This window comes from Equus caballus, chromosome 21, assembly GCF_041296265.1.
Source record: "Equus caballus isolate H_3958 breed thoroughbred chromosome 21, TB-T2T, whole genome shotgun sequence".
NCBI classification, from domain to species: domain Eukaryota; kingdom Metazoa; phylum Chordata; class Mammalia; order Perissodactyla; family Equidae; genus Equus; species Equus caballus.
The window spans coordinates 43164086-43452443 of record NC_091704.1 but is presented as its reverse complement, the minus strand read 5'-3'; the positions used below and the strand labels follow the sequence as shown (position 1 = coordinate 43452443).

Sequence of the window (288358 nt, the reverse complement as noted above, 5' to 3'; positions counted from 1 at the left end):
CACATACCACTCTCAGATTAATCTTTCTAACCCTGCTTTCACCATGAATCTACCTCTGCTCTAAAACTTTCCATGGCTCCCTGCTACCAGGAAAATATTAACTATATAACCCAGCATTCCAGGCCTTCCACAGTCTGGCCTCTTCAAGTCTGATAGCCCACTCCTCCCCTAAACATTCTGGAAAAAGCTGGAAATGAATGAATGCATGAACACAAACCCTCCATTCCATAAGATAAGTAAATCCTCTTATTTACTGTCACCTTGTAATGTGCCATGTATATGTTCATGTGCCCAGCATTTCCTCCTCCACCCATCTAAATCCAACCTTTCTTCCAGTTCCAACATCAGTCCTGCCTCCTCCATTCCTACTTTTCCTGGTTACCGAAAATATCTTATCTTACTTCACTCAACAGCACTTACTGTCTGTAGTACCCCCATTTAGCACCTAAGTATGATATTTTTCACTATTTCTGTCTGTTGTCTTACTCCACAACCACATAAGCAGACACCTTGCATTATACTTCTTTGCAATCCCCATGACACATAATAATAACCAAAAACATTCATTGAGTGTTTACCACGTGCCAGGCACTGTGCTAAGTGTTTTCTACATTATCTCATTTAATTCAAATAACAATCCACCAAGGTAGGCACTATTATTACCTCCACTTTACAGATGAAGAGACTGAGGATTAGAAAGGTTAGGTAACTGGTCCAAAGTAACATAACTAGCAGAGCTAGGACTCAAACACAGGTCTGTGTGACTCAAATGTTCCTGCTAATAGTACCTTTCACAGAGTAAGTGTTGAACATACGCTTGTGAATTAATTAAGGCTATGCCTGCCACCAAAGCAATTGAGGTGTGTGGCAGGCAGAATAATGGGGCCCAAAGATGTCCACACCTTGATGCTCAGGCCCATGAACATGTTACATTACATGGCAAAGGAAAATTAAGGTTGCAAATGGAAGTAAGTTGCTAATCAGAGGACCTTTAAATAGGGAGATTGTCCTGGATTATGTAGGCGGGCCCAATGTAATCACAAAAGTCCTTAAAAGTAGAAGAGGGAAGCAGAAGAGAGAGTCAGGAGTGATGCAAATGTAAGAGGAATCTGCCCTGCCACTGCTGGCTGTGAAGGTGGATGAACAGGCGTTAAGCCAAGGAATACTGGCAGCCTCTGAAAGCTAGAAGGGCAAGGAGACAGATTGTGCCCTAGACCTTGCAGCCAGGAGCGCAAATCCTGCTGACACTTTTTCACCCAGTGAACCTTGTGTCAGATTTCTAACCTAAGGAATTTGGTTGTTTTAAGCCACCAAACTTGTGGTAATTTGTTACAGCAACATAAGAAACTAATTCGGCGTGTGTAGATTCCCAGCCAGCCCTAACTCATCCTGATGAATGGGCAATGCCCAGGTGAAACGTACATAGGCTGCTTTCTGTGGAACCCGATTATCTGTCTTCCATGTCCTCGGCAATTCTTCATAGGCAGAAACTGTACTACTCCCAGCATCAACTGTTTCCCGTCCTGACCCTCTCCCACCCTGTCCGTGCCCTATTCTGAAAATGGCCTTACCAAGAAGGACACGAAACTGAGTGAAAGCCACATGTTCGTGACAGAACTCTCTCAGGAAGATTATTATTAGAATCAAAACATGTACTGTACCTTTTAAAATATCATTACCTAGTGCTTTTATTCGGAAGCAGTTCCCATATAGCATCTCTGGTGTCTGTGCCAGCCCTTTAGTGTGCATAAATGGCAGTTTCCAGTGCACATCGTGGCTTTTGGATTGCAGTTTTTGAGCCAATTCCAAGAATTTTACTCCTAAGAGGCCCAAATAGCACTGCAGAAAAATGTGTTTTTTGAAATGGCAGGAAAACTAACAGTTTAGTATTTTTTGCACCGTTTTAAGTAAGCGATATGCAGCTGGCAGGTGACAGGAGACTTTAGTATAGATTCCCAGACTCATGGCCCTTTTTGCTGAGCCATCCTGACTTTGTGGTTTTACCTAGTTGCATTGCTAGGGTCTTTAACCATGTGTAGGCTGTGGACACACTTGCAAAGGTGGTGGTGTGGACACCTGGATGGTTTGGCGCTGGGATTAACATGGCTATTCCCCATCCCCGTTGATGGATTTCCAGTCATCACCTGGACTCTCACCCGCTCTGCCACTTCCCTTGTAAATCAGTCCATTACATCTCAGCTAGGGTCAGTTTGATGTGTACGTCAGTAATGGAAACAATAACAGCTACCACCCTGCTATTTTCCAGGCACTTTACATACACATTATCATTTAACATGCAGATTAGCACCGTGGTTAGCGCGTGGACTTCGCAGTTAGATCCTCTTGTTTCCAATCCTAGCCCCTACCACTCACCAGCTGTGTGACCTTGGGCACATTCCTTAACGTCTCTAGGACTCAGTTTTCCCATCTGTGCAATGGCAATTTAAAAAGTACTTCTTTACAAGGTTGTTGTGAGGATCGAGTGTTCAGAAGAGTCTCGTAACAGAGTCAATACCGCCTAAGAGGGTTAGCACTTCACGACCTGGTGACGTAAGTATGAGAACACCGCAGCGCAGAAAAAGTATCAACTTGCCCAAGGTCACATAACTTGAGCGAGAGGCAGAGACAGGATTCGGTGCCAGGTCATTGTGTTTGGAAGGCTGTGTACTTTCCACCCTGTTGCACCATCTCACTTTTGTGCCCGATTCCTTCTGAACCACCCCCGGCCCACCCTCATCCCGCCCATCCAAAGACGAAAACAGGCGGTTTCCCGCGCCCCATCTCCACCCCGGGAGCTCCCAGGAACGCTAGAGAAAACCAGGAAAATTGAAAAGTGCGCCTTCCCTCCCGCCCCAGGCGTGGTCTCAGGAGAAGCCAACAGGTCCGCCCTCCGCCCGCGTCTGCCGCCCCGGCACCTGGGCACCGGCCGTAGGCGCAGTGCCTCCCTCCCCGAGCCGCGCCCTTACGCCCGAGCTGAGCCTCGCCGGGGTGCGCGGCGCTCAGGGCGCAGGGCGCGCACCGTGGGGCAGCCTCGCCGACTCCCGCCCGAGAGCTGCCTGGTGGGAATCCCTCCCCAGCTGGGGAGGAAGGCAGTTGTTTTCCTCCTGGTGGAACGTTCCACTTGAAATCGTTCCACAAGGGCTGTTCTCGCCTCCGACTCCGGGAAGAACTGTAATTAACACAGCAACAAACGCCCACGACGCTAACTGGCAAAGGGAGTGTAACACGAGCCGCTTCTCCAACCGAACTGGGCCAATTGCTTTCCCTTCTTGCCTCCCCATTTGGTCTGTTTCGGTTTCGCAGTCATCCAACTGTGGCGTTTCTTAAAACATGTCAGTGGCTGGTGTTTGTGTTTTGGGTTGAGCAGTTTCACACACGTCGCTGGAGACGGTGCTCGACCAGCTGCTGCGCCGGGTCCTTGCTTTCTGCGGCTTCGGGAGCGTCAGGTAGAAAAATGAAGCGACTAGAAGAGTGGGAGGGAGGATGAGGAAGGACGCCTGCGTCCTCGATTGTCTGGAGTTGGTCGGCAGCCTCCTCCGGACGAGGACAGGTAAAACCGGTCTGCCAGGTCTCCGGGGGCAGCGTTGCAGACGTCCCGCGTGAGTCGCGTGGTCGGCTCGCGGCGGCGCTCACCTGGCGGCTGCGCTCCAACTCTGGCCCAGACGCCCGGGCAGGGGCAATGAGAGAAGGGAGAGGGGCCGGGGCCTGCAAACAGCACTGAGAGCCCAGCCAGGCGCGACCCCAGGTGCGGTAGCTTGGGGTGGGGGTGTGAGAGCGCTCTGACTTCTTTGTCTACAGTTATAAGGGTCTGATCTCTGATGTGGCCATTACAAATAACCTTGGTCCGGCCAAGTGTGGTCCAGCAAGTGTGGACTAGCAGCATTGGCATCACGTGGGAGCTTGTTCCATGCAGAATCTCAGGCCCTGCCCTAGGCCTGTTGATTCACAACGTACGCTTTAACAAGATCCCTAGGTGATTTCTAGGCACACGAAAGTTTGTATAATGTATATACCTCTCTCTAACGTCTTTCCATCAGTGTTCTGTAGTGTCAACACATTACCTTCAAAATTTGTGGGAAAGGCATGGCCTTTGGAGAAATATAACCCTGCCCTCAGCGAAAGGTCTCAACCAGTTTGATGCTTAGCCGCCGCTCTCTGCTAGTTACTGCTGTACGGTAATGAGTGGAGGGAAGGCAGAGCCTGCTACACTGTCCAACCCAGAAACATTCAGAGACGAGATGGGGAGCCAAAACCCAAACAAGAAGAGCTAAATAACTGTAAGAGATAATGATTCGAGAGGTTACACAAGGCAGAATAACTCTCATATGAGCAGCTTAAACAGTATGTGCTACATATTTAGTACATTCACTGGACTAAATGACTACCACCAATTTTGTAGATGTGTGCTCTATATATATACAGATTCATAGATATATAAACATATATATGTATATGTGTGTATGATTTAAAGAGAGGCAGAGACACGGGGAGACAGAATACATATTCTAACATAGTGCCTTACACGTAGTTGATGACCAGTATTTATTGAATCAATAGCTGGATCCTGTTACAACATATTCTCCTGGAAAGAGAAGAATTTTGTGTTTTAAACCAAACCAGCATGGATCTGTTCCAAAATAAAATGTATTACCAAACCAACCGTTCATTTACTCTGTCTTTTAAAACAATTATACACATATCCACCATAGATACATGGCCCCCATTTGAGCGTAATGGATTGTAGGAGCCCAGAGGGGCCCAACAAAGCTTCTTCAAGAATCCTGCTAAGTCCTCCCAGTCAGAATGGCCCAACATGCTACACGTCCATTAAGGCCTCCCAGGTCACAGTACCCTCATAGATCATAGACCGTAATCAGAGCCGTTTAAGTCTTATGAGCTATTGATCTGCAAGCCAAACATTTTCAAACTGGCTTCACTGAGTGGCCTGTACTAGCGCCAATTTATTCTGTCGAGTACTCAAAGTTCCCTAACTAGGCACTGAACCTTGTGAGTTGTGCATCTTGGGTACCAGTGAGAAGCAGGAGGGGAGCATCCCCCCGTCTCTTGGTGGTTAGAAGGATCTTTACAATTTCTAAAAATCATTTATTTATTTTTTTTCTCTGCAATGGTTTGTTGGCATTGGCCCACCAAATTGGAGCTATTACAGGCCATGCAGAGGGATCTCCTTGAGATATAGGTAGAGAAGGGAAAGGATGATTCTGTCTTGCACAGTTAAGGCAGCAATTGGGGAAAAAAAAACAATCTTTAATATTTACACCCTAACCAAATTAGGCTTTTCAGTTTTACAAGTTACACTTGTTTTATGATGAGAGCTCACTAGAGTTCACCAGAGCCTATGTGGATATACTATCTAACAAAAACTATTGGACAAAGATGAGTTGTCAAATGCCAATGAATAATGAAAAATCATTAGGAAGCAGTTGGCATGTACAGTGTTTACATTCTGAAAGCTTTCTTTGTCTCCACCCTTACATTAAAACAAAACTAAAATTTCTTCCCAAAACTTCCAGGAGAGCTGAGCAGCAAATATGCAAACTGGAAGAGAGTAATGCATTTCTGATGGCAGTCCACATGACTACTTTGCCTGGTATCATTTATTGTAAAACATTGGAAATCTTGACGTTGAAAGAATTCAAATCTGTTTCAAATGAGAACTCTGGGAACTGAGATTTGAAGAAATTGCCTCAGGGAATATTGTTGGTAAAGTTTACAATCAGCATTATTGATTTTCAAAAGTCACCAACGTATTGTCATGGTTTTGGTAGAGCCAGCGCTGTATCCAGAAAAAAAGACAAGACAAAAAAAAAGCCTTCATCATCAGCAATGTTGAGAACCATAAAATCAATAATTAGATTTAGAGAAAAAGCCAGTGGGAGTTAAAAGCATGGTGATGCAATCAGCTAATCTGGAGCTGGTTAAAATTCTGGCATAGCATGGGCACCAGTTGCTATCTTTTGCTGATACAAACTGAAGGAATAAGAAGCAAACACAAAGCCAATTGATAATAGTAAAGATGTCCATTGTTTCTCTCTCCTGGCTTTTCTGATAATTATTTTCCAAATGTGCCATGAAGAGGATTTTTAGTGCTATTAAGAGGAAATATTCTATGGAAAATGTGTAGGAAGAAAATCCGCGAGGACATTCATGAAACAACATTGAGATTAATAATGGAATTTTTTATCCCAAGCAGAATTTAATTTTTTGTAAGCAGAAAAAGTAAAGAAGATACATCTTTAAAATTAAAAACATCTAAATATTTATTCCAGGAGGAAGTATTAGGAATCAAATGCACATATTTATAGACTGTAGTTCTGCTATTGTCGTGGATGGACGTTTGCCCTTCCTTTTGGCCACCCAGCATCTGAACCTCTTTCCGTTGTCTGAAGAACATCCTTTCCCCAGTCCCATCTCCACTCCTGAGGCAGAACCCATTTCTCACTATAGAAGCTGAAATTGCCAGGCCCTGTAATTTCTCAGCCTTCCTCTGGTTCCATTCATTAGATGCATCGCCCTCAAACTTTAATTAAAGGAGGAAAGACGGTCCAAATTTATTCTGGAGATGGGTGTTGGTGGTGGCAGCAGCAATATCTGATTTTCAAAGGCAGCAATGACAACAGCTATGATGGCAGCAGCTGGTGGCACAAATGTCAGGGATCTGAGCAGTGCAAGCTGTAGGATCTGGTGCCCAGAGGAGGCACTTCTGCAGCATGATTTGGATATTGTTCTTGGCTTGTAGCTTTCTCACAGATTCTGTGAACTGCCCAATATCCTTTAAATGAAATTCTTCAGCTTCTGAAATCATCTAGGTTTCTTTGACTGGCACAATTATCAGTCACAAGACATGAGAAAACTGCAGAATGATTTGGAGCAATTATATCCATTAGAAAGAAATGAAAATGAACTTTCATCAAATCCCCTTTGAGATAAGAATATTCTAAAGGCAGTCTTTTGCCACCAAGAAAATTAAGAGAATAAACCAGGAGCATAAACCTGTATATCCTCAAATTTAAGTATGGAAAATAGAAATGACAATTTTTATTTTTAAGCAAGTCTTTAATTCTCAGTAAGTTTTTTTTTTTTTTTAAGAAAAGATTGGTACCTGAGCTAAAAACTGTTGCCAATCTTGGGGGTTTTTTTTCTGCTTTTTCTCCCAAAATCCCCCAAGTACATAGTTGTATATTTTAGATGTGGATCCTTCTAGTTGTGGCATGTGGGATGCCGCCTCAGCATGGCCTGATGAGCGGTGCCATGTCTGAGCCCAAGATCCGAACCGGCGAAACCCTGGGCCTCCAAAGTGGAGCGCGCGAACTTAACCACTCGGCCCCGGGGCCGGCCCCCTCAGTAAGTTTTTTAATGACGATTAAATTTTTTTTCAAAATCTTCAAGATCAAGAATTTTTGGAGGGCCAGCCCCGTGGCCCAGCCCAGGTGCCAATCTTTAAAAATAAATTAAAAAAAAGAATTTTTTTTGTAATTGTTTTAAAAAAATGGTCAGAGAAATAGAGGAGGAGTTAGAGAATTCTAAATCCATCACTAAGTACAGTATTTCAAGCAGACCATGAAAGAGAGGCTCGAGTGAGAACATCAAGGATGCTGTGAATGACAGCACAAAATAAGCAAAGGTCAGTTTAGTTGAATGACGTTGGACAAGATGCTTTACAGCATGAAATCCATTTGATCTCTCAAAGAAAAATTATCAAAATTGTGTCTAGAAACAGTTAAAAACCAGCCAAATGTGACACTTACTACCCAATAAATTATAGCGCGAAATAATAGTTAACACAAAAATAGCAACAGGAGAAACACTTTTCATTAGAGGATCAAGGTTTAAGCAAACATTCCCTAATTAATCCTTTCAACAGCATCAGGAAGCTATTATTTAGTATTTTCATAGATGGCACAATGTTTTCAAAGTGTTTTACCAACAATAATTAGTCGTTCTTCTCATCAATCTTTTGAAGTAGGTCAATATCATTATCCTCATTTTAAAGAAAAGCAAGATACTAAATAAACATGTCCAGAGTGTGGAGACCACCAACATAATCCTCATCTTAATCAATTCCCATTTTTCTACCACTCCCATCCTAAGCATAGGTAAAAGCACCTTTTTGAAATTGCCACATCTTAACCCCCATTAAAAACCCAGTGAAGGAGGGTCATAGATATGGCGGCCGTTAGGATGGGAGAGCTGACAACCATGCCTACAGGTCTGATGTGTGCTTCTATAAGTGTGTATGCGGCCAAAGAAGAAGAATCCAAAAAACGGCTAGTGAAACTACAGCAGCTCCCCAGATATCCTACACCACCTCTCCAGTCTAAATCTGTTAAAGAGAAGCCTGCATTTACAAATGAGCTTTGCATCCATCCGTGCTACAACTGGTCATTATATTGGCTGATGCAAGGGTGTGTACGACTTTGTAAAAAATGGGATGATGGATACAGAACAATTTGGAAAAGATGCGTATGTCTACCTGAAAAATCCACCTCGAGATTTTCTTCTGAAAATTGGAGTCATTACAGTCTCAGGGTTGGCAGGCTTGGTTTCAGCAAGAAAAGGTTCTAGGTTTAAGAAAATTGCTTATCCAATGGGGCTGGCCACTTTAGGAGCATCTGCTTGCTACTCAGTTCAGTCGGTAATAATTGCGAAGGTAACTAGAAGAAAGGCATATGCTACAAGCAGCCAATTTACGAGGCAGTTAAATCATTGCAGACAAAGAACAACAAAAAAGAGCCACTTCCTGAACCTAAAGAAACAACTAAGCTAGGAAGGTCTGTTGGGATAGAAATACCTGCAAAAATGACTCACAACCTGAAACACTCAGTGCCTTTGCCAACAGAACTCAGCCCGGAAACAAAGACCGAATCAGAATCCACCTCAGGTGCTACACACTTTATGCCTGACCCCAAGCTCATGGATCACAGGCAGTCCCACCCAGAAGATGCAGATGTGTACAGCACTAGAAGCTGAAATAGTCTGCGTGGAGAACTACATGATGTATAAAGCTGCAAATAATGATGAAAACATCATGTGATGGGTAACTGTGATGCATAGAGTATAACTTCAACCAAGTTTTTCCCTCACATCTTCTAATGTACGGTTTGACCAGTCACATAGGTCATTAAAACACAAACTATGAACACAATCCAAACAATATTAAATGATTGATGAAAAGGCAGAGGTAGAAGTATTAGGATGCATTTGATGACTTTTTTTTTTATGAGGAAGATTAGTCCTGAGCTAACGTCTGCCACCAATCCTCCTCTTTTTGCTGAGGAAGACTGGCCCTGAGCTAACATCCATGCCCATCTTCCTCTGCTTTGTATGTGGGACACCTGCCACAGCATGGCTTGACAAGCATTGCATAGGTCCCCACCCGGGATCCCAACCAGCAAACTCCAGGCCGCCAAAGTGGAACGTGTGAACTTAACCACTGTGCCACAGGGTCAGCCCAGCATTTGATGACTTTTAAGGATTTTTATGAAAAAACAAAAATAAAGTAAATATATGAACACTGATGAGACTAAAATCTGAAAAAATATGTATGTGTCTATATACATATTTATACACATACGCATATATGTTTGCTTTAGCTTTTCTGAATTAATGTTAGCTAAGTTAGAATGGTGTGTGGGAGGATGTGTTCCCTTCTCCCCCTTTTTTTTTTCATTTTCCAGAGCTGGAATAAAATATCCATACTTGGGGGGAAAAAAACAGTGAAGGAGGCAGAATTGCCTCCACTTTGCAGATGAAAAAACTAAGGTTTCATACATACATACCTACACACACTCCTCACATCAGAGAGGTGGCTGCCTACTTTGTCTGTGTGTAAGTCCTAACTCAATCATGGTCCCAGGGTCCAAGAGGACTGCGACAGGCAACCTCTAATTTCTAAGACAATTCTCTTTCAAAGGGAAAGAAGTTTCCAAGCATCTGTGCCGCACAGTATAATGGATTTGGCAAGATCTGTTCTTCCCGTGAACAATTCGGAGCTTATTTTGTGAATAGCAGACCTGTGGACCCCCGATCCCCTCAGACTACTTTGAGGACCATTTTAAACAGAAAGATGGCACTTGTCACATATGAAAAAACAAGACAAAACTACCAGATTCACTGATGGCTTTAGGAAAAGCAATCTTGTTGGAAATAATATGAGCTGATTGGTCTTTGAGAAGAGTAATTCAAAACTGGGCAATCAGATTCAAGAAAATAGTTTTGACCAAAACAGAATCAATTTAAACTTGTTTACAAAGTTTTTTGCCATATATGGTATTTCTTCACAGAAAACACAAAAATTAACCATACAAATGTATCTTTTTTTATTCTCTGTAATTACACTGGACTTCACATTTTCCTTTTATGAGAAGAAATGTCAACTGTATGTTTTATTTGTAATTTAGTTGGACTGTTTGCTAAATGTTAGCAATTATAGCAAAATATGAATAATAAAAAAGAAAAAGTTATCAGATCGTAGTCTGACCTCCTTTTTTTTCCCCCACTGCATGAATTTTGACTGTATCAAAGAAAAATAAATTGGAATTAGTAACATGCTATTTTCCTTCATCTAACTGACAATTAAGCTAAGTGAAGCAAATTTAGCCTTGAAGTATATAAAATTATTCCACATTAAACAAAAAAGAGCTAGAGCCAGTCAGAGTATCTTCAGCCACTACTCTGTAAATGGTGTTTTGTTATCTCGGAAAAACTACTTTAGGAAATATAAGTTTTAATATAGACTATTTTTAAAACCTGTCCATTCATTAGAAGCACATTATAGTAATTCTGGTCAAATGTTTATTTTCTTTAGTTATATCTTACTGAGTGCTTCATTTAAGGAAAGTACCAGTTGGAGAAGCCAAACATGAGCTATGACAGAATTCTACAAATAGAAAATGACTTAAAAGTTTACATTGGGGAAATTCCAAAAGCAAAGATATGCCAAAACCCAACAAATCAACAATACAGGAATTTCCCCTTGATACCTTCCATGAATTCTTGTTATTTAGCTTCACTTAAGAATTGAAGCCCAAGGCCTTCCATGATCCCTTTGTTAATGATTTCTTTTTCTAATTCAAGCACTCCAAATTTAAGCAGACCCATATAACTGGAAATTGCTCCCTTTGAGGGAGTTCTGAGAGCAATGCCACTCCATCCTCATCAGATTACCTTCTCTGGGCAGCTCAGTATGTTGGGCACCATTTGGGACACCATGAAAGAGCTTGGGAAGGGTTACATACCCCAGGAATGGTGAATAGTAGAAATCAACAAGAGTGAGGGGTCATGACCGAGGCGAAGGTAGCTGGATCTGTCCCCTTTCCACTGCGTCACCCTGGGGAGCAGCTGCATGTGCAGCCAGTTAATCATATCCTCAACCTTGCCTTGCTTCTCATTAAACTGTCTACACTCTGCAGACCAAGGCTTCTTGAAACAGGTGCTAAGTCAAGGTTCAAGGTTCGTCTAACTCACAGAGTTGGTAAAGACAACACGATAACATGAGGCCCTCAAAAAAGGATAAAGTGCTGCTTATTTTAAGGCAGTACCATCACTATCTTAACATTCAGGGCCATTTACCCTGCTCCAGCTTGGCATGGGTACAAAGTAATAATAATAGCTAACAGTTGAGTGTGTAATGTGTCTGGTGCTACATAAATCTCACTTAACACTTATAACACCCTAACGTAGGCATTATTCCACTTTTTACAGATCATAAAACTGAGGTATATGGGGTTAAGCAACTACCTTGCTAGGACTGAACCTCATTTCTCTGGCCTCAGAACCCATCCCTTTAACCATATCCTAACTAAATATGCATATTGTCCTGGCCTGGGTTCCTCAGAAAGCAGAGCCTAAGGCAGAAGGCTATGTGATACCACTTTGTTAGCAGGCACAATTCAATGGAGCAGGAGTAGAGGAAAAGGGGAGGATGGCAGGGAAGTAAGAAGAACCAAAACAAGGCTGCATGATGGAGCTGGCCACCGCTAACTGCTCTTGATTGCTCAGTCTACAGAACTTTGCGCCCAACGCGTCATATCCACTGCATCTCATGATGAGAAAAAGGGAAAAATGTATCCACTGGCTCCTACCCTCTGTTGGTCCAAAGTTCACCACGTAGGGCACTAACTTCCCCACACCTCCGGGTTGCTCTTAGGTGGGCACAAACCCAGAGTTGGATCCTTTGATGGACTCAACAAGAGATGCCAGGGCTGGAGGTGAGAGGACTGTGCATGAGGTGAAGGTGAGGTGTTATCAGCTTGCACCTCAAATGAGAGTCTGTGCAGAGAGAGAGGATCTGAAGTAGTCGTAAGAGGGGTCTCATACACGTATATTCTATCATGAGATTGGATTTCCAAATGGAGCGAAAGTCAGAAATGACTCACACAAAAACCATTGAGCCATCTACAACTTGGAAGTCATTGATTGCTTCTGGAAGAACCACCTCGACTCTACCACAGAATTTAGAGTGGGTTAGGGCTGTATATACTCACACCAAAGTGAAATCGTCTCATATAGTGATTAAATACATAATTTTACCCAATACTATTCAACTATGAAAGCAACTCAGAAATCACCCCCTCTGGGAAGTCTTCCCTAATTCCCCACTTATTACATATGGGAACAAACAAACAAACAAAACCCCCCAAACTACCAGGTTCTCTGACAGCTTTATAAAAACCAAGGGGCCAGACCAGTGACATAGTGGTTAAGTTTGCTCCACTTCAGCAGCCCAGAGTTCACAGGTTCAAATCTAAGGGCACGGACCTACACCACTCATCAGCCATGCTCCATGCTGTGGTGGTGACCCACATACAAAGTAGAGGAAGACTGGCATAGATGTTAGCTCAGGACCAATCTTCCTCACCAAAGAAAAAAAGGAAAAACCAGTTTCACTGAGAATAATATGAACCGATTGGCCTTTGAGAACAATAATCCAAAACTGGGCAATCAGAGTCAAGAAAATAGTTTTAACTGAAAAGGAATCAGCTTAAACCTGTTTACAAAAGTTTTCTAAGTTCTGATAATGTCTTCTGCAAAGAGCTCTGCCAGTGCCCTTTTCGTCTTGTATGATAATTATCTGTTCATGTATCAGTCTTCCCCACTAGACTGTGAGATCCTTAAGGGAAGGGGCTGGTCTCATAGATCTTTGAATCCCCAGCACTGCGTTGTATGCTCTAGCACACATTAGGTACTTAAGGAAGGGGAAGGTGGAGGTGTGAGGACAGTGAAGGCCTGACATAGCCACTGTGGGGAGTGGGAAAGTGAGCAGCCAGAGAATGAGGGGACAGTGTTCAGGGGGTGCCAAGGGCCCACCTGGGGTTGGTGGTTGTGAAGCTGTGGTGGACACCATCTATTCACCTGTGTGACTTCTTCACCAGTGCCAAAGTGGAGAGGAGAGGGAGACTGGGAGCCAAGTGTCATAGATTTTGATGAGAGCCATGACCAGGAGGTCAGTAGGGAATAATCTAACAGGATGTTAAATGGTGTTTTCAGTTGTCTCAGGACTTTGGCTGAGACCCCAATCTAAGGATAATGGGTTATAAATGTTTACAGATTCCAAAGAAAGATGGTATCAGATGCCTACATCCAGGACTTGCAAAGAGGTAGGCCAAAGCTAGTCCTTCATCTCTTACCCATCTCTAGGCTACAAAAGGAAAAAGGAAGCATTTTTCAGAGAAAAATTCTTTAAAGAAAGTTGTCCTCTGGAGAAAAGCTTCATGGAACTTCACCTCACTTTTCAGGGGAAAAAGGAGGTTGACAGTTACTGCCCAAATGATGGGTCTCTCTTGGCCCAGGAGCCCCACTGGGCTTGCGATTGTCAGAATTCTAAGATGACCCGTAGCCTTGTATAATGTCCCCTTGAGTGTGGGTAAGACATGTAGATATGATGGAATATCACTCCCATGATTATATTACATTATATGACAAGAGGGATTTTTGCAGATGTAATTACAGTCCCCTAGGGTCAGTCGAGTTCATCAAAGGGAAGATTATCCTGGGTGGGCCTGACCTAAGCAGTATACCCTTAAAAGGGGGTCTATGGTCCGAGATGTGCTCTTGTTGCTTTGGAAGAAAGTAAACAGCCATGTTGCGAACTGCCCATGGGAGCCACCTGGCAAAGAACTGTGTGTAGCCTCTAGAAGCTGAAAACGGTCCCTAGTTGACAGCCAGCAAGAAAATGAGGTCCTCAGTCATACAGCTGCAAGGAAATGAATTCTGCCAACAAGCAGTGAGCTTGAAAGAGGATCCCAAATCTCAGATGAGAATCACAGCCCTGGCCAACACCTTGATTTCAACCTATAAGAACCTAAGCAGAGGACTCAGCTAACAACTCCTACCTGGACTCCTGACCCATGATGACTATGAGATGATAAATTTGTGTTGTTTGAAGCTGCTGAGCTCAGGGTGATCTGTTACACAGCAATAGGAAATGGAAACTGAGCCTAAGGAAAGTGTGGTCTAAGAATTCTTGGGAAATATTCATGTCTGTCCCCTAGAGTTGGAAAATGACAAAGGCTGGTACCTGATTCTTACCTGGAGAAGTCTGAGAGTAAATGGTTGTCTGAAACAGTTGTCTGAGATGGAATGGTGAGGAGAAGCCAGCACGGTGCAGGTTTATTCTGAGCCAAGTTGTCCCTGCAGAAGTAGCTGGGAGTGAGACTTCTCAAAGGGACTCTTCCCAAGAGAGCTGCCTGCTGGGGAAAGGCAGCCCCAGCAGCACAGGATTGAAGATGTCCATCAGAGAAAGGGGGTGGGGTGGGGCGCGACGGTCAGGGGTCAGCCAGAGAGGGCATTCGTCTGCAAGGAATATGCAGTAGCAGGCCAGCCGAGATGTGAGATTCTGATCCTGCAGTGTCTTGGAGCAGTCCCATGAAGTCCCATCATGGCAGACAGGGGCAACTTTGAACTGAATGAGAGGTGTAAATATTGATGGGACTTTTTAATACCCAAATATGAGACTGTTCTGTTAACACGTGATCAAAAAAACTATAGGAGTCTGAGATTCCCTCAAGGGAGGGTCAGGGAAATGCAACTGAGTGTCTTTAAAGGCAGTTGGTAGAGAAACATTAAGGGATTTTCCGAGTGTATCCCACTGGGTTCAGGTAGTTTAATAAAGCTATTACAATGGTAGCAGGTTCAGAGAGAAAATGGTATAGCTGAATGGTGCAAGCCTCAAAGGAGCAGGGTGCTTTGCAAGAAGGTGGAAGTCTCTGTGAAGAATAAGGAAAATTCCCATTGCCTTGGGTCTGGTTCCCTAGAAGCAGAGCCTGAGGCAAGGATTCTTGTGCAAGAGGGTCAGGTAGGGAATATGCTAAGATGGAATCCCTTCTTAGTTTCCCAGAGCTCCGGTAACAAAGTACTGCAAACTGCATGGCTCAAAACCAGAGTTTTTCTCTCTATAGTTTTGGAGGCTAGAATCTAAACTCAAGACGTTGGCTGGGTTAGCTCCTTCTGAGAGCTCTTGGGGAGAATCTGTTCTATACCTCTTTCCCAGCATCTGGTGATGGCCCACAATCTTTGGCATTCCTTGGCTTATAGATGCGTCACTTCAATCTCTCCTCCATCTTCACATGGCACTCTCCCTATGTCCCTGTGTCTTCACTTTATAAGGACACCAGTCATGTTGGATTAAGAACCCAACCTACTCCAATATGACCTCATCTTAAATAATTACATTTGCAATGACCCTAGTTCCAAATAGGGTCACATTTTGAGCTACTGGGGGTTAGGACATCATCATTTCTCTTTTGGAAGGATACAATTCAATACATAACACTTCTTAGGAAACTGAGCATGCAGAATAGGGCAGAGAAGAGTTTTGGCCAAGGTATAGGTTCAGCTCAATTCCAGCCTCAGCCTGATCTCATGGGGAGCTCTGTAGCCTGAATGGCATCATGAAGTTGTTCCCTATCAATGGAAGGGGCTAGCAGACTTTTCTTCTCCATGAATCATCAGCCATTGGCTGCAGACAGCCCCTGAAAGGAAGATGTATCATCCTGGGCATTTCTGAATTGGGTCTCCATTCACCCTAAGTCATCAAACTTTACTGTGCACCAGAAACATAGATGACTGGACCCCAATCCCAAGTTCCTTACTCAGTAGGTCAGGGGTGGGGCCTGAGAATTAGCATTTTTAACAAATAATCAGGTGATGCTGATGGTGCTGGTCCAGGGACCACAGTTTGAGACCCACTGATGTAGGGCAATTCTCAGAAGGGAGCAGCTGTGAGTGGTCAACAGCCCACACTTAGAGCAGCCGGGGGTGGGATGAGTGCATGGACGGGGAGGGAAATCTGGACAGGGCAGCAACTGTGTAGGAACTGTACTATCCTTTTTCACAAACCCAAGGTGTGTGAGGAGTGGGAAAATAAACCCAAAAGGGCTGTAGGGAAATACAGTGTCCTTAAGAGAGAGCCAGATTTTTGCAACAGCAAAGAAGGGAAAGAAACATCTCAGAAAAGGAGTTGTAGAAAGAGGGATGATACCACTGTAGACTGCCAAGTTGCTGGATAAGAAAGCCAGAAAAAGAAGTCTCTATGTTTTAAACAATCAGCGAGACAAGTTGGGTGTACAGTAATGATGCAGGTGATTTTAAAGATACAGAATCATTCTTGGATCTCATCTGTGTGTCTTGTGATCAAATTTTTCAATCTCTCTGGATCATTGGGCAGCCGTCAACTATGCAGCAATACCACTCAGTCATTTAGAGGACCTGAAGAATCCCATCAAGTGTGCTGCAGTCTAGTTATTTAACTGGTAGAGACAAGGCTTTATGGCAGTTTTGAGCTGTGGCTGAAGCTTAACTATATGGCCCTTCTAGTCAGAGAGTCATCGAAAATTGTATAAAATTGCAGCAATTTTACTGAACCCAAGAAAATGTTCTGTGGTTAGAAAAGGAAAAGAAATTATTTCAAACGCATTATGTGAAAAACAAATTAAAACAGGCAATTTTAAAAATGGCCTAAAAATAAGTAAATGGAGTGCAGAATCACTTAGCCTTGATATCCACAGAGGTTGCTGGAAAAAGAATCTGGGAGTAAACTATGTATTAATTTAACAGCGTCAGACTGAATTATGAAAATAGATGTTTATAAAATAGCAGAATATCTTCAAGTTAGAAGCAAAGAAGATAGAGATTTTCTAAGCACTTCTTTTGATTTCAAGCTGAATAGAAAATAGATGGGAAAGTCCACATGAAACAAGAGGGGAGCTTCCTTTTGGGGAAGCATATTTGTCCAGAGATTCTGAATGTGGGACCCACATCTTTATTAGGAAGTCCCCCAACGAAGCCTTATGAGACAAAAAGTTGGAATTTTCAAATATCTTTAATGTTGTATTGGAAGGTTAGCTTTTCTATACATAAAAGGAAAATGCATCTTAGTGAAGTTACTAACATCCCTGAGCCTCAGCTCATGCCTCTAAATGAATTAATATAAGCAATTAGAAAAGCATCTGGCAGGTAGTGAGTCTATATACCAGTTAGCTATTACTTATCTTAAGCAAATTCAACCTTGGGAGAGAAGGAAAGGGCAGTTCGAATCACATGAGCAATTTTGCCCATTGTTCCATTCAAAGAGCACATGCCTTGATTGAGAACAAGATGGGGAATGCAAATCTGCAGTTCCCTCGGTGGAACTTGGTGCCCAGGCACTCTTGTGAAGAGTCTCATGTTTAAAGATAAATATTTTTCCTACAACATCACCTCTAAACACAAGCCAACTACTTCATCCGGCATCTCAACTGGAGAAACAATACTCTGTTCCCATGTTGGGGGAAAAATGTGCTATGTTGTTCTCTGATGTGGTACATTCTTAAGTGAGTTTCAGGGGTCAATGTATCTATATGTGATTTTTGCCTTAAATTCTGATATCTAAGATGTCACTCTACTATATATCTGTATTCATGTTCTTTTGCTGCTATAAGAAATTGCTATAAAGTTGGTGGCTTAAAACCACAGGAATTGATTCTGCTACAATGCTGTAGACCAGAAGTCCAAAATCAGTTTCACTGAGCCAAAGTCAGGGTGTCAGCAGGCCTGACTTAGACCTAAGGCTCTAAGGAAGAATTCAGTCCTTGCCTCTTCCAGTTTCTGGTAGCTGCCAGCATGCCTTGGCTTGTAGCTGCATCACTACAATCTCTGCTTCCGTGGTCACCTTGCCTTCTCCTATTCAGTCTGTGTCAAATCTCCCTCTGCCTCCCTCTTATAAGGACACTTGTGATTGCATTCAGGCCCCTCTTCCTCCAGATAATTCAGAATAATCTCCCCATCTCAAGACCTTTGAATTAATCACACCTGCAAAGTCTCTTTTGCCATGTAAGGTAACACTCAAGGGTTCCAGGAATTAGAATATGAACCTATTTGGGGCCATTATTTAATCTACCAAAATACTCATTCCCATTAAAACTTTCTGTGTGTGTGTGTGAGAGAGAGAGACAGAGATACAAGGAAAGAGAGAGAATGAGTGAGAGAGAGACATCATGGATGAGACCAAAATTGTGGTTTGATTTGGGAACCATGAGCCAACCCAGCTCAGTTCATAGGTGCAAAGTGATCTCCAGAGAAGAGAAATGTGTCGCTGCTTAACAGGCTTTTATAATCTGTTTTGAACACACCAGGTGAATTTTCAATTACAACATTTCCCAAGCTTTAGCTTAACAAAGCAAGTGCTAGCTCCCCATCCTCTCCATGTGTTGTTTTCAGTAAACACACATTTGCTCTTGTGTGAATAAAGAAGATTTCTCAAGCCCTGATTCAGGATCCGTGTATCCTATCCCATTTGTCTGATTCCACCTCCCCCACTCCACCCTCGCTGGTTTTCAGATGCTTTAAGGAACAATCAGTTTTGCTGACACATGAAATCCAATTTTCCAAATTTTCTAATGAGATTAAACCCAGCCAGGAGAAGCCAGTAACTGCCTTTCATCAGAAGACAAGGATCACATGTCTCTACGCATATTGTCAAGTATTCTTGAAAAAGAAAATGGAAAGGTGGAAAACTGGGTCTCAAACATATAATAATTGATCCATTTTTTTATTCCACACTCAATCAAAAGGAATAGATGCTCAATAATTGGTGCTAAATAAACAAAATAATAACAATAGTACATTTGGAGGATTATATCCAGAATATGTGCATGGAAAAGAACAGAAGTTTCTAAAATTTCCCTCTTAATATGAGTTATGCTAGTTGGAGAAAGTTCAAGAGAATTCAGGTTATATCCCCATTTTCTTTCACTGGCATGAGAAATAATATGAAAGAATGCAGATCTTGCAAAACTTCTGATTTATATTCATTTGAATTCAGAATTTGTTGTTTTAGAATCAGTTAGATCAAGATTGCATGTAGAAACTGAGTAGAGGAAAAGAAATGGTAGAATATGCGTAAATCAAGTTATTTCTAAGAAGTCTACCACAATAATCATAATAATCAGCATAAACAGAAAAGCTTAAAATAATACAGATAGATTAATTATAGATTGATCTAAACTACTTGTACCCTTGGTAATATGATTATACTCCCTCTGCTGACCAGCCCTAACCTACCTGTCTATCCATGTCTCCTATTTGTACCTACCTTGAAACATATTAATATTAAACACCCCTCCCCCAGGAACACCCACTCCTTTTTTTCTCTCCATTGGCCAATACCTACCCATAGTTCTAACTCTACTTCTTGTTTAAAGTCTTCCCAAATCATCCAGCTTATGTTAACTAATACACACACACACACACACAAATTGCACCTAATGGAATTCTATCAATTATTTTTATGAGTATCATACACTCCTTTGTATTATTTACTTACAAGGGTCACTAAATAGGTGATGAAGAAAAGGAAGTAAACCTTTAGCCACCATCTTAGGGTTGAGATCCCGTTCATAGGCCAATTGCTTGAGAGCAGCTTCTCTTTTCAGAAACTGTGAGAAGGAGATGGACAGAGCAAGTGCATGATCTCTGGTCAAAATTTGAACCTAAAACTTTGGAAACCTTGGCAAGGTTGAAGCTGAAAAATTGCCATTTCAGAGCATATAGCAGTTTGGTGTTGTGCAAAAAGTAGAGCTGCACCCATTTTTCTTTGTTCTGGAAAAACTACCTGGATAGTATATTTACAAGACCACAATCTGAAAAAATATATATATGTTTGAGACTGGACCCAAGGGATCAGGACCTAAGGCTACAGTGGATGATAACATCTGTGTAGTCGGCAGTTACAGCTCAGTAGAGTGATGTTCCCTGGAGAGAATGTATTCTTTCAAGTACACATTTGAAACTGCTCTATTGCTGGAAAGCTGCGGCTCATTGTCATGGAAGGATGTGAGTGTGGGTTAAGAAGATGCTGTCATGGGCTCAGAAACTGTGCTAGAGGCTAAAGCAGCTCTTTGCGTGAGAGAAATTGTGAGACTCTGGATCTGGGTGGAGCTGCTTTGAAGCCGAGGTCTCTTTATTATTATTAGCATTGCTCTGGTGCTCCAAGAAAGATGGCTTTGGGGAGGCAGTATCCCTGGAAAATACTGTGGGCTAACTACACAACAGAACTCCCCCCTTCTTCTCCACCAACAGAACTCCGATCTAATTTGGAGTATCAATGAGTGGAGCCCAAGGGGATGAATCCTGATGGACTAAGACAGTTATATTTATCCTGTTCCCCTTTACCAGATGACCACTTTCACAGACTTCTTTGAAGGTAGCGTGGTTCCTGAGACCTAGTCCTGATCAATGAGATATAACAGGAAATCTTCTGAGTGTGTGTGTAGCAGGGGAGGAGGGTGGGTGGGTGTGTGACATCTACTGCTTCTGGAAAGAGTTTCTTCTGTGAATCAAAGAAAAGAAAGCACCTGCTTTAGACCATGCTGTCTAGAGTTGTGAAGGTCCCTTTATAGCCACTAGGTGACTTGTACAAGGACAAAGAGCCAACACACGAGGATGTCACACTAGAAAGATGCAAAGAGCCTGAGCTACAGATAACTGGTGAGCCAGTTTTAAACCTAGAACTCCTTTCCTCCAGACTTTCTCTTATGTGAGAAAACTAAATGTCTTCATTACAAAGATATTACTAGGTGGATATTCTGTTACTTGTAGCCAAATGTATCCTAAATAATAGAGCACTTCACTTTCATCACAGCAAATAGCAGCAGAGGCCATGCCGGGATGGCTTGGCCAGCAGACAGACTGAAAGAACTTGAGCGAATTTTTCCTGAACAAATATGAGACAATTTTCCAGGGACTCTCAGAAGCATGGCCAAGTTCTTATGCAGATAGTTGGGGCTCAAAGTCATCACAGTCTGGACCTAATATAAATATGATTTTAATTGGACTCACAGCCTGGCGAGTTACAGAGGGCAGACACTGACAGTCATATCTCCTGTGATGATTAGCTGATTATACCTAATCGAGTTGTCTTTCTCGGTACTACTCAAAGATCCCATCCGTGATGAGATATGGAGATTGCACCAGAATGTAGATCAATATACTTCCTCCTTCATCTAGAAGTCTTGCCACCAGAAGAAATAGAAAAGGTATGAGCTGAAGTAAATGGTGTGCTTGGCAAAGTAGTTGATTTACATTCGGTGACAATCTCCTTATCTCTTTGCTAATTGGTAACAAACAGTTTGCAGGCGAATAGCTGGTCCACAGATCACATAGGCTAATGCATTAGAGGTCAGGCTCCTGGGTCACCCGCGTGTGATAATTTACAAGGAAAGAAATCCTATAATTCTACTCTGAAACCTACTCCAATGATGATAGTGGACGACTTGTTCAGGCTACCAAATTATGGTTCCTTTGAAATTTTCTTGAACAGTACTGAATAAGTGTATTTGGAGGCATCATCACCCACTTTAAAAAAAACAGTCTGTATCTCTCTAATTTAACTATTAAACCAATTTGAAATTTGTTCACAAATGAGAAGGTGGTAACTGTCTAGCCAAGCAGATGGTTGGAAGTAAAGAAATATCATGTACTGTGTGGCTTCCAATTAGATCTTTCAACTATACCCAGTATAGCACAGTTCTCTTTTTCATGAGATTTAAAAAAATTTACTAAATATCTAAGGTATCATTTAGAAATTACATTCAGCTATGAGAAATAAAAACTTGAAGGAAAAAAGAAAAAACCGCTACTTAACAAATTAAGAGTTTTGTTTTTCTCAGAAAAAAGAATCTCATAAAAGAATCTGGAGTTGGATGGCTCTGGGTTGGTAGAGTGGCTCTATACCAGGTCTTCTGTCTTTGCATGTGGCTATTCTTGCTCGTTGCTTCATGGTCTCAAGTTGACTACTCTACTATCAGATTCCTATTCCAGGTAGGAAGAAAGGAAAGGGCAAAAAGCAAAATGCACATGGTCACTAATTCTGACCTCTTTTAGAGAGTTTTAGCAAATGGTCCACCAAGGATTTTCCACTTTTATATCTCCTTGGCCAGAATGCAGAGGCATGGCCACCATGGTTGCAAGGAAACGGGGAAAAAAAAGTTCTTTGTTGACCCCTTATATTAGTTTGCTGGAGATGCCACAACAAAGCACCACAGACTGGGTGGTTTGAACAACAGATACTAATTTTCTCACAATTCTGGAGGCTGGAAGTTTGAGATCAAGGTGTTGGCAAGGTTGGGATCTTCTGAGGTCTCTCTCCTTTCACAGATGGCTGTGTTCTCTTTGTATCTCCGCATGCTCTTACTTCTGTGTCCTAATTTCCTCTTCTTACGAGGCCCCCAGTCATATTGGATTAGGGCCCACCCTAGGGCCCTCATTTAACCTTAATTACATCTTTCATCACCCTATTTCCAAATATAGTTACATTATGAGGTACTAGGGGTTAGGATTTCAACATGTGAATTTTAGAGGGACACAATTTAGTTCACAACACACTTCCAAACATAAACAAGGTTCTGTCAGTAAAAAAGAAGGGACAAATTGATATAGTGTAGACTGCAATGTCTGCCAAACCTACTATGTTGCTTGATTTTCTTTAAACAAACAAACAAAAACCTTGAAAATTGTCCCCAATTTAGTTTAGATATTTATAAACATGATGCATGATGACGTCTACCTAGCTATAACAAAAGGCCTGCTTGTTTATTTAAGATATTTAATTTTTCTTATAATGAAAGACTTTCCCCAGTTGCCGTGAGCTATGTTAGGAATGTGCTGAAAGACACCAGCAGGTGTCTGTTATGTTGAATAGCAGTAATCACAAATAAAGGAGAATTTGCTTCCTTGAGGATCACTATTCCTAATGTTTGCTAAGGCCTTTAAAATTCAATTTATAATTAAGCAGGGCCAATTGTTTCTCCCTAACCTTTTAGTGCCAGAAGATTTTTATTTCTCCTGATCATTAAGTGAGTTAAGTACAAATCCTTGATTTTCTTGGTGGTATTTTTCTTTTATTTTTGTTAGGTTATTTATCATATTAATTAAATGAATATCAAGCTGCCTGTAATGTTGCTTCATATGTGTGTCTTTCAAAGGCTTGGAGAAATGCTACATCTTGTAAAAATTTGAGAAATGATTTGTTAGGCAAAATTCTTTTGATATCTTGCTTTGACTCTTTTTATGTAACAGCTCTGTTGAAATATAATTCCACTTATCAAAAAATTCATTCTTTTAAAGTGTAAACTCAGTGATTTTTAGTGTATTCACAAAGTTGTGCAACCATCACTACTATCTAATTCCAGAACATTTTCATCACCTCAGAAAGAAGCTCTATTCCCATTAGTAATCACCCCCCATTCCCCTCATCCAGCCTTGGCAACCACTAATCTACTTTCTGTCTCTACATATCTGCCTATTCTGGACATTTCATACAACATGTGGTCTTTGTGCCTGAATTTTTTTCACTTAACATAATGTTTTCAAGATTCCTCCATATTGTCACATATACCAGACTTCATTCCTTTTTTGTGACTGGATGATATTCCATCGTACAAATCTTGCTTTGATTTTAAGATTTCATTACTATCAAGGATTTTGTACTAATTCTCTAATTCCCTGGAGAAGCAAAGAAAACCATCTTGAAATTCCAGTCCCAGTTCTGTTGAGTCCTTATGGACCTCAGTTGTGCCATCTACAAAATGAAATGTTTTCCCCTATATCCTTTAAGGACCCAGCTTCTAAGCGTCTCCATTGAGTCCTAGGATTATTTTTTTTTTCCTGTGTTAGAAGAAAATCTGCAGACATGTGCTTCAATTTTATCTAAATTAGATTTTTTTTCCTACAAGGTGTAGAAAAATTTTGAATCTTCTTTTATTTTTCAACTGTTTTCAAAGAACTAAGCTTTCAGCGTCATCTAAATTCATATCTGTAAATAACCAGGCTTGGAGACAAATGAATAAAACCAGAATAGCTACGAAAAGTTTTAGTTCTCTTGGAAATTATCCATTGAAGGATAAATACGTCACCTAGTTGTGCCTGTCAAATGAAGAAAGAGGACACTGCTTTGAGTATTTCAATTTTCAGCTTTTAGTGAGGGAGGAATTTATTCACACAAACAAGCACGCAGTAAATGTGTGCTACTTCTGTTTGTGAACACATCTGGCTCAGGAATAGAAGAATCTAGTAGTCAGACCCACCCGAAAATTCCCCAATCTACACAAAAAAGACAAACCACACCCATCACGCCTAATAACAAATTCTTTTTGCATCTGGTTTAACTAAGCTTGAAATAGGATGCCTGTCATCATAGTGTGTATTCTCATTCCAGAATATCTCTCTTTCATTCAATTCTCAGGGGATTCTGTGGGTGGGGTTTGAGAGTGTAGATGTCAGATTGATGAACCCACCACTGTATGTTTTATAGTGAGAAAAAGATGAAGATACAGCTGGGTGAGAAGTAAATAAATATGTGTAGAATATCTGTGTATATATAAATGAAAATAAAGGGGTTTGAAAAAATACATAACAAATGGTTAATAGGACTGGAATGGCTTAGCAAGACACACGTAGCAGATAAATTCAGGGACCAGCTACTTCGGTGAAGTTTCTGGGAGTCCCGTAGGCTGGAACATCTCAGAATATCTCCTCAAAAAAGTGAAAGAAAAAGGGTTACAAGAGGCACAGCGCTTAATGGGCCCCTTGGGATTTGGAGACAACATATACCACATTTAGGGACACGGTTCCTGTCCATTTGCTAAGTGACCCTCGGGGCAGCCTGCTTTGACTGGAGCAGAGAGAAAGAGAAACTCTCCTGCTGGGCTAGGCTAACATATGTCTCTCACAACAATACATCCAGTAGTTTGAAATGTCTATGGCAGATCTGAAAAGCTGCATTCAAAGAATCACCAGCCAGGCTCCTAGGGTTTCATTGGTAAAGTCATGCCCTCCTTAAAAATAGCTATTTTCTGGGGCTGGCCCCATGGCCGAGTGGTTAAGTTCGTGCGCTCCGCTGCAGGCGGCCCAGTGTTTCGTTGGTTCGAATCCTGGGCGCGGACATGGCACTGCTCATCAGACCACGCTAAGGCAGTGTCCCACATGCCACAACTAGAAGGACCCACAACGAAGAATATACAACTATGTACCGGGGGGCTTTGGGGAGAAAAAGGAAATAATAAAATCTTTAAAAAAAAAAATAGCTATTTTCCTTCTGAGAAACAGCTTTTGACTTGCTACTGTGTCCTCGTAGAGACTTAACACCAACCAGTGTTAGTTGCTGCTGTAACAAATTACCACAAACTTAGTGGTTGTAGTAGGCTGCATAATAGCCCCCAAAGATATCAAGTCCTAATTCTGGAACCTGTGAGTGTTACCTTATAAGGAAAAAGAGTCTTTGCAGATGTGATCAAGTTAAAGATGTTGAGATGGGTTACTTGTCCTGGATTATCTAGGTGGACCCTAAATGCAATCACAAATGTCCTCGTTAGAGAGAAGCAGCAGGAGATTTGACAGAGGAGGAGAAGACACACACAGAGGAGAAGATGATGTGAAGACTACAGCAGAGATTGGGGTGATGTGGCCACAAGCTTAAGGAATGCCAGCCGCCACCAGAAGCTGGAAGAGAGGAGGGACGGATTCACCCCTGGAGCCTCCAGAAGGAGCAGGGCCCTGCCAACACCGTGATTGTAGGCCAGTGATACTAATTTGAGACTTCTGGCCTCCAGAACTGTGACAGAATAAATTTCTGCTGTTTTCAGCCACGAAGTTTGTGGTAATTTGTTATAGTGGCCACAGGAAACTAATACAGTGGCTTAAAACAATGCAAATTCATTCTCTTCCAGTTCTGGAGGTCAGAAATCTGAAATGAATTTCACTGCTAAAGTCAAGGTGTTGGCAGGAGGACTGGTTCCTTCTGGAAGCTCTGAGGGGAGGATCCATGCCTTTGGCTTTTTTTGGGGGGGGGGGGGGTTCTAGTGTCTGCAGCCCTTGGCTTCTAGCCCCTTTCTCCTTCTTCAAAGAGCACCACTCCAATCTCTGCTTCCATCATCACATCACCCTTTCCTCTGACTCCTGTTGGTTCTTCTTATAAAGAATGTTGTGACTGCATTGGGTCCACCCAGATAATCTAGGGTAATCTCTCCATCTCATGATTCTTAACCACATACTCAAAGTGCCTTTTGCCAATTAAGATAACATTCACTGGTTCTGGAGATTCGGATGTGGACATGCTGAAGGGCCATTGTTTAGCCTACTACACTAGCTAACCATTGGATTTCAAGTGACTATGCAAGCTGATCTTCCCATCATGAGCTGAGGTGTTATCTGATACAGCAAACCCTAAATTTGTGTGCAGCTGCACTCCATCCTCATGGAAAAAGATTAGGCTCAAGCAGGTTCTGAAGACACCAGGATTTTTCACCAACATGTGGCTTACATTCTCAATGTTCCTACTCCTGATGCTCTGCCATAACCTCTTCATCTCACAACTAATCACTTATGACAGCTGCCTAAGGAATAAAAAACTTAAAGGTTTTCAGATCATTCTGCATAATATGTTGGAACCTTCTGTAAGGGGACTGCCTCAGCATTACAGGGCCACTCACAAGGGCTAGGAAGGATAATACATTTTCTTAGTGAGAAGAACTTTGAGTCGTACACGTATTTATCCTCTGCTGGGAAATAGAGATGCCCAAAAGTACAGGTCAACATTAATTCATGGGCAAGAGCTACCAATTTGGCTAGATGGTCCAGGTCTTGGAAGGAACAAGAATGAAAAATTAGTGATGAGGAAGTCAGGGGAAGAGGTATATGATGGTGGGGCAGATTTTTGTTTTCCAAAGGTGGCTACACCAATATATCCCATACTACATGTACTCCTTATAATGTGACATCAACACTCTTTGAGATTGAGAGATGAGGTCTGTGTTCCCTCTCCATGAGTCTGGGCAAGTCTGTGACTATGGCAGAAGCAATGTCATGTGACTTTTAAGGCTGTCATAAAAGGCAATACAGGTTTCTACTAGTTCTCTTGGGATGCTCACCTTTGGAACCCACTGACTATGCTGTGAGGAAGACAAGAAGCCACATGGAAAAGCCACATGCAGATGTTCCAGTCTCAGCCCCAGCTGAAGACTCAGCCGATACCAGCATCCACCTCCAGCTGACAGCAGCATCCACCTCCAGATATGTGAGTGAGCAAGATTTTAGAATAACACAGCCTCCAGCCTTCAAGTCACTCACAGTGATGCTAAATAGAGCAGAGATGTGCTGTCCCTTTGAGACTTGGCTAAATAGCAGATTCATGAGCAAAATAAATGTTTTCTTCAGCCATTAAGCCTGGGATGATTTATTACACAGCAATAGATAACAGATAGATAAACTTTTAGAATTAGCTCAAAGTGTAAAATTATTTCTGCCTTTGTGAATGCTAACCAAATTCAACCACTGCAAATGAGGCTTTCAAAAACCTGGCGGACAAGTAAAACGGTTCGTGGGTATCAGTCAGACTCTTTCTCCAGCCACCTGGTACTTGTTCAATGGGCTCGTGAATAGGTAGCCATGGTGAGAGAGATGGACTTTCCCTCACCACGGCTGACCTGACTACCCATTGCTGAGTACTTAATCTGCCAACACCAAAACCAGGAATAAGCCCATGATACAGTATCATAAACTAGTACCTAGTGGCAGGTTGCCTACACTGGAAACCTTCCATCATGGGGAAGCAGAGATTGTCCTAATGGAATAGAGATGTATTCTGGACAGAGAATATCTTTCCTATCTGTCATGTTTCTGCCAGTACTACCATCTATAGACTTACTAAATGCCCTGTTCACTCAACTACTGACCAAAGAGCTAAATGTACAGAAAAATAAGGTATGTGATGAATTGATGCCTATGGCAATCACTAATCTTACCAAATATCCCATCACCTAGAAGCAATCAGTCTTATAAAACAGTAGCGTGACTTATTGAAGACTCACCTATGGTGTCACCTGGGAAAGAATACGATGTTATGTTGGAATGCTTTCCTATAGGGTGTGTTACAGGTTCTGATCAAAAAATCAAGAAGGGGCCAGGATGGAATAATAGGGACCAGATTTATGCTCCCATCCGTAACAACAATAACAAAAGGGCATAGTATTTGAAAAAACAGTTTGAAGACACTAGACATCAGGGAATGAAGGACAGAGAGCCCTGAGAAACAGGAAACAAATGAGGTAAACTCTATGATTACCCTAGCTTTACTGGCTTCAGGGAGTTTCCAGCCTGTAGTTCAGGGAGGAGAAATCCAGGTGGAGCCAGATGGACTCCCTGAGTTAAGGAGACAGAACTAGGAGTCGAGGGAGACCAAGGTGATAGAATTCACACGGCAGAATACCAGATAGGAGAGAGATGCACTTATGAAAGAACCCCAGAGATCTATAGAGGCTACTCCTTTAGTATTCAGAGGAGTAATGATCAGGCCAAAAATATGTGGAAAGTACCTTAGGCAAAGGACAGGATTAGAAAGAACAGTGCCTATTGCCCGCGCGGGGTCTGAAGTGGTGCCCACCAACCAGACTGGAAAACTTCATAATTCACAAAGCATTGGGTAGAGTATTTGGAAGGCTCTTGCCTCATAGTGGGAAATAACTAGCCCTAGACTAACCAAAGCTTAACAAGTCCTAAAAATCAAGACTCAAAAGAATCAAAACGTGTTCAAGTAACTTACCAGTGTTGAAGCACAAATCTCAAGAATATTTGTAGAAACACAAGAATATCCGGCATCTGGCAAGTATGCCTTCCCGTACTGCAGAGACTAGAAATCTATGAACAACATTTCTCAGATTCCGTAATAGCTAGAGTTCTGCAGGCAGGTTTTTATTTGGCTTTTGTTTTGTGTTATATTTTTGCCAACCAGATATATTTTCCTATGACTTGGAAGGCAGAAGTAAAGCAGAGCATTTTTCCTAGTGCTTTGGTTGATTCTCCAGATGCACATACAGGTTTTATTCGGCAGCCACATTCCTCCATCCAGGTAGGAACTTTGTGGGTTGTTATAGCAGTGTCAATGGTGGCAGAGGCTTCCTGATTCATTTAGCAGAGCTCATTGAAGCCAGCAGTTCCAGTGAGAACTTCTCAATTTTTTGCTTTCCTAACAGTGGCAGACTAGCAGCTCCCCTTGCAGGTGAATATAGTGATATTATTCTGCAAATATGGCCTAAATACTATTCCTATAGTCCTTCCAGCTCCTTATATTAGACCTCTTTTAGATTAAAACAGCTGGAATTAGTTCTTATTTCTTGAAAATAAATCTCATTATAGAAATTTGTATTAGTTATCTATTGCTGTGTAACAAATTACTCCCAAAACTTAGTGGCTTAAAATAACAAACATTTATTATCTCACAGTTTCCATGGGCCAGGAATTTGGCAGCAGATTCACTTGGTGCTTCAAGCTCAGAGCGTCTCCTGTGGTTGCAATCAAGATACCAGCCAAGGCTGGAATCATCTGAAAACTTGACTGGGGTGGAAGGATCCACTTCCAAGATGGCTCACTGACAAGGCTGTTGACAGGATGCCTCAGTTCCTTGCTTGCTATTGGTGGAAGGCCTCACTTCCTCACTGAGTGGGTCTCTCCACAGGGCTGCATGGGTGTCCTAGAAACATAATAGCTGGCTTCCCCCCAGAGCAAGCAATCTGAGAAAGAGAACGAAGATGAAGCCGTAGTGCCTTTTACAACCTTGTCTCCTAAATTGCATGCTCTCACTTCCACTTTATTCTATTCATTAGAAGCGATTCACTAATTCCAGGCAACACTCAAGGAGAGAGAATTTAGGCTCCACTCTGAAGGGAGGACTATCAAAGAATTTGTGAACATATTTTAAACCACCACATAATTCTCTGCAAATGTGAAAGTATGTTATTTTTGCATATTTTCTATGTAGTTTGCATATAAATCTAACATTTATAAAATACTTCTCATCATTAGTAATAATTCCAACAACCCCAAATCAGGTTATCTATTCTCTTTTGGCAACTGGTCACTTTTGTTTAATCTTTCCTCTATCATCCTAGTTTTTCTTCTTCAAAGGCAAGTTTTCACGAAGGTCAGTTTGCCTCTCCTGACTAAAGGTAACGTAAAGATGAGATTTGTTCCCATAGTCACTATGAATATCATGGTTTTTCATACTAAGCAACTATCAATGACCACTGACCTATCTTTCTTATGAGTACAAAATAAAATTCTACTATTGTTTCATGGCAGGAGGCCCCAAGAGTGATTAAAATTAGGTAGGTCACTTTAAAAGTGTTAGGGTAAGGGAGTAAAAAGAGCTTGAATTATCTTACTGAATTAATTGAAGAAGTGAATCAGAACATTTAAGGATCATTTGAATTCATTACATATTTTTAAAGAAGCAGTGAAATTATTTTTAAAGGGATCCCACCAAAAAAAGAATACTCTCCCTTTTATGAATGGAGACCACCCTCAAGTAACAGTAACGTTTAGCAAGATATTTCAGAACCACTTTGACAGGGCAAAAGAAAAGTTCCTAACAAAACTACACTTATGTCACAGAAATGGAGATATTGCGTTAACCGTTCATATTTGTTTTAATTTCTCAAATCATAATTTAAAAATTTAAAAATTTTAAATGTTAGATGTGTTACATAAACCATTTCCACAAGTCCCCACGTCAGCAAAGGTGAAATAGCACTTAGTATGTTGTCCAGCAACAGGTATAATTATTGAGGTAGAGTAAGTACCCACTAAATTTCCATGCGTTAATTAATGGATTAATGGAGCTAATGAGAGCCAGATCTGGTCACCTGAAGAAGAATAGCATCAGCCTGACTGGCAGTCATCTCAAAGTTAATTAAAAATCTTCCAGGTCACTTTGCTTGATCTGACTGGTCTTCTTTTATGCCTTAGATGTGTGACCCCACAACACTTTTCAGGACTAATATGCAAGATACCACAAGATACAGCATATATCCCCACCTCCAACCTGCCTAATAAATGGAAAATACTAGAACATGAAAGATAATAGTCAATGAAGTCAGGATGCTAAATTCTAAAGATATATTCTCAGTGCAGGTATCATCAAATTCTTCTTAACCATTGGTCTTTCCAAAGTACTTCACGCCGATCTGCCTATATTTGATTGGCTTCCTATCAGGCTGTTCTTGACTCCTCTTTACTCTAAATACATATATGTAGTTTTCATTTTAAAAGCTGTCTAAGATAAATAATGCTATAATGAAAAGCACTGTATGAAATATGAATGCATTTGACATGAGCTTTAAAGAATAGAAATGACCTCAACAGATACATGGGGACAACAGATGGCCTTCACTATAGAAGGATGAGGATAAGCAAAGTCATGGAGACTGGAAAGTGCAAAGCATTTTCAGCATCTAGATACCCTTTGATCCTAAGTAAATAATGCTACCAATTGTGAAAGGAGGTTTATTAAAACACAATTGTGGGTACACACCTGTTAATTTTGGAGAATGAAATAGCCTTGACTTATGTAAGCCACTCATCAACCAAAAAAGGGAACACCCAAGAAAATATGAGTCATGACTTATTCTTGACTGTTTAGCTGTAACGTTATTGGTCAAGCGTATTGTTTAACACACACACCCCAATAATAAAAAGGAGCCATTTGCTTTTTTGACAAAAGGCCATTGTCAGGACTTGGACATGAAATCTGAGAAATCTGTAATAATCGTACTATGAATAATATCAATACCTGGGGAAGATACAGCAACTGGACCCACAATGTCCTCTCAAAACGGCTTCTAGAATCCAGTCTTCCCAGTAGGATGTGGGAAAACAATACACTTGACCCTAACTATAAGGAAGCTTGGAAATAGTCTACTATGTTTCAGTCACTGTGCTAGGCGATAGGGTCAGAAAGGAGAATAAAAAGGATGGATAAGACTGAATTCTTCTCTTCAAAGGAATTTACAGTCATACAAGGGAAAAACAATGGAGGAAGAAAGCACGGGGGGAAGAAAAGTTCACCTTGTCCTCTCTGTCACTCTTTAAATGTATATTTTTTTATCTTTCTCAAAGATTCTTTGGACAAGTAGTTCTGCAAGGCTTTCCGTATCTCCTTTCATTTTCCATTTAATCAAGGCAAATGTGTCATCCTTCCAGAAGGCTCACGGAAGAGGCAGCACAGATTTCTAACATGGGGTTGATATGGACAGAGATGGTCTGTTTCTAGACTGTCCTAAAAAGGAGAGTTTGCTTGGGAATCACCATCTGGTCTAGATTTCACTAATAGAAAAAAAACCATTAATTTGTACAATACCAAACAGCAGAGTCTTACTTTCTGATTAGCATCTGGAAGGTACTGATAATCAAACACGCAGAAAATCCCCACGTAGATAATTGAGAATTGGCTCTAAGTGTATTGACATGTTTCCTACAGATGACTGTAATTTCTCCTGACTCTTCCAACTCACATAGGAAGGTCATAATTTAGGAAATAAATTAGGAGTCAATCTTAAGTTAATGACATAAGCATGATACTTGTTTTGGATGTTTGAATTGATAATATGCCCTTCATCAGTAACAAAAGTATTGGTATTTTTAAGTATTAGAAATATGGACATATCTTGAGGAGAGATTTATAAACGATGTATATATTTCATATTTTGTAGTATATATAAAGGTGCTACCATAGGTATTCATTTTATTTATTTTTTAAAGCTTTATTGATATACTTGAGAAATAATTCATCTTATTTATATGAAATGCATTCCATCAACTACCACCTACCTTCTTCACACCAAACATTGTGCTAGGCACTTTGCAAACACCAATCCATTTTATTATCATGACAACTCTTTGAATTAGGGATACTTGGGTCCATTTTGTTACTCAAAAAACTAAGGCTCAGACTTCTGGGATAAGATGGGAGGTTGAAACCTCTTTAAAGAAATTCTATCCTACTTCAGCTAACAGAACAATCAAAAAAATTTACTAGCAACCACCAAAAAAGAAAAGATGTTTAAGTTAATGCTGCCAACCTCAAAAATAGGTGTCGAAAGAAAGAAACAGGAGATTCTGGAGCTAACCAGAGGAGCAACTGGCTCAGCTCCTAACACGACCTCCACCACCCAGACACCGTAATGAATCCTGAAAATTCTCACTGATCTCAAGTCTGGAGAAAAGCAAGTTGAGTAGCCACCCTTGTCTTTTTCCTCTTTCTTCTTCTTTTTTTAAATCCTTCTTTTCTCTAAAGAGTAATGGAAACTGGAAAAGATGAGGATTAAACAGGGGAAGTGAATGACAAGGTGGGTTTTCTTTAACAGCAGTGAAGTCCTCCATGCTTTGTGCCCCGCTGAAATGGTATCACACCCTGAAGAGGTGGAGTGAAACCTGGTATTCAACAAAATCTAGATAGGACAAGGACGCCACCTCCTCCCCAGCACATACACACATTCACGCTACATTTCCTCAGCGATAGAAGAGTCGAGGGAGAACAAAACCCCCAGCCCCACATCACAATTCGGAGGGAAAAAGTAGCCTCAGATACAGCAGAAAGAGTCAAGAAATCACTTACACTATATTGGAGCAAATAGAATGTATGCCTGGACAAAGCCAGGCATGAAAAAGAATAGCATGACAACCACGAAAACCTACTCTGGAAAATTTTAGAAAAGAACGAAGAAAGAATGAAAATCAGAAAAGAGCGGAGGGGGGCCGGCCCAGCCTGCAGCGGTTAAGTTCACAGGTTTCGCTTCGGCGGCTGGGGTTCACCGCTTCAGATCCCGGGTGCGGACCTATGCACCATTTGTCAAGCCATGCTGTGGCAGGCATCCCACATATAAAGTAGAGGAAGATGGGCACAGATGTCAGCTCAGGGCCAATCTTCCTCAGCAAAAAGAGGAGGATTGGCAGACGTTAGCTCAGGGCTAATCGTCCTCAAAAAAAAAAAAAAAATGAATAAGAATATAAACTAAAGAAAGCAAGAGATCAAATGAAAGATCAAAGTGAAATAAAAAGAGAGCTTGCAGATCTAAGGGAAAATTGAGGACTAAAATAATATGAAAAAATAAAAATATAAGAAACAGAATAGTCTCTACTAAAAAACTAAATTACTGACATAGAGGAAAGCCCTGAGATAATCACAACGTATATTGACGAAAATGGAAAGAAGTTAACACAAACAGAGAGAAACTGAGATGGAAAATAAAGACAGTCAAATACAGGAATAATTTTTCTCTCTTAATTAGAAAATCAATGGAGCATCCATGAAAATGCACCACTCAGATCTCCTACTGAAGGGAGTGTAACTTTTAATATTTTTCCTTCTACTATAAATGTAGGCAATAAAGCATAGTCGCATTTGCTTTACCTGTGGCTTTGTCACCGAAGGAAATTAGATATGTTCATATGATATTACAATTAGTGCACATGTGTGAAATATCCTTAATGTTAATTATTGCTTCAAAATTATGGTAGTATTAGTCCCATCACTGGATCTTATTATTTAATGCATTAATAAAGAAGCATATGTATTTCTGTGTCACACATTTTTTAAATTTTTGATAATTTTTCTTTAATATAATTTGTTTCCTTTGTAATCCTGTGTGTTTTACTTTAAGCTTTTGAAAACATTATTCTGAGAAGGGGTCCATAGGCTTCACTAAACTGCCAAAGGGATCCATGACACAAAAGGTACCCCTCCAGTCATATCCCAGAAAAGCGTGCAGCTCTACTGACGTTACATCACACATGGAAAGGACCCACGTAAGTGAAGGATCTGGAAGCTGAATCTTCAGTAGTTTTACAAAAAATTGATCACTGGTTGTAGCTGAAATAGCTGTTTCAACTGAGGGAATAGAAGCTCTGTGTTGATAAAGTCAGAGTAACAAGATAGGGCTCCTCACACCATGGAGTGGTCATACTGTCACTAGAATGCCTCTCCAGATCTCTGTGTGGGAGAGAAATTATCTTGCTTAAACTACTGTATCTGGGGTCTCTTTTTGACAGCAGCCTAATCCATTCCTTAACTAATACATCACCTTTTCAACATAACTCCCAAGAGACAGAGTAACAATTCCCCACCACTGGCAATAGAGAGATGGATAAGGAAGGAGAAAGGAGCAGAGTGTGGGGCCAAAAAGGACCTTACCAACTATCATAACTCAAAATTTAACCCAACGCACAGAGTCCTAATAAATGGTAGAACTGGAAAAGAGCTATATATTCATTAGTAGTATTTTCCTTTATAGTAGCTAATCTCTTACAAATACAAATATTCAAGTGAAAACTTTTTTCATATTAACAATAAGTGCAATGAAAAGTATCCACTAATTTTTTTAAATTTTCCATCAAAATAGAAAATGAAAAGGATCTTCAATCTATGTTTAGCCCCACAACAAATGTAACCCCATCACCCCCTGTGGAAAATTCTCCAAAATCTTCATTTCATAGTGATGCTTTAAGAGAGGAAAAGACTTTATATAAATCAGGGATTTTTCAGATGAAAAATCAGAGCCTGAATTCATACCTTGACCAAAGTTGTTTGATAATTGCTTTTGAAATTTGAACTCTAGGTATTCTGCTCCTTTAATCAAAATGCAATATACACATCAAGTTGATTTTGTACTTATGCTTTGACCCTCATTATTGTTTCCTGTGAGTGTTACTTTCAAATTATGTAGTTTATCCATTAAAGTCCTCAATTCACGAGAAATAAATGCCTACATTTTTAGAAGCTACACATCAGAGAAATTTTCTCAAAGAGGAGTTAACTTTAAAAAAAATGTTTTTTTCCAAAATGCTAACTTTCCAAATGGATTCTCTTTCCCCAACAGCTGTCAAGGAACTCACATGGAGTCTTTTCAAGTTCGCAACCAGCCCAGCAATGTTTACTTGCCTAAAAATGGAGATCCTAAGAATCACAGCTAGGCAGAGAAGACATTGTGGTCTTTCTGCCTGAAATACCCCTGCTAGATCTCCAGCTTGGAAATCTCCTCTTTATCTTTCAGGACCTTTTTGTTCATCCATCTTCAATGGCCCCAGGTAGAATTAGCTGCTTTGTCTTCTGCTTCCATGGCACTTCAGTTAGATTCCTATCTTAGCACTTGCCTGCTATTATTTGAATCTGTTGGTACGGCTGACTCCTCTACTAGATTATGAGCTCCTCAGGGTTAGGGCCAGAAATGTCTGTCCTCTCAGTGAGGCAGGGATAATACAGGTATGGAATCAAGACAGAAACCAAGATGAACAAAGTTTGATAGAGAGACTGGAGGTAGAGCCCAGAGTTACTCCTGGAGCCAACCTTCACCTGCAGTGACTTTTCCTTTTAATGTATTCAGGGTTTTTTTTGTTTGGTTTTTTGCTGAGGAAGATTCACCCTGAGCTAACATCTGTTGCCAGTCTTCCTCTATTTTGTATGTGGGCCACAGCCACAGCATGGCCGCTGATGAGTGGTGTAAGTCTGTGCCCAGGAACCGAACCAGGCTGCCAAAGTGGAGTGCATTGAACTTAACAACTAGGCCACTGGGGCTGGCCCTAATGTGTTCAATTCTAATACAGAAAGTGAAAGGAGAAGGGTTCAGGGCCAAAAAGAATCTTAACAACTATAATAAGATCATTTTCGTGCAAGAAAATCAAGGTCACTTAAGGTTTATCTCCGACTGTGCCTTTAACCCAGGCTGACTCATCACACATTGTGTAACCAGCACAAGCGCTTAATGAAAGTGAAAGCTAGGTCCCATGTTTCCTCTTCTAGCAATTGTCTTTCACCCTTTTGCTTTGCTTTTCCCACGTTTGCTCTTTGCTCCCACCACCTACCCCATACCCATCTCAGTTTGTCACACTAGGACTTCTTGACGTTTTCTGCTGGGAATCATGGGGAGGGAACCCAGGTCCATTTTGAGGCTTCACAATGCAGCTTTGAAATTGAAATCCCAGTCCCAGTGATTTGGAGGAAAGCTGAAGAGGTGGCATTGCTCTTCTCCTGCAGAATAGGTTAGGCAGAGATGGATGTCCTCACATGGAACATCAAGCCCCACTAGGAAAGCTCCATGAGTTTCCTGGTCTTATTATGTGATAAGTACAGTATCTTCATCCCGATGGACGTGGTCATCCCACTGAACAGTTGAGGAGGCAGGAACTATGACTCCAGTGCCAGGGACTCACAGGAGACTTAAAGAACAAAGCTCCCATTATGGCTTCATTGGTGTTCTCCCAGAAGTAGACTAAAGACAAGGATTTGGTTGGAACTAATTTATTTGGGAAATGAAGATAACACCAGTAAAGAAATGAAGAAGTGATATAAATAAGGGAAGGTAAAGCAGCCAAGAGAAGAAGTACTATTAGCACAGCTGCCACAGTGGGAGCTGGAGCTCAATCCCCCTGGGCTGGAAACCCTTGGAAATAGTGCAAAACATATGTCTCAGAACTACCCCAGCTTCAAGGTGGAGAAGCTGGAGTATTTTTATGTAAAATCCTGAGTCAATAATTGAGGACTACTCAAGTGAGGCAGCAGAATGTTAACTTCTCTTTGCACTTCCAGCCTGCTGTATTTGGGCAATGTGGTTTTCCACAGTTGTAGTTGAGGGGTGGAAGGAAGAGCCCTCAGGCAAAGACACAGATGCTAGCAACTGGAAGTCCAGGAAAGCTCACTAAAAAATCCAGGGACATGGATAGGATGCTGACAACATGTGCTACACATTATCTACTACAGGCTAAATTAACCCTTCTTTGCTTAGGGGGAAGATGCAGCGATGTTGTGCTGGTGCCTTATTCGGGCTATTACATAGACGGTGATGGAGGAAACAGGCTCAACCCTACACCCTGTTGTCCTGGCCTCAAAATGAGCCAGAGAGTGGAGAATATCCAGAGTAAACCTACAGATTCACATAAATAACAAATTCCAGGGCCTCAAAGAGCTTCCTGGACCAGGCTCTGGCCCAAGACAGCATCAATCTGGGTAGAGTCAACTGGGTAAAATGAACTGAGAACTCCAGCCACCTTACAACTGGGGAGAGATCCAGGCATCCGAAAGAATCTAACTGTAGTTTGTGCTACCCTTCTTGGAAGTCTCAGAACCATTCCTTGGGGTGGGCTTGGTAATGTAAACAGGCTCAGGAGGAGTCCTGTGAACAAGAGAAATGTGCTGTGCTTATGTGAACCGAAACTGTGTTGTATGCTTTCTAGGTGAGATCACTTTCCTTCTTAGGTAACTGATGAAGAAATCGTCCATTGTTTTCAGGGATAGGGAGCCTCATATGGAATCAGAGCATCATCTATTTCCTCTACTTAAATGAGCAGATGCCATTTCTTCCTCTTCACAGGTAAAGCCTGGGTAAAGCAGAGCAACTATCAACATCTAGTCAAACCTGAGGCCCTGCAGTCTGCATTAACAGTAAGTGCTGAACTCTCTGAACTGCTCCTTCCTCTGGGGAGGAATAGTGAACACCACCTCAGGGTCTTAAAAGAGGGGCTTGTGAGAAGAAGATCAAGGATTTGGGTAAGAAGAGAGAGTAAGGAGGAGAGAGGGCTTGGCAGAGCAAGAGCAGTCGTGTGTGATAGCCTTCTTCTGAAGGCCCAAGCCTGTGAGGGCTCCTGCCCCTTGTGGTACAAAGGAAAAGAAACATTTAAAAAGTCATAACCCCTGGTTCTCCCACACCGTTCTGTTCTGGGAGGTCTGCCTTCATCTCCATCATCATACAGCATGTGACCATCTGGGAAAGGCAGGAGCTACTCAGGAAAGGGCCATTTACTGTTTCCTGACCATCTTGCAGGGTGTATTAGTCAGAGTTCAAACAGTGAGGCAGAACTAGTATGATATATATATATATATATATCTCCGTGTGTGTGTGTGTGTGTACAATTATGGAGCTGGCTAAGCAAGTGCAAAGTCTGTAGGGCAAGTAGTCAGGAAGGGAAGATCACAAACAGTCTATAACTTGGCTGTTGCTTGTTGTTCACAGGTGGTCAGGAAGGGAAGATTATAAGCAAGTCAGAACCCCTTGGGCACAGGCCATCTCTCTCTCCCTCTCTCTCTCTCTGCCCTTCTCTTCTTCCCTCCCCAGGGAATCCCTATGCCCTCTTCTGAATTCTTCCAACTGGCTAGGTCAGATTCATCCGGAATAGTGCCCCTTTCAAGTGATTAAGTCAGGCCCACACAGGCTAATCTCCCTAACTTAAAGTCAACTGATTAGGGACTTTAACTGAATCTGCAAAAGCCCTTCACAGAAGCACTTAGATCTATGTTTGATTGAATAACTGAGAGGTTTGTGTATGCTACAAAACAGGTGGTGCTTCCCTTCATCCTCCAACTCTCACAAGAGAATATCTCTTGTAGCCCACCCTACCTCGTACTGCACTAGAAAGAGAATACTGGGAAATGTAGTTTAACCACCACAAAGCCATCATAGAGAGATCTGGCAGAGGTGGGAGGGGTACCAGTTATCCCTTTGAATTACTAGGTGGAGTAACCAGTAGGTATCACCCACCAAAGAAGTTCCCACTAGGGAGAACAACTGCAGATATGGAGACGGTAGGACTGAAGTCTCTGATTTCTACTCCTCACTCAGATTAGGAAGAAACACCCCTTCATGCTCAAACAGAGGGTCCCTACTGCAACCTTAATTAGGGGCCCTCTACTGGGTGGGCGGGTGGAATGTCATCCATGACATCAAATGCAGAGGCCTGGTTTGGGAATCATTCCAAATGATTGGTATGGTCCTTCCTACTCGTCTTTGCTTTCATCTGGTGAATCACTCAAGTTTTGGTGCACAAAACTAGATCTCTCTAGTTATTTTTTTATTTTAAAAATCTTTCTAATTGTGGTAAAATACGTATAACATAAAATTTACCATCTTAACCATTTTTAAGTGTACAGGTCAGTGGTATTACATACATTTACATTGTTGTATAACCACCAGCAACATCCATCTCCAGATCTCTTTCTATTTTGTAAAACTGAAACTCTGTACCTATTAAACAATAATTCCCCATGCTCCCTCTCTTCGGTCCTGGCAACCACCATTCTACTCTCTGTCTCTATGAATTTGGTTACTCTAGGTACCTTATATAAATTGAATCATGAAGTATTTGTCCTTCTGTGTCTGGCTTATTTCACTTAACATGATGCCCTCTAGGTTCATCCATGTTGTAGCATATGTCAGAATTTCCTTCCTTTTAAGACTGAATAATCTTCCAGAGTATGTGTATCCCACAGTTTGTTTGCCCATTCATCTGTGGTTAGGTTGCTTCCACCCCTTGGCTATTGTGAATAATGCTGCTACGAACATGGGTACAAATATCTCTTCAAGACCCTACTTTCAATTCTTTTGGGTCTATACCCAAAGTGGAATTGCTGGGTCATATGGTAATTCTATTTTTTAATTTTTTGAGGAACTGCCATACTATTTTCCACAGCAGCTACACCATTTTACATTCCCACCAACAGTGCAAAAGTGTTTCAATATCGCCACATCCTTAACACTTGCTATTTGTGTTTGTTTTTCTATAGCAGCCATCCTAATGCATGTGAGGTGGTATAGTTATTTTAAGCAGGAAGAGAATTAGATACTTAAAAACTCTGTGAAGCACTGGAGCAGCCAAGTCTAGACTGTGCTTCCAGAATGACTCCCAGAACACCATCAACTAATCCACTAGGGGAGCTATTGCATTTGTCACAATCACAAAAGGGAATCAAAAGGCTGTTATTGGAACTACTGAGTTCAATAATAAACTACGATTACTGTTGTATTAGTTACTATGGCTACAACAATGATGCCTAACAAACAACTACAAATCTTCATTAGCCTTACAACAATAGGTTTTTATTGAGCTCATGAGTTTGTGGTTGGCTGATCTAAGCTGGGCTTGTTAGGGGCAGCTCCACTGAGGCAGCTCTGCTCCATGTGTCTCTCCTCCACCTCCTGGGACCAACGGGCTTACGGAGCATGTTCATCTCATGGTGATGTCAGAAAAGTGAGTGGAACTTTAAAAAAAAAAGTGACAGAACTTAAAACACAGATCTGGACAAAAATACAATGCAAAGCAACAAATATTAACACAGCACCTGTTATGGCTAAAGGGTTCAGTAGGAACAATTTTTAAAAATTATTTTGTTTTATTTTCCAATATTTAACTATAAAATGGATAAAACACTTGAAATTTTTAGAAAGACTTTCTGGTCCTAATTTTACATTGTATTATTTAAGCATTCAATAGAAAGCTAAATTATTAATAAATTAATTTATCAAAATCAGGTTTCATAAAAGTTGCTTCTATAAATGACCTTTCTATGGAAGTATGATTCTGAAAAGAAACAAAGAAACAGGTCTAGAAATCTAGAATGAGTCTTGTTTCAGATAATGACCACTGATTGTTTCTGATAACATAAAAGATAACATTGTATATCTTAATTTGAATATTTGACCATTTTACAATAGCAGTCAAATATGCGTAACATATAAATGGTTATTAGTATCACTAATATCATCTAATATTTGGAGTGAGGAGAAACTCCTGTGCTTTCTCACATGGGCTATATTATCTCTAAGGTCAATGCCAGCTCAAATTGTATAGTTGGAGATACTAAAAAATACATGACTGTGATCAAAAAGTTCATTAAGATATATGTTGCCCTTTGACAAGAAATGGATTTGTGTATCAGCTAAAACCCACTCTAGTACACACAAATATTGTGTCCAGAAACTATTCTTTGTTTTAAAAGAAACAGCTTTCAGACAAATTCCAGATATTGGTGAAGTTGAACACTATCTTTCAACACTTTGAAACTGGGACTTTCCTCTGGCAGCACATTTTACATTTCCATCCAAGTCCCTTCTTGGTTATATTTCACATTGAAATCAAAAAACAGATTCGAGCCTGTTTCAGAATGTAACCAGTTGATCAACACAGAAATGGCGTTCATCTCAGTACCAAGATTCTTCTGGGCAGGGAATGGATGACTGCAAAACACCTAATAGCAAGACAAGCCAACTTACAAAAACTGTGCTGTGTCTGGTAATTAAGATCCATTAGGTGCTCTGAGTGAGTTTCAAAGATTTATCTTCAGGAAATTACAAATAGGATAGTTTCCAGAGAAAGCCCTTCTTCACTGTATTTTCTTCCTGACTCGATTTTGCAGAAACCTGGTGGCGTGACCATCAGGGCATGGAGGAAACATGCTGCCTATAAATCTAGTTTTTAATACGTTTTAATGTAATGATCACTGCTGCTCCATTTTGAACATTATAATTATGTTATTTTAAAGCTGGCTTCAGGGGACACCAACATTATTAGCTAACCCTATAGAGTAAAGGCTATAAAACTCCAACTATATTTAGCTTAAAAACGATTTTGCCTGAACCTCTAAGACATCTTGATAAACTCTAGGTTAGTTAAAATAAGCAGAGCAGTCAACGGGATATTCTAGTATCTGGTCTCTCTCATCCACAAACTTTTGCTCATGATCATCCTAAACAGAATTCCATACAACTGTCTCTTTGCCCGATCACAAGCTAAACTTTTTTAAAGGCAACTCAAAGTGTGAACTGCATGCGTGCGTGTGTGTGCGTGTGTGTACACAGATGCACACAGTGTTCTAGCCAGGACTGAAAAACACAGATATCCAAATAAGCTACCCCCAGTGAAGATACATTTATGGAAAGTGTATAAAAGAATCTCATGAAATGTGAGGGTAGGAATACCAAGCCTGTAAAAAACTGCTACTGGGGAATGGAAAGTTAATTGGAACCAAGGCTACACTCTCTACTTCTCAGGAGCCATGTGACCTACTCCTGGGTCCTCTCTCTCTTAAGCAGAGTCTTCAACTTATCGGAACGTGATCATCAGCCATGACTTCATAGCTTGGTTTCTCGGCTCCAGTGACCACCACCAGCTAGAATGTCCCTCTGTGTTTCTTAGTCCAGTTTCTGAGAGAGGGACTATGATTAGGTCAACAGTGTGATCTGTGATGGGCCCTCTGGAATAATCAATTAAATCAAAAAAGACGTATCACAAACACGTTCACATAGGCATCATGGGCAGGACGTGCAAACACAGATATGTGCAGTATGCCATCTGTGTATATGTATCATTATTACTTGTATGGCACATTATAGCTTCACAATATTACATTTTAAAATTTATTCTTTGTCTTAATCAAAACCAACCAGAAAACAGAAAATACATTTACAGTAGGTGTTTAACACAAGAAATTGATAACATGGAAGATGTTAGAAGAGCTGAAAGCAAAACAGGAGACAGTGAGGCAACCCAGAGATTAGTAACAGCAGAAAGCTACTAGCACCCCTCACTTGAAATACAAAAGGAGGAGGAGGTGATATTACTGGAACTCAGGGCCGTACTTCCCCAGAGAAGCTAGAAGCACAGTCAGCCTAAATACATGGAGCTGAGGTCATGAAAGAGGCATAACTGCTACTGGAAATGCTGTTGAGGCAGAGAGAAGGAGAGAAATACTCTGGCTTTTTCCTTCCTCCCACTTTTTAGTCTCCTGTACCTGCCATTGGCCTGACTCTCCTGACATGGGAAACTGGTGTCTTAGTCACCTCAGGTTGCCATAACAAAATACCATAGACTGAGTGACTTGAACAACTGAAATGTGTTACTCACAGTTCTGGAGGCTGGCAAATCCAAGATCAAGGGGCCAGCATGGTCAGTTTCTGGTAAGACCTCTCCTCCTGGTTTGTAGGCAGCTGCCTTCTTGCCATGTCCTCACATGGAAGGGAGGGAGAGAAAGATAAAGAGAGACAGAGAGGCCACTGTCCTACCAGATTAGCCCCCCACTTATAACTTTATTCAACCTTAATTACTTCCTAAAGACCCTACCTCCAGATACAGTCACGTTAGGGTTAGGGCTTCAACATATGAACTTGGAGGGACACAAGTCCATCCTTAGCACCCAGGAACCGCAGCCACTTGCCACCCTCACTCCACTCTCATACAGAAAGGGTAAGAAATAGATCTGAGGGTAACAGGACAAGGACTGAGGCACTCTTCACAACACTGCAAGGTAGATGTTATCATTCTTACTTTACAAATTAAGAAGCAGACACAAGTTAAACAAACTTGTTCAAGGTCACAAGCTGGTAAACAACAGCATCAGATTCGAATCCAGGTCTTCTAATTTCAAATCCAGCTGGCAATGACTTCCATTGAATCTTCAACATGTATTTCAACTACCCTGAGCTTGTTTTGCTCTGAATTTCTATACCACTTTTATTCTTTACCTTGCAATTCATCATTGATTACTATCTTGTTTTATTTCCATCATTCTTGTGAGAAATATTCCATTATTCCATGCCTCTCTGAATGAACCAAAAGAACCTTAAGATCAGGGATCATGTAGGTCTTCAAACAGCATCCATTCCATTGCCTAGGCACACTAAATAACTACTTTGATTGATTGCTTTTCTCCCACAACATTTGCTACAGTATTATTGAGGAAGATTCTACTATTTCATGTTAATAAAACCCTTCATCTATTTTCTAAAATGCCATAGTTCTATAAACACCAAGAAAAATTTTCTGTGACTAAAGGAAATTATCTATATAAATATTGTTTATTATTTTAGACGTAATCCCATAGAATGGCCTATTGGTATGAATCAGGATCTTTAAATACTTTCCAATTTCCCTCTTAACGGAGTTATCTGTCAAGGTTATCTTTTATCTTCTCCATTATTCATCCTTATTGTGAAACTGCCATCCTCTCTTGTCATAACTGCCCTGCAAATATCTAGCTTGGTCTCTATTGATCAGCAATATGTCATACCATCCTTTGCAGATAAAATTTATAGGAAAATCAGAAATTTCTTTAAAAATGCTCCTGAGGGTAAAATGATAAAGACTTCTTTCATCGTCACCCTCTATGTTATGAAATATGCCATGTATTTTGAAATCACTCAGAATATTAAAAGCATAATGAGATGTAAAACAAGACCAAACTTTATAGTACTTCTATTAAAATATCAAAATCCTCCTATCTTTTACTTTACCCTACCTCAGCTGCCAGTTCCTGGACCCTGTTGTAACTAGTAAATCTTTTCTTTAAGTCTCTAACTCCCTGATCACCAGCAATTATTCTTCCACGTTACTTCTTCTGCACCACCGCAAAAACTCTTCACCCCTTCCAGATCGCCAGTGCCATGACCCAGCCACTTTCTCCCCATCCAAGACCACACGCCCAACTCCCTCTTATCTTTACTGCCTTCCTTGCCCCAAACGTTCATTTTCTGCATCTTTATTCAAGCTGCTGAACATTCTTGGAGAAAATAACATAATCAGGCTAAATGATTTCTGTGCTTTTGCCTTTTTGCGGGGAGGGAAGTTGGTTTTATTTTGTTGTGGGTTTTTTTTGTTTTATTTTGTTTCAAGATTTTATTTTTTCCTTTTTCTCCCCCAAACCCCCCGGTATAGAGTTGTATACTTTTAGTTGTGGGTCCTTCTAGTTGTGGCATGTGGGATGCCACCTCAGCACGGCTTGATGAGCGGTGCCAGGTTCGTGCCCAGGATCCCAACCAGCGAAACCCTGGGCCGCTGAAGCAGAGCGCGCGAACTTGACCGCTCCGCCACGGGGCTGACCCCGAGAGAGGTTGTTTTGTCTTTTATTTTTGTTCTTGTTTTGAGAGTGATGAGAGCTGCAGCTTCTCCTAAGTTTTAGGAAAGGTTGATGATTCCTGTCAGACCCAAACTATACTTAATTTTTAAAAATTTTACACTCTCCTAGTTTACAAATTCAAGTAATACGAAAGTGTGTAAAGGGCAAAATAAGTCTCCCTCCAACAGCTGATCCTCAGTACCCTGTGTCTCCTCCTCAGGGGCAACCAGAGTTTTCATTTTTCTTCCTCGCCATTGCAGAATCATATTATACTAGTCAAGATAGGCTGGGTTATGCAGCAGCAGCAAATGTAACCCCACATCTCAGTGTGTAGACACAGCAAAGTTTTTTGTTTCTGCATCAAACTATGTGTTTAAGTTGCATCACCTTGTGACACTTCCATCTCAGCATGTGGCTTCCAGGAGGAGAGAACTGGAAGGTTGCACAGGGATTTTTCTCTCCTACTTGGACTCACACCGGACAGCTAATCACATGGTCCACTTAACAGCAAAGAGCAATCTTCTGTGTGCCCAGAAGCAGAAGAGAACCAGATATCACTAAACACTAATAATCTCTATTACATAGGGGCTTACATGTGCATTTGACACAAATGGGAGCATACTAGACACACTTTTCTTCACTTTGCTTTGCTTTTTCCACTTTACAACATATATTGAATATGGTGGTTCCCTATGTCTGGCCATGCCATAATTTATTTACCTAGTACTTAATTAATGAATATTTAGGTTGTTTCTCATCTTTTGTGGCTTTAATAAACATCCTTGTAACAGTAATAGTAATAATAACTGACATGCATCAAGACCTCACTATGTTCAAGGGACTGTTAAATGCCCATTGCATGTTTTAACTCATTTAATACTCTTAGCAACCCTATGTGAGACATGACATAATTTGACATGACAGGTGCCTCATTTACAGTGACAGAGCCTGGCCTTAAACCCAGACAGCTGGCTCCATGGTCTATCAAATCCTCATAGACATTTGCACCTATAAGCACAAATTTCTGTAGTATAAATTCCTGTAAGTGAAATTTGTGGATCCCAAAGAGTTTACGTTTTAAATCCTACCAGATATTTCCAGAAGTACTAGATACCTTTTGTGGGCCTTTTCCATTCCACTCTGCTCTGAGATGACCCATTCCACACCAAGTTCTACAAGCTTCATGCAGATGCAACCTGACAGCACCTTTTCTTGGCATTCTTAGCACTCATGCCTGGGAAATCCAGAAGCACAGGGAAGTTTAATGCCCATGGCACTACCTTGACCAATGGGAACCAACTGACAAATGCTTCTCTCTTTTTCCCCAGATTGAAACTTCTGCAATGCATTTCCGAAGGCTCCTTAGAAGATCTCACAGAACCAAGCAGCAGTTTTCCGAAGCAGCAACCAAGTGAAGAGTGCTTCTTTGCACTGACTATCCTTCCTCCTTTTTCACTCTCCAGTCCCACCATTGCTCCCTGGGATCACTTCCCAAATAGGCTATCTACAGCAAAGCATTTGTCTCCACTCTGCTTTCTCTTTAAAAGTAGTAAATGCAGTTGTGCGCCACCCAGATCTCCCCTTCCGGCCCACAGCACTCATTCCAGCTGCTGCCAGGACCCTTGCCTGCCAGTGGTTCACAATTGAGTACCTTTCATTATGTTGTCCTGGCCAAAGGGAGCTGCTTCATCCAAGCTGACAGCCCCTCCCACAGCCTAACCCAATGGCTGGTAGATTTGGGGGTAAAGTAGCCTTGCCTCAATTTTAGACATCTCTGAAGGGCAAGCTCAGCTCCAGAAACATCCAGGGGATCCACCAAACCCTTTGTTGCAGCTGCATCACAGTTCAACCTCTCCCTCTGCTTGCTCCTGCTCCTTACTCCCTTACAGCTGTTGTTCTCGAGAACACATCCCAATATACCTCCTGCATGTAAATATCCACCCCAGAGTACATTTCCTAGGAAATATGATCTAAGACACTTAACCAAGACAATTGGTACGAGTAGTAGCCTAAAAAACAGACCCTTAGGATGAGATTTTGGAAGAAAATCACTCACAGACAACAATAAGACCCCACTGCAATTCCTGAGACTCTCAGTTGTGAGAGGTTGAAATGAAGTGCAGGTGGAAGGTGAAGGGCTAGGAAGCAGTAGCCATGATAGGTAATGGTGGTAAAGTTAATTATAATGATTGTAGTAGTGGCCTGAAATGTTTTTGATTTGAAAGGTTTTGTAGGGACTAAACAGGTGGATTGTGCAGAGATATGATAGGGATCTCTACTCCTGAATTCTCTAAGTGTTGATGGAGGTGATAGTCACTGCATTTTCTCTGGACTGTGGGATTACTTCTGATTCATTTTCTTAGCTGAGGGGTAAGGGGGACAGTTTCAGAGGTTTATAGAATGACTGGTCTCTCAGCAACACAACCAACACAACATTACCATTTTACAGAGACAGGGGTGTGACAGTGGGCACATGAGCACAAGATACACTAGTTTTATACCAAAGCATCTAGCTTATTAGATGGTTACATGACCTTTTATAGGTTCAGGTAACTCTCCAATTCAAGGACAACATTCTGGGAACAGGAGGGAGAGCACAGCCTTGCTATATATATATAATGGAATATTATTTAGCCTTAAAAAGGAATGAAATTCTGATACATGCTACAAAATGGATGGACATAGAAGGGATTACACTAAGTGAAATAAGCCAGACATAAAAGGACAAATATTGTATGATTCCACTTATATGAGGTACCTAGAATAGGCAAGTTCATAGAGACAGAAAGTATAATAGAGGTTATCAGGGGCGAAGGGCAGGGAGAAATGGGAGTTATTATTTTAATGGATAGAAAATATAAAGTTTCTGTTTGGGATGATGAAAAAGTTCTAGAAATGGATAGTAGTGAAGCTTGCACAACATTGTGAATATACTTAATGCCAATGAATTGTGCACTTCAAAATAGTTAAAATGGTGTTTTATGTTATGTATATATATATTTGTGTGTGTGGGTGGGTGGGTGGGTGGGTGTGTGGAAGATTGGCCCTGAGCTAACATGCGCTGCCAATCTTCCTCTTTATGCTTGAGGAAGATTGTCATTAAGCTAACATCTGTGCCAATCTTCCTCTATTTTATGTAGGGTACTGCCACAGCCTGGCTTGACAAGTGGTGCTAGGTCCATGCCCAGGATCCAAGCCTGCAAACCCTGGGCCACCAAAGCAGAGCACACAAACTTAACCATTATGCCACCGGGCTGACAGAAATGTTACATATATTTTATCACAATAAAAAAATTAAGACAATTTACTGAAGTTTTCCATTTTTGTTCAATATTTGAGTGGCATAGTCTTCTGGAATGCAAGCTAGAATACGGTTAAAAGAATTCCACTTACCTTGCTTTATTTCTTCATATGAACACACTCCATAGTATTAGAGTAAGTAATCATGCAATTAAGGTGGAAAGTGATAACAACATTATTCACTGAACCAATGTGTATTTTATTTACTCACTAATCCAGCTATGGAAATTATACACGTCAGATAAATATGTGTTTTGCCAGTCTTGCAACTTTTAGGGCATAGGCAGTCTTGCAAGAAATTCCCATGAGTAGTTAGTTCTCTTCTGTATTCATATACAACATAATAAGTTCTTAGTCTAAGTGCATCATTATATTTCCTGGGAATCCCCTCAGAGATTGATAAAAATGATAAATTAGCCATTGATGCAAGATCTGTTACTTTTCTTTTGTGTAATTCCACAGGAAATTTCAAAATAAAACTCTGCCATATAACCTGTAATAGTAGAAAATATCCAAATGCACTCATAAATTGGAGCAGAGGATGTGTAACTAGATAAAGTGGAAGAATTGATAAACAATATAAAAAAGTAGGTTTTGTTTTTATTACTTAACTGAAATATTCACAGCGACACAATCATTGCTTTTGCAATACATGCAAGTTATTGTTTCTGTATTTAGAATTAGTATTTTCGGGCCTGAAATATTGATTATTATTTCCCCTGAGATCATATAAATCATTTTAATATGCTTATGTGGTTCATATTTCACTAAGGTAATACTTATTTCTTATGCAATTATAACTCAAATAAATCATTCTTTTTAGCATGTTGCCTTATTGTCTTATTCTGTGCACCTTATTGTCTTATTCTGTGCAATTTACTTTAAAATTACTGCCATCCTTTGTTTTTTCTGTGATTACACTACCTTTACTTTTGACTTTTTTTTTTTAGATAAAATACATGGAATATAAAATGAAAGTGTTTCAGATGAATTCTCTACACAATAGCTTTAAAGTAAAACATATTGACTGAGGCCCACAAGACTCTTCATGCTCAAGGGTAGGACACCTGGGAACTTCTGCTTCTACATTTGAGTTTTATGCTAACCAAGAGTCAGTTGTTTATCCTCAAGTCTGTTGAGGCCAGTTGTACGAGTTATCATAATTATATAAGCTAATTAAATGTTGCATAAAATGAGAAATGTGAGTGTAAAAAAAGTTAGGCTTTGATTCTACAAAGACCAAGTCAAATGCTTGAAAATGCTTTAAAAGTGAGTTACTAAAAATATTATTACATGCAAGTGAGGCAATTGCAAAAAATTTTTTTAATTATAAAAATTTGGAAGGATTCTGCACTCAGACTGCTCTGCAATGTCTTTATGTTCTATCTTCATCTTAATGAAATGGAAACCAGAACATTGAAGATAATGCAAATGAGAGGATGATTTATGAAAAAAAATTCAAAACTCCTATTAGGGGGCTAAAACTCAAAGGAAACGACTTGACTCCACTGAACATTTAGTGAATGAGTGCACAATATACAAGATTTAATTTTAAAACATGTTATGTATTTTTGTATTATATTTCCCTTTCAACCACTTTTTTTTTTCTTTTTGGTGAGGGAGATTGGCTCTGAGCTAACATCTGTGCCAATCTTCCTCTATTTTGTATGTTGGATGCCACCACAGCATGGCTTGATAAGCAGTGTGTAGGTCTGCAGCCAGGATCTGAAGCTGTGAACCCCAGGCCACCAAAGTGGAGCATGCAAACTTAACCACTACACCACCAGGCTGGCCCCTCAACCACTTTTTTGATTAACCAACTTAACCCCCAGCAACTAATGTGTCAGCAAAGAGTGTCTACTCTATGTCATTCTTATGACTAGTGTTCTTATAAAAAGGAGAAATTTGGAGATACACACAAACACAGAGAAGGCAATGTATGTGTTGGGGAGGGAGATGGGGCAATGGAAGAATATATAGGTAGATGTAAATTATTGTTAGTGTTTCGGTTCTTGGCTTGGGTAGGTATTCACCATACTTATTTTGGGAGGGGTGGTAAGTAAAAACGAATTTAAAAAATAAAATAAAAAGTAAAATAGGACAATAAAGAAGGATCATTCATGTACCAATGATGACTGTATTATGCCTAGTTAAATTCTGCTTACCTGTGATCCAAACAAAACATATTATGTACATAGAAATCAGTAAAAGAATAGGATCAATAACTTCCAATCTACCAGAATAAAAAGAAGTAAAATTTGAGAGAGAAAAGGGGAAAAGCACCCAGAAAAATCCATTACTTTTTTCTGTTTTGGTTTGGGTTTTTTTGTATATTTCTCTTTACACTGCAGACTAGAGAAAATTTCTTCATGCACCAGTTACTGGAAACCAGTGACCTACCCTGAGCCCCCCAAAGTCCCAAAAGAGTTAGAATCTCATCACTCAACTTCACATAGTGTCCTTGAAATTGGGGCAAAGGGTTTTTATTTGTCTTCTCTGAGTCTGTATTCTGGAAAATGAAAATTCCAGTGACCATAAGTACTAATCTTATCGTGCCTTAGAAACACATGGCTTAGGATGTATGTTAGCAGAAACCAGTCTGAAGACGTCACTCAACAAAAACATTTCCAGAAGCTTAGCACTTAATTGGCCTTATTAGCACCATCTGCTCATCAGTCGTGCTTGTGGAAGTGTTTTCATCAGATAGCAACAAGTTGAAAACAAGGCAGATCACCACACTTCGTTTTGAATTTGACACCACATCTTGCCTGCTTCTTATCACACTTTTATAGCATCACATTGAGTAAGTGAGTCGAATCATAGCACTTGCATTACATGTTGAACCCTGTTTTTCTCTGATCCCTCAGGCATGTGCTTATGTCCAGAAGTCCTTTTCTCCCCAGCCCTGCCTTCTTCAGATTGCTTAGCCAGACATTGGAGAAATCTTTTAATGGTGATATTTGAGTTAATTTGTTCACATACTCTGCTTTTTCATCCTACAAATCAGTTTGTTCTAACTCATCAGGTGCAGAGGATCTTGCAGAAATTAAAATCAGATGCTGGGTGAAGATTTGAACTAAAAATCACTCCTATTATAAAGGCATTTTGATAACTAAGCGCTAATAGTAAGAGAAGTTATCATATGGATTTCCTGCCTTCAATGTTTAATATTACTAATTTAACCATAAAAAATACTATGGTTAATCATTACAACGTTCATTTCAGAATTTGACTTGAAATTTAAAAGAAGTTAAAATTAAGTCTTCACTTCCTTAGACTTATACATCACTTTTTACATGGAAAAATGTAACAAAAAGTGATAATTTGCCAACATGCCAATTTAGCCAAAGCAAACATAAAACTATTAAGGAAGAGAATGTAAACAGAAACTTTCTTTCTTAGCCATCTTGGCTGTTGGTAGAACTGTTTATATCACACCAAATTAATGCTTTTTATTGAAAAAATAAAATGATAAATCAAAAAATTGAAACTATCCTCAGAGCTCTATCCAAAAATAAAAGACTCTGCTAGGGGAAAACAGCAAAAACTAGTTTTACAAATATGTAAGTTTAAGTGTATTCTTTTTTTTTTTTTTTCATAAGAAACACACACACACATAGCCCCTTGAGTTTAGAATACACTACGGCATCAATTAGGGCAATAAAATATAGCATTTTTGTAGACTGATAAAACCAAAGCGATTTAGTATAATGACTAAAAGCTGCTTTGTTTCCAGTCTATAAAATGTTAATAATTGTATCTCCCTCCTAAGGTTGTTGTGCTAATTACAGGAGATATGTGTAAAAGATCTGGCACATACTCAATAAACGGCAACCATTACTATTGTAAAGTATGCATTACAAATATGTAAATAAGTACCGTAAATAAGCATTGAGCTATTTCAGGATATTTCCTGTTTCTATAACTAACCATTTTGGCATTTCTCACCGAACACTTTCTTAGTTTTACTCCACATTGCAGCAAAGACTTAAGACTCACTGAAAAGGGAGGTGGGCGAAAGGGATAAAGGGGCACATATGTATGGTGATTGATAAAAATTAGACTACTAGGGTGAGCATGATGAAGTGTATTCAGCAATTCATAAACAATAATGTACACCCGAAATTACACGATGTTATAAACCATTATGATCCCAATAAAATTACTTGGAAAAAAAAAAGATTTACTGAAAAGAGTTCATATTACTAGAATTTCATTATCACCTAGATGAAAATAATATAGTGCATTTATTAGTCTTGTACACTGTAAACACAAATACTTTAAACCAATTACATTCACACATTCTGGGTTGCATCATTCTTAATTTTAAATTTGTCTATGAAAATATGCAATCTGCCAATCTGCAAAGGATTTTCTTATTCATGACAATTAGTACAGTATAACAATTCAACTCATATTTAACAGTTTCGAGTAAAATTGCATTATAAGCAAAAATATATATATTTAAAATGTAAATTACTGAAATGAAACATAGTTATGGTAATACATTTATTAAGAAAATCTAATATCTGTTCAAATTAATCTTAACATCATCTATGTAGTGCTCCTACAAAAATGTTTAATGTGCATCTAATCATGACAGGAAAGATCATATTAATCTAAATTGAGGAACAGTAACAAAACAACTAGCCTGGACTCTTTTATGAGATCAATGTTGTGAAAGACTAAAAATGCTGGGGAAGTGTTCTAGATTAAAGGAGACTAAAGAGACTCGACAACTAAATGCAATGTAGGATCAGTGATTGGGTTCTGAAGCAGAGTTAAAAATGATTTACATTGGATATTATTGGGACAATTGGGATAATCTGAAAATAGACGGCATTTTAGATAATGATTATGGATCCATGTTAAATTTATTGTGTGATAATTGGATTGTTATTATGTAGGATATCTTTATTCTTGAGATATACATGCTGAAGTATCAGGATGTCTTCAAATAACTTTTAAAATAAAGCAAAAATGAAAATATATATAGACAGAAGTAAATATGACAAAATGTCAAGTTTTAACCTATGTGAATAGTATCTGTCTGTTTATTTTACTAGTTTTTCAACTTTTCTATAGGTTTAAAATTTTTCAAAATACAAAGTTGAGAGTAAAAAGACAGCTAAACTACCTAATTTAAAAATAATATGATATCTAACAATAAGTAGGCGCTCCCTCCTCCTTTCTCACCCATGCCCTCCTGCCCACATGTCCCCTGATGGTACCAGTTGTCTATTGGTTAAATTGTCCTGTCATTGCCCAGGATTGCTGTTGCCACAAAGAAACCACTCACACAATAAATCTACTGTGGCCATAGAAATGGTCTCTTTCATAAGATGGCGTTCATTCTCAAGTGTGCATGATTTATTTAGTTCAGACCATCTGCGTGCATACTTTTTTTTTATCTTTGACTATACAAACCAGAATTTGTATGTTATTCTAATTAGAATAAAAATTTTATAAAACTCATAGGGAGGGGCTTTATTAAAAATAAAAAATTCTTGGTTTCTCAGTTTTCTATCTATAAATTAAGGGAACACTATCTGCCTCACAAAATTGCTGTGAGGATTAAATGAACAAATATATGAAAATACTAAGCCAAGAGTCTTGCATTTGGTAAACTTATTGACATTTAATAAATTGTGACAACTGTTATTACCCTAACCTTAATTTAAGGAGCAGAGTCTTATCTGTTGTTTGTGAAAAAAATAGCCAGGTACTATGCATGAGAATTCACAATTAAGTTCAAATCTATCATTTCTAGTGAGAGTAAAGCCTCATAAAATATTCTACTCTGAGCTAAATGACCTCTTGTATAGATGTTACCTGGTCAGTAGAAAGCAGGTATTACGGAAATTCACAGGTAATATTAAAGTACTGTAACTCATTGCATCTACATTCTTTAATCCTAAAATCTTTCTTGGAAAAGCCCTACCTCTGACCTGCAGAGGTAGTATGCAATGATTCTTTTTCCTTTTCATGCCTCCAGAGCTAGTAGATGCAAATAATAGATGCTCAATAACCGTTTCCAGATTGAAGTAAAGATGAGAGAACTAAATAGAATGTTTATGTGCTAATGGGAATGACCACGGAGAGAAGGAAAAATTGCTAATGTAGGAAAGAGAGGGAAGAACTCCTGGAGATGTACTTAATAGAGAAGATGAGATTGCTCTTCAAAAGGAGCCCATTCTGTTCATCTGAAAGTAACATTTCACTTGAGTGAGGATATGAGAGGAGTTGTTGGAGGTTTGAGGGGGGAATCGTGTTAGATAATGAATTTTCCAGGCCTTTTTTTCCCTTTCCAAAATATAACGTCATATAACATACTTATATTTCAATAACATTACTCAGTGAAATGATAAATATATTGCACATAAAGTAAATTTTGAAGAAAATAAGTATATGGTACACTTTAGTGCATTTCTCATTAATACTTAACTCTCAAAAGTCACTGCCTAATCTAACCTTCATTTGCTCAGACTTGATTAGAATGCTTCCTCTTAACTTAACCTCTGTCAGTTAACTTTTTATACTCTTTGATTTATGTGCTTTGGTTTTGCCAATCATTAGCCTAAATAATTTTTTAAAACTCTAGAACAAATGAGAATTAATCAATTATTTTAAATCACTTTTTAGTTCTTCAAAATCATATTTTAAATGATTATAGTTTCTCAGATCATGCACACACACACACATACATAGTCACATAGACACATACTTAAATAGTTGTCAAAAAAAACCCAATAACTAAAATTTAGGTTGAGCTTGTTTTTCATTATAAAGCCCAGTATGCAGAATTCGATATTCTATTTCAAAACACTTAAGGTTAAGTTTTTAAAGCCTTTAATACAGATGGAATGTCTTTCATTTTTGAGAGAAAAGGAGATTAAAATCTTTACTGTTGTTTAATTGAAAAGAACATTCAAGCGAATCCCTAATATTGGGCCATTTTCCAGGATTTATTTTCCAAAGGTAAAGTTTTAATTTAAAAACACAATATTACACATTGTTGTCTCTTTCATATTTCAGGAAAGGATGATCTTGTTAAAACAGTTATTAAAGTTGAACAGCATTGCATTGCACTAATTATTTTGAATGAATAGCAGTTTCCAATTTACTTAAATGAAATTTAACTTCCTCATAACATGTTAACATGTATCTATTAAGATATTACAATGTCAGATGAACCAATATCTATTTTTCCAATAATGTTCATGTCAATAGAGCCTTTAATGTTTAAAATGTCAATAGTTATTAAATATAAACTCTACTTCTGAAATAGAAATTCAATTTTTATAAAGTAAAAATTTAAATAACCTTAAGTGTATTGACATGTATATTAATATTCAATTTTACTCTTCTGAAATTATGTTACAAAAGAAATAAAGTCCTTTGTTTCAAACAACTTTAATGAGAACAAAGTTGAAAGCAAAGTCTTCCCAATTACAATAATTTAGATTTTAATTTTGAAATAATAAACCTTGAAAGTCTAACATTAGTCTCAGAAAGGGTTAAATTCATTTTTCATCATTTTGCAATATACATAATTAAACAACAGTAACTTTGTCCTACATAGGTGTTAGGCTGACATTTCTACTCATTATTATCTGTATGGATTATGTGCAGTCTTTTAAGCCACTTCAACTATTTTTGGAACAAAGCAAAGCATAAAATAAATAAATGCATTGCATATATGGCTGACATATCTTTTTCCAATATGTCTGAATTTCCTGTGTGATCTCCAGAGTTGAAGATAAAAGCAAATGTTCTAGAGTACAATTTACCATAGTCTTTCATGTGAGTTGTAAGAAGCTGAAATAATAGTTTGTTTTATATTTAAGTAGAAGGTGGTAAGATACTAAATTATTGTGTTAAGCAATCTTTCAGGTAAGTTCTGCAAGTAACTGAAGGTTATTAGCTTACAGAAGACATTCCAAGCTTCTTGTCACTTTTATTTTATTATTCCTTGTGGGAATACAAGCTTTACAAACACTTCTAGTTCTTACCAAGGCATCCTCAACTCATGCACGACTGACCAAAATATCAAAAAAGAAAGCCACTATTTCTCCACGTCATCTTTCACATACCCACTCTCACCCCGCCCACCTCTCCCCACCCCAGCACCCCCCCACCATCACCAGGAGCAATTCTGACCATAGCCTCTGCTCCAATCTACCATGTCACTCTCAGTACATTCCCAGGATTCTGCAGACACCAAAATCCAAAGGATAATTTCAAAACCAAGGCAGATATGATTGCTTGCCTATCTATTGTCATTTCCCCAATTTTTTAGTTTATATATCAATTTAAACAACCTTCAGTTTTTTCTAGCAGTAACGTTTTCAGAGAAGGTGGCCCTTCCTCCAGACCAGGGCATGAACCATAATTGACATAAACCAAGAGTGTAATCTCACTCTCCTTTGTTAATGTTTAGTGTGACTTAGTTCTGGCTAGTTCTGATCAATGAGATATGAGGGGAGGTCTGTTGGGTGCACTTTTGGGAAGGTTATTGCTCAAAGTAAGAAGATCCTTTCACTCTTCCTTGAATGTTTGGAGATGCAGCCGTCCTGTGACCATGAGATGGTAAGTCTGGAACAATAGGCCAACATTCTGAGAATGGCAAAGAGTGAGCCTGCATCACTGAGCTCAATATCTGGAATCCCCTATCTGCAAGCTTCTTTTTTTGTGAGATAATTGAATGTCTTTATGAAGTATGTAATTAATGGTTGGGTAATCTGTTACTTGCAGCAGAAAATCCTCTTAACTGATTTTCTGAAAATTAAAAGATGATACCTTGCCTGTTCCACTTAACTTCAAGCACTATCTAATGCCTTTTAATGACACCCCTTTTGAAGAGAAATGTTTTCATCTTCCATTCTTTTTCCTCTTTTATACTATGCACCTATTCTCACTTCTGACAAGATTTTATTACTATTTAGGAAGCTTTAAGAAATTATAAAAGATTAAGTACCTGTAAAGTCCCCATTTTAAGTATCCTTTTCCTACCACTGTGATGTGCCAACTTTTAAAGTATTCAATCTCTTCTCAAACCCCACCATCAACATAAGAATGTGTTTTGGGGAAAAGACATTAGATAGTTATGTCCTTAGTATGATTTTAAAATTCAAGATGCTAGATGCCATTATGCAGTGATTTTTCAATGTGTATACACAGATCACCTGCATCATAATTATCTGCAGGGCTTGTTAAAAATGCGGAATCCTCAGCCCCATCCCAGAAGTGGTGAAACTGGAGTCTCTAAAGTCGAGACCCAGGAGTCTGCATTGTAACAGGTTCTCCATCAAAGATTGAGAGCCACAGGCTCAAGCTGACTTATTTTGAATAGAGTTGGATTAGAGGTAAAGGAGACTTTGAGATGGAATGCCTGAGACCCCTAAATAATCCTGAAGAAGTCGGCCAGCTGGGGGCTTCTTGGCCATTTGCTGTGTTACAATGTTTCCTTGCCAGGAAACATATGAACTTCTAAACTTTCATCAGGAGAGCACACCACAGGAAGTCTTCCTCCATCTAACGAAATTATTTATATAAATGATAACAAGGAAATAACATAGTCCAAGGACTACTAATATTTTTTGACTTACATTGAGTCGTCCTGATAGAAAATCTCTGCTAGAAGCCGCCTTTCAATGCTCCACATGAGAAAGTAAAACTCTTAATCAAAGTTCATCAGGAAGGAAGTAATGACCAGTTTGTGGATATGGCATCACACCTAGACAAATCTCTTTTCTTTCTGCCTCCCTTAAGAAAGGTGGTTGGGGTGGGAAAGGGAGTAGGGGATCTCTAATTCCTGTTTGGATCTTTGAAACAGTTCAACCATTAGGGAAAGAGACGTCATCACCAGAGGGTTCAGTAACTAGTATAAGTAATATTTCGTTGTTTATTAATATTATTTTGAGTAGATAACAAAAAGACTGTGCTGAAAAATACTTCTGAATGACATCTGAAAGTTTACTCACTGGCTTATAAAATGACCTATTATTTCCAGGGATCTAGCAAGGAAAAGGAATTTCCCCAGATCACTGGCCAAACAGTCCCCTGAAATACATGGCAGTCAAAGAATTTGGTTGAGTGGGACCAGAGACTTAACAGGTAACCTGAGTGAGTTAATCAACTTATCTCCATTGTTCTGTCCCACTTGAATCTTCAGAAGACTCAGGAGCTAAAAAGAGGAACTCTCAAAAATGAGAGATCACCTGGCCCCAGAAAATAGTGGAAGACAAGGGGCAGAGGGGTGTGATGAGTTATGGAGGTTGCCAATTCAAGGGCTCGGATGAAGACAGATATATCTATTACATGAAAGAAACTGGCAGGAGGTAACTGACCATATCAAAACAGAAAGAGTATAGACCCTCTAAAGTCCAGCCCAGTCAAAAGGTACCATGCAGGAAGATCCCTCAATGTGGACAAGTCTTTCAATTTTTTAAGGAAAGCTAGAAAACTGAATATTTATGTGAAAGTTCCTAATTTCTAAATGTTGACTCAAAGGAACTTTAAACACCGTGTGAGCCAACAAAATACATCTTTAAGGTTGAATTTGGCCTGTGAGCCTACAGTTGAAACCACAGAGTTTTACCTTCAAAGGTGAAACAGAAGAGTAAAAAGACTAATAAGATTTCCAAGTTAACTTGGAAGGGGTGGGTTAGGTATATTTTGAAAATTGTTAATGTGCTTTTTTTTCCTGCCTTTCTGAGCATATGGCATTGGTCCTAATCTACTTGAAACATTGAATCATCCCTTGGCCTGGGGCAAAGATTAGGAATTTTTCATAGAAAAAGTTTAAAGAGAAAGACCAAGATAATATTCAGCTTATGATATTCAAAAGTGATTTTCTTCTGTGTGCTATGCCAGCAAGCAGTAAATAGCCATAGGCAGATGTGGTATCCCGATAATAGTCTTATATTCTAAATAGTTAGTCTCCCCAAAGGTAAATTTAAATAAGTCATAGAGAATTCAGCATGTTTTTCCACTCAATGATACTTTTCCTATAGAATAGAACTCCCTTCTAGTGCAGAAAAGCCTAAAGAAGTACTTGATGTCATGTCAAGTATGTAGCAGGGCAATATTAGTTTCAAAGAACAGGCAGTGAGAAAGGCAGACAAAGGGTCCATTTCTGCAATCAGTAATTCAAGAGTTAAAGGTTCAAAGTGAACAGAAGTCTAGAAACAGGAAGTCATGTCAGAGCCAAGACAAATGGCCCAGTCGTCATAGAACAAAGTAGATTGGAATCACCAAGTCTCAAAAGTCAATGGAAGTGAAATCTAAAACTTTGCTGTCCAATATGGTAGCTTTTAGCCACATGCGGCTAGTGAGAACTTGAAATGTGTCGTCTGAATTGAAATGTGCTCTAAGTGTAAAATATACACTAGATTTAGAAGACATTATGAAAAAAATAATGTAAAATATCTCATTAATAATTTTTAATTTTGATTAGGGATTGAAATGACAGTATTTTAGACATATTGGGTTAAATAAAACATACTGTTAAAATTCATTGCACCTGTTCTTTCTTGGTTTCTTTTTACTTTTCTTTTCTCTTTTTTTGGTAAAGATGACTGTTGCTGAGCTAACATCTGTGCTGATCTTCCTCTATTTTGCACGTGGGTCGCTGTCACAGCATGGCTTGATGAGTGGTGGAGGTCCCTACCTGGGATCCAAACCCACGAACCCTGGGCCACTGAAGTGGAGCATGCAAACTTAACCACTATGCCATGGGGCTGGCCCCTGTTTTTACTTTTTTAATGTGGCTACTAAAAATTTTAAAATAACATACGTATCTCATATGACATTTGTATTGATCTAGGATGTAAAATGTGAAGGCAAGAGGAAAATGCCAAAAATCAAGATCCCAGAGTCATCTTGATGGCAAGATACAAATTCACACTCTTCTGTACTTTCTGTTGAAGTAGAGGGGAGGGAGGGCAGCTTAATGTCTTCACACACAGGTAAGGAAGTTAGAGAAATAGAGAACTCCAGTAATAACTATACTTGATTATGGTTACTAAAATGATAGGAGAGCTGAGGTAATAAGATGTTTCTAAAATTAAAAAAAATTAAAGCAACATTAAAAGAAATGTGAACACTTAAGAATAACTAGATGTTTTTAAATTATTATTTAATAGATTTTATTTTTTAGCTTTAGTTTCAGGTTCACAGCAATATTGAGCAGAAAGTACAGAGATGTCCCATAAACCCCTGCCCCCACACATGCCTAGCCACCTCCATCATCAACATCCCACACCAGAGAGGTACGTTTGTTAAAAATGATGAACCCACATTGACACATCATAATCATCCAAATTCTGTAGTTTATATTAGGGTTCACTCTCTGTGTTGTACATATGGATTTGGACAAATCTATAATGATATGTATGCTCCATTATAGTATCATACAGAGTAGTTTCACTGCTCCCAAAATTCACTGTGTGCTGCCATTCATCCTTCCTTCTCTTGTCAACCCCTGGAAACCACTTATCTTTTCACCGTCTCCATAGTTTTGCCTTTTCCAGAATGCCATATGGTTGGAATCATACAGAATCATAGCATTTTCAGCTTGGCTTCTTTCACTTAGTAATGTGCATTGAAGTTTCCTCCATGTCTTTTCATCGCTTGATGGCTCTTTTTTTTCCTTTGAGGAAGATTTGCCCTGAGCTAACTACTGTCAATCCTCCTCTTTTAGCTGAGCAAGACTGGCCCTGAGCTAACATCCATGCCCATCTTCCTCTACTTTATACATGGGATGCCTGCCACAGCATGGCTTTTTGCCAAGTGGTGCCATGTCCACACCTGGGATCCAAACCGGTGAACCCTGGGCTGCCGAGAAGCGGAACGTGTGAACTTACCCACTGTGCCACCCGGCCAGCCCCATCATTTTTTTTTAGCACTGAATAATATTCCGTCGTCTGGAGGTACCACGGTTTATTTATCCATTCATCTGCTGAAGCACATTCTGGTTGCCTCCAAGTGCTGGCAATTATGAATAAAGCTGTTATAAACATCCATGTGCAGGTTTCTGTGTGGACACAAATTTTCAACTGACTTGGGTAAATACTGTCAAATACTGCCAAACTATTTTCAAAAGTGGTTGTACCATTTTTCATTTCCATCCGCAATGAATGAGAGTTTCTGTTGCTCCACACCCTTCTGGGATTTGGCATTGCGAGTGTTCTGGATTTTGACCATTCCAACAGGTGGGTAGTGCTATCTCCTTGCTGTATAGATACTTTTTTCACCAGTCTTCTACACCACCACATCACTAGTAGATCTAACGAATCCCGAGGCTTTCATGGAGTGACCTGGGAACAGCAGCTTGTCCACAGCTTATTTTGACCCCAAGATCTCTAGCCAGACTTGTTCAGTGTGAAACAAACAAAGAAACAAACAAACCCTGTTAGAACCATCCTTCTGCTGGAATTTTTGTTTCCCCAAATCTCCTCTCCAGCATAAAACATTTCTTTTCTACTATATATTATGAATGATTTCATATTTCTTCAAAAATAAAACCTAGACTTCTTATCATTGTTTACATAACTTAGTCCCTGCCTACCTCTATGACTTCATTGTCCACCACTCACTCACTATGCAACTCACATACTGGAATGAATGGCATAATCATTCCCATGCAGAAACTTTGCCCTTCCGTTTTCCTCTCCCTGGACTACTCATCTCTCAAATCTTTGTATGGTTGACTCCTTCTTGTCATTCAAGTTTCAACTCAAATGCTATCTCTTTAAAGAGGCTTTCCCTGATCGCTTTTTGTGACGTTGCTTGCCACATCACTCTCTATCTCATTACTCTATTTTCTTCTTCATAATTGTCACTGTCTGAAATTCTCTTATTTTTTACATATTTATTGTTAGTCCGCCCACCCTTCCAAATATAAAGTCCACAAAAGCAGGAACCTACTCACTGTTGTATCTTTTTTGCAGAGTCAGCACAAAGAGTTGTACAGATTGCGCACTGCATAGTCATGTCATAGTCTACGTGTGTATGTACATGGCACCTTGCTCTCTAGGTTCTTGGCACATAGTAGGTGTTCAATCAACATTCAATAAGTGAATGAAAATCCGCTTTTATTCTTCAAAATTCCCTTCTTTTCTTTGAGCTCGTCTGTTTATTTGTAACCCAGGAGAATGAGATTGAAATATTAGCATAGAAAAAATGATTTCTAGCTTAGGTGAAATTCTTTTCAAGTCTTCTTCAAATCAACAGATTCCATGGTATCTATATTCTAAGTCTGAACCTGTTTATTCTAGTTTGGAAAAGCCTCCAGACATTACCCACCCCCACCCCCCCCAGGTTCAATAAGCTTCTCATTTTATCATCAAAAACTTCATCTTTTCATAATTGCTGTCCTTACTACATGCTGCAAGATCCTGGCAAGTTTGAACTCATAGTACTCATTATTGATATCACTCATCCGGGAAACTTTTTGTGAGTTGCCATATGAAATTTCCCCTACTTTTGTATTTATTACTATTTAGCCACTTGTGTTTACATCTAACTTTTTATAGTGTACTCCAGCCTGCCCTTCTACTACATGTCACTGAGGAGACAGACTGATTGTTTTACTTTTAATTCTCTAGACAACTAGTCAAAAGTCCTATACATGGTAGGTCCTCAATATCAACACTAATTTGAGTTGATTTATGGCTGGATTCTGATTTGGAATGAAATCTTTAAAAGAGATGAGGCTCCCTTTCTTAAGATACATCAATGAAAACTACTTAAATATATACATCCAACTATTAACGTTGTTTACTTAGAGGTCATTGGATTATGGTGATTTTTTTCTTCTTTCTGAAGTTTTTCTAGTTTTCTAATTTTTTCATTGAGTTTTTAAAAAGTTTAATTGGAAACATTATGAAAGTACATTATGGTTTTAAAGGCAATGCAATAATTAAGCATGTTGTAACTAGATTTTGAAGACATAAGTCCTGCTCGAGACTCAGGAGGCTCTGATCCTGAGTGCCTGTGAGGGTGGTGGCACTTTGTCAGAGGGGAAAAGAGTTGGGAAGTTGTGCCAAAAGTCCAGAACCAGGAGAGATCACTGCAGGTCAGATAGAAGTTAAGCAGAGAGAGGCTGGAGAGACAGTTTGAAGTTGGAAATAAGGAGGCCATTTTACTTTATTTAAGCCATTTTATTTCATTTAATTGATTTTACTGAGCATTTACTACATGGCAGGCACTTTCAAATTCATAATCTCTCTTTAATCCTTATACTATTCCATGAGGTATTTACACACCAGTTTTCAGATGGGGCAAGTAACTTTCTCAGAAATGTGAATAGCTTGCATTATGTCCCACAGCAAATAGGTGGTAGAGACAAGATTCAGATTTCACAATGGTTCCTTACAAGATTCAAGCAAGAGAAGCTTGTGGTTCAGCACTAAGGCCAAAACTGTCAAGTTTCTAGACTGACGCTGCTTGGAAAAAACCTTGTCTGGCTAAGTTCAGGCATTTTAAAGGAGCTCATGAAATCATTCATTAATTAGTTATCCACAATCTGTTCATATACTAGTAAGCAAGCAGGAGATATATTTTAGGAATGCCTGGGATTCAAACCTCACAGGCCTTGCTCAGTCATCACATTTATTCATATTTGCCCAAATCATGGGGTGGAGGTGTGAGGATGAGGAACATGCAGATTTGCAAACTTCTATCTCTGCACACCTAATACAGTGCAAGGAACTGATTAAGAGCCCAATACTTAGAGTAAGGCAATCTCAATTAAATTCTCAGCTCTGTTTCCTCCTAGCTGGTTGACTCTTAGTCCAGGTACTTAACCTCTCTGAGACTTAATTTCCCTCTTTCTGTAGTGGAGAAAGCAATAGTAATCGTCTCATAGGTTTTAAGGATTAAATGAGACAACATTTGTAAGGCATTTAGCTTAGTGCATGACGTATTTTAAGTATAAAATTCATAGTAGTCATTATGATCATGTCATAACTCCCCATTATGTTCAGTCCTTGACAAGTTTCTCTTTCTGGTGATGATCAGCTAGTTTTAGTGCTCTGCCATCTCCTGAGCCAATCTACAGCTAATGCCACTGCCTCTCCAGCCCTAGTTCCAGCTCAGATGTGTGAGGTGAAGAAAATTTCACCCTTGTGGTTGGCCTGAGCGCCTGAGCTGCTGCTCCTTTTCTGTTTAGTTATATCATAGGGGATGGCAAAGTCCAGGCAAAGAAAGGCTGTTTAAGATCTCAGGATCCGCAGCCAGAATCCTCAGGTTCTGCCACTTTTTTCACCTGTGTTTTTCAATTTCCTCATCTGTAAAATGGTGATAATAAGAGTAACTACTATCTTATCACTAGTTTTAGTTTGGGAAGGTTAAACGATTAATTTAGAAAACATGCTTAGTACAGTGCTGGGTGCATAGAACACCCAATAAATGATACGTACTTCTATTACTTTCAAATTAAAGATGAAGCAATTGAGATTCAGAATTACGTACCTAGTAAGTGTCAGGGCTGTGATTTGAATCCAAGCCAGTATGATGCTAAAGCCTTTGCCCCTAACCATTACTAACCATCACCACTTCTGCAGATAAATAAAATATTTACCCATTATTTACAAATGCACAAATTTTGTTTAAATAAAATGTTTATAAGTACATTTATGAATAGATATTGTATATACATACATATGTGTATTTATGTTGTGTTAATTTTAAACAGTAGAAGTTTTTTTTTTTCCCAAAGTAAATCTCATAAGGAATTTCAATAATATTATAAAGCAGATAAGAAGTATGTGTTTGAAAGGACAAGTAGATGCAGGCAGAAAATAGGGAGATCATGGGTGGGCCTGTGACCTTCCCCAGGCCTTTCTATCACAGCCAGAGGCACCCTCCCTAACTCTTGGGCTACAGTATTAGTTTTCTATTGCTGCCATAACAAATTACCACAAATTTAGTGACAACACAAATTTATCATCTTACAGTTCTGCAGGTCAGAAGTCTGGCATGGGTCTCAGTGGGTCAAAATCAAGGTGTCAGCAGAACTGCATTCCTTTCTGGAGGCTTGAGGAGAGAATCTTTTTCCTGTCTTCTTCCAATTTCTAGAGGCTGTCTGCATTCCTGGGATCATGGCTCACTTCTGTATTCAAACCCAGTAACAGTGGGTAGAGTCCTTCTCACATCACATCTCTCTGCCCCTTCTTCTGTTGTGGACTCTCTCTCTGATCACAGCCAGAAAAGCTTCTCCAATTTTAAGGAGTCATGTGATTAGACTGGGCCATCTGGGATAACCCAAGATGATCTCTTCATCTCAAAGTTCGTATTCTTAATCACATCTTTAAAGCCTGGGATTAGGGCATGAGCATCTTTTGAGGGGTCGGGGGAGAACAGGATTTTGCCTACCACAGCTACACAGAACACGTTTTGAAAGTTGTTGCTTCAGGGTAAACATTGCTAACATTTTTTCTAGTTATTGAAAGTTGATGATACTTTAGTGGTTTACAGAAAAATGAATCATACACAATTTTTTCACATTAATATATTCTTAGAAAGATGTCACCCAATAAAAAGGAAATAAAAATAGGAATTCAGTGAAGTCCAGGTTATTAAATTAAATAAGAAAATGTTTATTTTGGCTAGCTAATTACAAAATTTATAAAAGCTAATTACAAAGAATACAAATTACATTAAGTATGATTCTATTTATTTATATTTATTTATACCTCATCTCATTCTACAAATATTATTTAAGGAAGAAATGTGATTTAGGTATTAAAAGTTTGCCATTTAGCTGTGCACAATAAATTGAGCCAATAGGAGAGGAAATTGTTACCTTTAGTTAGTATTTCTATAGATAAGGAAGACATTTATAGGTTCTTTCTTTCACCAAAGAATAACGGCATAAATATTTATTCATGAAATACTAAACTGTTTATTATTTAATATTTCTCATCAACAGAGCAACAACATAAGAATGTATGATCCTCTTTCTTGTTAGCTTGAAAAAAATTTACTCCACTACATTTTACAGATATTTACCATATGTCTATAGTAAGGCTATGCCAGTGTGGCAATTCTCTCCTGCAAATAGTCTCATGAAGGAGCTGTCCTATGCTTTCAAGAGCTCCAGCGCAGATAGGCTGCAGAGTTGACAATCTCTGTCCACTTCTCCAGGGCTCTCTGTTGCCACTCATGCCCACAGCTTCTTCGCACCATTTCTACCATTTCTAACCTCTACTGTTGCTACAGTTACGCCCCTCCCTTTACTCTCCACTCTTCTTTCTTCTTCTGTTTTTCCAGTTCCTTTCATGAATCCCTTGCTTCATGGATTTAACCAACAAAAGTTAGGAAGACGGCTTTTATGGACAGGATCAATCAATCAGAGCACTGGTGGGTTTTTGTTTTATTTGTTTGTTTGTTGGTGTGGTCAACCCAACCATCGTGATGCAGAAAACTTGAGGTTTGGTTTGACACTTGTCTCTGCGATGTTTATTTTGTTTAGTTATGGGTTCGGAGTCATTCTTGAAGATTCAGAGTTGTTAGAGGATGGATGCTGAATAGGCAAGGATTTATAGTAATTGTATCAGAATAACAAAATAATTTCAGGTAAATTATTATGCTAAAAAAAGAAAGAATTGCACAAGTCCTAGTGAAAAAGTTAATTATTTGATCGCTTTCCCAATATTATTTGGCCCTAATATATATATAAAAACAATGCACAAAGTATCAATCAGAAGCCTGGCAAGCACACATTATAAGTCTAAATCTATCTTTTTCTGCCTGAATCAGTGTCAGAAAACAGTTCTTCACTGATTAGTACAGATGAACAACAAAAATAAAGGGCAGTTTAATTTTTAAGAAAAATCAATTCATTAAAAATATAGGTTAACTTATTTCCATAATTTGGTAAAATAAACTAAAATTGGATTTGAGTTTATCATAACAATTAGCTAAGTGCTACCAACAGAAGCATTCACTGAGGTATCATACAATTCTTAGAACAATAGAGCCAGCAATGATATTCTAGACAACATAAAAAGAACGAAACTGAGGAAATATTTCTTTAAAAATACTATAACATGGAGAGGCAGTTCTAAAAGATAGTGCACCATTCACTGGATGAATTAAGGGTGTTTCCAAAATAATCAGATAAAAATTCTGGGTAGGTATTAAGATAAAAGTTACATAGTAATGGATTTTTCATATAGTCTTTCTAGACTATATGAAATTAATCGTTTAACCCTCCCAAACTAAAACTAGTGATAAGATAGTAGTTACTCTTATTATCACCATTTTACAGATGAGGAAATTTCTTTCTAGCTGCAAGAAACCTAAATCAAGCATCATTTACTTGGATCAAACGTACACGAAAACTCCTTTGTCATACGGGTCATTATTATCTTACATGGATCTTAAGTCAAACTCCATGCCAAGAAAATTAAAACAATTTACAAATAAAGGCCAAGAAACTAAGTCAAACTAAAATGAAGCCCTATTTCCTCACATCAACATTATAATTGAGAATATTTTTATTTTTTTAAAAGCACACTGTGATATTATATAATACCATGTCACAGACACTATCATGAATATTAATGTCGGAGTATCTACCTCAAAACATTGTCATTTTAAGGATTAAATATGATTCCAGATCAGTACCTTATGGATAACGTGTCCTCAATTCTCGGTACCGTGCCAAGCTCAACAAGTATTTGGTGAATCTGTTGCCAGGTGGTTTAATTATGAGTGTCACTCATAAGGCCAGATGCTAAATAATAGCCAAGACAAGAGAATTATTTTTCACATTTCAATCAAACCTTCACATTTAAAGAAATTTAGTTGAATGCATTCATCAAATCTATATTTATGTTATTAACAACATCTTTGAATAATTAAAATGTAAGCATTTCAAACTGAATTACACTTATAAATACATAATTCTGCCTGGATTTTTGCAAATACTCTCCTGCTGGTACTTATTTTCTTATACCCAACAGCTAATCCATTCTTAAATCCTGTCAGCTCTACTTTCAAAATATGTCCAGACTCTGACCCTTTCCACCACCTCCACTAGTCCGAACACCTTTGCCTCTCATCTGGACTACCCAAGTAACTTCCTAATAGGTCTCCCTGCTTCCACCCTGGTCCTCTAAACACAGCAGACAGAGTGATCCTTCTAGAATGTAGGTCATATCATATTACTCCTCTGCTCGTAACTATCCATTGGCACCCATCTCACTCAGAATAAATCTAAAGACCTACAAGCCCCAAGCAATTCTGCCCTTGGCTGTGAATCCACCTCATCTCCTACCTTCTTCCTCCCTGCAAACTCTTCTCCACACTCCTTGCTCTGCTTTAAGCATTTCAGGGCCTTTGCACTCACTCTTCTCCTGCCTGTGTCACTATTCCCCAGATATCTGTGTGGTTCACTCCCCCCGTTCATTGAAGGTTCTGCTCAAATGTTATCTTCTCGAAGGAGCCTTCTCTCACCACCCTATCTAAAACAGCACTCATTTCTCTCTCCTCCCCCTTCTCCTGATCTGCTCTTTCTTTCATAGCACTTATCACCACCCAACATATATTTATGTCACATTTTATTCATTTTATTTGTCTCTCTCTCCGTGGTATGATGTAAATTCCAGGAGAACAGGGATTTGTCATTTGGTTCATGCTTTCAGAAACTCTGCTCTTTCAGAAAAAATAGCCTCCTTGCTGTTCCTGGAACAGGCCAAGCTCTTACTCATCGTGTACATCTTACTCATCTTTACTCTTGTTTTCCTTCTGCTTGGAAAACTGTTCCCCAGACACTCACATGGCTCACTTCTCATTTCATTCACGTCTCTCCTCAAACTCTATCTCCACAGACAGGCCTTGCCCTGACCATCTGCCGTCATTTTCCATCCTCTTTATTTTTCTTCTCAGCACTTATCACACTTGTATATTCAATATTTATTTGTTCTTTTATTCATTGACTGTTTTCATCCGCTAGAATATGAACTTTCTTGTTCACCACTGCGTCTCTAGCATTTAAAATGCTTCCTCAATAAGTGTTTGTTAGGTGTTCAATAAATACTTGTTAAGTGAATGAATGAATAACTATAAGAAATACTTTGAAAATAAATTTTTGGAACCACAAGAATAATGTATAATTGAATATTTATAAATTTAATGATGAATGCCCATTACAGATTTATTTTACTTTGAACTACAAAACAGAATAGACTTTCATTTGATATAATTTAAACAATTGAAAAGTAAAGTAATAAAAATATTTTTTAACAGTATACAAAAACTATGCTCCTCATTATGCCCTTTGGTCCCAGGAGAGTCCAAAGACAATTGCAGATGGAGTTTGTCTTCATCCTCTTCTCTCTCCTGTCAAGATCCTGTCTTCCTGCCTTCTGCTCAGGCTACCACCCTTACCGCCCTTCTTCTCAGCTGAATCTCTTTTTACAAGTACTGTACATGTTATAGTGAATATCTTACAACCAACCAACATCTATTAACGGCCAGAAAATTAATGTTACTGACCCTTCTCATATCTAATCATTTAACTTCTTTTATTGGAGGATGCCATGGGCTCATCAAAATAGGTGTTTTTAAATGCAACTATTAGCCTTAAGGAAAAATGTGTTAGTTCAAGCAGAACGTATTGCTGTGGACAGCTTGTACATGGTACAGACAAGCTAACAGCCCCTAAAGAGTAGAGGAACCCATAAATTAAGTGAACAAATGATTAGGTTTGTTTGTTTGCCAACCTAGACAAAATTTGTCAATTTATTGAGATTGAACATTTACTGCTGTTGTCTCTATAAAAAGAAAAATACCAAGAAAAGTGATAACTCCTGGGTATTACTTTAAATTTCAATTCGTTTCCAGATATGTTCTGTGTTTTGATCTTTATGACCCTGTAACAGAGGTAAGGCAGGTATTATACCCAGAGATAGATTTACGGTGAAAGTTAAACTTCAGGACTCCTCATTTGCATGAGGCTTTTGGAGAGGCCTAAGCTATATGTTTCTGTATTATTTTTCTTAATGTGATCTCTGTGTAATTGTCATTTTTTTAGAAATCCTCCCTTGACCACCTACAACAAACTACACGATCTTCCAAGAGACCCCTGAAGAATGAAGATATGTTGGGTGAAGAGGGTGCAGGAAAAGTTTTAGGCAGAAGGAACAGTGTACTGGGTACTAATGATAAGAGATTTCCTGAACCAACATGACAGAAGGTCAGTATTGAGAGCAAAGGTCACATGCTGAAATAGAAGAGGGTACAGAAGTCGGATCATGGAGGGGTGGAAAAGCAATGTTTAGGATTTGGGACTTTTATTTAAACAATTTTAAGCTTCTATATTTAAAAGATCACTCTAGCTACTATGTGAAAAACAAGTACCTTTTGGGCCCAATTCTAAATTTGATTATACATGTGAAATGCTTTCAAAGAGTAACAGAAAATGAAGCCAGGGATTGAGGATAGAATGTATTATTTTGTATTTTTAACTATTTTTCTGCTCAAAGGGGTATATTTTCTTTATTTTTTAAAATGGGATTATTCCAGTTTTTCCTGCCTATTTTAAATCTCTAGAGATACAAAGCAAATTTTATCATGATTTTTAAAAATTAATGCAAAATATACACAAAAGAAAATAGAAACCTAAGGCATGTGGAAAAATAAAAGAAATACAAGTTATAACTACAATACATTTCTCTTTTATGCTTAGCAAACTAACAAAAATAATTATTAACACTCAAAACTATTAAAGTTGAAATGAAAACACAAACAATTTTAGTGGTATTGTCCATTTGGAGAAAAATATAGTACTAAGTAACAAGAGCTATGTAAATATCCTTTGATCTAGTTATCCCACTTCTGTGATTTTTTTCAAAGACAACTTAAAGGAAGAAAAAGCTTTTCGTAAAACAATGTTCTTGGAGGTGTTATCTAAAACAGTGGCAGTCAATAGTGACTATTAATGTCTTAAGGCAATGAGGCACAGATCTGGTAATGTTTATCGTAAAAGGTTGAGAAGTTCAAAAGCTTGGTATGCTTTTCTGGAGTGGAGGCTTCAGAGTAGGATTCTTTTCTTGGGCAGACTAGACTCTGTATGAAAGTTCTGGGTATCTGGAAAGGATGGAGTAATGTGAAAATAAACTGTCTCATTTTATGTGAGCTATCCCTTAGATGAAGGTTACTTTCTGGTTACAGTATTGTTAGGTTGTAACGCTGTAATGAAATTTTAATGGGTAGACTTTTGTAAAACTACTTTTGGGAAGGCAGAGGATAAGTCAATGAAATGAATCACCACGACATACCTCAAAAATTAGTGGAGCTGACAACCTGAGGAAAGGTATCTACTTTATAATACTTCGTAAAAAATATTTGATAATTTTAAATAAATATATGTCTAAAATACATCATAGGCAAAATTACAAGGCAGATAATGGAAAAATGTTTATATTTATTAATATAGAAAAGTTAATATTCATAATATACTGAGTTCTTACAAATAATTAAGACAGATGGCTGCCACAATAAAAATCTATGTTAATGACATGAAAAATGTCACAAGATGAAATGTAAATAGACACTAAACATAAGAAAAGATATTAGGCTTAATTAAGAATAAAAGAAATGCAAAAAAAGAAAAAGTTTCTGGATTTTCAGAGTTTAAAAGGACTTATAATACTCATTGATGTTGAGAGTGTTGAGAAATGGACATTCTCTTGTACTTGATGGGATTGTGAATATATATTTTTGGAGGGCAATTTGAATATATGTACTAAATTTTTAAATGGATATAATTTTTTGCTCCAGCAATTCCACTTCCAGAAACTTATCTAAAGGAGATAACCCAACATGTACTCAAAGATGTATATATAAGGATATTCTCTATAGTATTATTTATATGCTATAAAAAAATTGGAAACAATCTTCTTGTTCTTAAACAGGGCTTGATTAAACAACTTATTGCTAACCATACCACCCAGTCATATAAATGACACAAGAAGATGTACGCAACATGTTACGTCCTTAGAAAGCAGTGTAAAGCAGTATGCAAACAGAATGTCCTGTTATGTAAGATTATATGTAAATGTGTGTCTCTGTGCTAGTGTGTGTGTATGCATTCTAAGATGACTAAAAATTGTTTAACAAAATTTTAGCAGTGCTTATCTCTTAGTGATGAAATTCAGGTGATTTGACTTTTTCCTCTTTTGCCTTTGTGTATTATTTTGATTTTTTAAACGTGATCATGTACTATAAAGTCAGAAAAATGTAAAGCTATTCTCACTTGAAAACAAAACTTCAGATTTTTTCACCAACGTTAAACTCTGTATTTAATGCTTTATATTTAGAAAATTATTCATGGAATCCACTTAATTCATATCATTGTCAATTATGCACAAAGTAAAAATAAAACTGGCTCATTCTAGTAAAAATAAAACTGGTTCATTCTAGTTTGAGTATCGTAATGCCAATACGATTTCTTTTTAAATATTTTCCTCCTTTTTTCATTATTTACTTTTAAAAGTATTTTTATTCAAATGAGCCAACTCTTTAAACAAGAAAACTGTCTTCAGTTTAATCTAATTTACAGCCCCTTGCTCTCCTGTCCATCACACACACACACACACACACACACACACACACACACAGCCACCCACAAGCCAAATACAGCCAGCGAGACACGCGGAGCTGCTGGCTGAGCTGAGCGTGGACCGCAGGGAAGGCCAGTGGACGCTTCCATTTTCCCAGAGCGGTGGGGGGATTTTCTCAGAAATAGAACTTATTTAGCCCCCTATTTAATAAAAGAACTTCACTATCCCCAGCGAAATCAAGAGGATAAATTACAGTAAACACACAGGTGCAATAAAACAAGTGAGTCTGAGGTGAACATTTGAAGTTGGTATCCTCTTTCTCTCTCCAATAGGAACTTGCCGGGAGGAATGGTTTAATCCGAGGCTTCCCGCTCAGGTAGGTGGCTTCATAGTTTCCCCCCCGCCCCCCGCCCCTTATTACTAATTAGATAATTCTCTAATAGCACCAAGGCCCTGTTAGTGTGTCTTCTTCCAGAAATACAAGCACTTCTCTGACCCTTTTCATGAGTTCTCCCCAAAGTATCAACAGCTAATGGCAATGCTTAATTGTGGACCTCGTCCCTCAGGTGTGCAGAGGGACAGGGCTGGCGGGGCACGCGCACGTGCTCAGATACTGGAAACAGGCTCTGCATTTAAACTTTACACCCGAAATATTTGAGTCCCCTGACAAGGTGGCTGGGTACAAGAGCAGGAAGAAAACCATACGTCCTGGATTTACCATGATGGCCCTGGGTGCGCGTAAATGTATTATTTTCAACGAAGGTTCCTCATTCAATGTGTAAGTAAATTAAACGTAACTTGACTTTTTACGTCTTTTAATGTTTAAAATAAATAGAAAAATATCCACGTGCTCAGACTTCGGGTTCCTTCAAATTTTTGAAGCGAGTCCAAGGAAAAGTAGAGGTTTCCACAAGGACCAAGAGAAATGCAGGCTTGACAGGGAGATGATATTTTTTATTCAGCGCCTACGTGGGACCTTACATGCTTTATCTCACTTACTTTTCACTGAAACAAAAACGAATGAAACTTCATTTGGGGAAGTTAACTTGTTCGAAGCTACAGAATTAGTAGAAATCAGAGCCTGAGGATGGGAGCCCGGATGTGACGCCTGAATCCCTGCTTTTCCCGCAGGACGTGCAGTCTCTAAGGAAAAGACGCCAGCAGTTGCTTAGCTTGTCTTCCTCATTTTAAGTTGAAACAGTTCAATCAGGAAGATTAATTGAAAATGGTCGCAGTACTAGTTTGTGGTAGAACCCAAATGAAAATGTGGACGCTGGGATTCAGGCTGCTTTCCCGCTATCGGAGGTAGTGATTGTACCATTTTGTCTTTTGCTTTTAACCGAAGCAGAATTGAAGACGTGAAAAGTATTTTTTCAATCCTTTCTTTTAAACCAGCTAAAGTCTTAAGAATATTAGCAATCTTTCTTTTCCCAGAGCATATAATAAGCAATAACCAACAGCGGTGTAGGACAGATACTATTTCTGTGATAACTTGGGTGTAAGTAACTGTATGTAGTCTGGGCTTTTATTTCATGGGATGAGGACTTGAGCATTAAGATTCGAGCCACTTATTTTTGCCTTTTCAATAAATTCTCTGTGATTTGGGCCAATCATTTTCAAACAGTTTATTCATCAGTGAAATTGATACATTCTTATAGTACCTTAGTCACAGCATAGTCATATCTTAGTAAAGCGAAGGATGTTTCTTGGTTTGTAATTCTATATCATAGAAAATTTCAGAAAAATCTGTAAAAAGTTAATTGGTCATATTTTTTGGAGGAGGGGAGAGAGAGAAAGCGTTTTGTAAATTCTCAAGCGACATCTAAGGACTTTTATAAATGTTGTTTCTTCATTGCAAATTGCTGCATCAGTCCTATAAGCTGGATAGTATTTTAAAAATATGAACATTGGGTTATTTGGGGTAATTTGCCTAATATCAGAGTTAGAATTAAAACTTGAGATAGTCCAATAATCACAAACGTTTATTTAGAATTGATTACGTGTCAGGCATTGTGCTAAAACTTTGCAACTATTATCTCCTTTATTTCTTACCCTTATCTGTATGAGTGAGCCACAAGTATAATTTCTAATTTATGCATGAGGGAATGGGGGTTTAGAGAGGTAAGTGACTTGGTAGTAAGAGTTAAGTGATTATCTCAAATCCTATCAATTACTTATTTAAATCTAAATTTTTAAGTTGCGTGCTTGAAGAAATTCTCTATTTTACATAGAAATTAAATTTCAAATTAATAGCAAAGATTAGACATAAAAATATAACATTTTAATATATAATATGTGCTTCTATTTTATGAAAATAGGCTAAAAATGGACCCATTCTTACAATATTATTTCTTCTTCCATGTAAATCCTGCCACTTCAAATTTTCAAAAAAACCTTATTGATTTTACCTGAATAAATTACTTATATTTGCACAAGTTACTTTTTAAATTTAAGCTTTAAGTTGTTAAAAAGTATTGAAAGGATAAAAGAAAATGTTAATATGTGCTGAATTATATAACAAACTTATTTATGTAACAAAAATGCATACAATCCAAGAATTGTTAAGAGAATTGGGCCTGTTTTAACCAGGTGAGCCTATTTGGTTTAGTTAGAAAACAAATTTTGAACGATATCTATTCATTTCATGCCCAAAATGTTTGCACAATTATCATCTCAATTTGGAATTAGGTAATATGGTTTTCCACAGAAAAGTACTTTAATATTAAAGATATTAATAGAGGTTGTATGAAAAAAGATTTTATGATCAAAACATTGAGTTAAACAAAAGTTAACAGGTTTCTTTATTGAGGAACTTTTCAAAACATTCAATATGTTGACATACATGGTAAATTTTCAAGAGGGTAATGTGACCAAAGAATCCTTTATTTTTGGATCATTTTGCAGGATGGATGTTCTGTGTAGATTTGGTACTGACAATATCGTATTAACCTGTTCACAAAAAAGTTAGCGATTTGCCAAAATGTGTGATTTAGTAAGTCCTATCCCAATTTACCATCCATGGGTTTTCTCCCCAGATTTTATTCCAAACTATAGGATATTTCTTGCCCTGATAGTGTACGAGAAGGGGAAAAAAACAACAGAAACTCTTAATTTGCAATTGAAATATGATCTTTGGGGGTCGTTCACTCAACAAAAATTTATGGAATGTCTAGCCAAGCACTGTGTTGCTGCTGAAACTACAAGAATAGTTGGTAGGAAAGATACATTTTTTAGAAAGAGTAGAATAGGGGCCGGCTCCATAGCCAAGTGGTTAAGTTCGCATGCTCCGCTGCGGCGGCCCAGGGTTCGGATCCTGGGCGCGGACATGGCACTGCTGTCAGGCCACGTTGAGGCTCCGTCCCACATCCCACAACTAGAAGGACCTGCAACTAAGATATACAACCGTATACAGGGGGGGTTTGGGGAGATAAAGCAGGAAAAAAAAAAAAAGGTTTGGCAACAGTTGTTAGCCCAGGTGCCAATCCTTAAAAAGAGTAGAATATATTAAGAATATATTAATATATGTGTTAAGTCTTGCACAGAATACCAAGGAACAAATGAAGAAAGTCTCTGATTTATTGCTTATTATGAAAATCTGCTTAGTTTATACCACTAGGACAAATTTTCTATTTAGAATTTAGATTATATTTGATCATTAATCCAAGAAATGTTGGATTTTTTGGCCCATAACTGTGAATGTTATAACTTAATTTATCCATATATTCTCTTTTAAAATTTTTTTCATGCTTTTCTAAGCTTTGAAATCTTTCCTCATTCAAAAATTTGGTATAAATTCCTTATATTTTCTTCAAGATTTGTACTGCTTGATTTTTAACTCTGCCTGTTTAAGGTAGGTAGAATTTGATATGTGAAGATGAACGAGACACTAAACAGATTTTTTTCAAATGTCCAGTCATTTTTCACAGCACCATTTGTTGAATAATTTCCCAACCCCACTGACTTGCTTTCCAAGATATTTTGTATGTGATGGATATTGAATCCTTTTGGGCATCTGTTGAGATGATCGTATGCATTTTCTGATTTAACTGATTGATATGATGTATTATATTAATAAGTTCACATCTTTGCAATCCTCTTATGAACATAATTGTTATGGTAGAATCTTTAAAATACTATTGAATTAAGATTTTTAGTGTTTAATTGAAGATTTTCTTTATTTCTGTTTTAAGAATTTTTTTGATCATATTTTAGTCTCAGATACTATTAGTCTAATAAAAATGAACTGGATAATTTTAAATCACTTTTAAGTTCTGAATAGATTATAAAGCATGGGAATTCACCATTCCATGAAAGTTTGATGAAATGATCTATCTGGACTCAACAATATTTCAGAGTAATTCATTAATAACTTTAAAAGTAACTATCTTTGGTTGGTTGTTCTTGGTCAATAATAAAAAGTTCGGATAAAAAAATGTATGGGGAAGAAAACTAATTACTTATTTGAACCCACCTTTTAGAGATACCATTTTGATGTATTTCTTTCTAACCAATTTTTAAATTATAAAATTGGGATTATAATATTTATATGTATACTCTGATTTTTATACTCTGTTTTGTGCTTATTCTTCTATAATCTAATATTCTTTAAAAACATGATATATATTTTTTAAAACAAATATTCAATTGATAGACATTGAAGTTTTTATTTCTTTGATATTATAAGCTGTGTGATTTTTTCTATAATTTCCTCCAAAATATTTATTTAAAAACTGTTCACATGCTAAGTTCTACTAATTTACCCAAGTAATCTATGCTTTTCAAAACTGGATTTACTTTGGTTTTACATTTAAAATTTAGAACTTCATCGGTAGTTTATTTTAGCGAATGTAATACGGGAATCTATTTTTCATTCATTTATTTACTCAGTTATTCATCAGTGAATATTTATCAAGCATATAGTCTGTTATGTGTTGGTAAATCAGACATGGTCCTTGCTCTAGTGGAATTTATAGTTTAGATGGTAAAGACAGACATAAATCAAATAATCACACCAATGAATGTATAAATGCAAACTGATATAAGTGCCCTAAAGGAATTGTAGGGACCTTGGCAGCAGGAAGCATGAGAAAAGCATTGAGAAGACAGCCAGGGTATCTGGAGCATGGACTGCAAGGAAGAGATTAATGTGAGATGAGGCCGGAGAGGTAGGCAAGGACACACTATGCAGAGCCTTGTGCCATGTTAAGAATTTTAGTCTTTATCTTAAGAGTAATGAGAATCATTTAAGGGTTTTAAGCAGCAGGCTTACATGATCAAATTTGTTTTCAAAAGATCACTGTGGCAGCAGGAGAAAGAGTTGGGAGGCGGTCTTTGCGGATGCCAGAAGGCCAGAAGTGAGCTATTGCAGTAATAGGTGAGAAATGAGGGCAGCCACTTCTGGCTACCAGTGATAACTAACGACTAAGTTGGTGTCACTGGAGACAGAGAGAAGTGGACAGATTCAACAGATATTTCAAAGACAAAGTGAACAAGATTTGGTGTTTGATTGAATTGGCAGGGTACAGGGGATATGAAGGAGAGAGGTGTTAAGAAAGATTTCTAGGTTTCTGGCTTGAACAAAACTGGATTTAATAAAAGGCATTTCCCAACATCATTTGTAACATAGTGTATCCCTCCCTTTTGGGTTATGACGTATTGGGGTTTCTCCCAATAGTCTGTATATTCTGGGACAATTATATTGCAATTATTTTAGCTGTATAATGTACTTTAATATTTAGAGAGACAAGTTCCCTCCACCCACAACTCTTCTTTTTAAAAATATCTTTTGCTGTTTTCATCTATTATTCCATATGAATTTTAGAATCATTTTTTCAAACTTTACCAAAAAAAACCCCCTACACATTAATTTGAGAACAGTTATCTTCTTCCGAAATTTTTAATAGCTCTCAGTATAAAGTTTTATACATTTTTTATATAGATTCCACATATTTCTTGTTAGGATTATTTTAAGTATTTTGTTGTTACTGTTGTCATTGTGTTATTCTAAATGCAATGGATTTAGTTTATTTTAATCTAGTAAAATGGCTAGATTGTGGAAACTTGTTGAAGAGGGTTACACTGGTGCTACTTCAGATCTAAAACTTTTGGTAATTAAAGGGACTCAACTTTGAGCCTGTCTTAGTCATCTTGAGCTGTTACAACAAAATAACAGAATGGGCAGATTAAACAGACATTTATTTCTCACGGTTTTGGAGGCTGGGAAGTCCAAGACAAGGTGCCAGCAGATTTGGTTCTTGGTAAGGGTTCTCTTCCGGGCTTGCAGATGGCTGCCTTCTTGCTGTATTCTCACATGGCAGAGAGAGAAAGCTCTGGTGTTTCTTCCTCCTCTTATAAGGACACTAATCCCATCATAGGGGCTCTACCCTCGTGACCTCATCTTAAACATAATTACCTCTCAAAGGCTCTGTCTCTTAATAACATCATATTGGGATTTGGGACTTCAATATATGAATTTTGGAGCAGGACACAAACATTCAGTCCATAACAGAACCCAAAGAGCTATGATGATTATATTTTCTGTTTGGTGTTGCAAGCAAGATATCTGAATACACTGAACTTGAGACTACAGAGAAGAAAATAAGAGAACTGATGAGTTGGTGGAGGCACTTTGGTTATTAATATTCAAACCAGAACATGGGGAGTGGGTAGATCTTACTTAGAGTGTACATTCACGTCCCATATGAGAACTGTCTTGTTTAAATGGAACCACAGAATTTGAAGAACCGCCGAGCTATTTGGTAGAAATAAAATCAGGATTTCTAAAGAAATTCACAAATTTTCATTAGCATGAATTATGCTTTAAGTTTCTGCAGCTGACTTTAGAGTGATATATTTGAATTTTTTAAGCATCTGCTTTGTTAACATGGCTATACTTAAAGGGGAACTGATTGAGTTGAAAGCTAACTATGCCCAAGAACCCACAGTATCCCTAGGCTATTCAGGCTGAATATATATACCACACACTACTATTCTGAAATTTCTGGCTCTGTGGCAAAATTCTTGCAATATATGTGTCTTCTAACTCTATTAATGTATATTATATTTTCTTTCCTGAAACCATGAAAATCAAATTTGAGAGCTACTTTCAGTAATATAAAGCTGGAGTGGAAACTGAGATGTGCTTTGTGTATACATAATCCTTGTTTTGTTTTTTATTTACTAGCTTTATTGAGATAGAATCACATACCATACAACTCATCCATTTACAGCATACAATTAAATGATTTTAGTATATTCACAGGTATGTTCAACCATTACCACAGTCAATTTTAGAACATTTTCATCACTGCAAAAGAGAAACCCTGTACCCTTTAGCTATCATCCCTCCCATCCATTCATCTCCCACACCCCCAGCTTTAAGAAACTGCTAATTTATTTTATGTCTCTATGGATTTCCTTATTCTGGACTTTCATATGAATGGAATGTCTTAGTAGAATGATTTCAGGATTCATTCATGTTGCATCATGTATCTGTACCTTGTTCCTTTTTATGACCAAATAATATACCATTGTGTGGACATAACACATTTTGTTTACATATTTGTCAGTTGGTGGACATTTAGATTGTTTCCATCTTTTGATGATTCCGAATAATGTTACTATAAACATTTGTGTACAAATTTCTGTGTGGACATGTTTTCATTTCTCTTGGGTTTATATCTAGTAGTAGAATTGCTGGGTCATATGGTAACTAGATATTTCATCATTTGAGGAACTGTCAGTCTACTTCCCAAAGTGACTGCACTATTTTACATTCCTACTAGCAGTGTATGAGGGTTCTAATAGGTCCACATCTTTGCCAATACTTGTTGTTATCTGCCTTTTTTATTCTGGCCATTCCAGTGGGTATGAAGTGGTATCTCATTGTGGTTTTGATTTGCATTTTCCTGGTGATTAATGATGTTAAGCATCTTTTCATGTGCTTAGCGGCCATTTGTACTTGTTCTTTGGAGAAATATCTATTCAGATCTTTTGCTATTTTAAAATTATTTGTTACTTTATTATTGAGTTATAAGTTATTTATACATTCTAGATACAGATTCTTTAACAGATATATGATTTGCAAATATTTTTTCCCATCCTATGGGGTTTTTTTTTTCATTTTCTTTCTTGATTGTGTCTTTTGAAGAACAAGAGTTTTTAATTTTGAAATCCAAGTTACCTTCGTTTTTTGGTTGCTCACACTTTTGGTGTCATATCTAAGAATCCATTGCCAAATCCAAGGTCATAAAGATTTCCCCTTATGTTTTCTTCTAGGAGTTTTATAGCTTTTGCTCTTACATTTAGGCTATTGATCCATTTTGAGTTAATTTTTATGTATGATATGAAGTAAGGGTCCAACTTCATTCTTTTCATGTGCCTATCAATCAGTTGTCCTAGTACCATTTGTTGAACAGCCCTTGGTTCTTAAGCAATGTCTGGTAATGACATTCTCATTGATTTTTCAAAATTGATTGAAGTCTAGTAATTGGCCCATAATTGTGCACTTTTAATCTTTTTTTTTTTTTTTTTTTTGTGAGGAAGATTTGCCCTGAGCTAACATCCATTGCCAATCTTCCTCTTTTTGTATATGAGCCACTGCCACAGCATGGCCACTAACTGACAAGTAGTATAGGTCCACGCCTGGGAACTGAACCCAGGCTGCCAAAGTGGCATGTACCAAACTTAATCACTAGTCCACCAGGGCTGGACCTGTGCACTTATCTATGAATAAAGCTGATTAAACTATTTGGACATTCTAAATACTTTTGAATAGTTAATAGACTATAATTCCACCATTGTTATGAATTAAAATATATGTGACCCACAGACATATGGATTTCTGATTGCTGTGGTTCACTACTGAAAAATATGGAATATGTTACGTTTTGCATAATCTTCACTTCTACCCTGTTATGCTGGTTTCTGTCTTACTACTAGGTAACAGGAAGAATAAAGACTGTGATATTACCCTTGACTTAAAAGAATCAAAATGTGTGGGGACAGTGGAAATCAATGGTGACTGGATAGATAGTACGAGAGGGTTAGTAGAGAAACAGGGGTTAAGAAGGAATGATTTAAGCAAAGCAGCAAGAATAGTCAGATAGAAGTGTGGATTAGATTAGAGTAGCACCTTGGGGCTAGTACAGACAGAAACTACTTGGAAAGTTTGGAAGCTGTAACTAAACTTTCTAGATCTGGGTTATGTAATGTTCAGAAGAATTTGCTGCTTAAAAGTAAAATGTCATTAACTTTTTTTATTATTCTCTTAGGAAGTCAACCTCTTTTTTCTCCTGTTCTCCCTTTTTCAAGTAAAATGTAAGAGAAAGAGACAGTAATTGAATAACTTTTAAGATTAGATAATATAAGATTTTACACATTACTGATTTTAGAGCTAAACATTTGTTATATTTAACTAAAGTCTTGTAAATAAAAAGTGTTCTTTTCAAATATTTTAGGGAGAAAGTGGTGGATTATTAAACCATAGCGAACTTTGGTAGCTTACTTTTTCCTTAGTGATCCTCATAATTGTTTGTTTCTTTCTCATTTTATAAATTCTCCCCAGGTTCAACTCTGTGGCTTCAACTATCACCTATATGAAGCTGAAGCTCAAGTCTTTATCTCTAGCTCTGTCTCCTGAGTATCCACACATATTTTCAACTGCCTGATGCATATTTCTAACTGAGAGTCTAATAGGTAACTGAAATTTAATTTATCCCAAACCAAATTTATTCTTACTCCTCTCTGCTCTCAGCGTACACTCTCTCCTGTATGTCTCTCTCATTTAATGACACCAGAGTCCATCTAGAGAACTGAACCTGAATTGTTAGTAATACGCATGCTTGTTGAGTGAAGGATCTATAGTTTACAATAATAAAAATGTTGTGCATTCATAAGTAATGAACAACTTATTCCCCAACTTTGGATACACAAATTAAAAATTTCTTTAAGAAGCACGTTATCTTCTGATAGCCTTAGAATACAACATTTCTAAAACTATAGAGAATTAGAGACTTGTTTATTCAGAGGTCATACTTAACTCTTATGATATTGAATACAATAGTTACATCGTAGTCAGAATCATATCAAATCAGTTTTCTGGTGAGTATTTCTTGAAGAGCCAGATTTCACAATTATGATGTTTTTACAGCAATATTGTAGGTAGAATTAAAGCCCAAAAGACTTAATGTCAGCACAAGATTAAACGTTGTCATTATCAATTCTAAGCTCCTAGCACAAAATAGACCTTCAAAAAGTTTTACAGAAAGCCTACAAAAATGTACAAGTTCTTCAAATTAAAAGTACTTTTGCAAATATGAAGTATTATCAAGTATGACTATAGCTTTTCTAAATTCACCATGTTAGCTGTTTCCCCTTACATCAAGCAAAAGTTACATAGTTCGTGGGGCTATGATCATGAGGAATCATCTGAATATACTGGAGAAAGCTAATGAATGTTAATGGTAGAATTAGGAACACGGCAATACTGAGAAAGCTACATCAGAGAGGCGCTTTAGAAGAGGTACAGAACTCAACAGTCTGAGACAGAAGGAAGCTGATAAATTAGAAAAATGACTATTACAACAATTTGGGGTTTGGTTCTATTTTTTTCAAAGAGAAAACAAAATATTTCAAATGTCTAAAGAGCAGTATTAAAAATGGTATTCGTGTGTGCATACAAATTCCTGACTAAAATTTTGTATTTAATTTTTTTAGGGAGAGCAAAATTCTTTACTCAAACCTCCTGATTTTGTTCACTGGAAATCACTTTCTTGGTGCTTTTCCTAATCGGTCACCACTCTCTTCTCTGGAATAAGACAAGGTATGAGCTATTTTCTTTGCTTCCTTTGTTTGGTTTTGAGCTTATTGTTACAGTCAGAGACTTACATTATTAAATAAAAACTAGATAAAACAGTAAAACTTATACTACACAATTTTAGACTCTGAAATGTTGACTTTGGTGACAAAGTTAATACTTTTCACTGGACTTTGATATGAGTTAACCCATTATTATGCTTATCAATAAGGAAATGGTTCATGGCAAAGCTCTTGCCACTTTATTAATGGAATTTTTAAAAGAACAATATAGTATTTTTCTATGAGTGGAAACATTAACAAAATTAAAAATATAAGTAAAAAGTTCCAGTTGTTTATACAATTCTAATAGCCCATATTCATCATAACTTGTGTGTAAAAGAGGCACATAATTAGAAGTAGTAATAACTGGTTGAATTGCTTTTTTTTGGCATTAAAATGTCTCTGACTGATATCATTGCTGTGATTAACTGATTTGACACCAGATGCCAATATATATAATAATGTCAGTATATTATAATGTCACATTATAAAAGAACTGACCTACAGAGATTTATAATCTACCTTCTAGTACCCAATATTAATGATTTGCTTCTAAGTACCATCTCCTTGGATCCAGTGGGTTGCATATTGAATTTCTGTGATTGTTTACATAAGATTAATGAAATTAAATCTTTCAACAAGATTTAATAATTTTGTCTAGTTCATACTGAAGTTATGTTCCATGTCTTATGCAGATAGTAAGTGTTCAAGAAATATACTTTTGGAATGAATACACACATAAGTAAACGTACCTATTGCTAAAACTTGCCTGAATCCATTGCCTTCTATGCTTTGGACAGCATGTTTCCACAAACCTTGCAATGAGTAAGTGGCTAGCATAATTTACTTTATTTAACTAAAATTGTTTGGGCCTTTACACTTTTATTTTGATGCAGTTAGCTAACACTCAGCTGTTAACAATTTTACTTCAAATAATCATTCTATCAGGCATTTTGAGGTTCTTAGAAGATATCACATAAGCTGACAGTACAATTATCACTTAGCTGTCATATTCCTCCAAACATGTCACAAAACAGGTACTACTTTTTGTTATGTTTATAAAGGATAATAGAAACAATTCTATTTTCTGTTTTTAAGGTGAAAAATCACCTCATTATATTATTTCATTGTAATCATTTTTTATTAAAATTTATCCCTTGTTTCTTAGATTATCAAAGTCATATAAATTTAATGTGTGGTCAATCTACTTATTTGCCCCAACTTTATAATTTTAAAATGTGCTTATTTAGAGCCTAATTTCAGCTTTAAATAAAAATGGAAATATTAAGAAATGGTTCACTGTTACATCTGGGTAGTAATTCATCATGGCCTTAAGGTACTGTTTCTGTGGTATTCCATCTTAGGTTATAATACTGAGACATTTCCATTTGTATATTTCTACTTGAATTTACTCTGCTTAATGGCTGATAAGCATATCATTGCTTTGTTCTGATCCACATAAGTTTTACCACCTGTAGTAGAAGGAAAATCACTATCTTACTATTTGCATAGTTTACTTATTCAACTTTTAACATCCGGTTTTTAAAGAATTCTCTTTTATGCCACATATTCTTCCCTGGGCTGTCCTTAATTTAAGCATAACATCTTTTCTTCCAGTTTGCTTCCTGCAAGGTAATTTTGACAGTTAAAATTGTCACCCTATCCACATCTGATACATTGGTAGCCTTTCTATTCTTTTACTTGGCTTTTTGGTAGACTAAACTCAAAAGGAGAACAGCTGCTACAACAGTCAAACTCAAAACAGGAAGTCATGTGGTCTTCCTTTGTACTCCTGCTTTTCAGGCCTCACTTGGCTCCCTCTGCTGGTTAGTAGTATAATTCCTGTCTTAGTTCAATAGGGTATATTTTGCACTGGTGAATAAGCTCTGGTTCAATAATTGTTAGAGATTCTTACGTTAGTTCTCTAGAAAATTTTGTGTTTAGCTAAGGTTTTAATCAAGCTAAATATCTTAAGTATCTATAACTGAAAGGGAGTTGGTATCATGTTTGAAAAACACCTTTTATTAATACTCTTAAATAGACTCATCTACATTACAATACTGAAATCTATACAGAAATAAGGTGAACAGGTAAGTAATGAAAGGTTTAAATTTTATTGAAATGTATAAATTTAATTAAAACATTTCAGTATATCATAACCATTATCTTATTTTGTTTGAAATTTTAAATACCACTTACAGTATATTACCTCCCTTTCAAATTCTATCACAATTCTCTCCTTTTTATTCTGTACACAATTTTAAGTACATTTACTTAAATATGTGGAATGAGTTGGTTGGCAAATGAAAATGGACTATTTATTTTATTATTTACTTTGGCTAGAGAGAAAAACCTTATTGAAAGTTTGTTATTTTTCAGGAGAGAGGAGTTTCTATCATTTTCAGGTAATATCTTGCTCTTATGATAATTACTCTGTGAAGGTAGTAGTTTGCTTTGCACTCCTATAACTAGTTAATAAATACCTGTTTTAAGATTGATGGAAAGATGAGAAGAAAAAGAAACAAACATACCTTTTGCCTTATATTTATTATTTTGCTGTATTGGGCATTGGAGATTAGAAAATGTGCTACAACAAATCAATAAGAAAACAGCCATAGATCTAAATACACCAAATTTAGCTCTACTAGAGAAATAATTCCTTCTCACAACTTCAACAATATTTGACATTTCTACATAGTTTATTACCTACCCTTTACCTTAAGATCACCTTTCTGAAGCCAGTATCAAATCTCTAAAATATCCTAGTCCCTCCTCTAAAATTCCTCACTCCTTCATAGGCAATCAGAACTTTCTAGCATTCTTTTTCATTTTCTAAGGAGGGAATTAAGGGAAACCTGAACTGTAGATTAAAAAAACAAACCACTTTTTTTGGCCTATAACTCGTAGTAAGGAAAGTATCTTACAAGGCAACCCAGCACATGCACACACATCAATGGAATGAATGTTTATGTAAAAATAACAGACTTTACCATGTGTGATGTACTCTTAGATTTTTCTATTCTTTTCTATATTTATCTATCTAATAAAAACTGCTAGTAACAACCAGTAAATTTATTTCATGACCCATAATGGTACATGACCCAGTTTTAAAACACTGGTCTAGAGGAGATGTTTTGAAATAAGCATCATAAGCACTCTCTTCATACCTATTTTAGGTGTTAGGTTTTTAATGGATTTTGTATTTGGTAGACAAAATCATTTTTAATCGATGTTCCAGATTAGTTTTAGTATTAAAATACATGTATAGCTTAATTCTCTGGTTCACATTCAGTGTATGTGTAGGTTCCATTAAGATTTGGCTTTCATGAAGATTTAATGACTCTAATAATTTTACAGTGAAATTATATTTCAGAAATGCATTTTTTGAGGGCCCTACTCTATGCAACACACATTGAAACTTGTAGGCTAACACATAACTGGTCCCTTTGATTTAGGAACATAAGGCGTAGAAACACAAAATGTTAAAAAATATATAAGAAAGTCATAGGATTATAAATGGATGGCATGGATAATAAAATCTATGAATTTAGAGAAAAATCCTTAATTAGAGGTGAGAAGGATTAATGAAAGGACAAAGCTCGTTCCTGAAGGTCAAGAGGAAGAAAGAAAATCATCCAGGGGAAAAACCATTCATTTCTATCATCTTAACAAAAATGGATAAAATATGTTGAATAGTCTTCATAGACATTATCACAAACTTGATTAAGGTATCACAAACTTGATTAAGGTATTTATTTTGAAAACTTGAAATAGGAACATATTTACAGAATGTTAAGTCATTTGATATTTTTGTAGCTCACCCTCAAATCAACAGCTATAATTAACTCTTCATCAAAGTTTCTTAAGATAAAAATCATCCTAAAGGTAACTTAATTGTCCTAAATATGAAATAATTTTGGTAGAGTTTGAAATAATCTACAAAACACACATATACTACATGTCCTTTACTTCTTTTTTCTCTCTTAAAAATTTGTTTCTATAGAAGTTAATTTTATCAGTAACAAAGGATAAGAACTGGTAGGCATAAAATTGTGAGAAAATGATTTTCTAAAATTTTTGATTTCTATCATTTTACGGCAAATTGTATTTATCTTGAAGATAATTGTTTTCAATAAAAATAACAATTCATAATTTATCAATTGTACCAATTCCTACTGATGAATTCAATTGATAATACTTAAAATCCATTTTAAAATATTAAATTTTCTGTAGTTTATTGATCAAGAATATATATGGGAATATCCAGGAATATTCTTGACAAATAAAATTAGTGCAACTCAATAATACTTAAAGCAAGGGGGCAATATTAGGTCAGATTAAAAGTTTATTGGACGACCCTACAAACTAAGAACTGACAAATCAAGGATATAATAATGAAATATAAGGCCACCATAAATCAATTGATTTTGGACCTAAAGATTTAAGAACGTAAAAGCAAAATAACTGGATGGTGTTAAGGAAAATAGTTATTAAGCAAAAAAAAAAGAGAAACAAGACAACGAAATCAAGAAAACACTAAGATTAGGTTAATAGATTCTACACAAGATCTCAACTTGAATACTTAAATTTAGGCAAGTAAAACACTAATTGACTTAATACAGAAATATTCTGATATTTACTGAAACAATTTAATTCTATGATCTGGAAAAAACTGATATAAACTACATACATATTAAAACCCTTAAAGGCAGAGAACGTGTCTATTTTCATTCACTAATGTATAGGAGGTGCCTATTACAAAGTTAACTAGCACCTAGGTAAGTCCTTAATAAGTAAATGAGGGAAGAAACTGAAAAAATATCTAAAATTTTTAATTAGAACAATAATGCCAAGACTTTTGTTACCTGGACATACAAAATTATTAGTCTACCAGTAACATTTAAGAAAGTATAGAGGAAGATAACTGGGCTTCCTTAAGCAAATTGAAGTATTAGTATTTTGAAACTGAGTGAAAAACATATTCTGAGCCATCTGTATATTACTGAAAGCTGTTCTTAAGATTAAGGGTAAACTTAGAATTAACAAACTGTTGGATTTACTAAACAGTGTCTAATTAATTGTATTAATGGTTGCAAAATACCTATCAAGACTCTTTTCTCGTCCAAAAATTCCATACATGAAATACGATTACTTGTAATATCATAGCCAAAGGCTTATTGCATAGTTTCTAGTTTACTGGTACCCCTTCTTATTTTAATTTAAAAGGCCTATTTTTCCAGCCAGTAGGAACTAAAAATTCTCATTTTGTTTCATAGTTTTCAAAAATCATTATCAATTAATTTATTGGTATACCTAGTGCTATCATAAGGTAAGTAAATGTAACTGAACAGCAAACTAAAAGGTGAATTACAATATCCACACTAAAGCTGACCTCAGCTTTCACTGAACCTTTACTTCAGAAGGAAACTGTAAAAATAAATCTTACTAGCATTTGCTTTGCTTGACAGCATAATTGAGTAGTAACCAAAGTAGCCATATGTGGTCCTTTATATAAAGCTTCAGAAATACGCACCTTTTGAATCACTGTGCCTGGCACACATTTTGTGCCCAATAAATACTAGCTGAATGAAGTTTTCCAGTAGTGCTGGATTTGGGCTAAGCCAACCAAATTCTCACAGACTTTAATTTGGTGAAAATAGCATGTATTTTGCAAGAAAGGCAGGCAGGATGAAAAACGAAGTGTGTGATCCAGGAAGACAGCAAAGCTAATTGGCCCAGTACAAATATGATCATGTAATCTGATCGACTGTCCTCTAGCAAGCCCATTTACAGAAACCTAAAAACAAATAATTATCACTAGTTTGTGGGCTTCTGGTGTTGTGGAGGACTTCCAAACGTCTAGAGTACTGCCTTTTCTAGAACTCTGTAATAAACTTGCATTTCCCTAGGTTTTTCCAGTTTTCTCAATCTTTCAAAAGGTCTCTGTAGCACAGAAGCCTGTATATGTATATATTAAGGGAGAGAGTTAGGAAATTGGTGTGTGGGGGGGAGTCAAGGCCTTTATAATTACCATTCACTCATTAATCAAATATTAAGACATCCACTGTGTCTCAGGCATTATTTCCTCCTCAAAACACCACCGGAGACACACAGAACCTCTTGCCCTCCTGGAGCTTACATTCTACCGGGGGAAAACAGATAATAAGCTAAACGTGTAAGATATGCAGAATGCCTGAAGGATACATAAGAAAAAGGGGGACAGGGAACTTGCAGTTTAAAGAGTGGCCACGGAAGCCCCGAGGTGACATCTGAGCAAAATCCTGCAGGCGAGGGGGGCAAGCCTTATGGATACTTGGGGAAAGAGCCTGGCAGAGGTCCTGCTGGCAAGGATGCCAGGGCAGCTTCCCCTCACCCCATGGCGCGCACCGTCTGTAGGCCGCGGTCAAGGCTTTGGCTTTTACTCTCAGCTAGGTGCAAAGCCACTGCAGCAGAGTAAAGGAGTAACAAGGTCTGATTGAGTCCCTCGAGTGATTTTTGAGGCAAAAGGAATAACCTGTAAACAAGTTTTCCCATTTACTTTTAGCGTATTGGTACATTTACAAATACATAAACAATGTATAATTTAAATAAACTCACGAAAATAAAACACAAATTTCGTCCCGTTTGAGTAAAATTCGCTTACCTACTGCACTTCTTACATGAAGACTAGCCCCCTTTTAATTTACACAAGTAAACGTAACAGAACTGTGGAACGATAAAGGTATTTCACGTGTTACAGTAAGAGACTACAAAAGCATGGTACTGCACACACGATCGCACTTGTACTCCAGCCTTGGCCAGTACCTCACTGGTTCAAATGGAGAGGAAAACGATGTTTGAGACCGGCCGGCCCCAGGCCCACCCGTCGCCCCCAGTCCGCGGGTGGCCGGCGTCTGGGTCCGGCCGGCCGCTCTCCCCGCGCCGGGCTCCACCCACACCTCGAGCGGGGCGCGGACCCGAGCGCTCCGGGCCCGCCGCGGCCAGCTCCTCTCTCGAACAGCGTCGCCTACAGGCCTTTATCCCGACAGTTAGGCAAGAACCAAAACCACCGCCAACAAAAAGCAGACCAGAAAAGACCGCATATTTCCAGAAATAAATGCATCACAAACACGATTCCAATTCAGTCCAGCTGGGGCTCCTCTTCACCGCCAAGGGCTGCGTTCTTACTCCGCAGAAATAATGCAGAGACGGGCGTAAAGTCTGGCCTCTCAAAAGGAGAGAAGGCGTACGATACATCCATCCACCCGGCCGCAGGGACACCGTTTAAAAAATGCACCGTCGCCGTCGAATCGCGGGCGTCCTCTACGTGGCCGCCCCGAGCGCGGCTCCCTAAAGCTAATGACGACCAGCTGGGGCAGCGAGCGCGGCCTGCGAGCCGATCCGGGCCGGAGCGCCCCCCACGCACACGACCGCCACCGAACTCGGGCCCCGCCTCGGTCGGCCTCCAGGAAAATAAAGACCGGGGAGAGGCGGCCAGCCCGCGCTGCAGCGAGCGCTGCAGCGAGCACCCCGCTCCGCAGGATCGACAATAAAAGGCAACATCCACAGCCGCCCTGAGGAGAAGAAGGGCGCAGAGGAGAGCCGCCGCCGCAGCCACCTCGCCGTCGGCCACGGCCCGGCCCCGGGAGCGGCGCAGCGCGGCGCGGTGAGGCGCGGCGCGGCAGAGGACGCGAGCCGAAGTGGCGGCGGCGGCGGCGGTGGCGGAAGTGGAGTGGGGAAGAGGGGGTGGTTGTTAGTGTTTGGCGCCGGCGGAGGGAGTCATTCCTGCAGCTGCACTTCCGGTCGGCATTTTGTTCTGAGAGGGAGAGACGGAACGAGAGAGAGACACACACAGGGCTCCTTCCCCCCCCGCCCTCCCCCCCCTCCCTCCGTCGGTACCGACTCACCCGACACCACCAAGCCGCAGGGAGGGACGCCCCAGCCGACAGGAGGATTGGTTCCCGGGCCGGCGGCGATGCCCCCCCGGTAGCTCGGGCCCCTGGTCGGGTGTTTGTGAGTGTTTCTATGTGGGAGAAGGAGGAGGAGGAGGAAGAAGAAGCAGCGATTTGTCTTCTCGGCTGGTCTCCCCCCGGCTCTACATGTTCCCCGCACTGAGGAGACGGAAGAGGAGCCGTAGCCACCCCCCCTCCCGGCCCGGATTATAGTCTCTCGCCACAGCGGCCTCGGCCTCCCCTTGGATTCAGACGCCGATTCGCCCAGGTAAATTCCTGCTCTTTATTTCGGCGGCGGCGGCGGCGGCGGCGCCAGGTCCTCAGCGTCTCTCCTCCTCGCTCCCCTCCCCGCCGTTTCCTTAGCGGCCCCAGGTCTCCTCCACGGGCGAGTCTAGAGTTCGCTCCTCTCTGGTGGCAGCCGCCCTGGGTGGCGGTGGTTTTGTACCCTCTCCCGGCCGGCTCCGGTGGCGGGGACTGGGCTCCTGCCGGGCGGTCGGGGAGGCGTAGGCCCGGCGGAGAGTGCAGGCCGCGGGCCAGCGGAATCTACTTGAGCTCGGGGATTAGGAGAGCTCCGGGCTGAGCGGAGCTACTGCTGGTCGGTGACAGGCCTCGCCCGGGAGAAGAGCCGGAGCTAGTGAGGAGGCGGAAACAATACAACTAACAGCAATTGTGCCCTGATCGTCCCCATATTTACAACTTTCCTGGTCCGGGAGTGGGGAACGTCCCAGTGAAACAAACAACCCCCCTTCTTCCCCCTGTGACCCCATGAAGGGAGGAAGTAGTTTCAGTTAGTGAGACAAATGTAAATACTCAGACACGGATCCAGTGGTAATTCTTTCCCTGTGTAAAACTTGTTTGGACGTTGGAAAGTTAATAAAGACTCATTTTCTTTTTGTGAAGAATTAAATCGTCCACATCCGTATTTAATATAGGAAACCATAGTGTGGTAGACACTGCATATCCTCCCCAAAGAGCATTTATGTTGTTGTTTGACAGTGTATTGCACATGGACTTTTTATTCTAAGACAAGTATAAACTACTTGACAGGCTTACCCTGCCACTTTATATTTGTATGCGTTATATAAGGACAATTTTAACCGACTATACATGAAACACTCAGGTACTTCCTGATTCAAACGTGTAGAAGCATAAAAGGAATTTTAAATGTTTTGAGAATTGGGCTGCGATACAGGTAAAACGAATTTTCTTTAAAGGGACAGAAATTAAGTTATGCTTAAAATCCCTTGGAGGTTAAAAAAAAAATGTAGAAGGTGCCATCCTTTCGTGTCAAGGCAGATCTTCTTGAGGTCCCAGGATTGTCATTGGCTGTTTGTGCCCATGATGTTTGACTGTGTAATGAGAGAGGTGTCATTTTAATAGGTCAAATGTATCTGTAAATGCTGAAGAAAAATATCAGTTCTGTCTTAACAAATTCTAGTTCACGAGGAAGTTGTGTTTAGAGCTTGTTTATGGAGGCGTTGGTAATGTAGGTTGGTATAAGGGAAAAAAACCAATTTAAAAGTCCTCAGCCATACAAATTGCATAGAAAAATAAATGTACCTGGGTTAGACTATTTTGATACTTTGTCTGATACTCACTGAAGGAAAACTTTCATTGGTTAAAATGAAGCAACACTGATCAACAAAGTGCCTTGTTTTACTGGTGAATGTTAACATTGGTTCGAGTTTTTTGTCTCATTAAATTATTATTGTCATTGTAGAATAAGTAACTTCTCTGAAGGTTATTTTTGAGTTTAGCACTCTGCTTAAAATAAATTGTCCCAGGTTTCCTGCAAACGTATGGATAAATGTTAAAAAGAGTGAAGTTAATATAGCTGTCACGTACCAGGCATGTTTTTAATGCTATAAATCCGTGTAGTAGTCAGTAGCGTGTCCGTGATTTGTATTGGTCAGGGAGCAGTTTGAATTTTAAAAAGCCTGAAGCTCCTGCTGAGCCCCAATCCCGGCCTCCCTCCCTCCCACTAATCTCCCATTCCTGTCTTTGTGCTGCCTGCTCCTGTTAGACACTGTTTGCTACAGGGCCTCAGGCCTACACTGGGTGGGGGGTGTGCGAATGGGGGCCTGCCCGGGTTGGGGGGGATACAGAAGGGAGGCACACTTCACATCTTAAGCGGAGGATTTTGGGTTGGGGGGCGGAGTAAGGGCTTCAATATAAATGTTTAAAAGGCCCTTATATGAACCTGTGATGAACTTTTACTTCAATAAAATACTGAGACGTATGTCAAGGGATGAACATAATTCTACTAAAAGTAGTGGAAAGAGGAGTTCTGCTTGCTTAGTTTTCATCAAGGGAAGCAACTTATTTTTAGAGTTTTATACTTAAAGGGAGCTTTCTTATTTCTTACACAGATGTTTGAATCAATGCATTGGATATCTGTGTATGTGATTGATTTTTTTTTCTTGTGAGTTTGGAATTAAAGTGAATTAGTTATCAGATCTTGCTTTCCCAATTCTATTTAGTAATCTGTAAGTAATATAGGTTGTGTGATAGCTTGCATTAAGATAGCATAAACATTTCTTCAAAGTAGATGGAAAATATTTTTTCTTTGGTTCAAACCAATTAAATAGGTTCTTTTTAAAGGAGAAAATATTGTAACAGTCGAATAAAACCTAAACTTGAACTTAAATTTTTGATAACTTAGTTGGAAGGAACAGTTTGTATTTCCCTAGAGATTGTGACTAGTCTGCTCTACCTCCCTTGTATTGGTTGAGATAGTGGTTAATCTTGTATTTCCATTATTATTATTTAATTCAGTGAAAGGAGACAACCATAAGTGTTCCAGTAATGTTCTATTACTCGTTATATTATTTGGAGAAATATTTCCTAATACACCTAAAGGAAATTTCAACAGTATGGTTTACTGTTTCCTTTGAGTCTGCAGAGTTACCAATAACTTATAATAATTACTTAAAACAGTTTTAAAGCAAATAATGAAAGTCTAGTAAATCAAAGTTGAATATTAAATACTTAATTATTTTAGTGTTTTGTGAAGAGTATATGGGATGCTTCCTGCCATTCAACAATTCGTTTACTAAAATTATTTGAAAGCATTTTGAACCTGTGCTATGGATCATTATAATACTGTCCGCCTTTAAGAAGAAAAAAGTTGTATCTGAAGAAAGAAAGACTGTCTATTTGAGATTCTCTTTGAGGATGAAAGTGAAAGTTTTCAGTATGGCAGTAAACCTAATTTTGGTTTTCTGCATAGTGATCATGATTAAATTTCAAAAATGTTATGAGCAAAGCTATATGAATTTAAACATAAAATTTACTTTATTTGGAGCGGGACTACCCAGCTCAAACATATATAAGGCTCCATAATTTCATATTTAATTTTTTGGTACCAAGCCATCATCAGACTGCTATAGAAACATTTAAACCCATCTATGTTATATTTTGACATACTTTCTTGTGTATTTATATACTCTCTCAAAATAAACTGTAAAAGTTAATACAAGAGTAAATAAAAACTGAAGAGTTTCAGTTTTGTATAATTTTAACTTTCCCCACCCCATTGCTTAAAATGCATAATTTGTAAGTAATTCTGAAATTTTAAAATAATATTTCAGTTTTATGTATAAGTGACTGGGAAGACTGAGGTAAATAAAAATTCCTTTTAGAGAAATGTAACTTCTGTTCTGTTTATCCCATTTATTTGCCATAAAACAAATAGGAAATTACTGACTAGGAACTTGATAGAAGCCTGGTAGTTAACTGTTTAGTTGAAGATGTTTATTTTAGTATCCTGAGCATGCTGATTTGGCTTTAGTGGTAATTTATGGTCGTATATAGCCTTTAAAAGTCATTATATTTTTAATAGTTTTTAAGCGAAGTTTTTTTTTATTTTTAGCAGTTGTCATTTATAGTTATTCTTTGTATTTTTAAATTGGTCTTTTTTCAAGATCACCTGAATTCATTTATAAATAGTTTCATTTCCCTGTGAGAGAAGTCACCAGCATTATTTTCATTTTTTAGTGAAGAACTTGACCCTCAGAAGCCATGTGATTTGTATAGACTCATGTTGTGAGTCAGTGAGAGAATAGGGATTCCCTGACTCTTACTAGTTTTTTATTATATTATGTTTCTTTAAGAATTGTTTGAGCTGTGGTCATGAAGCTAGGTATTGTTCAGTGCTGACAGTGATACCGTTTGTGACTTTTTCAATTATCTGAGTCCAAGGTGCTTTTCCCTCTTCTCGAGAGAGATGATACCTGTCTCTTGGTTGTATTTTCTTGGTATGAAAATAGTACTTTTACGTTAGAAATCCTGACCTTGTGTGTATATGTTTGGTGTTTGAATGATTGAGTTTACTTATATATGTCCTTCCTGAGGAATGTAAGTGAATGAACTATATTTGTAGTAAACAATACGTCATGACTTTTGAAAGTTTTATTTTTATACTATTTGTAAAAATTACTAGAGTGGAACTTTAGTGTTTCTAGTTGATTTAAAAGCAGTTTTAAACATGCTGTCTCTTTATTTAAGGCCATCATTGTTGTTTTGAAGAGTATTTTATGTGCTCAGATTTTTTTTGCCCAACTAAGTTAAATAATAAAAATGATTTTAGATATTTGTCTTGTGTATCATTTTGACTGGTGTAAATCTGCAGTCAGTTTTCATGAATTGAGTTTTGTCAGATTGCATTATGTTTTAAGGCATATTCCTTTTTATTCCCAAAGTGATGTTATTAGGAGAGATTATTTCTTGATGTAGCATTGCCAGCTGGATAACATTTTGAGGGCTTATTATTTGCCAGGAATTGTGTTAAGTATGTCCCCCATAATATTATCTCATTTAATTCTTACAACAAGTTCATGAACTAGAAACAATTATCGTACACAATTTACAGATGAAGAAACTGAGGCTGGAAAGGTTAGAAAATTGCCCATTGTCTTATAATTTGTAAATGATCAGTCTGATTTATATTCTTTCTTAAGGATTTAGGATTCCACATTTCTAGTTTTAGTAAAATCTTAATATTATCCTCTGGTTTCTCAGTTGAGTCAGTGCTTGCTTACAAGTCATGTAGTCAAGGAAATTGTGTACTTTAGGCAAAGAACTAAAATAGAATTCAGACTATATATCCTAAATATAAAATACTTTTAAAATCAGCAAATCTTTACTACCTTATATTTTAAATTTGAGTTTGTTAAGCCATCTGTGAATTTTTAAAGTTTTTTATATTGAGTTGAACTTGTCAAAGCATTTATTTTTAGAAAGGGAAAATTCAGGGTTAGAGAGTGAGTTCATTCATAGATATGTGACTAATTGTAATATAGTAGATGAATCTATAAATTAGTATGATAGCTTTTTAAAATTCTAATATTTATATAGGCAAAGAATGTTGATCCTTTCAGAGTCATCAGTGTGGGAAGTTGTGGGCTTAATGCCAGAGCTCTTGCCATTATGTATAACCTTATGGGGATTCCCTTAGTGAATACCTTTAGAACCTTTGAGATTGTCTTTTTCTTATCCTTAATGGCAAATTTTTATCTCCAGGGGTGAATTTGAGTTTTGGAGACAGTAAAAAGTAATTTAGAACTTAGTTTAGGAAAACTAAGATTTAATAAGATCTTTTTTGTGTCAGGTACAGTATTGAGTACTTTACATTTGTAATATGTAGTATTATCAAGTGATTTCCATGTACCAGGGGCTTTATATGGGTTTTCTCAATTCTTCAACGTATAGTATGAGTTTGGTTGTAGTCATTATCCTAAGATACTTTAGAAAACTGAGGTATAGAATGATTAAGAACTAGCCCAAGGTCACACATCTAATAAGTGGAAGAAAGTGGAGAAGGGACTCCAGAGTCGATGCTTTGCCCCTCAACCTTAACCCTACACTATGTATCGTGATTTGAACCTCCCAACTACCCAGTGAGATTAGTGATAGTGTTCTCATTTTACAGACAAGGAAATTGAGGCTCATCATGTTTAAGAAACTTGTCCAGGGTGGCAAATCTAGCAGGTGTTAGAGATAGGATTCCAACCCAAATATGTCTAATTCTAAAACTTCTGTTCTTTCCATTCTACCACCCAGCTCTTTAAGACTTATAATACATTTTTTTGTTAAAAAGGGTAGACTTGGTTATAAAGTAGTGAGATGTTTTTTCTTGTGTGGCTTATAAGGAGATCCTAAAGATAATTTAAAAAAAGTAATTCCAAAAATGTTTTGTCAGTTACAGCCGATTCATTATTTGATGACAGTCTTCTTTAAAAATACCTTATTACTTTACATCAAGTATGATAAAATGTTTGTATGTACAAATATACACTTAAATAGGATACTGATTTTAAATAATATATATGCTATATCTATAAAATAGATAGCTTTTGAAAATGGAAAATCCACTTTATTTTCATAATAATATTGTGATTCTTAAGTTATTTTTTATAAACTAGCTTTAAAAAATTATTCCCAAGAACACATTAAACTTCCAGCATTTTATGTGTTTTGCCATCTTACAGTTGTATAACATATCATTTAACATGAATGTATCAAACTCAAAGTTTTCTTTTGTATATATTTGCCCTTTGGCAGAAAGAGAAACTTAACTGTATGCAAAAACGTGGAATCAGCAACATTAATCAATTTATTCATTAAAATTTTTTTTTTATACTTTTACCTCTCTTGAGAAATCCAGTAGCTGTGACATCACTTTGAAATACTGGATTCCTTTTTGTTGGAGTTAGCATATTTGGGTTACTTCTACTTCTCAGTCCTTTGGTCTTATCCTGCTGAAAGGCATGCTTATTTTTATATGGTACTGTTTTTAAAAAATAGTTGTTGATTCTAGATACCTTAAAAACTAACAGTGTTTGAGACACTGATGAATTATTAAAATTCAAATGTAGTTTACTCTAAAAATGTTGATCTTTATGATTGTATATTTATTTACTTTTATTTGCAAAACAAATATGTCCTTGAAATTAATCCTAGCAAGGAAATATATCACTGGGTTTTCTCAGCACTGCTACTTGTTAACCCTTTCAGGATTTTATTTTATTTTTATTTTGTTTTATTTTATTTTGGGGGAACATTAGCCCTGAGCTAACTACTGCCAATCCTCCTCTTTTTTCGGAGGAAGGCTGGCCCTGAGGTAACATCTGTGCCCATCTTCCTCTACTTTATATGTGGGACGCCTATGACAGCATGGCATACCACGCAGTGCCATGTCCGCACCGGGGATCCGAACTGGCAAACCCCGGGCCGCCGAGAAGCGAAACGTGCAAACTTAACCGCTGTGCCACCGGGCCAGCCCCTCATGATTTTAAAATGTGCTTATAGTTATCTCTGTCTGGTAGAATTGTGGGTTGCCAGTTTCCACCTAAAGAAATTGATCATCTGAGTATAGGCTATATGTGATTTAATTTTTCCTTGGTAATAATCAAGTTGAAATTTTACATGGGTGTAAATTGGGCCAAAGCCCCTTTTGTAAAAAATTACTCTTATTAGAAAATTGATGCACATGACATAATGTTTTTTTCCCCAGCGTTCTAGCTATGCCTCAGAAAGCTCTTAAGTTTCGAAAGTTGAAGTGTAATGGCCTAAAAGCTACTGTTACCATTCTTTGATCATAGTATTTATACTGTAATCTACCTTCAGGGTATCCTGAAAGACATACATATATGACATATGCTTTTTATTTAACTGTACTCATTTTTTAACTCTTTTCTCTTTCCCTTTTCTTATGTACCTCTTTCTTTCTCTGTCAATATCCAATCTTTTATCTCCCTGTAAGCAAATTTTTACATAGCATGGTGAATATAGGTGGTGATATTAATGTGGATGGTCCTATAATCTATTACTTTCCTTATGAGATCTAGAGCAGTTTGAAAGGCCTCAGATTCTATCCTCATAAGTTCAAAATATTGCTGGTGAAGAGGCATTGACATAAACTGTGAAAATAAGTATTTGTGTAGCAATCCTACTTTCTTCTGTAGACATGTGTTAACTTCTCAAAACAACTCAAGCACCAGAAATTTTTTTAAAGAGAAGGAGAAAGCATGGCTTTTTTTGTGAAAGTTTCCCTGGTCATTCCATTTTGTAGTATTTGTCAGTTTGTTACTTACATCTTTTGATAAAATAATTTGTTCCTGTGTCTGTCAACCATACTCAACCACCAGCTCTGTGAGAGCAAGGAGACTGTATTTTTTCATCTTTGTGTCTGTAACACCATCACAGTGCTTGTCCTTTGTTGTAGGTATTCAATACATTTTTGTTGAATTGATTAATTAGAATTGAGCTATATGATATTTCTTAAAGATGTAGTTCTAGATCTAAGATTAACGAGTGGCGAGTATGTTTTTGTGTTAATTTCAAAATATAATTTTTTTGGATATAGATATATCCTGAGGTTTCTTGCCTTTTGGGTAAGAACATTTTATTTACATGTATTCCTTACAGTTCATACATATCATACCTTGTGCATAGGAATAAGTCCAAGAAAAATTTAAAACGGAGTTCCTGTTTTAGCTGTTACTGAGGATTGTAAAGTATAGGAAGAGTTTTTTTGTTTTGGTCCATTGGGCAGTGGAATTGGGAGTGAGATACGGGGATTTATTTTAAGAGGGAAGATATCTAAATACTTTCTTGTTTTAAGCTTAAAAATGATTTATTTTAGTTTTTATTTTCTTTGCTAATTTAAGTATTATGTATAATAATGTAGATAAATTAACTGTAATGAGAAATACATTATAGCACATTAAAAATGCTTTTCAACTAAAATAGTGATATGATTGAGTTTTTTAAAAGTTAAGTAAGGCTTATTGAGGTATAATTTACACAGTAAAATTCACTGTTTTAGGTGTGCAGTTTGATGAGTGTTGACAAACATATACAGTCTCGCAACCACTATCATAATCAAGACAGAATATTCCCATCACCCCAAAAGTTCCCTTATGTACTTTTTGTAATCGGTTTCCTACCCCTACTCCAGACCCTGGCAACCAGACCTAATTTCTGTCCCTACAGTTTTTGTCTTTTCTAGAATGTCATATAAATGGAATCATACAGTAGGTAGACGTCTGTGTCACGTTTCTTTCACTTGTGTAAGGCTTTTGAGATTGATCCACGTTGTTGCATATATAGTAGTTTGTTGGTGACTGAATTTTGAAATTGATTTTAGTATACTGTTTAACTTTGGTACTACTCTGTCAAAAAATACTTTGAACAGCTTTAGATATTTTTCTGAGATCTTACAGCTGCTTTATTATTGGACATAATTTTACTTGCCCATTTTTACCTCTCACCTCCAAAATCTTGTAATTGACATTATTAAGTAGCATTTATTTATATTAGTTAATTCTGTTAGGTTAGATGCTCTACCAGTCAGGTAAAGTAGACTTTCCCCTCTTTTTTATCATAATTAAATAATGTGTTTTGAACATATATCACATAGAACCTAGAACAAGAAATGAGAGATGGTACAATAACTCACCAAAACTGAGTTTACATTTTGCTTTAAGTTTAATGTTTGTTGTTTATACTAAAAACAGAGCATAGTTGATAGTGAAGAACAGTCATTGCCTCTCTAGAAGAGAGGCTTAAAGTTAGAGAAGCAGTGCTATTTACTGAAAGTTGGGGCAGATAAGGAGAAAAGGGCTATTTTCTGGTCATTTTGTTTGACTACGTCTTGTGTTTCTCCTTACTCCCTTTTTGGAACAGCTTTCTCCTTTGGGTTCAGGGCTATCAGTGTCTTCTTGTTCTGCCCCTATGTATTTGACCTCTCACGTGTACACACTTGCTAGTTCTTCCTCCTCTACTCACTCCTTAAGTATTGATGTTCCCAAGCCGGTTCGTCAGCCTTGGTTCTGTTCTCTCTTCCTATTGATCTCATCTGTTCACATGACTTTTTACATGCTTGCTACCTCTATGCTGCTAACTCACGAATCTGTCTGCAGAATATATTTCTCTTCTAAGACAGATCCAGCTGTCTGTTAGGCATCTCTGGGTATCCCATAAATAAAATAAATTCAAAAGTATGTAAATCTGAACTCATCCCTCAATTCTTCCCTACTCTTACCCCTCTCCCAACCAAAAAGAAAGAAAACTATTCTTACAACTATGTGAAGTAGGTTATTGTTTCCACCATCAACTCAGTTGCCTAAACTGGAAACTTGGTAATAATGCTTGATCCTTCTTCTTTACTGTACCTCCAGTCCAGTTGTTCACTCAGGTCTGATATTTGTAACACCTCCCTGAATATCACTTGAATCCATCCCTCCTCTACTGTTCTGATTCTGAGAGCGAGCGTGTACGTACAACTTGTCAGATGGAATAATTTCTAGCATTTTTGGAAAGATTTAGAGGTAATTGTGAAAAATATATTTAGTGTTAGGATACTTTTTGTTCTTATGCTTGGGCTCTGGTGTTTAAAACTTGGGTGTAATCTTCACTAACATTCATGTTTGGTAGCCTAAATGCAACTGTCTTCTGTACACGTTTCCATCATATGTAAAATATGGGGCTTCTGACTTACGACCCAGTGTATCAGCTAGAGTAGACTTTTAAGTCAGATACAGAAAGATAAAAGCTGAGTTCAGACTACTCTAGTACTACATTTCTTGAATGTGTAAATTTATTTTAATACTGTGTGTTGGTGTGTTCACGAGCAGTCTGAGTTGAGAAGAAAATGGGACTGTGGGAGGAAAGGTAAAGGAAGGGCTTTTTAATAGACTTTCCTATACTGTGGCAACATGTTCACTTGAATAACATTTTCACCTTTATTGCAGATAACAGTAAACTCAAGGAACAAATGCAGTAGGATATGATGCCATTCAATTGCTAGGCACCCACACGTTTTTAATAGCAAGAGACAGATATGTTGTAACTCACAGATATGTGAGTTTGGAAGTTGTTCATGATTTTGTGTAACCTTACAGTGTTTCTTCTATAGAATAAGAAGTTATCCTCTTCACTCCTCAATTTGAACAGAAGGATCTGCTTAGAGTTATTAACTGAATGTTTCTTTGTGATGAGCATCTTAAAATGTGATGCTATCTTGAAAGACAAAGTAAATGTTTTCTTCACTGTATCTAGAGTTTATAACTAAGGAAATAATAGGTGCTGTATTTTGCTCTACTGCTTATTACCGTGTTTTCAAGAAAGTGGGGTCAATCCAAAAGCAGTTTACAAAGGCTGATGGGAGAACCTATCTAATTATTGAGTCTCTGGTGGGTTGCACATAGTTAGCACTCAACAAACAATTTTTGAATAAGTGAATTTGAATTGTATTTCAGTTTTGGAATATAGGACTAATTGGAGTGACAGAAAATGGGTGGGGCTTGCTAAATATTGAACAAAATTGGATAGAAGAAAGAAAATATGAAGCCCAGAAAAGGTAGGACAGCATTTAAAGCAAAGAATTGGTATAATTTAGTTAATTACTTGTAAGTGGACGATTAGGTTTGCTTAGCTGGATAAGAGAAAGGTCTATATACAGAAATGTTTTGAATTCTTTCTTTTTTATTCCCACTCCAGCTTTGCTTCTTATTACCTCTGGACTTCCATCTTCATTGCTCAGGGACAAATTAGTAGGCTCAGGGCTAAAATGACCTGCCTAATCCAGATATGCACGTTGGAATTGGGAATTGGGTTGTATTGGTGGGAAAGGGAGAGAGGTGTTATAGTTCTTGAATCTTTTCCAGTTCTTCATGGTCTGTAGTGTGTATCAAAGTGTCATTATGTGTCTCCAGTATTCTGATGAGAGGACCTAAAAACTAGAATTTAAAATGACTTGTGGGGCCAGCTCTGTAGCTGAGTGGTTAAGTTCGTGTGCTCCGCTTTGGGAGCCCAGGGTTTTGCCCGTTTGGATCCTGGGCGTGGACCTAGCCTCACTCCTCAGGCCATACTGAGGCAGTGTCCCACATAGCAGAACAAGAAGGACCTACAACTAGAATATACACCTCTGTATGGGGTTGGGGGGTGAGGGGCAGCTTTGGGGAGAAGAAGGAGGAAAAAAAAAAACAAAAAAAGAGGAAGACTGGCAACAGATGTTAGCTCAGGGCCAATCTTTAAAAGAATAAAGTGACTTAGAATTTACAGCAAGCTTGTGACTGTCCTCGGATCAAGTTCAGTATCTGAATCTCTAATATGCTATTTAGCTGTTGAGCCATGTTACCACCCACACTAATTATCATATGGTTTTAGTGATTCTGATGTTTCCAAACTAGAAGACAGCCACCGGAATTTTAGTGTTCTTTATAAAAATTTCATAGTTCAGCAACTCTCCATTCCCTTACTTTTCTTAGAAACCAAAACTACTTATAGTTTTCTGGTATGTTAAATAAGGCTAAATTGTGGAATTTGGAACTTAAAAGTTTTTAAGCACTTCAAAGTTAAAGACTTCTCTCCCTCTTTTTTTTTGAATTATAGAAGCAATGTGGAAAAAAGCTACATGCTATTTGGAAAATAGGAGAAATATCCAGTCTCTCGTATTTTATGTTTTTCCTACTCAGTTTTTAGTTAAAATATTTATATTAATTACATTTAATATAATTAATGTTAAATATGTATTCACAGTATAAATATATATAAATAGTCCTGTTTTCTCTTAAGGTTGTATCATAAAGATTTTTCTAATTTCTTATACGGTGTTCATAATTGTTTAAAATGTTACACAATGTTTTGTCAGTGGATGAACCGTAATTTTCTTAGTCATTCTGCTGTTGGACATTTTATTTGCTTTCACTTTTTTCTGTATAAAAATGAGGCAGTGGAACATTTTTATATGTACAGTTTTTTTTCTCCCTTTGGGGGCTTTATTCACTTAGAGTAGAATATCCCGTAAGTAGAAGTTGGGCCAAAAGGTTTAAGCATTTTTATGGCTCTTAATATGTATTTCCAAAAATAGTTTTACCCTTCCATAATCTTTATTTTCATTCATGTCTTAGTTCATTCAGTAAATGTATTTTTTTCATATAGAAGCACATTTCCTATTAAGATTATTCTTAGGTCATTTAAATGCTCCTATTCCCCCCAGTTGTGGCTGAGATCTTTCGATGTATTTTTGAACTTTGTAATGATAAAAATTATGGGCTTTTCAAACTGGATATAGCATTTGGAGCTATTACATAGCGAAATTAACATAGAATCTAATATAAATTAGTAACTAGCCAAGTGACACTTAGGCCAGTCATAAGCCTATTTCTTTGGTTGTCTCGGGTTCAGCTAAGAACGTGAAGGGGTTCTCAGGTTTTAGGATTTTTATTGACTAGTGAAAGCACAAAGGAAAACAAAAAATAAGAATTTAGGTAAATGCAAGGAGAGACTAGTTCCTAGAGATGTAATTGCGGTTAAGGGATCATCAGTCTTTTATCTACCAAAAAAAAAGTGTTAAGGAGATTCTAGATTGGAAAGTTCTAAGAAAGAAAAGTCAATTTTTAGGTAGATCCTATTACTTAGTCTTATTATTTGAGATATGAAACCTCTAGTGAGATGTGGACATGGCCGTGCTCTCGTAAGTCATTCTCTTGTTCATCAAACACTGAGTATTTCCTATGTCTAAGGAACTATAAGACATTAGAGGTGGTAAAATAAAAGATTCCAGCCTTGCCTTCAAGGATCTTACAGTTTAATATAGACAGATAAACAAAGATTATTTTACAATATCAAGATTAACAGAGAGGATACAGTAGAAGCACTGGATGGGGGATCACCTAATTTAGACTAGAGATGTTATGTAAACTAAGTTTTGAAGGCCATTAGTTAGATTTGGGAGCCTGGGCCAATGGTGTGATTTTGGAAATTGCAGATGCTTAGATTATTGGAGCATAGGGCTGAAAAAGGAGCGTGCCAAAAAGATTTGAAGCTACGGAGAGGGACAGGGTCCAGATTATGAAGGTATGTATATACCGTTAAGAATCTTGCATTTTATTTTAAAGGCATTGGGGAGCCAAGAAATTATTTAGTAATGAAGTGTATTTTGTATTTGAAAAATACTTTTTGGCAGCAATACACAGATTAGATAGTGGGCAGAAAAAAGGAGGCTAGGGAGGTCATTTAGGAATTGATGAGGTCCTCAAGTAAGACAGTGAGAATATGGAAGAGGAAACCCATAACAAATATTAAGGAATTAGCCTGGATACTGTTTGGTGTTTATATGTAGGTAGATTGGGTAATGGAGAATAAAGAGTCAAGGATGCCTTCTTTTTAATATAGACAGATAAACAAAGATTATTTTACAATATCAAGATTAACAGAGAGGATACAGTAGAATTAGCACATAGCTTTCAAAACCAGCGTACGTTAAATGACTTTTGTCTGCCTATGAATAAGAATACAGCTACCAAACACTGTATCACTTTCACATTTTGGATGGAATGGGTATTGAAAATTTTGGTGGCTTGGTCAGATTGTTGTAGACACTAACAATCATTTGAAAATTACTTTCAAGTCTGACCTAGAAGATCTCTCCAGTCTCAAATCAGGGTTAAAAGTTCTATGATAGATCCTATATGTTTTTCTAAAAAAAATCTTACATGGCTTAAAATCAGAAGATAATAATGCTATTTCTTCTTGCGGCTTTGTTTTCCACTATATTCACTATATTACTATGAATTTAGAAGAACCAATTGGATGTTCTTGTATGACTATTTTCCATTGTACAAGACTGTTCCTAAGGCCGCCTTGGTGTATTTCTTTTTCCAGCCTTATTTGAACACTGCTTCTTTGGTTAGTTTTATGCTAAATCCATACACAGAGATCTTTCAGTGAGAACTGTGTTGCTTTGCTCATAAGGGGATAATCTTTACAAATATAAGTAAAGGTCTACTTTTAGAATAATTAAATTAAAAATGACAGCAAGTTTTCAGAAGTATCATATGCAGGAGTAATTATAAGGGAATCAAACTGATTTGTCAAAAATAATTGACCAGGTGTCATAATGAAAACTAGTACTTTCCTAGGATCTAAGTACATTTAAGCAAATGGACTTTTTTGCTTTGTTTTTTTTGGTTAGAGAGATGGCACATCAGAATCACCTAGAGAATTTTTTCAAAGTATAACCCTTTTCTGGAGTATAAGTTTCTGCTTTTCTCTTTTAGCTATTCCCTTAGGCTTTTTAATCATTCCACAAGAATTAATTGAATAACTGTTCTGTGCTCAGCAATGAATTCTAGGCATTTGATGCTAGGACTTTTTTTCAGCCTCCCTCCTGAGTTTTACGTGGCTGCCTAAAAGAGCCCTCTATTTTTTTCTATTCTGTAAAAAATCCTCTGTGAGTCATAAAGGAGCAAGGAACCATGGTGAGCAGAATTATTATTAGTGAATTAGAATTAAAAATACAGATAGAATGGAGAGATGTGTTGAGTTCTGAAGAATGGAGGTGAGTTGCTGGATACTACAGAAGACATAGTAGAATTGAGGAAAAAAGAGTAGCAGATACTGTGAGTGAAATTGGCCAAAGAGCTGATGAGAAAATTGAAGTGAAAAAATTAAATACATATTAGCAGTAGTACTTAGAATGAAATGAAAAATTATGAACTGACTGATTTGTTCCTGTGGATGGCTTATGTTTAAAATGTTTACTCGGAAGTCAAATTGCATTATCTTGTATATGTTGAATATATACTACTTAAGAGTAACGTGTAAAGTGCTTAGAATTATGCTGTACACTTACAGTAAGACCTCAGCAAATATTTATTTTTGTTAGTTCACAGCTACTTTTCCAGTTGTGATTTGGTGAAAAGGATATCCTTGTTAACTATATTTCTAAATGAAAATCTGCTAATTTATGAAATTTATAATGAATTATTAGGAAGGAAGATACTTGGTAAGAAGCAGAGAGAAAGTAATCAAATCAGCTCAAGTTCATCTTGTATTGAAATATAAGTACTCCTTCATAAGACAGCTTGGCTGTGTACCCCAGATCAAGTGAAATATCCCAAATAATAACTCTACTTACACAAGGAGCTTGGTTTAACTCATCTTTAATATCTAAAGTTAATATGCCTCCAAAGGTGTTGCACTATACTGTTATATATGACAGTATGCGTATATATACATAATATATACAAATATATCCACTGTATTTTGATAACTCATTTTGTATTTTCCTGCTTCAGACCTTTTAAGCAAAACGTTTACCTCCTTTTTTCTCCATCTATTCAAATCCAACCTTCTTTCCCTCAGGATCGCATGGGTTTTTTGGTGATGGAGGGAAGGTAGCATATCAGAATCACCTAGGGTTTATTTTTTTTCAAGTTTTTAATACTGTATCCCTGCCCCAATTCATATGATCTCTTCCTCTTCTAATACATACCTGTGTGTAGGAGTTAATTATGTAAATTATATGTTGACTCATCACATTTCCTTATTGTATATCAAGCTATGGTTTATTTTATTTCATTTTTGCATTGTTTGTACTATCTTCCCGCTCAGATTATAAACTCTTTGAGGGCAGGATCTGCCTGTGGTACCTGGTAAAGTATCATGCTTAGAGCAGGCTCTTAGCAAGTATTTGCTGATAACTTATGTGGCTTTTCTGAACTAGTTTGAAAAGATTTGGAAAATATCTTACATTCTCACAAACCGTAGAATTCACTCTTTTAAAATATGCAGTGGTAAAAATTCAGTAGTTTTTAGTATGTTCACAGAGTTGTGGCCCTTTATCACTATCTAGTTGCAGAACAATTTTCATCACCCAAAAAAGAAACCCTGTAAACATTAGCTGTCACTCCCCATTCTTCACTCCTTCTAGCCCTTAGTAGCCACTAATCTACCTTTTGTTGCTGTGGATTTCCTTATCCAGCTAAGTGGAATCATACAATGTGGCTTCTTTCACTTGGTCATCCATATTGTAGCATGTGTCAGTACTTCATTCCTTTTCTCTTCTTTTTTGTTTGGTGAGGAAGATTGTTGCTGAGCTAACATGTGTGTCAGTCTTCCTCTATTTTATATGTGGGATGCCACCACAGCATGGCTTGATGAGCAGTGTGTAGGTCTGTGCCCAGGATCCAACCCACAAACCCAGGGCTGCCAAAGTGGAGTGCGTGAACTTAACCACTATGTCACCGGGCTGGCTGCCTTCATTCCTTTTTATGGCCAAATAATATTTCATTGTGTGGATATACCACATTTCACTTAACGTTCTGTTAGTTAATGGGCATTTGGGTTCTTTTTATATTTTGGCTGTTAAGAATGATACTGTTATAAACATTTGTGTACAAGTTTCTGTGCGGGCATATTTTTTCATGTCCCCTGGGAGTAGATACATAGGCGTGAATTCAGATCATATGCTAACTCTGTTTAACTCTTTGAGGAACTACCAGACTGTTTTCCAAAGAAGCTACATGATTTTTACATTTCCACTAACAATATTTGAGGTTTGTCCTTTATCCACATCCTCATCAATACTTGTTATTGTCTGTTTGAGTAGCCATCCTAGTGGGTGTGCAGTGGTATCTCATTATGGCTTTGATTTACATTTCCCTAATGACTAATAATACCAAGCATCTTTTCATGTGCTTCTTGGTCATTTTTATATCTCTTTTGGAGAAATCTCCAAAATTCTTCTAATCTTTTGCCCATTTTTAAACTGGATATGTCTTTTTATTCTTAAATTATAAGTTTTTAATATATTCTGGATACAAGTCCCTTATCAGATATATGATTTGCAAATATTTTCAGCCATTCTTTGGCTTATCTTTTCACTTTCTTGATAGTGTCCTTTGAAGCACAAAAGCTTTTCATTTTGCTAATGTCTGATTTATCTCTTTTTCTTTGGTTGCTTGTACTTTTGATGTCATATTTAAGAAACCTTTGCCTAATCCAAAGTCATGAAAATTTACCCATGTTTAGTTTCAAGTTAATTTTTTGCATGTGATATGAGGTAGAGATCCAACTTAATTCTTCTACATGTGACTGTCCAGTTGTGCTGTCACTATTTGTTGTAAAGACTATTCTTTTCTCATTGAATGTTCTTGGCAACCTTGTCAAAAATCACTTGAATGTAAATATAAGAGTTTATTTCTGGACTCTCACTTTGTTTCATTGATCTACGTGTCTAACCTTATGCCAGTACCATACTATCTTGATTACTGTAGCTTTGTAGTAAAGTTTGAAAATGGAGAAGTATGAATCCTCCAACTTTGTTCTTTTTCAAAGTTGTTTTGGTTTTCTGATCTCTTGCATTTTCATATGAATCTTAGGATCACCTTTTCCATTTCTGCAAAATAGGCAGCTGCAATTTTGATAGGGATTATCTTGAACCCATAGATTAATTTGGGGAGTATTGCCATCTTAACAATATTAAGTCTTCTCATCCATGAGCCTGGAATGCCTTTTCATTTTTTAGGCTTTAGATTCTTTCACTGAAAATGTTTTGTGGTTTTCAGTGTACACGTGTCATGCTTCTTTTGTTAAATTTGTTCCTAAGCATTTTTTTTGATGTAAATGGAACTGTTTTCTTAATTTCATTTTCAAATTGTTCATTGCGAGTGTATGTAAGTACAGTTGATTTTTATATATTACTCTTGTATCTTGCAACCTTACTGAACTCCTTTATTAGTTCTGATTCATACTCCTTTTTCTAGGGACAATTTATGTTTGTTCTTTTTTTTTTTAAAGATGGGCGCCTGAGCTAACATCTGTTGCTAATCTTTTTTTTAAATTTTTCCTCCTCCTTCTCCTGAAATCCCCCCAGTACATAGTTGTGTATTCTAGTTGTGGGTCCTTCTGGTTGTGCTGTGTGGGATGCCACCTTAGCATGGTTTGATGAGTGGTGCCATGTCTCTGCCCAAGATCTGAACCGGTGAAACCCTGGGCTCCGAAGTGGAGTGTGCAAACTTAACCACCCGGCCCCGGGGCCGGCCCCTATGTTTATTCTTCAATATAGTTCATTCTGCCCTTCTCCAGCCTTCCAAATACTACATGCCAAGAGTAGTTACAAGATAGAATTTTTACTCTTTGTCCAATCCTCCTTTGTGACTTGAAAAAACTTGTGCGTATATGAAAAGTAAGATTAGACAGTTCAGAAGAAAAATTGTGGCCACGTTATGTCAAAATTTTCGTTTAGTGCTATCTGGCTGTAGCATAGGATTAAAAACTGAGGAATTGTGGTCTAGTACTTAAAACAATGTGCTTTATCTGTTGTAAGGGCCATCTCAGATGTTTGTTGCAGGAATAAATAATTGCCTGTGTTAGCAATCTGTGTATATAGATGCAAAATAAATTCTGTGCGTCAGTAATTTCTAAAGTCTTTGTCTTCCAGTAGTAAATAGGTGATTTTCAGTAGCTCATCTGGAAAGCTTGAGTTGTATGGGGGAAAAAAGAGAAATAATAGCTAGGCAAAGAAGGTAAAGGGGAATTAGGAAAAGAAAGAGGGAAGAGAGGCAAGGAGGCAAGATTAATAACTTGAATTTTGTTAATACAGACAGTACTATGATTTAAATAGATATATCAGCTGATTAGGAACAAAAGAGGAAACAATGATAATGAATTATTATTTCTCAAATTCAAACTTCTTTTTTTCCATCTGAGTCAGAAGCTAAAATGGCAAATACATATATATAGAACCTAAAGTGGCAAATACATATATAAAGAGATGTTCAACCTCACTAGCAATGAGGGAAATGAAGAGGTAGACTCTAGCTGCTTTTTTTTGTTTGTTTAAAGATTGGCACCTGAGCTAACCACGCTGTTGCCAATCTTTTTTTTTTCTTTCTACTTTTTCTCCCCAAATCCCCCCAGTATATAGTTGTGTATTTTAGTTGTGGGTCCTTCTAGTTGTGGCATGTGGGATGCTGTGTCACCGTGGCCTGGCGAGCAGTGTCATGTCCACACCCAGGATCTGAACCGATGAAACCCTGGGCCGCTGAAGTGGAGCATGCGAACTTAACCACTTGGCCACAGGGCTGGCCCCTACTCTAGCTTCTGACATGTTCTGTTGATCAAGGATTAAATAAGTGCAAAAAACAAACCCTAAAAGTATCCTTATTTAATAAGTTTTAGCTTCCATTCTCATTAATGTTGTTGTTCTTAGCACTAACCTTTAGGTGTTAAAAAAGATATAAAGATGGGTAGGGTAGTTCTTCCTGCCCCCCCCTTTTAAGCAAACATTTATTAAAAGCTTTCTATATGTTATCCATTATCATATTTAATACTCAGAAAAAAACCTCATGGGGTAGATGTTATTTGCATTTCACAGGTGAGGAAATTGAAGCTTAGGAAGTCAAGGTTACACAGCTTGAAACAGGAGGAGGGAGAATTTGAACCCAAGTTTTTCTGATTCTAAAACCTAGACTTAAACTCTGAATTGCCCTGCTAATACTGCTTCTCTACTTCCTTTGAGGAGCTTTTCCCCCTTCAGGTTGATAATATTACACATAATACTCCTTGGATCCTAAAACTATAAATAATTATTAAATAAGATTTAAAGCATAATTTTAAAATTGAACTTTTATTTTACTTCAGAAAAATCTCAAGTGTTTGCTTTTGGAAATCAAAGTATTTGCCCATTCTTTTAATGTTGCTGTATTACCCAGCTGTTGTGTTTTCAAAAATTTCCTTGGTGTCCTCACTTTGAGAAGCTGGCTCTTGAAACTCATAGAGTCTGGCTTTGGGTCCAGAAGCTTATAGACAGACTCAGTAAAAGAGGAAGTCCTGGGAGAGCTCCTTGAATAATTTTAGGACAAGAAGTTATAGCTTAAAGAGAGCGTGGGTAAAAGTTGAGAAGAGTAACATAACTCTAAGTTGTTTTCTCTTAGTCAAAGACTTCTGTTTTACCATAGATCTTACCAGCAAAAAAAAAAAATAAAAGTGTAATGTGATTGTCTTATAGGTACTTGAAAATTAATATGTATTGTATTTTTCTCTCTCTCTCTCTTTTTTTCTTTTTGGTGAGGAAGATTGGCCCTGAGCTAACATCTGTTGCCAGTCTTCCTTTATTTTGTACCTGGGGTGGCGCCACAGTATGGCTTGATGAGCCGTGTGTAGGTCTGTGCCCAGGATCCAAACCTGAGAACCCTAGGCCACCAAAGTGGAGCACGCAAACTTAACCACTATGCTGCTGGACCGGCCCTATTTTATTTCTTTCTGATTGAGCCTCTGTAGAAATTTTGTATCATTTGCTTTTTTGTGTGTTATATCTTTCTTGGGGAATATCACATTCAGTGCAAACCTTTATATTGAGTTTGATTTGTTTCGTTTTGAACAGTAGGATTTCATAGAAGGACATTTAGCTTAAAGAAATCATCCAAAACTTTGGATGGTATTGTACCCTTTTAAAAATGAGTTTTTAAAGAGGTTTAAAATAACTGATAACGGACTACCTCTGAAGGATAGCTTCCTGAATCTTGGGTCAGAGACATGTTTGGCTCCTGATTTTGTGAACTTGTTCCAGTTTCAAGCCTCCATCACCCTTTCTGTGATGGTTTATTTCTTCATTTCAGGCCACCTCTTTTTTCCCTTCCTCTTGCATCAGTAACTTCAAGTCTTTTTCTTCATGCCTTTCAGAACATCCCTTCTAGTGTATATGAGCTTATTTTTAATTCTTATTTTTTATATTTGAGGCCCAAAGTGAATTAATTAAGGCTTTCTGCCTGAGTTATTGAATCTTACTTCTTTAGTACACATATACACACTTTAAAATCCTGCTAGTACTCAAATAAAATCAATCTTAGATTGTATCATCAGAGACTATATCTGCTGATAGATACTGTTTTCAATACCCTTTTGTGGGGACATTAAGACAGACTAGGGGTATTTAATGCCTTAGTTGATGATAACATTACCACTTTTTATACTTTGTGTATAGAATATGGAAGGAGCTAAACAGAAAGGCATCCTTTCTATTCCTTCTTTATGATTTAGAAAACAGAAGAATTCTTCACTAAAATTTAATTGTGTTATTCTTAGCAGTGATGATGATACTGGTAATAGCAGTAATGGCTAATATTTATTGAGCTCACTGTTTTGAATATTTTATTTGCATTATTTAATCCTCACTACAGTGCTTTGAGGTATACTTATAATATTATTCCCACTTTACAAATTAGGAAACTGATGCTTACAAAGAATATGACTCACCCAAGGGATAAAAGAGGGAAATCCATAAGCAATTCGTAGTTGGTGTAATTAAAATGAAGTCATGCTCCCCCTAAGTTCAGTCAGACTCTAAGCTCCCTGAGGTCAGGAACTTAATAACATGTGTATTGTTTTATTTCTATTACCTAACACAGGATTTGAGTATTGCAAAAGTGCCAGACATATGGTATATGCTTAGTTTTTTTAAGTGAATAAATGAGGTTGTGAAATGCTGATTCATTAGCCTTAATGATGAACCTTCTGGAGGGAATCCATATGAATCTCATTTGCATTGCATGACTTATTCCTTTTCCTTGGACTGCCATTTCCGCTATATCTGGCAGGGTACTATTCATTCTTTAAGTTCCAACATAATTCAGTCTTTTCTGTCATGCATTCTTATTCTTTTAAGCAGAATTTGTTGTTCCCTTCTCTATCTCACTTTTTTCCTTTAACTTTTATTGTAATACCCACTGTATCGTATTATAATTATCTTCTTCCCCTAGGCTAGGAATCCTTGATAGGTCAGGAGAGGGGGCGGTGGTGTGATTGTGATTCAGTAGATCTGAGGTAGAGTTTGAGAGTCTGCATTTCTAACAAACTCCCAGGTGGTGTGATACTCCTACTCTGTGTTCCACACTTAGAGTACCAAGGTTCTGGAATACTGTATTGCCTAGATAGGCTTTAGTTGTTGTGATGTCTTTATTCAGAAAGAACTTTATTCTATTCTTGGTCTCATAATAGCAAGGTACTTTGTTAGGTGAGGCCCATATACTTTTTAACCCTCACGACGCCCCCCGCAAAAGAGTAATACATGCTCATTATGAAAAATTTCAGATAAGTAATAAGAAGAAAAATAAAATTAGGTAACTGCCAGAAATGAAAAGAATACTTACTGATAGCTTTGTCTGACTCCAAGTGAAGGTTAAAGCTTTAAGAAGTGTTTTATTGTGCATTCTCCCATGTTAGGCAAAGAAAACAAAGTATTGTGGGAAGAATATGACTGAAATTAAAATGCATTTGCTCAGAAAAGACCAGAGGAAAATATACCAAAACATACTGTAGTTACGTTAGAGTGAAAGGATTATAGGAACTTTCTCCTTTTATCTGCAGTCTAAAATATTTATAATGTGCATGTATTACCTTTACAATAAAAAGAAAAAAAGCCTTAGACTGCTTAAGAATGCCTCTGAAGAAGAGGCCTGAAAGGTAATAACTAAATAAATAAGTGCTCAACAATTCATATGAAAATCATCAAGATTTCCATAGAAAGATGAGCAAAGAATAATTCACACAAATGAAAGTACAAATTGTAAATGAACAATTGGAAAAAATATATTTTTTTAATCTAAAGCAACTATGATAAGACATTTTACATGTAGCCAAGTAGGTACTTAACCTTCCCCAAAAAGAAGTGTTGTACAGCTAATATCCAATGCTGACAAGCAGGGCAAAACCAATATATTAATTCATTTCTGGTGGCATTATGCAACCTTTTGAAACGTAATATCGTTAACATGAAGAAAAATTATGTTTAATCTACTGGGAAGAGAATACAAAAATATTGTATACACTCAGCTGCCACTATGTAAAATGTTTACATGCTGAAAGACAATTTTTTGAAATAAAAGTCCTTATTTGAGCATGAAGAGATGAGATTATAGAATGCTTCAGTATTTGCTTAAAAATTCTTTAATCTTGCAAACTGTCTTTTCAACTAAAAAAAAAAATCAAGTATGTCTAAGTTAACCTTACATATGATAGCTCTCTGACTATGGGGTGAGCAAACCACGTTTTATATATTATGGATGTTTAGGTTTTGTTTTTATGTTTTTGGCTCTCTTCAGGCTATATGTCATATAGAAGTTTCCTAAATCAGAAACCAATCTTCATTGAGATTTGTTTTTAAATTTCCTAGTATTAAAGCCAGTCTTTTATTTAAAATGTATTGAGCTGACCTGGTATGTGGTACAATTATTGTCCAGGTACTGTATAAGGAACATAAAATTAGGACCACAAGGAAATTAATGATTCTAAGAACTAGAAAGATATTAAAGACACTTACTTCAGAAATGACTGAAGAACTTTGGACGTCTTTTAAAAAATAATCTGGGGGCTGGCCCAGTGGCATAGTGGTTAAATTCATGCACTCCGCTTTGGCAGCCTGGGCTTCACGGGTTCAGATCCCGGGCATGGACCTACAGACTACTCATCAAAGCCATACTGTGGTGATGTTCCCACATACAAAACAGAGGAAGATTGGCATAGGTGTTAGCTCAGTGACAGTCTTCCTCAAGCAAAAAGAGGAAAATTGGCAACAGACGTTAGCTCAGGGCCAATCTTCCTCACCAGAAAAATAAATAAAAAATAATCTGTAAGTTCTGGTTTCACTTTCATTTTGGTGTCCAAGGTTGCATCCAAAATAGTTCAGTCACTGCCATACATGTGCATTAAATCTTAGAAAGCAAAAAGAGAAACGGTCTCTACCAGTAAGCCACAATAGTAAAAAGTTTAAGCAGAGAATTTCTGAAGTAATCAGTCACATGCGCGTTCTTTAGAAACTTGAAGCCTTACCTAGGGAATGAAGTAAAGGAAAAGAAACTTAGAATATTGCAAGTACTTCACAGAGCTATTATTTTATGTTTCCTACCCTGAAATTGTTAGTTTCCCCACTTGAACCTTGTTGATTGTCTTGCCAGACTTTTTACAACCAAAACTGAGCAGCATACCCCACTTGTCTAGTTCTGTATTTCCCCACTAGAGATGGGTGAGTACTGTTGGCATCTTGGGCGAGAAATTTCATTGTGTTGGCCTGTTCTGGAGTTTAGTGTCCCAATCACTACTCCCAGTTGCAACCCTCAGTATTATGAATACCAAAAATGCCCTCACAGTTTTCTTCGGATTGATGAGTGAGTACCACTTTCTCTTGAGAATTCTTTGGTCTAGCTAGTCTCTAGAAGAATGCCAGTTGACTCTTTTAAAAATAGGTCAATTTCATGTTGTAGTGTTTAGATTGAAACTTCACATTGAACATGAGTGAAAAGGATTAGGGCCCAGTATACTAGGGAAACAAATGGGAGGGATTTGAGTTTTCTTTTTTCATTGTAACAATTGATGGCTTAGAAATGCAGGAGAGGACTTGCTACAGTCTTTTTGGAGGGTAATTTTGCACTACTGTGTCAATCAAAATTTAAAATGCACATGCCCATTTCTCATTAACCCCACTTTAAGGACTCTAGCCTGTAGAAACCTTGAAGGGCATAAAAATTTGTGTTTTAGGATGTACGTTTGCAGGATTTTTGATAATAGCAAAATGTAAGTAAATAGAAGTAAGAAAAACCAACAACTAACCACCAACAAAAAAAGCCACCCACCTAAGTAGATATAAATAGTGGTTAAATAGTTTATGGTACATAACATGCATTTATTTTTTTGAAAAAGAACATAGGATTCTATATACTGGATAATTTTTTTTTTTTTTTTTTTGCAGTTTTCACATTTCATTGTACTTACATTAAATTTCACCACTAAATAGCATAAGTATATGCTGGTCTTTAGTCCAGAAGTTTGAAATGTAAAGATAAATGGATGGATGGTTTTACAAATATGCTATATTAGACATTGTAGAATATATTAAACAGAGAATCTAGTGGTGATAAAATTCTCTCTGTATACGTTTACACTTTTATTGGCACAAGTAAATGCTGTAGGAACAGGAAGACATATGTAAAACTTTGGGATGCAATTGAAGGAAAACCCCGCTTAGGTCTTAACCGAAGTCCTTGGTTGCTGACACAATCTTCCCCGGACTTCAGGCTGTAGACAAGCTAAAGAGTCTTTTTGATAGTATACAGAAATCACTGAATTGCACAAAATCCCTATTAGTTAGGAGAAACAGTAGCAACAGGATAGATTAAGGAATTAGCCCATGTCAATTTGGATGGTGGGGACTGACCAGTCTGAGGTGAACAGGGCTGGCTGGAGGTAATCCAGTTGGATGTTGCAGCTCAAGTCTGGAATCTGTAGATTAAAAAGACTGAAAACTCAGTCTAGAGGCAGAATGTTAGTGCATCTCTCAAAAATTCTTATTTTCCATACAAGTTCCTAGGATGCTTTCCTCAAACAGGGTGGACAGATTGTTAACAAACAATATATCATTAAAGGGAAAAAAGCAAGTAAGAACAGTATGATTAATACGATCCCAGTTTTGCAATAAAAATATGTCTGTGTGTGTGTGTGTGTGTGTGTGTGTGTATGTACAAGTGAAGCTTGGAAAGTGATTTTTTTATATTGTTTAAGCAAATATATTAAAAAGTAGAATGAAGACTCTGAAAGGTTAAGAAAGAGACAATAATACTTTCTTTGTTCTTCCAGCACATAGTTGGTTCCCCCATCATTTACCTTCATTTCCTCCTTTAGACAACCTAGTTGCACTTAACAGAAAAGCCTGCCCCTTGAATCTCTACCCCTTGAATCTCTAAAGACAGAGCAAGATTTCATAACTAATGGGGCCATAAGCAGCGCTATCTTTATGGGCACTGTAGGCTCAAAATTTGTCATGTGTTGACTGTTTTTTCTCTTTCCTCCTATGTTGTCTTCACTTCAGTTGTTGGGTCCAACGTTCAAAACATCTTTCCCATATATACCTTTGTTCTTATTGCTTTTACCCTAGTTCCTCTCCTCATTGCTTTATGCTTAGATTATTACAGTAGCTGATGAAACTGGTCTCTTTCTTTCAGCTTCAGCCCATCCCATTTCCATGCTAAACAGTGTCTCCAGAGCATATAATTGTCAGGGTTAGTACTGTTATCTTAAATGCACTCTCAGAAGCAGTTTTATGTTATGTATTTCCAGCTGTGGGCAGTATATCCCAATAAAAATGTTGCTTTTGTAATTTGTACCTCTTTGTAGAGAAATAAACTTTTATCTTACCTTTTCTTTTTTAGTAGTGGGGAGAGAAGATAAAAGAAAAAGGAGATGTGGAAGCTGATACTACAGTGTTTCAGTACTGGTGGTTTTTCCCTAAATAATTATTATACAGGCATAGCCTTGGAAGTATTGCGGGTTCAGTTCCAGATTGCTGCAAAGAAGCAAATATCACAGTAAAGCAAGTCACACGAATCTTTTTGGATTCCCAGTGCATATAAAAGTTATGTTTACACTGTACTGTAGTCTGTTAAGTGTGCGATAGCATTATGTCTAAAAAAAAAAATGTATTAAGTGAAAAATACTTTATTGCTAAAAAAATGTTAACTATCATCTGAGCCTTCAGTGAGTCATAATCTTTTTGCTGGTAGAGAGTCTTGCCTCGATGTTGATGACTGTTGACTGAAGATGGTGGTGGTTGCTGAAAATTGAGGTGGCTGTGGCAATCTCTTAAAAGTGACGACAGTGGAGTTTGCCGCATTGATTGACTTCCTTTCATGAACGGTTTCTCTATAGCATGCAGTGCTGTTTGATAGCATTATACCCGCAGTAGAACTTATTTCAAAGTTGGAGTCAGTCCTCCCAGACCCTGCCACTGCTTTATCAACTAAGTTTATGTAATATTCTAAATCCTCTATTGTCATTTCAACAGTCTTCACAACTTCTTCACCAGGAGTAGATTCCATCTCAAGAAACTGTTTTGTTTGCCTATCCATAAGAAGCAACTCCTCATCCATTAAAGTTTTTTTCATGAGAATGCAGTAATTCCCTCACATCTTCAGGCCCACTTCTAATTTAGTTCTATTGGTATTTCCACCACATCAGCAGTTACTTCCTCCACTGAAGTCTTGCACCCCTCAGAGTTGTCCATGAGGGTTGGAATCAACTTCTTCCAGACTCCTGGTAATGTTGATATTTTGGCCTCTTCTCATGAATCACAAATGTTCTTAATGGCATCTAGAATGGTGAATCCTTTCCAGAAGGCTTTTGATTTACTTTGCACAGATTCATTAGAGGAATCACTGTCTATGATAGCTATAGCCTTAGAAAATGTATTTCTTAAATAATAAGTCTTGAAAGTTGAAATTGCTCCTTGATCCATTGGCTGCAGAATGGGTGTGTTAGCAGGCGTGAGAACAACATTAACCTTGCTGTACATCTCCATCAGAGCTCTTGGGTGATCAGGTTCATTGTCAATGAGCACTAATATTTTGAAAGGAATCTTTTTTTCTGAGCAGTAGTTCTCAACAGTGGGCTTCAAATATTCAGTAAACTGTATTGTAAACAGATGTGGTGTCATCCAGGCTTTGTTGTTGCATATATAGAGCACAGGAAGAGTAGATTTAGCATAATTTTTAAGAATCCTAAGATTTTCCGAATGGTAAACGAGCATTGGCTTCAACTTAAAGTCACCGGCTGCATTAGCCCCTAACAAGAGAGTCAACCTGTCCTTTGAAGCTAGGCATTGACTTCTCCTCTCTGGCTATGAAAGTGCTAGATGGCATCTTCTTCCAATATAAGGCTGTTTCATCTACACTGAAAAATCTGTTGTTTAGTTTAGCCACTTTTCATAATTATCTCAGCTAGACCTTCTGGACAACTTGCTGCAGCTTCACTATCAGCACTTTCTGCTTCAACTTGCACTTTTATGTTATGGAGACAACTTCTCTCCTTAAACCTCCTGAATCAACCTGTGCTAGTTTCAGACTTCTCCTCTGCAGCTTCCTGACCTCTGTCAGCCTTCACAGAATTGAAGAATGTTAGGGCCTTGCTCTGGATTAAACTTTCGCTTAAAGGAATGTTGTGGCTGGTTTGATCTTCTATCCAGACCACTAAAACTTTCTCCATATTGGCCAAAGGCTGTTTTGCATTCGTATCATTCATGTGTTCACTGGAGTAGCACTTTTAATTTTGTTCAAGAGCTTTTCCTTTGCATTAACAACCTTGCCAAGAGGTGCAGGAGGCCTAGCTTTGGCCTGTCTTGGCTTTTGACATGACTTCCTCACTAAGCTTAGTCATTTCTATTTTGATTTAAAGTGGAGACATGGTACTCTTCCTTTACTTGAACACTTAGAGGCCGTTGTAGGGTTATTAATTGGCCTGGTTTCAGTATCGTGTCTCAGAGAATAAGGAGGCCAGAGGAGAGGGAGGGAGATGGGGAGGAGCCTGTCGGTGGAACAGTCAGAACACACACATTTAGTGATTAAGTTTGCCGTCTTAAATGGATGCAGTTCATGGTGCCTCAAAACAATTACAATAGTAACATCAAAGATCACTGATCACAGATCACCTAACAAATATAATAATGACAAAGTGTGAAATGTTGCAAGAATTACAATTATACCAACTCACAAGACTTGTGTTTTAGGATCGGAATTCTGTAATGAATAAGCATGTCTGCTCTTGCAGTATCTTTAAGTTCTTGTTTTATTTTGTTCTTTTGCTGTCATTCATCTTCCCTTTGAGAAATTCTCAGCTAAACTAAGGAAAAAAGGATCTTGCTATTTTGATCTATGTCCAAACTAGCATTTTGTAAAGACTGTAGGACTCAGAACAAGTTTACTAGAAATTGGTCAGGTATCTTCTTGAGAACAGAGAATACCCATTTAGAGGAAGTAGCAGAGAGGGCAAAGCACCTTGAGAGCTTTTTCTCGAACGACACTCATTAAATTCTGAGATGGCATCCCACTTATTACCATTCTCCTTTTGAGAATCAGTTTTGTTGCGCCATTGTTACTAAAGAAATGTGTCATATTCCTCATATGTGTAGGGTCAGAAAACTAAATTGTCTTGGAGAAAGTGAGTTGGCAATAACTGTAATTATTTCCTTCATACTTATACCCAAATCTTTCATATTCTTGAAGGCTGCCAACTGCCACCTCCTCTAGGAAATCTTCCCTGATTTCTTTCCATCCTTTCCCACTCAAAAATAATTTCTCCCTCCTTTGAACTTACTTGGATCTTGTTCATGACCCTTGTACTTTTCTACCTACCTGTAATTATATGTGTACCTTTTTAAAAAACTCTACATTCTATACTGGAAACTCTTCCTAGAGCAGGGTACATGTCTAACTTTTCTTGTGTGTCTCACAGTATTTAATACAATGCCTTGCACATAGTATAAAGGCTAAGCAAATATTTCCTGATCAAACTATTTGCTTGAAATTTGAAATTTACATAGGAGAAAGTTAATGAACATCAAATGTCATTGTTCTTCCACCCCCATGAACATATCTTTTGCCCCAGAGGAAAACTGGCAAAAATTATGAAGATGATATCCAGTGACTGAAGTTAGGAAGGCAGTGTAACTGAAAAAAGCATCAAGTGCAAGTCAAGAAGTGACTGGAGGTGCAGATAGGCAATCAACTTTGTAAATCCTTGTAGGCGACACTGAGTTTAACTTTATTCTGTTCTTGAAGGGGAACCATTAAAGTATTTTAAGAGGTGAGTCATTTGATCAAATTTGTATTTTAAATACATTTGTCTTAGTCTGATACAATGAGGAAGCTATATCTAAAGATGGTAAGACTGGAAGATGGGACTCAGGCTATTGCAAGAGTCTAGGAAGGAAAAAATCCTAAAATTCCAGAATAAAGGCAGTATAGTAAGAGAGAATAGAATGGATTTAAGAAATACATATTAAATTGATAGGCCTTTTTTTTTTAAAGATTGGCACCTGAGCTAATAACTGTTGCCAATCTTTTTTTTTTTTCCTCCCCAAATCCCCCCAGCACATAGTTGTGTATTTTTAGTTGTGGGTCCTCCTAGTTGTGGCATGTGGGATGCCACCTCAGCGTGGCCTGACAAGCAGTGCCGTGTCCGCGCCCAGGATCTAAACTGGCAAAACCCTGGGCCGTCTAAGCAGAGTGCATGAACTTAACCACTCAGCCACGGGGCCGGCCCCTTGCTAGACCTTCTTGATGTCTTATTTGATGTAGGGTAAGGCAGAGGGAACTGTCTTGACTAGGCCTTAGAGATTGGATGAAGTGCTGATACTTAAGTTAGAGAAGGAATATGGGAGGAAGGATCGTAGCATTAAGTTTTGTGGCTGAGATGAGTTTTGAACATGTTACATTTGAGTTGTCTGTAGGACAACCAGTTGACAACGTTCAGCGGTCGGTTGGTTATATTAGCTTCAGGCTTAGCGGTCAGGACTGAGAGTCATCAGCATGCAGGTTCAAAGTTAAGAGTGGTTATTGTTTGCCCTGGAGAGTATGTATTGTAGAGTTTAAAAACCCATTCCTTCTTCACTGCTTTCTGTGTGTCCCTACTAGCCAAGATTTTTTATGGTATACTTTCTATAACTTTTTCTTATAAAAACGCAGTCTCTTTTAACCTGAATGTAATTGTGAGGGGAAAAAACCAAAGCAATTCAAATTGAGGAAGACTATAAAGCATGTGGCATTAACTCTTTAAAAATATCAGTGTCTTGAAAAATTAAAAACAGGTTGGGGAAGTGTTCTAGGTTAAAGGAGACTAAAAAGAGACGTGATAACCAAATACAGTGTGATCCTTGATTAATTGATTGAATGATCCTAGACTGCCTCTTTAGAGAATATTATTGGGATAATTGGGGAAATTTAGATATGGGCTGTATATTAGGTAATTGTATCAGTTAAATTTAAGTGTGACAATTTATTATTGTGTAGAAGAATGTCCTTCTTAAGGTGAAGGGTGATAATGCAACTAACTCAAGTGGTTCAGTGTATAAAAAAAGTATGAGTATGTAAAGAGAAAGGGATACAACAAAAATAAAGTTTAAAACAAATGTGGGTTTGTATTATAAGATTTTTTTAGTATTTGAAAATGCATTTTTATAAAAATGTTCAGCTTTTCTTAATATATTTTTTAGTGTGGTTGCATATTAGAAGTTGAATAAGATAGTATTTATTACTTGTTTGTGCTTTCTCCATTGCTTATGGGAAATAGTTAAGACAGTAAAGCAACTAGCTTATCATGGGTTCTTCTCTTTGAAACCAAGCCTACTAAGTAAATGGGCCAGAATTATTATGATCTATTGTTAATAAACCCTGTATTAGTCAGAATAGGGTAGATTAACGTGACAGTCTTACTACAACCAAGGTTTATTCTTGCTCACCTTACCTATCCAATACACTTTGTCAGGAAAGAGATCGGCTGTACCCAGAAGCGGAAGAAACCAGACTGGTGGACTTTCTGACAGTGTGTAACTGCACGTCTGGAACATTAGACTTCCACAGTGACCACCACAGAGAGAGAGAGCTGGAGGGTCTTCCACTGACTCTTAAATATTTTAGCTGTGAAATGACGTACAGGTCATTTCCACTCATAGCCCATTAATCAGAACCAGTTACATGGCCCTGCCCTATTGGTAAGGGTCTGGGACATGTGGAGAGCACATGGATATTTGGTGAGCAATAAATGTCTGTCACATTTTGTAGTTCATTTCAAGAAATAGTGAGTGTAGATGGTCTTTAATCCTGTGGATAATGGCCATTGGTGCCATAATTCTGCTTATTAAACTGTAGGAAATAATTTTACGATTTTAGTGCAAGGAGGTGGCTTATTACTTTTATATTGACTATTTCTCATATAACCCATTTTTATTTATTACCTTCAAAACTGTATAGTAAATGTAAACTGAATTTGAGGGAAGTTTAGTAGTTTGCTCAGTTACAGGGTATGTAATTTGGAGAGCTTGTGAAGTTTTGAGATTTTGTTTTACCATTTTAATTTTAATGGTGGCTACTTTTAAATACTATTTTAACCTCACTCTTTTGAGAGTTTTAAAAAGAGGTTTTCTGCAGAAAGTTTTTATTTTTCTTTTTTAAATTTACATTATTTACATTTAAAGTAGCCTTAGGTAGTGTTTTTCAGAGTGTAGTCTGTCCAACCTCTTGAATATAACCCTGTATATAATCATTCCCTTATTCTTGGGTATTTAGTTTGACATTTCTCAGAGTTATAAATTCTAATGTATTTCTGAACAAATATCCAAAATGTTTTATCTTAAACACATTTGAATTGTCCACATAGATTAATTAAACCTATATAACTTTAGTAATATTTGTATTTTTGAGGTATGGCTCAAAATCAATTTCTAATATTAAAATTTTGGATAAAACTACAAACAATAGAAAACTTCACATTGAATGTTTAATCTTAGAGTGTTTGTTTTAAATCTGTTATAGACAAAATCAGTTAACCAGACTCCTCAATTGACTTGATCCCTGAACCAACTCTTCCTACTTTTTTTTAAATCAAATTAGATAAATTATAGGCCAAAGCTCTTATTAGATGAAGTTCTGAGATCAGTACAGGTTCAGTACAGTCTTTTTGCCCCAATAATTCTTGATGGAAGTTTTGTTCTCAAAACAATACCCTTGTGAAAAAACACTGAAGCTATATCATAACTGTAGAATCAAAGGGAGAGAATTACATTTTAATATTAAAATATATAAAGGTTTACATGCTTGAAACAGTTTGTTAGCTCCGCAACTTTCTTTAACTTTTGTTCAATTATAGTCAAAAGAGGACTTTTAAAAAAAATAGCTGCTCCTATTCATCACTCTCATTTAAGTTGTTTCTGACCTTTGTTTTGACATATAAAGATGATAAAAGTCTTATCACATAGTAGTATGTGGTGTAACACATGCCTTAAGATCTCCAGAGCTGCCTTCATCTTTTGTGGAAGTGATGCTGACTGAACACACCAGAAATTTTTTACGTTTGTGTTAAACTCCCTAAGGATACATCTGTTAGCTTATAAGTCAGTGAAATCATATTTCATTCATTTATTATCATAGACAAAAAGGAAATGCATCTGGTATCCATTTCTTTACCACATCATTATCTCCAATGGAAAAATATATGTGGAATGACTACACTCAGTTGTTGAAAATGAATTGTCATTGTCATTTCATTTTGGTAATTTTCCTTTCTTTTCCCCCAAACCATCTATTTCCTGAAGCAAAGGAAAGTTAGTGAAATTTACTTTCTCAGTATACTTTATCCAAATTTGGAAGTTTCCTAATCGAAGTAGATAATTGCCTTCTGGAAGGTTTCTTTATTACAAGTTCATTTAGATGCTTGTATTTGTTTGAATTTGTTTTTTGATAAGTTGGATGGAAGATGACCCCCATTTTCAAAGTTATTTACTAAATTATTGCTTTAGTTGGGAAGAAACTGAAACTTTCTCTGAAACTTTAAAAAATACAAGTAAGCACCTGTGCATGGTAAAGCCATCTCTTCCTTTTTTGTATTGGAAATGCTGGGGTGTTTAATACCAGTGTTTCCCTAAAAGCTCTAAAAATTGTGGGGCGCAATTGCATCCCACAATTTTTAGAGCATTTTGTTTTTTAAGTGAATTTCACCAACCAGTTAAATTCTAATATAGGATTACCAGCTTTTTATGTTGCTAAGAGGGGACATATTTAACACTCTAAGGTTAAAGTAGGAAAAATTTATAACTTCAGAATAAAAAGCAGTCCTTCCCTATGTCAGTTGACAGTATCACATTGATATATTTATATCTTGCATTATCTTTATCTCTCGTGTTTTACCACATGCTTCTGTAAACTTTATTTTTATTCTTATTTGAGAAGCATGATTTTGAACATATCTTGTAATAAAGTTTACAATGCTTATTGCAATAGAAAAGGAGCTTCTAATTTTGCATGCGAAGTCTTTATGTGGCAAGTGCATGCCTGGGAAACAAGATATTTTAATTTAAGTACATTTGTTTACATAAGCAGAGAATCCTCAGCTATTTTCTAACATAGCAAATTGATCCATATGCATGATGAAAAAGCCGCTGATGACATTGACATACAGATTCTTGTTAATTACTATGTTCACGGGAATAGAATTTTTTAAGTACCACACAAACAGGTGTCTGTAGCCATCAATACCAAGCTTAATACTCATTAAGCCAAATATAGACTTTAACAGAACTATCTTGGATATCTTCTAAAATTATCTTTCAAAACTATTGTCAGGTGTTTTAATTTGTCTTACAAATTCTAAAATGGATTGTGACAGCGAGTCAGTCTAGTGTAATGATTAATGACTTCGACCCTGAAGCCAGATTTCCTGGGTTTGAATCCCAACTTTGTCAGTTACTAATTGTGAAACTTTGGGTAAAATGGATCATTATATTTGAAACCCTCTAAAGTTTTCTTTTGTACATTTGATATTAGTACTATTTTGCTATTTTAAGGATACAGGCTTTCATCATTTTTTAGCTATTACATCGGGCATTTTTGGGGGGAGGGATGGGGATACAAATATCAAAAAAATGTAACTATTGCACATTACTCCCTTGATTTCATAGGTGAAAAGGAGAAGTTAAGAAAGAAAGAAAAAGCTTCTCAAGTGACAGAAATGCAAATATTTTCAAAGACTAGGAAGGCATAAATTGATGATGGCAGAACTTGAAAGGTATTTAGGTTTGTTTCACTTGAGAACAATTTGTTACAAGAATCCTATCAATTCGTCCAAGCATTTCAGCAAATAGCCATTTTAAAGAAAAACATTAAGTAAATAATAGTACATAGACGGCGCTCAGATATAGTGGAATCATACAGTTAGACCTTGAATGAGTAGTGAGCAAATTGTTTTAGGACACGTGACTTTTGATACTTGACCGTATAAGTTTAGAGTTGATGCTTTAATTTTTTAGTAGGCTAAAGCTGGGAATCTATTGACTGATATTCTTTTTGGTAATAAAGAACACATTAGAACAAGAAGCGGTGTTCTCACATGGTAATTACAAGACTTTTATATCTATTCTGAAAAATGGACACAGCATATTATGTTCTTTGCTATGTTCTTTGCTACTAGTGGCTGTTAAAATGGACTTATTTTATAAATTTTTTCCAGCAAAGAGAAATGTAGCTCACTGTCATGACCACCACCACCACAGCACTCCTCATCTCTATAGCCTGGCTACCTTATTATACTTTCACTGGCATCTTTAACCTGTGTCTGGGACCTTTTTGTTAGTTTCTTATAATTGTTTCCCAAAGACTGCCTGAGCTTATTCTCTCATTTTAAAATACTTTACTGACTAGTTTTCAGCAACTCTTGAGAAAGTTTAAATCATAATGTTTAATCATGAGGTTTAACCATAATGTTTAAATCATACTTTGAAGATAATTTCAGTTGTGCCTAGACTCAGAAGTAGAGATCTGTTTTCCCCAACCTCTTCTCTTTGTGCCACCATAGCCGCTTTGCTCTCCATTCCAGTTCTTTGCTTTGACTGCTGCAAAGTTATCCTTTGCTCTTCCTATTTTGATCTTGTCATTCAAAGCCTATAAGTTACATTTTACCGTGGGTCAGGTTTATCTCATCTTTTAAAAAACTTTCAGATTACCTTATTCTTTCCTCAAAACTAAATAATATACTCCAATTCTCTTAGCTAATTTTTTAGTGCTTCCTACCCCTCACACTCACCAAGAGAAACTCATATCGCATTTTTACCCCTGGGCCTAAAGTACGTTATGTGTACCTTGAAAAATAAGATTTCATCTCCTGTGAAGATCACTCTTGATATTTCCACGAGTACATATTGCTTCTGGTTTGAGTACTATTTTGAAAATGGAGTGAGAGATGTAAAAATCTAGGCTAAAATCTTAAAACTTGTAGCAAAATTATCATTAGAACCATAATAGTGTGATGACATTCATCTGGTTGTAGTAGTCATACCAAAGGGGAGTAAAAAGTACCCTTTTCCCCTGGTGCTATCTTGTAATACTGTACCTCCCTTCTTCCTTAGCATTCCATGAAAACATTCATTCTTCTACTCAGCATTCTTTTTCCGTATCTTCTTACCAAGTCAGAATCAAAAGTGATGATTTAGGACTTGGGAACTTATCAAGATAAGTCCATATTGTCACTAGTTTTCCAATTTTGTAGCCTCACAAAAAAAGTAGGCAAGCTTTTAGTTTGCCTTCAATTAGGTAAAGGAAAACTAGTTTACCACAGAGTAAAATCCTGTAGTTTATAAAGTTGTTTCAGTGAAAATGCCAGCTTTCCATAATGGATGTCACCAGTACCGAATTGGTTGATGCTTAAAAACTTTTTATATTTTGATAAATTATAACTCATTAGTAAAGGCAGATAATTAATTTTTATTGTTGAAATAATTTTTCTTCAATATGGTTCTTAAAAGTATATTAACAGTTTCTATTACCCATTTCCGACCCTCCTGTTTTTTATGTAATGACCTTGGATTTGAGCCATTTCTTTAAAATTGAGTCTTTATTAAAATTTCTGTACTCAAAGTTGTCTCTTACCCTAAACGTTAGTTTGATTTTTGAATAAGGAAAATCATGCTATTCATGATATAGGTTAAATTTCATTTAGAGGTTACCCAATTTGGAAGCATATTTTTAATAGAAATTTTTGAGTCCTTAAGAGTTGTGTGAAACAAAACTGAAGTTTGATTTTCCTTTGGCTATTAGAAAGTATTATACTTTTAACCTAATATGATCTGTGGGAAGTATCAAGCACACTTCTATCTAATTTCTCTGGGATCACTCTGGCTTTTTTGACTGTAGTTACACACAGGGGTTACTACACAGTAATATAAAACCTGTATTAGATTTTATTCCAGAAGGTCCTGGGTTTGACTTTTCTACCTACTCATTTTATGAAGTTGGGCAAGTAGCAGTCTCTCAGAGGTTCATTGTTTTTGCTTTACTCATACATCACCTCATTTATCTGATAGGGTTGTTATGCCTAGACTTGGTAATTTTATGTACTATGGCAGTTTTGTTGAGAGGATAAATGCAATGTCAAAAAGTGAACCCTTGGAAATTGGTTTACCTTTCTTTTACCTTTGATAAAGGGAATTTTAAAGTGTGACTGATGACAGAGCAGGCACTATGTTTGTAGATTTGAACTACAGCTTTCTTTTCCAACACCTTTAAGTACTTTTAAGTACTTTCCAGTAGTATCTCTGAAGACAGAGTTAAAGAAAAATATATTTTAAAGAAAAGATTTGTTGTAACTAAACTAATTAAAGCTGGCTTCTGAGATATAATTCTCTGAGGTAGAAATTTTAAGGTTTTTTTCTCCCTTCGTGAATAAATCAAAGATATTATCTTTATCTCTTAATTTGGTAACTAGGGTAATCTTTAAATTTTGTTGGTAAATAGGTTTTTTTTTAAAGCTACTTATTAAGATCCTTTGTGGAAGTGGACCAGTTTCTCACTTTCATATTCATTCTTTTTTCTGTGACCTGAAACATACGGTGTTTGATTATATTACTTTACAACTTAGGTATTCTGATAAATACTCTTAACTTGTAAAATTTCATATCCAGGAGGAACTTTTTCCGTAGGCACAGAAGTTATGTATAACTTAATTTAATCTTGACCTGTTTTGGCTTTCTGTGTAAAGTCTGTATTAGATACCAGCTGTTTGGTTTGAATATGAGTCTGAGAGGATATATGTTTATAAGTGATAAGACTCAGCTAATACTGGTAGGTGTGAAAATGTTCACTATTTGTAGAAACTTCAAATATAGTAGTATATAAGAATTACAAGTTGAGTCCTGCCAATTTCTGGTCTTATAGTGTGAAGGGTAAGAGTGTTTTATTGATCGTTTATTTCCATTCTGTAAATTCCTATTGAAGGTGGTTAAGAATTCTGTTTGCAAGTTCCAAGTTTGTTATTTGCATTCTACTAATTGTCCTATAGATGGCATTGTTATAATTTGTCTTCTCACGTTTTTGCTTTCCACAAAGATCCATTATTGTTTCATCTTTAGGATTTTTTGATCTGTTAATATGATTGTTTAAATGATTAATCAAACTAGAACAGATAATATAGAACTCTATGAATGTAGCTGTTAACTTTGGATAACAGCTATTTTTCTCCTGAACTGATATCCATATTTTTAGTCTTTTCAGAGTTACAACTGCAGTTAGCATGGATTATTACTGAATTAAAATTAAATAAAATTATTTAACTATAATAAGTTATTAAAACATTTAAATAATGTAATTGCTTTTTATGTTTCTTTAAATTTTATATGTTCATATAGTTTCATAGTTTGTCAGCATTATAAAATTAATTTTTTTATTGTGTTGAGGCAGTAAGTGGTAGTGGTTAAGAGCATAGGTTTTAGATTTGAGTCCATATCCTCTCTCGTTTCTTATTTGCAGTGTGAATTTAGGCACATTTCTTAATCTCTTTGAAAGAGGTTCAGTTTCGACAATAGTCTTCAGACTGGTTAGGGCAGGGACACTATTGTTCTCTTTATAGTTGTATTCACAATGACTGGCACCTAGTAGGTACTCAATAAATTTGTTGCCTACATTGCAAGATTGCCATGAAAATTAAATAGTAACATGAATATAAAGCAGCTAGTAATGTGCATAGCAGGCATTAGCTGTTGTTACTATGAACACTAACAAAAATCCTCAGTCCAGCTAATATATGAAATAGATTTTTTCTTAGATTCTCATCTCTCATATTTTCTTTCAAGATTTTCTTTTCTCCTCCCCACTCCAGATGTTTTCATTTTGCTTCAGTTTTCTGTGATACTTCCCGGCAGCCTCTGCCAAAGGCCTTTTTCTTTTACTGCTTACTTCCAGTATATCAGTATCTTTATTAATGTAATTTTAAATATCTTATATCCTTAATATCATCAGGTTAAGAGACAGTAATTGCATTTTTTAAAAGAAAATATGTCACAATGCTGTTAAGCAGTTGTTTTTTCCACTTACACTATAAGTATTTCATAAATGTAAAGTGGAGAAGTTAATATCTATCTGGCAAGAATCTAGTGAAGATTAGCATTTATATAAAGTAAACTAGCAAATGCCTGTGTATAGAAAGTATTCAGCAAATAGTGCTGTTTATTAATAGTATTGATATTATTTAAAACACACCCTTTTCTACTATATCATGTTGCATCTCAAAACTATTAATGTTTATTAAGTGTCTTCTACATTGATTTTACATACATTATCTCCTTTAATCTCTAAAATAACTGTGAGTTGTGTACTGTTATCCTCACTGTATATTTGAGGAAACCTTTAAAGAGACTTTTAACCCAAAGTCATTCAGTAGTAAGTGGTGGAATTATAATTAAAACCTTTGTCTTTGCCACTATTCCTTGTTTGAGGCCTCTTTCTTCTTGAGGCTGAGCTAAGAGAAAGTTGTACATCCTACATAACTTTTGGTTCCTGTTGTCTCTTCATTTTCCTGTGTTCCAATCACATTTTCTGCTTTCCCTTTTTTAATTCTGTTCAAATAGACCAGGAACACAGTATTCCGTACTTTATCTCCCAGACTTCCAGGTGATAAATTTGTTTTAATCTTCTGGTTTGCTCATCTTGCTAGGTATCATTTATGAATATGTTCTTCTCATTCTCATACCCATTCCTAAGTCCAGTGCATTGATGTCTTAGTTATTTCAGTAGCTTCCTCATCCCCTTTGCCTTCTTCCTGACTGTGAGAATAAACACCTTTCCTGATTTAAACCCTTCGGCTCACAAACACCTTACCACTTTTGAGCACTTGTTAAATGAATCTTTGCTGACTTTCAGTACTCAGTTTTGCAGATGAAAGTTGATTCTTTTGATTAAAATTAATTAAGATTTTATGTTGATTTTAGTTAACTACACTTTTTCCTCTGAAGATTTCACTTTTGTCAGTGACAGAGTGCTGCTTCTATAATCATCCATCATATTCCCTTTTAAAATATGTTTAATTGTTTGGTGATAAGTTACTTGTTTCTTTGTAATTTATAAACTGTTCAGTGTACAAGATTTTCTTTAAGTACAAAATGAGATTATGGGTTTTTTTTTTGCTGTTTACTAAAATCTTGAAATATTTTATTACATATTGAAATTTGCTGTCATAATCACAGAAAGATGAGAGTCAAAGTAGTTATAGATAGTTGTATGTGGTAGTTATATATAGTTGTCATTTAAGTTTTAAGGAGTAAAGTGGGAAATGATTAAAATAATAAATAGATTTGGTTTCCAGAAAAAAAAGGAAAAGAAAATACAAGTTGTATTAAATCTGAAGTGAAAACTTCTTTGTTGCCAATTTAATAAAACTGTTACTAAATGTTTCACTTATCTGTTGCTATGTAACAAACTACCCCAGAATTTAGTGTGGCTTAAATTAACAACCATTTTCTTATGTCTCATGATTTTGAGGGTCAGGAATCCAGGTAGGGCTCAGTTCATGTGGTGCTGATGGAGATTACTTGGAGGTGGTTGGTCTCTATGGTCCAAGATGGCTTCACCCAGTGAGTGCCACCTCGGTGGAGATGGCCAGAAGACTGGGCTCAGCTGGGACATCAACCAGAGTGCAGAATCACAGAATGTAGAATCGCCAGCATGGCTTTTTCGTGATAGTCTGTCATTTGACATGGTGGATCAGGGCTCCCAGAGAGTATAATAATATGCTTGATGAAAGCTGCAAAGTTCCTTATGACTTAGCTTTGGAAATCCCAGGTCATTTCTGCTGTATTTTATTCGTCATGAAAGTCACTGAGGTCAGCCCAGATTCAAAGGGAGGGAAATTAGACTTCACTTCAATGTGAAGACTAGCAAAGAATTTGTGGCCGTTTTTAATCTGTCACAGTGAATCACACCAGTTGTCTTAGATTGTGTAAATTCAAGTGAAAAATGAATTGGTTGTAGAGAGAGCAAATGGTTTCATGTTGTTTCTACTGTGAACAGATCTAAACAATTGTTTGTTAGAATCAGAAAAGCTGTAACTGAAGTTGATCCTTTCCTGAAACTCAAGTAAAAGTATATTGGTTTGATTTGAAAGGAGGCGTTCGTTTTGTTAACGTTAGAACTATAAACCTTTAGTGCCTCTAAATATGTATATTCTCCTTCTAATATTTGTTTTATGAGTAGCAATATAAAACCACATGCTTTCATCTCACATCTCTTGAGTCCAAGAGTTATAGATGTATGAGATCTGAGGAGAGACAGGGAATCCTTTGCTCCATTTCTTAGCTTCTGAGCCAACATTACATCTTTCTCACCAATTTATATAATACTTAAATATTAAAAATAATGTTTTCTAAAATAGTATTTTGCTGAGAGGAGAAAATGTCAAAGCAAATTTCTGGTTAAGAAATATTGCAGTTCATATTCAAAACTTGTAGATCATTTTAAGAATTTTGGCTTTTATTCTGAATGAGAAAGGAAGTTATTGAAGAATTCGCTCAGAGAGGAGTGACATGATCTGCCCTATATTTTAACAGGATCTCTGGTTGCTGTGTTTAATTGCCAAGGAGTGGCAGGGGTAGAAAATACCAATTAGGAGGCTATGAGGAAGGAAGGTGGCTTGGAAATGGTCAAATCCCAGATACATTTTGAAGGTAGTCTCATGTTTCAAAAGTGAGGTGAGAAAAATAGAAGTCAAGGATAATACCAAGATTTTTGGCTAAAGTACCTGGAAGAATGAGTTGTCCTTAATCAGAATGCAGAATCTTGCAGGAAGAGCTGGTATGAAGAACAACATAAGGAACTTGTTTTGAAAATAGTCAAATTGAGGTGTCAAATAGGCAGTTTGACATACCAGTTTGGAGTTCAGGATAGAGGTCTAGGCTGGAGTCATTAGCATATATGGTGTTTAAAATCCTTCAGACAGGGAAATCACCAAGGGGGAATAAGGAAAGAAAGTGGTTGAGGAGATGAAAATAATGAGTTGGGCAAAGGATGTGAAAGTAAGTAAAAAAAGAAGACAGGAATGGCAGTATTAATGCCAAACAGGGTAGAAGTTAAGTTAAAATATTAAGTCAGGTAAAGAGAGACATTGGGGAAATGGGTAAATAAAAGGAAAGTTTGTCAAGAAAATACAACGGGCAAAAACTGTTACGAACTCAGTAAATAGCTAAGTATATAAAGCACTAATTTTGAAGTATGAAGACAACATGACAAAATACAGTTATTTAGTGTGTGGGTGTGTATGAGTATAAAGATTTAATACAACGGTTTTAGTACTGAACAGCTGTAGTAGACACCATAGAGAGATTAGAGGTATTGAATAGAATAGTTAACAAGCTCAGGAAAGCTATACATACAGAAGTTCAAATAAAGAGTATGCTTTTTTTAAGGGAAAATCTCCCTTTTGGTCTCAGTGGAAAAGTTCAAGATTTGCTACGATCATTTACTTAATTCCATTCCTTTTTATATGATGGTAAAAAAATGAGTATTCTTTTCTTTATCAAATATTTGTTGATGCCTCTCACATGCAATGTGTGATCAGAATATAGTAATGAACAAGATATACAGTCAGCCTTCTGTAGTACTACAGGATCCCTCCGTATGTTTACGACCCCTGGTTGGTTGAGAGGATCAGTTGAATCCACGGATGCGGAACCCAAGGATACAGAGGGCAGACTAAGGGACTTGAGCATCCTCAGATTTTGGCATCCAAGGGAGGTACTGGAACCAATACCCCAGATACCAAGGGATTTTCTGCCCTCTTAGAACTTGATGTCCGGAGAGGGAATTAGTTATTAAACAAGTAGTTACAGAAATGTTTATTTCATATAGTTTTGACAAGTGCTTTTGGGAAGAGCACAGAGTACTTGAGAATATGTTTAATAGAGGACATAATCTAGACTAGAAAAGATCATGGAGTGCTTCCCTGAGGCAACGACCAGGATAGAAATTAGCTTGAGGAATTGGAGAAGGGGTAGTTTACATTTGAGGGGAAGTGGATAGCTTTCCATGCTGAAGGCCTATAAAGGCAGGGAAGCAGGAAGAAGACTTTCTGCAACTAAAAGAAAGCCAGTGTGGTTGCCTCATTTTGAAAGATAGAAAGGGTTCCAAGGATATGAGCCTGAGGAAGGAGGTGAGCAGTAGATTTAAAAAATCAAAGCAATGTTTGGATTCCTTGAACCAAACCACATAATTTGTCATTATCAGTTGAAGTTACATTCATTTTCAGAGGTTACGAACTGATGCCCTGCAGGTCAAATCCACTCTGCACACTTGTTTTCCTTGGCACATAGGGGGTTTGTTGTTGTTTAAGAAAAAGAAAAAAAGGAAAGTGACCAAGATTTAAAATCAGGAACCAATATTAAAAAGACAAAAGGAGGAGGAAGGGCAGATTTCAGAGCTTCTCTTGAACACTTAAAGATCTAGCCAGGTGACCTGAGTTCCCAAGTGCTTCAGTCAAATGGAGTTGCCACTTTGGACATTTAGTCTCCAGATTGCCACTTCCTTCTTGTTTTATTTCCACCTTTGCTTTCGCTCATTTAGAGTGACTTCATGGCCACTGTGGGCATTTGAGTTTGTAATCCCTTCTTTAATATTAGTGCATCTATATGCCTCAAGCATTAGGAGCTCTAAGTACAGATAACACCACAAGGAAAAGAGCTTTTCTTGATCAGATAATCTTATTTTGATAGAAAATTAGAAAAAGCCTTTTTCAGAAGTCATTTTGGTTATGCACCTTCCATGTGTGTGGTAAAGTGCTTAGCAGGCCAGTGGTTAAATGTAACATTTATTCAGCATGTAAAACTGCCTGGTATTGTGATAGGCACTGGCAATATAAAAATAAATGATAATGTCCGTGCCATCAAGTAGTCCATAATTTAACATGAACTCAGAATTTCATAAATAATTACAATGTGGTGTAAATGCAAAAATAGAAGTATGCATTAGATATAGAGGTAGCGTGATATTAGACAAACAAATCTGAGTTTTAGAAGAGTAACTCAGGCAGTGGTTTTAAAGATAGAGCAGGATGATCACCTTGGCACTGTAATTGGAGTTGCCCATGAAGATCTCTGTGGAGATGTCTGGTAAATAAGTAATTGCATATATGATAATAACCCAGACAAAAATTATCAAGAGTAGATTAAAACTACATTATTAACAATTCCTTTTCCTGTCTACTATAGATATAACTATAGTACAGACAGAAATAAAATTGTTGGAATCAGGTGGTTATGCCACTTAGGGAGAGGCATTCTGAAAATCAGTGGTTTTGGCTTTAGGAACTTCTTCAGTAGTCTTTTTTCCTTTCTTTCCTCCTTCATTCCTTCCTTTCTTCCTTCTGTCCTTCGTTTGTTTTTACTTCTTACCTTTATTCTTTTTTTACTGTACTTGTCTTGAGTTTTCCATGTCTATAACAGTTTGTAGTCTTCCATGTGAAGTTCGCACCCATTATTAGTACAATCACTAAGTCCATTGCAATTTCCAGTCTTTCTTTGGAGGCCTTTCCTGACCAACTCCAGTTCTTTCCAACTTAGCTTTTGTCTCTTTCGTGTTTTGAAAATACTATAGGCATTCATTCAGGAAGATATTCATTCTTGGGTACTAGAAATACTCTTTATCTTTAGTTTGTTGTTATTTAAAAAGTTGGTCCCTGTAACCTTATAGTATAAAGTTTTGTGAAAGATATTTTAGAGATATTTTAGAACATGCATTCTTAATGGGGGGCAACACTACCCCCAAGGGGGTGAAAATTGATTGGGAAGGGGGAATCTTAGAGTAAACAATTGAGAAACACTGGTTTATAATGAAGTGGCTATGTGTCCATTTGTAAGAGAAAAAGTTTGATTAGGTATGAGAAAGATTCTAACATCTGGAAGGAATTGAACAGCCAAAGCTGAATTTGAGAAGCAAGATTTACTCTATTGAATTGCACTTCATATTGGTAAAAGGTAATCCAAAGCCAGATCTATTTAAGCATCTTAAGCTAGATAGAAATATTTTACAGCCCACTTCTAATGAAGCGTGTTGCAGAGTCATTGAATTTTAATGAAGCATATACCGCAACCTGACTGCTACCTTCCTGGTTTCATATAACGCTGATCGACAATTGTCTCAATGATTTTTCTTCAGCTCAAAAAACAAATTTTACTTTCTGTCAACTTCAGAGATTACTTGCTGCTTTTATTAAAAAGTCAATTTTAGTATTATGGAAATATCTTTTTCTTTACCTAAGTTTTTTTCCCTACCTAAACAGTGTAAACCTTTTCACAGAAAACTTTGTCTTCTGAAAGGTTTTTCAGACTTTTCAGTCTTCTTAGTTATTTAAAAACCCTGGTTTTAAGTAAGAATGTCCAGCTTTATTGATGGAGCTATTGGAAATTTTAAGTGGATATATTTCCAATTTCAAGAGCCTGGAAATGGAAGAGAATAAGAATAGAAAAACACAAGTTTAATAGAGGAATTAATGGAATTAGAAATACAAGAATTAAAGCTTTTAAATGAGGGTAAAGTGTCAAGTATATATAGAAGAAAATTTCAGTGGAGGATGGTATTCAATTCTGGGTAAAACACAGTAGTATCTAGAATAGTGGTTTCCAAAGTGGTGTATGTGTACTGGAAAAGATGCGGTAGGGTAGGACTGGGGGTGTGCAAGATAATTTAGCTCGTTGTGCAAAGGAAGTTAGAACCTCGAGACATACTTTTTTTTATCTTATCCTTCTAAAATGTCTATTTTGTGGCTTTTCTAATAAACATAATTTGTGTTATTGGAGATGTAAGCACAAACAGTATTTATTGAAAGGAATTGTTTTGGAGATCACTGCTTTAAAGTTTCTGAAAGAAGTGTGGAAAAATGGGCATGAGCTTTGAAATCAGATAAATTTAGTTTTTAAAAATGCTGGCTTTATTATTTACAAGCTTTCTAACTATGGCAAGTTAATTATTTTGAGCCTCAGTTTCTCCAATTGTTAAATAAGGTAATTGTTTTCATGAGGATGTTTTGACTACTAAATGAGATAATGAATATGTAAAAGGCTCTCTAAAGTTTCCTTCCTTTTTTGTAGAAAATAAAAAGAATCCACAATTTGGAATAAACAAGAGATTTGTTCATAGGGTGAAAAATTAATCATTTACTTAGTGTTGCCTGGATATTTTCCGTGTGATTCTTTTTTTAAATCTCCTACCATTTTCTTCTTTCAGTAAGACTGTCGTCAGTGCACAGAAAGAGCAAGAAAGTCAGGAGACTGGGAAAGACTGGGAAACTTTGCAGTTAACTTTGAAAGTATATTCTTGAACACATCGTTTCATCTCTTTGCTTCCTCTCATATGTAATACAAAAGGATTGGACTAGATTATTATAGGATGCCTTCCTATTCTTATATATCAGTGATTCTAGTCAAGCAAGGTAATTACAGTATAGTTGTGCATCGCATAATGGCATTTTGGTCAACAATGGATCCCAAATATGGTGGTGGTTCCATAACATTAGTACCATATAGCCTAGGTGTGTAGTAAGCTATACCATCTAGGATTGTGTAGGTACACTTGATGACGAAATCACCTAATGATGCATTTCTCAGAACCTATCCCCATTATTAAACAATGCACGACTGTATATTGAATCTAACTGCCATTGTAGGGTGAGTGAAATACAGTTTAACTACATGCAGGTGACAGTGTGTGAACTTGCTTTCCTTACTTAACATGATTGCTTTCTTTACTCATCACAAGAACTTTTAGTCATGTGCAAGTTAGAGCTAATTAATACCACCAAATCATAGTGTTTGTGTTTGAATTCCCAGAAATTGTTAGTATATGGCTAATATGTATCATAAGTGTTTTTTTTATTATGCATGGTTATCTTTTTTAAGAAAAAAAATTGAACTATGGAAAAATGTTTATAGGTAGCTAAAAGAGAATAGTATTTCCAGTTGGATTTTTACAACTCTATTGAGGTATAATTTATATAATATAAAAATCACCTGTTATATGCACACAATTCAATGGTTTTTAGTGAATTTATAGAGTTGTGTAACCATCAACACAATCTAGTTTTAGAACTTTTCCATCACCCCCAAAATTTCCCTCAAGCCTATTTTTGGTCAGCTCTCAGTTCCCATACCCGTTCTCCACCCTCAGGCCACTACTGATCTGCTTTCTTTTTCTCTTAGTTTTTCTGGACATTTCATCTAAAAGGAATCATACTATATATAGTCTTTTGCATCTGGCTCCTTTCACTTAGCATAATGTTTCTGAGGTTCATCCATGGCATAGCATGTATCAGTATTTCCTTCCTTTTTATTGCTGAATGATGTTTCATAACATTGATATACCATATTTTGTTTGCTCTTGCACTAAATGATAGACACTTGAATCGTTTCCACTTTTTGAGTATTATGAATAATGTTTCTTTGAACATTCAGGAACAAGTCTTTGTTTGGACATGGGGTTTTATTTCTCTTAGGTGGGTTCCTAAGAATGGACTTGCTGGATCGTATGATAAAATAACTTAAGAAACTGTCAAACTGTCTTCTGAAGTGGCTGTACCATTTTACGTTCCTGACAGCAATGTATGAGTTCCAATTTCTCTACATTCTCACCAACACTTGATGTTATCTGTCTTTTTGATTATAGCCAATTTAGTCAGAATGTCATGGTATCTCATTGTGGTTTTAATTAGCATATTCCTAATGACTAATGGTGTTGAGCACTTTTTTGTACTTATAAGTCATTCATGTGTCTTCTTTCATGAAATGTCTATTCAAGCAAGTCTTTTGCCCATTTTTAAATTGGATTGTTGTCTTAGTTGTGAGAGTTCATCTGTATTCTGAATACAACGATGTTGTCAGATATATGACTTACTAATATTTTCTCCCTGTCTGTGGCTTGTCTTTTACAGTGTGAAAGTTAACTTTAATGAAGTCCAGTTTATCAGTTTTGTCTTTTATGGCTCATGCTTTTGTTTTTAAGAACTCTTTGCCTAACCCAAGGTCACAAAGATTCTCCTATATATATATTTTTAATCAGTTTTTTAAATTGAGTTCATAATAGTGTACATCGATGTGAAATTTCAGTTCTACGTTATTTCTTGTCTGTCACCACATAAGTGCTCCCCTTCACCCGCTGTGCTCACTCCCCACCCCCCTTCCCCTGGTAACTGCTGAAGTGTTTTTGTTGTCCATGTGTTTGTTTATATTCCACATATGAGTGAAATCATCTGGTGGTCGTCTTTCTCAGTCTGCCTTATTTCACTTCACATAATTCCCTCCAGCTCCTTTCATGTTATTGCAAATGGGATGAATTTGTCTTTTTTTATGGGTGAATAGTATTCCATTGTGTGTGTGTGTGTGTGTGTGTGTGTGTGTGTGTGTGTGTATTTATATATATATACATCACATCTTCTTTATCCAATCTTCAGTCAGTGGGCGCTGGGATTGTTTCCGTGTCTTGGCTATTGTGAATAGTGCAGCTATGAACATAGGGGTGCATGTGTTACTTTGGATTGTTAATTTCAGATTGTTTGGGTAGATACCCAGTAGTGGGATAGTTGGGTTGTATGGTAGTTGTATTTTTAGTTTTTTTCAGGAATCTCCATAGTGGTTGCACCAGTTTGCATTCCCACCAGCAGTGTATGAGGGTTCCCTTTTCTCCACACCCTCTGCAACATTTGTTATTTTTAGTCTTAGTGATTATAGCCATTTTAACAGGCATAAGGTGGTATCTTAGTGTAGTTTTGATTTGCATTTCCCTGAGGATTAGTGATGTTGAACATCTTTCCCTGTGTTTACTGGCCATCTGTATATCTTCTTTGGAAAAATGTTTGTTTATATCCTCTGCCCATTTTTTGATCGGATTTTTTTTTATTGTTCAGTTGTGTGAGTTCCTTATATATAATGGAGATTAACTCCTTGTCAGATACATGATTTGCAAATATTTTCTCCCATTTGGTGGGTTGTCTCCTTGTTTTAATTCTGGTTTCTTTTGCCTAAGTTTCTCCTATATTTTAAGTGGCTTATTGTTTTAGCTCACACATTTAGGTCTTTGATCTATTTAAATTAATTTTTGTGTATGGTGTGAGATCAGGATCTAAGTTCATTTTGTTTGCATATGATATCCAATTGTCTCAGAATCATTTGTTGAAAGGCTATCCTTTGTCCTATTGAATTACCTTGGCAGCTTTGTGAAAAGTCAAACATAGAAATAAGAATTTATTTCTGGACTCTCAGTTCTCCTCATTGAGCTAACCTTTTACTAATAACACACTGTCTTGATAAGTGTAGCTCTATACTATGTTTTGAAATTGGGTAGTATAAGTCCTGCAACTTGGTGGTTCTTTTCAAATTGTTTTGGCTATTCTAGGTCCTTTGATTTCCACATAAAATTAGGATCAGCTTATTTCTATTTAAAAAAGAAAGGCCAGCTGGTATTTTGAAAAGGATTGTGTTGAATCTATAGGTAAGTTTGAGGAAAATTGCCGCATTAACAATATTCAGTCTGCTGGTCCATGAGCTTGGAATATTTCTCCATTTATTTAAATCTTTTTCTTTGAGCAGTGTTTTGTAATACTGTACAAATCTTTTACTTCTTTAAAAAAAAATTTTCCTAAGTATTCCTTGTGGTGCTATTTTGAATGTAATTGTTTTCTTAATTTTATTTTCCCACTTTTGCTAGAATATAGAAATGCAATTGATTTCTGTATATTGATCTTACATCTTGTGACCTTGCTAAGCCTGCTTATTAGTTCTAGTAGTTTTTTAGTGATTCCTTAGGATTTTCCACATATAGGATAATGTCATTTGGTAATAAACAGTTTCACTTCTTTTCTAATCTGAATGCATATAATATTTTAATTTTACTTTTTTAATATTATTTAATTATTTTGCATTACTGCACCAGCTAGAACCTACAGTACAACATTCAGCAGAAGTAGTAAGAACAGACATCCTTGTTCCTTTGATATTTGGGGGAAAGCCTTCACCATTAAGTATGATGTTAGCCATAGACTTTTTGTAGGTGCCCTTGAGTAAGTTGAAGAAGTTTCCTTCTATTCCTTGTTTTTTGAGCATTTTTATAATGAATGGATGTTGGATTTTGTCATATGCTTTTTCTCTTTATCTGTTGACATGATCATGTGGTTTTGCTCTTTATTCTACGAATATAATGTTTTACATTAATTGATTTTCAGATGATTAACCTTAGTGATAATGTTTAATCCTTTTTTATATGTTGCTGAATTCAGTTTGCTAAATTTTTTTAAAGGATATTTGTATATGTGTTCCTGAGGGATATTGATTTATCGTTTTCTTGTGTTATCTATGTCTGTTGGTATCAGGGTAATACTAACTTCATAGAAAGAGTTGTTTTTTATATATTTCATAAGCTTCATCAGTGAAATCATCTGTTCTTAGGCTTTTCTTAGTTTGAAGATTTTTAATATGTAATAGTTCGATGTCCTTGTTTGTTACAGATCTATTCAGATTTTGTATTTCTTGTAGTCATTTCTGATAATTTGCATATTTCTAGGGTTTTCTTCTTTTTTTTTATTTTCAGATGTACATCATATTTTGAATTCTGTGTACATTACATCATGTTCACCACCCAAAAACTAATTATAGTCCATCCCCTCACATGTGAGCCTAATCACCCCTTTTGCCCTCCCCCATCCCCCCTTTCCCTATGGTAACCACCAATCCAATCTCCAATACTATGTGTTTTTTTGTCGTTGTTTTTATCTTCTACTTATGAGTGAGATCATATGGTATCCAACTTTCTCTCTCTGACTTATTTCACTCAGCATAATACCCTTAAGGTCCATCCATGTTATCGCAAATGGCCAGATTTCATCATTTCTTATGGCTGAGTAGTAGTCCATCGTGTATGAATACCACATCTTCTTTATCCATTTGTCCCTTCATGGGCACCTAGGTTGCTTCCATGTCTTGGGTATTGTGTATAATGCTGCAATGAACATAGGGGTGCAAGTATCTTTATGCCTTTGTGTTTTCAAGTTCTTTGGATAAATACCCAACAGTGAAATAGCTGGATCATATGGTAGATCTGTCCTTAATTTTCTGAGTATACTCCATACTGCTTTCCATAGTGGCTGCACCAGTTTGCACTGCCACCAGCAGTGAACAAGGGTTCCCTTCTTTCCACATCCTCTCCAACATTTGTTGTTTCTTGTCTTGTTAATTATAGCCATTCTGACCGGAGTGAGGTGATAGCTCATTGTAGTTTTGATTTGCATTTCCCTGATAGCTAATGATGTTGAGCATCTTTTCATATGCCTGTTGGCCATCTGTATATCTTCTTTGGAGAAATCTCTGTTCAGATCTTTTGCCCATTTTATAATTGGATTGTTGGGGTTTTTTTGTTGTTGTTGAGTTGTATGAGTTCTTTGTATATTTTGGATATTAACCCCTTATCTGATATATGGTTTGCAAATATCTTCTCCCAATTGTTAGGTTGTCTTTTCATTTTGTTGATGGTTTCCTTTGCTGTGCAGAAGCTTTTTAGTTTGATGTAGTCCCATTTGTTCATTTTTGTCTTTTGTTTCCCTTGCCCGTTCAGACATGGGACTTGAAAATATGCTACTCAGACCAATGTGAAAGAGCGTACTGCCTATGTTTTCTTCCAGAATTCTCATGGTTTCGGGTCTTACATTCAAGTCCTTAATCCATTTTGAGTTGATTTTTGTGCATGGTGTAAGGGAAGCATGTGGCTGTCCAGTTTTCCCAGCACCATTTACTGAAGAGACTCTCCTTTCTCCATCGTATGCTCTTGGCTCTGTTGTTGAATATTAGCTGTCCATAAACGTGTGGGTTTACTTCTGGGCTCTCAATTCTGTTCCATTGATCTGTGTGTCTGTTTTTGTGCCACTACCATGCTGGTTTGGTTACTATGGCTTTGTAGTATAATTTGAAATCAGGGACTGTGATACCTCCAGCTTTGCTCTTTTTTCTCAGGAATCCTTTGGCTATTCGGGGTCTTTTGTTGTTCCAAATAAAGTTTAGAATTCTTTGTTCTATTTCTGTAAAAAATGTTGTTGGAACTTTGATAGGGATTGTGTTGAATCTATAGATTGTGTCTTCTTCGATTTCTTTCAACAACATTTTATAGTTTTCAGTGTACATATCTTTCACCTCTTTGGTTAAGTTTATTGCTAGGTATTTTATTCTTTCTGTTGCAGTTGTAAATGGGATTGTATTCTTGATTTCTCTTTCTGCTACTTCGTTGTTAGTGTATGGAAACACAACCGATTTTTGTACGTTGATTTTTGTATCCTGCAACTTCACTGTATTTCTTTATTATTTCTAAAAGCTTTTTAGTGGAATCTTTAGGGTTTTCTAGATATAAAATCATATAATCTGCAAAGAGTGACAGTTTTACTTCTTCTTTTCCAATGTGTATCCTTTTTATTTCTTTTTCTTGCCTGATTGCTCTGGCTAGGACTTCCAATACTATGTTAAATAAGAGTGGTGACAGTGGGCATCCTTGTCTGGTTCCTGTTCTTAGAGGGATAGCTTTCAGTTTTTCTTCATTGAGAATGATATTTGCTGTGGGTTTGTCATATATGGATTTCATTATGTTGAGGCATTTTCCTTCTATACCCATTTTATTTAGTGTTTTTTTAATCATAAATGGATGCTGTATCTTGTCAAATGCTTTCTCTGCATGTATTGAAATGATCATGTGATTTTTATTCTTCATTTTGTTAATGTGGTGTATCATGTTGATAGATTTGTGGATGTTGAACCATCCCTGCATCCCTGGAATGAAACCCACTTGATCATGATGTAAGATCTTTTTAATGTATTGTTGTATTTGATTTGCTAGTATTTTGTTGAGGATTTTTGCATCGATGTTCATCAGTGATATTGGCCTGTAATTTTCTTTTTTTGTGTTGTCCTTATCTGGTTTTGGTATCAGGCTGATATTGGCTTCGTAGAAGGAGTTAGGAAGCCTCCCCTCCTCTCCAATTTTTTGGAAGAGTTTGAAAAGGATAGGTATTAAGTCTTCTTTGAATGTTTGGTAGAATTCACCAGGGAAGCCATCTGGTCCTGGATTTTGGGAGGTTTTTGATTGCTGTTTCAATCTCCTTGCTGGTGATCGGTCTATTCAAATTTTCTACATCTTCTTGGTCCAGTTTTGGAACGTTGTATGTTTCTAAGAATTTATCCATTTCTTCTAGATTATCCGATTTGTTGGTGTGTAGCTTTTCATAGTATTCTCTTATCATCTTTTGTGTTTCTGAGGTGTCCGTTGTAATCTCTCCTCTTTCCGTTCTGAGTTTATTTATTTGAGCCTCCTCTCTTTTTTTTGTGGTGAGTCTAGCTAAGGGTTTGTCAATTTTGTTTATCTTTTCGAAGAACCAGCTCTTGGTTTCATTAATTTTTTTCTATCTCTTTTTAGTCTCTATTTCGTTTATTTCTGCTCTGATTTTTATTATTTCCTTCCTTCTGCTGACTTTGGGCTTTGTTTGTTGTTCTCTTTCCAGTACCTTTAGGTGCACTTTTAGATTGTCTCTTTGGGATTTTTCTTCTGTGTTGAGGTAGGCCTGAATTGCTATAAACTTCCCTTGTAGAACCACTTTTGCTGTATCTCACAGATTTTGGCATGTCATGTTTTCATTTTCATTTGTCTCCAGGAATTTTTTGATTTCTTCTTTGATTTCTTCATTGACCCAATCGTTGTTCAGTAGCATTTTGTTCAATCTCCGCATTTTTGTGGCTTTTCTGGTTTTCTTTCTGTAGTTGATTTCCAGTTTCATACCTTTGTGGTCAGAAAAGATGCATGGTATTATTTCAATCTTCTTAAATTTATTGAGACTTCTTTTGTGGCCTAATATGTGATCAATCCTGGAGAATGTTCCATGGGCATTTGAAAAGAATGTGTATTCTTTGGTTTTTGGATGGAATGTTCTGTATATATCTACTAAGTCCATCTGGTCTAATATGTCCTTTAAGGCCAGTGTTTCCTTATTGATCTTCTGTTTGGATGATCTATCTCTTGGTATAAGTGGAGTGTTAAAGTCCCCTACTACTATTGTGTTACTGTCTATTTCTCTTCTTTTGTCTGTTAGTAATTGATTTATATATTTAGGTGCTCCTATTTTGGGTGCATAGATATTTACCAGTGTTATATTTTCTTGTTGGATCGTTCCCTTTATCATTATGTAGTGCCCATCTTTTTCTCTTGTTACAGTTTTTGTTTTTAAGTCTGTTTTGTCTGATATAAGTATCGCTACCCCTGCTTTCTTTTCTTTGCCATTTGCATGGACTATCTTTGTCCATCCTTTCACTTTCAGTTTGTGAGTGTCTTTAGGTCTGAAGTGTGTCTCTTTTATGCAGCATCTGGGTCTTGTTTTTTTATCCTGTTGGCCACCCTATGGCATTTGATTGGAGCATTTAGTCCATTGACATTTAAAGTAGCTATTGATAAGTATGTATTTATTGCCATTTTGTCACTTTTTTTTTCTGGGTGTTTTAGTAGTTCTCTGTTCCCTTGCTCTCTTCCCTTGTGGTTTGGTGGGTATCTTTAGTAATATGTTTGATTTCTTTTGTCTTACTTTTTTTGCTACTTGTTATAGGTTTCTGATTTGTGGTTACCGTCAGGATCCTGTTTACTATACTACGCATATAACAGTCTATATTGAGTAAATAGACTTTTTAGTTTGACCTCTTTCTAAAAGCTCTACTTTTTCACTCCCCTCCTCCCACATTATATGTTTTTCACATCATATATAGCCTTTTGTTTAGTGTGTGTCTATTCATTACCCTCTTATCATTGAAATAGGTGATTTTAGTACATTTGTTTTAACCTTCATATTATCTTCACAGGTAGTTGATCTGCTGCCTTTACTATATTTTTACCTTACAAGTGATTTTATTGCCTGGTTTTTTGTTGTTGTTGTTTTGTTTTTTTTGATAATTTTTTTAAATCTCTATTTGTGGTTATTGCTTTCCCACTTAAATAAGTCCCTTCAGCATTTCTTGCAGAACTGGTTTCTTGGTGCTAAACTCCTTTAAGTTTTGCTTGTCTGGGAAGCTCTTTATCTCTCTTTCCATTCTGAATGACAACCTTGATGGATAGAGTATTCTTGACTGTAGGTTTTTTCCTTGTATCACTTTAAGTACATTGTGCCATTCTCTTCTTGCCTGTAGGGTCTCGGCTGAGAAGTCTGCTGATAGCCTGATGGGCTTCCCTTTATATGTCACTTATGGCCTTTCTCTTGCTGCTTTTAGGATTCTCTCTTTGTCTTTAATTTTGGACATTTTAATTATAATTTGTCGTGGTGTGGGCATCTTTGGGCTTATCTTGTTTGGAGCTCTCTGTGCTTCCTGAACTTGGTTGTCTGTTTCCTTCCTCAGGTTAGGAAAATTTTCCTCTGTTATTTCTACAAATAAATTTTCTGTCGCTTTGTCTCTCTCTTCTCCTTCTGGGACCCCTATAATCTGAATGTTAGCATGCTTGATATTGTCCCAGAGTTCCCTTAGACTGTTCTCATTCTGTCTAATTCTTTTTTCTCTTTTCTGTTCTGCTTGGGTGATTTCCTCTAGTCTTTTGTCTAGCTCACTGATCCATTCTTCTGCTTCTTCTACTCTGCTATTGAGTCTCTCTAGTGAATTTCTCATTTCCAGTATTGTGTTCTTCATTTCTGATTTTTTTTTTTTATATCTTCCAGTTCTTTGCTGATGTGCCCACTGTGTTCATCCGTTCTTCTCCCCATATCTGTGAGCATCCTCATGATATTTTGTTTGAATTCTTTGTCGAGTAGGTCACTTGTTTCTGTTTCATTTAGTCCTTTTTCTGGGGTTTTGTACTATCCCCTTACTTGGAAAGTATTCCTTTGCTTCCTCATTATGCCTCTTTCTCTGTGCTTATTTCTGTGTGTTAGATGAGTTGGCTATGTCTCCTGATCTTGGAGAAGTGGCCTTATGCATGAGATGCCTTATGAGGCCCAGCAGTGTGCTTCTCTCTCGTCATCAGTCCATATGAACCAGGAGTGACTCCTTTGTGGGCTACTTGTATCCTTTTGCTGTGGCAGGGTTGCTCCCACTACAGGTACCCAGGGAGTCTAATCTTTCCTTCCCTGGCCAGCTGTTTGTAAATCCAGTTTGGGGAGCCTCAGCACTGTTGGCTACAAAGTCTATCAGCACACTCCTATTGCAGTTTTCCTCTTAATTGGGTTGGTACCCAGTGTAGCTGGTTGCTAGGCTCAGGGGTGTACAGTTGTGATAGGCCTCAGGCCTACAAGGCTAATGTCAGTTCTCTTAGGAGTAGAGCTGAGTGCGGTTGGCCCTTGGCACAGGGGCACTCAATTGTTTCAGGCTTTGGAAGGTGGGGCGAATCCTTTTTATGGCTATTTGTGAAGCACAGGTCTTCTGCAGCTATGCCTCACCCCCCACAGGACCACATACACCATCAACATAGTCCTGGTCCATGCACACTTCCCAACCGCATGGAGTGTACCCTGATGCCACACTGCAGAGGCCCCCACCTCTCCCCCAATGCCCCCCACAGTTCATCTGGTCCTCACACAGGCCCTGCCCCACAGAGGCAGACACCCTCACCTGCCTGTAGAGGATCAAGGCAATGCAGGCTGAAAAGTAGCTTGAGGGCTTGCTGTTAGGTGGGGCCAGCCCCCTAGGACAGGTTGCCTGCCCTGGCTGAACTTGGTTAAATCTGTGCTCTAGGGGGCATGGCAGACCCCTGGGCTAACAGCCCAAGGGATGAACCTCAACTGCCCCCACCGGTGTCCGTATCAGCATGCCTGGACCAGCTCAGAACAATGGCCCTCACCAATGTCTCAGTCTCCAGAGAGGTCCCTCCTCTCACAAAGATGCCCCCAGAGCCCACCAGGTGAGTCTCGTTTCCCCAAAGGACTGTTAGCCTTCTCTCTGGTGATTTTAGGTTGCTGCAATGAGTGAGTTTGTGCATGGGCCCTTTAAGACCCGGGTCTTTTCGGCTTTCGGCAGATAGCTCTTCTGGGGGTGTCCCTGCTGCAGTCAATACCCAGCAAAGCCAGAGAGTAAGACCCCCTCTCAGTTGGGCTGAGTCTGAAGGATGCTTATAGTAATTTCGCCCCCACTCCGGACCGCACTCCTCCAGGGAGGGCTGCATACCTTAGGGTGGCTCCCACCTGGCCAGCTGAGAAGCTCCGCTGCTCCCAAAGCTGGCTTTTTTCCTCTCCAGCAGGAATTACTGCCTCTTCTGCCTTCGTCAGGACTGTCCCTTGTTGTGGGGGTTCTTCTTATCCAGTTTTCAGTTTTCAATCCAGGGTAATTCTTCCAAAAATTGTTGTAACCTGGTTGTGTTCATGGGAGGAGACGAGTTCAACATCTGCTCACACCGCCATCTTGACGAGATCTCTCTGTTCTTTTTAATGTAAATTCTCTAATTTGTTGGTTTAAAGTTGTTGTAAGATTCCCTTATGATCCTTTTAATTTCTAAAGGGTTAGTAGTGATTTCTTCTTTTCCGTTCCTGATTTTGGTAATTTGTGTCTCTTCTTTTATTTTCTTGGTCATTTTATCAAAGAGTTTGTCAATTTTGTTGATTTTTTTTTTTTTTTTTTTTTAAAGAACCAACTTTTGGGGGCCTTCCTGGTGGTGTAGTGGTTAAGTTCATGTGCTCCACTTTAGCAGCCCAGGACTCACAGGTTCAGATCCTAGGCACGGACCTACATACTGCTGGTTAAGGCATGCTGTGGTGGCATCCCACATAGAAAATAGAGGAAGATTAGCACAGATGTTAGCTCAGGGCCAATCTTTCTCAGCAAAAAAAAAAAAAAAAAAATAGAACCAGCTTTTGAATTTATTGATATTTCTTTTTTTATTTTCTGAGTTTTGCTTCATTCATTCTTACTCTAGTCTTTATTATTTCCTTCTTCAGATTTAATTTGCTTTTTCTAGTTTCTTAACGTGTGGAAGCTTAGATTATTGATTTGAGACTATTCTTTTCTGATATCAGCATTTAAACCTATTATTTTCCAGTAAACACTGCTTTATTTGTATCCTATAAAGTTTGGTATGTTGTATTTTCATTTTTATTCAGTTCAAAGTATTTAATTTCCCTTTTGATGTCTTCTGTGACCCATGGGTTTCCCGAGATTTCTTTCTAAGGATTTTTAGTTTTATTCTGTCATTGTCAGGAATGTTCCTTTTTATGATTCTAAGTTTATTTAGATTTGTTTGTGGCCCAGCATGTGCTCAGTTCTGGAGAATGTTCTATGTGTGCTTAAAAGGGATGTTTTTGCTTTGTGTATTTGGCAGCTCTCTTGTTAGGTGTGAGTGAATACATTTATAAATATTATATCTTTCTGATGTGCTATTGACTCTTTTATCATTATGAAATAATCCTTTTTTGTCTTTAGTACTACTTATGTCAAAGTCTATTTCATCTGCTACTGATATGGCCACTTTAGCATTCTAATTGTTACTGTTTGAATGGAATCTCTTCCATTCTTTGACTTTCAGCCTGTTTGTATCTTTGATTTTCAAATGTGTCTTTTGTAGAAGTAATGTCAGTTGGGTCTTGATGTTTTATCCTGTATGATAATCTCTGCCTTTTGAGTGGCATGTTTAATCCATTCCCATTTAATGTGAATTGATATGATTGGATTTATGCCTGCCCTTCTTCTTTTATTGCCTTCTTTTGTGTTAAATATTCTTTTAGTGTACTGTTTAAATTCTCCTGTTGGTTTTGGTTTGTTTTATTTTGTTTTGTTACCGTTTTTAAGAGTTATTTTTTTGGAGGTTGCTTTAGGGATTACAGTATGCATCTCAGTTTATCACAATATACTTTCATAGTTGAATTTTTATCCCAATATGGTAATGGAAAATGAAAGTTAAACTATATTTGTCTAGAATGGTAATAGTAAGTTTAAAAAAAAAGTATTGTTTTCTAAATAATCATAAAGTTTTATACATTGATAATTCTGTTTATATTTCTAAGCTATGATATTGTCAGTTCTAGTGTGTTTCCCATGGTAGTTAACTATCCGTGTCAGTATTTAGTAGAATTTATATCTAGCTACATGTGGTATCACAAGCTCTGTTGTTTTGTTATTATATGAATTTCATAGTTATAAAAACTCCTGGTTTCCCTATTACACCAGCTGTTGTAATATTTCTTCCTATTACTGCTCATCAAGAGGTTTATAAATAAGCAGCATTCCTGTTTCTTATGTCAAATAGGCAAGTTGGACTAGTAACTCTAAATTTTCTTATACTTTTAAAATTCTGTGATTCTATTTGGTCGAAAGTGTCTATAGGAATTATAATACTTAATTTGATACATTTGCATAGTGGTTATTCAGAACTTACTCACCCATTATTGGCTGATATCTGATCAGATAGTAGTAGAGACATTTTTCATTCCTGGGCTATGGTCTTAGAGGGGTGAGAATTTAATCTGATTTTAAGAAGGAAAAGGAAGCTTGTAAATTTAGGAGCCATAATATGCTGAAAGTACAAGTTTGTTTTTAATATCAATTTAATGGTAATCTTTGATAAAGAATTTAATTTTTTAACGTAATGTAATAATTAAATCTAAAGCTGAGCAGATTTTTAGTTATGTTTTCAGAAATCAATAGTGAAAATTACCAGTTTCCATTTAATTCAGCACAGAGAAAATACTGACTGGATTTTATTATTTAATCTTTCTTGTTCCCTCATCAGCTATACAGCATTTATGTTTGATAAGTGTGAAGTTAGTAATATTACTAGCTTTTTATGGATCTATTTTGGTTTTCATTCTAGATTTTTCCAAGGATTTTGAATTACCAATCTGTGTAAAAGTTCAAGTCTAATTTTCTACTCTTCTTAATAAGAATATTGAAAAAGGGGGAAGAGATTCTAGAGTTTGATAGGTCTCTGTTAAAATGTGGTTCCCTTTGCAATAAAAATAAATATGAGGCTGGCTGCTAATATAAGCTTTTAGCATGTGAAGATCATAGTTTTAAGATCACCTGATTATGTTTGCTTATGACTCCCTGATGTCATCACCTTAAATATATGGACTTGTTCAGCATCCAGATTTCAAATTCTTTTTACCCAGTGTTTGATTGCTTAGAGACTTGAGGGTGTTTTTTTTTTCTTAAAGATTGGCACCTGAGCTAACAACTCTTACCAATCTTTTTTTTCCCCCCTGCTTTTTCTTCCCAAATCCCCCCAGTACATAGTTGTATATTTTAGTTGTGGGTCCTTCTAGTTTTGGCATGTGGGATGCTGCCTCAACGTGGCCTGACAAGCAGTGCCATGTTCCTGCCCAGGATCTGAACCAGCAAAACCCTGGGCCGCCGAAACAGAGCTTGCGAACTTAACGACTCAGCCTTGGGGCTGGCCCAAGACTTGAGTTTTTTGTGTAATACATTCTCTAGCAGTTTCCCACTGTTTTCATTTCAGTTTAACCTATTAACTATATGACCATCATTGTGCTGGGTATTATAAGAAGATGAAAAAAATAGACAAGATTTTGTACTTAGGGTGCCAATGAAATGATCAGATTGAATATAAACTGTTCATGGCCAGATCCTGACTTGTCCATGTAATGCAAGAGGCATTAAAGGAAAAGATTGTAAAATACAATTATAGAGGGAAGTTTCAGGGAAGAGGTTGAAGGATGGGTAAAATTGGTTTAGGTACAGAAAAGAAAAAGAATAGCTTAAGCAAATGTATTGGTGCAAGATTTGAGGATAGTTATATTTGGGGAATAGTGAAAAGACCGATCTGGTAAGAATGGGGAGTTTATGTTGGAATAGGGAAAAATATAATTGAAGAGAAACTATAAATTATGGCAGAGATTGAATGTGGTGATAAGGGCTTTGGAATTAAGTTTGTAGATGTTGGGTTTTTTTCTAGTTAATTATGGAAGTAAATAATAAAAGCAGTTTTTTTAAGAGGAGTTCATTGCATAGCTGTATGAAGGACAGTTGAAAGTAGAAAAGTACTGAAGTTAAAAAAAGACTAGTTAATTGGTAATTGCAATAATCCAGATGGCTTGATAGTGAGCTATTTTTATTAAGCTTAGAGCAGTAGAATAGGAAAAGAAGAATCATATAGATGATAATAGAGGGGGGTTTTTTGTTTATAATGTGAGAATTTGGATTACTAATGAATGGGAACAGTGATAGAAATTGTAAGATTATGGGAAGTGATTTTCATTTTAGAAATGTTATTTGGGATACTAACTCTTTGAGGGAAATGATTGTTGAATGTTAGGCTTATTGACACATTGGTGTTGTGAGACTTTGTAGTGCCAATGAAGAATCAGGAATGAATTCTCACATAGTGAAACCATACAGTTCTTTCAGAAACCATGAAAATGAATGAATTTTGGAGTAAGTAGACATAGGGCCGAGTAGTTAGACTTGAGAAATGATGAAAGTTTAATAAAACCATTGGAGAAAGTGGAATCGGTGAAGAGTCAATTAGTAAGGTACAAGAGAGAAGATAGAGAAGATAGATTTACAGAAGCCAAAGAATTGAATTGTTGCAGGATGGAAGGACTTCTTCACAACACGTGTTGTTCAGTGTTGTAATACTGGTTTTCTTCACCCCAGCATCCCTATTTCTCTCCTCATATCTTAAATTCAAAAGTCAGTCATAATCACTCCCTGGCATATATCTTCAGTTCCTTTTTCCCCTCTCTGTCTTGGCAAAACTACAACCATGGTTAAATCTCTCTTGCAACTGAATGAGACTGGAGAAAAGTAATAAAACCATGATGACTGGTCTCACTTTAAAATAATGATAATGTACTCTTAATGCTCCCAGCAAGTGCACCACACTTATTTGATCCTTTCACTCTCCTCCTCTCCTACATGACTGTTTCATGCTTGCTTTCTTCTCAAAACCTCCAGCATCTCCTCCTTCATCTTTAATTTTAGCTGAACTGTGAGAATATTGAAGCAATCAGAAGAGAGTTTTCATAAGTACCTGGCATCACATTTATTAACCTATCTACCTACAAGTCTCTATACCTATATATACTCTACTTTCCCCTCTGTTACTATAGATAAATTGTCCAGGTTCCTAAAGCCAGCCCTTCCACTTGTTCACTAGGGTCTAACTCCCTTCGTACTCAAAAATATCACTCTTGTAATTCTCTCTCTCCTGTATCATAATTTTTTTCTCTGATTGATCATTTTCATGAGCATACAAACTATTATTTCCCCATTTCAAACGAAAAACACTTCTCTTGACCCTCTGCTACTGTACAAATTCTTAGCTCTCCTTTACAGAAGTTGTCTGTATTCACTGTCTTACTTCTTTCCTCTCATTCTTTCTTAAGCCCACCCTAAACAGATTTTTGCTATTACATTTCATCGCTTTCAAAATTGGTCTTCTTAGGATACCGGTGACTTCTGTGTTGCCAAGTCAGTGGTCAGTTCTCAGGTTTCAGTAGTAAGTGACACAGTTGATGGCTTCTTTGTCCTTGAAGACTTTTTTCACTTGTCTTCTGAGACCATATTGCATTGGAATTGCTGTATCAACACCACTGCCAACCTAAAACACACTTGATTTAGTTTCATGATTTCAACCGTTTCTGTCCTTTGATATACCCCTAGTGTATTAGTTTCCTAGGGCTGCCATAATAATTCACTACAAATTTGATGGCTTAAAACAACAGAAATTTATTCTCTCACAGTTCTAGAGGCCAGAAATCTAAAATCAAGGTGTCAGCAGACCCATTCTCCCTCCAAAGGCTCCAGGGAGGAGTCCTTCCTTGTCTTTTCCAGCTTCTGGTGGCTCTAGGCATTCCTTGGCTGTGGCTGCATAACTCCAATCTCTGTTTTCATCTTCAAGTGGGCTTCTTCTCTGTGTGTTTCTCATTTCTGTCTTTTATAAGGACACATTCGTTGGATTTAGGGCCTACCCTAAATCCAAGATGATCTTATCTTGAGATCCTTACTTACATTTGCAAAGACCCTTTTTCCAAGTAAAGTCACATTCATAGGTTCTGGGTTGACATATTTTGGAGGGGGCCACAATTCAACCCACCATACCCAGTAATGGTATACAGAGTATTGTGGTCAGAATTACTTGGATTAAATTTTTTTGTATGATTATGTTATTATTGACAGTATAGTTAAGTTCATCTGTTACTGTTTATGTTTGATTTTAGGATTTGCTTTTTATCCATTTGGATTTAATGTTGACTTTTGAATATGTATAATATTTACATAGTTTAGAAGTCAAAACTGTATTAGGAAGTCATACTCAGAAGTCTCACTACCGTCTCATTCCTCATTCTCTGTAGATAACCATTTCCTTACTTTCAAGTTTATCTTTCCTGATTTCTTTTTGTGATGAAACAATACCTATATGTATTCTCCTTTCTCCTTCATTAGAGGGAGATTGCACTCTGTATATACTTATTTTACACCTTGCTTTTTTCACTTAGCATATCCTGGGAATTACTCCCTATTAGTTCATAGTTATTTCTCATTCATTTTTGACTGCTGCATAATATTCTACGATGTGGATGTACCATGGTTTAGTCAATCAGTTTCCTATGCTTGGGCATTAGATTGTTTACAGAGTTTTTCTATTGCAAACAATGCTATAATGAATAATGTGCATATGTCCTACATATGGAAGGTAAATTCCCAGAAGTGGGATTACTGGGTAGGAGTCTATGTAAATGCATATATAATTTTGTTAGATATTGCTAAAGTCAACTCCATTTTGCATTCTAACCAGCAATGTATGAGAGTGCCTGGTTTTCCACAGCTTCAACTATAGAGTGTCTTAACATATCTCATTTAGCAGATTGGCCAGAGTTCAAAAGCTTGCTATCTCAGTGTAGTTTTAATTCACATTTCTCATATTAAGAGTGACATTGAGCGTCTTTTTTTATGTTTAAGAGCCATTTTTTATAACTTTTGTATCTGAATGATGACAAATCAATTTTGAATTCTGATTCCACATCTTAACTAATTATTGTACTTTGGGCAATTCATTTAAGTTTGTTCCCTTCACATCTTTTTTTTTTTTGAGGAAGATTAGCCCTGAGCTAACATCTGCTGCCAATCCTCCTCTTTTTGCTGAGGAAGACTGGCCCTGAGCTAACATCCATGCCCATCTTCCTCTACTTTATATGTGGGACATCTGCCAGAGCACGGCTTGCCAAGTGATGGGTGGGTGCACACCCAGGATCTGAACCAGTGAACCCTGGGCCACTGAAGCAAAACGTGCAAACTTAACCGCTGTGCCACCAGGCGGGCCCCTCCCTTGCCATCTTTAAAATAAAGATAATGAGACTTACTCTTTGGGTTATTATGAAGATTAAATAAAAAAATAAAGGGAGAGAAGAAGAATGTAAAGCAGCTAGCACAGTGCCTGGCATATAGCTGGCATGCAGGAGATAAAAATTCCTTTCTCCCCCTCTGTACCTCAGAATATAAGCCACATCCTGCCTGCAATTAGGCAACCTAGTAAATCTATATATACGTAAAGTTTTCTATAAAGGAGAATTTTGGTGTGTTAAACAATGCAGGCAATATAAAGAACTGCCCAAGTAAGATATTTTATCAACTTTTCGGCTTTCAGATTCTGAAAATTGCAATGTATAGCATTTATCTATAGTTAATAGCACTGGTTTTGAAATTTGGAACCATGATCCACTCATTTATCTATGTGTTAGAGCAGAATCAGCCTCTTTTGAAGAAGATTTCTAATCTGCCTGAGGTTTCTGTTTAGAAATGGAACGTATTTTGAGTAGGCTTTTGAACTTCTACAATTATCTTGTCTTCATTTTCTTTGCCTTAATTGATTGATTGATAAAGCATTTATATTTGCCTTTAGAAACACCAAATGTGGGCCTGCCCTGTGGCATAGTGGTTAAGTCTGATGCACTCCACTTTGGCGTCCTGGGACCAGTTCAGATCCCAGGCACAGACCTACACTACTCATCAAGATACATTGTGGCAGCAACCCACATAACAACATAGAGGAAGACTGGCAACAGATGTTAGCTCAGGGCTTATCTTCCTCACCAACAGAAAAAAAAAAAAGAAAAGAAAAGAGAAATGCCAAATGTTTGCATTCAAGCATGTAATCTGGGCCATCTCAGTTTTTCAAAAGCCCAGTTTTGAGAAAATGTATTAATGGAAGAAGGCCTAATGGGTGGCATTCTGTCCATTCCTCTGAATATTTTAAATTTTACTCTTAGATTACACAATACCATTAGAGATCTGGGTGCTTGGATTGCATTATTTTGGCCCCTTGTAGATTTGCTTTTATTGAATCGTGCATTTAGGATGTGATTTTGAAAAAGAAAAGAAATTTTGTTTTTTTTACAGATGTGTTCAAGGACATTTTCCATTATATCATCCAGAATCATCTTTATGCGGACTCACTGGTGAAATTTCTCTTAGATTACGTCTTGGAAAAGCTTTACTTCTCACGAAGAACTGATTCACTTTTATTTTACAGACACTTTGTATTTTCTTTTTTCCTTGCTAATTAGGAAGCTTAAGCCACATTTGAAGGCCAGTTCTTGGAGTTTTGGAAAGCAATATAATGTGCTTTTCTCTGTGCCATTTTTATTTATTTTCTTTATCCAAATGTATCCTTTACCCTGTATTCTTCATCTATTTATTTTTCATCCTATGTATTCTTCTGGTAAACTACCTCAGATCCTTGTAGGATGAAGCATGATGTGATATGCGTGTTTATGAATGGATGTGTATGTGTGTATTACACCTTTAGTTGCCGAAGTCAGAACCCGAAAGTTGTCCTAGATGCTTCTCTCTCACTTACCCACCACATCCAAGTTGTCACTAAGATTTTCTCTTTTATTTCTGTGCGTCTCTCTCTTTCTTGCTGTTACCTTGCCTTATCTTGGTTCAGGGTCTCATTGCCTCATTAGGTATATTTCCTACCTTACTGTTCTTCCTACCTACAGGATAGCATCTTCTACTCCTCCATAGTGCTGATATAGGGCATGGATCTGTTCATATCATTTTCTCAATATAAAATTCTTCTGTGGCTTCCTGTACCCTTCAATCATATTTGGACCCCTTAGCTTAGAACATAAAGCTTTTTCATGATCTGCCTTCTGCCTTTTTAACCTCCTCACTGTCCACGGGACCTTTCATTCTATTCATCCTGAAGTACTTGAAATTCCTTAAACCTGTCATGCAGTTTCACACCTTTCTCCCTTTGTGCCTGCTTTTCTCTTTGCTCAGATCACCTTTCCTACTCTTCATCTGATAATTTCCACCAAGCTTTCAAAATTCATGGCAGGTGACAGCTTCCTCAGAAGCCTTTCCCTGTCTCCTAGCCCAGTAGTTAACAGTGTGGTCCCTGGATCAGTAGCGTTAGCATCATCTCGGAAAAGTGTTAGAAATGCCAAATCCTTTGGTATTACTCCAGACCTACTGAATTAAATACTCTGGGGGTGAGGCCCAGTAATCTGTGGAGCCCAGTGGTTTTCAAGCTTTCAAACATCAGAATCCCTTGGAGGACCCCCATTCCTGAAAACCTTGGATTAGGTGTCTGTCATAGATTGCATTAATAGCCCCAGTTCTTTGCCCCTCCCTGTGTCAAGTCCCTGCCCCTCCCCATCCCCCACCCCCACCCTCCCCACCCCCGCTTCCTGTATCTGAGCCCTTTCTCATGTGACTCTGTAGTTCCTCCCGTTCCTAAAGAGGCAGAGAATATTTTCCTGTCCCTTAACTTTCTGTTTGGCCATAGGACATGCTTTGACCATTGGAATTAGTGGGTGTGGCATGACCAAAGTCTTGAAAAGCATTTGCAGGATTGGGCTTCTACTTTTGTGCCTCTGCCATTTCCAAGAGACCAGCATGTCCAGCGTGGCCCACTAGTTCTAGGAGGAGGTTGAGAGACTGTTGTTTTAAGCCACTGAGTTTTCTATTTGGTATATAGTCATATGTCACTTAACAAGAGGGTTACATTCTGAGAAATGCATTGTTAGGCAGTTTTGTTGTTCTCCCATCATAGAGTGTACTTATCCAAACCTAGATGGTGTAGCCTACTACACACCTAGGCTATATGATACTAATCTTATGGAACCACAGTCGTATATACTGTCTGTTGTTGACAGAAACGTTATGCGGCGCATGACTGTATACCTAGGAGTGAAACTGCAGTGCCTGCAGTAATCACCTTTAGCAGATAATCTCAGTTATCCAACGAGGTTGTACCAATTTTGTATACTCCCACCAGCATTGTGTAAGAGTTCCTGTTGTTTACCATGCTCTCACTCTAACAGTTGAAATGATGAGTCTTTTTATTTTTAATGTAGTATATCTCATTGTGGTTGTAATATGCATTTCTCTGAAGACTGATAAAGTGAAGCACCTTTTCGTATGGGAAATTGATCCAGTTTTCCATATTATGATCTAAACTCTGTGAGGGCACAAGGATTGCTGTCTCTTTTGTTCTCTGCTATATCCCTAGCCATAACAATGCATTGCCCATTGTGGGCACTCAATAAATATTGTTGAATGAATGATACAAGAGCAGGACTTGATGAACATTGAATTGAGAATTTGCTGACTTTGGCTAATAATTGACTCTGTGACCTCAGTCAAGATACATAACATTCCTAGGTCTTGGTTTTCTTGTCTTAAAATGACAGTTTAACTATCTTATCCCTAAAATATTTTTCACCTATGAAATTATGTGATTATGGAATTTCATAAATTACTTATCACATATTTATACTATTTTGGGACCTATACTTACATACTTATTTTCTCTTGATTCTCTATTTTTCATTCAATATCTTTGTTTCATTTTCACTTTATTTTCTTTTCAAAATAAAACTTAGCCTGCAATGACACAAGTAGCAGAGAGCACAACTGGCTCTGTACTTAAATACTCTTCTCCACTAAATAGAACCTGGAGCTCCTCCCTGAAGAAAAGGCTCGTTTCCACTGCTAGGGTAGGGAAAGTATGAGATGAGGTTGGAACATCTTATTGCACTGGAAAGTAAAGAATTGCTTAAAGAATGATAGGACATAACAGAAGGACAGAGAAGTCAGCTTGAATGAGCTGCAACTGTCTAAATCTGGAACAATTTGAGCATCAAAATGAATGATGATAGTAATGGATTGTGACCCATTGAATGAAAAAGAAATCCCCAAGTCTATACTGATATAAGTAAATGAATGAATGAATTAATAAATAAAGAAGAAGGAAAATGCTCCATTATAGTAGAATGCCAGTTAATAGATGTAACAGATTGATGGAAAATCATTAATGGTGTTAAAATTAGGGAATAAAAGTGTAATGGGAATCAGATATTTATGTAGGCTCAAAGTATCTCTCCACAAATTACTTATTAACTAACTGCAAAGGGTAATTAGTTATTAACTAACTGCAAAGGTAACTTTACAGTGGAGAACATGGCCCATACCACCGTAATCAAGTGATCAAAGTTAACATCAGTATTAGGAAAAAACATATCAGATGCTTCCTGATATGATAATGCACTAAGAAGGACATAACATCCACCTTTGTGGTATTCCTGCCAAAAATACTTCACCTGAATCTAATCATATCAGATAAACCCAAATTGACAGATTCTACAAAAACAGTTTGCCATACTCTTAAAAACTCAAGCTCATTAAATACAAAGAAAGTAGTCTAGATTCAAGAAAACTAAAGAGATATGACAACTAAATGCAGTGTGTGATCCTGGATTGGTTCCTGAACCAAGGGGAAAGAAAGCTATAAAAGGATGTTATTGGGACAATTGATAAAATAGGGATTGTGGGTTAGATGTTATTTTATAAATGTTAAATTTCCTGATATTGATCATCGTACTGTGGTTATCTAAGAGAATGTTCTTGTTCTTAGGAAGTGCATGCTGAAGTATGTGGAGGAATGGACCATGATCTCTCCAACTTGCTCTCAAATAGTCAGGGACACACACACACACAGTGGGGCAGGGAGGAGAGAGAGACTGTGAATGTGAATGTTTAAACAGATAGGGCAAAATATAAACAATTGCTGAATCTGGGTAAAAGTTACGGCAGTTTCTTGTACTTGCATGGCAGTTTTGTGTAACTTTATAACTTTTTTGTAAGTTTGAAATTATATCAAAATTAAAAGTTATCTCTTCAACCTAAAAAATTAAAAACCTTCAGAAGAAAATTTTTTAAATAACTTTTAAAAGTTTTTAAAAATAAAAATTTAAGAGAAAACTTTCTGCTTATAAATTGCTCTGCAAAGTTTCTAAATCAGCTAGTCTGAACTTTTAACTTTGTTCAATAATAAAAGCCCATAATGTGATTGAACTAGGTACTGTATAGAACACACAGAGTATAATTGTTCTTTTATAATTTTTTATTTTGAAATAATTGTAGATTCACAGGAGTTGCAAAAAAAAACAAAAGCGTAAGGATATCAGGTGCATCCTTAACTCAGCCACTGCCAATAGTAACGTTGTACATAACTTGACTACAGTTTCAAAACCAGGAAATTGACTTCTATACAGTCCAAGAGTTAATCCAGATTTAGCTAGCTGTGCACGCACTCTGTGTGTGTGTGTGTGTGTGTGTGTATGTATGTTTCTGTAAAGTTTTATCATATATGTAGCTGTGTGTAACCACCACCACAGGCAATGTACAGAACTGTTTCATCACCACAAGCAATACTTTCTTGTAATATTACTTCATAGCCACATACCTGCACTCTGCATCTGTAACCCCTGGCAACCAGTGATCTGCCCTTCATCTTTATAGTATTGATATTTCAAGACTGTTACACAAATGGAACCATAGAGTATGTAGCCTTTTGAGACTGGCATTTTCCACTCAGTATAATTTCCTTGAGATCCATCCAAATTGAATGTATCACTAATTTGTTTCTTTTTATTGTTATTTCATGGTATTAGATCTACCACAGTTTGTTTAACCATTCACCCACTGAAGGACATTTGGGTTGTTTCCAGGTTTTACAAATCAAGCTACCATGAACATTCATGTGCAGGTTTTTGCATGAATATGTTTCATTTCATAAATACCCGAGTGTATTTTTTTCTTAATTATCATTTAGGTTTATCCTTTAAAGTTTATTCTGAGGCAGTTATTTTCATACTTTATTTGTGACAGATCATTATTCCTTCTAATATTTTAAAGCTATGCCTACTTCAGCAAACAGTGATTTGAATTCAAGTTAATGTTTTTAAGGAGTATATATAGCCTATATGAAAAGGCAGAAATAGATTCAAAATTAAGCAGCTATGGTTGCCATCTTCAGTAACTAAGGTAAGATTACTTTTTGTTTTTAAGTGGCATGGATTGAAATCAAAAGTCTCTTGACGTGGCCTGTCAGGCTAGGTATGATCTAACTTGTGTATACCTTTTCTCCCTAATTTTGTGTCCGTTATTATGTACCAGCCACATAGTATTCTTTTTCTTGTGCTAGGCTCTGTCTTTCTTTAAGGACTTGATCATGCTAATCATTTCCTGTCTCCGTTTCTGCTTACACTTTTGCCTAACTCTTACTCAGGAGATTTCCTTAATGAGGCATTCTGTGACTGCTCCCCTTCCCCCAATATAAACTTAGTTACCATCTTTCTTCTCTTAAAGTGCCTCGTTGTTTTCATTTAGAAAAGAGCCAGGACTCTGGAATATTAAGAGCAGGGACTCTGGAATCGGAACTTGGGCAAGTTACTTAACCTTTATATGCCTCCGTTTTTATTATTTTATTATTTATTTATTTATTTTATTTTTTGAGGAAGATTAGCCCTGAGCTAACAACCTTGCCCATCTTCCTCTACTTTATATGTTTCACCTACCACAGCATGGTTTGCCAAGTGGTACCGTGTCTGCACCTGGGACCCGAACCGGCGAACCCCGGGCCGCCAAAGTGGAACATGTACTCTTAACCACTGTGCCACTGGGTCGGCCCCCGTTTTTATTATTTTAAAATGAAGATAATAGTAGTACCTATTTCATAGGATAAGGATTAAATGAATTAAGATATGTAAATATGAAGTAAATTAATGTAAATTAATGTGAAATTGAATATGCAAATCCCTTAGAACAACTCCAGGCATATATTAAGTGCTAAGTATCATCTGTTATTGTTTGTGTTGTTATGGAATTTATCACAATATGTAATTATATGTTACATGGGATTATTCATACTATCACTCCTACTGGATTCTCTAAGTTCCATGAGGATATTGGATATAAACCATGTCTGTTTTTTTGTGGGTTTTTTAAACCATTTTATACTCAACAACTGTTATCTGTCAGGTCCTATTCTAAGTGTTAGAAACTAAGTGCATGATGGTGAATACATAAAGATTTGCTTATTTAAAAATCAGGAAATCACATAAACAAGAAAAAGGAAATTAGTCACTTAAAAATTTAATCACCCAGTGATAAGCATACTTAATATTATCAGATACTCTTAAAGAGAAGCTAAACTACTTCCTTAAATCCAGGCACTTTAATATTCTGATTGAAAGTGTTCCATTTTCATTTTAAGTCGAGTTTTCTTTTGTGTTCATGTGTAATAGTTAATTGTGTTAAAACATTTGAGAAACCTATCTTTTTACATCCCTATTTTCTGCACCTCCCCCTCCCCAATTAGATTTCTTAAACAACAATAAAAGTCTCTTATAGTACAAAATAAAGTTTCTCTTAATCATTTCTAATAGGTACTTTTAAAGTCAGTCACCTATCATATATTCTGGTCATAGGAAATCACTATCTAGTTAATATCCCACAACTTTCTAAACCAAGAAACAAAGTAAAGAAAGAAAACAGTAAAAATGCTGTTTTGAGAGTTTAAGATTTAATTAAAGAGTTTTTTGCTGTTTGGAATCGTTATCTTGGAGATTATACTGTAACACACAAAGTCATTTGATTCTGTATTTCCATTAAGTTTCTACCTCAGGATGTAGTTGCTGATATATTTTCTTTTTAATAATCTGTGTTTCATAGAAAGTTTACTTTTGTGTAACTGCAATTATTAAATGTCATAAACCCCACTTAAAATTTAAAAATCCATTTCTCCTAATGAAACATTAACTGATAATGACAGAATTTAAAGAACTAAAAATTTTTTCATTTTGTATCCAGAAAGGATATCGCATTTGATGTTGTGAAAACCTACATTTTATGATTAGTTCATTGAATGTGAACTTTTTAATTTAGAAAAATATGCATCCTTAATTTGTATACTTATATCCTATCAAATGGCTTAGTGGAAGAGTCTGGTGGAAATCATAAAAAGGTTATTGTAGATAATATGAATTAGAAATCACTTTTTTTGTTTATTTATTACTTCTTTCTTTATAAAATTAACTATTTAAAATAATTTTGAAATTTAGCTCCTTAGTATGAAGCTGTTTTTTATTGGTTTAAATTGACTTTTAAAAAGTTTTTCTTCCCTGAAAAGCCATCCCAATAGCTTTTGTTCATATTCATTAGTCATGTTATTTAATGGTTATATTTGGTTCTCTTGAATCCTTTTGTGGGTTTTTTAAGCCAGTTACAGAAATAGAGCCTGAGAGAAACATGGTATCTTAGTCCATTTGGGCTGCTATAGCAGAAAACCATAGACTAGATGGCTTATAAACTACAGAAATTTATTTCTCACAGTTCTGGAGGCTGGGAAGTCCAAGATCAAGGTGTGGGCAGATTCACTGTCTTGTGAGAACCCACTTCCTGGTTCATAGTCTTCTTGCTGTCTTCACATGGCAGAAGGGGCAAGGGAGCTCTCTGGAGACTCTTTTATGAGAGCATTAATCCCATTCATGAGGACGCCACCCACCCTTGTGACCTGATCACCTCCCAAAGGCCCCACCTCTAAAAATCATTATGTTGGGAATTAGGTTTCAACATACAGATTTTGAGGGGACACAAACATTCAGTCTGTAGCACATGATTTAGCAGTAATGGGTCTGAAAAAAAGAAAGCTTTAATTAATATTGACCTCAGTATGAGACATGACATTTTGCACCCAACAAAAAAAATTCCCTTAAAAAACCCCAGGGGGCCAGCTGGTGGCGTGGTGGTTAAGTTGGCACACTCCACTTTAGTGGCCTGGGGTTTGTGGGTTCAGATCCCCAGCACAGACTTACATACTGCTCATCAAGCCATGCTGTGGCATCGTCCCACACACACACACACACACAAATAGAGGAAGATTGGCACAGATGTTAGCTCAGGGCCAAACCCCCCCCCCCGAAAAAAAAAAACACACCCAAAATGTTATTGAAAACTTTAAGTACATGATAGGTAAACAGAAAAGTATAATGAATGCCCAAAACCCATCACCCAGCTTCAACAATAATCAACATGTTGTCATTTTAGTTTCATCTGTTCCTCCACCCATTCTCTAACCACTGCTCAATTATTATCATTATTACTTTTACAGTTTTTTGGAGTGGTAATATATATATTGAAAAAAAGAAATCCTTACTTTACAATTTTGACAAATGGGTACACACATGTAACCAATATCCCTTCATGATATAGAACATTTTCATCACACCAGAAAGTGTCTGCATGCCCCTTTATAGTCAAACCCTACCACCACCCAACCACCACCACCACCATAAAAGAATAAATTGATAAATTGGACTTTGTCAAAATTTGAAAAGATATTTTTAAGAGAATGAAAAGACAAGCAAAAGACTAGGATAAGATATTTGCAAAATATATATCTAATAAAGAACTTTTATCTAAAGCATATAAATCATACTCTGAAAAGTCAGTAGTAAGATTGTCAACTGCTGCTCTCTAGGCCTGTACTTGCTGAGATGTTGAGTAGGCGGTTGGATGTGTGAGTCTAGTGTACAAGGGCACAAGTAAAAGTAGGAAATATAAATTTGGGAGTCATCAGCATACAGGTGCTATTTTTGAAATCATTAACTTGAATGAAAACAATAGACTGAGGACAGGAAGATGAGAAGGAACAAAAGTAGAATTCAGAAATGGCCAATGTAGTAGGAAAAACCAGGAGAATATATTATTCTGGAAAACAAAGAATTGTTCAAACAGGAAAGAATGATCAACTGTGTTGACTGCTAGGTCAAATCAGATGAGATCTGAGGCTTGTCTGTTGAATTTAGCAACGTAGATGCCATTACTAAACCATGACAAGACACCTGGTGGAATGGTGAGATTAAAACACATAGAGTGTGGTTTGAAGAGAAAGCAGGAGGGGCTGGCCCTGTGGCCTAGCAGTTAGGTCCAGCACACTCCCGCTTCAGCATCCTGGGTTCGCTTCCCCAGCCCAGACCTACCCCACTTGTCAGCAGCCATGCTGTGGTGATGACCCACTTACAAAACAGAGGAGGATTGGCACAGCTGTTAGCTCAGGACACATCTTCATCAAGCAAAGAGGAAGATTGGCAACAGATGTTAGCTCAGGGCAAATCTTCCTCAGCAAAAAAGAAAAGAAAGAAAGAAAAAAGTAGATGAAGAATTAAAGATGAATATAGACAACTGAAGGAATTTTGCTGTGAAAGGGAGCAAAAAAATTAAGCAATTGTTGGAGAGGGATCTAGGGGTCAATATAAGGGTTTTGTTTTGTTTTTGTGGGAGTAGGGAGTAGTTACCAGCATATAGATATTTATATACTGATTGAAATGATTCAATAAGAGGGAAAATTGATGCAGGAGGAAGAGAGTTGCTGGAATGATGTCTCTGAATAGATTAGGGCAGAAAAGGAATAGATAGTGAAGATTATGCATAAGTGATCTGTTTTTGCATATCTTCTATGTATATCCTTTCTCTGTTAGTCTTTTAGGTGCTTTAAATAATGATCTTAACCTGTTGAATTGGAAGAATTTCCTAAAGTATCTGACACATTCCATTTGTTCTTCTACTGAGTTGTCTTAAAGAAATCATTGTTCCTAGGGACTGTGTCACATAATGAGGATCAAGAATCAAAGTAGCCAGAGTTTCTTAAAAAGATTCTTAGGGCAGCCAAATTCCAAATAGCTAATAGAACTGAGATGGCTGGTAAGACTATTGCATACATTTATAATTTAATATTAATGTAGAAGTCTTGGTGTATTCAGGCTTTTCTTATATTTTATATGAATCCCAAAAAAGTCTGCCTGTGTGTGTTTCACAAAAAAAAGTTACAAACTTCAAGATCTCTTGCTTTCTAATAGTATTGAATAATCAGTACAGAAGAATCTGGCCACCCTTTGATGGACTAGTGAAAAAAATGTGAATTTCAAATTTTTACAATAGTTGAAAGTGTGCCCTCTTGTGGATTGTTCAGTAATTTTACATAAAAGCATTTTCTCTTACATTTCAGATTAATTAATTGTGTATCATCAAATGTATTATGGTCAAAAGCTGAGACCTGCATCTCACTATTACAATTCTTTAAGACTTAACCCTCATTTAGAAAGAAATAACATTGCGATTGTTTGATTTTGCATTTCTGTTACCATTGTATGCAGTCTCCTGGTATAAGATACAGTCTCACCCTTTATTGGGAGCTTGAGATAGGCTGTTTCTTTTGCAGTGGAAAAGAAGGTGAGAAATAAAACTTTGGTGTGGAGAGGTGCACTAGGAACCCAAATAACTCATAACAGCACCTGGAAATTTCCTCCATGCCCTCTCTGTAAAAAATATAGTAATAATAATTAATAATAAAATTCCAGGGCTCAGGACTATTTTTTCGTGATGCAGCTTGCATTTTTGCATATTTTGTTATGATTAGACATTGTGTAACTACTCTCCAGGCCTCTACAAGTCAATTCAATTGTAATAATCAACTGGGACCCTTTAAAGTGATATGAGCTTCTGTTAATGTTGGTTCATCTAAAAATCTGTGTGAAATAAATGGTAAGGACAAGGAAGAAAATCAATTTTAGAGATATATAAAATTTTACTAATTGTTTTACTTCTCAGTGAACATACACATTCTATAAACTGCTTTTGAGACACCCTAAATTTCAACCTGATTTACTTATTGATGACTTTTCTTTCTCTTCATAATAGTACTCAATAATATAAATATACCCTTCTATTACATATTACATATATTCTGATATAGCTACATTATTGAAACGCACACACATAACACACGTCACTGGTAGCCAGCCTGGTGGTTGCAGGGAACTCAAGGTTCTAAAAGCAAAACGTGTGTTCAAAGAGAGCTTTAGAGTTTTGTTTTATTTCGCATTTTTCTTATTTAATGGGAAATAATTTAAGACTATAGGAAAGCAGAAATATTTTAAAGAAGTGATCATTTTTCACAGTGTAGTTGATTGGGAACTGTTTGTTTTTGAGCTAGGATTTGAGGAAGATCTTTTAGAAGTGTCTTAAACAGAACGTGAAAAAATTTGTTCTTGAATAGTAGGCAGCAAAAAGGAATCTGAAGATAGCTTGAGTAAAGTGAAAGGATTCTGCTGGAGAGGTGCCACACTCTAGGGAGTCACTGTTTTACCTGTGTAAAATAGTAGATAGTACAACATAAATCAGTTATGTACTTAATTATCTAGCTATTCAGGATTTATATTCTACCTGTTTCCCCAATGTAATTGAGGCAGCTTATATTAATAAATATAATATAAACTGAGAGAATAAAAAATACAGTTTTAAGCTTTCCCTCCTTCCCCACTGAAAAAAAAATTTAACATTACCAAGGAAGAAAAGTGTTAATTGGCTAAATATTCCACATATATAAAATTTTGTTTTTTTCAAAATAATAGTAGTAATCACACAAGGTAGCAACATAGTGTAAAGAATAGTGAACTGGAAATCCAAACATTTGTATTCTAATCTTGACTAGGTCAATTACTGGCTGTGAGACCTTGAACAAACATTTAGCTTCTCTGAGAAACAATTTCCTTCACCTTTTATTGGTTTATCTTTCTGTGAAAGCAATGTAGATGTTTTCCAGTTTTATGTCCTTCAGATATGCATGAGAATGTAAGATTTGGTTAGAAAGACTTGAGTTCAGATCCCAGCTATGCTATGTGCTATCTGTGAAGCCACAAAGCATTTAGGCTCTGAGCTTTCATTTTTGCATCTATGAAACAGAGATAATCTTCACAATCCTCCTACTTAGCTGTGGTTAAGGAATGTCCGGCACACAAGAAGTGCTAGAAATAATTTCCCCTACAATGTTACTTTGTCTCTTGCCTATCTCATATGTTGTTATAATTTGACCGTTATCAATCCTCTATAGATCACTTCCATATCTATAGCTGTAGTTCTGACCACTTTACTCAGTTCCAGAATTTCTAACTTCCTACTTTAAACATCTCTGACTAGATATTACATTGGCATTTTAATCTGAGTCCAAAATCAGACCACCATTACATGTCAGTACTGCAGTATTCTTCCAACAACCTTCTGCCTCCATTCTCTCTCTCTCTACCACTCCATCTTCCTTATCCACCTCTTACATTAGTCTTATGGAAAGCTTAAGTTCAGCGGTATCAAGGATATGAAAAAAAGTTCATCATTTCATAACAAACTCCTTTGCAGATTCCAGTTCACCTTTCTGGCCTTATGTTCTGGGCAAAGTGTTTACGAATGCATCCTGCATATTCTATTAGTCTTTAGCATCTAACACAGTGAGTGCTTTCATACAGTAGATTCTTAACATAGATTTTATACATAATTATTTAAATATCCCAGAGAAACCAGAGTACGTATAGCAGCAACTATTAGAAGACTCATTTAATGTTTTTCATTTTTATATCATTGTTTTTCTGAATCATAAAGTAGTATTCTAATAGTTTAAAAAATGCCTAAGCAATGCAGGTATAAATACTACAGTGATGAGAATTCCCTAAAATCCCAGAATAAATCCTACCCCCTAACCATTGTTAGTGGTTTAAAAATATATCCTTAAAGAACCTTTATCCATGTCTAGACTATCATTTGTATAAAAATGTATTTTAAACACAAATGGGCTTGAACTGTACACAATGATATTATTTTTAGTTAGCAATATATCTTCTATATCTTTTCGTAAATTTTAAGAATCTTTGTCATTGTTTTTTAAATAAATTTGATGCAGATTGTGGAGGGATTAAAATTTGGAGTAGTAACAGTAAAATTGGGTTTAGATTTTAATTCACTGATTCTTTCCCTTTTCTCCCTGCTGGAAGACATACCCCCTTTACAACATTCCCATGGCCAAAGTCAAATTTCCAAGGGTAGGGACTATTTCCATCTTGTTAACCACTACACTTTGCTTGCCTAGCGTAGTGTCCGACACAGTGACACAAAATAAGTATTATTGGCTGCATCATCGTGAAGGGCTAAATACTATAGAAATGTAGTGTGTTCTTTGGGGTATCATTTATAACTCAAGGAGTATGTATATGAGGTTGCATGAACTATTAACCTCATGTGACATTTTAAAACTTTTAATCATCAAGTAAAAGGAAAATGCTTCAGTTATGTCAAAAAAAAGATGAGGCAGATTTTTCTGGAGAACAGCACAAAGTAGAATTTAAAGGAATTTCAGTTATTAAATTAAGGCGGACTGAATAGTTGTTGTGTTCATTTCAATTCAATAGTTGCTGAAATAGTTACATTTCGTATACATTTATCTCATCACTGATATATTCACAAATAGAGGAAATAAGGGGTTTGTGCTTGACAAGATTTATTTATTGTTATTATGCCAATTTTGAGAAGAGAAATTATGAACTTAATATAAAAAGTACCAGAGTGTTTCCTTATTCGTTATAATCTTTTGTCCAAGACTGATTTTCTTCAAATCTGTACTACTCTATAGCCCAGATCAAGAATAGAGTAAGAGAGTACTTGAGGTACCATAGACGTGTAAACTGAGTACAAGATGTGGTTATAAAGTAGGGAGTCTGATTCCATAAAGCCATAGTACCTTACTTTTTAGTTACATAGTGTAGTTTACTGAACAGCATTCATTTAAATTCGATGTTTCACTAAAGCTGTAAAATGATATTAGAAAAAGAATGAAACATATCTGCATATATGAAAGATTTCTGAGATAACATACATGACAAAAGCAAGATGGAGAACAGTGTATAATAGCAGCTCATATTTATTGAACCCTTCCTATATGCCCAGAACAGTTCCAAGTACATTACATGTATTAACTCATTTCATCCTTACAACACAATTAGAAAGAATAATATTACCTGCCTTGTAATTCAGAGATGGGGAAACTGAGGTACAAAAAGATTCAGTAACTTTTCCAAGGTTACATAGTAAGTAAAGAAGCTTGGATTCAAACCCAGGCAGGCTCTTCTCTTTCTTCCTTGGCTGTATATTGTGACTGTTTCCTTTCCTCACATCTGTGTTGATTGTACAACATGATTTTTAATTGATGCATAGTAATCTTTCATGGGTGTAGCATCATTTATTATACCAATAATGTTAAACAAATAATATTGGTGTACATTTTAGTTGTTATGTAAAATGTATATGTGCCAGACAGCCTGAGTTTGACTCCTGCTGTATGACCTTAGGCAAGTTACTTATCCTCTCTGTATGTCATTTTTCCTCATAAAATAAAACTGAAGTATTAGTACCTCTGTGTCATCGAAGGATTAAATGAGAGTACATTCAAAGTGTTCATAACCAATTTTTATTACCTAGTAGTGCTAAATAAATGTTACTTATCATTTCCACTAGTTTTTCAGTACTAAAAAAGTGAAGTTGTTGAGACAAGATTATACATAATTTTTGCCTATAGAGTACAAATTGGCCATCCAGGAAAGTTATCTACCATCAGGCTATGACAGTGCCTTTTATTCCAAATCCATCCCAATTTGAATATTATTATTAGAACTTCTACCAGTACTGTTGTATTTGCATTTCTTTTGTTTGCATGAGGAAATTATAAATTTTGGAGTGAAATTAAATGAACAAAGAATGAGAGTCTTTAAAGATCTTGGCAAGTGCTTTGAAGTTCCCTTTAGACTCATTATAATGGGCTGAAATGAGAACTTACTATAATGACTTCCACTAATTAAGCATTATTTTAATTAAACCTCAAGCTATCCTAAAATTAGTTTATAAATATCTTACTCAACTTTTTTTGTTTGATTTAATTCTTAGTATTATAACAGTTAGATTTTTTTCTGCTTTTTATTGCTGGTATTTATTTCAGCTACCTTATCATTTAAGTAATGGTAGGTGGGCATGCTGGGACTATTATGCATATTCGTAATACTGTGGTGAAATATATACTGGAATTTCAAATAAAAATTTGCAATAGATCTTTCATAAGCAGGGATTATTTGTACTGAAAAGACCCCCTTTCCCTAATTGACCTATATTTCTCCTCTGTTCTCCTAAATCTTTGTTTTCCAGTTAGCGGTAGCACTGTTAACTTTCTGGATCACTTACTATTGTGCCAAGTAGTATGTCAAGTGATTTACATACACTATTTTATTTCATTCTCATCCCCACTTATGAGGTGGGCTACTTTCTTCGCTCTTCCATTTCTTTGAATCAACAACTTTTCTAACTGCTTTGCCTTGGTGACCCCCAATTAGAAAGACATTTTACCTAGACTCACAAAGTATTGTGCAATGTACCCGTATGTTTCTATTGCCTCCATCCCTTGCAGTGTTGATCTCAACCCACCAGATTTATTTTCTAATCCACTAATCGGTCCATTCACAGATTTTAAGTAAAGTACTTGCCTTAAGTGACAGCTCTGAAGCACTCATAATCTTCTTTCCTATTTGGTTACTACTTCCTTCTGGATACATTGTTCCCCGGAGATAATGACTTTCAGCTTCAGTTTCTGCAGTTTCATGAAAGACAGTACTTTCACAGAGCCAGGTGGACCAAACATTGCCTAATCCAGAGCCAGAAATGCCACGTCTAATCAGTTAGGGGTGTATATATTCACTTTTAGAATTTTAAGAATGCTGTTTCTTGATGGACTCTGGTCACCTTCCAGCATAAGGCAGCAATATTTCCACAGATTATTCATATTCATCAAAATCTATGACTTTAGCTAAAATTGTAAGTCCATGTCTACCAAATTCTTCTGTTCTTCAAAATCTTGGATTCCAATGAAATCAGCATTGTTCAGCAGTGAGGTGTAAATATGTTTGTCAGTAGTCCTCTATTCAATCCATACTTAAGGCACTTTAAACCAAACAAGCTTAACTTGTTACATCACTAAGAAAAGCACAATCTTGTGGTTAGGTTTATTAATCTTCTAATTCATATGTGGTAACTAATTATGTACATCTTTTTTTTTTTTTTACTTTTTATTAAGATTATGATAGTTTACAACCTTGTGAAATTTCAGTTGTACGTTATTGTCAGAAATGTAGGTGCACGACTTCACCTTTGTGCCCACCCCCCATCTCCCCTTTCCCCTGGTAACCACCAATCAGTTCTCTTTGTCTACATGTTTAACTTCCACCTGTGAGTGGAGTCATACAGAGTTCATCTTTCTTTATCTGGCTTATTTCACTTAACATAATACCCTCAAGGTCCATCCATGTTGTTGTGAATGGGGCGGTTTTATCCTTTTTTATGGCTGAGTAGTAGTCCGTTGTGTGTGTGTGTGTGTGTGTGTGTGTGTGCGCGCGTGCGTGCATGTGCCATATCTTCGTTGTGTGTGTGTGTGTGTGTGCCATATCTTCTTTATCCAATCATCAGTTGATGGGCACTTAGGTTGTTTCCACACCTTGGCTATTGTAAATAATGGTGCAATGAACATAGGAGTGCATGGGACTTTTGGAATTGTTGATTTCAAGTTCTTTGGATAGATACCCAGTAGTGGCATGGCTGGGTCATATGGTATTTCTATTTTTAATTTTTTGAGAAATCTCCATACTGTTTTCCATAGTGGCTGCACTAGTTTGCATTCCCACCAGCAGTGTATGAGGGTTCCTTTTTCTCCACAACCTCTCCAACATTTGTCACTTTTTGTTTTGGTTATTTTTGCCATTCTAACAGGTGTAAGATGATATCTTAGTGTAGTTTTGATTTGCATTTCCCTGATGATTAGTGATCTTTTCACGTGTCTATTAGACAGATTAGATTAGATTAGAGCATCTTTTCATGTGTCTGTTGCCATCCGTATATCTTCTCTGGAGAAATGTCTGTTCATGTTGTACATCATTTTTAGACTAAAAAACTCCATCCTAGGGTTGGGTCTGCTTTACATGTTACTCACCTGGGATTTACGAAAATAGAATAAAGTCAGGTAACCCACAGTAGAACCCTCTAGCGTATTTTCCTTTAGGGGTTCCTAGCCCCTGAATTAAACAATTAAACATGGTCTCTTGTTAGTTAATCTGCTACTGAGTATGGCAATTTACTTGTACAACAGTGAATTGTATATGAATAACAAGGTGTTTTTGTGCTGTTCTGTACATTATTTGCATACAGTGGTTTTTTTCAACCAATTACTAAGCGTAAATGGAAACTTTCTTATTAGCCTAAAGGTAGAAAAAATGCATTGTATTTTGGTGATCTCTATCAGGTTTTAAATTCTGATTTTTGTTTTTTTAGTGCTTGATATGACTGCTAAATATGCAGTGTTTCTTTAAATTTTTTTAGTGATTGTTAAAGAATCAAATTAATAACTTCAAAGAGTAAAGTCCACAGTGTAGCAAAAGGACAAATACAGGATAGCAAATTGCATCTTTCCTATACTATTTTCTGTGCCGTTTCCTTTCATTGGGCTTCTACCAGCAAATTATGTCAGTCAGTCATCAAAGGAAAGCAGTATTTTTTCCTTGGCCGGCAGCTAGAAAAGTACATATAAAGATCTTTAAACTGTAAAGGAAAAAGGAAAAAACACCAACAAATGATTACCAAAAAGACAGGATAGTTGTTACCTCTAGATGGAACTAGAGTGCCAGCCTTCTGGATCGTGGTTCTTTGGATACTTACTTTATAACTCTGTTAAACCGTACATTACATGTTTTATGAACTTTTGTCAATATACCATATATTTATAATAAAAGTATTTGAGGAAAAAGAAAATTCTTAATTTTAACTACCTGTATACTTCTATCTTCAAAAAAAATACTTGTTTGCAAAGGTGCCTTAGGATATATGAGTAAGGGGGGTCTGGTGATATATCATTTCACTGTTTTGGAGTTTACAACCTCAAAAAAAGAAACACTTAAACTGTTTAAACTGAAAATTACAATTCAGTTTTCTATTTTAGTACTATGTCTTAGATATTTGATGTGAAGTAGACTTTTCTTTGCTGAGAAGTTTATGAAGTTATTTAATAAAGGCATATCTTTGATTAAGGTGCACATTATTAAAATGTTGTATTATATACTTCAGAAAAAGTTCTTACACAAGAACTGTTAGAGGAAAGATAAATATCCCACAAAAGCCACATGTTGAAATTAAGATGAGAAAAATTTGAGGACATTGAACAGAAAAATGGAAAAGGTGTTCAGAAATTTTGCAGAATGTGTATATAACATACACATGCACACTGAATTACATCATAATAAGAATGAGTATTTAAATCTATTAAATTGTTGTATAGGAACATTAAAATGTTAACAACACATGCCTTTCTCTGTCCTTTGTGTGGCTATGTATTGAGTATGTGATTGATTACTATTAAGAAGCAAGTCGTAATAGTTGGGAAGACAAGGTAAGTACATAAAGATTAAGTAATTATACAAGGATGAAACAAGACAAGCTTCAGAGAATATCACAAAGGAATATATAAGTATTTACAAAAGAACATTGGGCAATAAATGTTATTAGTTCAGGGTAGTTTAAGGTAGGATGGCTTTTGGCTGAATTTGTCTGAGGTTTCATAAAGTAGTGGGAACTTGCCCTAGATCTTGAAGAATTACAAGATTTGGATTAAAATACACATGGGGCTACCTAGATAGGGAAATATATAAGGCATAAATAAAAATGAGAAAACACAGGTGAATTCAAGAGAATCTGATCAGCTTGGTTGGCGAGGATGGTTAATGTAGGAGAATAGTGAGCGACAGCTAGAAAGGCAAGTTGAAGCATTTTAATGTGTTTATAATGTGGAAAAGAATTACAGTGCTTGTCAAAATTGAGTATCCCTGTCTAGTAGTACAGCCTCCTGGTTACACAGACTCTTGAACCAGATTGCTTGGGTTCTGATCTTTGCTCCACAAGTTGTTTTAAACTCCCGTAAGTTAATTTCCTCAGCAGGAAAATGCAGAAAATAATAGTACCTACCCTACTTGGTTGTTGGTGAGGAGTAAATGAATTAATATATCCAAAGTACTTTGCAGTGCCTAACATATGGTAAGTAGTGTGTGAATGGTGGCTATTATTGTTATATAGGTTTGAACAAACAAGAAAAGCAGAAAATTTTTTTTATAAGTATTTCCCTAATTATAATATATTTAACATATTTTACAAATAATTGTTTTTTGTTGCAGTGTTTGGGAAATGGAAAGTAATGACAGCTGGCACCTGAACTAAGTACTTTTATAGGCAACACCATTCCAGAACTTCAGGATGAATGGGGATATGCCCCATGTCCCCATCACTACTCTTGCGGGGATTGCTAGTCTCACAGACCGTAAGTTTGGTTAATTTATCTAATATATGTGTTATATTGTTTAAAGGTCTTACATGATAAAGGGATAAATCCAAAAGTAAGGACAAAGAAGATGAGACAAAGCATTAAGAAAACTCAAAACTGAAGAAGCATGGGTTTGCATATAGGAACTAATATAGATTATAAAACACATTTATAGAAATGGTAACTGAAACTCCCCTTCAAAGAAGAAAATTTGATAGCCCGACTTAATCTAATATCTTAGGCATGTTTATTTTGGATGTCATATTCAGTATTCTGTTGGAGTTTGTCATAGATGTCAGAAGCCTATTTTACTCTCAACACTTAACGTTTAAAGAACACTGTCCTTCTTTTGAGACTTACTTGGTGTAACACAATTTTTTAGGGACTCATTCTTTTGGTAGGCAACTCTAATCTTTAGTCCCTGGGTAATGGTGCCAAAAGGTACCCAGAATGTTAGTCCCTATGTCTTCCTACCTGAATAAATAAAGGGAAAAAAAAAATAAGAGAAGGAAGGATAGAAGGTGAGGAGATGACATACTCTGCTTTGTACAGTCACAAAGTAACTTCATGATGTTGTTTGGAGTGCTGCAATTTCCTACAACATCAAAGAATCATAGAAATTCAGTATTAGAAGAGAGCATTATGGAAGATTTAGGGCTTTATAATAAAGGAGCTATGAGAACGTAACTTCAAGAAATGTTTTTATCTGTGTTCAGTGTCCCCCAAATACTATTTTTATGCTGTTATTAATTTCCAGCTAGTTTTAGTGGGGGTAAAATAGATAACAATCTGCAGCTTTGAGGGTAGGAAACTAGCATGGCTAGTTTAAGAAGTCTGAGATAATAAGAAAGTAGCTGGTCGTGTTAGGGTAGTTCAGGTAAGAAAACTTGAAACTGTCTTTAGTTTTTATCATCACTTTGTTGTCTGTAAGGCATAAACTCGTAATACGTAGGAGTGCAAAATCAGATATACTACCAGGGGTTTCTTTTTGTTTGTCCTCCTCATTATCTCAGGTGTACCTCATATTTTAAAAGTTTGTCTGCCCAGTAAACCCTATTTATTAAGTAGTAATTTATTCCCTGTGTTTTTATTAACAAAAAACTTATTACCCATTGGAGCTGAGCAGCATGATAGGTATACTGTGTAAGTGATTAGAAATTAAGCCAAAAACAAAGATTTAGATAAATGAACACGTTTCCATTATGTGAAGAGACATTAAATAGCTGAATTTAAACTACTGTAAAACATTTATGTCCTTTTGTTTCCTGTTAGAATAGAATGGAGGAGAAAACTATTTAGGAATTTGTAACTTATAGCAAAACTCTTTAGATATTCTTCTTCCTCCAGAATCCTCTTCTATGAATGTTTTCTTGCTAAAGTGAGCTTTTAATTTTTATATGTACTTAAGCTTTTAAAAAACATATTACTTGTCTATCTGGTGAAGAGTTAGGTATTGTTACTTGGTTTATGTGAGAGTACTAGTGATTCTGATAAATCTTATAAGCAAAAATAAATAAGATTAGTTAATGTATTCTCAATTCTTAGAAGTTACTTAGTTTTAACCTTACCTTTTTGGCAATTCACTAATTAAATTAGTAAAAATTTAAGATATGAAAAGTCAGCATGAATATAAAGGAGCTGAGTTTTATTCTTAGAGAGCAGTATAATTTTTTATGGTCCAAGTGATGTTTTGGGGGTTTTTAGAGTTGATTGAGGTTTGTTGAGGGAGAGGAGGAATACCTTTTAATAGTTTGTCACATTGATACTTATAACTTATTTTTAATCCCGAAATATATGTAAGCACTAAAGAGACTTCTTACAGTCACTCAATTTCTAATAATCTGATTTTATTCCAAATAGTCCTGAACCAACTGCCTCTACCATCCCCTTTACCTGCTACAACTACAAAGAGCCTTCTCTTTAATGCAAGAATAGCAGAAGAGGTGAACTGCCTTTTGGCCTGTAGGGATGATAATTTGGTTTCACAGCTTGTCCATAGCCTCAACCAGGTATCAACAGATCACATGTAAGTACAGTCTAAAATAAAGTGAAAAGCTTTGATCTTACTAAGAGAATCAGTATCCCTGGTTTAAGTTTCTATTTCAAGAAAACTTAAATACATAGTTTGTTTTTAATATATATCAATATCCAAGTGAGAATAGAGCTTTACTATGATGAGATACTAATGAAATTTAAATAGGCCCTAGCTATTTTGAGATGGTAGTTCTGACCCATGTAGTTCTATGAAGATCTTTTCAACTCTTTTGGAATAATCATGGGATCCATCAAGATGGATCTGTTTAGAGGTTTAAAATTGTTCCTGAAGCTATCCCCCTTTTTCCTGGTATTGCTAAAATGGTTAGAATTCCTGGGCAGTAGGGACTATGCTGCTGGCTTTATTTGGAGTAGGCCCACATGCTTTTCATGAGAAGTATAACAAGAACTCAAGGGCTAACTCCATGAAAGGCTACTACAGAATTTGGGACTAATTTTTCCCAGGATATACAATCTGAATATATAAATGCGTGTTTTCACACAATAGGCTTTTAAAAATAATATAAACAAATTATATAACTTATTTAGAAAATTTTGCATGAGTAAACTTTTTAAATTTTACCTTTTAGTATAAAAGCAGTACATACTTGTTATACATTTATAACAAGTTAAATCTCTCATCCTTATCCCTTCACATCCCAGTACACAGTGGTACTCATGTATCTTTTCATTTAATTGTTTTTTTTAATTTTAAAATTCATTATAGAGGGAAATGAGGATAAAGCACATTATCATGGAGAGGTCTTTGCCATTAAATGCAGTATATACTTTGGAAGCATTTTTAAAACTGATGACTTTAGGGTGGAATACTTACTAAATGAATTGTCTGATGGAGAAACTGAGAAACGATTGGTTAAAATAAGAATGAACTATAATGCTAATATTTTGTCACTCCAGAAATTCAACAACGTCTAAATATTACATCACTTCTTATGCCTGTACATACTTAGTCAACAGTTTTCACCAAATATTTAAAGAGATAAAGGAAATAGCACATATATAGTTATGATTTATTTTATGGAGAGCTGCTTTAAGGTTGCTCCCAGAAATTTATTGAATCTTATCATTGGACACCATCTTTATAAATCTTTCTTATTAGATTTAATGAGTGGAACAGTGACTTGTAAAATGTAAAATTAGAAACACTGCCTATATTTAATTTTATCATTTATTTTCCATAGTTGTGAATTTACTTTGCTACTTACTTTCGAGTTTATTGAAAATGGGAACTGTCCTTAACCATTTGCTGGGTTTCTTATCCCCCTGGTGACTTTATTTGAGAAAAGCATGTAAGATGGAAAAATTATATAACCTCTGGGTCTTGTCTTAACCAATGTTGCAACAGTATTTCATTCTGAGGACATTCTCAAAAAGGCAGACTTACTTATATTTAGATGTAATGGAGAAAATATGTTCCAAGTCCAAATATCAGCTTCTGTGCATAATTATCACCTCTGTACCCTTCCATTATTTTGAATAGTTTAGAGTAGACTCTATCTTCTACCTTGAAACTAATGTGAACATTCTTAAATAAATTCATAGTTCCATAAAATAATGTTTTGGGCTTTTTTTTCTCTTTGAAATAAAATGGAAAAGAAAAGTTGTCCTTAGAAGAGCTCCCCTCTGTCATTTTTGGTATTTGCTATTTCTTCCAGTAGCATCTTCAAAAATCCATGAAATTGTTAGACATACTTGTGTGATTTATTTTTGTACCATAAGTCTTCTTGATTTTCTGCCTCAGCTTTTTCTGAATTTCACTAGTGAATTGTTATCTAACTAATGTAGAATACGGAGTTCTTAGTTAATCACTATTTTAATTTTTGATATTTATTTTTTCAATGCCAGAGAGTTGAAAGATAACCTTGGCAGTGATGATCCAGAAGGCGACATACCAGTCTTGTTGCAGGCCGTCCTGGCAAGGAGTCCTAACGTTTTCAGGGAGAAAAGTATGCAGAACAGATATGTACAAAGTGGTGAGGTTCTTCATAATTGAATTTCATAGTATATTTTTTTATATACCTTGAGTCAAGTCAAGAACAGGAAGGAAACTAGATGGATGTTAATATTCTTATAGTTTAATATATAACTAAATTTCTTGGGAATTGGACAGAGCTTAAAGTGTATTTTGTTAGATATTTCAGAATGTATTTGTTTACTCAAAGAACTTTAAAGGAATTTTTTTAGAAAATCATAGAATTGATATGAAAAGTCTTTTCATTAATCAAATGATAAAAATATTTGCAGAGCTTTTCAACATGCCATACGTGTATGAATAATTATACCAGGTATTAGCTTTAGTACTGATGGTGATTACATTCATGGTTTTATAGTAATTGGTTTAATAGTTCTGTTGCCTTATCAACAGAAAAATAGGTTTATAATAAGTATTATTAAGGGGAAAAAATCCATTTATAATGAGTATCTAAAAATCATAAAAATATGATATCCAACACAGATATAATTTTTAAGTAGTGAAAGAGAACCTTTGAATTGGGAGCATTGTTCTGATCTGAAGCTTACTGATCTGGCAAGCCCAAGTATTTACTTGGCTCTCAAGATTAAAATAGAAGGGAATAGTTTAGACAACTCAGGAAGGTCCAACTTCGTTAATGATTAACTGCATTCAAGAATATTGCCAGATTATTGGCAGTACCTCTGTTCCATTTATTTCCTAGTTTTGTTTTTTAATAGTGTTACTCTGTTGGTTTTGTGTATTTGCATGTGAATTCTGTTTTTAAAGCAGTTGCATAGTTACTATCCATTCCCCAGCGTGAATCCATGGAAATACCTATGCCCAACTCACCTTTCAGCAAATTGAAGGCAGATGTTTAGGACAAAACTGAATCATCACCAGAACTAATAAGCTAGATTGCAGTAGTAGGAGACAGATAGGAATGGGTGAAAGGAAAACTAGAATTACACATGCTCTGGAAGAATGATGGAATGAAGGAAAAGATGGAGAGATTGTTGATTGGAAGAAAGACTAATAGGATAAGAGCATTAAGTGTAGAATAATGTAAGTATAAGATTGAATAAAGCAAGTCTTCCAAGGCTATTTATACTACATTTTGTAAATTCTATTTTTAAATATTTAATTTGAGAGTGAATGACTCCAGTGAAAAACTTTTAGAGTACATTATTTACCTTTCAGTCAGATATTTTGTGTTTTATACTACATATACTTATTTCTTAGTACAAAATGTTTGATTTCTTCATATCCTACTTTTAAGAAATATAAACTAGCATTTAAAGATTTGATTCATTGGATGTTGTGATTTTTTTCCTAAGTATTTTTTTGCTGGTGATATCTGGCTTTAAAATTTAAAAGAGTGATTCTTGGTTGCTAAACGTAAATGTGGAGAAAATCTAATAATGTGCAAATCACTTTATTCATAGTTCTTTGGAACTTTGAGATAATCAGAAAGGACTATTAGAATTTCATTTGGCCCTTTTATTTATAAAGCCATTGCTTTCAAACTAGAAATTCTAGCTTGTCTCAGTGATTGCTGTTAATTCAGTGGGAATTTTTTTTTCTCATAGAGTATTGCCCTCCCTCTCAAAAAAAGAATCCAGCAACAATAATTATAGTATTTAAATTATTAAGCTATGGAACATATGATTTACTGTTGAATTTGAGTTGGAAGAGAAAGCTCAGAAGTTGAAATCTAGACTATATACAAGAGATAACACGCTATTAGTGTTAGACTTTGAGGTGATTTTTGAGCCCTCATCTAATTCAACCGCTGTCTTAGTGCTAGAATCCCTTCTGTAGTATTCCTGACAAATGAACGTATAGCTTCTGTTTGAATGTTTCTGGTGAAACTCACTTTTCATATCAACTGCAGGAAATGAAATTTGGGAATATAATGTGATGCTTGAAGCTGCCCAAAAGATTGGCTATACATATTATAGGAAAGTTCAGGGGTAATCATAGATTTTATCTTTGATTTAAAAATGTCTAAATAACTGAATTTTTCTGCATCTCCTGTATAACAAAATGCTATTTATGTAACAATTGAAGGAACAATGTCTAGCTTGAAAAGAAATGTGAGAATCTGAAAGCTATCCTTACATTTTCATTCGTTAATCAAATATTCATTTAATCCTTACTATATGTCAAAGAATTATTGTGGAAGAAAGAAAAGGAACATTCTATTGTCCATCAAAAGACTTTTAGATGGAAATTGCAGCAGCTGAAACTTTGGCCCCCAAATAAAATACTTTTTAAAACCTAGGTCTGAATCACAATGAAACACATAGCACTGTAAAATTAGGCTGCTAATGACAGGAGATGTATGTGATAAAGTATTCCTTGTAATAAAAAAAAAATTACCCAAAGGCCTATTGTAGAAGGAAGTATGTATTTGGTCAGGGGTTAGATAAAATGATTTCTAAAAGTTCTTTTCAATTCTAAGGCTAAATGGTAGGACATTAAGTATAAAAGTAAAATTTAAAAGAAAATTTAATCTTTATCTCTGGTCCTGGGTTAGTTATATGGTAAAAGAATGTTTTGGTAAAATTGGTGTACTTGAAATTTACAGTTAGTCTGTTTTGCTATTCAAAATGAACATGTTGGTCAAAAAAAAAAAGAACAAAACTTTTGAATTTTTGTAGAACAACAATTGATTTAAATCATCTAAATGATACTTTATAATTAAAAGAAAATCACATTTACCATTTCTGTGTGTTGTGTAGGAATGATGATGTCTCAATATAAACTTTCTCAGAATTCCATGCACAGTAGTCCTGCATCTTCCAATTATCAACAAACCACTATCTCACATAGCCCCTCCAGGTAATATAGAAAAATTTCATTTTATTAAATATTGTTTTCTGTGATGAATATGCTTGTGAATATACAGTGTATACATACATTTAGGTAATGATGAATTATATGCAGTTAAAAAGTTGAAGTGTTTAGCCTTAAATAGTAACCCACGTGAGCATTTGCTTTAAAATGTTATGTGTGGAAATGCTCTAATTACTAATTGAAGTAGCTATCATCTTAGTAACTTAATTTCATACAGACTAAACAATGTGTTAAAATAAACAATGAGTTTGAGATAAATAAGAAAATTTATAGAGTAGAATTTAGGGAGCATGGCTTTATATATCTTAAACAGGTGGATACTTCTTTGTAAATAAAAAAAAACGAATTACCCTCAGTTTTTACAAACTGTTTAGTGTAACTCTGAGCTTATGAGTCGTGAATGACTTTTGTATGTTAAATGGCTGTTTTTCAAAATTTCTCCGCATGGACTTTATTTTCTACAGATTAGAGTTTGGAGAATTTTATGACAGTGAAATTTTAAGGAATAGCATGTTTGTTTTATTTCCTGATATTGTTTATTTGGATTTTGGGTTTTAGCCGGTTTGTGCCACCACAGACAAGCTCTGGGAACAGATTTATGCCACAACAAAATAGCCCAGTGCCTAGTCCATATGCCCCACAAAGCCCTGCAGGATACATGCCATATTCCCATCCTTCAAGTTATACAACACATCCACAGATGCAGCAAGGTAAGAAAGTTATTGTTTATTTACAGGATGCCTGTAATTCCAAGAAAATTCACTTATTTTCCTTTTATAATTTTTAAAAATCAAGCTAAAATACTATACTATATACTTATTTGTCAGTAAACACTTCTTTTAAGATACGGCTTAAATCATTAAAAACATTACATTTATCTTTTGAAAGTTCATCATTTGGAAAGTAAAAGGATAGTGTCATTTGACTCTTTAGATTAGGTTATTATACACCTGAGTATATGTAGTTATGACATTAGGAACTGCTTCTTTTAATTGGGCTTTCTTCTTACAGTAGCACTAAATCAAAGAATTATGTTTTAATTGGTGAAGTATATATAGTGTGAAAAATTTACTATAAAACAGGTACAGTACTAGTAGAGGAAAGTGAATAATCTTAGAAGCAAAAATTTCTCGGGTTAGATTACTAGTTCTCACTTGAAGTCAAATGTTGATAATATTATGTCTTTTTAAGGTTATATTGCCTTGGGATGATACTGTCATGACTTCTAAATTATTTATTTTTTATAACTATAAGTTTATTTGTATTTTTTTGAAAAATTTTACAACAAAGTGCAAAAGATAATATGACAAACATATACATGTTTTTATCCTCCATAATTAACAGCAAATTCTTAACATTTGCAGTCGGTCATTAGTTCCTATGTGTATTCTTATTTTTTATTATGCCTAGAGTCAAAACTTCCTTCGTTTAGAAACTTTTTAACTTATAAACTTTTAGCTTAGTCATCTGTCAAAGCAACCAATTTCTGGTTTCCCAAAGCTTGATAATGAAATACTAGGTTGAGACTATTTCATACACTAACTCAAGGAAAAACTAGGAGTCAAATCACACATTTGGGATGGACTTCTCCAAAATTATGGAATTTAGTGTGAGTGCTGAACATAAGCCTGTATGTATATATTTAGGCTCTTGATGCTTATGAAGTATTAGTATGCTCTGGCACACAAAGATGTGAGGAACATTTTAAGTGTAATTAATAAGAGGAAAAATCTTACAAGGACACATTTGTGTCTTACGGAAATGTCCATATTTACATAAGTATATGTAGGAAAGAACGTAAAGTTCTACCCTAAATACTGTTGATGTTTTTTTAACAAGATAAACTTAACTTTTTCACAAGAATAAGTTGAATTCACAAAATCAAAAGAGAAATAGAGTTGGAGATTCTGTTTAGTAATGAGTTATTTCTTGGAAGTTCTCAGATACTTGAGGAACTGAAAACGTTGCTCAGATTAGCCCTACCAAGATTTTAAAGTTATTATAAGTAAGAAAACTTAACGTGGTGAGGAACAAATGGATAGGTAAATGGAACAGGAAAATATATATGGGAATTTAGAGTATGTGAAAGGTAACATTTAAAACATTTTTTCCAACTTCGTATTATAAAAATTTTAACCATGCAGAAAAGCTGAAAGATGGTTACAGTGAACCCATTCACCAACAGGCGTGATGACTCTTTGCCCTTAAATACACCTGCTGAGAAGAAGAAAATTCTCCTCTATAAACATCAAATATAATAATTCACCCCTAAAAATTTAAGAATAATTTTATAGTATCATCTAATATCTAGCCTACATTCAATTTTCGCCAGTTGTCCCAATTATATCTTTCGTAATCTTTTTCTTGTTTTCAAAGCATGTTCTAATCTAGTTTATCGCATGTTTCATTTGGTTTTTACATCTCTTTTGTCTTTTTAAATCTGGAACAGTCTCATATCTTTTTTCCCCATGGCAGTAACTTTTGTTGTTTTGAAGAGTCTGTCCTACTTTTGTTGTAGAAAATCCCATATTGTAGATGTCAGTGTTTCCTCATAGTGTTGTTTAATTTGCTTATATATTCCCTATCAACTGGAAGTTATCTTTAAAGCCTTTATTATTTTCTAGTTAATATTTTTGGCAGCAGTGCTAGGTAAGTAATATTGTGTACTTTATATTGCATTGCATCGGAAGGCACATAATGTGAAGTAGCCCCATTATTAGTGATGTTTTGGTGGTGACCACTTCATCTCTTCATTGTAAAAGTACATATTTTTTTCCTTTGCAATTATTAAGTAATCTGTAGTGTGATACTTTGAGATCATGTAAATATCCTGTTTCCCATTAATCTTTTACCTAAAGCATTTAGCATCCAGTAATGATTCTGATTTCATCAGTTTTTACACTGGTAATTAGAAAATGGTGATTTTCCAATTTTGTCATTGTAAAGATGGCATTTTTAAATCAATATATAAAGATGGATTGTTTAATAAATCATATTGGGTTGATTGGCTAGGCATTTTGAAATTTTAGTTGGATTCCTAGATCATCTAGAGTAAAAATGTTCTAGATAAATTATTTATGTTTGTATTTTAAGTCATAAAATTATGAGAAAATATGGGTAAACTTTTGGTAATCTTAGAGTCAAGAAGGCCTTATTTCTAAGCACCCTTAAAACCTGTATTTCAGAAATGAAAAAAACACAAATTAATTATAAATTTCTGTATAAGAGGAAAGAACATAAGGACAAGTAAATATAGGGGAAAATGTTTTCAAAATTTGTTACAAACACACTATTAATTTTTATTATTCCAAGATCTTATATAGGTTGATAAGAATAAAACAAAAATAGACTAAAGAAGTAAACAGACAATTTACTGAAAAAAACAAATTGGATACAGAAAGGTTTAATACATATTTGGAAATATAGTCAACCTGGCTAACAAGAGATGAGAATCAAAATGAAATAAAATTTGATATCTATCAGATTAGTAAACATTGTATAGTTATATGATACCTCGTATCAACAAGTGTGCAGGGAAGTTTGAACTTCCTACAGTCTTCATAGGGATATAAATTGATACAACTTTTTCAGGGAGCAGTTTGACTATGTCTATAATAATTTAAAATGCATATACCTCCCTCAGTAGTTCAAAGTTTATCTCCCTTAAAAGAAGGGGAGGGGATAAAACACGCTCAGTTAGTTTTATCCACAAATGCTACCAAGCATTCAAGGAAGAGATATTCTAATCTTAAAACATTCTGGACAAAAGAAAAACATCAGCACTCCAGTTCGTCTTATAGAGATAGATAATCTCGATACCAGAATCAGGAGAGGTGAGGAAAGTATGAGAAAGGAAAATTATAAACCAATCCTCGTCTATGAACCTGGAAACAAAATTTCTAAATCAATATTACCAAACCAAATAAGTAGTGTTATCAGTCTGTATGATAAAATTGGATGTATATGACGAATACATGGATTGATTAATATTAGACAATTAATGTAATTCAAAGGATGAGGATCCTGTGTCTCTTAATAGGTAAAAAAGAGCATTCAAAAAAATTCAGCTTCCATTCATGATTTGCAAACTTCACTGAATGAGAGTTGATTGATGCAGCTTTATCCTGGTAAAGGCTATCCACCTAGTGGTGAAAAACTAGAAACATTCCCCTTGAAATCAAGGATAGGACATGAATGCCTATAATCACCACTTTTATTTTTTGTAGAAGTAGATGTCTTAGTCAGTACAGGAAGGTAAGCATAAAATAAATATGTAATTATTGAAAAAGAAGAAACAAAAAGTGTCATTTTCAGGTGGTATGATTTTCTTCATAGAAAATCTACGAGAAGCTACAGACAAGATAATAGAATCACTGAAAGCATACCACACAGTTACTGGATAGAAGATCATTATAATGAAATTAATTGCATTTTTATACACCTAAAATAAGCAATTATAAGTATAACGTTTTTAAATAACATTAGCATTTTCAAGGAAAACCATAAGATGCCTAGGAATAAATTTAACAATGTAGAAGACCTTTGTGGAAAAAATTATAAAACTTTTGAAAGAGAAAAGAAAATCTAAGAATGAGGAATTATTCCCTCTTCATAAATGGAAAGACTCAATAGGATAAAGATTGGAATTCTCCCCAGATCTATAAATTCAATACAATATCAATAAAAATGCCAAGTAGGGTTTTTACGTAACTTTAGCTGCTTCTAAAAATTCATATGGAAGAATAAAAGTCCAAGAGTAGGCAAGATAATTTTGAAATGGAATGAGATGTAGAAGCTTGATCTAACAGGAATTAAGATTTATTATAATATTGGTCCAGGCATGAAAGAGTAGAACATTGGTGAAGTGCAATTTGATAAGGAGTCTAAGAACATATCCATGAACAAATGGAAACTTGATACATATGGTATTATATCTTAGTGAGGAAAGAATGGTTTCTCTAATAAATACTGCTGAGACAATTAGTCACTCATATGGAAAAAAGTAAAATTGGATTCCTTAACTCACACTGCACATAAAAATAAATTTTACGGTAGACTAAAGACCTAAGTGTGAAAAAACAAAACTAAAACTTCTGAAAGAAAATATTTATGATTTTGTGTTAAGGAGGGAATCTGAATGGCCAATACATGAAAGATGCTTGGCTTCACTATGAATCAAGGAAATACAAATTAAAGTGACAGTCAGAGACATTTCCCATCCTTAGATTGACAAAAATTGTTGGCAAGGAAAAAGAGCTGTAGGAACACTCATACACTAGTGGTGGCATACAAATGAACATAAGTAATTTAGAAAGCTATTTGTTAATATTTAGTAAGGTTTAAAAATGGACATATACCCAGCAATTTCATTCATAGATGCAATTGTAAAAAAATCATGTGCAAGAATATACATTATGGCATTTTTTATGACAGCAAAAATATTGAAGCCATTTAAATATCTAACATAGAATGGATAATTGTGTACATTATACAACAGAATGTATGTAATAGTTTATTTAAATGAATTTAAAACTACTTGTATATAAATGGACAAATTTCAACATAATGTTGAATTAAAAAGAAAGAGAAGGATGTATACATATAAATAGTATACCATTTACATAAAATTACATCTGCGAAACAGTGCTATGTTATTATTTAGGAATCTGTTTCCTTATAACAAAGGTACAAAGATATAGGTAGAGTGACGTCTAAATTCAACATGGTAGTTCCTTTTAGGGAGTAAGAGGAGGGGAGTAGAGCAGAGGGATATGCAGATATATGGAGAGCTTCCACCTTATCTAATGTTTTACTTCTTTTCAAAAATGGATCTAAATGACATGTGATACAGTGTTAAGATTTGATCAAGCTCCGGATAGTCAGTACAAGAGTGCTCGTTATATTACTCTCTGTAATTTCTGTATGCTTAAAGTACTTCTTGTGAACAATTATTAATGTCTTCCAAGAATTTTAACAGTTTATTTTTATAAAGCTTTTTTTTTATTATTCTTATTAATTTCAGCATCGGTATCAAGTCCCATTGTTGCAGGTGGTTTGAGAAACATACATGATAATAAAGTTTCTGGTCCGTTGTCTGGCAATTCAGCTAATCATCATGCTGATAATCCTAGACATGGCTCAAGTGACGACTACCTACACATGGTGCACAGGCTAAGTAGTGATGTATGTAATATGTTAGTTATCATTAAGGTAATAAAGTAGTTAATAAAATAGTTCTAATGTTTATCTCATAACCTAGTATTTCAGTTCCACAATTTAAAGGATATCTATTGTATGTCAAGGATTATACTAGATCTGAGAATCTAGCTATGAACAATGTGGTTCCTGTATCCACAGAGCTTAGTCTAGAGCAGGGTTGGTAAACTGGCTAGTAGTCTTACCCACAAACTAAGGATGGTTTTTACATTTTTAAAGAATTTTTAAAACAACAACAACAAAACATTATGTGACAAAAACTGTGTGTGGCCCACAAAGCCTAAAATATTTATTGTCTGTCCCTTTATAGAGACAGTTTGCCAACCTCTGGTCTAGAGGTTTATATTCTTAATGAAATATAATTTCATTTTTAAATGCTTGCTCACACAAAAGTGTTCTCTTAAATAATGAACATTTGTTTAGGTACTTAGCTCTTTTACCCTCTCTAAGACTTGTAAAAAATTTTTTTCCCTGAAGTTTACTGTTGCTTTGATGTTATTAAAGTAGTTCATATACTGGAAATTTGTCTCGTTGTTGGTTTGGTGGTATTACCACCTAACTTACGTGTATCTAAGGTAACAGAGATAACATTGGATTCTGCCCTCATAACGTTCAGTCTGGTAGGGTGTTCACAGCTCCTTTGGTAGAAAATAGCAAACAAAAATGGAGCATACTAGTAATACCAATTTTCTTATTCATTGCCATGCTTAGGCTGTTGATTCTTTTGGATACAATTTCAATTCTTCTATGATATACCATGAAGAAAACAGGAAAGTGCAGAAGAATTATGCTTTTGAATACCAACACTTTACCTGTCAGTAATTTATGTCTTTTATTGGTTCTCTTAAAGATTTCTATAAAGTCTCCCCTATCATTCTGGATATAAATTTATACTCTATTCTTAGGATGGAGATTCTTCAACAATGAGGAATGCTGCATCTTTTCCCTTGAGGTCTCCACAGCCGGTATGCTCCCCTGCTGGAAGTGATGGAACTCCTAAAGGTATTATTGTAACTAAAATTTCCCTCAGCATTTCACATTTCAAGTTGAGTAAAGAACTCAGAATTCTTAAGATACCAAAAACTATTCTCTGTTGTTTTCCATTTATTTTAGAAAAATACCTCTACTTATCCCTGTAAACTATTGATAGTATTTTCAAATGTATACGTCCTCTTTCTCACTGATAAATCCAATGGTCTTTTCAAACTACAACCTTGTTACCCTCCCTGAAACATTTGAAATTGTTGATCAGCTTTCCCCATCCTCCACACCCCTCAAAAAAACTTATTTTATATTCAGTCCACCTGTTTTCCTCCTACTTCTTGCATTGATTTTTTTTATTCATTAGCTCTTCTCTCTGCTCTTCTGTTTCTCAAGATTTTCTACCATTAGACTTTTTAATCTGCCATTGTACTTTTTTCCTTTGCTATTTACTCACTTTCGGTAACAGCATTGATTACTTTTGTGAACAAGACTCCCAAGTCAGTGTCTTTGACTCCCGTCCTGTCTCCCAGGTTGTAATTTTTCGTTTCCAGACAAAACTTCCTCATATCTAGCTGGTATTTCAAATTCATGTTCAAAATGTTCTCACTGTTCTTTCTGCCATTGCTGTTTCTCTTGATGCTATTCCAGCCCTAAATCATCTTAGTCTTCTCTCACCTCTTTTGTAGTCATTTGTCAAAATCTGGCGTGTTCTGTCTGACCTCTCTAAATCTCTTACATCTACTTTCATTTGTGCTTATTAAAATCCTATCTATTCTTCAAGTTCTAAGTTAAATGCGACATCTTCCATGGACCCTCCCTTAATTTCCTCAAACCATTAGTTCATATTTTTTCTAATAACTTATCCTGTACTATCTTATGGACGTGAATTTTATTTTGTTTATCTTCAAATTCACAAAGAACCTTGTGTGGCCTTCCGTGTCTAATAGATTCACAAAACTATTAATTTAAGTTCACGTTTGAGCTATTTTTAAAAATACTTAAAATTAAAGTCTGATAATTATAATTATCAGAATTTGTTGGAAGAGAATATTATATTCCACTTTAAAGAATGAGCTTTTAATTATTTGTAATATAAGCTGATAATAAATTTTCTCTATCCATGAGAATTTCTAATTATAACCATCTGAAATATGGACTGATTTGCCTCTCGTTGTAAAGATTTTTTTTTCACTGATTGTGTTCTAACTCTTTGATCAGGGACATTCTTCATGAGGTGAAAGTTCATCTTTTATGAGCCATTCTAATTCTATAATTCTGTGAATTTTCAGGGATAAAAATAACCCAGCTTCTGAAAGAGTGAGCAACTTCCAGGGTAACTCTATTTTGTAGGTGAGGCATTGAAGTGAGGTACATGTCACACAAGTGTTGTCAGGGTCAGAAATTATTCAGACTGCCAAGGAGGAATAACATTGAGATAGCTGGTTGATCTAGATAACCAGCTCATTTTCCCTCTATCTCTTGAGGATGGATGGATGGATAGATAGATAACTCTTGATAAAAAGAGAAAACTTTAGAACACCCTCAGCCTCACAAACACATTACAGTCGTGCATCACAACGATGGAAATACATTCTGAAAATTGGCTCATTAGGTGATTTCATTGTTGTGTGAATGTCATAGAGTGTACTTACACAAAGCTAAATGGTATAGCCTACTACACAGTTAGGCTATATTATGCTTATGGGATCACCTTCATATATGGAGTTTGTTGTTGACTGAAACGTCTTTATGCGGCACGTGACTGGTATTCATCAGAAGCCTCTGCTTCTGTTTGTGAAGTTGTTTTCCAACTAGTTTTAAAGGTTGTATGCATCACCAGTTAGTCTAAGTTGATTTTTAGATGAATTGTTGGAATTTGAAGTTTGTTCTAAAATATGTATAATTTGCCACATAAATTTTAAATACATAGGCAATATAGTGTATTATAATTCAGATGTTAGACAAATCTGGGTTTAAGTTCTTCACGCTTGCCAGTTATATAACCTGGGCAAGATGCTTAACCTCTATAAGCTTTATATTCCTTTCTGCAAAATAACGATAATACTCATCAAGATTGTTCTAAATTAATTAACTGAATTCACGTGCAAAGCACCTTGCACAAGCTCTGACACAAAATAAATGGTCCAGAAATGTTTGTTTCATTTCTTTTTAATGTCCTGTATAAGCTGTATCTAAAAATACAGTCTATTGATATCACTTCAGATTTTAACATTTGTAGTGAATTGCTCCAGTAGCATCTTTATCACACTTTATCCAATAGATATGTTCTCTAAAAAGTTATTTTTTATATATCATACTTTAAATATATTTACATTGCTAATTGAGAGTGCATATTCATGTATCATGGAAAAATCACATATATGTATAGACTTAAACACTGAAACCTTAATTTAAGACAAGTCTAGGTTTAAGTTCGTTCTTTTTTTTTTTTTAGTGATTGGCTCCTGAGCCAGCAACATTGCCAATCTTTTTTTTTTCTTTTTTTCCTGCTTTTTCTCCCCAAATCCCCAAGTATATAGTTTTTTTTTCTTTTATTTAGTTGTGACTCCTTCTAGTTGTGGCATGTGGGACGCTGACTCAACATGGCCTGATGAGCAGTTCTCTGTCCACACCCAGGATCTGAACCAGTGAAACCCTGGGCTGCAGAAGCGGAGCACGAGAACTTAACCACTTGGCCACAGGGCTGGCCCCTAAGTTCTTTCTATAAAGCACCTTTGTCTTGACTAATTTTTATAATTTGTTGTGGGTTTTTAAACTTTATAAATAGTCTAATGACAAGAAATGTATTGCATACATTATTCAGATACAATTATACTTTTATTTCTGAAGCATATTCATACTATTTTCCCTCATTTAACAGATTATTGACTAGGAGAATTTTACCATTTGTTTAGCTTATTTTAATACTTTCTAGTATCATATAGCGTTTGTTAATTGAATGGGATCTAGGCTGAAGATACTTTTTTGAGCCTTGAAATTTGCTGGACTTGTATACTTTTCTAATAAAAGGAGGATTAGCAAGCTGAAGAGAGTGTATAAATGATGTTAAGTGGAGGGAGAAAGTGAAGACCATACAAAGGTACAAATCAGTACTTTATCACGAGTTTGTGAAGTGAACACTCTAATATTTGTAGTTTTTCTCCACTTTATTTTTCTTACACCAGTAAGTATTTGTGTGACTGTGTATAGTCTCTAGGATTAATTTGTTGTTTTTTTGTAATTTGACAGACTTATTATTACTTTAGATATGTCAGTTTTCCCAGATAATCATTGAAAGCATACCTAAAATATTTGTATTGTATCATCTTTAGAAACGTTGAGTTCTTTTTGCCATTTTCAAGCTAAATATTTATATTTTATAGGCACAAAAATAGGTATAATACTGGTTTGGAAGATGGAATACTTGTACTTCAATTCAAACTACAGTCGTCTACCAGCAAGCTAAAAGACCATGGGGGTCAGGTCTTTAGGCTTTCTTTTTGTATTTTGTAAATAAGTAGCTTGGATTAGATAATTCATTATTTTCTTATTAATTTTTTTTAGCGTTACTACATTGTCACTTAATATTTCTATCAGAGTGCAAGAAAATGTAAAACTAGCACAACTGTTCATTCTTGCTGAATTGTTTTCTAGGATCAAGACCAACTTTAATCCTACAATCTCAGCCTCTACCTTGTTCATCACCTCGAGATGTTCCACCAGACATCTTGCTAGATTCTCCAGAAAGAAAACAAAAGAAGCAAAAGAAAATGAAATTAGGCAAGGATGAAAAAGACCAGAGTGAGAAAGCTGCAATGTATGATATCATTAGTTCTCCATCCAAGGACTCTACTAAACTTACATTAAGACTTTCTCGTGTAAGGTCTTCAGACATGGACCAGCAAGAGGATATACTTTCTGGTATGGAAAATAGCAATGTTTCAGAAAATGATATTCCTTTTAATGTGCAGTACCCGGGACAGACTTCAAAAACACCCATTACTCCACAGGATGTAAACCGCCCACTAAATGCTGCTCAGTGTTTGTCGCAGCAAGAACAAACAGCATTCCTTCCAGCAAATCAAGTGCCTGTTTTACAACAGAACACTTCACTTGCTGCAAAACAGCCCCAGACTTCTGTGGTACAGAATCAGCAACAGGTATCACAACAGGGACCTATATATGATGAAGTGGAATTGGATGCTTTGGCTGAAATTGAGCGAATAGAGAGAGAATCAGCTATTGAAAGGGAGCGCTTTTCAAAAGAAGTTCAAGATAAAGGTAAAATAATCTCTTTACTACCACTTCATACTCTGGAAAAATATGTAATTATAATGTCAAAAAGTTTTTTTAAGTTACTTCTCTTTTTTCTCATATTTTATAATTCTTTGTCTGTCCTAAGTTATATTTTTATTACTAATGCTCATACTTCAGAAGTTAAATTCCTGATTTCATTTTTTTATCTGAAACAACTATCTGGGATTTGATAATTCTGTATCACAAGTCTGTTACCTATTATGTACCTAGCAATTTATCTGTGCTGTCTATTAAAGTGAACATTAGCATTTCTACATCACTTCCATTTACCACAAGTTATGTTAAGATAGTTTTGCATCTTCACCGTTTTTCTGCCAAAACAAGGTTAACTGCTATAGAATTATTTTGAATCAGTACATTTAAGAAAAGTTTTTGTGTATGCTTATTATGCAATTAGATTTTTTACTTGGTTTCCAATCCTGCTGCCTCTTAATAATATGATTTTTTTCTAGTAAAACAAATTATGGAAAGAATTTTAAGTTAATATTAAATAGCAAACCTTAAGGATCAAGGATCTTTTGTGCATGGATACAGTTGTGTTCCCTTTTGTCCGACTAGTGTATTAGGATGGAGATTCAAGACACTTGTTCTATGAGTTTATGGGCTTTTTTTGTGCTTTATATAATACTATAATCAAATAAAAGTAAGTCCCTATTAAGTTCTTGATTATTTGGTGAAAACTGTGTACAAAATCTCTTGAAAATTTTAAGTGAGACTGATGAATCAGTGATTGAAATTAGTAATATAATTTATGAATTTTCCTGTCTTTACAGATGCACATACACATTTGACTATGCAAACCAAATCATGCCTTATGATTTAATTTTATAGTTAAATTTTCTCGATTGATTTACAGTTCTTATATTTCCTTTTTGGATAATATATAAGACAGAACGTCTTGATGTTGGGTAGATCTCATTTTTATATATGATCTTGTTCGTTATATGACAGGATCATTTCTGGATAATTGTCTTCCTATGCTAAGAAACATGCTGAAGATTCGTATTATATTTCCTGTCTATCGTGATGGCTCTTTTTAACATTACTGAAAAAACAGACTGTATTTAGTCATCGTTGTACTGCGGTGTTTGCTAAGTGCACAAATCACAGATAAATGCAAATAAAGAGATTACTAGTTATCTTCGTTTTATTAGCCAGGGAATTGGGTTTTGTTTTGTTTTGTTTTTTAACTAGTAAATCAATGTTAAGGATGAAATAAAGTGTTGTTTGGTTTTTTCCTCTTTGTTTAGTAGTGTAGGGTTCAGGAAATAAGTAACTATAGGGGTTCCAAAATATATCTCCTCCTCTAACCTCTTATAAAAACCAAATGAAGAGAGCACTGTTATTCAAATTCTCTTGATAATATTAACCAGCCCCAGATTCCTGAATTCTATGACAGTTTTGCAAGAAACATAAAATTGTAATTTCTTGGGCAAGAAATATTAATTGCCTTGAGAACTGAATTTTTACATGACATTTTAATCTGTGCTTTGGAAAACTGTCTTCTTAGAAAGGAGTGTAATTTTTTAAATTGTTAGTAGGAATGAAAACAGAGGAAATGGTGAACTTTTTTTTTTACTTTCCTGAAATTTTGTTGTATCATATTTGTTGAAACCAAAGTTTTTACTTTTAAAAACTGAATGAAAATAAAGATAGTAAATAGGACTAATTGCGTATTAGCAAATTTATTTTAGACTACTAACTTTTCTATGAGAGATTAAAACAAAATCAATGAACAAGATACTGTTATTTCAGAAACTTGTAATATATCTTTTACTTTTAATTATCCAATTTTCTCTCTAATCTGTGATAGTGTGTCTGTAAAAAAAATAATTGAAAAGTTGAATGAGCAGAGTTAGAATTTTCAACTCTGTAAGTTGACTTACAGAGGTATCTGGTGCTATAAGGATTAAAGGAAAAAGATGTTCATTTGAGCTATCTCATTTTTAGTTTGATTTAGATGATTTAATATGTGTATTTTCCCAAATTTATTACATTGATTTTGCTGACCTCATTAGTGCTATCATTTCTAACTTGTTTCCTGAAAGCCATGTTCCCATTATTTCATGGTTTTATTTGAAAACCTTTGGAATATAGGTGCCACCGAACATCTTTGTTTTGAACCTTGTCATTTTGTATTCAATTTCTGCATTGGGTGATGGGATAGTGTTTTATATATAAGCAGTTATCTTGAGATTTTAGAAAGATTAAAGGTTTGGTATGTTGCTCCAAGATTGTAGGTGAGGTCATAAATAAAAGCAAAATTTTCTGAAGTGGTAGTTTTATAGTCAGCCCTTGAGAGATGAAAAAGTCTTTGAAATGAATTTATTACTAGTTACCCCTACATTTTTAGGACTAAACTGTAAAATTGATATTTACCTGTTCTAAGGTTTGGCACTGAGAACTGTTTTATAACTATTGTATTGGTTGGTTGTGGTAAGGAGCAAACAAGACTACTTGTCTGGTCTCTGTGGTTTTACTGAAAGCTCTACTCTAGGGTCTGAGCTTGTTTCCCATTATATTCATTTGTTTTGAGAGAAGCATTCCCTTGCATAGACCAGAAATCAAAAAACTATACCTTGTAAATAGGATTGACAAAGTTCAACAAACAATGTTCTTTGATAATTATGAAATTCAAGAAAAGGAATAGAGTACTTTAAGGAAATATTTTACCTAGGCTGTAGTAGAACCTAATGTACCTCTGTTCCACACATAGAAGACACTTTTCTGGCTGCTAGATATTTATGTCCCTTTGGCCTGTTCTCCTTTCTTTGGATGGTTTGATTTACACTGATAGGTTAACTCTCTGTGACCTAATATTTTATAATATTCCTAAAGGACCTCTTTCTCAATCTTTTGCTCATACTTTTAACATATATAATTACAGAAATTAATTTTAAAAGGCTCTTTATCTTTGCTTCTGGGATGACCTATTATAGACATTAATATCTCGTTCATGTGCTGAAAATTCCTGCTTTCTTTTGACAAAGAGGGGCTTTCTTTGTTCATCTTTGCCCATTTCATCTTTTCCCAAGGTCCACTTTCCATGTTAGCAAGTATAAGGAATGGCCTAGCTTCACTAATGTTTTTTATAATGTTACAATATTCTTACACTGTAACCCTTTTAAGAAGTAAATTATTACCTACTGTCATTTGGAATAAGAGACTAGAAGTTTGGACAGGAATAGGACAATTAGCCACTTAGCCTGTGTCCTGTGGTTTAGGGGTGGGATGTTTTCATTTTTCATAATTGGTTACTATATGTACAGTTGTTGTGCTTTCTTCTCTGTTTTCAGTTATCACTTATAGTAGATTTAAGCAGGTGATATAATTTGTTTCTTATAAGCATAATCAAGTTCAGAATTTCTCTCAGGGCTGGATTTTGTTTTCAAAATATCAGCATCTGGATTACAAGTGGTGTTGGTTTTGAAATTATATCTTTTTGGATGCATTTTCTTCAGGACTATGTGCATTCTGATAGCTAATCTTATGGTTCCCACAGCTGAAGAGGGCTTAAAGGTAGTCAGTGTCCCAAATTTTAAAATTATTCTTCATAGAGATGGCTTTCCATCATTAGGTGAAGGTTCTGATGTAATGGAGATGGATAACAAAAGTCACTAGACAAAAGTGACCTGTTCAGATTCAGAGCCATTTTACAGGAATAAGTTCATGGTGGAACTGAATCAGATCAAATGAATCAGAACCTGCATGCTCTTAACATATTCAAGAACCCTTGCTGCAGTAATGGAATCTTCTGGGTTTCGCAGAAGATGTGAAGTACTTTTGAATAGTTGAAAAATTAAAACTTCGTATTTAGCAATATTTTATGCATAGTGGAAAAAAATAGTAAGATCTTTCCTAATCTTAATATATCAGTCATGTGCAGATGCTTTCATACATTTTTATTATAAATAATCGTAGCATCTATAGTTTGAGATAACTAAGTCGAACATGATAATTTCTTTGAAATTAAACTGTTTGCTAAATTTCCATTTTAATAATGAAAGATAAATTGAAATGAAGTTTTAATGATCTATAAACTCTTAAGTACTTCGTAATCCTTTAAAATTTGCCCTTCAAGATACTTTAATGTTTTTCTGAAAGACAGATTGCTCATATTGGTAAAACTGAGCCACAGATTTCTTAAGAGAAATCTTCAGGTTTCTGAGATCTATGTCATTATAGTTCTTAAGTATGCTTAGGTTACCCTTTTAATGACTTTCACAAAGCATAATTTCATTGAAAAATATGAAAATCTTAGATCATACTATTTAAATCTCTAGATTCTTATCATAAAGGTTTAAAGGATAAGCATAAGGTGATAAAGCATCCTATTTATGAGGTAGTAATTATTTCGTGTGCCTTATGGCAAGATATAAAGATTATTTTGTGTGGCAGAACATTTAAAACTAAAATTCTTTAAACATAAATTTAACATTTTGAGTGCTTTTTTCCCTTAGATATTGAGGCAGAAAGCTTCGTGTAAGTTCTTACCAGGTTAGTTTTAACTAGGGAGAACAGTCTAATGATAATATACTCTATTATTATTATCATGTAGTTGTTTTGTAAATGGAGCATATGGGATGATAGATTTGACTTCTGAATAACTGAAGATACAGAGTGATTTAGTTCTATAAAAATTACTAGCAAATACCTGAAGTAAATTTTAGTAATTGATTAGATTTTTAAGCTGGAATGAACTGCTACTTCTCTCACTTTGAAAACTAAATGGTGTAACTTTGGTGTATAAAAGCAGCATTACCATTAAAACATTTTTTTCAGAACTTGGTTTCCTATCTAAGAGGCTGGTTTTTAGTGGTCAGTATGACTTTTAACTTTGTGATATTGTTTTCCTTAAAAGCTATTGTATCATATTAAGGAATATTATGAGAGAATCTTGAAGTTCTCCTGTAAAAAGGATTCAAAATGACTTTGAAATCATAGCCAGGCAATTCAGCAAGTAAATGCTAAAGCAGTCAAAACCTCAAGGTGCTATAATGTAATTATTCCTAAGAACTAACTGGAAGTTCAGTTTATAGAAAATGACCTAGCGCCTCTTGAGTCAAGTGGAATCATGCATAGAAATACATGGCTGTTAAAAATACCTTGACATTTTATTGTGGTGGTAGATTTGTGTTTGTGTATATTTTTGTCTTTATATTTCAGAATACTGTTAATTATTTCTTACTGAGACCAGTATATAGACTCCTAGAACTTTATGTTGAAGAGCTGAAGCATTTTTCTTCAGTGGAAGTTGTTAAGAAAGGACTTATCTAAAAGATCCTTATATGCTTTTCATTTTTATATTTATAATATATGTGTTTTCTTATTTTAAATATACTTCTAGTTGTGTGTTAGCTTTTAAATTCCATTTGTGCTGTTGACACCATGAAGAATTTGAATCCTGGATCAGAGGTTAATGGCAAACTATTTTAAATTCATTTCTTTTTTCTTACTCTCCTCATTTACCTGTTTTTCAGTGGCATGATTTCTATTTTCTTTCGGGTTTTATTCTTTTCCATACTTTTCTTATGTGTAAAAGCTTGTATTTCACATTTAGTATGTTGGCAGATTTGGGGTTCTGTGTAGTTTTTGGTTAATGGTTAAAATAATCTTAAATGAGACTATATAACTGGTTGCCTTATTCCTATATAAAGAATCTGGTTTATCTGTAACATATACAAACATAAATATATGTTTGTATTAAATATATTGTAAGTTCTGTTTATTTTATATTCTTGGGCATATTTATATACTCAAAGCGTATGCTGTTAAATTCTTTTTACTGTAGTCACTAATATTTATTGAGGTGCAGCAAGCCTGAATATTTACTTAAACCTTGGTTTAGAAGTATTATGTCATTCATGCCTACTATTTTATATATGCATGTTGACATTTGCGTTCACCACATTAAAAAAAATTGACTTTAAAAATAGTCAAAATCCATATGATTTTTAATAAGTTAAGAATATATGTCTATTACTGATACTGAATATTTATCTTTAAATTTCAGATAAGCCTTTGAAAAAAAGAAAACAAGATTCTTACCCACAGGAGGCTGGGGGTGCTACAGGAGGTAATAGACCAGCTTCTCAGGAGACGGGTTCTACGGGAAATGGGTCAAGGCCAGCATTAATGGTTAGCATTGATCTTCATCAGGCAGGAAGAGTGGACTCTCAGGCTTCTATAACTCAGGATTCAGACTCCATAAAAAAGCCTGAAGAAATCAAACAATGTAATGATGCACCTATTTCTGTTCTTCAGGAAGATATTATTGGAAATCTTAAATCTACACCAGAAAACCATCCTGAGAATCCTAAAAAAAAGTCTGATCCTGAGCTTTCAAAGAGTGAAATGAAACAAAATGAAAGTAGATTGGCAGAATCTAAACCAAATGAAAACAGATTGGTGGAGACAAAATCAAGTGAAAGTAAGTTAGAAACTAAAATTGAGACACAAACAGAAGAACCTAAACAGAATGAGAGTAGAACGACCGAATCCAAACAAAATGAGAGCACCACAGCTGAGCCTAAACAGAATGAAAATAGACTGTCTGACATAAAACCAAATGACAACAAACAAAATAACGGCAGATCAGAAACAACAAAGTCAAGACCTGAAACCCCAAAGCAGCAAAAGGGTGAAAGCCGGCCTGAAACTCCAAAACAAAAGAGTGATGGGCGTCCTGAAACTCCAAAGCAAAAAGGTGATGGACGGCCTGAAACTCCAAAGCAGAAAGGTGAGAACCGACCTGAGACTCCAAAGCAAAAAAATGAAGGTCGGCCTGAAACACCAAAACATAGGCATGAAAATAGGAGAGATTCTGGAAAGCCATCAGCAGAGAAAAAACCTGACGTGTCTAAACATAAGCAGGATATTAAATCTGATTCACCTCGGTTAAAATCAGAACGAGCTGAAGCCTTAAAGCAGAGACCTGACGGGCGATCTATTTCTGAGTCACTAAGACGTGACCATGATAGTAAACAAAAATCAGATGACAGGAATGAATCAGAAAGACATCGGGGGGATCAGTCTAGGGTTCGAAGACCAGAAACATTGAGATCCTCTAGTAGAAACGAACATGGCATTAAATCTGATGGTTCAAAACCTGATAAACTAGAACGAAAACACAGACATGAATCAGGGGACTCAAGAGAAAGACCATCTTCTGGGGAGCAAAAATCAAGGCCTGACAGTCCTCGTGTTAAACAAGGTGATCCTAATAAATCAAGACCTGATAAGCCTGGTTTTAAATCACCAAATAGTAAAGATGACAAAAGGACAGAGGGTAATAAGAGTAAAGTAGACAGTAATAAAGCACACCTTGACAATAAGGCAGAATTTCCAAGTTATTTGTTGGGGGGCAGGTCTGGTGCATTGAAAAATTTTGTCATTCCAAAAATCAAGAGGGATAAAGATGGCAATATTACTCAGGAGACAAAGAAAATGGAAATGAAAGGAGAGCAGAAAGACAAAGTAGAAAAAATGGGATTAGTTGAAGACCTAAATAAAGGAGCTAAGCCTGTAGTTGTCCTGCAAAAACTGTCTTTGGATGATGTTCAGAAACTTATTAAGGATAGAGAGGATAAATCAAGAAGTTCCCTTAAACCTATCAAGAATAAACCATCAAAGTCAAATAAAGGTAAGAATACTTATACTGATGTCATTTGTATTCTAATCAATTTTCTTTTAAATTTTAGGGTTACTAAGGATAAGTGGAAATTTACAAAATTGAAATACTACTACATGAAAATATAACATTCATATAAAACAGCAGTGAATTGTTTTCAGTAATATAAAAAGTTCTCAATGAAAATTCTTTTTCTCTCACCCCTACTTGACCTACTCACAGTAGTCATGATTTTTACTATTCAATACACAGATAAGTTCTTTTGCTATTTCATTATTTCAGGTATTTTTGAAAGTTGCTTGTTAATTAAGTGAATGATTAGAATGGATGTATTTAACAACTTTCTAAAAAGTTATTTTGAGTGTGTTCCATTCTACAATGAGGAATTGACTAAATTTCAATTGCTCACATCTCAGTAAAACTATATGGTATATGAAAATCAATATTATAAACTCTAAGTGTCTCATAATACTGTTTTCTTATGGACCTACCTCTAAGTTAATTATTGATGAATAGTTTGAATTTATATAGTTTAGAAAGTTGCATAAAAGATTATTTCCCCTTTTTGTGGGGGAGGTGGTTAGTTACAAATGTTTTATTTTAAAAAATATTTGGTTTTGCCCTTTGCTATGGAAAAGTAATAAGGACTAATATTTACCCCTAACTTAGGTTAAATCATTGGTTTGTGAGTTTTTTCAGTGTTTTGGTTTTTTTTTTTTTTGCATGATTGCTGAGTTTAATTCTTTTGTTACTTGAGGAGTAGTATTTCCAGGGGAAAAAAGTCTTAAGTGCTGAAAATACAATGGCAGTTTGTGCAGAAAATATAATTTTGTGTTCCTTTGTATACTGCTTCATATATATATGTATATATATATACAGTTTGATGATCTTGTAGCAAGACCTATTTAGCCCATAAAATACAGATTGAGATATAGTTTTTAAGGCAGTAGAGGTGAAATTTTGATTTTTAAGTTCTCTGTGAATGACGTTCATTAATAACTTAGATTTATATTTACTTAGAAACAAATATATGAAACTCTAGAATTATCCTGTCCAATGTGATAGTCACTAGCCTCTTGAGGCTATTTAAATTGAAATTAGTTTAAACTAAATAATATTGAAAAATGCATATCCTCAATAGCCATGTGTAGCAAGTGGCTACTGTATTAAAACAGAACATTTGCATCATCACAGCAAGTTATATTGTATAGCACAGCAATGTATTAGGAGATATGGAAGGTATGATGCTTACTGTTTTTGTAAAATGCTGTGGTACCTTGTCTATCGAAAAAAGCTCACTGAAAACATAGTACACTACTAAGAATTCTTTATTCAAAGAAATGTCTTTCAGCTCACTGAAAACATAGTACACTACTAGGAACTCTTTATTCAAAGAAATGACTAATTTTTTTATTCCTACTTCATCAAAATTTTACTTTTTCACTGTTATTTGGTTTTTGTCTTTCAAAAATGAAAAAAGATTGCCTCTGAATCACTAATATTTGTATTCTTTTAATGAAGCTTTCAGATTTTAAATTATGGTAATCAGACCTACAAAAAATTAAGACTTCAGCTTTAATTAATAGTCTTTATTTAAGTAATGTGTCTTTTCAAAATTACTTGTTATGTAAAAGAGATTGTTAGAACCTAGTATCAAGCACTAGAATTGTTTTCTTTTAGATAAAGATTGTCTTTAAAAGTTTTCACTGACACTTTGGGAGTGGCTTATTTATATAAACTGAAGAGTATACTTACACAATTTTAGAAGAGTCAGATGGAAAGATGGAAAGTGGTACCCTCTTGTCCCCTTGATCTGGACCATCTTTTTCTCCCCTGCCCTCTGTCAGCTTATGCTAGCCTTGCTTTCTAAGCTCTGTTCTAACAAAGAATCTCTACAACTGAATGTCAAGAAATGAATATAGCACCTAATTATTAACTGCTGTATTATTTCCCATGGTTTTTTCACATGTAATTTTATTGCCTGTGAATGTAAACTTTTAGTACTAATGCATATTTCTCCTAAGTATACTTTTAACACGAATGTATATACTTGATACGTTTATGTTAGTGATTAAGTAGGCCGTCTGGGTGTGTCTGCCTGTTAGAGTAGGGTGTTTGTGTGTGCATGTGCATGTATGTAGTATATACATACATATTAATATATCTGGAGTTAAAGTAAGTGGACCTTTTCATCAAAAAATATTATTTCACTTCTTAGATTTATTTCAGGATCCCGAGTAGATATGTTTCGGCTTTATTTATACCTAAGAATTAATATTTATTACTTTTTAGTAATGTACTAATTTTGGTTTTATTTTATCTCTGCTGCTAAGTTAGCAATAGCAGAATTACACAATTGTGGATATTTTTAATTACATGCATAGGAAGCACAGTTGTGGATTACTGACCTTCTGTAGTACACATTACTTGGAAGTTTCTTTGGAGAGTCACAGAAAATCACATATTCTGACATATTGGTGTTTCTCAGAATAAAGAAATTAGACCTAATATTGCTGGTTGATTTGTAGACCCAAAATTCTTAGTAAGTTTTCCTTTCTTGGGAGAGCCATAAAATTCCATCTTTTAAATATTTTTTATCTGATGTCCATATTTAAAATATTCATTCTTTAGGGTCATTTGAAATTCCTTGAATAAGCATTAAGCTGATAAATTCTGAATAGTAGGAGTGTAGATTTAGGATTCTTAGTATGGATTACTTACTTTTGTCTTTTGTGTAAACATATTAGATATAAAGTGACATGGTTCTGTTTGATTTGATCTCTGTGGGGATATATGTGTATCCCTAGTACCAAGCATAATACCTAGTATATGATAAGAGCATGTTAAATGCCTGTTGAATGAATAGAGACTGTATTGCCACCATGTTCAGGAAAGCCTTTTGTGTGCAAATTAAAATTGTGTATTCATCTTTTATTGTTCCCTCCAGTAGACCCTAACTCAAGAGCTACATAATTTTCAACTTCCTGTTCCCTAAGCTTTGTAATAACTCTTTTTGCCCTGTCAACTACCTAGTTTTTGTTAAGATCCAAAGAAGACCTCCTCATATTCATGTCTGTTTAATTTACCATTTACCTTTATTTTGCTCTGTAGCTGTTATGAGATTGGCTCAATGTAGTTCTGTTCTCAGCCAGCTTCTGTCATCTTCCCAGTCTTTTTACCATCACCTTGTTTCTTCCTTGCCAAGTGGTGGGGTGGGGGTGGGGAACCAACATAACCTTTGTGAAACCTTTTAAATTTTTAAAATATTTTCTATTAAAACATACTTCAGTCAGTATATTAAATGCCAAAAGTAATATCTTTATTGTTAAAATATTTTTACTCAGAATATTATCCTAATATATGCTAACATATAATATGTCTTCAAATTAAAATAAAGTTATGAGATCTCTAAGACTGGTATGATCATCAACAAACATGCCTTAATGTGTTATTAACAGCTTAGTATCAATAGTTATACATGTTAACAATTTGATTTTGGTTTTTTATGATACCAGAGTGTCTCAAAATATCTTAACTTTATATCCAAGGAAACCAGTTTTCTTCTTCGTCCCCCTACTTCCTTCCAACTAGTGTATCCTTTTCCATCACTTGCCATCACTGCTTTCAAGAAACATCCCATACCATCTGTTATTTGAGATCATGGCCTTTAAAGAGTAAAACAGTTACTGAAAATGGTCTACACTGGGTATGTGTACTTATCTAGCAGCTCTGATAGTCTACAGTGTTTAAACTCTAGTGCTTATTTGATTAGCTAATGATTGCAGTCATTGTTGGGGGCAGTTATTTCACCTCAGTTATTACAGTAGTAGTTACACTACTGAATGTTGATCACTAAAATACATTGGCTGTTTGCCTTTTTACATAGCATTGAACAATCTAGTTGGATTGTATTTAGGACTCTAGGCTTCTGTAAGTTTGAGAGAAAGCACTGTTTCTGAGAGTGAATTTTTGCATGGTTTATGAATTCCTAAGTTGAGAAATTCTTGGTGTAGTAGCTATGATTGTAATATTCAGAATCCTTAATAATGCTGCAGTGGAAATTTATTTTGGTTCATTTGAACAGTTTTATAAAATACTTTTCTGAGAAAAACTCAAATTTTCAGTTTATGTAGAGACTTTACTAACAGTGATATCTTTAGGAAGTGTTTGGAGAATATTTATTACAGAAGTTGGCATAATATATACCTGGAGTTTATTGAGTGTTATTTTAGTGCAATATTTTGAAAACTTTTATCCATGATTTCTGCTCACAGAATTTTTTTGGTCCAAATTTTGCTTAGTAGATAATTGATATTAATATTGATTTAAAGAGCTTCATTAAATAGAAATTTTTTCATAAAAATTAAATGTATTAAAGTTTGCTGGTGGTGTTCTCTCTCCTTCGCATTCTGTATCTCAAGCCAGCCTAAGGACATAGCTTCTAGAAGGTTTTCCTACCAGTGGAAATGAGTGTGTGATTAAGGGATGAGAAGATAGCAGATAATTAGTTCTGAAAGAACCTGCTCCTTCTGATGAAGAAATAGTCATTACTCTAACATTCCCTCTTACTCTAATAAAAAGTTATTGAAACCCTCCCTTACAAGAACGTGATATAGATCTTAAGATAGTGAATACCTATTTGATATTATATAATAATATATAGTATTATACATCATAATATAATATTAAATAGTTAATATAGTAATAAATATAATTTTATAATATAATAATTATAGTTATATAGTATAATGTCTCATATATAATACATAGTATAATATATCATAGTATAGTATAATATTTATATATATATACACCACATTTTCTTTATCCATTTATCTGTCAATGGACTAAACCACTTAGGTTGTTTCCGTGTTTTGGCTATTGTAAATAATGCTGCAGTGGACATGGGGTTGCAGATATCTCTTCAAGAGAGTGATTTCGTTTCCTTCAAATATATACTCAGAAGTGGAATTGCTCAATCATGTGGTAGTTTTATCTTTAACTTTTTGAGGAACCTCCATTCTGTTTTTTCATAGTGGCTGCACCAGTTTACATTCCCACCAACAGTGTACAAGGGTTCCCTTTTCTCCACATCCTCACCAACACTTGTTATTTATTTTCTTTTTGATAATAGCCATTCTAACAGATGTGAGGTGATATCTTGTTATGGTTTTGATTTGTATTTCCCTGATGATTAGTGATGTTGAGCATCTTGTCTACTTGTTTGCCGTCTGTATGTCTTCTTTGGAAAGATATCTATTCATATCCTCTGCCCATTTGTTAATTGGATTGTTTGGTTTTTTGCTATTGAGTTGTATGAGTTCTTTTTGTTTTGAGTGTTAACCTGTTATGAGATAAAGTATTTGCAAATACTTTCTCTCATTCTGTAGGTTGCCTTTTCATTTTGTTGATGGTTTCCATTCCTTTGCAGAAGCTTTTTAGTTTGATGTAGTTCTGCGTGTTTATTTTTGCTTTTGTTGCCTTTGCTTTTGGTGTCAAATTAAAAAATTCATTGCCAAGACCAATGTCAAGGAGCTTACCACCTATGATTTTTGTCTAGGAGTTTTATGGTTTCAAGTCTTACACTCAAGTCTTTAATCCATTTTATGTTGATTTTTGTCTGTGGTGTAAGATAGTGTTCCAGTTTCATTCTTTTGCATGTGGCTATCCAGTTTTCCCAACACTGTTGAAATGACTATCCTTTCCCTTGGCTCCTTTTTTGTACATTAATTGACTATATATGCATGGGTTTATTTCTGGAGTCTATATTCTGTCCCATTGATTTATGTGTCTGTTTTTATGCCAATACCACACTGTTTTGACTACTATAGCTTTGTAATATAGTTTGAAATCGGGAAGTATGATACCCCCACCTTTGTTCCTCTTTCTCAGAATTGATTTGGCTATTTTGTAGTTCTATACAAATTTTAGGATTGTCTGTCCTATTTCTGTGGAAAATGCCATTGGAAGTTTGATAGGATTTCATTGAATCTGTAGATTGCTTTGGGTGGTTGGCACATTTTAACAATATTAGTTCTTCCAATCATGAGTGTGGAATATCTTTACATTTATTTGTGTCTTCATCAGTTTTTTCCATTGGTATCTTATGGTTTTCAGTGTACAGATCTTTCACCTACTTGGTTAAATTTATTCATAGATATTTTCTTCTTTTTGTTGCCATTGTAAATGGGATTGTTTTCTTAATTTCTCTTTCTGATAGTTCATTGTTAGTATGTCAAAATACAACTGTTTTATATATTGATTTTTGTATCCTGCAACTTTACTGAATTAGTTTATTCTAACAGTTTTATGGTGGAGTCTTTAGGATTTTCTATATATTGTATCATGTCATCTGCAAATAGAGACAGTTTATTTCTTCCTTCTGATTTGGATGCCTTTTATTTCTTGCCTAATTGCTCTGGCTAGAACTTTCAGTACTATGTTGAATGAGTGTGGCGAGAGTGGGCTTCCTTATCTTGTTTCTGGTCATAGAGGAAGAAAACTTTCATCTTTTCACCATTGAGTATGACGTTAGCTGTGGCTTGTCACGTATGGCCTTTATTATGTTGAGGTACATTCCCTCTATATCCAGTTTATTGAGAGTTTTTATCATGAATGGATGCTGAATTTTGTCAAATGCTTTTTCTATATCTACTGAAATGATCATATGATTTTTTGTTTGTTTGGTTGGTGTTTTGTGGGAGGGGAGGGGTTTGAGGAAGATTGGCCCTAAGCTAACATCTGTGCCCGCCTTCCTGTGCTTTATATGTGAGATGCTGCCACAGCATGGCCTGACAGGCAGTGCGTAGGTCTGCACCTGGGATCCAAACCGGTGAACCCCGGGCCGCTGAAGTGGAACATGCAAACTTAACCACTGCACCACCAGGCTGGCCCCGATGATCATATGATTTTTATCTCTCATTTTGTCAATGTGGTGTATCACGTTGATTTGCAGATGTTGAACCATCCTTGTATCCCTGCAATAAATTCCACTTAATCCTGGTATATGATCCTTCTAATATATTGTATTTTGGTTTTTTGTAAAGATTTTATTTTTCCTTTTTCTCCCCAAAGCCCCCTAGTACATAGTTGTGTATTTTTAGTTGTGGATCCTTCTAGTTGTGGCAAGTGGGACACCACCGAAGCAGAGCACACAAACTTAACCACTTGGCCACGGGGCCGGCCCCCTAATATATTGTTGAATTCAGTTTGCTAATATTTTATTGGGGACTTTTGGATCTGTGTTCATCAGGGGTATTGTCCTGTAGTTTTCTTTTCTTGTGGTGTCCTTGTCTGCTTTTAGTATCAGGATAATGCTAGCTTTGTAAAGTGAGTTTAGAAGTGCTCGCTTCTCTTCTATTTTTGGAAGAGTTTGGGAAGAATTGGTATTAATTCTTCTTTAAATGTTTGGTAGAATTCACCAGTGAAGCCATATGGTCCTGGGCTTTTCTTTGTTAGGAGGTTTTTGATTACTGATCTAATCTCATGGTAATTGGTCTGTTCACATTTTCCATTTCATCATGATTCAGTATTGGTAGATTGTATTTTTCTAGGAATTTATTTCTTCTAGATTGTTCAATTTTTTGGTGTATAATTGCTCATAGTAGTCTGTTATGATGCTTTGTATTTGTGTGATACCAGTTATGTCTCTTTCATTTATAATTTTCAGTCCTTTTTTTCTTGGTATATCTAGCTAAAGATTTGTCTCTTCTGTTCATCTTTTCAAAAAAACAGCCCTTAGTTTCATTGATCTTTCCTATTCTCTTTTCAGTTTCTGTTTAATTTGTTTCTACTCTAATCTTTTGTTATTTCCTTCCTTCTACTAACTTTGGGCTTATTTTGTTTTTCTTTTTCTAGTTCCTTGAGGTGTAAGGTTAGCTTGTGCATCTACCATTTATTTTTTTCACTGTGTATACGTATCAAGGAAAGGATCATTTGATTCCTGCTTCCGACTTTCTATATTGAGTAGTAATAAATAACAAATGTTATGTCTTTTACATAATAAACTTCCTAGAAAGCATGTTTGTTTTTATAGTTCTTCTTCATAGTAATTTGATAGCTGCATGTCAATGAAATATTTGTAGTGCTAGTGTCAATATCAAAACTATGATGCTTAAAACCAGATATTTCTTAAAATTTTTTCTTCTGCCTGCTTAATTTGTGATAGTGTTCCTTCAGTTGCTACAAACCAACTCCTTGGTATTTTATCTTCATTAAATAAACCAATTTGCAGTGACCTAAACTTTACAGAATATAACTATATAGTGACTATACTTGCAAGGTGTGTATCACTTTGTTCTATTTTGAATAAAGTATGATGTAGATCAAGGGTCAGCAAACTTTTTCTGGAAAGGCCCAGATAGTTAATATTTTAGGCTGTCTGGGCCACTTGTCTCTAACATTGTAGTACAAAAGCAGTCATAGACAGTATGTAAATGATTGTGTGTCACTGTGTTTTAATAAAACTTTATGTACAAAAACAGGTAATGGGGCAGATTGACCCTGCAAGCTCTAGTTTGCTGAGCCTGATTTAGATATAAAATGGAAATTTTATATAGGTGATAACTAGACTGTTTATTCTGTAGCAAATGAGACCTAAAATTTGCATTTCCAACTGCTACTTGAGTATTTTTATATGTATGTAAAAAGACTGATCTAGACAGAGTTTTGCATTATTTTTCCAGTTCTTATCCAATATTTATAAATGTAGGATGAAATTAACCAAATACTTTTAGCAGGATATTTAATATTTGTGAGTACTTATTTTCATGTAATGGGGTTATAGATATTAATAATGCATTAATGTATAATGTATTAAATATAAAGATGTAACAAGTATATGCAGACTTAAATTGCCTAAAAATATTTTATACTTGTTGCATGTCAATGGTGAAATCTTTACTTATCTTTTCACTTTGTGAGTAAACTTCTCTTAAATTATCAATATAAAACAACTAAGAACTGCTTTTGGGATTTAAAAAAGAATTTTCAGCTGGAAAAATTTTTTGGAGGACCACAAGTTTGTTGTAATTATTACAGTAAGCAGGCAATAAATATTTCTGGCCATCAGACAGAAGATGTTTAGCATACATTCATTGAGAGTCTACAGTGTAGAAAAAGTCCTGCTTGTAGCTCTTTAGTATCTTCATTACAACTGACTTTTAAAACCTTGCTGTTCAGTGTAGAGACGGGCTCTCACAAGGATGTGATGAAGGACTATAGATTAGCTAGATGCTGCAAACACAACAGTGTATGACTTTATCAAGCTTCTGGTCTCATATAGGACATGGACAACTAAAGATACAGTGTCAGTGTAGTATTTTTAAGGAAAAGGATGCTGTGTGAATACAAAGGAATAGTGGATCATGTGTTTTTAGCACAAGGACGGAAGGAAAAGCAGAAGTTAATTTAGAGTACAATGTGGAAGAAGTAAGGTGAGACTAGTTAAAGTTAAACATTGTTTTACAGCCATTGGTAATAAGAACATAATCAGAAAATATGTTATTCCTAGCATTGTTAGAAATGTTTTTCTAGAATATTATAAAATATTGCTAAAATTCTCTACATTCAGCATAATGTAATAGTCAAATAGCTAATATAATTTAGTACTTGATCAGATTGATTAAAATACTTATATAACAAATATCAACTTGTGAATTTTGTTGTCCTTGATTCCATATTTTCTGGTTTCTATATATAATCTTAACATGTTAAATAGTTAATACTATTTTGAACTAAATATCCCTTCATAAAGTGTGATGTGCTAAGTACATAATAGTAACACAAAAATGGTTAAATTCCTGGTATCTACTTAGTATTTTCCCATACCTTTCACATAGACACATCAGATAGCTCTTAGAAGGTTTCCCTTCTAATGTTTCCCCCTTCCAATCCATCCCACAGATTACTACTAGAGTAACATTTCTGAAATACATTCCAATTCTATCACTCCTCGAAAAGATTGTAATATCTGAACCTTACCTATTTTTCCAGGTTTACCTACTTTTTGTCCCTACTGAATATCTTGCTCTGTCCAGAGCAGACTGTTCAAACTTCCTCAAATTTATTCCTCCTGGAATGCTCTGAAACCACCACCAACTCCTACTTCTCTGCTCCTGTCCTCCATCCTCCACTCTTCCCATCTCACTCCGTCTCATCTCTGTTCAAAACCCACTGTGTTCATGAATTATCTTCTAATTCCTCACAAATAATCATTGACCTTTTTCTTGTTTCCTTAAAAATAACTTGTATTTCTTTAGGAAAATTCATCTCAAGTCAGTATAATATTTATATTTATTTCCTTTAACTCCTGTTACAAATACCTTTTACATAGATACAACATGGTATACCTGTCATTTTGCATTCTGGTTTTTTTTACATTTACCATCTACCAACATTGTTCATAATTATCCTTAATGTGATCTGTTGTTACACTGTGTTCCCCTATTGTTGGACATTTTGATGTTACAATAGATAAAACTGATCTAAATATCTTTCTTCATAGAGTTTTTTTGTTTTGTATAAATTTCCTTGGGATAAATTTCCACAAATGGTATAAATGGGTTAAAGTGTTTGAACACCATTTGCCATGTGTTATATTTTCTACACTGTTAGCAGTCTGTGTTTACGTTTTAGCAAATTACAAGCAGACCAGAAGAACTTAGAAACAAAGCCTGGATCATTTTTCTCAAACAGCCTTATGCACAGTGGTTAACTCCTAAGGGCATCGCCATGTAAAACACAGTGGAAAACTTGATGTTTTCAATAATAATCATGAGTCAAGAAGTTGTCTTGTTAAAAAAGAGATGGATACAGTGCTTTGTAGAAAGATTTATATCAAGCATAATTAAAAGTAATTTTTGAGTAATCCAAAATTTTATTGTAACAGGGCTTCAAAAATGTAACATTGGCAACTTATAGATCAGAATTATATGTGTAGGTAATTAAGCTCTCTGATACGAGGTAGTCAGTATTCTGTGAACTTAAAATGAGTAAAATCAATTTGATTAATTTTGAGTATCTTATTTGAATTATTTATTTTTCATTGACCCTGTAGCTTAAGAAACATTGGGCTAAACCTACACATTGGATTATATTAACCTAGAAGGACCTTTTCAATCTGAATTGACTCTCCTATCTTGAATGAGATGGCAACCATAAAGCTTAAAAAGATTTCTTCTTTTTTGATTGTGACCTAAGATAAATAAAATGCATGTTGTGACCTAATACACTCATACATATACATGTTAACAATATACCTACCCTTAATTTAGGCAAAACACTGATATTTTCTCTTGCATCTTAAACACAACTGCTGGTCAAGACCCACAAAACTGATTTTACAACTTGCTTATGGGTTACAACCTGTAGCTTGAAAATTGCTGGCTAAAATTAAAAAGGAGACTTAACCAGTTCTTAGGTTATGACATTCTTTATGTAGTGATTATATAATGAATCTTTGCATTAGTTTCAGGAGTATTTCTCAAAGACCATCAGAAAGAGAATAGCTACAGATTTAACTCTGACCATCCCTCCCTAGACACAGATAAATAACCACATATGCAAACCACAGATGAGAGTCTTCCCTTTTTAAATTGTCTGTCTGTTTTTGGTTTTTGGTTTTTGGTATTTTTTTTTTATTTTTATTTTTTTCAGATGTACATCATATTTTGAATTCTGTATACATTACATCATGTTCACCACCCTAACACTAATAATAGTGCATCCCCACACATGTGACCCTAATCACCCCTTTTCCCCTCCCCCTTCCCCCTTCCCCAGTGGTAACCACCAGTCCAATCTCCAATGCTATGTGTTTGTTTGTTTGTTTTTGTCATTTTTATCTTCTTATGAGTGAGATCATATGGTATTTGACTTTCTCCTTCTGACTTATTTCACTCAGCATAATACCCTTAAGGTCCATCCATGTTGTCACAAATGGCCGGATTTCGTCATTTCTTATGGCTGAGTAGTAGTCTATCGTGTATAAATACCACATCTTCTTTATCCATTTGTCCCTTCATGGGCACCTAGGTTGCTTCCACGTCTTGGCTATTGTGTATAATGCCGCAGTGAACATAGGGGTGCAAGTATCTTTATGCCTTTGCGTTTTCAAGTTCTTTGGATAAATACCCAGCAGTGAAATAGCTAGATCATATGGTAGATCTAGCCTTAATTTTCTGAGGATACTCCAAACTGCTTTCCATAGTGGCTGCACCAGTTTGCACTCCTACCAGCAGTGAACAAGAGTTCCCTTCTCCACATCCTCTCCAACATTTGTTGTTTCATGTCTTGTTAATTATAGCCATTCTGACTGGAGTAAGGTGACACCTCATTGTAGTTTTGATTTGCATTTCCCTGATAGCTAATGATGTTGAGCATCTTTTCATATGCCTGTTGGCCATCTGTATATCTTCTTTGGAGAAATCTCTGTTCAGATCTTTTGCCCATTTTCTAATTGGATTGTTGGTTTTTTTGTTGTTGAGCTGTATGAGTTCTTTGTATATTTTGGATATTAACCCCTTATCTGATATGTGGTTTGCAAATATCTTCTCCCAATTGTTAGGTTGTCTTTTCGTTTTGTTGATGGTTTCCTTTGCTATGCAGAAACTTTTTAGTTTGATGTAGTCCCATTTGTTCATTTTTTCTTTTGTTTCCCTTGTCCGGTCAGACATGGAACTTGAAAATATGCTGCTCAGACCGATGTCAAAGAGTGTACTGCCTATGTTTTCTTCCAGAAGTCTCATGGTTTTGGGTCTTACATTCAAGTTTTTAATCCATTTTGAGTTGATTTTTGTGCATGGTGTAAGGGAATGGTCTACTTTCATTCTTTTGCATGTGGCTGTCCAGTTTTCCCAACACCATTTATTGTAGAGACTCTCCTTTCTCCATTGTATGCTCTTGGCTCCCTTGTCGAATATTAGCTGTCCATAAACATGTGAGTTTACTTCTGGACTCTCAATTTTGTTCCATTGATCAGTGTGTCTGTTTTTGTGCTGGTACCATGCTGTTTTGGTTACTATGGCTTTGTAGTATAATTTGAAATCAGGGACTGTGATACCTCCAGCTTTGTTCTTTTTTCTCAGGAATCCTTTGGCTATTCGGGGTCTTTTGTTGTTCCAAATAAAGTTTAGGATTCTTTGTTCTATTTCTGTAAAAAATGTTGTTGGAACTTTGATAAGGATTGCGTTGAATCTGTAGATTGCTTTAGGAAGTATGGATGTTTTAACAATGTTAATTCTTCCAATCCAAGAGCACGGAATATCTTTCCATTTCTTTGTGTCTTTGATTTCTTTCAACAATGTTTTATAGTTTTTGGTGTACAGATCTTTCACCTCTTTGGTTAAGTTTATTCCTAGGTATTTATTCTTTTTGTTGCAATTGTAAATGGGATTGTATTCTTAATTTCTCTTTCTGCTACTTCGTTGTTAGTGTATAGAAACGCAACCGATTTTTGTACATTGATTTTGTATCCCGCAACTTGACCGTATTCCTTTATTATTTCTAAAAGATTTTTAGTGGACTCTTTAGGGTTTTCTAGATATAAAATCATGTCATCTGCAAAGACTGACAGTTTCACTTCTTCTTTTCCAGTGTGGATCCCTTTTATTTCTTTTTCTTGCCTGATTGCTCTGGCTAGGACTTCCAATACTATGTTAAATAAGAGTGGTGACAGTGGGCATCCTTGTCTGGTTCCTGTTCTTAGAGGGATAGCTTTCAGTTTTTCTCCATTGAGAATGATATTTGCTGTGGGTTTGTCATATATGGCCTTTATTATGTTGAGGTATTTTCCTTCTATACCCATTTCATTTAGAGTTTTTATCATAAATGGATGCTGTATCTTGTCAAATGCTTTCTCTGCATGTATTGAGAAGATCGTGTGATTTTTATTCTTCATTTTGTTAATGTGGTGTATCACGTTGATAGATTTGCGGATGTTGAACCATGTTTTTGTTTTTTGTGTGGGTTTTTGTTTTTGAGGAAGATTAGCCCTGAGCTAACATCTGCCCCAATCCTCCTCTTTTTGCTGAGGAAGATTGGCCCTGTGCTAACATCCATGCCCATCTTCTTCTGTTTTATATGTGGGACACCTACCACATCAGGGCTGGATAAGGATTGTGTAGGTCTGCACCCAGGATTGGAACCGGCACATCCCTGGCCGCCAAAGTGGAACATGCAAACTTAACTGCTGCGCCACCAGGCTGGACCCCCCCACAAAATTTTTTTATATTTTTTGTAGTCCTGAACAAGCATTGTTAGACTTCTAGCCAGTGTCTGGGGTCTCTGCCTCTTTACAAAAATTAAGGTAACTTTATACCAGACTATCTCATTATGCATCACTTCCATTTATCCTAAACTATCACAAAAAAAGCAAACCCCTCTATTTATTTCCTGACCCTTATCTTGTAGAGGATGTAGTCTACCTGATCTTCTCTTCCCTTAAACTAAGACTTCCTCCTCAGTTATAAACAGATTCCCCATTCTTATTACCCTGATGACTGTTAACATCTACCCTAGAAGGTGTAAATTTCGCTGCCCTCATTTTCACTCAGTGAAGGAGCCTTATTACCAAAACATGCTATCTCCTCTCATAACTTGCTATTGCTCCTTGCAAATAATTGCTAAAATAAACATGTTAGAGTTCTTCCTCCGAAGTCAGTGTTTTGTTACCTCAAAACTTTTTGCCAATCTTCCATGTCCCTACTTCCGCTGCAGATTTTGGTCTCTAGTGTGCAGTCTTCCTCTTTACCTCTAGTTTTGCATCAGGTTACCTTGCATCAGGTTAACCTTGGGGTCCCTATGGAAGGGACATTTAATGTCCTGGTCTCATGGTTGAAACCTACATTTTTTCAGTTTCTCTTCAGGTTGTCTCCTTTTGTTTCTGCCTCCCAAATGTTACTGGTTTTCAGGGCTATGTCATCAGTAGTTCATACTTCTTGAATGCACTTCCTATCAGTAGCTTCAAATAAAGAAGTTGGCTTGCATTTAGAAACCATTTGCACCAAAAAATTCATATATTCAAACAATATAGACTCACTTAGGGTCACAAGAGGGGCAGATTGGCAACCTGCCCTACTGAATTTTTTTTCTTTTTGCCCCTAATTGAAGTTAAAGATTGACTTGATGCTACTCATCTGTAATATGGGTAGATAACTGGAAGAATTGTCATTGAACTACATTGTGTGTGCTTAAATATTCTTTATGAATTGTAAAATTTGTAGGTTTATGTTAGTTTCTTGGTTTGTTTCTGAACATAACTGATTTCTGTTGTCTGAAGCTTCAGTCCTAAAGATTTCATTAATTGAGGTGGTTTATTTTAATCTCAGAGTTGTTTTTCCATTTAAAAACCCAAACAAAACACATGGCTAGTTATCAAATCAGTGACTCTTTGAGACTTTTAAATCGTTTGATGGCTTCTGGTTTTAATAATCTGGTAAATGTGCTAGTATGAGTGATTTATACTAGAAATCCAAGATTGCTAAAATGTAGTACATCTAGAAGTAGATGTATTCTTTAGCCTTATTAGAGCCAGAAAATAGAGGTGTATGATATCTGATGGAATATGTATCTACAAAAGCTGAAAGTGTGATTGATACCTCACAAAATTGTGACTAAAAGATATCATGCCTGAAGCGAATGACTTAAAATTTTATGGTAATTCCAACTCCTAATTTAAAGAATAAAGTAGTTGGCATTGGAGAAGTGAAGTGAGAAAGATAATCACAAATAGTAGCAATCTGAAGTTTTTAAAAACAAATAGTTCAGCAAACAATTTCTAAAATTGTCAATGTATTAAGAAATAGTGAGACATTATATTTGCATTTAAAGGATTATTTCATAATTCAGGGAAAAGAACATAACCAAATATGTCATAGGGATCATTTGAAGTACTTGCTGTTTATTCATTTCTATTGAAACTGAGTCAGTTATCTGATCCTTGATGATGTATTTAAAGATCCTGACTGTGAGTATAGGAAAGTCAAGCATTTTACTTCTTACCCTTTGTAATCAAGGGACCGGGCTGAGTCAGTTTATAGAGTACTTTATAAAAAGGAAGAAAGGATTTGATTAATTAAGAAAATGCATAAACCTGTGGAATAGACATTTCTATTCAAAAGGAAACGCTTCACCTTTGGAGGACAGAATATTGAGAGACGTTAACCATTTCTGGATTTTTTTTTTAAGTTGGGTCTTCATAAATGAAACATTTGGTCTTCGAATAATGTTGCTGTAACTTTCAGAGTTATACAGAGGTTAAAATGATCTACAGGATAGTAGAACTCTTAAATCTGATAGTATTCTTTTTTTAATTTAGGGAATAAGAGACAGTAAACTACAATGAATAAACTTTGATGCCTGCTTTATCAAATATAAGACATAAGTTTTCTGTGTTTGGCTATCATGAGGATTTTTTTTTTTTTAAAGAGAGAAAGAAGGGACTAGAGTCCTTGTTTGGAGGATATAATAAACCATTGTAAAGAGAGTACAAGTACCAATACATATCTTAACCCTTGATTATCTATCGTATGTTTATCTGCAGGATAATTTTAATTCTGGGATATTAGTATCAAGTCAGTATGTCTTTGTGAATGGGAATTTAAGCAGAACATAATCACTTAGGTAAATCTGCTTTTTAAAAAAATTTCATGATAGACTGAAGGCCACATACTTTGGATTATCCATATTTATAAACCCAAAAAGATTATAATGTTTCAGGTAGTACAATAAAGAATTTCCACTTAAAAATATTTTGGAAATGTCTTAATTTGTCAATAAAGTATAGCAATTCAGAAACTATACAGGAAGTACTCTATAAGTGAACATAAGAAATTGTGAAGCACAGAGTGCGGCAGTCAGAACCACATTTATATACATGACCACCTATATATACATACTTAATATTGTAGGTTATGTGAAAAGGGGAAGATACATACTAGAAGACATGATCCTTCCATCAAAAAGCCACATATTTAATTAGAGGTGTTTAAAGCATTAAAGACTTTTAAATGAGATGCAGTGTGTGTTTGCCTTGGGGCCCGAGATACTGACAATCCAAAGCTAAAGTTGATTTCTTTTACCTCTACCAGTATTCTAAAAACCAGACCTCACTGAGAAAATACAGTTAAATTAAGAAAGCCAGTACAAGGGAAATGTTACATGATTTGAAAATGACACTAAGTTAAACTCAACATTAGTATGTCAGGAGTCTCAGCAATGAAGTCCTTGAAATATTACTAACCATGTGTATTACATCTTTGTTGGGTAAAAGTGTTGCTATCCATGTCCTTAGTAAAATGGAAGGCTAAAAGTTAATGAAATAACTCCTTCATGATGTTGAATAAAAGTTTCATGAAGAATAAAAAAGATTATTCTTCCATTGAGATAATAATTTACTTTTATATTCTTAAATTATTTGTATTGTATATTCTTGAGGCTTTGAAATTGTCTTAATCGATACCCGTTTATTTTTGTCATGGTTTATTTTTACTTTTTATATAAGCACTATTATCAGTTAAATGTTATGGTGTTAATGTTGATTGTAGTTATGAGTATTCCCTGGTATAAACCACTAAGGTACTCTTTGCTCCCAATTCCTAAAATGTAGCAGGTAAGACATCATTTTTATACTTTCACTCAAAGATTTACATGGGTAAGTAAAGTAAGTTAAAATTGTCATCTTTAGTAGTCATCCAGGACAAATTAACCTGAATAAACAGCTTTTGCTACTTCTACTTTAAGCTCTCAACAGGATGTTTGAAATTTATTTCTTCATAGCTACTGTTGGTGTGTTTGTGTATATACGTGTAGGATTAGGTACTAAGTATTATGTTAGTAGTTCTTACTGTATCATGTTGATATATTTGTATCCTATCTTTACTCTTTAATGGGAAAATATAAACTTATTTCATAACAGACTTGAATTTACTGTTTTCAGTTATAGACATTTATATTTTAAAATATTTTTGTTCTATTCTGCCTTTCATTTTTCTGTTATCTTCAGTTAAGTGCATATATTGGTTTATCTGTTTGAGGAAATTCTCCATAATACTAAAGGCATTACCATGCCTCTCAAATACAATGATAGGTAAAAGCATATAAAACTTTTGTCCCAGCCACCATACGCAACCACCAGGATCATAGAGGAAGAGAAGGAGATGATATCCTCCATCTCTTCTCATTTGTCCTGAAGGATAGCATTACTTTCAAACTGCTCCAGACCTCTTTAAAACAAATTTGAGTGCTGCCAAGAATGTGAGATGTACATCTTGCTACAAATATGCTTGATAATGCCAATGGATCGCTAGTTTTGGAAAGTTTTTAGTCAGTGCAGACAAATGAAGGCATTATGTCAAAAATTCATGATATAACAACCCTTCATTACTGGGATGATCGTGATATTTTTAAAGTTGTTATATAATGATATATGTATAAAAACTGCATTATCAGTTTAGAGTTAAGACTACTATAGTTGTAAATATGAATGTTTTATTAAAATACGAAAGTGACTTAGAAAACATACGTAAATACTAATATTTCATTTTCATTGTGCGTATTTAGTTCAAATTTCCCTTTTATCTTCAGATTTAAATTTTTTTCTCACCTTTCATTAATAGGTAGTATAGATCAATCAGTGTTAAAAGAATTGCCCCCTGAGCTCCTGGCAGAAATTGAATCCACCATGCCACTTTGTGAACGTGTGAAAATGAATAAACGCAAGCGTAGCACAGTTAATGAAAAGCCAAAATATGCTGAAATCAGTTCAGATGAAGATAATGATAGTGATGAAGCTTTTGAATGTAAGTATCACATAACTTTATTATTACTTTAGAATTAAAAAGTAGATTGATGTGTTGGTCTTATTCATAACTTTTTGGGTTAGCAAGAGTACAGTGATCTTAATTCTTAATAATGTAGTATATCAAGTTTTTTCTTTGTACTTAAAAAATATGCGAAAGATGAGATCAGTTGGCACCAAGAAAAAAATTTTAATGAACTATAATTAGTGTCAAATAACACAGATGTGTCTGTATGCATTTAGCAAACATTTATTGAGTTCCTACTGTATGCTAAGCACTGAGAATAAAAATATAAATAAGATGTGGCCCCTGTCTTTGAAAAACCTTCAGTCTAATGGGGGAAATTTTTAAAGAATTATAGTACAGTAAGAAAAGTACAATGATAATAGAAAGTGCAGAGTGCTGTGGGAGCACACTGGATTAGCATCAGAATCATACTGGGGGTTCAGGGAACGCTTACTGGAAGAGGTGACACTTGAGTTGAGTCTTGAAGGACACGTAGGAGATAGCCAGGTGAAGAAATATTTAAAACCATACTATCACTAAATTATGAATGAATTAGCCACATTGCCAATTATCTGTGTGGTTTGGACCTGGCTTCTCCTTTTTGCCCAGCTGTGTCCTGGAATTCCTCCCTTGTTTCACTGTTTTCCAGAGCTGGCTTCTTCACTACACAGCTACCTCTCTACAACACTGTGATCACCTGTCTTTGCACTAGACTTGCTATACCTCGCCTGTCTTCCTACTGGTCCACTGAAAAGTTCTTCTCTTTTATCCCTATCTTCCTTCTTCTGGAGCAAGAGAATTGAGCCTAGCCAAGAGGGGTCAGCAACCTTGTTTGACTTAAACGGCATTCAGTGGAAACAGACTATGGGAGATCTTCACTTGTGTGCCAACTGACTTAGTAATTATGACCAAAAGAAGTGGGAAGACCACCAGTGTGTTCTACCTTTTTCCACCTAGTGTCCATAGATTGAGGTGTGACAAGCAAGGGCAGGAAGGACAGATGCATGCTGCTATTTTTAAATGTATATTGCTGTTGGAAGCCCTTCACCTCCTCCAAAGTTTTTAATCAATGTTCATTTACTCTGATCTTAAAATTGTGAGCTCTTGAGCTATGAGCAGTAGCCTATGAATGCTGAACAAATCTGAACAGTTTTAAAGTTGAAATAAAATAATAGCAAAGTTAATCTGATATTTATATGTATAACTGTTATAATTTGTATTATCATGAAATGTATTTACATGCAGTATATTTCAATGGCTAAAGTTAATGCTTTTTTATTATAATTAAACATTTTGATCATATGGGACCACATGCTCTGGAAAGGGAAGAGAAAAGAGATCTGGTGGCCCAGGAACTCACTCCCCTTTATATACATGCCTTTCCTTCACTCTCCCTCCCTCCCTCTCCCTAATACATCACTCATTTCTAAAGGGAATAGCTAAGAAGGAGGAGTTCCTTACTTGCAGACTGATTTCAAATCACACTCCAGTTGCTTGAGAGTGGCTGCCTGCCTTGCTAAGCTGATGAGAATTCTGAAGCTACCTCACAGTCAAGTAGAAAAAATTAACATACTCAGAAATGCCCACCAAGTGTAAAATAATGGGGGGAGCCACACATGCCTCATGTTTGTGATCACTGCAGGCACTATTATTTTCCTTACTTTTTATGATGAGGGCTATTGTCTTATAAGAGCACATATTTCATCTTAAAGCCATGGATCCCGTTATATCTATGCCCAAGTATATTGAAAACTAATATTAGTTAGAGAACCTGAGCTTCAAGCTGAAGGGGAAATTTTTCTGGGTTTTTCAGGAGAAATTTCTCTGGGTTTTTCAGGAGAAAAATTCTTCAAGATCAGAGTGGCTTCCTGTTTTTTGTGGTTTATTTCTATACAAGTAACTAGAAAAGTCAGTCCTGGGGCCACTGATTTAAGTGATGAAAGAATCCAATTGGTAGTTGACATAAACAACCAAGTTGTCATTATACCACAACAAAAACAATGTAGTGAAAATATAGTACAATACAAAAGGTAGAAGTATTATGAGAATATAAGTAACAAGTATTATGCTCCTTTGAGAAAGATAGACTTTTTGAAACTTAAAGTTTTACTGCATTTTAATTAAATAGGTTTCCTAAAAGTCTAAAACTAAGGAAATAATTTTGTTGAAGGATAGAGGAAGGATTGAGAGGTAACTTTGAAAGTTGGGCCACACAGATTTGCATAGCCATAGCACAAATATAAGATGATTGGATTGCTGGGGAAGAAGAAGGGAAGATATAAGAAGCTAGAGAAAGATATGGGTGAAATTTGGAAAGGGAGGGTAGAAAACACCCAAGTCATATTTTACATACCTCTCTATTGAGCTCCTCCCCTACTTCTTCCAAGGTAATGAGAGAAATAGAGAAAGAACCAGCTAGTCATAATGTATTGAGGTCCTCTTAGCCTTATTGCAACACAATGTATCATAGAAATTGGGGGGGTTTCCTAATTTGCCATCTCATTTTTATCCGGATTGTCTAAAATTTAATGAATATGAAAGAAAAATCTCCAAGGCCTGTAAAAATGACCACCAATACAGTATATTGTATGTACTTGCTAACAACTAAGATTTTTCAAGCGTTTTCTACTCATAGGATTGAGTGCTTGAAATGGATTTCTTTATGAAATTAATTAAAATTCAGAAAGACTAAGGTCATACTTGAAATCATGGAATACTAATTTATGAACAAGATTTCTTGTTAGTTGTCATTCCTCATATTTGGTAGATATTTTAGTACTTGTTGAAAAAACATTTAGTGAATGCTATATGTAAATGACCTGTTTCTCTGACACACAGATACCAACTTATATTAGTATATGAGGCAGCCCCTCACTAAGAGAATGTACCAGGGCATCCTCTAATCAAAAAGGGGGAAAATCTTACCTCTTCCTTATATAGTTCATAGTCAAATGTATGCCTGTTTGTGAAGAAAATCATTGAAGATTCAAATACATCCATTTGTATTTGTCCTTTTTTATAAACTGTCTTGCTGTGCCAAGCCTATGACCACAAAGAAGAGGAAACAAAATTGTCTTTCTCTGCCATGCTGTCAGTAGATTGGACAGAAGGTTTCAAAACCAGAAACCGCATTTGATTCTTGAATAGGAATAGCTAGGGCCAAATGTAAGAGTAAGATTAGCCAGGGTATAGACATTGACTACCCACACATAAGGGCACCAGCACAAGCATAGATAGAGTACGTGAGCCAAAGGTTGACATCCTTAAATCTAAGCCAGATAGGGAACCAAGTATGAGTTTTATCTTAAGTATTTGGGTATTGATCATAGTTAGGAATTCAGAGTAGAAGCCAGTCGCAAGAAAGCAAGGGAGTCAAATTTAGATTAACAGACTAGAAAGTATTTCATTGTCAGCAACAAGTAGTCACTACCACAACCAGTGTATGATCCCAAGATGTAGGACACATCAGTCTTCTATCCTGGTCTTAACTTGGTGGTGCTACACCCTAGAGCAGGTATGGTAAATATTTGTCACTTGTACTGTCCTCCAGCTCTCACTGGACAGACATTTCTAATTAGTCTTTCTGGCTCAAATATGATGTGTTGTCTCAGGGTTCACTAAGAATTATTCTCAACATAGTGCTCTAGGCAGCTATTTCCAGTTGATCAGAGTTGATGTGTCAGATGAAATCTGTTTGCCACTTCTGCCTAGAGGCTCCTGTTGGTACTGGTGATTTTAGCAGAATGCTTAGACCTCTGGAAGGATGAGGAAAGGATTGAAGGTAACATACATAAATATGCTTATGTAGCATACATAAGCTTAAAAGCTTTTCTCCTTGGGTTTAAGCAATCGTATTGTTGGAAAACTGAATTCAGTATATGAGTATTTACAGCCATTTAGGTTTATTCTGTCTCTGTAGGGTTGTGATGTTAGGTTATCAGAGTCTGTTAAATTTATAGCTAGGGTGTGGGCTTAACTTGCCTGTTAATTGATGGTATATGTGGTTCCCCATATTCTGTAACACTTCTCAAAAGGTTACTTTTCCTTCAAACCCCACACCCCATCAATAATCCAAATGTTTTAAGGCGTTTCTGTTTTTCATCCGAATCCTAGGTGAAGATTGTTTTACATGCCTTAATTAATCCTTAAGTTTAGATACTATCCTTACTGACTCACTGGATACCTTTCTTTGAAATAAGCACTGTGGTTTAATTTCCAGAACCTTCCTATCTATATTTGTTAGCAAACCAAGTTCATGTAAAAATCTTTGCATCTAGATAGATAATGCTAAAATAAGTGATACCATTTCTATACTGTAATTTATATTTCTGGTTAAACAGAATGACTCAGAATATCCAAGACCCACACAATCAACATTTTTTTCTCCCATGTGGTTCATTTTTGTAAAGTACAAGTTTTTATAGTCTTGTAAATGAGGTAAATTATTTGTCATGGGGATTTGCTTCTAGCCTCTAGGAAACGACATAAAAAAGATGATGATAAAGCTTGGGAATATGAAGAGCGTGACAGAAGAAGCTCTGGGGATCATAGGAGAAGTGGCCACTCTCATGAAGGAAGAAGGAGTTCGGGTGGTGGTCGTTATCGAAACCGAAGTCCATCAGATTCTGACATGGAAGATTATTCTCCTCCTCCCAGCCTTAGTGAGGGTAATTCATCAGTGTCAACGGATTTCTTACATAAGCCAATTTAAATTTAGGGCTTTAACTTTGAAGAATATTTGATACCCTTCTATGAGTTAATTAACAATTCCTAATTGTTTAATAAAGACAAAAGTATGTATTTAGTTTGACTTGGCAGTGATTATTGTTTAAGTATTTAATGTTCAGGAAGAAACTAGAAACAAAAGTACAAATATTTAAAGTTCTCATTCCTGCATTTCAGTATATCCTTTTCATTTTAGTTGCTAGAAAAATGAAGAAAAAAGAAAAACAGAAGAAGAGGAAAGCTTATGAACCAAAACTAACACCTGAAGGTAACGCTTTAGTTTATTTGTCTTTATTCATAGTCTTCAACTTCAGTTTTCTACTTGGAATGTGGACGTAATGTTTTTCTTTTTCTCTGTTGCAGAAATGATGGATTCTTCAACTTTTAAGAGATTCACAGCCTCAATAGAGAATATTTTGGATAATTTAGAAGACATGGATTTTACTGCATTTGGTAAAATCATTTTAACATATATTTACTTATCTATAAATATAAAATCAATTTAAAATATATTTACATATTTACCTGTGTCTGGCTTTTTGCCGTTTACTCTAGTGAATACAGAGGCATGGTCTGTGGTCTTGAGAAACTTGAAATCTAGTTGTGGAGTCAAGTCTAGTCTATGAAATCAAGAAACTGAAAACTTTAGTATAAAAATCAAGTATTAAATTAGTTAAGTATTGATGATGTCTTAAGAATCCTGAGAGTGCAGCTACCACAGTAGGTTAGAGTAATTAAGGAAGTCTTTATGCAGATGAGACTTGAGTAGGCCCTAAATAAGGAGAGTACTAATATGAACAAAGATGCGGAAATAGGAATCCATCCATCTGTTCATTTATTCTAATAGCCAATATTTATCGAATACTTAGTTTTGTCAGTAGTATGTTAAGTACTAGAGATGCAAAGATAAATACCTCAGCCCCTGGCCTTAAGTAATACAGTATCTGATATGGGAAACAAAATAGTAAACCAATTAGAATACAATAAGATTAATGTTATATTCATATACTAATTCTACAATAATATGTAAAGATCATTTCTATAAATATAAAACTGTTAGGTTTATAAAAACACTGCTTATGGAGCCAGCCCAGTGGTGTAGTGGTTAAGTTTGCACGCTCTGCTTTGGCGGCCCAGGGTTCGCCGGTTCAAACCCTATCAAGCCATGCTATAGCGGCATCCCATATACAAAGTGGAGGAAGACTGGCACGCTTGTTAGCTCAGGGACAATCTTCCTCACCAAAAAAACCCCCAAAAAACAAAAAGCAGAAATGCCATTTACAGTATTTAGAGCTACTCTCAGCAATTTTATGCCTTCATAAAAGTTTGTACCTCCAGCTGGTACAAACACTAATGCCTAATTTATACAAAAGCCATATGGCAAACAATAATTCTGATATGAGTTCATCTGTTTGAAAATGCGTTAAAATGTATATTACCCTTTATTTTAAAAGTATTTGCTTTGTGACTTTGGTACTTACTTGCCTAAGTATCATTAATGTGTTTCCCCATTATTTGGAGTATCAGTTTCATCATTTCCAAAACTTTTCAATTCTGTGCTGAGAAACTGTCTTTCACGTCATTTAAGATCCCAACAGGAAGACAGATGGTATTCTCAAATTAGGATAATTTGAGGAGTTGTTTACAAATAAACTCATTACAAAGGTGGGAGCAGAATACTGCCAGAAACCAGGGTTAACAGCCATGGAACTGTTACCATCCCTACATCCAAAGGAACAAGAGTAAAGAAAAGTCACCAAAACTCACTCAGTAGGAAAAAGAAAAAGTTGTAGAGTAGGCTGCCTTGAAAAAAGCAGTGACCTTTTGGTCAGAGGACATAGGCAGCCTGAGGAGACCTTGCAAGAAAGGAGTCAGGGATATAAATACCCTGATTCCACTCTTCTTCTCTTCGATCTACAGACAGAGCACCCTACTGTCTGAACCCAACCAGAAGCCAGAGGGCATGGGAGACTGTTGACATAGTCTATACACATCCAAAGTAGTAAAGATAAGATAGCTATCTCCTTCTTCCCACTTTAGTCAGAGCTCTAATTTTAATCCCTGTCATCTTTCTTTCAGGGTTTGCTTGATGTTTACAGAGGCCTTTTACGTTGTTACTTGTTTAGTTTGTTTACATCTGTTTGTGTGTTCAGAGATTTTATTAAAAAGTTAAGCTTACTACTTTAAGCTCTTTCTTTTACCTAAACTGTGTGTTTGGTTGGTTTGGTTTTTCAGGTGATGATGATGAAATTCCTCAGGAGCTGCTCTTAGGAAAACATCAGCTTAATGAACTTGGCAGTGAATCTGCTAAAATTAAAGCAATGGGTATAATGGATAAGGTATCTCACTAAAGTAAAATTTATAAATTTACTTAATATCTAATGTTTGAAATGGAAGTTTTCAAGGTAAATTGCAAAATTTACATAAAGTAAATAGTAAGGAAAAAATTCATGGCTGCCTTCTGAGAGTCTAACTGAATTATTTCTTAAAAAAAATGAATCAAAGAAATATTCTACAAATTATTCCAAAGAAAATCATATTATTGCATTGGAAGGCATGGGCCTGGATTTTTTCACTTTTTAAAATTTTTTCATTGTCTCAAATATTTAGATTATTTAAATGCAGAAACACACACTAAATTTTTCTTTGATATTTGCTTTAGTCATTTACAGTGATGAAAGAGTAAATCTATGATTTCGACACATTAATTGTTAATAAGTACGTAGCTTCATTGCTATAGGCTTCATAATTGCTGTGAATTGTCTCTCCTATGGGCTGTCTGTTGCTAAGTAGTCTCATTGCACTAATGGACTAACAGAATATTTTTTCATTGATAACTTCAAACAGTAGTGACAGCATCAAGGAGTGACTTCCCATAATCTTTATGAGCCACCATTCACCCTCTAAACTACTGCTTGATTATTATGCAAATACAATTTCAAGACAATCCTCTCTCCTCCTCTTCTAACCAGGCTCTGTCTTATACAGAATTCTCTACTCTGTCTTAAGTTTCCTAGTCTATAATGTAGAGATAATGATTTGTTCTTCAAGAATAGCAAAAGAATTAAGAAAAGATTGTTTGCCTATAGAGTTTATTCTAGACAATTTGCATTTATTTACTTAGTTTTTTCAATTGATAATTTTAAAGTAGACTGGAAATGTTTAGGTCTTTTTACAAAGTTATAATCAACTATTTTTTATTCATTTATACATTGCCTATATTCAAAACAGTAAATGTGCCATGAATTTAATTTTTTTATTGAGATATATCTGATGTATAACATTATACTAGTTTTACATGTACAGCATGATTCAATATTTGTATATATTGCGAAATGATCATAACAATAAATCTAGTTAACATCCACCATTACACATAATTACAAATTTTTTTTTCTTGTGATGAGAACTTTTAAGTTCTACTCTCTTAATCACCATGCTGTACATTACACCCACAGAACTTAATTGTCTTATAACTGGAAATCTGTACCTTTTGACCACCTTCACCCATTTTGCTCAGCCCCACCCCTTACCTCTGGCAACCACCAATCTATTCTCTGTATCTATGAGTTCTGTTCTTTGTTTGTTGTTGTTTTTTAGATTCCACATGTAAGTGAGAATCTACAGCATTTGTCTTTCTTGGTCTGACTTATTTCTCCTTAGCATAATGCTCTCAAGTTTCATATCCATGTTGCAAATGGCAAGATTTCCTTCTTTTTTATGGCTGAATAATATTCCATTGTGTGTATATACACCTCATTTTCTTTATTTCATCGAACGATGAACACTTTGATTGCTTCCATGTCTTGGGTACTGTAAATAATGCTGCAGGGAAATTGGAGGAGGATATATCTTTGTGAGTTTTTGAGTTTTGAGGTTTTTTTCATTTCCTTCAGATATATACACAGAAGTAGAATTGCTGGATTATATGATAGTTCTATTATAAATTTTCTGGGGAACTTCCATACTGTTTTCCATAGTGGCTGTACCAATTTACTTTCCTAATAGTGTACAAGGATTCCCATGAGTTTGATTTTTAAAGCCAGACAAACATACCACATAGTTAACCAAGAATTAATGTGCTGTTAGTTCACATTAATATTACTGTGTGCAATAAGGGATATATTGATTTATTTTGTATATAGGACTATGGCATCAGTCTTTTGAGGTGTCTGTGCAGTCTTAGGTTATATTGCATAAGTTCCATAATTACATGTAGCTGATATTTCTATTTCAAAAAGTGAGTTTGCTGAGTATTTTCAAAGCATGAACGATTTACCAAAAGTCTCAGTAGTTTAATCTGTTATGAAATTATCTAAAGCAATATTTGGGGGAACTTGTTTTTATACTCCAACATGAATAATCAAAATGTACTTAATGTCAGTTACTCTGTTGTAACCATTTGACTCTTCTGGCTGATTTGGTTGAGGGTCCTAGCTGCATGCTGCATTCACTCAAGAGAATATGAGTAACAGCTGCCACCTGGCAGAACCTCTAATCCGACACTAATTTTTTGAATAGAGAAAGCGTCCTTTGTAAGAAATGAAATAGGAGATATTTTTTAAAAAATAAGAAAGATTTCTACTAAAATAAAGCGTTATTATTTCACTTTTGTAACATCATTCACAATTATGTAACATTATTCAACATTATGCTTCTGTTATTCAAAATGCTACCTCGGATTTTAAGACACCTGCTGAATGACATTGTAATATGGAAGCCATGTTATAATTAAATCAACAGGTGAAATCTTTAGTGCGAGTGTGTGTTCATATGTATGTTCAGTGTCACTGCCACAAGAGCAAAGGGCCAGGCATCAGAACAAATTCTGTCTTGACTAGCTATATGGTAATAATTGAGTTAGTAACGTGCATATATGCCCATTCTGTGTTTGCTCTTCTGTCTTTCAGAATCAAGTGATTAGTTCTCTCCATAATTCAGATTTGGGTAGAGAACCTAAGTGGGAAACTTTTCTTTTCCCACTCTTCAAAAGGGTGGTAATATTATATATTCCATAGCCCAAAGAAGATAATTGTACAGAATGTTTCTTGAATAATTTATCACTTTTACCAATGATTGAAAGAAGAATTTATGTTGCTATTTTAGCTTTCCACTGACAAAACTGTGAAAGTCCTAAATATCTTGGAGAAGAACATTCAAGATGGGTCAAAGCTTTCTACTTTGTTAAATCATGTAAGTTTAAGATCCATATTGTTAATTTTACCCTTACTATTGTTAAGATATAAATTTTTTCATAAGGAACTTTGATTTATAGAGAAAATTCCAAATTTCATTAATTTGAGCTTGTTACCACCATTTACTAGTTACATTCATTAGCATTGCTGCTAGAATTGCACTTTTAGTAATTCAAAGTTAATGTTACACATTGTTAATTCACAGCTTTGACAAAAAGTAAGAATATTGAGAACGTACATTTTTTTCAATTTAAAGGACTGTTCTTTAATCTCGCAGTATGCTCTTCCTTGTGTAAGTGTATGAATATATTTAAAATGTCCTTTCATTTATGAAATGAGAGTAGGTAGTAATTCTTTTTCTCAGCCTTCCCTAGAGAAATACTTTGAAACCTTATGCTGATTTTCTAAAGTATCCTAAAACATTAATCTTTATATACCATTTTTATGCCTAGCTCAAATGTTGAGAGGATTAAATAAATTTGTGTAAAGTGCTTAACAGTGTTTGGCATGTTGTAAGTTCTCAATAAATGTTAACTGCAGCTGTTACTACATTTTTAGTATGTTTGTATCAAAAGCAGTAGCAACATGATATAATGGTTTATGAACTGATAAAGGTAAATTGCCTAGACTGGTAGCAGACTTTCAAAATCATACATGCATTCGAATTGATCTTGATATCTCTATAATTAATGAATACCAACTCTAATGCTTATAGGCATTTAATATAAAAGATAAAAATTTAGGAAGGTTTTGAGCTAATGAATTCTCTTTATTCTTAAAAGCTGATTACAAAACTAATGTTTATTGTAGAAAATTTCCAAAACACAAAAAGGGTCGTATTCTCATCCAACAATAACCACTGTTAACACTTTTGATATATATACTCCCATTCTTATATGTACATACATACTGTACATACATGCACTGGATTTTATTTCATGAGGGAAATGTTCTTGATGTTTTCAGTAGCCACAGGATTGCTAAGTGATCTACATGGAATAAAAAATGTAGAAAAGTAATCTCAGATGGTATTTCCGTGACTTATTAATATATATTTTTCCAATGCCCTCTTTAAATTAGTTTTTGAATCAGAAACAGAGGGCTTAGAGAAACCTAATGGAAATCTACTGCATCTTTAGTCTACAGGTTTTATTTAAAATACTTTGACAAAAAACTGATAAATATTATCAGGAATCTAGAATTGTAGAGAGCTGGCTGACTCAGTCTTACTGAAATTATTTTCATTCCTGAAAACCTCAGCACTACTTAATATGTTGCAGATAGCTTTAACCTTTGGCCTGAATGACTCTTCCAAACAGCAATTTTAATATCAGAGAAATGCTGCTTTATCTTACTTTTTTAAGTAGGTATGTAAGCAGTAAAATGGAAGAAAGCTAAAGAGTTAGGAAAAAGGCAATTGAGTTTTTAGGCATTAGTAATTGGAAAGCCCCTCTCTGCTTTGCATATATTATGCTTTTATTTGTTCTTTTTCCCGATGTATAAGCTTTGAATAGCAAGCATAGGAAAGTATTCCTAGAATATAAAGTTGATACATCATAACTAAGGATGTAATAGAAGGATTTTCACTTTCAGTGTAAAATTAAAAGCACTTCTCCCCAATTGTAATGCATTTTGCTGATGTGTAAATTAAAATACAGTCTTCTGTCAGTTGTTGAGTTATCCATTTTTAGAAAATAAATTATATTTTCAATAGTCTGCATAATCACCGCTTTTTAATCTTAGTTTCAAAAATACAGTATTATTGAAAAACAGGTATTAGGAATGCTTGAGTCAATAACATTTTACTATTTTTAAATAGGGCTCTACCTTTTGTTGTTGTTAATTTTTGCTTTCTTCTCACAACAGCCAGCAGAACTTATAAAGTTTTTTGACTATCATAATATTTATACCCTAAGCACAAAATTGTTTATGTGCAATTATAGTCTTTAGCTAAAATCTTGGATTTGGGTAAAGTACACAGAAGATACAAGTAACTATAACTTTGTCATTAGAGTGTCATCTAGTGGTGAAATTAGGAGATTGAGTATGTTATGTTTGAAAACTTTGAAACAAAAATCTTACTTAAAGTAGTGTCAGAATTTGTACTTCATTTCTAATATTCTTTGAAGAATGTGCACACATCAAAGCTCTTACCATGTTTTCCACCAGTGAAAATCAAATATATTATAGTTTTTTTATATTTTAACCTGAAAATGTGTTTATTTTCATTTTGTTAATGATATGCTATTTTATAGAATAACGACACTGAAGAAGAAGAAAGGTTATGGAGAGACCTTATTATGGAGAGAGTTACGAAATCAGCAGATGCCTGTCTTACAACTATCAACATTATGACATCCCCTAACATGCCAAAAGCTGTATATATTGAGGATGTAATTGAAAGAGTTATACAGTACACTAAATTTCATTTGCAGAATACACTTTATCCTCAGTATGATCCTGTTTACAGATTAGATCCTCATGGAGGTTAGTTTGCCCCTTTATATTGATAGTTTTTGAGTATGTCAAAATTACCTGTCATAATTTTAGCATATTGGAAGGGTCAGAATGCAGTGACTTAAAATGGCACCAAAATTATTAGAGTATATAAATTGTAATAAACACGGGCTTTGATTTGACTAGAATATAGAACTTTTAGTTAATTTAGTACTTGTTCAATTATAATTTCTTTAGCAACTATTTACATATAGTAGAAGTGATTTCTACTGGTCACGGAAAGTCCCAGATAATATTAGCTTCTGGTTCCATTGATCACTTGCTGCTAATTTTACCCAAAATATTAGTTATCTACAAAATGGTTTGATTTAAGATGTATATTCTTTCTCTTATTTATAACCTTTATAAATTAGCAAAGAAAATGGTTAATGTGTACACTTGAAGAGAGGAAGATAAACTTAGTTCATGAATAATCTACATTTAATTATTGTTTGATAATTGCAAGTTAAAGAGAAATATAATCTTACAATATTGGTCCAATGGAAAAAAAATAGAAATAAAGGTAAAGTAATATTTTAGATGTAAGAAATGAATAGGCACTGAAATGTCATAGATTATCTAAGAAAGTTTATTTTTCTAACTAAATGTCCCTAGAGAATAATTTTCTCTTTTAATAAACACCCAGCTTTATTTGCCAGGTTGTATTTTCATGTAGCAAAAAAAAAAATATATGCTCTCTTAATTCAGAAAACAGTTTTATTGCATTTATTAAAGATTACTAAAAGTTGATTATTCCTTGTTTTATTTTTTTCATTTTAGGAGGCTTATTAAGTTCAAAGGCAAAACGGGCTAAATGTTCTACCCATAAGCAGAGAGTAATAGTAATGCTTTATAATAAAGTTTGTGACATTGTTAGCAGCTTATCAGAATTGCTAGAGATACAGCTTCTTACAGACACAACAATTCTTCAGGTAAGTGTTTTTGAAGCATTTTGTATATTTCTGGACCACTTTAAAAATGGAGGGTCTATTTGAGTTCAGTGTAATCTTGCTCACTCGATAATAATACCAGCCCTCTGTTAATTTTTTCCATTCAGAGTATGTTATATCTAAATTGAAGAAATAAAAGTTCAGGGAAGTTTTAAAAAGAAACGTTTTGGGCAGAAGACAGGTACATGTAGAATAAATTCTAAACTCTAAATTCTCTGAAAGAAATTGTTTCATTTAAAATATGTCAGGATATTTTCATCCAGAACAGCAAAATGTTTTTAGTTTCTTTATATTCCGCTGACATTTGTCACTCCAAAAGGTGAAGATTAGAAGAATGGCAGCTATGAAGGAAGCTGTGTGTTGATGTGTTTGAGGATGAAAGGGAATAGAAAAAGAACTAGATCTTGGTTGATGAGGGAAAAGAAGGTGCCCTCTCAGTGTTTTCCAGTAGATTTATGAATGCTTTGGAGTTTAGTAAGGTAGAATGTTGCTGAAATCAACTAGAGATGTATACAAGTTACTCTTTTTCTGTGTTTGTGCAGGTATCATCAATGGGAATAACACCCTTTTTTGTGGAAAATGTCAGTGAACTGCAATTGTGTGCCATTAAGTTAGTCACTGCAGTAAGTATAATCAGTTTGTGTTTTTAGGTATCCCTCTAGAAAAATAATATTGATATTCTTTAATCCACTTTTGCAAAAATTAATACAGATTCAGGTTTTCCATAGATTGATTTCAACATAAGGACTATTTTAGTGTGTCTTAGATTTTAAACCTTTTTTTTTTTTTTTTTTTTGAGGAAGATTAGCCCTGAGCTAACTAGTGCTAGTCCTCCTCTATTTGCTGAGGAAGGCTGGCCCTGAGCTATCATCCGTGCCCATCTTCCTCTACTTTATATATGGGACGCCTACCACCTACCACAGCATGGCTTGCCAAGTGGTGCCATGTCCACATCCAGGATCCAAACTGGCGAACCCTGGGCCGCCAAGAAGTGGAATGTGTGAACTTAACCACTGCGCCACCAGGCTGGCCCCTAAACATTTCTAAATATTTCAGTTAATAATTCCTTAATATTTGCAATAAAATCAGAATTGTTTTAAAATCATTTAAATCTTATCTTACTTTCCATACCCAAGATATCATACTTCTAAATGAAACCAGTATACTCTGACTTCTACAAGACTGTTATGATTGATGGCAAACTTAAGCAGGTTATGGAAGTCATTGCCATTGAAGGTGTTGAAAACATTTTCATTCTAAATGTCAGATAATATTTTTTATTACATGATGCAGTATTTTTGTTTTGTTTTCAAATAATTGTAACAAACTTAATTTGGAATCTTATACTTACTAAACAGGTATTCTCAAGATATGAAAAACATAGGCAGTTAATTTTGGAAGAAATTTTTACTTCACTTGCAAGATTACCAACCAGCAAGAGGAGTTTAAGGAACTTCAGGTAACTAATTATAGCAAAGGCCAAGTATAACCAAGAAGAACTCCATTATATTGTAGCCGACATATATTTATTCTTCATCATTTCTATCTGATTTTCATTTTAATGAGCAAATAAAACAGAGGCAATTCAGTCAGAATAGCATGAAGAATAGCTTAGATGTGTGAAATAGCAATGCACATCTCGGGGACTTAAAGAAGTTCAGTGATGCTCAGGTGTAAAGATCTGTGGCAAGGTTTTTCATTCTAAGTACTATTGACATTTTGGGCCAGATAATACTTTGTTGTGCGGGGCTGTCCTGTACATTGTCACATGCTCAGTAGCATTCCTAACTTCTACATACCAGATGCCAAGAGAAACTCCCTGCTTCCTATCATGACAAGCAAAATTTTCTCCAAATATTGGCAAATGTCCCCTGAGGGGCAAAATCATCCCTGGTTAAGAACCATTGATCTATGAGAAGAGCAATAGGAAATACTGCTTAAAAGAGTTAGAGCCAGTTCAAGGATTTTATAAGCCATACTAAAGAACTTAGACTTAATCCTTTATACAGTACAGAGTCATTAAATATTTTTAAAAGAGAGCTGAAAGATTATTCTAACAGCAGAATAGAGAATAACATGAAAATTAAATGCTTTTAAATCACTAAGCATAGAGTAACTAAAGAATGTTATCCACTGCTGTGGTCAGGATTATTGTGTTTGTTGTCATCATTAATCATCATCATTATCTTAACTATCATTATAATATTCTTGAATGATTAAATATGATTGCTTTGAAGGCTACCTTCTGTAAAATAATTATTTTTGTCTTTATTTTTTGGACTAATTGTGTATAGATAAATATCTATTGTCTGTTAAACCTGAAGAAAAACTATCAGCATATAAAAGAATTTTTACACTTTTAGAGTGTCTTTACAATAATAATTCAGAATTTGTTTTTCCGTATTCTATGCCATTGACCTCATACTTTAGCTGACCGTGCGGCAGATTTTAATAAGAAAATGAATACTAGAATGCATGGGCATTTGGAAATCTTGAAGACTTCTCGTTTTAAAAATGATTTCAAGAAATGTTGGATATTTTTTCATTATAAATTTTTTATCTGCAGTGCATATAAAGTATAGAAATTTTTATTAAATATGGCATTTTTCCTTTGGCTATTTAATTATCTAAGTATGCATAGGCATTTAGTTGGTATTTTTTTCTAATTTATTAAAAATAATTAGACTAAGGATACTATTATAAGCACTAAAGATAATGCTTAGAAATATTGGTAAAGAAAGCATGAAACTTTCAGATGATAGATGACATGTAAAATGAAATTTAATTATTTTCTTCACTAAAGGTTAAACAGTAGTGATATGGATGGAGAGCCTATGTATATTCAGATGGTTACAGCACTAGTTTTACAACTAATTCAATGTGTAGTACACTTACCATCCTCAGAGAAAGACTCTAATTCAGAAGAGGACTCAAATAAAAAAGTAAGTAATCTTTTATGAGTTTTATAACTTTGTACTTTTATAGAAAAAGCACTTATATTCTATACCATTCTTATAAAACTGGATTTCTTAGTTAGGGTTTCATGGCTAGGCTTTAGGATCCTTGTAGAGCACTAGACTGGGTTTTATGGGAGCCTTTGAGTTCTGGTTCTGACTATTATATCTACCAATCATGAAACATACAAATCATTTTAATCTGAGTTTGTTTCTTCAGCTGTAAAATGGGGATGATAATATTTGACAAGCCTACCATACTGAGTTGTAAGACTCAAATGAGATATTGAATGTGAAAGTGAATATTATAATTGTAATATGTAATATCTATACTAATGCATAGCATGTAATAATGTGGAATTCATGCAGAAAATGAGTTTATGCCATCACTGTTGAATAACTCGTAACTAAGATTTGCTTTTGGTTTTGTAGCTTTTACCTATCAATGCTTATAACTTTTGCAAGTTCTGCAGTATTACCTCAAAAAACTTCAAAAGAAACAAATAATTTTATTTTTTTATTCTGTTATAGCCAGATATATGTGTCTGTAATACTAAACATATAATTAAGTAAAAAATGCATATCAAAAAAGCTGAGGTCCCTGTTGTTTCTTCCCCCCTCCATTGTTCTCTCTCCAGTCTTCCCTTCCTTACCATTGATGACCAGTATCATGAGAATGTTTATCTCCTTACATTTATTTATTTATCTGCATAAATTTGATATAGAATTGGTTTTTTTCATTTACATAAATAATATAGTAACATATTTATAGCTAATTATTTTCACTCGACATTGCTTTTAATACTTATAACTAATACCTGATCTCTTTGACTTGCGTTAAACACATTATATAACTGCATCACAGTGTAAAGCAAGAGTTTCTCTAGATGTACTTAGAAGTAGAATATTAAATCATACTATACGTGCATTTTTTTTTTTTAAGATTTTATTTTTCCTTTTTCTCCCCAAAGCCCCCTAGTACATAGTTGCATACTTTTTAGTCGTGAGTCCTTCTAGTTGTGGCATGTGGGATGCCACCTAATCATGGCTTGATGAGTGGTGCCTCGTCCGCACCCAGGATTCGAACCAGCGAAACCCTGGGCTGCCAAAGCAGCCGCTCAGCCCTGGGGCCGGCCCCTATACATGCATTTTTCACTTTACTGGATCTTGTCAGTTTGCTTAACAAAGTGGTATTCTAGTTTACATTCTAATTTTTTATTTTATCTAGTCTGATCAGTGTGAAATGATAGCGTATTTTATTTTGTATTTTTCTGCTGACTAGTAAGCTTTTTCATGTATCTATTGGCCTTTTGGGTTTCCACAACTTTGGATTGACTGTTTATGTCCTAGTCTTTAAATTTCTAGTGAAGGAGTTGAATTTTCTTTTGTATTATATTCCAGTGTTTGATAAACTTAGAGCTTATAAGCAACTATTGATATTTCATTTGTTAACCACATTTGTCACTCTTACATATTTTAATAAATTAAAATGAACTCAATATTTTTATTTAGTTTTTATAAAGTATTGAAATATGTTTAGTATGCTAATTGTAGCTTTTCTCTTTATATATAAGAATAGTTAGCATTTTAGTATTTAAATGTATTACCCCTATTTAGCAATAACATGGCAATGGCGACTGAACTAACTTGTTTGTTGGTTATCTCTTATATCTGTATAAATTCATTTTTCTCAATCTAGGTTGATCAAGATGTTGTCATTACCAACTCTTATGAAACAGCCATGCGAACAGCCCAAAACTTCCTTTCCATCTTTCTTAAAAAGTAAGTAAAATTAACATAATCTGACTTTCATTTTCCCCAGTATAGAGAAGAGTTCATTTATTTTAAGTAAAAGATTAATCCAATTTCCTGTTATAATTTGAACTTTGAATATGTGTCCCTGGCCCTTGATTTCCTGATCTTTAAAATGAGGCAATGGGAATATTAAAAATCTAAAATTTTGTAAACTTCCTTGTATGTTGGGCTCCAAAAGTAAGGTTTAGATTATAGATTGAAATTCTATAATTTTTCTTCAGTAAATTTTGAGGCATTCTAATTAAATAGGAAAGTTTGTAGAGAGAGGTTTACTTAGCCTTCATAAGAATTTATGGTAATCTCATAGAGGGAAAAACAGTCATCATTTTTAAATGTGTTATCGTTGCCAGAAAGTAATATTAATATTAGTCAATAAATGAATTCCCTATAATAGAGGAAAAGATGAAGTTTGAGAAGTATATTTGTTTTATACCATGTTTCATTTAATGTGTTCTCTTAAAACTTCTTATAAGATACAGTGAAAACTTAACAAAATTTCAGTCATATTGGTGGGTATGTCACCTAAGTTAATGACCTTTTTATTATTTATCTTTGCACAGATGTGGTAGTAAGCAAGGTGAAGAAGATTACAGACCACTCTTTGAAAATTTTGTTCAGGACCTTCTTTCAACAGTCAATAAGCCTGAATGGCCAGCTGCTGAACTACTCCTTAGTTTGTTAGGGAGACTGTTGGTAAGAGTATAGCATTTAAAGATTATTAGATTACTAGAAGACAACATAATGAGGATGTACTCTGATTCACAGATGATGAATTCTTTAAAAATGTGTAAGGAAATACGACCATTGCATCTCTATTTTTGCATGTGCATAACTGTACACAATATCGTCCGTACCTTGTAGAAAACTTTGAAATGTTGTGACTTTTGGTGCTTTCATTTCATTACATAAGATAACAGTGCTTTAAAACTTTCTTTTTGGTTTGGAAGTATTATATTGTTAGTTAAAAGCATCTCAACACTGAGTCATAAGTTACTGTAATTCATTTCAAAGCATGAAACTGATTACTGTGAACTTTGTCATTTTTAAGAGTATTTCTAAAAAGGTGACCTCATGTAATACAATAGGGAAATACGAACAAATATTACTGTGATTTCTCTTTTTATTTTTAAGCTGCATTTGGATTCTGCAATACAAATTGTAACAAAGCTTTTGGGGACCTTACTTTCTGTGAACTGGAAAGTATATTAATACTATTTTGAAATCAAGATAATTAATGTTTCATAGGCATCAGAATTCCAGCCTAAGAAATTCTTATTCAGTAATATCCTATTTTTAACAAATAAACAATTTAGCCTACGTTTAAAGAGAGTGTATTCTTAGGGAGGTTTAATCTATAGTTTTTTTTTTTAATGAAACTGTTCAGTTTCCAGAAACTCAAAAGGCAATCACTTTATGGAACAATATCACAAGAAAAGAAAAAGTTTAAATTTCAAATGATACAACATAGATTTGGAATTCATATGATAAATTACTATTAAAGATGTACTGTTATAAATTGATTGAATTAAATCAAAATTACTTTGTTTTGATGTTTAGGTTCATCAATTCAGTAACAAATCAACAGAGATGGCTTTAAGAGTAGCGTCTCTTGATTACCTTGGAACTGTTGCTGCACGACTAAGGAAAGATGCTGTTACAAGCAAAATGGATCAAGGGTCTATAGAACGAATTTTAAAACAGGTACTGAGATAAAGGATTAAAATTATGGGGTAAATAATAGGTAAACACTTATCTTTAGGTATTCTTATATTACTGTTGCATTTCATTTTGTAGATTGAAAATAAGACTTATACTTCTAAAAGTCGGCTTTTCAAAAGCCCTACAGAGAAAGTACCTTAGGGTGAATTATAATGTCTAACAGGAACTTTTAAATGATTTATATAAGTCCTTAGTTTACTTTCTTTTTGCAAACTATTGTTATGAATATATGATGCTGTTTTCTATTTGGTTTAATGTAATTTTTATTTAAATCTTTAGTTTCTTGAGATGATAATTTAGCATGCCCAAATTGTTTTGTATCTTTGAATGTTGTGTATCTTTTTATATTGGGGAAGGATGAGAAGGGCCTCTTTTCATTTTATTATATTAGAGAGTTTTCATGGGAAAAACTTATTTCTTCACTTATTCTTTTTTTTTAAGTATGGTTGAGGTGATAGTAATACTAAAAGTTAACTTAAGAAAATTGGTACATAAATGATCCCTAATCCTACCATACACAACTGTTCTCATTTTCTTTCTATTCTTTTTTTATGTCCATAAGCATATCCATGCTGGCCATTAGAAATGCATCTAATTCTTTTTTTTTTTTTTTACTACACTTTGTATTTTGAAATAATTTAAAGCTTACGGAAAGGTTAGAAGAATAGTAGAAAGAGCTCCCGTAAACCTTTTAGCCAAATTCCTTAGTTGTTGACAATTTACAACATTTGCTTTATCATTCTTATATGCATGTCTGTATATGCTCTCCCCCACCACCCCCAACCATTTAAGTAGATATGCCCCACATTAACCTTGAATTTCAAAGTGTGATTCACTGGACAAGTAGCACCAACATTAACGTCACCAGGCACTTGTTAGAAATGCAGATTCTCAGGACTCTCTCTGTACCTACTAAATCAGAAACTCTGGGGGTGGGGACCAGCAGTCTGTGTTTTAACAAACCCTCCAGGTGATCCTAATGAATGCTGAAGTTTGAGAAGCGCTGCTTAGTGTGTGTTTTCTACAAACAAGAACTCTCACTTAAATATCCACAGTAAAACTATCGAAAGCAAGATATTACCATTAATATAATAGTACCATCTAATACATTACTACCGTTCGTATTCTATTTAATAGGTTATAATTTGTTGCTTTCATTATTTTAATGCTCAAACTGTCCTAGATTTGACCACTGAGAGCTCCTTTAAGCTGGCTTTTGTGTCTTTTTGATATGTTCCCATCTTTCTTTGATACTTCGTGATACAACAAGATGTTTGAGGCTTATCTTTTACTTTGCTTGCCCCAGCCCTGAAATCAGCCATTTCTCCAATTACTGCTGGTTTCTTTTATTGGAGAATGGTAATTTAGAAACGAAGATCTAGGTACTAGGTGACTTTCAGTATTTCTTAGAGGAGACCGAGGACCTCTTATTCGCCACATATGGCCATGTAGGTTGTACACTGTAAAACTCAAGGAGAGGGGTCATTCATGAATATTTTTATGGCTCTCAACATACTTCCAAATTGATTTTGGAAGTTTATAACGTAGTAATTTACAGTGCTATGACAAATTTCTGAATGTATCCATTTTGCCACAGTCCTAGAATATGGGTTATTCTAATCTTTGTTTTCTACTTAGATATATTCTAAACCATGTGTTTGGCATTTCACGTGGTAAAGCTAGCATATAAGTTATAGACATGAATGTCAACTCAGTTAATTTCTGACTCTGTATTGTTCTTGACAGGACCTAAAAATTCAGTCCATTTCTGCTCCTAGAACAAGTGAACAGCCCACCTACTGTATATTTAATATCCTACTTGAAATAAAGTACTGTTTTTTAATTAATTATAAATAAAAGTATTTTCCTTCCAGAATTTTCTTTTTAAATAATATCCCACAGAAACCTATAACACATAATAATAAGAGTAATAAGTTTCTATTTAGTAGATTAAAAGTTTGGAGTTGTCTCTTTTTTTTCCAAACAGGAAACCAGTGCTAGGACCTTCGTACCTCTGAAGATAAAGCACATTGTTCTGATAATTTTTATGTCAGCTACCTGTGTCCTCCTTCAAATAAAATGATGTGTAGTTCATAAAAATAGAGGCCAACCTTAGCTATCAATATATCTTTTTCAGAAATAGTGTTCTTCTATTTCTTCCTTTTAGTTGCTGTATATATATTTTTTCATTTGTATTATTTATCGGTTTTTCCCTCAGATTTGCATTTACAAGTAGATGATTTGTTAAAGTACTTTAGTAATATCTTTTTTGTTCTTACTTGGTTTATTTTGTAGGTTTCAGGAGGAGAAGATGAAATCCAGCAATTGCAAAAAGCGTTGCTTGATTACTTGGATGAAAACACTGAAACTGATCCTTCATTAGTGGTAGGTTTCTTTTCTCCTTTTTTTTTGGAAATATCACTTGTTTATTCAGATGGGATCTGAAAGAAAATTGGGAAGTGTCATGAAGAGGAAAGTTATTTGGAGTATTGATTTTTGAAACGAAGGGATACTTGATAATCTAAGCAGAAAAGAATGGTTATGGATTGATTTGTCTTATGTGGGATCCTGGTACAGATATTATAGTATACAAAAGTTGTGTGACACAAAAAATATTTGGAAATCTTTCCATAGGTTATCTTTGAGACTGGGCTGAATCATTGGTCCTCACAGTTGGCATGGCCCAGGTGGTGCATGAGATGATCAATTAGTGTATAAAAAGAAACTATTAAAATTTTACATGTATATTTATTTTCAAATTCTGTTTTTATGTGTTATGTATCCAAAATATTAGTGTAATAGGTTCATATGTAAAATTTGTAAACTGTATTAAACAGTGTACATATATTGGGATACTTTTTAGTTTTAATTTTTTTTTTACTGATGGGATATGCAATCTTAAAGAGGTTGGAGATAACTTAGCTATTCAGCCAAGTACTGCAGATTTTCAATCTGTATTGAAAGGAACAGATTATAGGTGCACCTTGGTGTTAAAATATTTCAATAATAATTGTATATTTCTTGAAGGAGTAAGGTGAAATTTTTAAAAATAACTGGAGTCTTCTACCTTCAGCATTTTATCCATTTATTCTAAACTTTTCTAGTTCACCCATCATCTGTCTAATTTTACTGACTTATTGGGTGCTAAAGTTAGGTAGCTGCTAGTATTCCAGATTTAATACAGTTGTAATTATCATATTGTCTTTCGATACATTAATATATGTGTTAAGACAAAGTAAAATAATGTTTTCTATCACTCAAATATTCTAAACATTCTAGGTTTTTTAAAATCTGTTTTTATCTGATAGAAGTTGTTTTAAAGTAAACCTTAATATTTGTATTTCTGATTGTGAACATTTTATCAATGGATTGGAAATTTTGTAACTAATTTCATCAAATTCAAGTCTTATCTAATTTCTTTCCAGTTTTCTCGTAAATTCTATATAGCCCAGTGGTTCCGTGACACAACTCTGGAAACAGAAAAAGCAATGAAATCACAAAAAGATGAAGAATCCTCTGAAGGAACACATCACTCGAAGGAAATTGAGACAACTGGTCAAATTATGCATCGAGCTGAAAACCGGAAAAAGTTTCTTAGAAGCATTATCAAAACTACACCTTCTCAGTTTAGCACATTAAAGTAAGATTCAGAGAGAAAACATCTTTACTTTTTCAGTTATCTGTTTGATATCATTTTACCTACTATACAAAAAAGTTAAAAATGTAATGACTTTTTGTTGCAGGATGAACTCTGATACTGTGGACTATGATGATGCTTGTTTGATTGTTCGATACTTGGCCTCTATGAGGCCGTTTGCCCAGAGCTTTGATATTTATTTGACACAGGTAAACTGGACCAGGATTCCTTATACAATGATACTGATTTTTCTAATTCTTGATACTTATGGGGTTGTGTACGATGTCTATTTATTGTTGAGAACAGATATTTTAAAAGATCATGAAAGTATCATTTGTTTCTATGTTCCATATTTGATAAAATGTCTATGTTCTACATATTGATTCCAGTTTTATAGATAAATGGATATATATCTGTATGAATATGTATGCATATGGTATAGGTAGAATGATGTTATAAAAATAAATTATTCAATTACCAAGTTATTATTTACATAATAGTAAATATCCTTGATTAAAGTTACACATAGTAAGGTAGAGTGAGACTACAGGTCCTTGCAAATGAAGCATAGCAATAAAAACCAGGTTTAATTGAGAATGCCAGGACCAAGTGTAGAATGCCTCCCTTATCGTGTATACTGACCTTTAAGTTAAAGCTTTTGATCAGTAAGATAACAGATCTTTTGCTCACTTATATAAAAATTAAAGAGAAGTAAATGTGATATTTACTTTCATTTCTTTTGCATGTGTCATGCTGTATTTTGTTAAATATTATGTGTTCCAAAATTTATGAAAATATCAATGTTTGCTTCGCAGATCCTTCGAGTTCTTGGTGAAAATGCAATTGCCGTTCGAACAAAAGCCATGAAGTGTTTATCTGAGGTTGTTGCTGTAGACCCCAGTATTCTAGCAAGGGTAAAGAGGAGCACAAATGATTCTTCCTATTTGAGTGTTCTATTCAAATTAAAATATTAGCTTTATTTAGTATAAATTATATTTTGTTTGTTTTTCTTTAGCTTGATATGCAGCGAGGAGTTCATGGACGATTGATGGATAACTCCACTAGTGTCCGAGAGGCAGCAGTAGAATTGCTAGGTCGATTTGTCCTTTGTCGACCTCAGCTTGCGGAGCAGTATTATGATATGCTCATTGAAAGAATATTGGTATGTTTGTTTTGTCATTTTTATTGTGATTCGTGGATATAATTTTGCCTTTCTAGTGTTCTGTTTTTCAAAATGTTAATCCAGGAAAGTAAATATCAATTATATATTTATATTGCCTGATCTGTGAACTATAGCAACTTTCTGAAGAGCATATTTCAAGAGGAGGGCTGTTCAGTATTGTAAAACCAATCTTTGGTGAAAATTGGATTACTTTTTTCAGTTATCATTGCCTTTTGATTATGCCATTTTACAATGAGTAAATATAGGAACTACATGGCATAGTTAAATATTTTGGACAGTAATCTAGAGTAATTATATATCTATGTATATAAATAGGAAGAATTAGTAAGAGTTAAGTGCAGAACTTTGGTATCTGACACTATTTTTGGATCCTTTATGAGTATGTGCATGTTTCCTTAAAGCTGAATTATGACAAGCTCGCGTACCTGCAAGTTAAACCAGAAAGTCATTTGAGTCTTAAGAACAAACTTAAGCAATACTATTCCAATATATTCTTTTCTTGTATGTCATGGAATTCTCTCACCCTGAAGCACTTTCCTGGAAAGTAAAAGGAAACGTTGGCATTACAAAATATCTGTGAAATCTCCACATCACCCACTGCAGGCATATTGACTTCTGTAACTCAACAGGGATGCGTTAGGTACAAGATTAGGTATTCCCACAATGGCAAGAGTTTACTTTATCACCTTTAGCCTAGTCTCAGAATACTGTATGACTGAGAGTTATAGTTTCAGCTTCAAGTAGCATAAAATCTTGATTTAAGAAAAGAGTAGAAAAGTTTTTTTCTCTTTTACTGCCTCAGCCTTTTCAAGAGTGAAGGGAAATATTAGCAGGATTCTCAAATCTAATGATCTCTGGCAGCAACATATCCTAAAATATTTTCTTGACTGCTAAATTGTATAATGGAAATAATTTTGCACAATAAATGTTTGATGCTTTTTATTTCTGAAACTTTTTAATTATGAAAATTTATAAAGTTGAAAAGTAGTACAGTGAGCCACCTATGTGTCCACCACCATATTTCATCTGTATTTTTTGCTAATTTAGTTTAAATTAAATTTCAAACATTTTGCTACTTCTCCTGTGGATGCTTTAGCTTACCTTTCCAAAAAGTAAGGATGTTGTCCTTGTAAACAAAAAACCATTATCTCATTCAAACAAATTAACACTCCCTAAATTCAAATTTAACACTCCATATTCAAATTCTTTAACTCTCTCAAAAATTGGATGAAAAAATTCTTTCACGGATTTTTCTTTTTTTTTTAAACAGAATCCAGTCAAAAGTCATATTTTGCATTTGGTTGTCGTGTTTTAAAATTTAGAGTATTCTCTTTACACACTTTCCTTGTGAAACTGACTAAAACCACCAGGGCAATCTTTTTCCTCATGGTTTTGTTTAATTTAATTTGTTCCTTTGTTTCTTGTATTTCCTATAAAGTGTAAGATAGTGACAATAATTTGATTTGATTTAGGTTAAAATTCTTGTTACAGGGGGCTGCCTGGTAACATAGTAGTTAAGTTCGCACGCCCCGCTTTGGCAGCCTGGGGTTTGCCAGTTCAGATCCCAGGCACTCCCCTACACACTGCTCATTAAACCATGCTGTGGCAGCATCCCAAATCCGAAATAGAGACAGCACAACCAGAAGGACCTACAACTAGAATATACAACTATGTACTCGGGGGCTTCCGGGAGAAGAAAGGAAAAAAAAGATTGACGACAGATGTTAGCTCAGCTGCCAATCTTAAAAAAAAAAGCACTACTGTCTTTAAACAAACAAAACAAAATAGAGGAAGATTGACACAGATGTTAGCTCAGTGACAATCTTCCTCACCAAAAAAAAATTTTGTTACAAATACTTCATATGCTGTTTAAGTACCAGACATTATTCTAAAAGTTTCATGTTTGTTATCCCATTTAATTTTGGCAAGCTTATACTCGTGTTGTGTTCAGTAGTTTAATATTTTTCTATGTATTGGATATCTATTTGAAAAGTAAAGACAATATAATAAAATAACCCATATTTATAGTAACATTAACGAGAAAGAAAATAAAGAGGAATTATATAGACCATCTTTATCATGTTAATAAATAGTGAATATACCACTTGTTGGTGTTTACTTTGTAATTTCATTTGTCAAGTTTAATGCATGCTCGCACCTAAGCATCTTGATTTTCTGACATTTAAAAATACCTTTCTGTTTTTAGGATACTGGTATCAGTGTCAGAAAAAGAGTAATAAAGATTCTAAGAGACATCTGTATTGAACAACCCACATTTCCAAAAATTACAGAAATGTGTGTAAAAATGATTCGCAGAGTCAATGATGAAGAGGGCATTAAGGTAAGATATAACGTTGACTATTTGAAAATTTACTTTTCATTAATGTTTTAAATAATTTAAATATGTATTGTATCAAAATTTTGTTGATTTAAATATATATATAAAAACTTTACAAGTGAATCAACATTTTTAGATTGAAGATATACTTTGATATATTTTTTATTTCTAGATTTTATATTAATAAAATCTGATCTTTCCCAACCAATTCAGCATTATAATATTTAATGTCATTGTAGAGATTGCATTATATACAGGAAGTTGATTATCAAATTCAAGTTATTTTGATATTCAAATGGTATGTGCTTGGTTTTCTAAATTAGTAAATGCCTTATTGAAAGTTTAATCCTGAGTTCATTAGTGAATTTACATATATATGATTGTCCCTGTATTTTTTTTTAACGACTTCTCTCCAAAAGTGGTAAAAATATTTTTTAGTTTGATCAAAAACATTTGAGGAGCTGGCCCCGTGGTCAGTGGTTAATTTCGCCCGCTCTACTTTGGTGGCCAGGGATTTCACTGGTTGGGATCCTAGACGCAGACATGGCACCACTCATCAGGCCATGCTGAGGCAGCGTCCCACATAGCACAGCCAGAAAGACCTACAACTAGAATATACAACTATGAACCTGGGGGGCTTAGGGGAGAAGGAAAAAAAAAAATGAAAACGACTGGCAACAGTTGTTAGCTCAAGCGCCAATCTTGGAAGGAAAAAAAAGAAGCTATCTTGAAAAAAAATTTGAGTGTTTACTATGCAGAACTTTTGGAATGTCTTTACCAAATTGAAAAAATTTTTAATTTTGACAAATTGATTTTTTTTTTAAACTGAGGAATTCATACCAATGATTCCCAGTAGTTTGTGTTTTCATTAGTTATTTATAGCTTTGTTTGGGGCTTTAATGAGAATTTGGGACTGAGAATTTTGCCATGTTTGTTGTAGTTACTTTGAAATTTTTCTTTCTTCTAGAAATTAGTAAATGAAACATTCCAAAAACTCTGGTTTACTCCAACTCCACACAATGACAAAGAAGCAATGACGAGGAAAATTTTAAACATCACTGATGTGGTAAGAGGGACTGGAACAAGGATATGATTCCTGTGGGTGCAAACCTAGTTGAGGCATAGTCTGTCTTAAAAAGGAAAAGACAATGATGAGGTCAATCTCAACATTTAGTACTACTTCCTTTACTTTATATGTCTGGAAATACTCAAGGGATGCAAGTAAGATGAGACTGATGTTTCTACATAGCCCCACTTTTTTGGCATTCGCTGATTTAAGCACTCATGTTGAAATTCTTCAAATTCCTCCAATGATTGAAAACTGAGAGAAAGGAAAGGAGAAGTAGATGAATAGACGCAATAGCCGAGGGATAGCAACCTGAGATAGTAATTCCTACCTTTTTCAAAAGAGATGATTTAGTTTCATTATGTTTAATTATACACATAAGCTGTAAGTTTTTTTCACACAGATTACTTTTCATGTGTTGAACATAAGAAATTTTATATTATTGACTACCTGATCATCTGTTTCGCTGTCTTTAAATCTATTTTCTAGAAGGAAAATAAGAAGCAAACATTTCCTTTTTTTATTGTTTAGACCTTACAGATTTTTCTGACAGTGTGTAATTTAAGTTATTGTTCAAAATTTAATACCATATTTAATTTCACTAATTTCTTGAATGTCTTCTAAGATATTTTTGGAATAAAATTCTTTAACATTGGTAAATTATTGGCTTACTGAAAAAAATAGTTCACTTTAAAAATAAGTTTTCAGTTCGGAACATTGAGATATTTATATACTTCAGGCTAACGCATAGCTAAAGTTTATTTTATTCGTGTTTTTAAGTAATTTTCTAACTTTGATAGTTTGACCATATTTTCCCCTTTAGGTTGCAGCATGCAGAGATACAGGGTATGACTGGTTTGAGCAACTCCTTCAAAACGTGAGTGTTATTTTGACTCCTGATAATAGCTAATATGAAATTTATTAGAAGGTCAGTCAGTTCTTTGTAGGCTTTATGATTTAAAAAGAAGCTTTTCAGTCATTTTTTTAAGTATTTGCCTTTTGTTAGGGAAAATTTATTTCAACATATTAGGCTGAATGTTTTGGTTAATGTCTCTGTTTAATTGATTATTCACTTGCTTGTTATAAGTGAGTTTTCTGAATCACTAATTGAAATTCTATCTTCTTTTCCTTCTAGATAATTGTTTTTTTCTTATCCCTTTAATCTAGATGATAGACATGAGATCTATAAATAGATATACAGATTACATTAAATATATATTTACATTATTTGTCATGTTATAAAATATGTAGAATTTCCTATGGTAGAGCAGAATTAAGCCACAATTAGTATTCTTGAAAAATTTCATAAATGGAAATGTCTTGCTATGAATTTTTTTATTTCAGAACTTTTCGAATAGATAGAAGTACCACCATCACCCAGCTTCAAAATTTTTAAGCATTTTCCCGATCTTGTTTTATCTCTATGCCTCCCCCATCTTTTTGTTTGTTTGTTTGTTTTCTGGTTTTTTTGGATATGATACTTTTAAAGCAAATCCCATATTTTATATCATTTCACCCATAAATACTTTAGTATCTATCTCTAACAGAAATGGCTTTTAAAAAATAACCAGAGGGGCTGGCCCAGTGGTGCAGCGGTTAAGTGTGCACGTTCCACTTTGGCGGCCCAGGGTTCACTGGTTGGGATCCCAGGTGTGGACATGGTACCGCTTGACAAGCCATGCTGTAGTAGGCGTCCCACATATAAAGTGGAGGACGATGGGCATGGATGTTAGCTCAGGGCCAGTCTTCCTCAGCAAAAAGAGGAGGATTGGCAGCAGATGTTAGCTCGGGGCTAATCTTCCTTAAAAAAAAAAATAAAAAATAACCAGAATATCATTATCATCTATATCAAAGTAAATATTAATAAATTATCCCCTAATATCTAATACCTAGTCAGTGTTCACATTTCCTAGATTGTCTCAAAATGTATTTTTATAGTTAGTTTGCAGTTGCTTTGGTTGATATGGATCTTAAGTCTCTTAATCTGTAATAGTCAGCCCTTCACCCCTCCTTTTTTCAGGCCACTTACGTGTTCTTTTGTAGAACGTCCCACCTTCTGGGTTTCATAGATCTCTTCCTTCTGGTGTCATTTAAGTTGTTCCTCTATCCACCATGTTTTTCTGTAAACTCTTGGAGGCTTAATAATATTGAAGTTCAGTTTTGGGAGTAGGGGATAAGAATACTTCATAGATGTTGCTGAATATTATTGCATCACATGAGGAGACACATAATGTCTGGTTATCCCATTTCAGTGATCTTTGAGTTTAGGTGTTGTCAGCCTGGTGCATCTATTACAAGGATTTTTTATAATATATATATATAACCATCTGTTATCTAATATATAATATACAACCATCTATTATCAAGATTAGGTTGAAATGATTATCACCTAGATTTATTACTTCCATTAGAAGTAGCAGAATACTGATATTTTTCTAATTATTTTTTTCCTTCTGTATTAATTAACTGGAAATCTTTAGAGAGGAAATTTGTTCTGATTAACTGTTTGGTTACCGTGAAATACAGTTTGTTTAGGAAAGACAGGGGAAATGCTTGATTCTTTTCCATTACTTAGTTTTCAGAATGAGTTTTCCTGTTAACCTTCAAAGGTGATGAATGAATTTGTTCATTTTCTAATAAATGCATTCCAATCATAATTCCTCAAATTGTCTCTTCTTTGCCCAGTAGTAGTCCCTTCAAGTTGGTCTTGTATACTTTTAATATAACCTCATTATTCTTTTGTAGCCTGGTTACTTTCTGCCTCTAAAGATGCCCCAGACTCATCTTGTACTTTCCTGCCCCAAACCTGAAGTCAGCCATTTTTCCAAAAAGCCTTTGTGGGAATAATCTGGGTGCTATGGATGTTCATTGCTAATGGGTTATCATAGTTTTGGGCCTTCTCAGAAGATGTTAATTTACTATCTACTTAAGTCCAGTTATTTCTGTTTGTGTTTTATTTTTAGTAATAAAGTAGGATTTTGTTGTATTTTTAACAGTCAACCAAAATTGTTTCTTTGAGGCATAATTTACATGCAAAAATCTTCATTAATTTTAGGTGTATAGTTCAATTAATTTTAATTGTATACAGTGACATAACCTCTAGCACAATCAAGATATAGAATATCACTCTTAAAAGCTTCCCTGTTGGGGCAAGCCCTGTGGCCTAGTGGGTTGAGTAAGGTGCGCTCTGCTTTGGCAGCCTGGGTTCAGTTCTTGGGCACCAACCTACACCATTTGTTGGCAGCCATGCTGAGGTGGCGACCCACATACAAAATAGAGGTAGATTGGCATGGATGTTAACTTATGGTTGAATCTTCCTTGGCAAAAAAAAAAAAAAAGCTTACCTTTGCCTCTGTGTAGTTGATCCTCTCCCCCTGGCCCTAGGAAACCACTAATCCACCTTTTGTAGAATTTCAAATCAATGGAATCATACAGTATGTAGTCTTTTTCATTTTACTTCTTTTAATTAGCAGAATGTTGCTGGTATATTAATATTTTATTTCTTCTTGTTGCTGAGTAGTATCAGTAGTGTGTGTGTATCATAACTTATTAATTTGCAAATTTATTGACTTCTGGGTCCAGTTTGGGCTCTTATGAATATTTGTGGGCCAGTTTTTGTGTAGATGTGCATTTTCATTTCTTTTGGGTAAATTCCTGTGAGTGCGATTGCTGGATCATGTGGTGAGTAGGAAACTGCCAAACTGTTTTTCCAAAATGGCTGAACTACTTTGCATTTCCACCAGCAATGTTCCTCTTGCTCCACATTCTCACCAGTACTTAGTATTGTGAGTCTTTTTAATGTTAGCCATTCTGGTGATGTGTAATGGTGTGTTACTTTTAAAAGTTTTTTAAGATGCCTGTTTTAAACACCTTCATGGTGTTTGTTTATGTTATCCAATCTGTAGTATCTTAGACTCTCTTCATAAATCATCTTCCATTTCATAATTTTGTGATATGTAGCATCATTTCCCTCCTAAATACATAATTAGCTCTATATTATAAAGCCTTATGCCCATCTTAGCCATTCCAAAGGGAATATGATAATTTCTAGAAGAATCTACAACTAGATGTTTCATCTGATAATTATAATAAATGATTAAGTAAGAATTAAGGGTAACTATGAGAAATGTCATTATTTAGTATTACTAAAAAGAATCTAAGATAATATCTCTATGTATTATTGGCAAGTTAGAAGCAGAAAGGAGATGACTAGATTTATAATCTCTTAGCAATAGTAGTTTTATATTCTTTATATCTTTATTCTCTAGTCCTCTTTAGTTAATTGTCCATTCAATCCTTTCTCCCTATTCTGTGCTGTTTTTTAGTTACTGCCAACAGTTTAGTTTACCAATGACATTGTGATTTTATGATACAGTTATTAGACTAGCAGAGTTTAGTTAATGAAAGAAATAAAGCTGAAAAATATTTGTATAAATACATGTGACAGAGACATAACCACTCTTAGCAGTTATAACAACACATAGGCATAAATTTTGAGAGAAGCTAGGAAAGATGGGGAGAGTAGACTACTGGAATTATTGGGAATTCTTGAGTCATGAATAATTAGCACACGTACTGTTTCTACATGAGCTCATATACACACATTCCATTCCATCCAATTTCAGATATTTATTTTTATTATTTTTGTATTGGGTCGGTTTCTTATAGATGAGCGATTGCCCATTCACACATACATCAAACTCTGTTTACTGACTAAATAATTTTGTTAGTATGTCTCTCTCTCTCTCTCTCTCTCTCTCACACACACACTTTTTAAATGTATGGAGATTCATTTCCTCTTAACCTTTAATGAATTCATGGTTTTTTGTCATTTTCCGGTAATATAGGAAAGAGACAGTTTTATCATGAAGGTCCTTAAATTTTTTTTTTACTTCTAAAAAGTGGTCCAATTAGTTTAAACCATCATTATAGCCCTATGATAGGTACACAAAAATTGAATTGATTTTACAGTGCCACTCATTTTTATTGCTTATGATCCAGGACTATGGCCCTTTTTTAGTTTATGAGAAAATACAGACAATGAAAAACTTGAATGACCTGTATTTCATCTGTTCCTAGCCCTTGTAATCCAAAACAAGATCTCCTTCTTGAAGTTTACAATCAAATACTCTTTCTCCATCAGCCAGTGAATGAGCAAGAAAAACTAATATATCTGTACAATTTAATGGTACTCCACATTATAAACATAGATGAATAATAAAAACACTATGCAGGGTGAAGAAAGCCTTACACAGAAGAGTACGTATTCTGATTCCATTTATATGAAGTTCTGGAGAGGCAAAACTAATCAATATTGCAAAAAAATCAGAGGAGTGGTTGTAGGGGGCCAGAGAGTGACTCGGAAGGGCCATGTGTTAGTCAGGGTTCTCCAGAGAAACAGACACAAGAGGATACTGAGAAGAGGAGAAAGAAAAAGATTTATTATAAGGAATTGGCTCATGTGATTAGAAGGCTCTTAAGTCCCACAATCTGCTGTCTACAAGCTGGAGGCCCAGAAAAGCCACTGGTGTAGTGCAGCCTGTGTCTGAAGGCCTGAACCAGGGGAAGCCAATGGTGTGAATCCCAGCCTGCGAGTACAAGAGGAGACTGATGTCTCAGCTCAAGTAGTCAGACAGAATGGTCAAATTCTCCCTTTCTCCACTTTTTGTTCTGTTCAGGCCCTGGACAGATTGTATGTTACCCACTCACTTTGGAGAGGGCAATCTGCTTTACTGAGTTCATCAATGCAAATGCTAATCTCATCTAAAAACACCCTCCCCAGCACACCCAGAAATAATATTTAACCAGATAACTGGGCATCCCTTGGCTCAGTCAAGTTTGACACATAAAATTAACCATCACTGTTTGTCAACTTGGCACCCATATACATCTCCTTAAACCATACTTAATCTCCAAATAAAGATAATGACAAGGTCATAATTCCACCTAACATGATAAAGCTATCCTGCATACACTGAAAACGCACTAACCCTTTCCCCAGAAGAAGTAGTAAAGTCCTTGAGTGGTGTTTACTCTTCTTCCTGGTATCCGGTAACTTAAATACTACGATATCAGATTAACAACACTTAAATACCATGATATGAGGTCAGTACATCTTATGTGACATGGTAAGGGAATAAGAGAGAAAAAAAACAAAGACAGTTGCAGGCATGTGCTTGTTCTCTCTCTCCCTCCCTCCCTCCGCCCCCCCCCCTTCCTCTCTTTCTCTCTCCCTCCCTGACTTCTTCCCTCCCTCCCTCCCTCCCTCCCTCTCCCATTCACACACATACAAAGGTATTCATAACAAGTAGGAAATACTCATGATAATTAAAGTCCTTGTTTCTATAACTGATCATGTAATCATAGCTGGTATTTATAACTATCTTCTCTCACTGCCCACTCTATATTCCCTTTGCCTTCAGCTGGCACCTCAGCTGGTCGTGGTTCTTTCTGGTGGAGTGACCCATACCTTCATTCCTGAAGGGTCTGAGCCATTTGTAGTCCTGCCTGGATTGGGTTGTTGTAGTATTCCATTGACCTCAATCACAGGGCATAGTAATACTAAGAGACGCCCTAGGGATCTATATTCCAGACATACTCTTCCTTACCTCCATTGTGGAGTAGTGGTTCAGTTTCTCCTTGGTAGTCAGGATCAGTCACTCCAGCCAGCACCCTAACTCTCTTCTTTGCCTGTTGATTCAGAGGTATGAGGAGCCCAGAGTAGTTGGGTGGCAGTCTTCCAGTTCAATGGGATTATTGTTTTGTCTTCTAGTGTAAGCATTCTTCCCTCTGAAACTAAGATCTCTAGGACAGCAGAGCATAAAGTTGCTGGAATAAGAAGCAAGAGTTTTCCTAGTGGGTCACCAGGGGTAATAATAAGTGATGCCACTCCCATTTCTACCTCTTGATTCCTGGACCATGAATCCTGGCTGTGGACTAAACCACACCATATATTGGATGCTGGTTCAGAGCATATAGAGGCTTCTGGAGAATCTTGCCCCAGCCATGTAAGATATTGCCACCTATCTGGTGCTGTAACTCAGTCTTCAAAAGGTCATTCCACGTTCTGTCAGGCCAGCTGCTTCAAGATGGTGGGGAACATAAAATAGTGAGTCTGGGCGTGAGTCTCTTGCTGCATTTCTTTTTGTGAAGTGAATTTCTTGACCAAAAGCAATGTTATGTGGAATACCATGATTGTGCATAAGGCATTGTGTAAGTCCACAGGTGGTAATTTTGGCAGAAGTATTGCATGCGGGAAGGAAAATCTGTATCCAGGATAAGTGTCTATTCCAATGAGAACAAAATGCTGCCCCTTCCATGATAGCAGCAGTCCAGTGTAATCAACCTGCCACGAGGTAGCTGGCTGATCACTCGGAGAATGGTTCCGTGTCAGGGACTTAGTGTTGGTCTCTACTGCTGGCAGGTTGAGTACTCAGCAACAGCCATAGTCAAGTCAACCTTGGTGATGAGAAGTCCATGTTGCTAAACCCATGCATAACCTCCATCCCTGCCACCATGGACAGTTTGTTCATGAGCCCATTGGGTAATGAATAACAGGGGTGGCTGAGAAAAGAGGCTGATATCCTCAGAGAAGCTATCTACAGATAGTCGTCCTATCTACTTGATTATTAAAATCTTCCTCTTTGGGGCTGGCCTCATGGCCTAGTTGTTAAGTTCAGCATACTCCACTTTGGTGGCCCAGATTCAGTTCCCAGGCTTGGACCTCTACCACTCATCAGTGGCCATGTTGCGGTGGCAACCCACATACAAAATAGAGGCAGGTTGGCACAGATGTTAGCTAAGGGTGACTCTTCCTCAACAGCAACAACAACAAAAATTTCCTCTGCTGGGGTTACCCTTTGGTGAACATTCACATAGGACATAAATGTCTTCACGTTTTTTGCACATTCAGAAATGTCTATCCACATGCCTCTTCCCCAGATTTCCTTGTCACCAACTTGCCAGTCATGTTCCTTCCAAATCCCTGACCATCCACACAAACCATTAGCCACAGTCCATGAATCAACATATAATTACACATCTGATTATTTCTTCTTCCAAGCAAAGTGAACAACTAAGTGCACTGCTTGAAGTTCTGCTCAGTGAGAGAATTTCCCTTCACCACTGTCCTTCAGGGATGTCCCAGAAAGGTGTTATAGTGCTGCAGCTGTCCACTTTCAGATGGTGCCTGTATATTGTGCAGAACCATCTGTAAAGCAGACCCAAGTCTTCTCTTCCTTTTTCAGCTGATCAGAGGGAATTTCCCATGAGGCCATAGGTACAGACCGGGAGAAAAAGACAGTGTAGCGGAAGTGGGAACTATAGGCATTTGAGCCACTTCTTCATGTAACATACTTGTGCTCTTAGGCCTGCTCTGGCCCAATCACATATACGCTACTTTCATTTGATAATGGAGTGCTGTTGTGTACACCCAACTTTATGGCTTGCTGTGTCAGATAACACCCAGTTCATGATGGGCAACTCAGATTGCATGGTGATTTGGTGGCCCATGGCTGGGCATTCAGTATCTACTAAGGCCTAGGAGCAGCCCAAGAGCTGTTTCTCAAAAGGAGAATAGTTATCCACAGAGGATGGCAGGGCTTTGCTCCAGAATCCTAAGGGCCTGTACTGCAATTCATCTATAGGGACCTTCCAAAGGCTCCAAACAGCATCCCTACCTGCCACTGACACTTGAAGCACCATTGAAGCTGCTGGATCATATGGCCCAAGTGGCAGAGCAGCTTACACAGCAGCCTGAACCTGTTGCAGAGCCTTCCTTTCTTCTGGGCCCCACTCAACACTGGCAGCTTCTTGGGTCACTCTTTAAATGGGCCAGAGTAATACACCCAAATGAGGAATTTGTTGCCTCCAAAATCCAAAGAAGCCTACCAGGCACTGTGCCTCTTTTTTGGTCATAGAAGGGACCAGATGCAACAACTTGTCTTTCACTTTAGAAGGTATATCTCATGCCCACACCACTAAGTCCCTAGGAATTTTGCTGAAGTAGAAGACCCCTGAATTTTTGTTGAATTTATTTCCCAACCTCTGACACACACATCTTACCAATAAGTCTAGAGTACTTGCTTCATTTTGCTAAATGCAATCAGCATAATGTCATCAATGTAATGTGATAATCTTGTTAAAGGGAAAGGTAATCAAGATCCTACAAACTAAATTATAAAATAGGGCTGGAGAGTTTATATACCCCTGAGGTAGGACAGTGCAATGTATTGCTGGCCTTACCAACTGAAAGCAAACTGCTTCTGGTGGGCTTTTGACAGGGCTGGAGAAAAAGGCATCTGCCAGATCAATAGCTGCATACTAGGGACCAGGGGATGTGTTAATTTGCTCAAGCAGTAATACCTCATCTGGTACATCAGCTTCATTTGGGGTCACCACCTGGTTAAGCCTATGCTAATCCACTGTCATTCTCCCAGATCCTTCTGTCTTCTGCACAGGCCAACAGGCAAGATTGAATGAGGATGTGGTGAGAATCACCACTCCTGCATCCTTCAAGTCTTTGGTGGTAGCACTAATCTCAGTAATCCCTCCAGTAATACAGTGTTGCTTTTGATTTACTGTTTTCCTAGGTAGAAGCAGTCCTAGTGGCTTCCACTTGGCCTTTCCGGCTGTCATAGCCCTCACTCTAAGATGAAAGAACTATTGTGGGTATTCTGTCAGCTGCTGAATATATCTATTTCAATTATGCATTGTGGAACTGGGGAAATAACCACAAGATGGGTTTGGGGACCCACCAGACTCCCTGTGAAACAGACCTGAACTAAACCTCCATTGATGAGCTAACCTCTGTAAGCCCCTACTCTGATTGGTGGGCCAAAGTGATGATTTGGATCTCCTGGAATTATCAGTTCAGAGTCAGTGTCTATTAATCCCTAAGAGGTCTGATAATTTCCTTTTCCCCAATGGACAGTTGGGAAGAAGATTAACAGTATAAATTTTCAGTAGTATGTTGGAGTCTTTGCTCAAGAAGACAGCCATCTGCAAGCTAGGAAGAGGATCTTCACTAGAAACCAACCATGCTGGCATGTTCATTTCGGTCTTCTCAGCCTCCAGAACTATGAAAAATAAATTTCTGTTGTTTAAGCCACCTAGTCTGTGGTATTTGTTATAGCAGCCCAAGATGACTAAGAAAGAAATTGGCACCAAGAAGTGGTGTGCTGCTGAAACAAATACCTGAAAATGTGAAAGTGGCTTTGCAATTGGGTAATCAGTAGAGACTGGAAGAGTTTTGAGGTGCACACTGGAAAAAGCTGACATTACTGTGAAGAGATATTTAAGGGCAATTCTGGTGAGGGCTCAGAAAGAAAAGTGAAGAACTGAGGAGAGAAAGCTTCAGTCTTCTTAGAGAACACGTATAATCATGTACAGAATGTTTGTAGAAATATGGATGGTAAAGGCCATTCTGATGAGATCTCAGACAGAAATGAGAAACATACTACTGGACAACAGAGAAAAGGTAGTTCTTGTTATAAAGTGTCAAAGAATTCAGCTGAATTATGTTCTTATTCTAGTATTTTGTAAAAGGTAGAAGTTCAAGTGATGAAATTGAATATTTAGCTAAGGAGATTTCTAAGCAAAGTGTTGAAGGAGCATCTTGGTTTCTCCTGCCTGAGTTTACAATCAAATACTGTCTCTGTCTCCATCAACAAGTGTGAATGGGTAAAAAAAAATGGTATATCCATACAATTTAATAGTATTCCACACCATGAAAGAACAAACTGCTGATGTGTAACAGCAACACAAGTGAGCAGTAAAAGCATGTGGAGTGAAGGAAGCCTTACACAGGAGAGTACATATTATGATTCCATTTATATGAAGGTCTAGGAGAGGTAGAACTAATCTGTATTAGAAAAAAATCGAAAGAGTGTTTGCAGGGGGCCAGGGATTGACTGGGAGGGAACATGAGGGAACTTTCAGGGGTGATGGTACTAGTCTATAACGGTGGTTCTAAAAGTTATCAAGATTACCTGTGACTTGTTAGAAATGCAGGTTCTAAAGCTTTACCCCAGACTTAATTAATCAGTAACTCTGAAAGTAGGGCCCATCATGTTATATTTTAACAGTCTCTCCAGATGATTTTGGTAGAAGCTAGAGCTTGAGAACTGCTGTTCTATGTCTTGGTAGGAGTTTGAGTTATAATGGTGAATGCACTCAACAAAACTGAGCAAATGTAGAATGCAGATTTGTACATTTTATTTCATGTAAGTTTTATCTCAAAAGGAAAAAAGATGAAGTATACTGAGGTCTACAGTTTACTTTGAAATGCATGAAAAATAAGATGGATAGAGATGTGTGCATGTATAAATATACATATGCATACATATATACATACACATGTACACGCGTATCGTGAGTGCAAGGCTGATTTAACATCAGCATCTGTGTGTGTATGATTTATCATCAAAGAGGAAATAAGTAATCATTTCAGAGTACACAGGAAAAAATTTGGATAGAATTTAATACCCTTGAATGATAATGTCTAATAAACTAGAAATAAAACAAAATCTGGCAGAGAATAAAGTCTAAAACCTAAAATGAAAACACGCAAAATGGGAAAATGTTAAAAGAGATTTCATCAAAATCAAGAACAAAAAATTTCATCAAACATGTCAAAGTGATTATAAAATGTATATGGAAAAGCAAAGAACTAAAAATAATTGTCACTTCTGAAAATTTGGGGCACTAACTTGTCTTACCAAATATCAGGACTTATTTTTAAAGATACAGTGATTAAGATAGTATGGTACTAAATAGACCAGTGGAACAGTATAGAGAGCCCAGAAGTAAAGCTCATTATTATATAGGATATACTTACTATAGGATATACTTACTATAAAATAGAAGTGATACTGCGGTTAATGGAGGAAGGATGGACTTTTCAGGAAATGGGGCTATGATAATTGGGCTGTCCATAAGGAATTTTTTTTAAAAAAAATTGATTCCTACTTCAACTCAACAATCAACTCCATATAGATTAAAAGAAATCTTTAAAACTTTCTGTAGAGAAGGATTTCTTGAACAAGTCACAAAAACCATTAACCTTAAAAGATTGATAAATTTCACTACCTTAAAAGGAAGAACATTTATGAATCAAAAGACATCTTAAAGAAAGTGAAATCACAAGTCACAAATTGGGAAAAGATATTTGATGCACATATAACTGACAAAGGATCATTATTAAGAATATATAAAGAACTCTTCTCCTAAAACCAATATAAGATTAGAGTCCCAGTAGGAAGATAGGTAAAAGTTATGAATAGGCTTTTCATAGAGGAAGTAACACATATGACTTATAAGGTATTCAATCTGATTAGTATTATGGGAAATACAAATCAAGACTGCATTTTACACCCATTTGATTAGCAAAAATTGAAAAGTCAGATGATAACAGATGATGGAGAAGAGATGGATTAAATAGTATCTCTTAAACACTGCTGCTAATTGAGAAAATATAACCAATTTGAAAAAAAATTAGTATTTAATAAAGCTGAACATTCGTGTATCCTATGCCCCAGCAGTTTCACTCTGAGGTATATACCCAAGAGAATCTTGCGTGTGTGCTCCAGGATATAATTAAAAGAATGCTCATTATACTCCTAGAATTGTAATTAACCTATCTTTAGAAAAATGGGTAGATGAATTGCAGTAGAGAGACACAAAGGCCTTTTGTTGTATAGCAGTGAAAATGAATAAAATACAGCTACATGCAACAACTTGAATTACAACTAGTAACATAATGTTGAGTGAAAGAGGCAATTCCCAAACACTTACATCCGGTATGATACCTTTTAGAAAGTTGAAAATCAAGCAAAACTATAAACAGTATACAACCTACACAATTTTTTAAAGCAAAGAAATGATAAAATTCCTGGTAGTGGTTACCTTGAAAGTGAAACAGGAAGATAGGATAAGGGAAGGAGCACATTGGGAAATATAAGATATTGGAAATACTTGTGTTCTTGAATTGGGTTCACGGTGCATCATTATTACTTATGAGTAAATAAAAGAGGGCACATACCAATACTGATGGTGTCATGAACCAAAATTTATGATTAATGCTGTTGTATATACTTAATGTCTTAGAGAGGAAAAAGAAAAAACAGGAATGAGGGGATTGTTTCCTGCTCTTGCCTCAAAAAGAACAGGCTAGCATGTGATTTTAATAGCTGCTTAAGGAATTGAGTTACAGAGCAGGACAAGGAGAATTTGCTGATCAGAGTTGAAACTAGGTAAATTGAAGTTTTCTGCTTTGCTTTATTTCTTTAAATTGGAGAGTGGGAGCAATGTATGTGTTATGTTGTTCTGATTGCTGTTAGTTGTTTTAATATCATCAATGCCTCTTAACGTGAAGGTTTAACCTTGTGTTGTCCAATACTAGCCACATGTTTTTTTATTTAAATTAATGTGAATTTTTATTTTTATTTAATTTTAATTCCTCAGTCATACTAGCCACATTTCAAGTGTTTAGTAGCTGCATATGACTCGTGGCAACCATATTGAACAGCACGGATATAAAATATTTCCATCATTGCAGAAAGTTATATTGGACAGCACTGGAACTCTTCACAGAAATCAATACACATTTCAACTTTAAATCCCTGTAATTGTGTTAGCTCGTTTTTATTAACAAAACAGATACACCTGTTTTGTTATATGGTGAATGACTTTACCATTGGCCTATGATTATGAAAGATTGGATTGGTTTTATTTTTTGGCTACATTTAGACTGATCTCTTTTCCTCATCTCATCATTCATAATATTTTTTTAACATTGTTTATTAATAATTTGGCAAACAACACAGAAGAAGTCTAGTCTTACGTTTTATAATTACAAAATTTAAGGGGCAATTCAGATGTAGTTACAGTTATATAAAAGATGTAATTAACCTCTAATATTCTTTTTTGAGACATCAAAGGACTTGAAATAACGAGGAATGGAATTCTAATTCTTTAAAATAATTCACCTAGCATTGAGTGGTACTCTTAAGATCACCTTTCTCATTTCTCTCATATCCTATATAAGGTCCTACACACAGCAGTTTAAATACTTAATACTAAAATTGTTTGAAATATTTATAAATTACTGGTTTATAAGATATTTTAAAACATTTGCTATATATTTTTATTAATTTGCATTTTCAGTATTAAATTGTTAATGACAAATTGAGAAGCTTATTATGGACATATTTAATGCATTTATATTATTATTGCCTAATGAATAATTATACTGGGATTTTTTTTTTATATATACACATATATAGTTGTTGAAGTCCGAAGAGGATTCCTCATATAAACCTGTGAAGAAAGCTTGTACTCAACTTGTTGATAACCTAGTTGAGCACATTCTTAAATATGAGGAATCTCTAGCTGGTAAGACATTTTATATATTGGTCATTAAGTTGATTTTATAAGATATTTTAAAATACTTTGAGCACGTTTCTCATTTTTGCCTCTGGCTCTGCTTAGCCTAATAATTAACTACTTCACTTTTAAATGAAATCTGTTTTTTGTTTGATGATGTATCTTAGATTGTATTGTTAAGGTTGACTAAGATTATCTAGAGCAGTGTAATAAAAGCATAGACCTCATCTCTTCCACATATCTTTCAATAGCAAATAATTGTAGATATCATATTGAACAAGCATGAAAGTAAGGCAGGGGCTAATATGTATTTAGCTAGTTGTGCTTGTCCAAAAACTGTTTGATCTTAAATCACATAAAATTTTCTCTCAAAACGAAATTGCTTTAACTATTATAAAATCTTTTTAAAAGATTTTAGTACATTTGTAATATCATTTATAATTGTATAAAATGTGCTTAATCTTGAGCTAGAAAGCTGTTAATATTTTTAAAATTGACAAATTCCTTAAATAGTTAATATTTTATATTATCTATCACATTATTTATCAGCCACAAATATGAAGTTATTAATCAAAATATAAATAATTATATAAAACCATAAAAGTAGTCATTGATATCTATTGCTTAAAGCACACAAGACTAGCATTACTTCCCATCTCCTAATGTACATTCATGTGGAACAATAGTCAGCCTTGGTCATTCTCCAGAACTGGGGACCAGTTGCCCCTTACAGAGGTACCATTTATGGCACCTAAGGAAATTGTTGATATCCTTTATATTTTTTATACAGTTTATTTTCTTTAATTTTTTTTCATTTTCCATGTGTACCTCTTTTTCTTTTTATCTCCTTGTTCTGTTTCCCTATTTTTCCCTATCCTAGATTTTAAGGGTGATACTGTTGTCACTTAATGTTAAAAAGTTGCTCATCTCCTCTAAGAACTAATTAATTTGCCTCCTGAGAACCAATGTGTGTCCTAAGTAGCATCGTTTTCCTCTCACAGGAACAACATTTTGTTTACCTTTCTAGTGTAGCACTGATCCAACTTCTTAATTTATTACTTCATCTTTTAACATTCTTCTACCACAGCAGCATTTCTTTTTTCCGAGTACCCTTAAACACAGTATCACCTCAGCTAAATTGTTTTTGTCTCCCTTGGCTAATATTCTTCCCCATATTCACATCTATCCATTTTTAGATATAATCAACATCATGTGTATTCCGAAAAGCCCATCTCTAAACTTCCCAACTTCCTTTCTACTCTTTAACTTCAGTCCTACTCCTCTCAGTGTAAAACTTGCCTTCCATAGCCTAGCCTCTTTGTCCTTTATTGTAATTTACATAATAAAGAAAAAATGGAATGCAAAAAGTCTAGTATCATAAGAAATGCTAATCTGTTATGTTGAGGCATGTACTGAATCTTTTCAGGGGATAATATTGAATAATTTAAATAATTTTCTGTATAATTTCCACTGCCTTCTCATATTTTAGTGTCTTATTTCTCTGTTTGTTTTTCCAGACTCTGACAATAAAGGTGTGAATTCTGGAAGATTGGTAGCTTGCATAACCACTTTGTTCTTATTCAGCAAAATAAGACCCCAGCTCATGGTTAAACATGCCATGACTATGCAACCATACCTTACCACTAAATGTAGTGTAAGTATAGAGCTGGCCTGTTTTTTTGTTTTACATAAACCTTGCAGTAAGTATTTTAAATTTAGAATTCACATTGTGTCGTCCACATTTTCACTGAGAGAGTACTGTCATTTTCACTGACAGATCAACTGTGTCATATACTCAAATATCTGTTCTAATATTTGTGGCAAGTTACCTACAAACATCATTTTTCTGATGTATTATAAATAAAGTTCAGGCTCCATTTCTCTGTAAGCTTCTCAAGCCACATCTTCAGTAAATGTTTAATAAATGTTATAACTATGTTAACACCTCAAAAGTGAACAAGGCAGAGTTTCTGTCATTTTGAAAGTTACTGTCTCTTGGATTCTGAATTTGCTTTTCATTTGTCATTTTTTGTATATTTTATTATAAATATATTTTATTTTTATAGCAATATATTGAATATGGAAAATCTAGTATTATGTCAGAGATGTTAAGCTGTTAATATTTTGATTTTAAGTTAATAGTATGCATACTCTGTTTTCCTAAAATCAAATGTGAAAATTAAATTAAAAATTTCTTAAGTAAAATAATCCAGCAAGTTACTTGACAGTACGGTGAGTTAGTGGCCTATTACAAAAATAGAAAAATTATAAGACAGCCTGGTGAGTTAAGTGGCTTATTACAAACACTAAATTTTAAAATACTCTAAAAACTTAAAAATTCCTAAGTTCCCAGTGTTCCTGAGGAGATAATTTTAAGTGTTTTCTCTACTAAACAACTTCTACTACTATCGTCAGTTTTTTTGGTGATCTAATTAACCTAAGTTCTAAGTGAAAACCTCAGGACATCCTGAGAAATTTTAAGAACCAAGGAAAGTAGCAGAAGATAAATACGTAAAAACAACGCATAATACTTCTGAGACCCAATTTTATCTTCAGGGCTTGTATTTGATCCAGAAATAAATTGATTAACATGTAATCTATGGCTAATAATAATAGCTAATATTTATTAAGCACAGTGCCAGGCACTTCGAAGAATTTTACATGCATTATCTTATTTACTTCGTGAAGTAGGTACTGTTATCTCAATTTTACAGATAAGGAAACTAAAACTTAGAGAATATAAATAACTTGCCAATGTCACACAGCTAACCAGTCCCACAGCTAGAGTTCAATCCCATGTCTGTTTGCCTCTAGAGTCTACACTATAATGTAACTTGTATAAATAGTCCTCATTTGAACCAATATTTTTTGAAAGCAAGGTTACTTTGAAAACATTTTGTACAATTAGATACACACACACCAGATGTAAAGTTTTATATAAATAAGGCCATCTCATATATAATAGACACCTTTAAAAAATTTTTCGTTTTTTATGTCCTACCCCCATCTTTATTCCTCCTTGTCTCAGGAGAAGTAACCTGGAATAGCCTTACATACTTTTTCTCTGCTTCTATAATTGTGGACACACACATATATAAATGATTGACCAGGTTTTTAAAAAAATCACGTCATGTTATATACATATCTGTTAGGCATTTTTACTAATTTCAGATCACCTGATATATATCTGATTCATTCTTTTGAATGACTGCATATTATCCATTTTATGGATGTCCTATGATTTATTTAACAGTTTCCCATTTTGGCAGGTATTTACATTGTTTCCTGTTAATGATAGCCACTACAAACAGTTCCTTAATAAACATTCCTATTCATATACTTTTAAATACTGGTGGTTTTTTTTTATTTGGGAAAGATTCTGAGGAATGGACTTGCTAGGTTGAAAGACTGTTTTTTGGGTTCTGGTTTGGTTTTTAATAGATGTTGCCAGATTGCTGGTGGACATGTTTTATGGCCTCTTTGGAAACCAGTACATGACCATCTGTGTCATTTTTGTACTCTGCTAGTCTAACAAGTGTAAAGGAGTAGTTCGTTGTTGCTTCAGTGTCCTTTCCTTGATTTCCAAGAGAATTGATAGAAACCAATTCCAAGAGTTTTTTATGATATAAACCAATTAGACTTGATATTCTGTAACTTAACTGTTCGTATCATTTGCCCATTTTACTTGTGGACTTTTTTTTTCTCTTTTTGAAAACTCTTTAATCTCGGTGTTTTAGATATTGAACCATCTTATGTTACATTCATTTCAAATATTTCTTTTTAGTGTTCTGTTCTTTTCCTTCATAATTTCTATCTTTCTTTAAAATTTTCTTCTAGAGTTTGAGGATATTTCTTTTACTTCATTTTCCAGGCCAGTAATATTAAGAGTGGTTTTAAAAAATGTTATTACATTTTTTAAAAAAAATTTTATAAGTGATTCTCAAATGAATTTATCTTACTTGACAAAAACTGTTCTATCCCTAGACACCCACTTTAACTCATCCCCTGTTGCTTAAAGGAAGTGAGAGTAGAAGATGGCAAGGGAACAACAGGATTTCTGTGTTACTTAGAAAGAAGTATTCATTTTGCCTATTTTTTAAAATTTAATCCTATGGGTATTCTGAAAGGAAGGATGAACACAGGATGGGAAAGTTTTTAACCAGTGAGGTAATGAGCTCAAAGAGTCCAAAATGAGTTGTCAGTAACCTGTTGCTAAGAATAGGGAATGATAGCTTGGCTAGATAAGAACATAATGCTGAAAGCCTCACTGTATGCACACACACAAAAATGAGAAACTTGGTTGCCTTTGGGCAGGAAAACTAGGTAACTGAAAGACAAGGGAGTGGGAAAGAGACTTTTGTAAATCCTTTAATTTCTTTTGATTTGTTTTTTTTAATGCTCTGTTTTTTTTAAAAAAAAAACTGCTTAGTTTCTTAAGTTTAAAAACTTTTTTTAACTTAAAAAAATTTAATATAGTATTTGAAATTTTAAAGTAAAGAATCCTTGTACCTAGTTCTGGGATTCTACATTTTCATCTATCATAAAAAGGATTAACACAGGGCTTCTCAAACTTAGCACTTTTGACATTTAGAACCAGGTCATTCTCTGTTGTCAACAAGTCTTCTGAGCATTGTAGGATGTTTGGCAGCACCCCTGGCCTCTATCCACTGGATGCCAGTATTACCCCCCTACACCCCTGATGTGACAACCAAAAATGTCTATAGATATTGCCAAATATTCCTTGAGGGACAAATTCACCCCCAATTGAGAACTACTAGGTTAACGTACCCCAGTTTGAAAAATGCTAAATCTTAAAAACTGTATCAGTCTTGGTAAAATACTTGGTAAAAAACAAAATACCTTTGTTCAGAATTGACTTGTGTTGTATTTTAAGGAAAAAAAGAATAACTATAGCATTGTGGTTAAGTGACCCAAAGGTCACATAGTAAGTTAATGGCAGAGCTAGAATCCAGGCTCCTGGCACTATCTGGTGCTCTTTCTTCCATACCTTAAAATTAAGTTCTTTTCTAATAGTTTTTTGTTTGTTTTTTTTTTTAAATGAAACTTTACATAGATAATACCTCAATCCCTAAATACGTAAAGCTATATATAGTTTCTTTTCAGATTTTGATATTCATAAAACACCAATTTTATTCTTACAGACACAGAATGATTTCATGGTTATCTGTAATGTTGCAAAAATCCTAGAACTGGTTGTACCACTGATGGAGCATCCAAGTGAAACTTTCCTTGCCACCATTGAAGAAGATCTAATGAAGCTTATCATCAAATATGGCATGACTGTAAGCATTCAGTTTACCATCTCTGTATTGATTAGTCTATAATTTTCAAGTGATATTTGTCTTTAACTTTTGTCTAAACAGTAACATTTTCTATATCTTTTAGGTAGTACAACATTGTGTGAGCTGTCTTGGGGCAGTTGTAAATAAAGTGACACAGAATTTTAAGTTTGTTTGGGCCTGTTTCAATAGATACTATGGTAAGTGCAGTGCCTGGGCTTTAAAATTATTCTGCTAGATCCTGCAGTGTGTCTGGCTCCTTTTTAACACTTCTGATAAAGGGTAGCATTGAGGGAATTGTAAGAGGTATGATTGTCCTCTGTGGTCCACTCTCAGAAACAGTATTTTCTACTATTCAAAAGATAATCTTTTTATTCCCGTAGTAACCCAGTATGATTACTTCAGAAATTTATCTCTTCATAAGTAAGTGTTGGTGAGTTTTCTGCCACTATGTAAAATTTAAATATCATTTTTTCTTATGTTAATTCTTTCAGGCTCTAAGGAGTTCCCTCATAATTCTAGATATATTTAATACTTAGAACCATTAGTAAAATTTAATTGTAATTCATTAGCAGTAATTATTTAAACATAACAATTCAAAGATAAAGGGCAGGGCTGGTCCGGTGGCACAGCAGTGAAGTTCACACGTTCCATATCTTGGTGGCCTGGGGTTTGCCGGTTCAGATCCCGGGTGAGGACATGGCACCGCTTGGCAAAAACCATGCTATGGGAGGCATCCCACATATAAAGCAGAGGAAGATGGGCATGGATGTTAGCTCAGGGCCAGTCTTCCTCAGTGCAAAGAGGATTGGCAGTAGTAGCTCAGGGCTAATCTTCCTCAAAAAAAGATAAAGGGCTTATTATAAATAAATATTTCTTATCTTTGTTAGGTGCCATTTCGAAATTAAAAAGTCAGCACCAGGAGGACCCAAATAACACTTCACTTCTAACAAACAAACCAGCACTTCTTAGATCTCTTTTCACTGTTGGAGCACTATGTCGGCATTTTGATTTCGATCTGGAAGATTTTAAAGGCAACAGTAAGGTAAAGATCCTGATATTAATTACTTAGTATCCTGTAAAAAATAGAACTCTGTGACTTTGTGAACTGAAAATGACTGTAATGACCCAAGATGAAGGCGGCATTAGAGTAGTCTGGTTTAATGAGAATTCTGAAACAGTGCTACATAAAACGTAGTCCTCCAACTGACCCATGAACTGTGGTCTGTTACGCAAGTTATATCAGCTTTCTTAACAGTAGGCACACGGTTTAGGTCAGCCGCTTTTTTTTTTTTTTTTTTTTTTTAACTTTTTCGATGAAGGAGCAGTACCTTGGTTTATATTCTGGCACAAGCTTCTTTGTCATATACTTTTATTTTGAATGCCACGGTTCTAAAATTTATGAATTTATAAATTTATTGGTGGTTTATTCTTTAGTAAAGTTCACATTTAGAAGTTCTTACTGTTGGCTTTTAGGCATTCTTTTCCTTTATAGTGGAAAACTGATCTAAGTTACTCTTCTTTATACACTTTAATGTGGTTTTCTTCCCCTTTAGGTTAACATAAAGGATAAAGTACTTGAACTATTGATGTATTTTACAAAACATTCAGATGAAGAAGTACAAACAAAAGCTATCATTGGTCTAGGTAAGTTAAGTCTAAATTTCTTTATGGTTTTTTGTTGTTTGAGAAGTTGAGCAAGTTTTAAAATATTGTCGGTCTAAACTGTTGATTTATTTAAGTATGTTTCTATTCACAGAGGATCTGTTGTATAGAATATAGGACTGGGGGTTAAAACGCCTGGGTTCCATTCTTGCTCAGCCAGTGATGTCCTAGGTAACCTTGAGCAAGTCACGTAGCTTCTTTCAGTTTCCTCATTAGTAAAATAGAGATGACAATACTGTCTCCTCCCCATACTTCATGGTGTTTTATAAGAACAGTCATTAAAACACTTTGATAAAGAAAGATGATGTAGAAGAATTTTGTGCTTTTCCATATTTTTTAACTTGTTCTTTTTCTTTGCAATGCTTTGTCATTATATGTATCTACTGCTTCTAGTTAAAACAATGGGCAGTCTACACAGACTTATTTACATGGAAGCACATGGGAACTAACCCAAAAGGAACAATTTGGATATGCATCTGTCCCATATTATTTTTCCAGGAGCATTGATGTAATACATATGTCTTTGCAGAGGGTTGGGTCTTTGTGGCTTATCTGGAAAAATTTTGGAATATGGGAGAAATATGAGAAGGATAATACTAAAGTACCTGAATTGAATACACTTTAAAAAAATACAAGAAGAGCACTCTGTCTAGGTTCTTGTTTTGTTATTGTTGTTTGTTTTTATTTTGTGCAAATACACATAGAGCTACTCAGTAAGCTAGTCAATTAATAACTTATTTGGAAACTTTATTTCGGTAGCATTAACAAGGTTTATAATTTAATGTGCATGGATAATTATTTATATTAGTCTTTTGAGTAAAAATGAGTAATAAAATATCCTAAGTTACTCAAACCTCATTAAATGATTACTAATTTCTTGAAATTTAAATTTTATCATCTTATTCTTCCTTCATCCCTTTCAGAAAATTACATATAGCAAATATAGTAAAAATTCAGATATCGCTTACTAGGGAGTTACGTTGGTGCAGTATTTCCTTCAAGCCAAATGTATACCTTTGAATATTTAGTCTGGACATAAGTTGTATAAAGTGGCAAACCTAATACTGTTGTATCTAATTCAGAAAACAAGTATTGTAAATTTTAACTTAAAGAAGCAGCACTATCCAGAAAATAGTGCCTCTACACCAGTTAATAAAAGACATCTTGCCTGGGCCATAGTTATCCTGTGTGACCTTGGGCTAGTTATGTGATCACTCTATGCTTTGAGTTTAGTTTGTTATTTGGCATCAATAATACTTGCTGTCATCAAAGATCTTCGTTTTATCTCACATCAACATTTTATATAAATAAACATAGATATTATTTTGCTAGTTATTAACTTGTGGTTATAGAAACAACATTGTGGCTTCATTATAATGCCATATGAGAAATAAATGGAAGATACTCTTATCTTTAGTTTATTTTAGAATTATTTGGTTTCATCAAATGGATAGTTTTCAATATATATTTTTATTAATAATGCCAATGTAGTACTTTCTGCTAGGGATCTAAAAAATGTTTACAGACATTACCTCTTAAATCCTGAAAATATCCCTTTGAGGTAGGTGGGTGGTAAATATTATTGTCCCCGTTTTACAGATGGAGAATTGAGGCACAGAGAGATTATGTGACTCACCCAAGGTCACACTACAAGTCAGTGGTGGAGCCAGGAATAGAACCCAAGACTCCTGACTCCTAATCCACTCCCCTAGCCACTAGGCCCTGCTCCCTCCTCAAGGTTTCCTCTTGTGTGAAATTCTCCTTTGAAATGCAATTTCTTGTTTTTAATTCATGGGGAAAGAAGTGCCTGCTCTAATACTTCTCTAGGTAAGGCCACCAGCATATTATTCCAGTCATTTTAAGTTTTAATTTTTGAAATAAGGAGCTCTTTATATAATTTATCAACATTTTCATTGTGTTATATTTAATTTTAATGTGAGTATATCAAGAGATTTTTTTTCTCTCTTCTTTAGGATTTGCCTTTATTCAGCATCCAAGTCTAATGTTTGAGCAAGAGGTGAAAAACCTATATAATAATATTTTATCTGATAAGAACTCCTCAGTAAATTTAAAAATACAAGTGTTAAAAAACCTCCAGACCTACCTACAAGAAGAGGATACACGTATGCAGCAGGCAGATAGAGACTGTAAGTGAAAATATATTTTTAAATTTCATGGTGCGGCTACAATTAGGATACTCTCTGACTCGTTTTTAATCCAGATATCTAAATATCCTTGTCTATTAGATGAAGGAATTCAGTTAAAGAGGAGTCTTTAAGTCCATAGCTAGGCTTTAAGGTATTCATAAACTTCCTAAAATAGTTTGTAAAATTTAATGTATGTGCAAACATTAACATTTTAAGAAAGGAAAGGAGCATAGTTCTTACCAGGTTCTCAAAGGAGCCTCTGACAAACACACACAACAGAAAAAAAGACTAAGAACCATTGAGCCAGAGCACTGGCTCTAACATTTTGTCCTTTGCACTATGGCCTAATTTGGTGTATTTAGTAAAGTTAATATACATGTTGTTAATATGTTTGCCTCTTTTTGTAGGGAAGAAAGTTGCAAAACAGGAAGATTTAAAAGAAATGGGTGATGTTTCCTCAGGGATGAGTAGTTCCATCATGCAGCTTTACCTCAAACAGGTGCTTGAGGCTTTTTTTCACACCCAATCAAGTGTACGCCACTTTGCCCTAAATGTCATCGCATTGACTCTAAACCAAGGTCTTATTCATCCAGTTCAGGTAAGTATGTTTCGTAGCATCAGCACTTACTAAAAGAGCCAGATTTGTTATTTGATAACGCTGTGATTAGAGAATAAGTAGCTTTTTATTCCTCTTAGTTGTTAATTTTATTTTTGTTCTAAATTCTTAAGCATCCAAGTTTTAGTCCATCTCTTAGGTTGTCATTACTGCAAAATACACATATATTCATAAAGTTTCCTCTATTAAACAAACTTCCAAATTATATTGGTAGACCATATGCTTGGAATCATTTTTCTAAGTAGGGATCATAGACTTGTTTTAATCTTCATTGACTGTTATCCCTAAGAACCGACAGCTTGCATGTCAAGAGAGTTAACTAGGGTTAAGAGTATAATCTAACTGGTAAACAGGGTAGATTTTAGTCCAAAGAAAAGTAAATTATATCGTCTGATCTCAATTCCTTCCTTTGTAAATTGGAGATAATGTCAACTACCCAGCATCTCAAAGGACTAAATGACGTAATAAAGCCATAATAGTATTACTCCGGATTGGCAGCTAATGCCAGTGTAGTAGTATACACCATCTGATGTGTTCAGGAGAGTGCCATAGGCCACAGAAGTGAACTTAGTAGATAGCCAAAGCCTGTACCCTTCAAGATTTTTATTTTGGCTTTTTCTAAAGTATGCTGTGTGTAAGTATATTGTGTTCTTTTCTGTGTCCTGAAGCACAGCACACTAGTGAATATTTAGGCTCTTCTTCATGACTCAGGGTTATCCTCATCAAGATCACTTAATAAAATGTACAGTAGTTTATTGAGACTCTCAAATTATTGACATACTTAGGGCTCTTTCCTGGTACTCTAAAATGGCCTCAGGTGGTTGTGCTTTTTTAAACATTTTTTTTAACTTTACACTTGAAAAAACTGCAAGAGTATGCAGTGAACTCCTTCATACTCTTCACCTGTATTCACCGTTTGTTAATATTTTGCCACATTTGCTTTCTCTCTCTTCATACATATATTTTTTTCTGAATCATTTGGTAGTAAGTTTCAGATACCATAGTTCTTCACCTCAAAACACTTCAGCATATATTTTCTAAGAATGAGAACTGTTTTTTGTAAAACCATAAGGCAGTCATCAAATTTAGAAAATTTAACATTGATGCAGTATTATTGAATATACAGTCCATTTTCAAATTTTGCCATTTAAGCCAATAGCATTCTGTATGGACTCCCTCCTCCCTACCCCGCCACTGAGAATTTAATCCATGATCACCCATTTCACTTAGTGCCATGTCTACTTTTTTAAAGTTGTTTTTTATATTTGTTGTTTTCCTGGCCTCCATCACTGCTATCTGATTCAGATTCACTTAACACAGTGATGATGTTTCTTGACTTTAGAAGTACAATGAATGTGACTATTACCAAAATACTAGCTATCCAGCTGATCATTGAAGGCATATCTAAAATCAGCTTTGTGGGAAAGAAGTCTATTTTCCTAGTTTTGAGTATGGAAGACAAATTACTTTTTGCCCTATATTATCTTTACTAGCAGATTAAGTCAAGTTTGAAAAATTATTGGATTATACATTTGCAGTATGTATCATAATCTTAAGTGGATATTCTTAGTGTGGGAGCTCTTTATGTTTAAAGAACCTTAAATTCACACTGAAATTGTTTAAATTGCACCACATCAGTATTTTTACTGATGTTCCAGTCCTTTTTTGCTTTAAACTAAATCTAAGGGAAGAGTAATCATTTTTAAAATAATACTAAACATGGCATTTATAGGAAGGCCTATAAAGCTAAATTCATATATCCCAGATATACAGCAAGTGTTAACATATGTCTAGATACATATAGGGCTTTTACTACTGTGATGTCTTATAAATCCTTTATTTTTATTTCCAGTGTGTACCATATTTAATTGCTATGGGCACAGATCCAGAACCAGCTATGCGGAACAAGGCTGATCAGCAGCTTGTGGAAATAGACAAAAAATATGCTGGATTCATTCATGTATGTATTTTTAAATTGTATAACCTAAATTTAAACATCTTTCTTTGGTAACCCATTTCTTTGGTAAATATCCTGCCCATGTTCATATTAGAATAAAATATTTTGTTTAGTACTTCTAAACATGCAACTAAGTTTGTCCTCCAAAGTGTTTGTTCTTATTTAAAATTAACTCTTAAGATTGAGCTAGAGGTGACAGTCCAGCAAGCACACTGGATTAAAAATCAGATTGCATAGGTTTTAGTCCCTTCTGTGTGATCTTGGCAGTAGTAATGGCTCTTCTGAGTCTCTATTTTTTTCCTTCTGTAAAAGAGGATGTTGTCATAAATGATCTCTGATGTTCCTTCCAGCACTTGCATTTTATGATTTTATTTTAAATAAGAAAATGAAATAATGAAGTTAGCCTTGGATTATAATGCTCAAAGTATATTTTTTATTTGATTCTTTTAATGGGGCTTTTATTGATTGCAGATGAAAGCAGTGGCTGGTATGAAGATGTCTTACCAGGTACAACAGGCAATCAACACATGCCTAAAAGATCCTGTAAGGGGTTTCAGACAAGATGAGTCGTCTAGTGCTTTGTGTTCACACCTTTACTCCATGATCCGTGGAAACCGCCAACACAGACGAGCCTTTCTAATTTCTTTACTCAACCTCTTTGATGACACAGCAGTAAGCATAAAAACCTTACTATTTTAAGAAAAATGTTCTGTAAATCTTATGCCTAAAGTAGTCACTATTTTTTAAATATTACCATTTTAGTAAACAATAATGACGATATTAAATGTGTTTCTTTAAGTCTTCCATGTTAATTACAAGGCATACGGTCAAAATCGAAGGGAAAATTTTGTATGGGAATAAATATAATGAGGGACAAAGTATGCAGTTGTCCTTTGATATCCACGGGGAATTGGTTCCAGGACTCCCCTATGGATACCAACATCCGAGGATGCTCAAGTCCCTTACGTTAAATGGCGTAGCGTTTGCATATAACCTACGCACATCCTCCTGTATATTTTAAATCATCTCTAGATTACTTATAATACCTAATATAGTGTAATGCTATGTAGATAGTTATTATCTGTATTGTTTAGGGAAAAATGACCCAAGAAGTCTATACATGTTCAGTGCAGACTCAACCATCATAGGCCTTTCAATTCATAGTTGGTTGAATCCGTGGATGTGGAGGCTGCTGATACAGAGCGCCAACTGTAATTGTGTCTACAAACAGAGTATCTTACAAACTTTGATAACGTTTCCTTTAAGCATATCTTTAAATAAGCTATATCACTAAACTATCACTTTGACAGATAGATTACCTAAGTAAGTAAATAAGGTAAAATTTCACTCATTTCTGTCTGACTTAAATATTCTTAGAATAATTGTTTTAAGTTTTTGGCTGGTGAGATCCGTATTTGTTCAACTTGATTTCCTTAATGAAGAATCCACTTTTGTGTAATTATAATTTTGACCCTTTGGGCTGTTGTATAATTGGGTCGGCCAGGACCATAAGCCAAGAAGACAGAACATCCTATTCTTTACACTTCCCTCTTGATTTATTCATTCATTTTTATACAAATATTTATTCAGCACCACCTGCTATGTGGTAGCCATTGTGCCAGGAGATGAAGATAAAATAGCAAATAGGTCAGATGTGGTATCTGCCCACATAGAGCTTACTGATCAGTCTATGTGCATAAAACTTCAAGAAGAACAAAAGAAACATTTTTTTCTTATTTTAATCGCTTCATAGCTTGACTTTGTTGCTCTTCCAATACCAGATTTTTTCAACATAGCAAAATTAAAATTACCAGAATGTAGAAACCTTACTAGATCTCTTTTTTTTTAAGTACTGCAGGAAATTTTTGGATATATGATCTAGCAAATAAATACTATAAACGTCTAGTTCCGCAATACTTGGAATATACTTTAATCATCTCCACCACCATCATCATCATCATATTATCATCAATATTAAGTGAAGCTTTCATTGTGTGTAGGATATTGTGCTAGGAGTACAAAATGGCCTGATATAGTGCTCTTGCCCTCATTGGATCTTACCTCCTGTTGGGGGTGATAGGACACAAAATAAAGGAAATTTAGTTAAGGTTAGCATATCCTTAGTGCTAAGTGGTTTGTATCAGTGATACTGCTCTGGTCCTCATCTCTCTCCTGAGCCTCATTCCTACGTGGTTTTACTGTCTGTTCTGTGTCATTAGCTTGATGTTCTGTCAACTCAGCATGTGAAATGCTAAACTGGAAATCCAGTTCTCATAATGCAGTAATTTCTTCTGACTAACTCCAACAAAGGATGTCAGAGAAGGAACAAATTACTGAAGGCCTAGGGAGATAAGATGAGATGGATCTACTATTTAAGGCAGGTGTGAAAACATGAATAAAGGTACAAAGATAAGAATGTGTGAGAAATAATGAATAGATTGTTGTTTGACTAGGGCAGAAAGGTCATAGTGAGGTATGGGTTATGGAAGATCTTATAAACAGTAGGAAACCATTGAAAGTGTTTGAATAAAGTGATGAGGACAGGTGCCACAGAGCATTTTAAGAGCACACATTTTTTTAGCATTGTGTTCACAGTGGAGGTAATAAGGGATTGATCTATTTTGACAATAGGAAAGAAAAGAATGGACAGTAGGAAAGGAAAGAAGAAATGTTGTGAGGAAGGAATAAATTAAGTGAGACTGTGAGAAGAATAGCCAAAGGATAACTGGAGTATTTTGTCCTGAGCACCTGAGAGAATAACAGGATTGTTGCCAAAAATAGTTTGAAAAGGAGTTGGCTTAAGAACATAGAAGAGGAATAGTCAAAGAGCTAGGAAGAAGATTTCAGGAAGGAAAGGGTAGATAATAGCATCCGATGCTACTGAGAAGTCAAGGAGAATAAGAAGTAAAAAAATAGAGTGGAATATTTGGTGGACAGAAACAGTCAAGCAGTGATGGACGAAAAAATGATTTTAACTAATTAAAGAGTAGTGGGGAAGATATGGGCAAAACAGCTCTAGACTATTCTTTTAAGAAGTTCGATTTTTGAAAAAAATAAGAGCAATTTAGGAGTTCTTTATAACCAAAGTAGAAGAATTTCAGAGTTTTAGAAAGGTTTATTCATAGTAGTCCTGAATTTCCAGTTTTAAGAGAAAAAATATGTATAAATTACAGTGTTACAACTAATAGATGAAGTAAGATTCTGTGTCAACATTTCCCCAACTTTAACATGTATGTGTTGATACATATTTAAAAATAGAAAATAGAGTGAGAGTCCCCTGAATACTATGAGCAAGTTTATTCCATCTGTTTTGGTTGTTGCTTACTGCTGCTGCTCCTGAGTTTTAAGTTTGGACAGCAGGATAAGGAAGATGGTAGGAGGGGGTCTTTTTTGATTGCTTTGTTTTTTTTTTAAGCTGTGTAAAATGTTTTAAAAGAATTTAAATATTAACGTGTCTTTCTGTTTATGTTCTGTATGATCATGAAATGCTCAAAGTCTCCGTTTGTAACTTCTTTTAAATTTTACTTCTTTTTTTCCCTTAAATTTTGCCTACCTCAGTTTTTATAGTGTGAAACTGGTAGCACTGTCAGAACGATTCTGATATTCTAAATTACCTATACCTAGGAAACTGACAAATGCCTTATAAGTACATGAATTTTTTTTAACTCTCATATTAGTACTATAATTACCACGTATTTTTGAGGGCAGAATAGTAACTGTGTGTAACTGATCTCCAGTGTATTAAACTCTTAGAAGCACAATGACAAATAATTATGAATGCATCTGTATACTTTCTGATGTGGTATGGATTTATCATAAAGATTCCATATACTCTGTAAGAAAACTTCAGGGAATTCCACTTGGGTGCACTAAGAAATTTCACCTCTTCCCTTCTTGAGGTACCACAGTATAAGTCATTATGAAATCTCTTTAAATGGGTATAAGATTATTTTATAAAATCCATTTCTGTTCACCCTCCTCCCTTTTTCTTACCTCCATGCCTCCCTTCCTCCTCTGCCTCCTTCCCTCCCTGCTTCCCTCTCCCTCTGTCTCTCTCTTTCTGAAACAATTAACTGAGGTGAAAGTGCCCTGTAATATTTTTTCTGAAAAGACTTTTTGGATGGATTTCTAGATTATCCACTAAACGTGTACCTTTTTTTAAAATTTACAGAAAACAGAAGTGAATATGCTCTTGTATATAGCAGACAATCTAGCCTGTTTTCCATACCAGACACAGGAAGAGCCGTTGTTTATAATGCATCATATAGACATTACACTCTCAGTTTCTGGTAGTAACCTACTGCAGTCATTCAAGGAGGTAAGTTACACACATTACTATTCTTAACATATCTGTCAAAGTGCAGGCATGCTATTTTCACTGTTTTGTTTCTCATTGTTCTTTTTATTCTTTTCACAGGTATATAAAATCTTTCTAAATGAATTTATTGAAATCTGGGCAGTGCTTGAATTGGGGAGAGAAAATGGGTTGCCATTTCATTTTTATTAAGAAAGACCTAAGACCATTCCATTCCAGATCATTTAGATGGATTTTATTTATATATACATGTATATGTGTGTGCGTGTGTATATATGGATATGGATTGTTCTTTGATAAGCCATCCCACTTCTTTATTTCTCTCACTTTAAGCACTGACCTTAAGTGTTTGGTATCCATTCATATATTCATTGAAATCTCATTTTAAAGCATCTTGCTGTTCTGTAAATCTGGTAATGCTGTAGATCACAATAGTAAACTCGAGGAGATGTGGATATGGATATAGATATAGATAGCCTACTTACAAAGAAACACAGAACATTTATAGTAACTATTGATTTCCTTGTCCCTGAACACTGGCATCATATTATGTGCAAGTTGGCATATTGTGTGCCCAAAATGTTTACTAAATTTTTTGTTATAAATCTTATATCTTTTATTTTGTGGTTTTTAGGAGGAGATGTAATTGGTTTAATTGTAAAAGCACTCGATGTAGCACTGGGCACGTAATAGGCACTCAGTAAATTCTTTATGAATTAATTGGCATATTTTCATGTGCCTGATGATACAAGTAGATCTTATTTTGCAAAATCGTAGTGCTCAAAACTCAGCCTGGTCAAACTAGTAAATCAGGGAGATTATTTTAATACCTAAAGATTAGAATTACAGAGGTATCCAAATCCTTGCTACTTGAAGAGTGGACCAAGACCAGCAGCACTGGCCTCCCCTAAGAGCTTGTTAGAACTGCAGAACCTCAGGCCCCCCCAGACCTGCTGAAACATAGTCTGCTTTTTAACAGAATCCCTAGGTGTTTAATATGCACACTAAAATTTGAAAAGTTAATAATTTCCCAGGAACTTTAGCCATCATTTTATCTTATTTTACTTTACTTACTATTGTGGACATACTTGTGAATGTTTCTCCTGTCTTATTTCTTAACAGTTACCTTTTGAATAATTGCTTTGTGATCTGACCTACCCCCCTCTTAAACCCAACTGACTTTCTTTTTAAGAGCTAACAGTTTATAAAGTACAAAGAAACAGAATTTAAGTATTAAGAAAAGTTGCATATTATCTTGCTGAAAAGTTCTTGAGAGTTTGATATAAACTGGACGTGTTCAAGCCTGTTGTAGTCTCAGTTAAATTATAATTACTGCTTTTCCTTTATAATGGGTTATCTATGTACCAAATTGATACTTTTATAACTAATTTATCTCCTGTCATGATCCTCTAAGAAAATTGTTTCCCTTTGAATGGTTTTTGAGGGGGGATGAGAAGGGGAGGAGGAGTGGATTATAAATGATTTTATTTGGTTTTGGAACTTAATTTTTCCCACAAGGGTTACATCTCCAGTTGTTTATGGAAAGTCAGAGGGCTTTAATGCATAAAATGTTAATTTAAGGATGCTTTTTGAAGCTGTTGAATGGATCATATGTATATTTGTTAGTGGTATTTTGTTTTTATCGTTTTTCAAACAGAATAATTTCTTCTTTTTGCAGTCAATGGTAAAAGACAAAAGGAAAGAGAGAAAATCATCACCCAGTAAGGAAAATGAGTCAAGCGAGAGTGAAGAAGAAGTTTCCAGGCCTCGGAAGTCACGGAAACGTGTGGATTCAGATTCAGATTCAGATTCAGAAGATGATATAAATTCGGTGATGAAATGTTTGCCAGAAAATTCAGCTCCTTTAATTGAGTTTGCAAATGTCTCCCAGGGTATTTTATTACTTCTGATGTTAAAACAACATTTGAAGAATCTCTGTGGATTTTCTGATAGGTAAGCTTGCATAAGCAGTGAGAGCAAAAAAGCGTTACTTTGTTCAAATAATAAAGAAATATGAAACCCAGTTTTGACTGTATTCTTACTTTAATATTTAAAATGCTCCTTTTGAAAAAGGACTTTCTTCCTTTTTAGTGCTAGATAATATTTTGTTGTATGATATACCATAATTTGTCCATCATATTATTGAAGAGAGAAAAAATGTATTCCCTTACTTGGGGATAAAGCATTATAAATTAAAGGACTTATTTTGTTGATTTTCTTAAAAAGATCTCAGTAAAGAATTAGGCTAATCTTAAAATAAATTGCAAATTTAAATTTTTAAAGAGCTGTGAATGAAGAATAGGTGCAAACCAACTACACTGAACTCTAACAGAATCCAAATAGTCTTTCATGTGCTCTATAAAGTAAGAAGTAGAAAAGTACTAATTATTTTGAGTGCCCCATAATTTTATCCACCATTAGTCACTATAGGTATCTTTCTTCTGCCTGTACCCATCGAATTTTGATCGTTTTCCGCATTCATTGAAACCTTACATTAGGAATCACGAAGTTAAATGTATGTAGGGAACAGATAAATGAAATGAGTAAAGTGGACCTGGTAGAAGGTCAGTGGCAAACAGGAAAGAGCATGTTTCATCTAAAGGGGTCAGATGTTACTCAGATGTTCATCAGTTTGTTACCACAGAAGAGGGTAGCCACACTGTGGCCAGAACTTCTACTTTTTTGCTTTCACTTTTTCAAGAAGTTAGATAATTCAGATTTTTATGACAAATATGTTGATGTTAAATGTTGGCAGCCAAACAAAATAATTTAAAACCTCATAAGGTTTTGGGACAGTGTTACATAGTTGGAAAATTTTTTAAGCAGAATTGGTAATAATATGAAACAGGTTTGTAAATAGTCATTCTGGCTGCTGTGTAGAGAATGAATAATTGGGAGCAAAAAAGTAGAAGGAGGTAAACCTGTTAGGTGGTGTTGAGTAACTGTATTAAAACTGTCCTGCAATCACAATCATGGTATTAAAAAATAGACATGAGAAACTGCTTCCATTTAAATGATGCCTCTATTCAAGACAAATACTGATGGAAACAAGAAAATATTGTTCTTTTAATCTTTGCCTTCATGCTTTTACTTCCCTTTTTTAAAATTATTTGTATCTTGTGTACAAGTTCATTGAAATCTTTATGACAAAAAGTTTAACTATTAGTAAATAAAATTTAACTAGAATCAGTGTAAATGTAAATGCCTGAAAAAATTTTTAAGTTAATGGTTTTGTTTTCCCAAAACAGTAAAATTCAGAAATATTCTCCATCTGAATCTGCAAAAGTATATGATAAAGCGATAAACCGAAAAACAGGAGTTCATTTTCATCCCAAACAAACACTGGACTTCCTGCGGAGTGATATGGCTAATTCCAAAATCACTGAAGATGTGAAGAGGAGTATAGTAAAACAGTATCTAGATGTGAGTAGTAAAACCAAAATATATTTCCTTCTAATTAATGACTTTTTTGAAAAATAAATTCTTTTTGGGGGAGATAGCTGCCTCCTTTACAAGTAAGCTTCATGAAATATCAAGATCATTTTTCTCTGTGTGGTTTTGAGTTACTTTAAGCTTGCCTTTCCCATTTTACCCATTGCATTGTAATTACTTTTTCCTAGGAAATACCAGCCCACCACCAATTTCATTTTAGCAAAAATGGGAGTTTTCAGGCAAGTTTTAGGAAAAACCTATGCCTGTGTATGTATTTTTTTAACTCAATAGATTACATATTTATATTTCATAAAAGGGAAAACTGTGAAAAATCATCCTCCTACCCTCTTCAGCCATTCTGTTCCTCTCCTTTCTGGCAACCAATATTACTATTTCTTCATGTATTCTTACAGAAGTAATACAAGTATATATATTTGTATATCTCTTACATATATACTCATCAAGTGTGTGGGGGTGTGTGTATATAAAATGCCCTTTTAAAATGGCTCTAAGAATAGGCAAATTCATAAAGACAGAAAATAGAATAAAGGTTACCAGGGGCTGGAGGAAGGGAGGAATGGTAAGTTATTGTTTAGTGGGTACAGAATGAATTTCTGTTTGGGATGATGAAAAAGTTTTAGAAATGACAGTGGTGATGGTTGCACAACGTTGTAAATATACTTAATGCCAATCAATTGAACACTTTAAAATGATTAAAATAGTAAATTTTATGTTTTTGTGTATTTTACCACAAAATTTTCTTAATGTTGAAGAAAATGTTTTGAGAGACTCCTAATATATTGTCTGTATCTGCTTTCAGACTACAATGGCAGAGTTGAGTAGTTATAACAGAGACTATATGGCCTGCAAAGCCAAAAATATTTACTGTCTGGCTCTGTACAGAAAATGTCTGCCCATCCCTGACTTGGACAATAGCTAAAGTCTTTTTTCACCCACACTAAACTACTGCCACAGAAAACATTTAGGAAAAAAAATTAGAGTGAAAAAGAAAGCATTTAGAGATTTGACAGTCTTGTTTGAAATATTTACTGAAAACTCTAATATCTAATTTTTGTAGTTCAAACTTCTCATGGAACATCTGGACCCTGATGAAGAGGAGGAAGAAGGGGAGGTGTCAGCTAGCACAAATGCTCGGAACAAAGCAATTACCTCGCTGCTTGGAGGAGGCAGCCCTAAAAATAATGCAGCAGCAGAGACAGAAGATGATGAAAGTGATGGGGAGGATAGAGGAGGAGGCACTTCAGGGGTGAGGCGGAGGAGGAGTCAACGTATTTCGCAGCGTATTACGTAAAATGATTTTTATGTGCTTATATATGTCAGTCTATTAAATGTACACCAAGTAATGTAATACTTATGAGAGAAAACATTTTGTAGATAGAGATTCTCTACTTAACCATTTATACATCCTTTTGTAGAAAGTTTAACATAAAAGACAATAAAAAAGAAAAAAACAGAAATGAGATTTATCCAGCATAAAGGATTATTAATTTTCTTTGGATTGTATTAATGTGTGTTATCGTTTTTATTGTTGCTAAGTTTTATGTAGCTTTATGGTTCATATGTATATATAATTTTATATATCAATAAGAGTAAAGACACGGGTACAAATTAAGAGTTTTATGGTTTTACAAGTATGTTAACCCCTTGGCGCTGGCGGTCACGGTGCGTCTCATTGCCAGCAATGGAAGTGTGCTGGGAAATCCCAACACCCGGCGTCAAGGGATTAAAAGCAATAAAAACAATAATTTCACTAAAATTCTTTTGTGTAACACTTGGTCTTTTTTCCCCCCTCCCAATGTTTTAGTCATTGAGAAGGTCAAAACGAAATTCAGACTCTACGGAGTTGGCAGCACAGATGAATGAAAGTGTTGACGTCATGGATGTCATCGCTATTTGCTGTCCAAAGTACAAAGATCGACCACAAATTGCAAGAGTAGTACAGAAAACCAGCAATGGCTTCAGTGTTCAGTGGATGGCAGGCTCCTACAGTGGCTCCTGGACTGAGGCTAAGCGCCGTGATGGCCGCAAACTGGTGCCTTGGGTAGACACTATTAAAGAGTCAGACATTATTTACAAAAAAATTGCTCTAACGAGTGCTAATAAGCTGACTAATAAAGTTGTTCAGACTTTACGATCCCTGTATGCCGCCAAGGATGGGACTTCCAGCTAATGAATTTGTACATGCAGCCAAATTTACAGGAATTTTTTTAAAAGGCAGAAAAACTTGAAATATCAACATTCTGGCAAAAAAAAAAATCAGTTTTATGAAGAGTAAGAATGGAACCTGGGATGCAGGAACAAAAGAAGGAAATGTTGGGCAAACATTTTTGTGGGAGCTCCCTTCGCTGTTGTGCAGCAGAAACAGATTCTCAGTTCATTTTTACTCCCACTGTATTATAGTTTAACAAAAATTGTTTATATCTTGGAAAAAACTTTCTGTTTAAAAAATAAACAAGTGAATGTTGGAAATTAGTCTGTTAATGTTCTTAATAAAGTGTTCTTGGAGTTTAACCTAGCAGCGGATGGCTTTCTTTAGCTTAGCCCAGTTTCCAGGGAAGCATTGTTTTTTCCAGGCTGTAAAATGGCAGAATCTCCTGGATATATAATTTATTCTGTTGAAAAAAAAAAAAAGCATGCAGTATCTATGACCTATCTGCAGAAGGAGTTTTTGTAAATGTAGATTTTGATGTATTAGGTCACCCTGAAAACAATACAAGAAAAGGGATCCCCAGGCAATCTGGTGGAGCGAATACTGCAATAAATTTTTTTACTTCTCTTTGTTACTTGTCTGTTTCCATTTGAATTTCTTATTGTAAAGATCTGTTTAAATCCATTTATATTATTTTACAGTCTTTTATGTAAAATTTATTATATCACTGGTTTTCAAAGCAAAACATAAAATATTGTTTATACAGTTTGTATAGGCTGACTTCTGAATAATTGGTATCTATTATTTTCATTCCCATAAGAGGGTGTAAACAATTAACTCCAGGGTTTTATTGTATCCTGCAATATTTAGTATTAACTATTATGATTTAGCACTGTGCCAAACACATTTTCAAGAGTACATTTTGATATAAAAAGAAACTATAGTTTATTCCTTGTATGCTTCAATTTCTTTCTAGTGATGTCATGATGGTAATATTTATTTTTTAAACCTCGGGAAAAGATAACAGTCTTGGGGAAAGGTAATCATGCTATTTTGGGAAACTAGCATTTCTCTTAGTTAAAATATGCCGTGTGTTATTTTAGAAATAGAGATGAGTATGACACTTCGTAATTACATTACATTTTTCACAAGTTATTTTTTAATGCTGAAAAAGGAGTAATTTTATTAGTTGAGATGTTTATTCATTTTCTATTCTAAACGTTTTATACATCTTTTGGGAGCAGTTGTTTACTTGTTATTCCAAATGGGGATGTGGGTATTTAATCAGTTGATTTGCCTAGTTGATGCTTAGAAATAGTAATGCCTGAAATTTACAGGAGATGAGGTCTGTTTCAGATTTAACTCAAAAATTGTGTACTTATTTTTAAGTCAGTTTTTAAAATTGACCTCTAGAATGTTAAGTTTTATGAAAGTGGCCAATAAATGAAGATATTCAATTTGTGAGGAAGAGTGACAGTGCCACAGAATACCTTTTTGTGAACACCTATTAAACCACGATGAAAATAACTTTTCAGGATCTATTTCCTATGTGGAATTCTTTCAGAACATTTTCTTGAAGGAAATGTTGTCTCATTCTTCTTTTTCTTCCACTTAATTGCATGTTTCCTCTTCCTTTTTACTTTAAACTCTGTGGGTCAAAACTAGATTGAGTTTTTTCCCCCTTGGAGTTTGTTTTATTAACAAAG

The 288358-nt window shown here is 35.6% G+C and overlaps 1 protein-coding gene, 2 long non-coding RNA genes and 1 pseudogene across 8 annotated transcripts; 3 read left to right on the top strand and 1 right to left on the bottom strand.

Moving 5' to 3' along the window:
* The first annotated feature begins 7163 nt into the window (after positions 1-7163).
* LOC100053595 (MICOS complex subunit MIC27 pseudogene) lies at positions 7164-10412 on the top strand (annotated as a pseudogene).
* Positions 10413-38635: 28223 nt separating this feature from the next.
* On the top strand, positions 38636-50044 carry LOC138919719 (uncharacterized). 2 transcript variants are annotated; one of them, XR_011430169.1, is made up of 3 exons: positions 38636-38755; positions 47302-48134; positions 49114-50044. It is a non-coding gene; the product is annotated as an uncharacterized lncRNA (long non-coding RNA). The 2 variants fall into 2 exon arrangements; XR_011430168.1 differs by lacking the exon at positions 49114-50044 and having other exon boundaries at positions 47302-48946.
* Positions 50045-66977: 16933 nt separating this feature from the next.
* On the bottom strand, positions 66978-69662 carry LOC138919869 (uncharacterized). The gene is made up of 3 exons (XR_011430416.1): positions 69561-69662; positions 68909-69017; positions 66978-67802 (listed from the first exon to the last, which is right to left on the bottom strand). It is a non-coding gene; the product is annotated as an uncharacterized lncRNA (long non-coding RNA).
* Positions 69663-92271: 22609 nt separating this feature from the next.
* Positions 92272-287286, top strand: NIPBL (NIPBL cohesin loading factor). Of its 5 annotated transcripts, none has more exons than XM_001499547.7 (47): positions 92272-92904; positions 177630-177772; positions 179636-179801; positions 181676-181803; positions 184526-184625; positions 185199-185350; positions 190663-190823; positions 191762-191858; positions 195495-196121; positions 202171-203799; positions 222402-222584; positions 227060-227257; positions 227512-227583; positions 227679-227768; positions 229551-229654; positions 232422-232508; positions 234766-234997; positions 235787-235938; positions 236499-236579; positions 237315-237415; positions 238760-238898; positions 240610-240692; positions 241286-241418; positions 242283-242426; positions 244740-244829; positions 245870-246084; positions 246188-246290; positions 246897-246995; positions 247097-247243; positions 249471-249605; positions 250570-250668; positions 251492-251545; positions 264951-265059; positions 266568-266704; positions 270213-270353; positions 270457-270550; positions 271241-271395; positions 271907-271997; positions 273989-274162; positions 274570-274760; positions 276631-276738; positions 277207-277407; positions 280907-281053; positions 282729-283003; positions 284299-284473; positions 285561-285749; positions 286308-287286. In XM_001499547.7, the coding sequence occupies exons 2-47, from the start codon at positions 177709-177711 to the stop codon at positions 286671-286673; spliced, it is 8418 nt and encodes a 2805-aa protein (XP_001499597.3). In that variant the 5' UTR covers positions 92272-92904; positions 177630-177708; the 3' UTR covers positions 286674-287286. The 5 variants fall into 5 exon arrangements, with proteins under 5 accessions (XP_001499597.3, XP_014590390.3, XP_070102009.1 ...); XM_014734904.3 differs by having other exon boundaries at positions 285561-285790; XM_070245908.1 differs by lacking the exon at positions 227060-227257.
* The last annotated feature ends 1072 nt before the right edge of the window (positions 287287-288358 follow it).

Excerpts from the sequence above, each read along its gene's own strand:
- NIPBL (XM_001499547.7), top strand. The coding sequence starts at position 177,709 with ATGAATGGGGATATGCCCCATGTCCCCATCACTACTCTTGCGGGGATT. Across the intron at positions 177,773-179,635 it reads GATTGCTAGTCTCACAGACC|TCCTGAACCAACTGCCTCTA; the intron begins GTAAGTTTGGTT and ends TATTCCAAATAG. Across the intron at positions 203,800-222,401 it reads ACCATCAAAGTCAAATAAAG|GTAGTATAGATCAATCAGTG; the intron begins GTAAGAATACTT and ends TTTCATTAATAG.